The 288,358-nt window shown below is 36.8% G+C and overlaps 1 long non-coding RNA gene across 3 annotated transcripts; it reads left to right on the forward strand.

Annotated features, from left to right (window-relative positions):
- Positions 1–42,244: 42,244 nt before the first annotated feature.
- LOC134473584 (uncharacterized) lies at positions 42,245–217,845 on the forward strand. 3 transcript variants are annotated; one of them, XR_010043884.1, is made up of 9 exons: positions 42,245–42,397; positions 195,836–195,966; positions 196,746–197,084; positions 201,060–201,241; positions 202,693–202,870; positions 203,067–203,258; positions 205,514–205,630; positions 213,609–213,706; positions 214,458–217,845. It is a non-coding gene; the product is annotated as an uncharacterized LOC134473584 (long non-coding RNA). The 3 variants fall into 3 exon arrangements; XR_010043883.1 differs by having other exon boundaries at positions 42,245–42,382; XR_010043885.1 differs by lacking the exon at positions 213,609–213,706 and having other exon boundaries at positions 42,245–42,382.
- The last annotated feature ends 70,513 nt before the right edge of the window (positions 217,846–288,358 follow it).

Here is a 288,358-nt window from a genome sequence, read left to right on the forward strand (position 1 = left end):
GCCAGTGCTGACAGGGCAGCAATGTCAGTGTCAGGTACCAGCTGTATGCAGAATCATTGCAATGAGTATCTGTGTCTTCACCGAAATGGTTTTGTGATGTCACTTTGTTAGATTTTTGGAAACTTTCAGTTTCTTTTCATTTTCCACAATGGCACATTCATGGCGATTTTGTAAGCAGCTCAAGATCTTTTCCATAAATCCTCATGAACAGAGTATTTGTGACTGAGACCTTTAACTGGGACCCTTTGTTAACATAAGAATTTAGTGCTGAGTGTGGTGATATGGTAATACGGTAAGGATATAGTACCACAACTGATCACCTTTTCATTTAAAAAAGTAACTCTTTGATGGTTGTTACAAAAAGGTAGGTAAGATTGATCATTAACTCAGGCTCCTTAGATATTGCTCAAAGCATAATTTGTTATTTATTCCCTCAGGAAAAACAAGTACATCAATAGTATCGTGAAAGCACACCTTTTTTTTTTTTTTTTTTTAATTTTATTTAAGGAGAAAAGAAAAAAAAAAGCAGGGAAAGGGTACAAGTTATACAGATTTACAGAAAAAAAATGAACAGTAGGAAATCACTAGTTAATGGATTACATATTGTCATCTTAGAAATAATTGTTCAAGTCACAAAATTAAAGCTTGTAAAGTGGACATTCCATCAATGATACTGCAAACAGTTCTGTTCATTGATCCAATAAAACTCTGTGATATCATTTTCTATCTTATACACTTAAATATACACGCAGTTATATAGTTTGGAGCACTTTCTTTTCCTCTCTTTTGTACCATGACTATTACACATTTTGGGTTTCATTGCTCCCACGGTTCTTATTACTTTTTTGGAAGAGAGTAAAACCAAATGTGACATAACAGAACAGAATCGGTCAAGTCAAAAGGGTGGACATAATAGATAATGTAAAAACATAATACAAGGTGATCAACAATGGTTACCATAATGCCTCCCGCTATCTCTAATAGAATTGCCTATATCGTTAGTTATAATACAATTGAACAAAACAGTAAAGAATAAAACCAACAAAACCAAAACATTGGAGACATTGTAGGTCTTCAAAAGTAGATAAAAGTCTTGAACTAAATCTTTGGCGGCATTCCGGGTAACTGTACAGCTAGTATATGATTATAGTTTGAACAACTGTAAAATACTGATAGTCATAGTGTGTGAGCCTGAGTTTCCAAAGTTGATGACACAGAGAAAAGACATTTTATAGATGGTTGCAAGCTAAGGAACTTTGACACAATGGATAAAATATTGTATCTTTGGGTATGGATTTTCATACTGACAAAAGGAATTGGATTCATTTGTGTTCCACATATAAGCAATTCAAGTCAACCTATAGTTTATGTTTCTTATACATATATATATCTCATATATTATATATCTCATATATATATATGATTCTGAGATATATATATATATATATATGTATAAATGCCATATATAATGAACTCTCAGTGGGGTTTTGAAAATAAAAGTGCATGTATTCTCTAAGAGAGTTAAAAAAAGGAATTTTGTCATTTTTAAAACAGAATAGAAAAATGGAAAGGGGACATAAATCATTTTCCCCATGATATTTAGCAAAGAGGTTCATTTTATCACAGCCCTTTAACTTGTTACAATAAAATTTCCTTGCAAATGATCTTTAGTCCACTTGATAAGCAGTCTCCTCACTCTCTCTCTCTCTTTCTCTTTCTCTCTCTCTCTCTCTCTCTCTACTAGTCAAATCTTCAGATCAAGATAGTTATTTTTTTTTCTTTTTGGTGCTGGAGATTAAACCCAGACCCTCATGTATTCTAAGTATACCCTCTACTCTTGAAGATATGTCCTCTGCTCTAGCATATTAATTTTTAGTCAAGTTTTAAAAAAAGGCTTACCCTCCTAAAGGATCATGTAGATCATAGAATTATATTTCCTTTTTATTGTGACCATTGCAAAGCTCAGAGATAGATTTCAGCCTCCATTACATGGCATCAGTTCATTATAGGGACTCCATAGAGCTCCATATTGGCTCTTTAGCCCTACTCGACCCATGCCAGGGTGATAAAGCTTAACTTCCTATTACATTTTTTGTTAGCATCATATTTTTATTTATGTTTTATTTTATAGTATGCATTTACAAAATTAATTATCTGAAATTCTTTATAGTGCCAGGGAAAGGTACGGGTTGAATTACTTTTAAAACTGAAAGATGCTAAGAAGTATCTTATTTTTAATTTATGATGAGACTTGTAAATAACTCGCTTAGCTTAAGCAATTTATTAGTTTAGTGGAATGGGATAGTATGGATAATTTAGCGAAAATGAAACCCAGGGCCTATTCCTGGAACTTCACACATTTAAATAAGGTCGCGCATCATAAAAGAAAGTCACTGGCGAGCTCCGAACACCTGACCTCCTTTGTCTGGTCCACTGGTTTACCCTGGAATCTGACTGTCTTGATTTTCTTACCTTGGTTTACATAGAAAAAGGGGTAGGTGGATGCCATGCTCCCCAAAATTCATTCTAATCCTTTGCACAGAATTAGCTGGCTTGTGTGTTTACTCTCTGGGGTGAAGGCCCTACTTTTATTCCAGGGAGGGGCCGAGGTGCCACAGAGGAGGGTGTGGGAGTCTAGACTGGTGTGTCACTGCCGGATGTTGAAATCTGCAGTCTGGGTTAACTTTGAAGTCTGTCTCACTTTTTCTAAGTGTCTGGGAAGGATATTTTGTGAACCGTAAATTTACTTCTCTTTTTCTTTTCCTTGCAACAAAAGTAATTTAAGTTCACAAGACTGAGGATGATGACAGCAGCCTGGGCTTTAACTTTTGAACACTTTCCAGTTTTATGTCTTATTAAGCAGTATTGTAAGTAATATGCACATATTTCAATAAAATACATGAAAAACTTTGCACATTGTTAAGACATTTTTTCACAGTGTGTTTTGTCAATTCTGGAAGTCTGTGAGAATCTGGCAAACTGTCAGGAAGTGGGGTAACATGGGAGGACACTAAAAATGGAGACTTTCTGATTAGGTGATGGTCGTGGTAGGGAAGGTTTAGGGAGCATGTTAAAATAAAATCCTGAGAAACTAGCCTGATTTTCATTTAAGACATATGTCTTGGGATTCTTGAGACTGCTTTTTTTCATTCTAAAGAAGCAGGGATATATGTGAAATTACATTTACATGAAGCAAGTATATTAATATTCATTGCAAAAGATGCCTTATTGCAGATATTGAGACTAAAAGTGTTAAATTTAACATTAAAATATTATATAAAGATGTGTCAAGTAATTCCTACTTAAAGGTGTAAAATTAGGTGAACATTGTTTTATGACATATATTACACAAATGTTTCTATTCTCTAACACAATGAAATAGATTATGTATGATAAAATTACCTATGTAGATTTCAATGAAGTAAAACACTTTCTTCAATACTGAGCAGATTGGAGAGCTTTACCAAAAGAATATGAATGTGAGAACATTATGGAAGAAATGATTTCGGGTGTCATAGTACCGAGATACCATTCACAATTATGTGGTGCCTCTTCTATGTGAGGCATATTTAACGCTCTATTTGAATCATAGATCGTTAAGAAAAGTGTCGTGGGCAACCCATTGAAGTCTTGGTTTTCTAAACTATAAAATAGAGTGCTGCTCAGCACCCAAATCATGGTAGCATTGAAACATTAGATGATTTAATGGATAAAATTCACTTATTACAGGACCTGGCTCGTTGGTAGTCTCAGTGGATCCCTTATTGGACATTTGCATTACTGGTCTGATTCTCATTAAAGTAGAACGTAGTTGAATATAAATTTGGTTTAGATAGAGTAGCATTATTTCAGGTTTGACTGTTATTTTCATACTTGTAAATCAAGACCACCTTTCTTCAAAGAAAAACATTTCTGCTTGCTTTAAAAGGATGGATCAAAGTAATAGTATTTATTCAGAAATAAAATAATGATGCTAAAGCCACACAATAAAGACTGAATGTCCATGCTGCCAGCTGTGTGTTTGTAAGTTAATGATCATTTTTTTTCTATAAAGTGTATAAATTAAGCAATAGCTTTAATTGCTGGATAGCTATAGAAGCCAAAGATAACATAATTTCCATTTATTTTTTTCTATATTTAATTATTGCTGTAGAAAATTTAGGGATCTATTTTGTCCTCAAGGAACACAAGTGTTTACATTTCTATAAAGTTTTTGAACAATAACCTTTTACATGTTTTTAATTACCTGATTCTTCCATAGATGTTACCTTCTCTACAAATGTATAAATTAGATCCCCCTTCATAGCCCGTGTAACTGTTGTCATTTTGAAAACAGTATCATCATATGATAGAAAAATCTAGGTGGAAAATTTACTTCCTATTTCTCTATGCACAAAGTATTTCTAGACTTCAGTGAAAATGGCAGTTTTTCACAAAGAAAACACTTCATAGTTTTGTTTTGTTTATTGAATGATCTAAAACTTCTGGGAATTTCTAGGGGTATGATGCAGATACTTCAAGATACTTAATATAGATATAAAACATATAACGTATAATGCTTGTATACTATATATAATGGTACTTGTCCTTTTCCTCTGTTTTCCCGAAGAAATGCATCCTGGAGAGGAGGAGGTGTAGACTTTTGCCTTCTAGGCAGGGTTTTCCCAGCTCACATCTCTCATTATCAATACCTCCTAATTCAGTAAGGAAAATTCCCTTCAGGAACTGATCTCTAATGCTGATATTGCTTTGGGTGAGATTAGCTACCCAATGAACTCTTCCAAGTTGGACAGGACTAAGGACTGAAAAAAATGGCATTATCTCCAACCTTTGAGAATGCTTCCAAAGTTAGTAGGTGCAACTCATATAATTAAGGCTGATCTCATAAATAATTTGGGAGCCATTTCTGAGGGATTATAAGGATTTATGGAGGTGTCTCGAGTTTTTGCATTTAACGCTGTCATTCATCTGTCTTTTTGCTGAATTGTTTTCAACAAATTATCTGCTGTCAGCCCATTTCACTTGTTTTTTTCTGTATGTGTGTCATTTTCATTGGCCCCTTTTTCTGTTTATTTTTTAATCTCAGTTATGAGCATTTTACTGTACTGTCAGTGCGTTCTCCTCCGTGTTTCTTGTGCTTTAAGTTGACTGAGTATCTTGGACCTGTGGTTTAAAGTTTTATTGAGTTTGAAAAATATTTTGTCACATTTTCTCTTTTATTATTTTCTTCCCTAGTTTCATACATATGAGGCTGCTTGTGTTTCCCCACAATTTTTTGATCTATCTATTTGTTAAAAATACTGTATCTGTCTTTGAACTTCATTTTAGGTGGTTTATATACTTCACATCCACTGTCTTTTTTTTTTTTTTCTGAATGCTTTAACATAAGTTTATCCCAACCAGTGTAATTTTTATCTCATTCTTTGTCATTTTGAAAGTTTGATTTTTTGTGTATAAATGTATGCAAAGGATCTCGCTCTCTCTCTATATATATGTTTTAAATTTATTCTTCTATTTTTCTTAGACATGTGAAAGTGCAGTTAAAGCTAATTTAATTTTTAAACCAATTCTATCATTTGTATCATTTCTGAATTGGTTTCAATTCATGGATTTTTTTATCCTTACCATGGGTCATATTTCTTTACATGTTCAGTAGTTTTTATTTGAATGTGAGACACTGAGAATTTAAAGTTCACTATAAATTTTACATGACTGTAACACTTGCATTTGCCTGCTTTGTTCTGGGATGGAGTTAAGTTGCGTGGAAATATTTTGATCCTCCTTGGTCTTACTTTTAAGCTCTTTTAGGTGGGAACAAATATTCAGCATACAGTGGAGACCAACTCGATCTCAATAATAAAGCAAATCTTCCTGAGGACTCTACTGGGTGCCTCTGCCTGCCTGCTGTTCTCAGGGTTGGCTCCTAGGATCGCTCCCTTAATGCTTTTAGGTTTCTTTCCTGGGGCTGGTTGCCTACTTACACATGTTCCCAACAGTACTTTGCTGACTTCTAGGGTCCTCTGAGAAGGATTCTGTGCAGACTTTTAGGTGTTTTTTGTGCACAGCTCTCATCTTCAGTACTCTGTTCTGGGAACTCTGGTTATCTTGGTCTCTTCTGACGTGCAAAGAGATCTTGTCAGCTACTGAAAATTACTAAGCTTTCTTTGTCTTCCCTTTTTTGTGGCACACACTTGTTTGCATGTGTGTGTGTGTGTGTGTGTGTGTGTGTGTGTGTGTGTGTGTGCATGTCATGATATGCCCAAGAAACTTTCTTAAGGAAGTACACTGACACAACTATACAATTCACCTCATTTTTGTAATCCAATGTTGTAATTTAGTCGTTGCTAGCAGGACGGTAAAACTGGTTCTCGTTCATTCATCTTGGAAGTGAAAGACTCACTCTGTTATGTTTTTGAAAGGAAAAAAAAAGCCTTCTTCCTTTTAATACACAAGAGAAAACCATTTTTTCCTCACTCTTCGGTTACATTAGATGCACTCTGGAGAAGTGACAGGATCATTTTGCGATGGATGTAAATGTGTTGCTTTTAGTGATATTTTCTTTCATTCTCTTGCCTTGGATAATTCTGAGATAAAAGATAAAGTAGGGACTGATGCTTTGCTTGAGGGACTAGAGTTACCTAGGTATCAAAGTTTAGATGGTGTTAGGATAAGAAGCCGTCTTTAAATAACACACAGTTTTCTATTATACTTGTACAGTTTTTCTCATTCTGACAAAGTGGGGCAATTTCAAGGATGAATATTTCTTTGTTTTAAATCAATATTTTAATCTGCATTAATCATTTCACTAGTCTGGTGGCAAATTAGAAGCTGCTTTTGAAAGTCATTTCTAGATATCACAGGAGATTTTTCTGGTTATTTTTATGTGCTATTTATTCAATCCATTCTGAGAATATACTTTGAAATTTTTCTTCTTTAAATTAAAGCATGTTCTTCCACGCCAGAGTACAAGCCAATATGATTTGGATTCTCAGTCAATAAATGAGAGAAAAACCATTATTATTACTATAACTATTTGTATTATTATTACCATGCTGATATCATTCTGACATTTGTTAACATTCTGTGGATTTCAAATAGTGTCTTTTTTTTTGAAGCATATTTTCATTTAATTTCTACAATGACTTGATAGTATCTGTTACAATTCACACCCATGGTCCAAACAACTAAGAAACTCAGACTGAGTGACTTGTCCAAGATTGAACTATTATGTCAGGAACAAAGGGCAGGGACAAGTTATTTTGATTCGAAATTCATTTCTTGTGTCTGTGTCTGGTGACATTAGAGAAATGATTTCATCCTGAGAATCAAGGTAGACATGTCAAATAAGTCATTTTGTGGGGGGCAATATTTTTTGAAAAACTCACTAAAATAGATATAGTGTTTAATTAATCAAATTTAAAATTACTTACAAACTTAAAAGACTATGAAATTGCTTAAAATGGATAGATTAAAGTAAATACCCATATCTGTTCTCCCAATAGGCACTGATACACAGAACAGTTAGGTAATCACCTTCTGGAAACAAATTAAATACCTGCATAGCAAATGTTGGTTCACTAAAATCCTTCTGCCTTATTAATCTTTGGGCTTCTTGGTATTTAATGGATATTGCACTACTGGAAGTTAGTGTCAGAGTTGTGTTATGTTCACCGTGAATATAGTAAACTCACCCAGTCAGTGGGTGTTTCCTATAAGTCCTTCTGAAAAGCCTTGTTCATAAGTTACTGGCTTGAAATCACTGTTCTGTTTAGTGTTAAGCAGGCACACATGTTTGTTTGTTTGTTGAGTATCTACCATTTCAGCTGCTGGGAATATGGCAGCAAGCAAAACAAAACTTGTCCTTGCTGAGTTTATATACTATTTGGTGAGATAGTCAATAAAAACAACAACCGAATCAGTATCCAATTGATGGCTGGTAACTATAAGAGTTATGAAGGTAAAATAAAGCATGATAGAGATGCTGAGTGATGAAGGACACTATTTTTGCATAAAGTGAGGGAATCAGATCTGTGAAAATCTGGGTAATGATTATTCCAGACAAGGGAAGTTGCAAGATTAAAATCTCTGGACTGAGAATTGGTGGTGGGTATTTGGACTATGAGTGACACAAACTATGAGGTGATTAGAGTTGGATATTTATAAGTATACACATTAATATTGCTGCATTCTAAATGTTTGTGTCCCCTCTGTCCCCCAGCTCCCGTTCATATGTTGAATCCTAACCCTCAGTATCTAAAATCTCCATCATTTGTCTATGTTTGGAATTACTGTTGGCCAGGTAGCCTTTCTGACATAGTTGGCTTGTGTCAACAGAAACTTACAGAATGATGGCAGGATCATGGAAAAATGTCCAGAAGTATTTTATAATGCACTGTACCACCAATACTCACGGTGGAATGGGACAGAATAAGTCCTGGCTAGAAAATACTGAGATGCTGATGACTGTAGGTCTACATATCATGCTAAGGATCAGGTTCTGAATGTTTTTAGATCTTAACCTCTTTACTTTATACGTTTATTGTTATCAGTGTGTAAGTGTTCTTGTAATAGGTCATCCTAAAAAGAAATTCTATGTATTAAGAGCCCTATTGTTCTATAGTTGAATTGGCAAGCATTGTGTACTTCTTACACACACACACACACACACACACACACACACACACATATATCTATTGTTAATATAGACCTCGTTAGATTAGGTGATGTGGTGATCAGGATGGTGTTTCAATGTGACAGACTTGATAATGTGTCCTGGGGATTGGTAGAGTATATTTCCAGCTGTGGATGGTGGAGGCACAGCCTTAGGGTCTATGTCTAATTCCTCACCTTCTGCCCCAGCATTCTCCCCTGCACTACTTCTGGGCTATCCTGAACTAAGGAGCTTTGCTACGCCACAGCCACACCTGTTTGTCATGCTATCTTTGCCTTGGAGCTGACCATTGACTGAAACCATGAGTGAATTAAACCTCTCTTCCTTTAAGTTCTAGGTGACAGATATTCTGTCCACCATTGAGTAGGTTGATTAATATGGGCGAATATGATAGGTGATGGACAGTGATGTCCTGACCTGGACAGCATGTCAGATGGCCACATGAAACGTGAAGCAAGGGAGGAAATAATCACAACCTAAAATGTTGATTGGTAGGATTTTTCTTGTTTATTTTCTGTAAGCAAGCTCTGGATATCTCTAGCATGTGCCCGGTTATACTGATGAATTCTCACAAAATAGCCAAGTGCTTTGAAAAGATTCTTACAAAGAAATCATGAATTAAAGATGGTATAAATAATACAAGCAAAAATGAGCAAATAGAAAACACTAGAGCCTACATTTCACTGCTAGTGTAAGTTCTTTAGATGTGGAGAAGTTAAAAACATAATGTTGTAATCAAATTTGTCAAAAGTCAAGCTATAATTTTGAAACTATGTTAGCACTATTAATTTATATCCACTATCATTAACAATCAATTCTTTCTCTAAGTGGATATTGTTTAATGACATGTTGGCTATCACTTGAGATACGTTGATGCAATTTGTAAATGTTATCAGGAATCCACACTCAACTAATAGGTGTGTGCAATCAACTATATAAACAGTTGAGAATCATTAGACAAAGTGGCAGGATCTGATTTGTTTTGGAAAAATTACTCTGATGCTAGGGAGGAGGAGAAACTAAAGGAGGAAGCGGCAGGCAGCTGAAAGGCCAGTCAGGAAGCTCTTGGTAATGTCGAAAACACTTGGTAAGTAATTGTGCTAGCATAGTGGTGGTGAGAATGAAGGAGAAGACCAGGAATTGGAGAGATTTCAGGTTACAGTGGGAGGATTTGGTGCATCACTCGTTGTGGCTTATGAGTTCTCTCTGATGGGCCCTCAAATCCAGAAAGTCACTGAGACTAAGACATTTATCCCAGTTGCAAAGGAAAAGAACAGATAATTTGAAAAACAAAAGGCAAGTGAGTCCTAACCATGAAAAATGTATCATTTGCCAATTACCCAACAAATAAAGCATTTTTAAAAAACCACATCATTGCCTATATAAATTGCAAAGATAAAAACAAAGAAGGTGTCAGAAGTTACAAAATCATTGCTGAGAATGTATTTATCACTTTTCTGGTGCAGTTTGGCAGCAGTTGCCAGAAATTTAATATTTTTATTTTTTGCACATCCTTCTTTGACTCTACAACTATACTTGTGTAAATGTAAGAGAAATAATCAAGAACTTTCTTTTTTTTTTTTTTTTTTTTTTGTCTTTTTCCTTTTTATTGGTACCAGGGATCGAACTCACCACTACCTGCTTGCAAGGCAGGCGCTTATGCCACTGAGCTAAATCTCCAGCCCCATAATCAAGAACTTTCTAAAGTTCAGCTACAGGGATGATGAGAACAGCCTTGTTTTAGAAGTGAAAAACTAAACTGTCAAAATACCCCAAACTTGGAAAGTGGATAAAGAATACATCTTTGATGGAACACTATGCAGCCATTAAAATGATTTGATATAATACTATATAAAAGTAGTGGAAGATGTTAGTGGCATGTTTTAAAGAAGAACACATTACAAAATATGCTTTATATGAGTCCATGTTTAATAAACAATAGCATTCTTGTGTATGTACATACTTAGAGGGAATGCTTCAGAGGTATATACTTATCTACTACTGTTGTTTGTTTTGTGGGCACCGATAAAGCCTCTTGTTCACTCATCCTGAGAGGTCTCACTTACGAGTGTTTGCTGTCTGCTTGTTCTTATATGTCTGTTCTCTCAGTTTTCAAGAGGATCCTACAAAGTAGAGATTATAATTCCTGTTCTATAGTGCACACTAGTGAGTTCCAGAGCTAATAAGCAGATTGTCTCTGGTTTTAGTTAGGTGCCAGGATCAGGATTTCAATCCAAGGTGATCTACCTGTAGGTCTTAGTATTAACCATTCTACTAAAATGCTACAGGAACATGGATTTCAACAAGTCCAGTACTTTCTCAAGTGCACCCACCCACACTCAGCACACCCTTCAGTGTTTCAGCCCCCAAAATTTGGAGTCATTCTTGGCTACTTTTATTTTTCTGCATTCTACACTAATCACTAAATTTCATTAGGTTTCTCTTCAAAAATTGGACTCCCCTTAAACCACTGCTTGCCCAAAGCACCCCCATACCATCATCTCCTGCCTGAATTATTGCAATAGCCTCCTGCCTAGCTGTCTTAGCTATTTTCCCGTTGGTGAGACACAATGCCTGACATGCACAAGTTAAATCAGGAAAGCTGTATTTTAGCTCACATTTTGTAGAGGTTTCAATCTGCAGTCTGCTGCAGGGTGGCAGGACAGAGGGCAGGGGACAAACAGTTTATGGCAGAGCAGGCAGTAGGCAGGAAGCAGTGAATCTGCCTTCTGTCTTTCCTTTTGTATTCCCCACAAAATAAAAGCCTATTGGTTGAGGCAGTCCACACCCAGAGTGGGTCCCCCATACCCACACCGAGATCTGTGCCACACCCATCAGTGCACTAATTCAATGATCATACCCTTAATCCATATTCACACCCTGTACCCTTAATACACCGTCACTTGGTCCAGAGCAAGCGTCTCTGCAAAACCCTCCTGTGAGTGCCTGAGGGTTTGGCGAGGGAGCCAGACAGAGCCCTCACACTTGGCTTCCCATTGATTCTCTTGCTTACTCACTATACGTAAATCTATACATAAAGTCAAGTTGCTCTTCTGCTCAAAACCTTGCAATAACTCTTCTTTACTCAGAATAAAAACCTAAGACTTTAAGAGACCTGCGTCTCCCCTTCCCTCTCTGATCTTATTCCCTTCCTTCCCAGTGGCTCCGCGGCTTGAGCCTTCTGTCTTTTCCGCTGAGTATTCCAGGCACGATTGGCCTTAGAGCCTTTCCTGTCTATTCTTTCTGCCTATGCTTCTTTTCCTCCTGCTGTCTTCACTGCCTACTTTTTGATCTCCTTGATGTTTGCTTCAGTGTCATTTGCTAAAGGAAACCTATCCTGACTTCCATTCCTAAAATTATAATTGTTCTGCCTTCCCCCAGCAATGTTCTTTATAGTCTTCTAATTTTTCCATGACACTTTCCATGAATTCAGTTTGCTTGGTCATTATGTTTATGGTTTCTGTCTGTTTTTAACTGGTGGATGTTAGCCCTGACGAGACTATGTAAATGTATTTGCTCTTACTCTTTACCCCAAGTTCTAATGGCACTATCTGTCACTGCAAAATGAATGAATAAGAGAGAATCTGCCTGAGAGAGGGAATCTGGGAAGGCTTCGTGCTGCAGAAAGAATTTCACTCCTGGTAACCATCAAGGTCGCGATGGTACAAATCACACTTGTCCAGTTTAGGCCGTATGTTGTATGACTTTGCTAAAGTTGCTGTAACAAATTGGCTGAGCATCTTAAACAACAGAAATTCATTTTCTCATAATTCTGGCAGGTTAAAGTCCAAGACCAGGCAGGGTAGTGGGATTTCTTCAGAGGTGAGGCTTCTTTCCTTGCTTTATCTCTGTCTTCTCATTTTCTTTCAGGTGTACATATCTGTTTCATAATCTCTTCCTATGAAGACACATGGGGCTAAATGAATTCATTTTAATTTACTTATGCCTATGAATACACTATTTTCAAATATAGCTACATTTTGAGATCCTGGGGGTTAGGACCTCAAGGTAAAAATGTAAGGAGAATCAGTGTAGCCCATAATACATTGTATATCACTGTGGCTGTTTTGGCCTATCCACTCTTACAGAGGCGTGTGTGTGCGTGTGTGTGTGTGTGTGTGTGTGTGTGTGTGTGTGTGTGTGTGTGTGTACATTTTAATGTAAGCTTGACTTCACCTAAAAAGACAGCAAAACAAAATAAACTACAATGTTTTCAACTCTTAAAAAGTAATAAAAACTCAGGTGTCAGTATATGAATGGATAAATAGAATGAGAACATACATAAAAAGGAGTGATTTTCAGCTGTATATTGGAACAATATTCTGATGTAGATGAATCTTAACAACATTACGTTAAAGTGAATTAAGACAGACACAAAAGACCAAGCGTTACTTGATCCCTCTTATATGGGATATCTAGACAATCTCTAGACAATCTCTAGACGGTGGGGTCTGTAGGCAAACCCATTCAAACAGTGGAGTGGTGGAACCGGGGCTGGCTTGGGTTGGAAGAAAGAGCAGTTATGGCAGTGTGTAGACACTTTCTGTTTGGGATGAAGAAATTTTCTGGAGGAGCCAACCGTCCTGGTAAGTCAACTCTCTGCCACTGTTAGGTGTTCGCTTGTGTCTTGAGTGGTCTATATGTTAAATTTTGAGATTAACCTTTGAAAGTTCAGTATGTTGAAGACACAGTATTTGAGCTGTAATGTAACGTTGCAGGTCCTAACTACACAAGAAAGTCACTTTGAAGTGTGCAACCCTTTTTAGCACTCCTGGTGTTATTCATATTATATTTAATATAACAGAAATTCTTTCATAAGGATGATTGTGAGGAAGGGGATTGATAGCACCTGAACAGTTAACACAGGTATAAAAACTTTTATTTAAAGTAAAATTATGAATATAAAACATTAGAAATACTCTTATCTGATGTAGCTGAGACTTATAGTTGTTCATAAATTGGGAGTAATAGTAAAAGCTAAGGTCATAAAAGAGATAATGTGTGTATTTTAAACATTTTAGTTTAATGTTGAACATATAAATGTGTACATTCATTCATTAGTCATCTGGTGTGGACATAAAGCTATTCCTTGACACAACTTCCTGGGGCTAAAATTAATTCACATATGACCTCTAATAATAAAGCTAATTATTTATATCTTAGCTGATAATAAACAGATTAAAAACCTATAACCTGCAAATGGAAGCAGTATCTCAGAATGCATGTTTATCAGCTGTTTAAGACAACAGGGACTTTTCTAGGTGCACCAATATTAAGCTTGAGAGTTGGCCAACTCATGACTACTGCCTTTTTGTACTTGCTAAGAAGTACAAAAGGTCACAGGGAAGATGGCATAGATGGATAGGTGGCTACAAGTCACCTTGAGAAAGCCAGTGGTGCCTAAGACTCGCCAACAATATGGTACCATACAATGCAATACAATGCAGTACAGTATAGTACAGAACAATACAATACAATGTTCAGCAGAAGCCATGTAACTAGTTAAGGCAAAGGTCCAATATCTGTTTGCTCATTCTTTTATTGTTTCTTCTAAATTTCTGAGAGGAAGCTATCCAAGAAGGGGAGATATGCTGAAGTCAATGAAAAGGTTTGAGAATGCTGAATATTAGGAAGTGACCTTTTTAAGTTACATGGATAGAATAAAAGGATGGTGAGTATTGTTGAAGATAATATTCATAGAAGAAGTTTCTGAAACCAAATAAAATTGTAAACTTTCCGTGAAATCAGCAGTGTTAAGTTCCTGGAAGAGGAGCCCAGGTGCTCTTGAGGCCAGGCAGTTATAGATGAGTACAGCTGACTGGGACTCAAGTATCAGGAAAGAGTGGAAAGCATAGGAAGCCACAGGCTCCCTGAAACTGGGGGGGTCCTGCCAGGATGGAATTCAGGTTCAGTGTCGTCAGTTTTACAATGGTTAACACTTTTGAAATACACATTCTAAAGCGAAACTGGATTTTCATGTAAAATCCCCTAAGACATAAACATTGAAGCCAAATAAGAAAAACAAAGGGAAATTCTCAGACAAAACACATCTGTAGGTTAAATTTGGTCTGATGACAAATAGATTGTGACCTCTGATAACGTTTCACAAAGGTCGGGGTAACATTAGTGATTATTAATCCAGGGTTGAAAGGACTCAGTCTTGACCTTCAACCTTAAACACGAATACAAAGATTTTGTTGATACATTGTCCTTGCCTCCAGTGCTTCCAAACAGTTGCCAGAATCAGGGCAAAGATCTTACCTATGTCACCTTTCTTTGCCTTTATAAGATCTGATGACTCCCATAATGCTTGACAGAGATTTTCCAGACATGCAATGGTGTTTTCAAGTTGGTTGTAGCCTACCTTTCTTAATTTATCTGTAGACATTTCTGCCCTCCATCTTTATGCTGTAATCAGATTACTGGTGAGTTCCCTCAAACTAGAATTTATTACCCACCTGCAGTCTCCCTATTTCTAGTCAATGCCCAATTCAATGTTTCATTCTTTTAAGTCTTCTCTTACGCATCCATTACCAGGAGATTTAGGTGTTCTGTGTTTCTATTAGTGAAAAATATACATTTAACAGGGAACTATGACATTGCATGATACTAATTCATTTCTATACTTTTAGACTTGTGGAGAGAACGTGGAAGGTAACCATCCATCTAACAATTGTTGCTACAGTGTGTTTATTATCTCACGTTTAATACAGTGTTGCATAAAGAGAGGTAGAAGCTTCACACATTTCATCTAGTTGCTGGCTGCCGAAAAGTTATAAAGTACAGCATTTATAAATTAAATTACACTTTTTTACATCAAGAAATTCATTTCAAAGCATTCATTTAGAAGAAGAATGCTTTTGAAATAGATCTAGTCATACAATATTGGTACAAATAGACATTTACACACTGTGATTTGAGAAGGCTATAGAATCCCTAGTACTGGGGCTGGGAATTTAGCTCAGTGGCTTAAGTGTCTGCCTGGCAAGTGCAAGGTCATGAGTTTGATCCCCAGTTTAAAAAAGCAAAAAAAAAAAAAAAAAAAAAAAAAAAAAAAAAAAAGAATCCTCAGTACTTTGGTTCTAAGTGGTTACTGAGAGTATTTCTCCTTGATGCTACATTTGTGAGCATAACAGTCACTAGCCACGTGTGATGCTTACGTTTGCACTGACAAAAATTAAGTAAAATTTACAAATCAGTTCCTCAAGTATACTGGCTATATTTTAAGTGTCCAATAGCTTCACATGGCTGGGGTGATAATATTTTTGTTGTTGTTTGTTTGTTTGTGGTTCAGCAGTTGTAAATGTACATTTATTGATTTATTTTTTAAAATTTTATTTTAAAGAAGAAAAAAGCCCACAAAATTCTAAAACAAGAGAATAGAGTAACAATGGATATTGTTACTTTGTACACTACATATTATCTTTAAACTAGTTACTCAGAGTGTGTGATATAGACATTTAATTCTTCCAACCGTATTAGCACAAACTTTCTTTTCAATGAAATAAGAGAAATTAGTAGTATTTCTCTATCTTAACTGTCTTGTATATGTACATGTATATATATGATACTTATATCACACACACATATATACATATATGTGTGTATATGTATGTGTATATATAATACTTACACACACACACACACACACACACATATATATATATATGTATATATATATATATATATATATATATATATATATAAATTTTTTGCCTGTTCCTTCCTTCCTTCTCTCCTTTCCTTATCCCAGTTTCTCTTTTCTTTCGAACAGTATCTTATCATTTCACAATACCTATTGTACATTTTGGATCTTATTTATTCTTTCAGCTCCTCAAACTAGGGAGACTTATAGTTGGGGATAAGGGAGTTTGTCTTCGGGGAAATACGGTAATCTAGCTGGTACTTGCTCCCGGGAAACAGAAGTGCTATGGTTTGTATTCAGATGGCTCCCTCTACCAAGCTCAGGGTGGAGGTTTTCAGAAGTGGCTGCATCTAGGGTGCCTGCTTCTGGGATCAAGGATGAAATGCTGTTACCGATTCCTGGTGCAATGCTACACTAAGGCTGCCTCACTCCGAGGGTGAGCATCCCCGCCTTTGGGAACATAAGAGATAAGGGACAGAGGAGGGTATCACTTGCCACTTGCTGCTTTGTGGCTTTGCTGCCCTGCCTTGGAGTCAGTCAGTTTTGGATTGAAACCTCCACAAACTGTGAACTAAAGAATCTTTCTTTAATTTTGGTGTTGGATATTTCATCTCAGTAATCAGAAAAGAAATTCAGACAAGCTCTCAAAAACTGTAGCCCACTAGCCAAATCTGGCCTTCAATCTGTTTTGGTAAAGTTTTACTGGAATACAAACATACCTATTAATTTATATTTGTTTATCACTGCTTTTGAGTTATAACAGTACAGTTATATAGTTGACCAGCAGATTGGGTGGTATGCAATACTAAAATATCTGGCTGTTTATAGAAACAGTTTTCCGTTAAAGGTCTTTATGGTTACTTTTCTTGCTATTGAGAAAGAAAAAGATAATGGGAATAGCAAATATGCTGAGTTTAGAAGAGGAGAAAGTATATGCAGTGGCTCTTTAATGAGTGATATTGGAGAACTAAAGGTGAATACTTTCCATCTTGTATTATCAGTACCTATTAATTTTATAAAATATTGACTTTCAATGCATACAATATAATTTGATTATATTCATTTCCCTATATCCTCTCTTTCATCTCCTTCACTTTACTTCCTTCCTCTTGTCTAGTAATTGTCTCTCTTTTAATTTGAGGTTATCCTTTTTATATTCCACATAATAAAGAGTGAAAATAAATGTCTGGTATTCATCCTGATTGACCTGGAAATACCAATAGCCACTTGCAAACATTGGATCGAAATAACGAGGTGATTAATTTAAGAAAATTTCACCCTTGAGCCTTTTGGGCCACACAGAACAACACATTTAATTTCTCTGAAAAATAATCATTGGAAGTCTTTGATGATTCTGGGTTTAAAAATAATGTTAGATGAAAGAATAAATGAATCTGTAAAGTGGAGGACTCAACACAAAATGATTTCTGAGTACTTTTCCTCGTATTTATCTATGTTGTCATTTTTATGCATTAGAATTTTAAAAGCAAGATATAGCTAAATAAACACCTAGTTCCTGCTCTCAAGGAAGTTGCAGTAGACAGATATGTCCAGGTATGGTCACAGTAAATCACATGAATTCACTTGTGCATATAAAGCAACCATGACCAAAAACACTGCACGGGAAGAAACACAGTTCAGGTGGGAAGCCTAGTGGTTTGGGGATTTCCACTTTGGGTTTCATAAAAAGAGGAGCTTTGCACTCTCCTAAGTAGCCTGAGGAGGGCGGGAAGGCGATGGTTGTTTACACATAGCTGCTGCTTGTCTGGGTCTGTCATTGGCTCTGAGGACAGGCTGACACAGGAGGCTGTCTCTGCCCCTGACACAGAGTTGTTCTTGGCCAATTCTTGGGCTTTATGCAACACATGATGACCAGACATGTGCCTCAAACCCTTATGTTCCTGGTCATCCTCCTTTATTTCATCTTAATTCCCGAAAACACACCTGGGCAGCACCACCGCTGTGCCAGGGGGGAGGCCTCAGCCGTTGCTAGCATGATGGGTTTCTTTTTGTGGCTCCTAGGCAGTGCCTTTGATGGGCTGTGTAGTTTCTGGAGCACATCAGATCTGTACAGAAAATAGACATGGGGCTTCAGGGAAATTAGTACTCCTTTTTCTGTAATACACTAATCTTGGGGCAAAATAGAGATCTTTCTCAAAGATCACTACTTTAACAACATTTATCATAAAATAATAGTATTTAAGACAGGAGAAGGCAACCATGCAAAGCATTTTCCAAGAGCATTATTATGTACTGAACCTCAGATTCTTTTGTGAAGTTTGTATCTCTCTCTCTCTCTCTCTCTCTCTCTCTCTCTCTCTCTCTTCTTTCCTTTCCATCCCCTTCTCATTTTTCTCCTGGAAAGATTCCAATGAATTGCATAAATTGCCTTCTGAAAAACAGGAAGATATTAAATTGGACCATGAAAGGTACAAAGCACAAAGCAATTCTCCACTATATCTGAAGGAAGGCAGAAATAAACAGAGTCAAATTCTTGTTTACATGTTGGCCAGCAACTCATTTTCCCTCTTCTGTGATGTTCTTTTTTACCAGCTTGGAGGTCCTTTCTCTGTTGATATTTGGTTATTTCATCAGTTACAGTCATTGATATCTCTGCTTGGGACTATCACAAAAGATCAACATGTGGTTCTTTTGTAACTATTAAAACCTTACTGATAAAATATCAAAAGAAATACACAGAAATCTTTTGGAGTTTTCAACTGGCTCCCTACCTCCATCTATTTCTCCAAATAATACTTTGACATTTTTATTCTGAAATTCGAAGATAAAAGTCTCAGTGAAGGAAGACTTAAGTAAATTAACTATAAATCATTGATTAATGATATTAATTTATAAACTACCTGGCTTCCTTTTTTGCTGCTAATCATAGATTAATATCAAATTATTTGGCCGAGAATTCCTACAGGTAAACTTTTATCTTACATCATTTAAACTCACGTAGCTAGAATTTTACACTGGTGTATGTGCATATAGTTGTGCGTGCATGTGTGAGTGGATGTGTGTGGCACTGGAAATAGGGCACAGAGACTCACAAATGCTAGGCAACAAGCTACATCCTCAATCCTTTTTAGTTTTAATTTCTCACTAAGTTGCCCAGCCTGGCCGGAGAGTTGTAACCCTGTTGCCTTAGCCTCCTGACGAGGCAGAATTACAGTTATCTGCCACCGTGTCCACTTTCATGTCTTAGTACACAATTAAGAGATGAGATTTGATGTGATCTGGTAGAAGTCCAAATTGTTTGATTCAGAATTGTCAGCTGGAATACAGATGATCTGAATTCACTGCATGTCTTCTTCTTTGGCCCTTGGTTGGACACAGAGCACTAAGGCAGATTTGAAAGAGGCATAAACTTTTGTTAAGTAAGATATACACCCTGCCTATTTAGGAAATCAGATGTTTATAAACAAAGTTGAAAACCAAATAGATGTGAGTTTACCCGAAGAACTAACTTTAAATTGCGTTGTAGGTCAAAGGTGGAAAGATTGTCAGCAAACATTGAAATGACTCATACTTGAAGGGAGAGGAAGGGGGAAGAGATGAACATAGAACGGTTTCTGTGCGAAAAGGGAATCTTGTGTATGCATGTGAATTGTACTTTGTTAATTTGAAGCTTCAGGTGTTTATGATATGAAGCATGGTGAAGATACATGATGAATGTTTCCAATTTTAAAAAATGCATTGCAGTGAGAGACATAATACTGTTGATCCCTCACACCCTTCTCTACTTCAGACACGTCGCATTGCTCTTGCTACTGTCTGAAGCAGTTCTGAAAGTCCTTGGAGAGTGTCTGGATGAGCTCCAGGCATGTAAATGCTACCCCACAGAACGGCGGGGTCATAAAGCATTATGTTATGTTCTCGTGCCACCTTATTTACTGGATCTGGCATGGTGCAAATTTTGACTCTTCACCAAAGTCAACAGGACCAGGACATGAAGGCAGCCTCAACAGCACAATTAGGGCTTTTTTTTTATTTAAGGAGAAAAAGAAAAAAAAAACAGTAGGAAATCACTAGTTAATAGATTATATTCTGTCATCTTAGAAATAGTTGTTCAAGTTACAAAATTAAACCATATAAAGTGGACATTCGAACAGTGAGACTGCAAACAGTTCTGTTCAATGATCCAACAAAAACTTAACAATATGGTTATCCATTATATACGCGCAAATATACATGCAGTTATATCCTTTAGAGCACTTTCTTTTCCTCTCTTTTTTACTACTTTGGGTTTTATTACTCCCACAGTTCTTATTACTTTTTTTTTTGAAGAGAATAAAACCAAATGTGACATAACAAAACAGAGTCAGTCAAATAATAAGGATGGACCTAGTACATAATGTAAAAACAGAATACAAGGTGATCAACAATGGTTACCATAATGCCTCTTGCTATCTTAAAAAAATGCCTATATCATCAGTTATAATAAAATTGAATAAAACAGTAAAGAACAAAACCAAAACATTGGAGACATTGTAGGACTTCAAAAGAAGATAATAGTCAAATCAGAATGGGCATCATAGTGAATCTTATTGTCTTCAAAGTTGTTGCCTATACTCTCAAAGTTGGTGCTATCAAGCAAAACAGAATAGAGTAAAATCAGTCAAAGCAAGATGGTGAGAGCAATACAGGGCTTCAAATCAAGTAAATAGGAAATCAAAGTGGGTTACTATAATATATGCTATTTTCATTTATTTTTTCCCTTAGTTAAAAAGATAAAAATAAGTAATAAATAATAAAAAAGGAGATTGAGATAAAAGAGGACATAACAACAAACAGCACAGGTCAGAACATAACAATTTAAGCAACATAGTGTTTCACCACAAGATATCCCGACATAAAAGTAGTTACCATAGTGTCTCTTTCCTTGAAATATTGGAGCATAACTTCTCTTACTGTAGCATAAAACTTTTCTGTTAGTTGGTTCTATACACCCTGTAATACTGTCATTCTCTTGAATGGTTTTACATTGTCTTGATACGTTTGATGCTACAGTATACAATTAGGGCTTTTAAACTGTTTTAGAATTAGGGATAATTGGGTTGAAATGAGAGGGAGTACTCTGAGGAGGATTAGTGGCAATATTTCTTTTACCATAATTTAAAAAATACTTAAATATTAGCCATGCACTGTGTGCACGCTATTAGCCTAGGCTCCGCTAGGATCTCCCCTCTTGAAATCCTGGTTCCTACTGCCCATATACTCATCACTTTCCCCAGGGGATCCTATGACCACTCAACGCCTGTTAATTTAGCAGGGCCTGGATTGATGTACATCGCACAAAACCATATAAACCCTCTAAGTCAGGGCAGACTGAACCTAGATTCTGAAGTCTTTGCAGATAGCAGACGCGGAGTTGGAAGAGAGCTTGATTGTCCATTTTTCTTTGTGGATCTCTGGGCTCTCATTCATCTGCTTTGCCCTGCTCTTCTTTTTTCTGCTTGCTTCAGTTTCTCACATGTCTACTTGGATTCTGATACAAAACTTGATTCTAGTCTTTGACCCTGGATGTGCTCTTGCTCCTGGTAGCTCCTCCTGTTGGGAAATTTCAACTGTGTTCCATCAACCATTCCCAGGACAGGCTTCCTTTGATAAGATATTCCTTATCTTATCTTCTGGCTCTAAATCTATCCTGGGATGATGTTTTCCTGCAGGCTCAGCCCTGATGACCTCCTATCCCCCGCACCACGACTCAGCAGTGTCACCTGTCTCCAGTGACGCAAGCTCTCTGGGTCTTCTTTTCTTGCCAATGACTAAAGAGTTAGATTAGGCATTAGGATGTCTTTAACATATGGTGTGTCATGGTTTTGTTTACTTCAATCACAGCCTAAATCAAAGTTGGTGCAAGCACAAGAATGGGTTGAGGTAATCAGGAGGAAGCTGTCTTCTGAGCACTGCAGGGCGTGTATGGAGGGACAGTGATGTGTTCTAGCATTAGAGTTCAGTTTTGAGCTAGTGCTCGTGAAAGTTTCCTTTGAGACATTTGGGCTCGTTTGCTTGTCTTTTGCATATTCACAGGAACTACTTTCCTTCCTTCCTTCCTTCCTTCCTTCCTTCTTTCCTTCCTTCCTTCCTTCCTTCCTTCATCTTCTTCTTCCTTTCTAAGATTCAATTTTAATTATTTCTTTCTTAACTTTAAACACCCACTGTAAACTTTCAGGCCTGAACTTGACACCCACCAAGTGCTGGAATGTCCTGTCTGGACCTAAGGCTTTGCTTCCATGGCCCACTATTTTTACTGCTTCTCGGACTGACTGGTGCAGGTGCACCTCAGCCTATAAGATTTCTCCATCCTTGGGGCTCTTAAAATATTCCTCTGAAGGCAGATTGCATAGAGCAGTAGCTGAGGTGAGACCATAGGATTTGGACTGCAGCATTTCAAATGTTTAAAAAATGAAGGAATATTCAAGGCTAATGAGTGTGATAACAGTTCTCCTATTGAAAGAACTGAAGTTACTTATGACAGCAGTACATAGTTTAGTCTTTTAGTAATATTTTAAAAAACACAGACAAGGCATGTCAGTCAAGAAATGCTATTTGTTTGTTTTCATTCATGCATTGTCTTTATCTTAGTGACCTACATAAAACTAGAAAGATGTTCAAATGATTTGGAGTCTGGGACTGGGACTACAGAATTCCTTAAGTAAGAAAACCAGGAAAATTCTGAAATAGTTCCTAATATATTATTTTATTAAAAGTTGTGGTTTTATACTTTTTAAGGGGGTTTACCTCTTGCTTTCAGAGAAAGAACTCCCCTATTGATATCCCTTTATTACGGGAAAATCCTATGTTTATTTTTATTTACCTTCATAGTAACTTCTGAAATGATTGTAATATACTGTCTCCAAAGTAACGTAAAACAGACTTTAAAAACTTCACAAAATTTGTAAGGTGGATTCCCATATTATTTTCACCATTTTATAGTTCTGTAAATGAGAGAGAGAGAGAGAGAGAGAGAGAGAGAGAGAGAGAGAGAGAGAGAGAGTATGATTTTGGTGGAATTCCACAAATCATCTGCCAATAAGAGTCAAGTTAGAAAGAGATATTTTTTCCTTCTGTCCTCGAAACTGCGGCTTGGTGCCCGTCCCAGAGTGTGTCTTACTGTCCCCTTGAAGCCATATAATACTGGAGCAATAATTTGCATTCTTGACCCCTATTCTACTTGTTACAAAAAGTGCTTATCACAGTGCCAGACGCAAAAGCAGGTACACAGTAAATACTAGCTTCATTTGTTTCCTTTCCTTTCAGATGCTTTAAATTCCGAAAGGCTCTGAAGAAAATGCACTTCTTCATCGCCTTGACCTACTGGAAAAATTGCATCCAGCGTGGGCCCAGATCAGGTGTCCGGAAATATTTGGAAAGGCCCAGTTTTTTCCTTAAAAAAAAAAATCCTAGCATCTTCTAGGTTGGGCCACTTGCCAAGGCTGTGTGCTCAAGAGGTTACCAGTCCACATTAGGATTTTTTTTTTAGTTTCAATGTTAATGGTCATGAATTAATTACATGGATTATTGTGTAGATCAGTCTGAAAAATAATGTTTAGGGCAACAAAACCCACAAACAATGCATTTAAGTATTCTTGCCCTCCCCAATATATGGACCACTCATAAATCACATTAAACAAAACAGAAGGTGACAATAAGTAATTTGTATCCTAAATTTTAATCAAATGCAGGCTAAGTAAATGCTTATTTGAACATTATTTCCATTTCTTTATGAGAACGCTGGTTTGAACTTTGATGCTTTAATATAGGACAATTAATTCAATAGTAAATAACTAGAGGGAACTGAGTCCCCAAGTATGGCATGCACTAAAAAGTTTTAAAAGTTTTTTTTTTTTTAAGAGAAAGAAGAAGGTGTGGTTAGCTAAGTAGGTTTTAAATTATGTTAAGTACAGATTGCCAGTGTTTATGCTAAAATTCAAACTCATGACAAATTTGTTAGCTAGCTTCAAAGACACGAAACTTAAAGTCAGATATAGTTTGTTGCGTGACAAAAATCTGCCTAATGTAGCAGCCACAAACATTTGGGGAAATGGAAAATCCTAGACTTGGGGGAAAAAAAATGGGAAAATACTTCGGATTATCCACTAGATGTCAGTACTGAACTAGCAAACATCTGCACCGTGGCGCTTAGACAACATGCTATTAATTTATAATAAAAGGTATCTGACAGCTTTATTCTGATGAATTATGGGAATCCAAAGCATAATTCCCAGCCTTTGGTTTATAAATTGTCATTGATTTTAATGTTCTTTGTAAAGTTGTGGCATGCAACAAATTTTCCTGCCAAGAGCTGTTAAATAAATAGTCATCCTTTGCTCTGAGTAGTACATTGAACTTGTTCGACTGATGAGCGGAGCCAATTGATGGTTATCCATAAACCATTTATGACAGAATGCACAGCAGCAATTCAAACAATTATCGAATGCACCCATTATATATTTTTTTAAAATCTCAAGTGAACCAGAAGGAATGTCGCAGGTAATACACAGTAGCAATGCCACACAATTCTTTATGCGATACTTCCTGATTGACAGGTGACTAGAATTGTTGTAGGGTTTGCTGAAGGCTCATCAAACCTCGCAGGGAATTATTTGGTTTTCTCTATTGTGTGCTTTGGCATCCCAAAAGTATATCGTGTGCCTTTTCTGAAGAAAGATGGTTATTGTAAAGACAGAAGCTTTTGTTCATGTAAAGATCTTTTACAAACTGGCATCAGAACAAAAGAAAGCGTATGGCAGAGATAAAATTTCAGTGTGTTTGGAGATGCAGTTTATGTCTAGGAGAGCACAAAATTTGGAGGTCTGAGATGATCATTGAGTAATCACTTTTTGAGCAGAGGTTTTATCTCCCAGGAAAATTCTCCATGGGTCTTGCTGGGCTGTGTTTAATTTCTCTCTTGGAAAGCCTTTAGCATCCTTGGTTTCTGAAGGACCATCCTTTGCCTTTGTTCTTTGAGTGAAACTGTCCTGCACGTTCTGTTGCTAAGTCAAGGACCACCTCTACTCTCCAGAAGTGGCTGTCTTTCAGGGATGTTGCCTCAAGTCTGTTGTTTGTACAGTGTTTTAAGACTTCTTTGGGATCAAAGGAGGGTGACCTAGGCATGTAAAAATCTGTTAATGGTGCTATTTGTAAGAGTACACCAGCAAACTACCTTCGGGCACTGTTAAGTAGTGAAACAGTACATTAAAGACTGGAAAACTGACTCTAATGTTCTAGCCTTGATTTCTTTTTTCTCAAATCTCTCTATTGCCCTAAATGCTGTGATGTGACTGTAATACACAAGCTAGAAATGCCCCTGTGCTCTCTCTCTTTCAAAGAGAGAGAAATCCACAGGCTGAGGACATCTGATTTGACTCTGAATTCCTCAAAACATATTTGAAGGATAGTTCTCATCTAGTGCTGATTTCTTCAGAGTTACAAATGAAAGTTTTTTTTTTTTTAAAGAAAAAACATTAGGAAGACTAAGAGCTTGATACACATATGGCTGCCTTTTACAAGTCATTACGATCTGTCATATAAATACTATATTTACTCACATTTCAAAATGTGGACTCTAATCTCCACACACTTATTTTTTTAATAGTAGTGTTTCATTGCAAGCTTCAGTCCAACAAATAACATTAGAAAACAGGCAACGTGGTCCATAGGTTCAACTATCAGTGTCATTACTCTTTAGAAAGCTCGAAGACAGTAGAGTTCAGCATGTAAGTATTTAAACCTTACTCGAGCTAAATTAAACTGAGTTGAGTGGAAAGTCAGTGAGAAGCATCATTTTAAGGACTGATACAATTTTCAGCATAAGGAATGAATGGTGGCTGTGTATTGCACTATATTTTTTCAAAGCTATTTTAATACTGGTTCCTTTACCTAAAGCTTAGACTTTTGCCATCTATTGTATTTATCAACTGTGAGAAGCCGTGAGCTGCATTAACTGTGGTAGCATTTCAAACAGGCAGAACTACCCTATGCAGTGACCAGTGTTTAAAAATTTACATTCTTTGTCCAACATTGTGACTACCTGTGACTAATCAGTTTGATATATACACCCAGCAGCTCTTTCTGTGCTTTGGGTCTCAGGCTAATGTTTTTGGGGGACCAGGGGCTCAAGGAAAAATGAGTATAAGGGAAATAGGATGGAATGGTATGAAAGTTTTGCAGAATTTTACTGAAAATCCATATAGCTAATTTTTTTGGATAATTTTTACTTAAATTGTGCACATACTTTCCTTAAATATTGCAAAAAAAATAAAGTTGCATCTAATAGTGAACTAATGCTAAGAAAAATAACTGATCAGCTCTAGAGAGGAAAAAATAGACCATTTCTGGACAAACTAAACTGTTCACTTTTATTTCACATGGTCACTGAAGCTCCTACAATAGGCCTGGGACTATTTCTGGCACTGAGAATATAGCAGTGGACAGAGCAAGGAACTTACATTCTAGGGCAGGGGAACAGATTTTATATCTATCTAAAATAAGTTATCGGGGGTGAGAGATGTCAAGGCAGAAAAGACAAGACAGGTGAAGGGGGTTAGAGAATGATGCAGGTCAGGGTTGTGAGCTATTTTAGAGAGATGGCTCTTTGTGAGACATCTAAGGAGAGACCTGAGCAGAGTGAGGGTGAGAGCACTCTGTGGATACATAGGGGAAGAGGATGCTGGGCAGAGGCGGCAACGCAGGGAAAGGCCTGCAGCCGGGAACATGCCTGGTTAGGAAGGCAGGTGCGGTCCAGTGTGGCAAAAGTATGCAAGGGGGAAATTTCTGCCTGTGAGGAAGGAGAAATAGAGAATATGGTTGTGTCATGTAGAACACAACAGGAGAGTGTAAGTGCTTCAGATTTTGTTTGCTTTTTTTTTTTTTTTTGTAGCACTGGGGATTGAAATCTGAGCATCTGCACTGAGTTACATTCCCAGTCTTTTCTTTAATTTTGAGTCAAGGTCTTGAAAAATTGATAAGTTGTCCAGGCTGTGCTTTAACTTGTGATCCTCCTGCCTCTGACTCCCAGAGTGCCAGAATTGCTGGAGTATGCCACTGTGTCCCACTCCTAGACTTTTATTCTGAGTTACAAGGAAAGGGTTCATAGCAGGAAAGCAAAGAGAACCAACTTGCATGTTAAATTTCTGACATCTCTTTGTTCTATAAGATATTGGAGTAGGAGACCAGGAGATAATAAAAGTAATCAGGTGGAAAACTCTGACACTAGGAAAGAGATACTAATGCCCTGGCCAAAGAGGGATTGGGTGTATCTTGAAAGAAGAGCAAATAATATTTGCTAATGGGTTGGGATGGGATTTAAGAAAGGGAGATTTAAGGGTGATTAAAAATTTAACTTTATAAGTTTGATGTTGTTTATTGGGTTAGAGAACAATGTAGAGAATCAAGTTTTAGCACTGAAAAGAGAATCAGGAAATGTGTGGTAAATAGACACACAATCATGGATTGAGGGACAAAACTAGTTTCTTCAGCTTGGAGAGGCTGGATCTGAATGAGACACCTTGGAAGGGAAAGAAATGGCACGAAGTCTTAGGGTGCGTCAAGTTTAATGTCATGGAGAAGAGGAAAATCAAGCAAAGGTTGGTTCCTCTTAAGAAAGTGCTCTTCTAGAAGTGCTCAGTTGCTTTGACTGAGCCTGGTTGGGAGTATTTTGGAAATCAAGATTCTCGTGGCCCATTCAGCATACTCAATGAAATCTGCAGGTGGGCCTTAGGAATGCCAAGTCCAGCAAGCTCTCCAAGTGATTCTTTAACCCAAAAAAATACCTTGGGAAGAAGGAAGAGGCGAGAAGCTTTAGTGCATGTCAAGTTAGATGTCAAATCAGGGCCGGGGAGTGTCCTGGACACATTAAATGAACACACATTGTTTGGAGTACTCATCTTTCATATTCTATCCCTGGCCCTCAAGTAATTTCATCTTTGAAAATATAGTATTTTTGTTGTTGTTAGAAAGTAATGTACTGTGTTTAATAGCAAGGGCTGGGGATTTATAGCCCAAAATGAGTTCAGAGATCCAAAATGGAAATAAAGAAATATCACTGGTGTAAGCCTGAATAGCATGGATTAGGATGTATATACTCACTGATCAACGAACTATTTGGATTCTAGATTGGCCCCTATATAGTTTTAATTTTCCAGAATGGAGGCTAATCAAAATTATGGCTAATGCCCCAACTTCTGAATTAATCCTTATACAAGATACCACGCCAGAGACTGAGTTACATTTTTGTCTGACAGTACAGGATGTGGCCTGCCTAGATTCCTAGCATATAGGTTGCTCTTCATCACTCAGAAGTGAAGAATGAAAATCAGCAGAGCTTTCCCCAGCCAGCTGCTTCAGCAGCTGCTAACAGGCTGAGGCTGTCCAGCCTCATTAACCCATTGGATGCTGCTTTAGTCAAAGAGTAAATCTTAACAAGGCCGCTGTATCAGAGGTAAGTCGGACATGCTTCAAATTGCCAGAGAGTTAAATCAAGACCCTCAGATGAGGGGTTATAATGGAGCTGTTTTTTTTTTTTTTTTTTTTTTTTTTTTTTTAAATTTAAGAAACAAGAGAGTACTCTTAAGGTAGATGAAGCAAGATCGTGCTTTAAAAATATTGGAAATTTTGAATTCAGGAAGCACTTGGAAGCTGGCCATTTTTTCTAAACACTGTCCCCATAATTAGCAACTTGGTTCCCTGGAATAGGCAGTCGTGTACAGTACCAAGTCTTAGGTTTAATGCAACAGTCGAAAGCAGTCTCGATCCCACTAAATGTTTACCAATTTTCTCCGGGGGGTGAGATAATGATTTTATGTAAAAACAGCACAATGATTAAACAACAAACAAACCAATTTCTTTAGAGCCTACAAACCGTGAAATTTCTGCTTATATCAACAAAGAATTTTTAGGGATATGTCACTGACAACTTAATATGAACTTTGTCTTCTCACTGATCACAGATGCTCTGGCTGTGGGGTGGGTTTTTCAGGCCTGACATGAAATTTGTGGTTGAGTTTTTGACAAGACAAAGGTCCCGAGTTATATAACCTCTCCATCTCTAAAATCTTAGCAATTATCCTTTATCCTGAATCTCCTGTAATTGGGGAAAATAATTATATTTTAACTGCTTTTGTGTATTTTCTATTTCTGTTTTAATCACTTTTCTACCAATACCTGAATTAAAAATATTTAGAAAGTACTGCCACCCTTTATTGTCATATTGTATTAAAGGAGAAAGCCATGCTTTTATATTTTTCCTGTTCCAGAAGATGCTGAATAAGGCTTCCCATCCATTCCCAGAAGCAGAAATGCTATTAAAATTTTAGATTGTAATCTAATAAAATTTCATCTCATCCTATAGCTTTTCTTAACCCCCCACCCCAGCAATCAAGCACATAGTCTTACTAGCTAAGGCTAAGAAAAACAGAGTTTACGCATTGCATAAGTGTTTTCCAATAAATTTTTTAAAACTTGGAAGAGGTGATGGGGAGGGAGTGCTTCATGTAATTTTATAGGACCTCTGGGGCCTAGAGTTTTTAAGTAATCTTTTTTGATGTTTTTAGACAGACCATTAAGCCGAGGATAAAAGTCCCCGTGTTCAATATCTGGATACATTAAACATTAGGTTTAAAATTTACAGCTTTCATTTTGACAAGGAAAATGACATGTTTGGTCTCAAGTGCTACCTTGAACTGTTTTTCAACACCGAGACAAGTTGTCAGGCTAAGGGTGGAGGTCTGTGCACTCGATCCCCTGAGAGGCTCTGAGAGGTAAACTGCCCCAGCTCGTGGGTGGGGGACACCGAGCAAACCCTGAGCGATGCGCTGAGCTCTAGTGGTGCCTAGGGCAGAGATGCCAACCAGATGTGCCTGGCATCCACATGTGCGTCTCATGGGGTGGGTTCTAATCAGTTTTCTTCTGATGAACATGGAATGGCTGCAAAGAAGGAAAATAGTAAGCCAGCCAAGGAAAATGCCTCCATAGTTGGTGGGCTTCAGCACAGGTCTGCTTTTTGTCTGTGCCTAAGAAATTCTTCAGTGGAGCCTCAGCTCCCCATACATGTTGAAGTGCATATCGGAAAAGATGCTTAAAGAAGCCATAGAACCATGCGATGGGTGTAGGTGGGCACAGAGGGTAAGCGGGGAGGTTATTCCCCCCATAGGAGAGGGGAGTGGAGAGGAGGAGCAAAGTGAGGGACACATTATGTAACAGTATCAGAACGACTGACAAAGACAGTATTTCCTGATTCCTCCTACCCCAACCCCAGCAATGAGGCTGGAGAGGTAGGGAGAGAAAAAAAAAGAGTTTTACAAGGTAGGATGAGGAATGTGATTTTTAAATCTGTGAATTTTATCTTGTAGGCAATACACAGAGGTGACCAGACTAGGTGATGGGCTTTGGACAATCACCATTGCTCCTAGGAGAAGAACAAATCAGGCAGAGGGCCAGACTCAGGCTGAGAGCCTGACTGGGAGGTGACTGCAGTGACCAGGGCAGAGGAGATGAGCTGGTGGTGATGCCGCCCCGTTACAGGGAGAGTTGGCAGTGTGACTCCGACAGTCATGGAGAGCATTGCTCCAGGGCGTGGTGGAATTTGGTATGGATGTGGTGGGCGAGGGGAGGGTCATCTTGTTTTCTCAATAATTTCTTTGGTTCCTCTTCTTTACATCTTAATTTTGAGATTCTTCTCCCTCTACTCCTCCTTCACCCCTGGACTGATGATCTCTTTTTCCTATTTAAAGCGCATGTTGCCACTTCTTGATACCAAGAAGTGCTACTTTTCCTTCTCTGTCTTGTGTTTGCTCTTTCTCATGTTTTGATTCTCCCTCTACTCCTTTGTTTCTAAATTTGTTCCTCTGAATTTAAATACGCTTTAATGTATGGGAGACTCAGCTCTTGTAAATTCTTTCTGCATGAAGAATTTGTGTTGGTAGCAAATAGTGTGGCTGTATAGAAATACACATTTAATTCAATATTTATTTCTGGCATTATGGTTTTAAGCAAATCTTGCAGAAAGAAAAAGTCAAGTGACAGTACAACAGTCTTCATTGATGTTTGACCTCACATGGCATCAGATCCGTGTGTACAGAATGGAGAGACTATCCCAGTGATGATTTGCAATGAAGTCAGCTTTTTGTGCTCTTTTTTTTTTTGGTACTGGGGATCGAACTCACAGCCTCGTGCTTGTCAGGCAGGCACTTAAGGCGCTGAGCTAAATCCCTGGCCCTAAAGTCAGGTTTTTGAAGGAAAAGTTATTATGTTAGTTTGTGTGTATTTGTATGAAGAGAAATACACTCACTTTAACTTAAACAGGAAGCATTTGTCTTAAGCATTAAAATTCTGAAAGTTTGTAGAAAGTAATTGATCTGAGGTACTTATTGTCAAACCAACCCCTCATTTTGCAGAAATGTTAGAAAAATTCAGTTCTTCCCAAATCAGAATCAGTCATGCTGTACCTTCCTACCCTTCTACAAGAAAATGGTAAATAAAATGGAAATGTACTGAAAATTAAAATGAATAAGAATTAAGAACTTCCCTATGGCATTCCCTCCTCACCTGGTAACACTGTTACAAAAATAATTTGGATAGCACAAGGCCAAATGATTTTTCCAATAAAATAGGCTGAAAAATTATCTAAATTTAGAACATAATCAAAATGTCAGAGACACCTACACTGTCCATTCTGTCTAGCATCATGGAGGCAATGACACATGATCAGTTTGTGTAAAAAATGCATAAAAATTAAAAAAGTAAATAAAGTAAATCCCATGATGGATGGGTATTGTGAAGATTTTATTCCTGTTTTAAAATTTTCTTTATCTTATGAGAAGGATAATTGTGATAAAAACTAGAGCTGTATACTTGTATTTTCTAAAATCTGTGGAATATTCAACATCTATTCTGCATAAACATATTGGATAGTTGTTTCAGAAAAACATGAGCATGCCTCACATTACAAATGCTGTTCAAATATTTTCCAGAGACATAAAAGAGAAAATATCATTACAAGTAATGAAAGGGAATAAGGGAGGAAAAAAATGTGAACATGGCATTTGGACAGGCCAAGCGAGAACAGAGAGGCAGCAGGAAGGCAAAGGATTTTAACCAGAAGGGTAGGTAGTTGATCTCAGAGACATTCCCAGCTAAGCTTAGTGTTCATACCGTGTTTTGGGTCTGCATTATTTGATTTTCAGTTATATAAATACCTTGTTTCTGCATTTTGCTTTAAAATATTTGTGCAAGAATATTTACAAAGGACATGTAGAGATAACTCAGTCCAATTACGGAAAGTCTTAGTAAAGCTGAAACAATTTGATTCCATTAAATATTTTGGGAGCCTGAGATGTAGAATGCTTTACTCAATTAAAATCCATTTTGGAAGGGTTTACTCAGGAAAGTCACAAGCATAGTAGGAGGGTAGTGTGAAAAACAAGTCACTTGCAATGCAGATAATGTTGGTAAAGAACACACGTACAAGACAAAAATGTACTCACACCCATGTGCAGCATCCAGTCTAATAAGTAACCCAATGGCTGGTCATTCTTATTTAAGCCAATGGGAAGGTGTATCTTAATCTACTGAATCCTGCAGCAGGATACTGTTACAATTTCAGCTAATGATACGATTTTGCTTAGACAAAGGAGAATTTTTTTCAACTTTTAAAATCTGTGTTTGAAACCATTAGAAAAGAAACTAATCCGGGGTGCTCTTTTATGATTTGAAGCAAAGCTCTCAGATATTAATCCACAAAAATCATAGTAAGTCTTTAATGGAACAATATGTCAGTAGCAGGTGCTTTTGAGGCCCATCCCAGCACAGGGTGCTCCTGTGAGAAACGACTCCTTCCTAACTCTGCTCAGTCAGATGGCCCGGAACACGGGGTTTGTGGTCCCTTCCTCCCCATCCTTCTCTCCTTTTCCCTCTTTCTTCCCTTCCTTCTTTCCTTCCTCTGCTTTTCTCTTGCTTTTCCTCCTTTCCTCCCCTCCCCCTCTCTGCATCTCTCTCTCTCTCTCTCTCTCTCTCTTTGGGTTTAAAGGGCATGCAGCTTCTTCCTAGTTGTTATTGAGCTCTAGGCTTTCTACTTTTGGGTATTTATATCCTTAAAATAATTTCCATTTTATTCATTTACATTTTTTACACTCGTTTTCTGTTACCAAAAAAAAAAAAAAAAAAAAAAACCCCACAAAAAACAAAAAAAACCCCACAATAACCCCTGTGACAACACTACCATCATCGCCAACAACAAAACACCTTGATCAAGACAAAAACAAAATGGAGAGACTGAAAGAAACATACTGGTGAGTGCGAGTGCAAGAACAGTGATACTATTCACCCGTAGTAACCCTTTAAGCAAAGAAGGTTAGGATATTCTGCACCTATGACTCTCTAGACCACAGGTGGCCAACCTGATGCACTGCCCGCAGCACAGAGCGCCCCCTGTCGGTAGCACGCCGAATGGTCCCAGCAGCCCAGCATTGGTTAACAATTGTTTCTAAAGTAAAACCTCAGTGTTAAGGTTTAACTGCTTTGAGATAAATAAGTGAATCTTGGGTTGCAGTTTGGGCACTCCGCTGCTCAGGCCTTTACGGATGAAGACGGTCCCAGAAACATACTCCGAGTCCTTCTCTCCTCCTTCCACAAACCAATACTTAGGGACTTGCCCCAACTATTTCCCTTGAGTCCAAGGATAATATCATATGTCCTTTTTAAATTCTTCTTTTTGTGGTGCTGGGGATTGAAACCAGGGCATCCACACTTACCTATATTCCCAGCTTTTTTCCCCTCTTTAGTTTTGAGGCAGCCTCTTGCTAAGTCACTGAGTTGCCCAGGCTAAGCTTGATCTTGCCATCCTCCTGCGACGGCCTCACAGAGTGCTGAGATTACAGGCGGCTGCCACTGCGCCAGGCTTCAGATGTCCTTGTTCCATGGTTTTTTCAGCCATTGCAGAAGCTTTAAACCCAAAGAGAAATTGCCTTTCCTCTACTAATTGCACCTGAAGGCTTTGCTAGAACCCAGAACACAGGCTTGAATTCCTTTCTCATTCGGTAAGCACTGGAGTCAGGCCTGACAACTTGAATTTCCAGGAAGTTCTCAAGTGACTGTGCATGTGACTCCTGGATAAACCTACAGCCTTATCCCTCTCACTCTTCCCCAAGTCCTGAAATTGGTCTGTTGTGTTTTCTGAAATCAGAATCTGCTGGTGACATATTCCCTAATGCCCTCATTTTCAATCACCTTCTTGCTCTAAGGCCAACTTGACTCTTCCCTAAGGATACATTTCCCCCGGCAGCCTCTGTGATGGTAGCTGCTTTCTTCCCCAACTCTTGAATCATTGATCTGGAGGTGGGACAGATACTGTGTCCTCATCACTACCTTAAGATTTTATTCTTCTGTCCAAAAACAACCAACCATGAATCCTAGTACACCAGGCCATGTGAACTCTGTCCTTCATTGTTGATGTCATTTATGGGTTTGTAGATCATTTCCATTGATTCCTTGGAATGTAGCTCTTCTCTCTCTGCAGTAACATCCCTGTCTTTATTATGGTGGTTTACAACAGATGCATAGATGATTCCTGGAATCTCAGCCCATCAGTTCTTTAACTACCTCTCTTCCTGTTCTCTACCTTGTTTAGCTATACTCATACCCCAGATTTCTTTATCATCTAGATTTCAGACATTCCCTTTTCTGACTTTCATGTGTATGTTCCTACACCATTCTCTTTAGTTTTAGGGCTCCAACAATTCTTTGAGCACAAACAGATCTTTGATAGTTTGATTCTATCTTCTTTACATTGACATCCTGTCCTTCTGATTTCAATTTTATGCTTAATAATTGTAATCACCCCTTGCAAACACCCTCCATGCCCTTATCTCTCTTTGTCTTATTTGCTGAATAAATCTACAACCCTGGTTAAATCTTGGTCCACTTTTTCTGCAACTCTGAGGCTGAATAGTCTAAAGAAAAGCATACAGCTGCACTGACCTTAAATGAGAAAGGGGCCTTAATCCTTCAAGGAAATTCTATCAGATGCTTAAAAAAACCATCCTCTCATTTCTGAATAAGGATTTAAGATACTTTTGTCTCTTTCTGCTGTAGTTTGGATCTTGATTGTCACCCAGAGGGACACGTGTTAAAGGTCATAGTGCTTCTGGAGATTGATGGAGTCTCTAAGATGTGGCTTCTAGGGAAGAGTCTTCAAATAGCCCCACTGATGATAGTGGGACTATCAGAGGGGATAGTGGGACTCCAATCTCTTCCTTTCTCTTTCTTTTATTTTCCTGTCACCAGGTGAACGGTTTTGCTTACACACATTGCCACTCTGATATGCTGTCAAACAACAGACCCAAAAGTCACAGGACCAAAAACTGTGGACTGCAACCTTGAAAACTGTGAGCCAGAAGTACACATTTTCCTCCTTATAAATTAATGATCTCATATGTTTGTTATAGTGATGGTAAACTGACTAACACACTTTTCAAACCCCAATAAAGAAACTTGGGACATTCATGATGGATCATACATAAGTGATTACCATCACTTCAACTCATCTGCCACCTCTGCACCTGCCAGGTGGCAGGTCCTGGCAACAGATAGACCACTAATTCTGATCAGCCTTCTGCAGTGGCCTGGAACCTGTCTTCTCTCACTGTACTGCTGGAGGAATTCCCTTCTCTGTATTACCGCACCCATCTCTCCTATTATACTATCACAAAAAACGATGTTACTCCTCCCAAACTGAAAACTTTCTCCTGATCTAGTTTGCTTCCACAGCTTGCTTCTCTTTCCTTGTTCCTATTTGTAACATAATTGCTTGAAACATCTTAGATAGCTGTATCTCCATATCTGACCTCTTCTCATTCTCTTTTTAACCCACTTCTAATTGTCCCTTTTATATTTGAAATTTTTTTTTTTTGGTACCAGGGATCGAACTCATGACCACCTGCTTGCAAGACAAGTGCTTATGCCACTGAGCTAAATACCCAGCCCCCTTAACCCACTTCTATCAGGCTTTTGCCATCACTGGCCATGGAACCTACTTCCCTGAAGTTCACTCAGATTTCCTTATTTCATGATCAAATTGCTACTTCAATCTTAGCCTATCGAATCACCAGCCTTCCTTGATATATTTTATTCATTTCCAAAACAGTTACTACACTTTCCTCCTACTTTACTGAGAGCTTTTTTCCAGTTTCCTTTTAGTTCTTTTCCTTTTTCTGTTTCTTTTCCTCTTCTTCTTCTTTTTGCTGATCTTCCTTGCCTGTGTGGGAATAATGATGAAATCAACTCAATGCTTTCCTAGTCAAGGACTTTGTAACCCATGTACCATTGGTTCCTTCAATAGAAGCTTAATTTAAATGGTTAAAAAATAAATTAAAATTACTTAGCCGAACAAAACAAATAAAACAAAACAAAATAACACACACATACACCAAACCAAAATCAAAACTAAAACAGCAAACAAAAAAACCCAGCACTTAGGGAAATACTTGTAAAATAAAAAATCTGCACACACGACTGTATCATTGATTATATCACTATATATATATATATATATATATATATATATATTTTTTTTTTTTTTTTTTTTCTTTGAGTTAACATCTTGCTGTGTAGTGCAGGCTGGTCTTGAACACACTGTGTAACCCAGGCTGGAGTTGGATTTATGGTGATCCTCCTGCCTCAGTCTCTTGAGTGGTAGGATTATAGGCATATGCCATTGTGCCTGGCATACTGTGCTATTTAAAATTTTGTAATGAATCTTGATTTTCTTAAAACCCAGATTACTAATCATAGCTTGTGGTAGCCAGTCTCTAATATAGCCTTAAATAATCTGAATCTTCTGGAATTTGATGTAATTCCCTCTCATGTGAAAATCCCTGGCCTGTGTAAATAATAGAATTTTGCTGAACTGATGCTGGGTACCTTCAGAGGCTAGATTATGGACTGTATTATAGCTTTGGCCTCTTTCTCATGGAGCAATGGTTTGTAGCAAAGCAGGTGCATTCCCTGAGGACACTCAAGCAACCCAATGAGATGTCCATATGGCTAGGAACTGAGGCCCTGGGCCAGGAGCACTGAGAATAAACAATTGTTCCGCCCCGCCAGTCTTTCAGATGTTTACACTCCCACCCAGCATTGTAGCTGCAACTTCCTGGGAGACCCAGAGTCAGATCCATCACTAGGTCACTATCAAATTCTGAAATTTGTGCAATAATAACTGTTTACTATTATTTAAAGCTGCGAAGTGTGAGATAATGTGTTACACAGCAGTATAACAAATATGTAACTTAGTTTATATATAACATATACTTAGGCTCTCAGACCTCATCTACTACACTCTTTGATTCAGTCACCTTCAGCCACTAGAGTCCTTTGCCAATTCCTAGAACTGCTAAGTGTACACTCAAGTTAGTCCTTTGCTCTAGATATTCCTTCTGCCTGAAATACTCAATTCCCAGATGTCTTCTTGGCTAGTTATTTATCCTCTTTTGAGTCTGTCTTTAAATCACACAGACTTCATTGGTTAGGACAACATTTTTCTTTGATTGAAACTGGGATCCAGTTGCGGGATTGGTGGAGCATACTTCTTGGGTGTGTACGGATGGGCCCAGAGGCATGGCCTTGGGGGTTTGTAGCCCTATCCCCTTCCTCTCTGGTTCTCTTTTCCTCTTGGCCACCATTAATTATGGTAAGCATATTTGCTGCACTATGTTCTTCCTGCATGATGTTGGAACCAGCCGATCAGGAACTACAAAATTCCGAAATGGTAAGCAAATTAAATCTCTGCTCCTTTAATTTGTCTGTGTTGGGTGTTGTGCCTCAGTGATGAGACTGCTGACTTTTGTCAGTGTGATAATAAGTTAACTTGTGTGATTCTCTCTAAGCCCTTCTTATTTGGACTAGCATCTCCTTATTTCCAAAGAACTTAATATTTAACATACTCTATAATTAACTGGTTTATTATTTATATTACTTATTATTTGCCATTTCTTGGTTGGAATATAGATTTCACTAAGAATTTTTTAAAATCTTAAGTATCTTAAAGATATTTTGTTTTTGGAGATTTTAAGCTTCTCATTACTGGAGGTAAGTCTCTTACTTTTTGCTTACATGGCATCTTTAAAATCACTTACCGGTCTGAGATTTTGTATAAAAAGTTACAGAGAATAAAATAATAGTAATAAGCGATATAAACCCACAAATCCAATTAAACTGACATCAAGGAAAAAAGTATGAGGATGTTTATTTTATTCCAGAATTCAGAAAATTTACCACCATCTTCATTCTCTTTTTCTTCGTGTTTGACTATTTTTGCAGTTAGACTTGCCCCTCATGGTGGCCGGGCATGGAGGATGTTTCAGTTTTTACTGATATTTCTAAAAGAAAACAAAACCAAAAAGGAAACTAACACATTGAAATCAGTCTCGGTTTTCCCCTGGCCAGGCTTGGAACCTATGCCCACTGCTGGATCTCATAGTAGAGACAAATCCACTTAAATCACATGGGTGGGAAATAAGAAAGGGCTTTGCAAGGAGAATTTGTGTGCATTACTAAAACAAGATGGAACATCAAAAGACAAAAACAACTGTCTACTGTAATATGCAATACAGAAAAGATTTAGTTTGCAGTACAAGGATGTCTTCCTTAGCAAATTTGAAAGCATATTTTAATTGGAAGAGAAAAAAGACTGAGCATCTGAATAAACTACCTTCTTAATTTTGTGTAATCATGGCTTTTGTCCTCTCATCTCATCTAATGAACATAGTTTTTTTCCTGTAGCATCACCAAAAGAGACATATATGAGTAATAAGCAAAACATAATTTGTGTACTTTACAATTACTTACACTAATGTATTAGTTAATCTTTTTAAAAAAATGTTATTTAAAGAAAGACTAAGCAAAACAGAAAATAGGTAGAAATAATACATACATTCAGAGAAAAAAATAAACAGTAAGAAATCACAAGTTGATGTTTACTTATTGTTGTTTTACAAATAGTTGTTCAAGGTACAAGAGTGAAATATGTAAAGTGGGAATTCAAACAGCGAGACTGCAAACAGTTCTGTTCAACTGTCCAGCAAAAACTTAGTAACATGGTTGTCAATCCTATACACTTAAACATACATACAGTTATCCATATCTTCATTTATGTTTAGATTAAACAAACTAAAGCAGGTTAAAAACATTCTGAACAAAGAATAATAGCATTGCTGGATTTCACATCATGACACTGTAATCAGCACTAGGTACTGTAGTGTCTTTTTTTAAAATTTAATTTAAAAAAAGACTAAACAAAACAGAAAACATGTAGAAATAATACATAATTTCAAAGAAAAAATAAACAGTAAGAAATCACTAGTTGATGATTACAGATTGTCTTCTTATAAATAGTTATTCAAGATACTAAAGTGGAGCATATAAAGTGGAAATTCAAACAGTGAGATTGCAACCAGTTCTGTTCAACCATCCAACAAAAACTTAGAAATATGGTTATCAATCCTATACACTTAAACATACATGCAGTTATCTATATCTTCAATTACGTTGATATTGAATAAACCCAAGCAGGCTAATATCACTCTGAACAAAGAATAATACTATTGCTGGGTTTCACATTATGACACTCCAGGATCAGCACTGGGTATTTTAGTGTCTTTTTCTTCAAAGTATCTGTTCATTTCATCATGTGTCATAAGATCTGTTCTCATAAACTGTTTACAGATTCTACAAATGCATGACTCTTAACATGTATTTCTATCCTTTCTATATTACAGGGAGAAACAAAACAAAGCATGGCAAAACAAAACATATTCCTATAAGCACATGAAATGAAATAAACATATAAGACTGTTGTACAAAGAGTTCTACCATGGTTCCTGTGTTGTCTCTTGTTATCTCCAATAGAATTGGTTATATCATCATAGTATAATTGATTTTATCAGTACATAACAGTATTAATAAAACACAACTTTGTATGTAGTATAGAACTTCAAAAACAGGCAGTTATCAAATCAAATCAGAATGTGTATCACAGAGCCTTGTCATCTTCAGTATATTTGCCTATACTCTCAGACTTGATGCTATCAATCATATAAGTTTTGAATAAAATCTTCTCTGCCTCATTTCTGTTATGCTCTTGTTTGCCATCAGTTGTCTGCTTATCTTCTTCATTCTGTTTTCTGCTCCACTGAGGCCTCTCTGCCACTGTTCCTGGAATCCTAGTACTTTTCTCTCTCTCTAGAATGCCCTGCAGTATTCTCTGTAGACTTGGATTAGTGGTTGCAAATTTCCCAAGTTCCTCTTTGTCTTGGAAGCATCTTGTTTCTCCATTAATTTCTAGAGACAGTTTAGCAGGGTATATCAATCTGGGCTGGAAGTTATTTTCTTTCAGAGCTTGGAATATTTCACTCCAGGCTCTTCTTGACTTGTTGGTTTGTGTTGAGAAGTCTGCCATTATTCTGATGGGCCTTTCTCTGTAGGTTGTCTGTCTCTTGTCTATAACAGCTTTCAAGATTCTGTTTTTATATTGAATTTCTGGGATCTTGATTTTTATATGCCTGGATGTAGCTCTGTTTTGGTTGTAGGTGGCTGGAGTTTCGTATGACTCATATATCGGAATATCATTTCCTTTTTCTGTGTTTGGGAAGTTTTCCTTAGTTATTTCTGTGAATAAACTTTGTAGTTCCTTTGTTTGTACCCCAGCTTCTTCATTCACATTCTTGATTCTCAAGTTATAGATCCTTTTGTCATCTTCTTAGCCTTTGAATTGTTATTGCTTGTTTCCTTGTTATTTTTTAAAAGTTTTCCCTTTCATACTCCCACACCGCAAAATTGTCCTCCAGTTTGGATAATCTATCCTTAGCTTCTTTCAAGCTGAACTGCCATCTTTCCATAGAGTTTTTAATTTCTTGGTAATCTCTTTGAATCTGCTTCATGGATTCTATATATATATTTTTTTATATTCTTCATCAAATGGTTCTCTCTTTTGTTTGAGTTCCTCCCTTCTTCCATCTGTGTCTGCTTAGGGGTGCTTAGTATCTCTTTAATTAATTTTCTTATCTTTTGCTTTAATTGGCTAAATATTTTACTTTTGAACTTGTCTATGAGGTCCCAAATATATCTCTTTATGTCCACTGGCACTATATCTGATACTGCATGTTTGCTGTTCTCATTCTCCTTTATATTTACCTGTCCTGGGTTAGTATTCTCAGGGTTGGGACCTGGGTACTTTTTGTTGTTGCTTCCTCTTCCCATCTTTTTTGCTTCTTCCAGGAGGCCCCAGTTTCTTTCTTTGTTGGTTACAATTCTTCTGAAGCATGCTGGCCAGATGACCCTTCCCACTGCAGTGTGCTAGTGAGTTGCAGACAGGGACAGTGTATGCTGGCCCCTCCCCTCCAGATCAGTCAAGCTGCTGTGGCCTGCACTGTATTACTTTGAGTCACCTCCCCTCTGAGTGGCAGCAGCTGGAGTGTGGCAGCCGTGGTAGTTGCGGTGGCAGCAGCCGGCAGTGGACTCCCTTCTGGGTCAGCAGCTGTGGTGGGAGCAGCTGGTGGGTGCCCAGTCACTCCCAGGCCCTTGGCGACAGGTCTCGATGGTGGCCCAGAGGTGCTGCAGGCGGCTGCTGGAGTGCGGAGGCACGGGAATCGGTAAAGCTGCTGTGACCTGCACTGTCAGTCAGCTTCTGAGGTTTCACTGTGTTATTGTGGTTAGTGTGCGTCACCACTCTTAGGGACTTGATTTCAGATAACCTACTGGGTCTCAGCCAGGTCATGTGACCCAGGCCTAGCTCACTCCACCAATCCTGTTTGGGAAGGGAGCAACTGACTGAAGTCACTGCTGCCCCTTGTACTTGCCAGTCCTGCCCAGTCCCAGAATATCTCAGCTGGAGCCCCCCTATTTATGGAATGGCTCCACTCCTGTCACTCACCACAGGTCGATGTAGGCACCCTGCCAACTCAGCTCTCCCTTTGGCTTGCCAGCCCCTGAATTCAATGTCGAGAAGCAGTAGGACATCAGACAGCTCGGCAAGTCACGGTGGGACCTCGGCAAACCACAGTGGTACAGCGGTAGGACCTCGGATGGTTGGCAAATCTGCTTAATTTCTTCTTGGATAAGAGAATTCATCTCCCTCTGTTTGGGGCTCCCCACTCTGTATTATGTTCAATTCTAAGTTCACTATCTCAGGGAGCCTCTGTAGCCAATTGTTATCTATCTGCCATTTTGCTCCTCCCCTCCTAGTTAATCTTTTATTGCCATCTATCTGATAGTTTGGGGTGGTTTAACATCATAATTGGATTTTAGAATGAGAAATTTAGGAGTTCAGTCCTCAACTATTCCACTAAGTGGATGGACAAATTAACTTCCCTCCATTAGCCTGTTCACTGGGGAATGTTAACACCCACTGCTGATGGTGGTGTTGTCAATAGACCATAATTGTGTCTTGTGTAGGCTTCCTGCACAGCAGAGTCGGTGGTAGGGTCATTTGTTTGGGAGGTGCTCCCCAAAAACAAGAGTGAGGTAATGTTTGGAGTGAACCAGAAGAGGAAGAATAAGAAGTAGGAGGCTGTTTTAATGTGGCTGTTGATGTAAGCATTTGTGGCTTCTTTCTGCTAAGACTTCAGAATAGGAAACAGAGTGAATCCTTAACTATCCCACTGCAGGAAAGGAGACTTGGGCTCCCGTCCTTCATTGCTGAGCATTTTCCATGGAGGTGTTTCTTTTTCTGTGCTTTCCAGATGCCTATATTGGCGAGTGGAGTAGACTCTTTTGGTGGCAGGGAAGGTGTATTATTTCTCTCAGAGAGAGTTTTATTTGCTCTACTTTAGTAAATGGCTATAGTTTCTTGGTCACCTGACGCCCTACATGGTGACAAACTCTGGAAGGGTACTGGGACATAGAAGTCTCAGGAATATACTAGTCTTGATTTTTTTTGAGATAAATTAACCTTCAACATCTTTTTTCTGTTGTTCTCTATCAAGTGTCAGCATCTCAGAAAGGCAGTCCGGTTAGGCAATCAGAAGTAATGTGTGCCTCATCTTCTGTTTCAGTGACATGGAGAATTTGCCTGTTCTTAGCGAGGAATGAGAACCCTAAGTTAACGTTGCACCCAAGGGGCTGGGGATTTAGCTCAGCGGCATAAGCGCCTACCTTGCAAGTAGGCAGTCGTGAGTTCGATCCCTGGTACCGATAAAAAAAAAAAGGAAAAAGACAACAAAACAAAAACAAAAACATGGTACCCACATGCCATACAATGTGAAAGAGCTAGTATCACCCAAGGAATTTGGACATAATTAGGAAAGAGGAAACATATGTAAAGAATTCCTAAAGCCAGTGACCAGAATGCTTACTCTGGGGTATTCTGGGTTCAATAAATTTGCTCAAATTTGTTATAGATGATGTCTTTCAACTTGCTATTGTATCAGCATATTATACTATTTTGGGATTTTTTTGGTATGTAATTTGCCAGTGTTAGAAATACTGTTTCCCCAGGAAAAATTGTCAGGGAAATTCCCATCTTTTAAAGCAAACAAATCAGAGAATGTTCCAGTAAATGGTTTGTCTGGGTTATCATGGTGCTTTGTATATGTTTACATTAATATTTTCCTCACTTCATTGATATTATATGTTCAAATGGCCCTGGCCGTCACAATGAAATACGAGGCTAGTGGCTTTTCTCTATATTTAAATCCCCATTGTCTAGCAGATAATAAGCGTACAGTCAATGTTTATTTACAGTTTTTATTTTACAATTTAAACGTGGCCCATTAGCAGATTATTGTTCTATACTTAGCTATTTTTTTCCCTCCATGTAGAATATTTAAATGATCCTCACCCCTCCCACTGAAGTAGGTTAACCACTGTAATACGATTTTTGTTCATGGATGAGTGAAGACAACAGCTTGTCACTATAAAAATTATTAAACTGCTTAGTACTTACCTAATTAAAGTGGAAGTTAGTTGCTGATATCTTCACGCCTAATCAATTAAATTCTAATCAGGAAAGTAATATGATATTTACATCTAGAGCAAACAACTTCAGTATAAGTGTCTGTACCTCTTCTCTTGTACTGTTTGCAAGGCACAAAGCATTTGGGGGATAATGGCTGGTCATAACTGTCCTCCTTTCCCCTCCCTTCAGATTTAGAGAAATTCTCATAGCATTGCTATACTTTCAGTCTCATTAGTTAATGTACAACGCATCATCTTTAAATACTAAACCATTTAAAAATATTTATAGCGAAAATGTGGATTGAAGAATATGTAGAAGAGTCTAAGAGAATCTTCTTGACTACCACACTTCATAAGAGGTGGAATTTTGGGAACTATGGCATAGAGTATGTTTTCATCATGGGAAGCACAGATTTTAGAATTCCTTTTCTTTTTCATTATTTCTTAATATGAATACCAAGGGATAAATCCTGGCAACTCAATATCTTGTCCTGTAGTTATATTTAAAAACAGAAAGCAAAAATTGGCAATAATATTTTAGGTGATAGATTTCCTTATGATACTCTCTCAACAGCACAGCAGTGGAGTTTAGTCTCTTACTTTACCATGTACAAAGAAATTTATGTCCCAGGGCACTGACTAGTTCTTTGAAATTCTTGCTTTCTCTTTTCTCCTTTTTCTTCCTTGTCTACCCCCTTCTCCTGTAGAGCGATAGCCCAAAGTTAGGTGAGTTTTTGTAGGAATACTAATGAGAATGTCTTTCAAGAGATTATGCATATTCCATCCTAAGATCTGGCTAGTGAAAAAACCCGGAGGCAGGTTTACAGTCAATGCCAGAATTAATCTGTAGCTTTCAAAACAAAAGCCAGGGACTTCTTTCATGCGTGCTTTATTTATTGACAACAGCTGACTGAAGTATTATGTCAATTATCAAGGATTATTTTAAAATCCTTAACAGGAGAAAAGGAACAAAGTTATTATGTAAGCTAATCCAACTCCTTGGTTCAGTCCACTTCTTAGTTTATCTCTTAGTTTGGCTGCTGTGAATGATTTCAATCTGAATTGCTGGTATTTATTTATTTTTTAAGAAAATTTTTCTTACCATAATAATTTGTAGTATTAAAAAATAAACACCAATCTTTAGGAGTCATTCTAATTTTTTTTTCATTCAGTATTTCATCCCTCTATTATAAACGTCTGTCTCAGGGCCATGACCTGTTCAGGGAGCGGGCATATAAAAATAGCTTTTGTATTAAGATTAAAGTGTTTTATTCATCTTCTGTTAAGTTTTTTCAATTGTCACTGTATCCTGTCTTGGACCTCATTCTTAACCCACATATATTTGTAGGTCTTCCTTTCTACTTAACTAAGTGGTTATCATCATGGAAACATCGTACTGGTAGGCATATGCCAAATTTGTAATTATAGAGGAAATGCTTTTCCTGTTAAAAGAACTATACATTTCTGATAGTAAATTTGAGAGAATCCATGGTGTCTAATCATGAAATTTCACTCAGATATAGAAATAGCTATAATTTCCTTATTAAGACACCAATTTTAGTTACTATGAGTATACTGTAGTTTCTTGGTAGTGGTTAGAAAGTTTGTTGCTTTTTTGATATTTTCTAGAGTTCTTTTGAACCATAGTTTAATGAATCAGTTCCTCACTTGGGATCACAGACACAAATACTGATGTTTTCCCATTAAAGTATGTACTTAGCCATAATGGTAACCAGCTGTGTGACTTGGTAGCTATGATGGGGGAATAAAAGAAGCAATCTTTGTGGTTTCCCACTTGGTATGATGAATGGAAAAGTGTATACACGTGTGTCAAAGTGTCAATGGGGAGATTTACCCACATGATGAGCCATGTTAAATTTTTGTGTGTTCACAATATTTTTATCAAATGTTTCCCTTTGATTTTTTTCTTGTAGAAGTAGCCCAATTAAGTAAAATGTCACATGAAAATCCACTTTTATAACTTTGGGAGGAGGCTGAAAGGAAATCATTAGGTGCCTTGGTTACTGATGATGACTTGGCTCATGTAAGTCAAAGTCAGCAAGACAGGACAGATAGAGAATGAAAATCTTGATTCAGATGAGGAAGAAAATGATAATGTAATTAAATATTTAGTCAAAATGCTGTAAAATGGTCATGTATGCTGGAATGATCCATCATTAGAACTGGGTCAAAAAACGGTATTTGGTTCTTGTCACGGGGGAAGCCTTTTGGGTTGAATGCCACCACTGCCATTCAATGTTGGAAAGTTTTCCTGATGGATTAAATGTTACAACAAGATGTTTGGAAATACACAAATAATGAAATAGCAAGTAAAACATTCCATATGCATCAATAGTAATACTGAAACGTATTTATCATGACATCCCACTACCTGAACTAAAAGCCTTCACACAGACTTTAACAGAGTCTAAAGGATTATGGAGAAATGACAGATGTGGCATTGAGATTTTTAAAACATTAATGACAAACAAGAGATTTTGTTTCCTTCAAAATTGTCTATGTTTTGATAACAGTAAGACCTGCCGAGAAAGAAAAAAAAATATTCATTCATGCTGTAATACGATGCTGTGGACAGATTTGTCGCACCTATTTCAAAAAGTAATCCAAATGTCACATTCTACAATTGGTTCTCCGGTTACCCATTGATGTTACATTGCTAAAAGCACACCAGTTGACCAGAATGGTGAAGAAAACAAAGTAGTGTTGAGACTGTCAGCATTAGCCCATGATGATAAGATTGATAATGAAACAGGTATGGTGGTGCAGACCTGTAATCCTAGCACTTGAAAGGCTGAGGCAGGAGGATCCTGTAAATTCAAGGTCAGCCTGTGCTACACAGTGAAATCAAGGCAAGCCTGGACTATGTAGGGAGATACTGTCTCCAAATAAACAAGTTGATAGTGAATCCTCAGCACAAATCAAATCAGACATGTTCACATTTTATAACACAATGAAAGACGGATGTTGTGAATGGTGATATAGTAGTTGTAATGCAAGCTACGGTGTCACTCCAAGCAGAAAGTACTGGCCAATGGTAGTGTTTTGCTTGACCCTGAACACGTCAAGCATAGTTTCATAGTTTACAAAGAAAATAACCGGGACAAAATATCACAGAGAAATTTTCTTAGAGAATTGGGACTGAAACTGATAAATGAGCAATTACTACAATAGAGTAAGATCAGTATGTATCTGCCCAAAGAACTCTGCAAAAGAATCTGGAGCTGACCAGTGAGCAGACAGGTGAGACATCACATGAGACTCCTAACACCAGGAAGATGTCAAGTATGTCCTACCAGAGAAGACAGGAAAGCAAAACACGTGTGCTATCACTGTAGGTGATACCTGTGTATGGAATATGCCATTCTCATGTGTGATCACTGCCTTCGGTGTCATAATTGAAGATTATTTCTATGATAGAGTTTTGATTGTATTTTCATTGTAGGTCACATAGGATATTATTTCTGCTGTTATTTTTAGATCTAGTGAGCAGGTAAACAGTTAATGTTGAAAATGAGTGTTTATTTCAAACACTCATTACATATTAAAAATTTAATGTTTTATTTTATGGAAATTTCATTTTTCTATTAAGTACTCATGTTTAATATAATAAAACTCATTAATTTAAAATTAATAATTCACTAATGGAAATATTTATTTATTTATTTATTTGGTACCGGGGGTTGAACTCATGACCTTGTACGCTTGCCAGGCAGGCACTTAGGCCACTGAACCAAATCCCCAGCTCCAGTGGAAATATTTCTTAAGAAAAAGATGGGCATTATACACCTCCCATAATGTACCTTTCCAAAAAATTGCCATGATGCCCACAGGGTTATTGCACAGATAGCCACAATTTGATATTTATTTTTTCCATATTTCAAAATGAGTCACGTTTTTCAAATTCACTTTCTCTGGGCCATAGAGCGAGAATTTAAGATGTGACATAATGAAAACCCACAATATTATGAATACCACAATAAAGCATTTTTGAGGGTAAAGGCAACTTTTTGTGGTGCTTTGTACTGCAATATTTCTAAATCTGCAATTGCTACAAAATAGTAATTTCAAATATTTTGGAAATAAGATCCACAGATCCATACATCTTATTTCATGTCCAGAATACATATTCCTAAATACATGCAAAATCAACACAAAAGTTTCATGAAACAATTATTAACTTCTATTCCCTGCAATGAACTCTGAACATTTTATTTAATTTTTTTTTGTTTTCTAATGTTGATTAAACTCACTAAATTGATTCTGTGGCCCTCTAAAAGGCTGCTAATCAGATTGAAAAATACCGTAATAATGGAGAGGGGACAGAAAGAGCTTTCTAAATTATATACACAAATGCAAATGCATTGAAATAAGTGTTTCTATAAATATATATTCATGTGTATATGAAATGTATTTCTTGTGATAAAATTCCATGAGAAAAGTTTGTAAGCCACTGCCTGGACTAATGAGAGAAATGGAATTTACTTTTAAAGGGAACTGAATGAAAACAGTGGGCAGCTTTGAGAAGAGGAGCTATGGATAGAAGCAAGATTTATTTCTAATTTATTACTTATTAGACAAGCTCGGAAGATTACTTTGTTTCACTCTCAACTATTAAAGATTTCTCAAGTGTAGTTTGAGTTCAGCAATTGTGTTATACAGAGATACAACTGTATAGCTAGTGTTGATTACAGCGACAGCATTAATTTCTTAATCTTAAACATCATGAATAACCTTTGGACATACTTTTGTATACATAATCTTTAGGGAGTTTTAAGATTTTTAAAATAACTCATTAGGCCTCCTTTTTTTTGCCATGATGAACAAGGGTTAATACATATTCATGTTGTGAAATGGATCCTCTTTAATTGTTCCTGCATTACAGATCCCAAGGGCTATATTCATGACAGTTTAAAAAGATAAATTTTAAAAGCCTTTATGAAGATTGGCATATTGTTCCTATAATGTTAAAAATAATTCTAATGAATGGATGACCCACTGATTCAGAAATCTGTGTCTATTAATATCAGAAGCAATGACTAAGCATTTAAATACCTGACTGCATGCAATGTAGTTTTAGATTCATATCAAAGGAAGCAGAATGTACTCTCTGCCCTACTGGGGCTTATGTTTTGAGATATCAAGTCTAAAATACACATTTTTAATCCTTAGGAAGAGGAAAAAAAATGTGAATGATTCTGCCTTAGTAGTTCTATTCATTCCATAGTCAAGTCCTCATAAAATATTCTTCTCTTTCACTGCTCATTTGGAAGATCTTTAATTCCTCTGTACTCTTCCTACTCCAAGCCATCTGCTCTCTCCTGGTGCTTTCATCCTGACAATGGTGGGCAGGGACACTGTGCATCCCACCATCACTATACTGCTCTCACCTTTCCCTCATGGAATCAGAGTGACACAGTTAGTTATTAAGACCATAGGCTCCAAGTTAGGTTGTCAGAATTCCATGCTATTGTGTGTATACATACATGTACTTTAAAATACATGTGTGTAGACATATCTGTATGCATATGTCTATACATATATATGTGCAGATGTATCTGTTTATATATGTATACATCTGTGTATATACATGTATATTTGCATATTTGTGTATACATATACACATATAGAGATATATTTGCACATATACTGCATGTGTGCATATATATTTGTGCATATATATATATATATATAGAGAGAGAGAGAGAGAGACAGAGAGAGAGAAAGCAAGAGATAAAAACAAATATAGTGTGATGTTAATAACTGGTGAATCAATGTCAGCACTGTAGGTAAGTTCATTGTACTATTTTTTTCACTGCAACATAGGCTGGAACATTTTTATAATAAAAGTTAGGAAAAACAGAAAACCTTATCCTGGTCATAAGTGATCAATACCTGTTGGCGATTTATTTTTTAAATCTTGCCCTTGATGCCTGAAGGAAATAGCTTCACAGTTACTCCTAGGCAATTCAAACATTTGGGTCTGGTCTTTAAGAGAATCTTCTTTACCTGTACTTGTGAAAAATGATTAGGAGTTTGTCTACTGATTGGAAACCCATATGGGGTATATAAATGATCACTTGGTTAATTATAGGTACAGGCAGTTCTAATTTTACAGAGTTGGAAGTGCACTTACACTGCATTGTATATTCATTTTCTATTGCTAAGCAAATCTCTTTCCTGAATACTGCACTGTCCAGCATACAAAGAAAAACAGAGTAGTATGCAAAACACACACACACACACACACATACACACACACACACACACACACACACACACACACACACGTGTGTTTTTATGTTTTATGTTGGGAATCTTCCCCGAAGCCCTCATAGGCACGGCTTTTGGAAGGAGACTGAACCATGAAAGTGTTATCACTGACTCGCTGTTAGAGGTGGGCTCTGTCCAGAAAGAAAAGTTGCTAGGAGTATGATCCAGAAGGGTGCAGCAACTTCCTGAATCCTCTCTTCTTTCTCTACTTCCTGGCCACCATGACATGCACAGCTTTCCTCTGCTGGGCCCCACTGCCATGCTCTCTCTGCCCTGGAGGCCAGCAGCCATGGACTGTAACTACGAGCCAGAACAGCTTACCTGCTTATATAGTGTGTGTCAGGTGTTGTGTCTGAGCAACTGGCAAGTGACTAACAACACATGTGTGTGTGCACACACTTGCTCATGCACACACACATGTACACACACATGTTCCAATTGAGCAAATCTTTAGCTTACGAACAAATCATTTTTGTCTAATTTAAATATTTGTTTAATTGGCTCTTTAGAAAAGCAAATATCCTCTATTCTTTTGAGGCTCATCTGTCTTTTAAGATAGTGTCTGGGTGTAGAGGAAGGTTCAGAAGTCTTCTGATGATATGAAAGATGTGGCCAGCTTGTGAGATGTTTTCTTTGAGGCAGGGTGGCTCCTCTGGTCTCATCTCCAGAATGATGCCCCCAGATATGTGAGCCAGGTGTCCCTGAAAGTTCTGAAACTTTTATGAATCTGTAGCTGCAGTGTTGAGCTTTCTGAAAATCCAACCCAGGGTCTCATCGTGAGAATCAATGTGTAATGAACAAGCCCCCAATTTCCCTTACTTCCTCATACTCATGCTATTTTATGTGTGTGAGCAGAATCTGTGAGTTGTTATTAACCAATAGATGTTAGCAAAAGTGAGGGATGCCATTTCCATGATTATATGAAATTGTAACATCTGTATTGCTATGACTTTCAACTCTGCCCCTCTCCCATCCTGGCTTTGAAGGAAGAAGTCATTGTGTAAAGAAGCCTCCATGATAAGGAGCTGAGGGCGGCCTCTAGCCAATAGCAAGGAGCTGAGGCCAGCAGTCTAACCGCAATAAATCCTAGCAACCATCACATGAGTTTAGAAGGAGTTCAGCTGAATCTGAGATCAGATCCCAGCCCTGACTGATCTCTCACTGAAGCCTTCTGTGAACCCCTGGAGCAGAACACTCAGCTAGGCTATGACTTTTATTTCTAACTTGGAAAAACTGAGATAACAAATGTGTGCTGGCTTAAACTGCTATGTTTGTAATAATTCATTACATAGCAATATATAGCTAATATATAATTTCTGCCATACATTGAGCAACCAATGAAACTGACAGGGTTATGAGTTCCTCAAACTCTGGACTTATCTATGGCACTAATTTATTCTGGACATACTTTTTTTTTTAAGAGGTTTTAAAAGGCTAGAAACAGATTTTAATTCAATTCAATTTAAGCAAAACCTACTTAATTCAATTTAACAAGAGTTCCTGAAAATGTAATATGTGCCCTTGCATTGTGATAGATCCTCAAAATAGAAGGGTAAATATAACCCACAATTTAAGGAGGTTAACTCTGTTAGGAAAGATAAATCTGTACAACTCTCTACCCCAGAGCATGATGTTTAGAGTATGAGTTTTTATACATATTCAAAAGTGCCCTGTAATGGCTAATTTTATGTGCAAACTTGTCTGGCCCATAGTGCTTAGCTATTTGATTGGACATTATTCTGTATGCTTCTGTGAGAGTGTTTTTGGGTAAGATTAATATTTAAATCAGGAAACTTTGAGGAGAGCTGATTGTTTGTTATAACATGGTAGCTCTAATCCAATCAGTTAAAAGCCCTACTAGAATTACACTTACCTCCCCTGTGCAGAAACAAATTCTTCCTGCAGAAGGGCTCCAGAGTTGAATTTCAATTGCAACATCGGCTCCTCCCTGGGAAGAGCTAATGCTGTGTTTATGTGAGCATCTCCTCCTCCTGCCTTCTTCTTATGTGGTTATATCTATGTAGATACATTTATATCTTTATATAAAAAGACATTTCTTTATACATACTTTATTGGTTCTATTTCACTGGAAAAAAATCTAGTGCAAACTCAATACCACAACACCAATGTTTTAAATTATAACCTTTAAATTCATTGGTTCTGTATTAACTGTGAATCATCACTTATAAGATAGTTCACATATGTTTTTTGGTCCTTTCTTTGGCAACCATGCTGGACTGGGAGTTCTCTGATAATGCCTGCATGTGTTATCCACCCCAATGTATCTATCACACAATGGAACCACTTGTTAGTTATGTGACTTTGGTAAATTACTGCATGTCATTAAATCTTAACTTTTTAATTATAAAATGTTAATAGAAAGAATAAACTAGCACTTCATAGAACTGCTCTTATGGCTGAATGAGATAGATTACAAAAATTTAGTACAGTGCTTAGCACTATAGAAAGCACTCAGTAACCCAGCTAAATACTATTATCTGCACCGGCATAATAGTTAGTACACAATGAATATTTATTAACCACAAATTTACAATGATAGCGTAAGATAGAAAAATCATATCCAAGATGAAGAATAATTGTATATAAAAACTTTAACTGAATCCATTCAAGACACATAGATACTTAATTGAAGATACCTTAATATAAATTTGTCAGGTATATCTTTTATGAAATGAAGTATATAATAAAAGTTGTTCTGGGTATTATCACATAGTTTTAATTATCAAAGTTAAATCTGCATAGACCTAAAATGGCTGATACTGCTCCAATTTGTTATCAATTACAAATAATTTTGCTAAATTCTACATTTAAGAGTGAATTTAGGTATATTCTGAACTGGTAATTATGCATAATAAAAAGGGAATGTGGTAGGATTATGAGGTCACAGTTAAATATTAATAGGCTAGGGCTAATTTTTCCTTTTGTATTTTTATTAATGAGGAATGCTTTTTGAGTTAAATTACGTAGTTCATCAATGGAGGAAAGAACTCAAAACTAAAGATTAGTTTTCAAACAATTATCTTTAATAATTATAGGAAGAAAGAAGTGAAAAACATTTGATTATGTTTTTACTCAACTCGCTTTGTCCAAAAATCCCAGCATGTCAAACACACACTACGGCAAGTTATGTACAATAACAAGGCCTGTATAATTTTCTATTTTTTAAAAAATTTGCCAACTCAATATAATTGCAGAGAAACAGTGATCTAACCTCTCAGTACAGATTAAATAATAGTATACTCTACTGAGGTCTCTTATTGAAAGATTTCATAGCTTGAAAACAATGCCATTCAGGACACCTACTGAAATAATAAAGACTTGATTAATTACAATTAAATAACAGTAGTTCCAACATCTGAGTTCTTTTCATTTTGGTTTATTTTCATCATGTGAACTCTCAACAGTGGAGCTGCCATAGTGTACTGGGAAATCCATTGCAAAATAGGTTAAAACTCATGTGTATGTGATAAAAAGATTTGATTTGGTTATCAAACTCCCCATGAAGTACGTAATTTATTATGACAAAATTAGCATCAAGCTTTCATCAAATGTAGTGAATATTATGAATCCTTTATTTGGTAACATTAAAGTAGAAAGAGTTACTAATGTTTTTGTCTAATAGTTTTATTTCATACAATGCTTTCCTAATGTGAAGTATCTCATATGTGCAGACACATAAAAACTTATTGAAGGTCATATACAAGACAGTCTTGGGTTTTCTCTCTCATAGGTTACTTTTCTACTAGCTAAGTCAAAGCACAAATAGTTACCACATATAGTGGGTGTCTCAGTTACTTTTCTACTTGTTGCTGAGACAAAATACCTGAAGCCCAAAGTTGGGAAAGGAAAGGTTTATTTCTTACAGTTTTTGGAGGTTTCAGTCCACACTCAGTTGGCTCCCAGGCAGGCTGGCAAGGCAGGGGCTATTCATGGCAGCTGCAAACAGCAGGCAGAAAACTGGCACAAGAGCGAGACACACCTTCTTTCTGCCATTACGTCACACCCTGGCTCCACTCCTACGTCAATGTAGCACTGACACCATCAATCCAAGCACTAAACAACAAACCAATCACAAATGCATAATGCAAATGCGTGAGGCCACCAACACAAATCATGACAGTGGGTGATAGTATTAGTCCAAAAGGAAGATGTCGCATTTATGTAGTAGGACAAAAAACAGTTTCATAAAGAAAATGATGGGGTGTAAAGTCATCAAGTCACTTCTATTAGTGCTCATACATCTCTAATAATACTTATAGTAGCAAAGTTTCATTCTGCAGATACAGAGACCAAAACCAGGCAGATTAAACACTAGTCTGAAGTTAAACAAAAGTATGACGGCACCTATACTAGAATCCAAGTTCCCTAAATCTTAGTCTACTGATTTTAGACTAAAGGAACTTTATGAAAGTATAATTTACATACCATAAACTGGAATTTTAAAGTTTAAAATTTAACGATTTTCAATATATTGAAATATATGTGAATAGTAACAGTGCCAGTTTTCAGAACATTTTTGTCACTCTGAAAAGAAGTTTCACACTACCTGAAGAGTAGCTTTCCATTCTTCCATCCTTCCAGATCCTAGAATGGGCTAATTTATTCCTCTACTTATCTATTCTGGATCTATAAATAGAATCAAAATTTATGACCTATGATTCTTACTACTGTTACTTATAATAGTGTTTCTGAGGTTCATTCATGTTGTAGCATGATCAACAATTTGTTTTTATTGTTAAATAATATTCCACTGAGTGGATATAGTATTTTTTATTTATCCATTCATCAATTGATAGATAATTATGTTGTTTCAAAAACTGACTCTTATAAACATTTAGTTTTATAATTAATTACTTTACATGTTGGCTGATTGAGTGATTGTGTTGTGTGGCTTTAACCCAGGGTCTCATACATGTTCCACATGCTCTCTACCTCTGAGCCATACTCTTGCTCTCTTAACTGTGATTTTTAAGGGAGTTTTAGGCTCACAGTATTGAGAGGAGGGTGTGGAGATATCCCGGTGTAGCCTATGATTGTACATGTACATAGCCTCCCTTTTTTAATCACTTTCTCCTGCTACATGCATGTTACACAGTGGTACCAAAGCTCACAAATTTAATTCTTTCCACAATTCTGGAGAAGATGGCCATGGTCATGTTTATCAGGATGCTGAGTTGGTGACTGGAAGCAAAAATTTGCCAAATGTTTCTCTTTACAAGCTTAATTGTTTAAGAAACAGAAGCATTCATGAACCAAGGTACCACTGTATCTATTTGATGTATTTGATACAATTGATGAACCTACATTAACCCATTATAATCTACATTTCTACATTTGGATTTGTATGGGTCAACTTTTCATTGCTGTAACGAATGGTCTAACACACAATTTAAAGGAGAGAAAGTTATTTTAGCTCACAGTTTCATGATCACATTCAATGACTCACCCAGATCAAACCAGAAGTGTGCTTTGCTAGTCTCCTAGGGATCTCTTAACTGACCAAGCAGGCAATCAGACTTGATCATCACCGTCCACCCTTTGTCAGCTTGACACTCAAACACCTCAAACCATATTTAATCTCCAAATAAAGACAATAACAAGTTAATACTTCTGCCTAACCTGATAAATCTATTAGGTATACAAACTAACATATATTAATTCCTTCCCCAAAACCTCAGCAGTCTCAGCATTACTCAAAGGTCAAGTTCAAAATCTCTGAGATGCAAGGCAAACTCTAAATGGTGAACCTCTATAAAATTATAAAAGCAAGTTACATGCTCCCAAAACATAATAACATAGGGAAAAGATTCTCATTCTCAAAAGGAGGAATTTAGGGATTGAAGAAAATCAGACCAAAGCAAGAGCAAACCCAGCAGGGCAAACATTAAGTCCTGCAGCTCTGTATCCAGCATCTGGGGCAATGGTGGCATGGTGTGAAGCTTTAATGCCCTGGGCAGCTCCTCCCCAGTGTCCTTGCCAGTTGTAGCCCACATGGCCTCTTCTAAGCCTGGTTCCACTTACTGACTGTGGCTTTCCACCTGTAAATAATTCCATGTTCCTGGCATCTCCCACTTCGCAGCTTCAGTCTTATTCTTGTAGTTTAATGTATTGCCTTCTCAGGGATTCCTGGCAGGGATCCTGATACTGTCACATATTTCCTGGTTTCTCAAGACTTCCTTTGAAATCTAGGTGAAAGCTTCTATGACCCTTAACTCTTGAATTTTGCATACTTGCAAGAGCAGTATTATGTGGATGATGCCAGTGCCTGTCTTCAGTGTGAAAAGTAGTTGGGTGTTTCTTTGGCCATAACTGCAATACTCTGTGTCCCTAGATGGTTGAGCACAGGTAAATACTTCCTTAGGTGCCACTGAGTGAGCAGAGCATCCTGTGGCTCCCTTTCCAAAGCAGTGTTTGAAAGGACTTTACACTTTTCAGCCCTTGAGCTTTTGATGGGTAAGGTGTTGCTAATTTCTAAGCTATCATTGAACCAATTGTCTATTGTCCTGGTAGAAAGTACAGTACTTAGCTTCTTTTAAGTAATACCAGTCTTTTTAGCACACATACCTTTGGCACCAACTTTAAATGTACTCCTTCTCTAGCCAAACTTTAAGTTTTTCAAATATTTCCGCTCCACTTTTTGCTTTTAATTCTTACCGTACACTTTGTAAACATAGTATCCATGCCACAGCCTAACCTTTGGGCTGCTTTGAAATTTCTCTGATCAGTTAATCTACCACCTGTAATCAGTTAGTCTACCACCTGTAAATTCATCCTCAAAGTTTTAGGGTATGGGTGAAATATAGACAAGTTCTTTGCCAGAATGTAATGTACATGGATTCTAATATAATTCTTACCCTGTGGGCCCTCAAGAGCACAGTCTTTACTATCTTCATTCTTTTATGCATTCTGGTTTTCTGAGCTCCCACCAAAATTGCTTATTAAATGCTATTTACAACATCTCAGGCTTCTCTAGCTCACCTCTCTGAAGCTTTCTAAATTCCTCCTATGAAAGAGTTTCAAAGGTTACTGAACCATGATCACGTAGGAAGAACTCCACTTCTCTGGTACCAACTAATTTTCAGTATCAGTTAGTGTTATAATCACTTTCTAAATGCTGAGTCACAATACCTGACACCCATGATTTTAAGAGGAAGTGATTCATTTTGGCTTGCAGTTTCAGCCCATGTTTGGCAGCCTCAAACACGGAAACACTATGGTGGAAGAACCTGGGTAGGGGAAAGATGCTTTATGATTTTAATTATAGTTATTTAAAATTTTTGTTCTAATAATTCCAACATTTATGCCATGCCTGGTTCTGATACTTGATCTGTCTCTTCAAATTGTGTGTGTGTATATATGTGTGTGTGCGTGTGCGTGCGTATGTATCTTGCCTTTTAGTGTGCCTTGTAATTTTTTTAAATAGCCAAATAGAATGTACTAAGTAACTGAAACTACTGAGGCAGACAAGAAGCAACTGACTGTCATTTTTCCCCTGCTGGATGGAGGAGGGATGTGGCTTGACCTGCAGCCAACACAACTCTCACCCTTGCTTCTTTTCGATCCTTGTTGCACCCAATACACTGGGACCATTTGCTTTAGTGTCCTTCCTAATCATCTAGCAGTGTCCTCCATGACTATTAAACCAACATTTTTCATGACATTATTACAGCCAGACAGACATCATTATATCCCCCTTCCATTTCCATCTCTTTAAGCAGCACAGTTGTATTTTTGAAAAATAAAGTGGATACCATGGAGTGGCTTGCAAGGGAGGTATTTTGGATCACTTATTGTATACCCAACATTCATAGCAAGCCTTCCTGGAGATTCCCTAGTTTTAACCCTCCTCCTCACCAACAAAAGCTGTAGCTGTAATAGAAGCAGCAGTGCCCAGCCACTCCTCAGTTATTTGTCTAGGACAGCCCCCTACCATGTACTAATCTTCCTATACTTCAGTACAAGCCCTGTGAAAATAAAGACTCACTTTGGTGTTCATGTCAACCAGCTTGTGATTCATTTCTTAGGTAGTATGAGCTCCAAAAGTCCTGTAAATCTATTTGATATTTTTACCTTGAGTAGTATGGACAAAGTAGTTATTTCCAAAGAAAGACAAAAAGCAAACAAACAAACAAACAAAAAAAAAAAACAAAAAATACTTAGATCTGTTAACACCAGAAAGCTTCTGAGACCAGCAGCAAACAAAGACCAGCTACAGTATAGACCAGCACCCAGTAGTCAACATTTGATGTCTATCATAAGCTGGCATCAGATGATGATGGCTGGAAGGAGCAGTGACCAGCAGCTGGCTGTGTCAACTGTTGGCATCCAGCATTACCTGCTAACATTACCTATTGTAAACCCAAATAATGAGTTCAGATATCCAAGTACTCTAGTCCTCTTTCTAGTTTTCCTCACAATCCAAAAGTTTATATTTGTAATCCTATTGAGACGTTATTGGAATCTCAGCAAGTCACTTCCAATCTGCCATTACCAACGCAACCCACAGCAAGAGTAAAAACACCAAGACATATTCTAAGTTAAAGGCAGCCAAGGGGTCCTAAGCCCAGTCCTTGTGAGGATGTGCAGACAAAGCCCTGAGCCTAGGTCTCTCGCAGAATTTATTATCTTGTGAAGAAGAGAGGTGGCTCAGGGATGAGTGACAGTGAGGAGGGCAGGAATTATGTGAGTAATTTGAGCTGGCCAGCCAGGTGCAAGATTGGCATCACTACAAATTACAAAGATAAAAATATGCAGAAGGACCAATTTACATAATCCAACTAGGGTAGCAGTGGAATTGTTTTGGGGAGGGGATTGCTTCAGTTTCTGATATGCAAACTCTTGTGCCCTGGCGAGTCATAGCCTTTATCTTGAAGCTCTCCAGTTGACATTCCCAGAGCTATTTGCTCTCTAACATCTTGGGTGCTCATATCCTGTACATATCTATTGGCTAGAGATTACATATTAGCACCTTGGCTAACCTTATTTGCAATGCTTAGAGCCAATTGAAGAGAGAAAGGAAATACCCTAGCCAGCTTTTTACATATCAATATAAGGAAATGAGTCTCCAAATAATCAAAGTCACAGTAATTGGTTTGGATTCAAAGGGAGACACTGGAGTTGTCTCCCACATCATCCAATGACAACAGTACTGGTAGAAAGCTGCATTTTGCCTCATGATTTTAATCTGAATTGATCTAAAGAATCCTAGGCTGATTGGCAACACTGCTGTGAATAGGCCTGTAGTAATGTTTGCAAACAGGGGGAGTGGGAGTTATTCTGTAGTACTATAATTGGATCTTGACTGAACTTCACAAGAGTTTCTCAGGTTTTCTTTCCTTCTTATGTGTGAGAAGATGACTGAAGCAGAACCAAGTTGGGTAAGTCCCTTCTTCCACATGGAAATCTAGAGAGTGCTGGATCTGAGTACTCTTTCTCCTATATGGAAGACTTGAGTGGGCTACAGTTGGGTATAGTCAGCTAGAGCTTACTGGAATTGGGCATCTCTGTTCCTTCACATTAATTCGGCTCTGGTACTACCTAGGCAATTTAGGTTCTGTTTAACTATTTCTGCTGAATGCAGCCCTTATTAAGAATAGAGTGCTCTGGTGTATTTCAAAATAATTGTTTTTACCTTCTCCTTACTGGAAGTATAGGAGAATTTCCTCTGATACTTACTGTGAGGACTTGGTCAAGCTCCTTTTGATAAAGAAAATTTATAAGGAATAGGAAAAGTGCTACAAGTGGGTCTATTTGGATTTTTTTACTCTCTCAGTTTGTCTGTGCTGACCCTGCAGTAATTTGCTAATTACAATTAAGACTTTCCTATCTAGACACTGGCTCCTGAAGTAGTTTCCATTTATAAGTCTTTGCTATATATTTGTCTACCTGGTTCTTTAATAGTAGGGGCTACACTTAGCTTTGTGTGCTTACTTATCTTAAAGACTGAGAAGAGTTGTTGATTTTTCAGCTTTTTATTTATTTTTAGGATAGAGTGGCAAATACTTAATTTCTTATATGAGGAACAACAAACAGGGATCATATTTGAATTTTTGCATGGACCTATATTTTCAATTCTTTTGCATATAAACTTGAATGAAATTACTAGGTTATGAAATAAAATCTCTAGGTTTAACTCTTGGAGCAATTTCCCAACTGTATTCCAAGCCAGCTGCCCCACTTTACATTCCCACCAGCAATGTATTAAGGCTCCAATTTCCCCACCTATTTGTCCGCGCTGTCTTATTTTAGTTATCCTAGTGGGTGTGAAGTGCTGTCTCACTCTGATTTTGATTCTTTAATGAATAATAAAATTGGGCATATTTTCATGTGTTTATTGGTCACTTTTATATCTTCTTGAAAGAAGGATTTTGACCTTTTAGTGTGTGCGTTTTAAAATTGATTTGTTTTTTATTATTCAGTTTTAGAATCCTTTATATATTGTGCATATGAGTCCTGCTACAGAAATATGATTTCAAAACATTTCATGCATGCATTTTTTACTTTCTTTTGATATTTTGGATGAAAAAATGTTTCATCTTTCTAACTTTTAAAAATTAATTTTTATCTTTATTTATGTATAACTGACTACTAAACATATTTTACAGAACACAATTCTTTTACATATATGAAGTAATTACCACAGTCAAGCTAATATTTTAACCAACACCTTGCATTTTTTCTTAGTGTGTGGTAAGAACACTTATGACCTGATAGCTTAGCAAATATAGAATACATTAATATTAACTCTAGTCATGATACTTTAGAATAGATTTTCTGAACTTATTCATCCAATGTAATTGAATCTTTGTACCTGTTTAATCGCCTAACCCTGTTCCTTCTTCTCATAACCCAGTCTCTAGAAATCACCATTCTGCTTTGTTTCTTTGAGTTCAACATTTTAAAAGATACTACCTATGACTGAAGTCTGTAGTGTTCACGTCTCTGTGCCTGGTTTATTTCATTTAACATAGTGTCTTCTGTGTTCATCTAAGTTATTAAACTAAGGATTTCTAACAGCCTTGAAAACTAGAGATCAAAAATGCTAGCCCCAGTCATCCTAGCCTTGTCTTACCTGCCTTACAGAGTAGCCACTGAGCAAGAGAATAGTGAGATATGATCTTCTGCAGGACACTGGCCACCACCATGGTAATGACCAGTTAGGGTTTATTTTCTATTAGGTCTTATTTTCAGGGAAACATGGTAGCTTCCTTTTTCACGGAACCTTGGCTATTTTGGAATCAGGATAACGGTATTTTTCAGAATGACTTTGGGCATGCTCCTTCCCTTTCAATTTTATTAGAAATCTTAAACAATATTGGTGTTATACCTTCCCTAAAGTTCTTATAAAATTCAGCAGTAAGCCCATCTGGACCTCGAATTTTTTTTTTTTTAATTTAAAGAGAATAAAACCAAACAAAATAAAATAGAATAAAGTCAATAAAAACAAACCAGTGTAAGTGATACAAGATTTCAAAACAATACAAAATCAATAATGTTACCGTAATGCCTTTTGTTGTCTTCAAAATAACTGCAGATAACTTCGGATATAGTAAAAAATCATACAGAACTGAATAGAATAGAAACAATAAAAACAAAACAATGAATGTAATGAAAGACTTCAAAACAAGATAATAGTAAGTCTAAAATGGCTACCATAACATATCTTATCTTTGAAATAGCCTATGCCATCAGATGTAATACAATGAACAAAACAAAACAGAATAAAACTCAACCCAACAAAACAGTGAAAATGATATAGCATTTCAAAACAAGATAGAGAATTAACAATGGCTACCACCTTCAGAAGGAGATTCCCCCATAGATGCTACTTTGTGTAGTGTTATCCTCTGAATAGATGATCAGACTAGTGGCTTTAGGTCTGCAAAATCAATGAAATACTAAGCACTACAATCATTAAATTGCATTTTACCTCAGAAGCTTTCATTGCAGCCTGTGTTTCTCCAGATCAGCTGGACACTTACAGGGGAGTGGGGGTTGGCTCTTTTGTTTTCCAGCCTGTGTGCTGGAGAGGGGCTGGCATCTGGCACTCCCTCCAGTGGCTTGTGCATGGTGCTGATTCACAGGAAGGGCTTGCTTCTTGGTGGCTTCTTGTTCTCTTCCCCTACAGTCCACCTGGACCTGGAGTTTTCTTAGTTCATAGATTTTTAAAACTTCAATTTCATTTCCTGTTATTTGATTATGAAGATTTTTTTGGTACTTTATATATACTTAGGAATCTATCCATTTCTTCTGAATTCTCCAATTATTGATGCACATTTTTGTGAAGTAGTTGTTAGTATTCTGTTGATTTTGGCAGTGTCCATCATGATTTTACTTGTTGCATTTCTAATTGTATTGCTTTGGGTATTTTCTGTCCTTTTTTGGTCAAATTGGATAAGGGTTTGTCTATTTGGTTTATTCTTCTGAAAAGCCAGCTTTTCAATTCATTGATTTTTGTATTGATTCTTTTGGTCTCAATTTCATTGATTTCTGCCCTGATTTTTATAATTGCCTTTCCTATACTAGCTTTGTGTTTGATTGTTCTTGTTTTGCTAGGTCTGTTTTGTTTTTATACATTGGTACCTTGATTAATGAATGCTTCTGTTTGTGTATAATTTAGTTTGCAAACAAAAACACTTGACAAAATTTTTTCTTGTTTGCACAGTCTACATCAGGTGACAAACATGTCCATGGACATCTTTCCTCTACACACACAAACATGACCGTATTTTTCAAAATCATAGAATAAATTAAGTTTGTGAACTGAGACATCATTGTGTATGCATAATTACAGCTATAATAAACTTCCCTCTTAAGACTGTTTTCACATATGTTCTGGTATGTTCCAATAAACTCTGGTGTGTTATACTGGCATTATCATTTAGTTTTTGAAATTGTTTTATTTCTTCCTTGTTTTCCTCTGTAACCTATTGTTCATTTCAGGGTATATTGTTTAGTTTTCGTGCAGTTGTAATTTCTGTTTAATAATTGATTTTTAGTTTCACTGCACTATGATGCTAATATGCTTGACATAATTTCAATTCTTTTACATTTACTTAAGCTTTCTTTACTGGCTAGTAAGTGGTTTATTTGGAGAAAGTTCTGTGTGCTGCTCAGAAGAATGTATAGTCTGATGTTGAAGGAAAACTCCATAGATATCTGTTAAGGTCATTTGTTTAAAGGTTTGGTTCAACTGTGATTTTTTTTTTTAAATTAAGTTTGTTGGTACTATAGATACATAGATAGATGTAGATGTAATCATATTCAATTTAGGGAGTTTGTACCTGGACATTATATATTTTGGTTCATTATTTCCCCAATTCCCCCTCCCTGCTTCAACCCCTATTCTCCTCCCTATCAACAAAACTTTGTTTTCATTTTATCCTTTTTAAAAATCATTCTCTTCCTATTACCTTCCTTCACCTTCCCTAGTTCTTCTTTCCTTTTGAACAATTTCTTCCCATTTTATGATATCTAGTGTACATTTTGGCCCTTATTTACTCTATCGGTTTCTCACACCAAGGAAACAATGCGATACTTACAAATATGTGTCCAATTTATTTCACTTAAAAGAATGATCTCAAATTGCCTCCATTATTTACCCAGTAATAGCTCAAGTTTTTCCTTCTTTATGGCTGAGAAATTCTTTGTTGTATATATAAAGAAACACACCTTCTTTATCCATTGCTTGCTTGATGGACATTTGGGTTGTTTTAAAGATTTAGATATTATAAACTCTGATGCTATAAACATGGGTATGCATATATTTCTGTGTTATGATGCTTTTAATTCTGGGCAGATATGCAGAAGGTGGATAGCTGGGTCAAATGGCACCTCTAATCCTAGATTTTGAAGAATCTTTACACTGATTTCCACAGTGGTTGCACCAGTCTACACTCCCACCAATAGTGGGGAAGTGTTCCTTCCCTACAGCCTATTTAGCACTTGTTATTGATTGATTTCTTGATGGTAACCATTCTATATGGAATCTCAGTGTTAGATTGCATCTCTGAAATAACCAGTGATGTTGAGCATTTTTATTTTATGCATGTCTTTGCTGCTTGAATTTCTTCATCTGAGAAGTGTATATTCATCTCAGTTGCCCATATTTGTTTTCTTAAATTTTATTTAAAGAAAGACTAAACAAAACATAAAATAGGTAGAAATAATACATACATTCAGAGAAAAAATAAACAGTAAGAAATCACTAGTTGATGTTTACATATTATTGTTTTACAAAGAGTTGTTCAAGATATAAAAGTGGAACATATAAAGTGGAAATTCAAACAGTGAGATTACATACAGTTCTGTTCAACTGTCCAACAAATCTTAGTAACATGGTTGTCAACCCTATACACTTAAACATACATACCATTATCCATATCTTCATTTATGTTTAGATTAAACAAAGTAAAGCAGGTTATAATCATTCTGAACAAAAAATAATAGCATTACTGGATTTCACACCATGACACTCGGGATCCGCACTGGGTACTGTAGTGTGTTTTTTTAAAAATTTAATATAAGAAAGACTAAACAAAACAAAAAATGGGTAGAAATAATACATACTTTCCAAGAAAAAATAAACAATAAGAAATCATTTGTTGGTGATTACAGACTGTCTTCTTACAAATAGTTATTCAAGATACTAAAGTGGAGCATATAAAGTGGGAATTCAAACAGTGAAATTGCAACCAGTTCTGTTCAACTGTCCAACAAAAACTTAGAGATATGGTTATCAATCCTATATACTTAAACATACATGCAGTTACCCATATCTTCAATTATGTTGAGACTGAACAAACCCAAGCAGGCTAATATCACTCTGAACAAAGAATAATACTATTGCTGGGTTTCACATTATGACATTCCAGGATCAGCACTGGAGTGTCTCTTTTTCTTTAAAGTATCTGTTCATTTCGTCATATGTCATAAGATCAGTTCTCATAAACTGCTTATAGATTCTACACATGCATGAGTTTTAACATGTATTTCCATCCTTTCTATATTAGAGGGAGAAACAAAACAAAGCATATTCCTATAAACACATGAAATGAAAAAACCTATAAGACCATTGTACAAAGATGTCTACTATGGTTCCTGTGTTGTCTCTTGTTATCTCCAATAGAATTGGCTATATCATCAGGCATAGTATAATTGAATACATCAGTACATAACAGTATTAATAAAAACTCAACTTCGTATATAGTATAGAACTTCAAAAACAGGCAGTTATCAAATCAGAATATGTATCGTAGAGTCTTGTCAGCTACAACATAGCTGCCTAAACTTTCAGACTTGCTACTATCAATCATACCAGTTTTGAATAAAATCTTCTCTGCCTCATTTCTGTTATGCTCTTTTTTTTCCATCAGTTGTCTGCTTATCTTCTTCATTCTGTTTTCTGCTCCATTCACTGAGGCCTCTCTGCCACTGTTCCTGGAATCCTAGTACTTTTCTCTCTCTCTAGAATGCCCTGCAGTATTCTCTGTAGACTTTGATTGGTGGTTGCAAATTTTCCAAGTTCCTCTTTGTCTTCGAAGCATCTTGTTTCTCCATTAATTTCTAGAGACAGTTTAGCAGGGTATATCAATCTGGGATGGAGGTTATTTTCTTTCGGGGCTTGGAATATTTTGGTCCAGGCTCTTCTTGACTTGATGATTTCTGTTGAGAAATCTGCCATTATTCTGGTGGGCCTTCCTTTAAAAGTTATCTATTTCTTGTCTCTAACAACTTTTAATATTCTGTTTTTATATTGAATTTCTGGGATCTTGATTATTATATCCCTGGGTGTAGCTCTGTTTTGGTTTTAGGTGGCCGGAGTTCTGTATGCCTCATATATCAGAATATCATTTCCTTTTCCTATGTTTGGGAAGTTTTCCTTAATTATTTCTGTGAATAGGCTTTGTAGTTCTTTTGTGTGCACCCCTGCTTCTTCATTCACATTCTTTATTCTCAAATTATAGATCCTCTTGTCATCTTCTAGCCTTTGTATTGTTACTGCTTGTTTCCTTGTTATTTTTTAAAAGTTTTCCTTTTCATACTCCCACATTGCAAAACTGTCTCCAGTTTGGATAATCTGAGTTTCTTTCAAGGTGATTTGCCATCTTTCCATAGAGTTTTTAATATCCTGGTGATCTCTTTGAATCTGCTTCATGTATTCTATATTTTTTTATATTCTTCATCAAGTGGTTCTCTCCTTTGTTTGAATTCCTCCCTTCTTCCATCTGTATCTGCTTGAGAGGTGCTTAGTATCTCTTTTATTAATCTGCTTATATCTTGCTTTACTTGGCTAAAAATTTCACTTTTGAACTCATCTATGAGGTCCCCAAAATATCTCTTTATGTCCACTGATGCCATGTTTGATATTGCATGTTTGCTATTCTCATTCTGCTTTGTATTTGCCTATCCTAGGTCAATGTTCTCAGGGTTGGGACCTGGGGACTTTTTGTTGTTGCTTCCTCTTCCCATCTTTTTTGCTTCTTCCAGGAGGCCCCAGTTTCTTTCTTTGTTGGTTACAATTCTTCTGAAGCACACTGACTAGATGACTGCCATGTGTTAGTGAGTTCCAGACAGGGACAGTAAATGCTGGCCACTCCCCTCCAGATCAGTCTAGCTGCTGTGGCCTTCACTGTATTACTTTGTGCCACCTCCCCTCTGGGTCAGTCAAACTTCTGAGGCTTCACTGGGTTAGTGTGTGCCACTGTGGTGGGACTTGAATTTGGATAACCTATTGGTTCTCAGCCAGGTCATGTGATCCAGGCCTAGCTCCGTCTACCAATCCTGTTGAAGGGAACAACTGACTGAAATCACTGCTGCCCCTTGTACTTGCTAGTCCTGCCTGGTCCCAGAATGTCGTCCACTGGAGCCTCCTTTTCTGTGGAATGGCTCCACTCCTGTCACTCACCACAGGTCGATGCAGGCACCCCACCTACTCAGCTTTCCGTTCAGCTCACAGACCCCCAGTCTCAGTGTAACTGCGCCTTCAGTGAGTCAAAGCAGTGGGACCTCATATGGCTTGGCCTGTTGGGGCAGGAGCAATGAACCTTTAGCTGTTCCAATAATAGCACTGGGACTGTATGTTTGATTGGTTCTTCTCACCCTAACTTCTTCTTGGGGTGAGAGAATTCATCTCCCTCTGTTTGGGGCTCCCCATGCTGCATTATGTTGAATCCTAAGTTGACTATCTCAGGGAGCCTCTGTAGCCAGCTGTTATCTATCCACCATCTTTGCTCCACCCCTCCCATGCCTATTTTTGGATTGGGTCTTTAAATTTGGGAAGTTTGGGTTTTTTCCAATTTTTTTATGTGTTCCAGAAATAAGTCCTTTATCTGAGGAACAACTGACTAAAATTCTTTCTAACTGTATGTGTTGTACTTTCATTCTGTGGGTGATTTATTTTTCTGTGGAGAAGGTTTTTAACTGAATGAGATCCCAGTGTTAATTCTTTGAATTATTTCCCATGCTATTGGAGTTTTCTTCATGAAATCCTTACCTAAACCCATGCCTGCAAGAGTTCCACCTTTTTTCTTCCAGAAAAATTTAGTGTTTCTGTTTTAATATTTATATCTTGGATCCATTTTGTGCATGGTGGTAGACATAAGTCTAGTTTAGTGTATGGTGGTAGACATAAGTCTAGTTTTAATCTTTGGCACTGGAAAATCCAGTTTTCCAACTTCATTTATCAAAGAGGCTGTCTTTCTTCCATTGAATGTATTTGGCTTCTTTATCAGAGATATGGTGGCTGAGTGTGTTTTGAGTTGTTTATATACCTTCTAATATGTTACATTCATCTTTAGGTTTGTTATTTTGCCTGTACCATGCTGTTTTTTTTTTAAGTCACAGTAGCTTTGTAGTATAATTTTAAGTCAGGAATTGTAGTACCCCTGCCTTGCCTTTGTTGCCCAAAATTGCTTTTGCTATTCTAGGTATCTTTTTATCCTAATAAATTTTAGGAATACTGTCTCTAGTTGTGTGAGCTAATGATATTTTTATTGGGATTGCATTAAATCTGTATCACAATTTTGGGACTATAGCCGTTTTCACTATATTGATTCTTCCTATCTATGATTAAGGGATATCTTTCCATTTTCTGATATTCTCTTCACTCTCATTTTTTCATATTACTGTAATTTCAATGTGTATATCTTTAGTTTCCTTTGTTAGACTGATGCCTAAGTATTATATTTTTTGGGTGCTATTGCAAAAGATATCATTTCCCTAATTTTTCTCTCAGTGAATTTATTGTTTATGTACAGGAATGCTATTGATTTTTGAGTGCTTATTTTGTATCCAGCTACACTGATGAATGTGGTTATTATATCTGCAAGTATTTTGGGAGAGTATTTGGGTTTATGTGTACTGTATCAAGCCATCTGTAAATACTAATTTAACTTCTTCCCTTTATATCCTTATTCCTTTGTTTCTTTCTCTTGTCTAATTGCTCTGGCTAATATTTCCAGAACTATATTGAATGGTTCTGGTGATAGTGGGCATACTCATTTTGTTTCTGATTTTAGAGTGAAAGCTTTCAGTTTTTGTTCATTTAGTATAATGTTGGCTGTTGGTAGGTCATAAATGGCTTTTATCAGATTAAGATAAAGACTGTCACTTCCAGTTTTATGTAGGAGTTTCTCATGAATCTTTGCTGGATTCTGTCAAATGTCTTTTCTGTATCTATTGAAATGATTGTGTAATTTTTGTCCTTGGGTCTGTTGATATGATCTATTAGATTTATTGATTTGTGTATGTTGTACCATTCCTGCATCCCTGGTGTGAATCCTACTTATTCATGATGAGTAATTTTCTTGATAATCTGCTGTATTCTTTTTGTCAATATCTTGTTGAGGATTTTTGCATTTGTGTTCATTAACAAGATTGACCTGTAGTATTCTTTTTTAATTAGGTCTTTCTTTGGTTTTGATATCATGGTAAAAGTTACCTCCAGGAATGATTTTGGAAATATTGCTTACCTTTCAATTTCATTAAGGATTTTCAGCTTTAGTGACATTAGATCTCTAAATTTCTGAGTAGTTCAACAGTGAATCCTTCAGGACTTGGTATTTTCTTTATTGATAAATTTATAATTACATTTTAATTTCATTTACTGATTTTGGGTTATTTAAAATTTTTGTATCTTCTTAATCAGGTTTTGCAATTCGTATGGGTCTAGGAATCTGTTCACTTCTTTGTTTTCCATCTTATTAGAATACAGGTTTTTGAAGTAGGTGTTAATGATCTTCTGGATTTACAAAGATTTGTTGTGGTTTCACTCTTTTTGTTCCTAATTGCATGAATTTGAGTCTTGTCTATCTTTTATTTGAAAGGTTGGCTAAGAGTTTATCAATTTTATTTAATCTTTCAAAGAGCCAACTTTTCATTGATTCTTTGCACATTTTTCCTTAGTCTCAACTGTGTTTCTGCTCTTATCTTTATAATTTCCTGTCTCATATGAGGTTTAAGTTTGATATGTTTTTCATTTTACTATAGAAGTTTGAGGTTCAACATTAAACTGTTTATTTGTGCTTGTTCCATTTTCCTCATATGAGAATTCAGTATTATAAATTTGCCTCATAGGACAGTTCTCATTGAATCTGATAGGTTTTGGTATGTTGTATTAGCATTAACATTTAATAGTAGATACTGTTTAATATCTTCTTTAATTTCCTGTGTAACTATTGGTTGTTCAGGAGGATGTTGTTTAATTTCCAAGTGTTTATATAGTTTTTGTTGTGATTTGTTTTGCTGTTGATTTTCATTTTCATTGCACTATGGTCAAATAATATACATGTGATAATTTCAATTCCTCTGAATTTACTTAAGCATGTTCTATAGGCTAGTATGTGGTATATTTTGCAGTATGTCCCATGTGCAAGTGAGAATGTGTATTCTGATGTTGCTCAGTGGAACATCTGTAGACATCTACTAACATTGGTGGTTCACAGGATTGGTTTAGTTCTGATAATGCTTTGTTAATTTTTGTCTGGTTCATCTATTTAATTGTGACAGTAGTATATTCCCATTACCATCCTGTTAGTACTTATTTGATTTTTCATGTCCATTAACATTTGTTTTATACAGTTGAATGCATTGATATTTGATGAATTATGATTGTTATCTCTTCTTCTTGGAGTTTTCCTTTAACAAATATGTAGTGACCTTCTCTGTCTCTTTTGATCAGTCTTGGCTTTAAATTCACATTTTCTTCAACTAGAATAGCTACCCCTGGTTTTTTCTGGATTCCTGTGTCATGGACTATTGTTTTATAGCCTTTGCCTTTCAATCTATGAATTTCTTTTCAAGTGAAATGTGTTTCTTGTAAGCAGCATATTGTTGGATCTTGCTTCTGGATTCATTCTGCAAGTCTTTTTCTCTTGTTTGGTAAATTGAGACCATTTACATCAATGGTAATAACTGATATGTATTGGCTTGTCTTTTTCATATTGTTTTTCTGTTGTTTGTTAACTGTCTTTTTCCTCTGTTTAATTGTATGTTCTGCCTGATGGTTTTTTTCTCTTGGTGACTTTGTGCTTGAAGTCTTCATTTTGTCTTTCTAGTATGTCCTTCAGGACATTTTGGAGAGCTGATTTGGTTGTCATGAATTTCTTCAATTTTCTTTGTCACAAAAGTATCTTATTTCTCCATTGATTTTGAAAGATAGTTTTGTGGGCTACATCAATCTGTGTTAGTGGTTATCTTCTTTTAGGACTTGAAATATCTCACTTCAAGGTCTTCTTGATTTTAGGGTATGTGTTAGAGAGGTTTGCTGTGATTCTGATGGGCTTTACTTTATAGGTTATTTCTTTTCTCTAACTGCTTTTTATATTCTGTTCTTGTGCCAAATTTCTAGAAAGTTGATTACTATATGCCTTGGGGTAAATTTATTTTGGTCATGATTATTTGGAGTTCTACATGTTTTGCTTACTTGTACGTCAAATTCTTTACCTACATTAGCAAAATTTTCTGCCATTACTTCTCTGAAGAATTTTTTAATGGTATTTGTGATATCTCTAGCTTTCTCATTGACTCCAGTCAATCTTGTGTTGTTATTCTTTGCTTTGTCTTGCAACTATTGCATTGATTTTTTATATTCTCTTGCTATTTTTAAGAAATCTTTCTTTGCATGGTCATTAATTGCAATCCTATCTTTTAGATCTGATATTGTATTCTTGCTTTCATTCAATCTGATGCATATACTTTTGGTGGAATTTTTAATCTCCTGGATTTCTGTTTGAATCTGTTTTATGGGTTTCATTTTCTATTTTGGGCGTACATGGTGTCTATCTTTTTCTAGGCTCCTCTGTCTTTTGATCACTGTCTGCTCTAATGTCTTTCATGGTATCATCATTTCATTTTTTACCTGTGAGATTACTTTCCCCTAGCTTCTTCTATTTGTTTTTTCACTTGTGCTGCTATCATTTTAGAAAGTTCTAGTGGGTGATTTCCAGTTTTCTCTATCTTATTGTGTTCTGGACTTGTCCTGGGTGGGCTGGAGTTTCCTTTTGCATCTAGATCTTGTAATTAGATATTTTCCACTTTTTATTTTTTTTGTCTATGTTGATTCTTGTAGATTTATTATGGTAAATAGTTTTATCACAAGTATCAAGGCTTCCTTTGGAAATGCCTGTTCCTTAGGTATGTGTTTGAGATGTAGGTGGTTCTTGGTCTTTGTGTGTATCCCAAGAACCTACCTTCCCAATTTATTAAAGGTGAGAAGTTGTTATCTATTTGGCTCAGCATCTAATCCTTTGGTACTGGACTACAGCAAAGGTTATGACCCCAGATAATCATAGTTTTGTCATACAAGAGAGAGAAACTAATTATAACAGGTATGATACCCTGGCTGAAGTTATCAATAAAAATATCATCAAGCGCAGCTTAGCTATTGACGAGCTGCGGTAACCTGATACCTTCAACCATAGAAGCGGATTCTGCAGTTACATAATAAAATGCAACATTTTCCTTGAAGTTGTATGCAATGATTTTTCCCTTAGCAGAGTGATTTTAGTTTGTCACAATGGGGAGTGATTTAAGAGGGATAAGGACAAGTGAAAGATGAATGAGGTCAAACATAGTAGAAGCAAGGCTGGATAGCAAAACACTATCACCCAAGTTTTGAAAAACTAGAAAACACAGGAGTGAAAAAAATGAAAGCAAAAGCAGACTATTAATGAAGTGTACCAGAAAGAGACAAAAGAATATTTGCTCATAAGAAAATACCATAAAATGAAGAGAGATACTGAGGATAGAGAGAAATAAGATGAGAGAAAGAAAACAAAAAGAATTCTAAGAAGCCCAAATAGTGAAAAAGAAAGACTGAAAAAAAAAACCTCAACCAGACAGATAAAGGAAGACCAATCAAACAAAACCAATCAACCAACCAAACAAGCAACAACAACCAGAAAAAAAAAAAAAAAAAAAAAAAAAAGAAGAAGGAAAAGCAGTAAAATTCCTCTGGTATCCATAGTTCTGTGATAGTATCCAAGTCAGATCCCAGAAATTGCTGTGTACTTTGGCCAAGTTTGCAGCAGGATTTGTGGCCAGTGTAAGTCTGATTTTTGGCCTTTAGAAGTGGGTACAGGGATTAATCTTGCTCGAGATTTCTCCTAACCCTTTGATATATATCGGCAGCCCCACCCACCTGCTTCTGTTCTTTGTGTCTGTGTGCTGGAACACAATGCCAGTGCACCTAAGTTACCAATCCTTGCTCATATTCTTACTTCTGCTTCAGATGTTTTCATGCTGCTGGTCCTTGCCTACCTGGTATGTGCTTAAGCTAGGATCTGCTCTCTGATGATCTTGCCTTCCTGGAGATATTTCTTTGTTGAGATTTTTTAGTTCATATATTTTTGATAGTTTATTGAGGTTGCCCCCTGTAACTGTACTTATATTTATTTGGTCTTTTATGTCCAGTAGTGTTTGTTTTATGAAGTTGGGTGCACTGTTGCTTGGTACATATACATTGATAATTGTTATATTGCCCAGTTGGACTATTCTATGATTTATGAACTATTCTATGAACTATGGACTATTTTAGACAGTGACTTTCTTTGTCTATTTTGATCAGTTTTGGCCTGAAGTCCACTTTGTCTGAGTATAGGTTAGCTGAACCTACTTTATTTCAAATTCCCCTTGCATAGACAATTATTTTCCATGCCTTAATAACAACTTAACTTTGACTCAAACACCATGACTTCTCATTCTACATTTTGTATTATTGGTGTCAAAATTTACAACTTTTATATATAAAGCATCCATTAACAAATTATTTTATTCATCATTATTTTAAATACTTTTCTCATTTGACTTTTACATCAGAGTTAAAGTTGGTTTATATTGCTGCAATCACAGTATGAGTACTCTAAATTTGACTATATGCTTACAAATTTATACTTTGCATATTTTCATATTGCTAATAACATTCATTTCAACTTGAAGAACTCCTTTTATTACACCTTGTATGACAGTTCTAGTGTGATGAAGTTCCATAGCTTTGGCCTGTAAAAGTATTTTTCTTCATTTAGGAATGATAGTCCTATTGGTTATAGTGTTCTTGTTGGCAGTTTTTTCTTTCAGCACTATGAATGTGGTATCCAACTTGCTCTTAACTTGGAAAATTTTCACTGAGAAATCTACTGATAATGAGGTGGACTTTCCTTGAAACAAGTTTTATGGAAATTCCCTCATATGAAACAGGTTTCTTTTTTCTTGTTACTTTCAAAATTCCTCTGTTATATTGGACTGGAAGATGGATCAAAGTTTCTTTTGGTGCAGATCTCTTTGTATTTAAACTAATAGGGGTGCTTTTGGATCCATGGATATGGATGTCAGTATTTCTTTAGATAAGCTTTTACCCTTTCTTTTTCTCTGTTTATCTTATACCAACATAATGCTTATATGCATTATCTTGGTAGTATGCCAACTATCAAGGTATAAGCCTTCAGTTGTGAGCCTTCACCATTCTTTCCTATTTCAAGGAGATATTCTCTGAGCAGTATATTTTAAGTAATTTGCTTTCAATCTCACTGATTATTTCTTACACTTAATGGCATCTGCTATCAATATCTTAATAAGCCTAGCTGGCTATAGTGGATTTAAATCCTATGTTTCCATGTTGATATTCATACTCATTGCTCTATTGGGTATGAAATAATGAATATTGAATTCTCCAATTGTTATTGTTAAAACATCTATTTCTTTAATTCTGAAAATTTACTTCATGTATTTTAAGCCCTTTTGTTAGACAACTGTATGCTTATTAATGCTGTAACTTCCTGATGGATAAGTTTTCTTTGTCTCTAATAGCAATTTTTACCTTAAAATCTATTTTTCATGATCTTAAAGTAGTCACATGTCTTTTTTTTATACCATTCTTACAGCATAATTTTTGAGTTTCATTTTATTTTCCTATTCTCCATATCTTCGAATCTAAAGTGTCTCTCTTTTTTTTTTTTTTTTTTTTACCCTTTTTTTTCTTTTTTCTTTTTATTGGTACAGGGATCGAACTCATGGCCGCCTGCTTGCAAGGCAGGTGCTTATGCCGCTGAGCTAAATTCCCAGCCCCTAAAGTGTGTCTCTTGTAAACAGCATACAGTTGAATTATTTAAAATTCATTCTTCCAAATTCTGACTTCATGTATGTACTACACTTAAATTTAAAGTAACTACTGACAAGTTAGAACTCTTTATCTTTTCAATGTACTAAATTTTTGATAAGTTTTGACCTTGAAAATATCTACTCCCATTCATTTGTTTGGTAACTTTATGATCTGCTTTATTGAAAAGAAATATTTAATTTTGATGTATTAAATCCATTGAATTTTCAATGAATTTTTATGCTCTAAGATTTTTCTACTTTATTCACTTTCTAGTTTTGCCTACATTATAAAAAATATTCTCATAGATCATTGTAGCTGTTAACATATAATGGTCTTTCAAAAATGTCCATGTTTTAATCCATGGAAAATATGAATATGTTACCTTGTAGGACAAAAGAGACTTTGTAGATTTGATTAAATCTTGACATGGCCGACATTATGATTTACCCTGATGGGCTTAATCTAATCATGTGAATTTGTAATATAGGAGAACTTTTCTTATTGTTATTTGTCAGATAACAAGGTTCGCAAAAACAGAATAATATCAGAGAGGTACAACATGGCTTGCTTTGAAAATGGAAGAAAGATGTCAGAAGTCATGGGAATAGATAGGCTTTAGAAGCTGGAAAATACAAAAAAATACAAGGGAATGGCACCATCAGAAGGGAATCATCAAACAAACAAACAAAAACAAAAACAAAAACAAAAACAAAAACCTGAAGAAAATGATGTAAATAGAGCTTTTGAAAATGGGAAGGAGATCAAGGATTGGAAGGAACCAGGAAAGCTGGAAGGGTTGGGGGATGAAAAGAAATTTGGATGTGTTAAGTACATGTACTAATTCCTTACAATAAGTGTAATCATTACATGCTCTAAATATATACTAATAAAAAGAAAGCATGAAACCCTTCCAAGTCTCTGATCTTAGCTAGATAAGACCCATGATTCTCTTCTGATGCATAGAAAAATTTTAAAAATGCATTGAATAAATCACTGAGCTTGTTTTAATTTATTACAGCAGCCAGATAAAACTAACATTTCTGTCACTATTCTTTTAACTTTTTTCAGCTGTTCATTTAGATCTTTAATTTGGCCATGCCATTATATATGATTCAAAGAAGTAATCTATCTATTTTTCTGTATAATGAGTGTATTTATCATTATTATCAATGACCTAGCTTAAGGTGGTTTTGCCACCTTAAACATTTTCAAATTCTTATGTACTATACTTCTCTGGCTAGTTGTGTGTTCCATACTTTTTTCATTGTTGTATTTGTCTATTGCTGTAAATGATCACTTTGAGTTTTGTAACTGTAGAAATACTTATTTCAATATACTGCAGGAAATTTCCAAATCTTATCATACCATTTCATTTAAAAGGGTAAGTCAGCTATTCTTTTTTTTCTGTTTTCTTTTTGGTACTCAGATGGAACTCACAACCACATCCTTTGCACACAGGCTCTTACACCACTAAGCTAAATTCCCGGGCCAAGTCATCTATTCTTAACATTTCAATTCATATGTTAAATACAGAATTCGTTGACTTATGTTTGTATAATTCAGTTTATTGATATAATTTAGATATGCATATTGATCACATTCATCATAGGGAATTTGTATCTGTATATGATATATCCTAGTTCCTCTCTTTTTTTCCCATTTTCTCCCCAAAGTTAAAATTTTTATTAAAAGTCATCTCATATGGATAATTTTGGATAGGTTTATTTAGAAGAATCCAAATGTTTAGTGTGCCAAATCATTTTATTCATAAACATGGGTCATCTCTTCATTTACTTAAATCATTCGTGAACTTTGATAGCACTTCATTGACATTTGATATTTTGATATTTTTTGTCAGCCTTCAAGTGTGTGAATATATCTTTGATCTCCTATATTCATTTGCTACCGTGTTTTAATCCCAATGTAGTAAAAGACAGCTTTGGTCTTATTCCCTTTCTTTTTGAGGCAGAATTTAGTTATTTCCTATAACACATAAAAATTTTCATCTGCAAAAATATTGGGCTAATAAAGTCAATTATACATATCAAATTAGCTAAGACTGGCTCTCTACTCAAACAAATTATGCCTTTTTTCTTAGCCAGAGCAATTTTGTTGCCTCAGCTTTTCCAAGTATGAATTTGTTATAGTCATCAGTGATTATTACCTTCAGTATTGGGAATAACCAAATTCATGGAGATGACTCCATACAATAGGCTTTGAGGATTCATCTTCTTTAAAGGCAAGAGTTGTATAAATAAAAAATATTCACGGGTTTATCCTGTCATTTGTTATTTATTCTGCCAACTATTGACAGAGCTATTCTGTGTTTTCAGACTCATTTAGCATTCTCTTTGTTTTAAGGACAATAATACCCCATTGGGCTGTGTACTTCAGCAGAAAGCTATAAAAACTGTGGTTTTAAAAGAAACTGTTTGAGGCTGGCTCTAATAATAACTAAATATCATCTATGAGAATTTGCCTCTTCATTTACTCTTTTGTAAAGTAGGGCTGATAAAAGAACATGCTTTACAGAGTTTCTTTAAAAATCAAACAATGTAGGAACTCTCCTACACTGTTGGTGGGAGTGTAGACTGGTACAACCTTTGTGGAGGTCAGTCTGGAGATTTCTCAAAAAGCTGGGATTGGAAGTCCCATTTGTTCCAGCTATTCCACTTCTAGCATCTTCCCAGAAGAACTGAAAGCATCATATCACAGTGATATATGCGTACCTATGTTTATAGCAGCACAATTTGTAATTGCCAGATCTTGGAAACAACCCAAATGTCCATCACCTGAGGAATGGATAAAAAAGCTGTGGTATTTCTATACAATGGAGTACTACTCAGCTATAAAGAAGGATCACATTGAGGTGTTTATCAATAAATGGGCGCAGCTTGAAACCATACTCATAAATGAACTAAATCAAACTCGCATCTGTGAACACCAAATTGTTTCCCTAGTGTAGGAAATGATTCAAATATATATAAAAGTACATGATAACCATGATTCTCCATTATGTGGCCTTGAAGCCTTATAAAATTTTCACTTATTAATTGGAATGGCTTTATTCTGGGCTGTTTGATATTATGGCCTGTGATGCAATGAACAGCTACTTTGAAGAAAGTAAGACATAATAATAGCTAGTGCTGATTTAATACCATCTTGTCTTAAAGCCGCACCAAATTATGGCTCTTCTGTCTCCATTGATTTTATCATGTTGTAGCTTGCTGGATTTTATCGTATGTGGTAGTATAAACAAAAATTGTTATAGGCAAAGAGATAATATAGAAACCATTGATCATTTTTTCTGTTAGCTGGTTCTAAATACTCTACAATGGTTTCATCCACTTGAATGGTGTTACACAGTCTTGATATGTTTGACTTGTACCCTTACACTGTTCTGCTTTTTTTTCTCTTTTTCCTTTTAAATAAAATATTAAAAAAAATCAAACAATGTGTAAAATCTCTCATCAGGGGCATTTATTGAATCCTTCATATTTATTGAATCCTTCATATTTTTAAATTATATTTGTTGCTATCTTCAGGTACATTATTCTGTTGTCTTTTTCTCTTCTAGATGTCAGAAACTTTCTTTAGCATTTGTAGTCCCGTTACTGTTTTGAAGAAAGAGGCTTTGAGGGATGTAAACAATATTACCCTTTTCTACTATTAATAGTATTTAGAGTACAAAACTAACATATAATATTTGGAAATTATGAAAGGGTGGTGCTTCAGCTCCTACTCCCAGCCCCTAATAAGTCTTAGAGGAATTAAATTAATTTATTTCTCTTGGTACAGAAAGACTTTTTGAAAGTATCATTTGAGACCAAACAAGTAAACGCGGAGGCTGATTTTGATTGGTTGTAGATGACTATGGGGGTTTAATATTGGGATCCAGTATCTTCACTCAAATAAAAAAGGATGGATTTGATTCTCAATATGTCAACTCAGGTATGCAAAATATATTACTTTCTTAATTTAATGTAACCTAATTGATGAATTTGATACCCCTTCTGACAGGACATGCTATCATCATTTCAATCTTTCACCTTTTTTTCTTCTCCTCTTGCCCTCCCCTGCCACCCTTTCCCCTCTTTTTCCTAAAGTTTCGTGAGAATTCAGAAGACTCATGTGGTACCTAGAACCCAACAGATGGGTCTCTGATATCTGGAGTATAAAAGTAGCTACAGATATTTTTCTCCAAATGATTAGTGGTCTCCTGGAGTTTGGGTGCTGTCTGCTTCTGTATCTTAGCAGTCATGGGAAACTCTCAAAGCTGGGAAGCTTAGTGCATGGATTTCACCTTTCCTGACAAACTATGCTGTTATCCACTTGTGGGGCTGGATGCTTCCACCCTGAGGAGTCACAGAACAAGGCAAAGGGAACTGTTGTTCTTCATTCCCTTCTAGTCTGAGCTCTCTCTTTTCTGATTGTTTTATCTCTAAGGTGTCAGCAATCCTGATTTTCAAGTGTCCAGATCATTAATGTCCTAATGTCCATTAAATACAAAGCCCGAATCTTTAGCAACCTAAAATTTTTTCTTCTTCACTAGCAGGGAAGGGTGAAGAAATACTCAATATTTTGCTCTAGTCCAATGAAGAAATGAGATAAGCAAAACCATCAAATTTATATATTAAAATAATCATAACATTCATTTTGTGCTACAGAAATGAAGTGGTTAATGTAACTTTGAAATATAAACCTCATACCAGAAAATGTTTCTTGTTGGTCTGTGAGAAGTGTTCATTAACACTAAGTTTTAAGATCGGTACAACTGTTAAATTTATTTACAATAATAATAAATTCATCAGTTATATGAAAACCATTTTTGGGAAGGATTTAGAGCAATTACTTTTTATGTCCACTGAACATGACAGAAGAGACAGTGGTCATAAAGAAAACCAGCAAGGATTTAGTTTATATATAATTAGTTGACTCAAAAGACAGGTCTGAGGGAGTCATCACAGCTAACAGAAGGGAAAACAAAATGAAGTGGTCATTCTAAGAATCTCTCAATTTTCTTAGGGTGCGACTCAGGCGTAGCATAGCTCCATAGCCTAATAATATCAGCCTGTTGTTCAGAAAAACTATTCACAACCAGGAAATGAGGCAAAAGGATGATTGTATATCCTTCCACCATCTCTGGAGTATAGCATAATAGGACCAAACAAAGAGGTATGTTTGCTTCACTCACTACTTACTGTTGATCAGGACAGAGACACCATGAAGTTACTTGTTAACTTGGAAATTTTGGTCCACTAGAAGCAAATGACTTCTTTCAGGTTAAGGAGATATGGAAGGTTAGGATGTTATTGCCTGGCTAGACACTAAGTGGTCTTTTGTTGCACTTTGCAAAGTCATTTTAGCATCCTTTTTCTGACCGTGTACACCCTTCTTTCCTGATTCTGTTTTTAAAGTAGCATTAATATCTTGCTGCTTTCCTCATATATGACTTAAATTTATCCTTAATTTGTACTTATTCTAAATTTATATGTTAGCCCTGCTTTTAAAATTTTGAAAGTTATGTTTTAACCATTGGGAATCAAGGTCACTGATTTTCTGAAAAATGTGTGTGTGTGTGTGTGTGTGTGTGTGTGTGTGTGTGTGTGTGTGTTGCCGCACTGATAATAGAGCACACCATTTTATGTGTATGAATATATTTAGGAACTAACAAAACAGATGTGCATGCTTGTGTAGATTTATTAATGTCACCTCTGATTGGAGAAGGAAAGAACAGGGGGAGCCCAACAACAACAATATGAAGAAAGACAGACAGACAGACAGACGGAAAGAAGCAAGCACAGTAAGAAAACTCTGCTTTGAAATTGCCTAGCAATAATGATTTTATCTCTTAATATAAATTGTATGTTTATTAATATGCATAGGTATTCAACATACATACATACATACATACATGCTTCTGTATTTTTGTGTGCGTATGGGTCCATATAGGTGTGATATCTTGTGAAATGATAAAGACAAACAGCAGAGACAAGAGCACAAACTGTGTCTATTAGGATGCAATGTGGGGCAAATAGATACAATATAAACAAATATACATGTGTATTTATGCTAGGTATCTGTACACAGGAAGCAGGTACCCAAGGAATCCATGTTAGTATGTTAATACTGGAAACACGAGTGCCTACGATGAGGAGAAAGAGAAGCACTCTTTAAACAGCCTCAGAGAGTTGATCTTGCTAGCAAAAATACATTGTAAATTTGGTTAAATATGTCAAATGAAAGTTTGAAAGTTATTTATGTATGAATATATGTATATAAATTTATCTAAAAATGAAAAATAGCTCAGTAATAATTCTAATATCAGTCATTAGCACTCACTCTGTAACAAGCGAGCAGAGTGAGACCTCTCCAGGCCTCAGTCTCTTCAGTTATGAGATGGGGAGAAGGGATGATTTTATCAATAAAACACAACATTCCACCATTGCTGCGAAATTGTTCCTTGACATTGAAAAAAACCACAAAAGTAACTCTTATAGTATCAAAACATAGATAAAGGAGGAAAGAAGTTGCTAAGGACAGGAAAGAAATAGGTCAGGAAGAAGGAAGTCTTTATGTAACAGAGCTATTGTAAAAAAGGCACACTTCTTTTCTTCTGTTCTGTTCTACTCTATTCTGTTCTTCTTCATGCAAGGATTCACTTTAAGGAAACAAATCAATTGCTTGCTCGGGCATCTGTGGGCAAGGCTCCTCTCTTCTTCGAAGAGTTAGGGAAGTTGATATTTGCCACTTAGGATAAGTGAAATTTCATAACGGACATGCCCTGGAGCAATTATTCTCTCACAATGGTTTTGTAAGCTCTCCCCAACCCCCTCTTTCCCTTTAGGTGATTTTGTCTACTTTAATTATGCTAAAGTATTTTCAAGCTTTAAAAAAATAGGCAGGCTAATTTCTACCACAGCCTGTTGGGCATTTGCTGACTCTAATCTCCAAGTTACATAACTTTTTCTAGTTAATTACTTGAGTGAGAAGACAAACAGAAAGCTTAGTTTTTGTATTTGAGAGTTTCATAAATCACAAATAATAAGTTCTACAGCACCTGAAGGCGTTTATTAATCATCTGTTGATTGGTGGGTAGAACTAGAAGAAACAAAATTAGAAAATTCTTGTATCACTCTTTTAAACTTGTATATTAAGGGTAGCATGTCATATTTTACTCCCCTATTTAACCCAGACACCTGTAATTTGATTTCGTTTTTCTTCTGACTGAAGAGTTAAAGTGAAGAATGAACAGATGCTACTGGCCGTTTTAACACCAACACCCAGATTCCAGATGTCTCCCCTTATATACCTGCCAACATTAAATACAGATTTTTGTTAAAATACACAACTATACTTAGCTCCTAGCATGTCTCATCTTTGTTGATCAGTTCTTCTGTTTTTAATCCACCTTCAAGTAATCATCCACTAACCACAACACTTTCTAGTGACCCCGTGATTAAACCTTCAATAGCTAATCCAAGATTCACACACCTAGAGCTACAGCGTTGTTTTTTTTTTAATGTTTTACTAATTCTTAGTAAAGTCTTCCAATTCATTTTCCATTTTCCTGGTGGGGAAAGAGAAACCAATTCCCTGCCAAAAGCATTCCATATTGGATACTAAACGAAGTCAGGTAGCAGCTGTCCAATCTAAACTTTGGTGGATAATTAGCACATCCAATATCCAAAAGAAACAGGTAATTGTTGTGATTCATGAATTTGTTGCCAGGGTAGATATTTTACAGCTTGCTTATCTTTCCCTAAAGACAGAAGCTACCTAGAGCTTTGAGCAGTAAAATGCTGTTTTCTTCCCATTTAAACAAAATTGCTGTTTACTTTGGGGATGTTCTTGGCATTCAGCTATGTTTTTATTCCTACTCTTCTTCATTTTTCTTTCTAGGTGATGTTCAAAAAAAAAGTATGAAGTATGAAAATTTCACTCAGATGAAGACATAGAGGAATTCTTCCTGAGCAGAAATGGGGCATTATGGTTCGTGCTAAGGCATAATGTGTAACAACCTATTGCAGATAATATTTTAAAACTCACAAAGTATGCGTGTACTTGTATCGATGCATCACCACGACACTTAGTGTGCATCTTCTTTTCCTTATTTCCTCTTGATAGCCAAGCGAGCTGAGGCTTAGAAAATTCTCTGGGAGCACCCAGGGAGAACATGGAAGAGATGGGGGAAGGCAGGTCTGCCATTGCTCTGTGCCTTCCACTCTGAATGATTTCCAGGGAACAAAGATATCTCCATGACCCCACTTCATCTCTCCTCCAATCTGCCCATTTGACAGAAATACCAAGGCTTGTTATTGCTTTTACTCCTCGAAGTGTAGGAAGATACTTTGAACCTGGAATTGATACTCGCTAATGCATTGTGAGGTCCTAACATGAAGTAAAAATATTTTTGTCTCTTTGAGATCTATTTAAGGCAGGGCTTTACACACAGGAGAAATCTAAAGAAGCACTGCTGACAGAGACAAAGATTGACATGCGATGCATTTTTATCATACTTTTGGACTCTTACCCCTGCACATACACCCTGATTCCCCCTTTTCATCCTCTGGTTTCTCATGCACATTCAGTTTTCTTGAATATTCTTTCTTTTCTCACCCCTGCCCAGTTTTTCCTTGAAAACACTTTTTTTTAAATTTTTTTTTGATCTGGTCATTAGTCTGTTCGTACGTGTCCTTAGAAACAAACACTTTTTTGCCCCTTCCTTGTCAGACCCAGATTTAATGATGAGAAGATTTTGCACAATTTTGAGGCTGCCTGGAAAAGAAACTTGATGTTCGGGGTTAAATATGTTTCTCACCCGGAGAAGGAACTCCCGCTTCCCCTGTCATGGCTGTTAGAGCACTGGAGAGTTCCCTCCTGAGCTTCACTCTTCTTCAGAGAGCTCTCGCTTTGCTTGAAGTTCAAAGCAAGTAAGGAAACAGCTTCTGTTCTGTTTCTCATTTTGCTGCCTTCTTTTAAAACTGACACAGTTTTTTTTTTAAATGTCTTAGTAAATGTAAGTAAAATAGTGTGTGGAAGGGGCAGGTTGGGTGATACAAGTGATTCAAAAATAGCGAGGAGGAGAAAAAGGCAACTTCTAAAATATGGGCTTAAGCTTCAAAGCAAAGATATTTTTAAAACTCTTGTCTAATTTTCCGGTAGTAGATTTTAAAAGATAAACCTACTTCCAGAGGACATGCCAGGATAGAAAATTTATCATACCAAATAGCAAAAGATACTCTAACTCGACATTTAAAAATTTAATTTTAGAATTATGTGAACCATGTTATCTTTGTTTTGCTTTGTTTTGTTTTTACTTTATGTTTAAACAAGCTCCTGTGGGCAATTGATAAGAACTCTAGATAAAAAGTAAATCAACAGTGCAGGAAAGCATTGTCTTTTGTATTGTTTTGCTTTTTATTTAAATGTCCTAAGGTTCAGTCTCATATTTCGGTTCTTACTCAACTTCTTATAAGTTTGTGTCCTTTAATCAGTTTGTCTAAATGTCCCAAGTTTGTTTCCTCATTTCCTGTTTCCTTATATCTGTATATATGTCATGACATCCCTTAGCAAGTTTTTTTTTTTTTTTTTTTTTTTTTTGTCTTTTTTTGAGACAGGGTCTCATAATGCAGTTCACTTTGAACTCACTTTGTAGCCCAAGATGGTCTCAAACTTGCAATGATCCTCCTGCCTCAGCCTCCCAAGTGCTGGGATCACAGGTGTGGGCCACCATGTCTGGCTATCCGTTAGCAATTTTAATAAGTAAGATAAAATCACATTTCTGTGATGAGTAGTCCGTAAATATTTATTCCTTTCTTGTGTACTCACTAGCACAGTTTTAGAGACATAGGGAAGGGTGTCTTCTTGAAGCAGGAAGTTAAGTGAAACCACTGGAAGAATCTATAGTTTAACTACTTTCACTTTTACTTTATAAAAGCATAAAATCAAAATGTGGTGCCAGAAGTAGTTTTATAATCATTAATATCACTTGTAATACTAATATATAAATCACATTATATATGCATTATTTCTTTTTGTTTAGAAAAATTTCAGATCTATAGAAAAGTTTCTATTTTGTTGTCTTGCTTTGCTTTGTTTTGTTTTATTCTCTTTAAAATAAAATATTAAAATACTTTCATATATACACTTGGATATGTTTTTCTAAGTCAGTGGTTTTCAACTAGAGATGGTTTGGTTTGTTCCCGTGGACATTTGGTCATGTCTGGAGATGGTTTAGTTATTGCATTGAGGGTGCCTCTTGCATCCAGTGGCAGAGACCATGAATACTGCAAAACATCCTGTAATTCACAAAGCTGCCTCTCTCAAGGATGAATTAAAACAATGCCATTAGTCCCAAGGTTGACAAATTCTGTTTTATATTCACTCCAATCCTCTTTGAACACTAGGTCAAACCCTATAACATTATTAATATTCAGTCATTTAATGTTTATAACAATATCAACTTCAAGTAAGATATTCAGCTATACTTTTTATAGCTCTATCTTTTCTAAATCATTTTAAAGTAAGTTCTAGGCTAGTGACAGTTTGCTCTTGATGACTTTAGTGAATATGTTCTAAGGGCAAAGATACTTTTATATATAGTCTCCCGCTGCGCCCCCAATCCAGGTGCCAATCAGTTTTTCTCATGATTGGTAAATATCATGTTTAATGACAAGCTTTAATAGAACCTTAAAGTCATGAAGTTTTTATGTTTGCACAAGTTAAAAATCTAGAAGAGCTAATCACTTGGAGATAGAGAACAGAGAGATCTTGAAAGGCTGTTGAAGTGGACTGAAAAGTGGCAGATGGGTTTAATGAAATGAAGGGTGAGATAATACTCTTAGAAATTATTTTGCATTTGGATTTAAAAAACCTTAAAGTTCTTATTTTTTTTTTCATTGTTAACAGAGAATGTTGTACAGAGAAAATTGGTAAGGTTGCTTAAGGCACAAAAACAAAAGGAATCTTTAAGAGATTGCTTCATTCTGCCTTTCAATTCTTATTTGTTCAAAACATTAACCAGAATGCTGTACAAAATTTATGCATATTTTAACTGGTTCTTGGCTTGAAGGCTGTCAATTCTGATAGTTAATCATGCAAACTTGCACAGTTTTTCTGGGTTCAGAAGTGAATAAAGAGACTGCTAACGGTGTGCTAATGAAACATACTTAGTGAAACTCATGCATTTGTGTGGTTTATTTAAAAATTGGTGTTCTCTCAGTTGAGTGTACTCTAAATCATTGGCAAAAGGACTCAGTCTATTAGTTCTCACTGTTAGAGTCTCATCAGAGATAGGAATGTCATTTTTCTTTACCATTTATAAATCTTACATTTTCTCTGAAATATGAACCTATTATTTGATAGAGTTCTGTTTTAGTTTTTCAAATGGTTTCTTAGTATCTCTTCTACCTACTCCAATCATAGAAAATGACATGTCCAACCAACATTCTCCTTCATTCATCGTCTCCATTTACATATGATCCATCCTCCTGTCTATCTATCTATCATCTTTCATCTATTTATCTATCTGGTCTCTTGAAACATTATATATGCACATATATTATAATATAGATAAATCTGTATGTTTGTCATTGAGTAGTTCATCACACTCATAAGCACTATTTTATGAACTTTTATCATCACAAAGTATAAATGCTAATGATCAATATGACTCAATGGGCACAAAGATAATCTTTTCAACTAATGGTATGACCAAGTGGATACTGCATGCAAAATAGTGAATTTGAGTCTCTACCTTACACCTTTCATAGAAGTTAATTCAATGTGGGTGATACACTTAAATGAATGTGCTAAAGTGATAAAAATTCTAAATGAAAACACAGGAGTAATGTTCATAAATTTGGGTTAGATAATGATTTCTTAGGCATAATGTCAAAAGCACAAGAGGCAAAGTTTGGTGGCATGTGACTATGATCCCAAGACTCTCGGAGACTGAGGAAGAAGGATCACAAATTAAGGGTCAAGTTTCAAATCTTATCAAGACCTTGTTTCAAAATAAAAAATAAAAAAGAACTGGCAATGTGACGCAGTATGAAGACCTTGTATTAAATTTCAGTACCACAAAACAGAAACCCCAAGATGAAAGAAAAGATTGACAACTCGGACTTCATCAAAATTAAAAGCATTTTTTCTCCCAGGACTAGCTTCAAAAACATGAAACAAAATTCTATAAAATGGAAGAAGCCGAGCACGGTGGTTCACACCTGTATCCCAACACTCAGGAAGCCGCAGTAGTGGATTATTGCAAGTATGAGGCCAGCTTCAGCTACATAGTGAGACCCTGCCTCAAAAAAAGTAGAAGAAATATTTGTAAATCATCTAGTAAGGAACTTTTGTCCATCATATATAAAAAATTCTTATAACTTGATAATAATAAATGGGGTGCTATTAATAATATAGGTGAACAGGAATTCTCCAGCTCCTCTTCCCTGTATAGAAACCTAAGAAGCAACTATCTGTATAGAAGAATACGCTCATGTGTATTGCAGATCTCAGGAGTAAGACTGAGATACCTCACTGGAGCATAGAAATGAGAACAGGAGTGTACAGAGGATAAGAAGAGTAGTTTTATTTTGATCACATCATTCCCTTCTCCAAACCAGAATATCTGAATCCCCAGAACCAATGGCTTTTACAGAGGGAAAGGCAAGTTGGATGTAAATATTTAGCTCCTCCACCATTCTGGGACCCTTCACAGGGTACTCTCTCGCCTCTTCCTGCGGGAGTCATAAAGGGTATTGATGTGGCTACACTCTCTGGGGCTCAGTTAGAAACAAAGAACAGAAGTGAGGCTCAGAGCACCAGGCGCAGAGATCTTGGTAGCTGCTCTGCATTCTGGTAGTAGAGCCACACAACCAGAGAGGCTACCCAACGACATCACAGTGCTTGAAGCGGGGCTGGTAGACCTCTCAGGCTTAAATCCCTGTCAGACCTCCTGCCCAGCTCCACTGATCTTGAAACCTTCCTAGGGTGAAAAATACAGGCAGGTTGCTGATTATCCACAAAGGAAGCATCTGGCTCAGCCTAGTCCCAGATGCTGAGCTTTGACCCAGCCAAGAGCTGGCATAGTTCTTGAGCCTTTCATAGGCCAGAAATCAGGGGCAGGGTAGAGATTAACTGCAGAGGAAACATATGGCCCCACACAGGGCCAGTGGCCAAGCAGATAGAACAGCAAGTCTTGATACCCTGATTAACACTACTCTAGGAGAGGAGACAAGCCTGTGTCCACTCGGATCTATGAAACATATCATGTGGTCCTGCTCACCCCGAGAGGTTGAGTAGTACTCTCAGGGAGTTCACAAAGCCCTGGAGCACAGCACAGAGCCCTGCCAAATAAAGATCCTAATCTGCAGTGCTGGCCAGGCAGGGAAGACAACACACACCACTGCTTGGACACAGGCAATTGCAGAGCTTATCCAGCAATGCTGCCTTCTTTGCAGCATCCAGCCAACAGGCTCACAGGACTGCAGAGCATAGCCAGCATTTCTTCTTGATCTCAGTTAACAGCCCAGCATAACTAAAAAATATGACAGCAAGATCCACCTGTTTGGGGTCACCACCAATGCACTGGACTAGTGGAAGCCAGACACTATCAAAAACACTGGCAAAGAGCAGAAGTTGGCCACTCTTCAAATGCACAAGGACATGAAGATTGTGGAAAATTAGCAAAATATTACTTCATTCAAAAATAGAATACAGTTCTCAAAATGGAACCTGAAGAAATGGCGATCAATGAGGTGGCTGAAAACAAATTGAGAAGAATCTTCTTTAAGAAGTTCAAGGAATTACAGGAAAATATGTTGGGAAACTCATGAGCAAAATGGAAAGCTTAACAAAGAAATAGAAACAATAAAAAGCCCTTAGACATCTTAGGGATAAAGAGTACAATTAGCTGAGCTAAAATATTCAATAGAAATCTTCGATGGCAGACTTGATTGTGTAGAAGAAACAGTCAACTTGAAGATAAGATATTTGAAATTATTTAGCTGGAGACAGTGAAAAAAAGACTGAAAAGAAATAAAGAAGAACTATGGAAATTATGAGATATCATCAAAAGAACTAAATCTATGCGTAATGGGAGCTCTTGAAAAGAGAAAAAATCAGAATATTTGAGGTAATAATGTCTGGAGAATCCTCAAATCTGTAGAAAGATAATGACAGTTAAGTATAAGAAGTAGAAAAAATTACAAGCAAATTTAACCAAAAGAATTCACGAAAGGTAAAACAACTTAAATAGTAGAAATAAATGTTTATCAGTTTATTAAATGTTTATCAAGTTATAAATACTTAAAATGTGGTGTCTCTATTTAATGAAATATTTAGTTAAGAGAAAAAAAGAATGAATCATGATTTATAGCTACAACAAGAACGAACATTGAAAATATGCTAAATAAAATAAGCCAATCAAAAGGTACTAATAAAAAGAAACCAATAAAAATCCACATATTATATTTTCTCATTTATATGAAATGTCCAAGTAGGCAAATTCATAGAGACATCAAGTAAATTACAGTTTATATATTTATTGGTTATAAATTGCATTGCAAGAGCAACAGTAGGTAGTAAATGCTTATGGTATGAGATTCTTTTGGGGGGCTGATAAAAATGTGATTATATGGGATGCGAGCAAACTATGCAGTGAATATTTAAATTAAAGAGACTATTAGAGTAAAAACACATAGCTGTTAATCCCCTCAAAATACTCCCCTTAACTTCAATCACATTTATCCCATCATTCTTGCTATTTTCAGAGCAATTCTGGATGTCCTCTTTCCTGAGTGTCTTTATGCGGAATGATTAAAAATACAGCTAATGCTATTGCAGAGCTCTATCAAGGAGATGGGCAGGCTCATAAAATCATTATAGTGCGTCCTCATCCACTTTAGTCACCAGATGTGGCAGTAAGCAACTTCTGGCTCTTCCCCAAAGTCAAAATGACCATGAAAACTAAACATTTTGAATTGATTCAGGACACTGAGGCAGGATGAGTGTTCATATCAAATTGAGGCTCTATGTCTCTCAACGGTAAAATGGGATAATGGAGTAAATGTGGTGTGATATAGACATGCAATGAAAGTGCTACTTAAATAGCTATGCCTTTGGCTACTAAATAAGAGTAGAGGCTGGCCCAGCCAAGATGACATTGATAATAGCTGCAGTGGGCAGACATGTTCTTAAAGATCAGTCCTACAAGGTCTATAAGACAATAGTAGAAAGGAATGAACCAAAGCCATAAATAGCAGCATATATAAAACTTTAGAAAGAAAATTAAGACATGAAGTTAATTCATACTACAAGATTCAATTCATTTAAATTTCAAAGGCACAAAATTTTGTTGTGTTATGAATGTATTTAGAGTTGGTAAAACTATAAACACATTTGTATAAATCACAAGATTTTGGTTATTTCTTGGCTGCAAAGGTAGTGGTTATTGGAGAGGAAGATGGAGACCTTTTGCTAGGTTGCTGACATTTTTCCATTTTTACCACTGATTAGTTGTGTCGTTTCTCTGTTCATCTATAGTTACTTCTAAAGGAAGATCTAGTTCAACATCTTGGCTGTACTTCCTAATCGCTCTAGAGTGCAAGTCAATTTACCTTGTCTTTTGGAACTTCAGTTTCTTTTACTAAAATGAAGATAGTTGAGGTGGGTTTTATGGTGATGTTTTCAGGATTAAAAGAGATACCATATGCGAAGCACTCTAGTACGGGACACTGTAGGAGAGGAGTAGGTTTCTTACAGGAAATGAAGATTTGGTGAGGAAGTTTCAATTCCGTGTGTAAAATTACCCAAGAACTGCCCAAGACTGCATGGTGCAGCTAATAAGGGGCTGTACATGAATCAGTCCTCTGCATTTGCAGGTTCCATATCCATGGAGTCACCCAACTGTAGATTGAAAATATTTAGGAAAAAAATTGCCTTCATACTAAGCATGGACTGATATTTTCCTTGTCACTGTTCCCTAAACAATATAGTATGAAGCTATCACATAAAATTTGCCTTGTGTTTGAGATCAGTAATCCAGAGGTTATTTAAAAGTTACAAGAGAATATGCATAGATTATGTGCAAATACTGTACTATTTGTTATAAGAGGTTTGAACATTCATAGCTTTTGATTTCCATGGGGAAATCCTGGAACTTGAGGGTACAGAAGGATTATGTAATTTCTGAGTAACATTACTAGAAAAGTTCCACAGAAAGGCAACTAAAATGAGAAGACAGATGCCATGTATAGAGAAATTAAATATATAGCCCCGCCCAATAAGGTTGAAGGTTTTAAGGAGATATGATTTAAAGCTATTGATTCCAGAAAGAGATATATGAGGTGAAAAATTGACTTGCTCATTAATCTCTAAACATTAAAAAAAGTAAACAGATAAGGACCAGAATTATTACCAAGGACAAAAACTAATCTTTTAAGTGTATATAGGCAGGCAGACAGAGCTGGACCCTCCAAGGAGCCAGTGCAGAAGACCAGATACTTGCAAACAGGGAGGAGACAGATACCTCCAGCTATGAGCCAGATCTCAAAACAAAAGATAAAACAAATGCACCCACAACCTAAGGATAAACCTCGGGGATTGATATTCTAAACGGGAATCACCTTGATGCCTTGGTCACTTGAGGAAGCCAGAAGGAGCCACTAATCCAACCCCTGAGCAATTATACTCCTAATCCTATTGGTTGACCATAGTTTTGTCTATCTCATGCCCACCTTGTGAGTTCCCATTTTTTCCCATCTTGGACCTACTTCGCCTTGTGGTTTTGCTCTATAAAAATCCCTAGAAAAAACAGAGTGTTTAGCAACCCATTTGGCCCTCTTCTGTCTCTCTCTTAGACAGAAACTTGCTTTTTCAATGAATATATTCTGGGGATTTAGCTCAGCAGCAAAAGTACCTGCTTGGCAAGCACAAGATTGTGAGTTTGATCCCTGGTACCAAACAACAACAACAAAAATCAAGAAGCCCAGGGAATTTAGCTCAGTGGCATAGTACCTGCCTGGCAGGCATGAGTTCTTGGGTTCAATTCCCCATTACTTCCTTCCCCCTCAAAAAATACCAAGGGATGATAATGAACAGTGACATAAATGAACTATCCATGGTTCATCAATGAACCATGTTTTTCTTAATAACTGAGATGCCTTAAAGAAGATAGGACTAGTCTATTGTATGACCACAAATAGAAAATCTAAGCTCTTCCAGACATGTGATCACTAGCAAGTCCAGAATCCTGGGGTGGCATGAACACGGGTATCATCTTTTGGGGTATTTCTTCTCAGCTGAATGTGTGGAAGCATGACCTTCTTACAGAAAATGTTTTCTTTCTTCTAGATACTAGTTTTGTCTTGTAAAATCATACTGAATCTATTTGAAATAAAATAAAATTTTCAGAGAATGCCACACACATAGCGGTTGGAAGTGTTTTTACTTTCACCAAAGGTGAATTGCCAAAAGAGACTAGCGAAAGATACTTTTTGACATTGCTTTTGCCTTCTTGTCTGCAGCCCAATTTTCATTTCCTAACAGAATTCTGAAAAAACCTATTGTCTTGGTTTATGTCTGTGTCCCGCAGGCCTCATGAATTTGCATTGTGTATTTGTGATTGATTCATTGTCCAGTGCTTGAATTGATGGTGTCAGTGCTCCACCCACATAGGGGTGGAGCCAGGATGTGATGTAATGGCAGGAAGGAGGTGTGTCTTGCTCTTTGCTGGTTTCAGTTTGGTGTTTGCAGCCACCATAAAAGGCGGGCCAGCCATGCCTGCCTTCCTGGGAGCCAACTGAGTATGGACTAAAACCTCCAAAAACTGTAAGAAATAAACCTTTCCTTTCCCAACTTGGGCATCAGGTATTTTGTCTCTCTCTCTTTTTTTTTTTTTTTTTGGTCTTTTTCCTTTTTATCGGTACTGGGATCAAACTCATGACTGCCTGCTTGCAAGTAAGGCGCTTATGCCCCTGAGCTAAATCCCCAACTCCAGGTATTTTGTCTCAATGATGAGTAAAAAGTAACCAAGACACCTATGTTTTGATTTGCTTTGATAGTTCCATTAATATCAATACAAATAATGCAGATGAGGAACTGGCTAGGTTCTCCCCAACCCCATGTCTTTGAATTCTGGGGGTCTTAATGCAGGACTATTTGCTCCACACACGGGGCTAATGGTTTCTCAGCAGGGGATGCAGGAGCATCATTTGCCAAGCTGGTGACAAACCCCAACCATCAATGTATGGAAAGAGTACTGGTCCTCAATAGGGACCATGATGAAAATTTCAAAATTACTTTCCACCAATGGCCACAGTGAATGAATGGCTTTAGGGTTTGAGCTTCTCTTTGAGAAAGAGCAGAGTTTCAATAGAAGTACTACCGGGTGGATTTATGAAGGTAGGAAGGGGCCAGGTCTTTTTAACAGCGCTTCAAAGCCTGTCCAGGCTCATTCACTTTATGTATTCCAAAATGAATCCCATTCACAGCAGGAATGTTTCGTATCAGCAGGGCCAATAGATTTTTCCACTCCTTACAGCCCTAGTGGCCATGTTCCCATTAAGTACATCTAATTCAAAGCGGAGGGAGGCACGGACATCTCAAGCCTAACTCAGCTTAATTCTCTCTGTCTTTTTAAAAGCTGCTCTTCCAGAATGAATTATAAATCAACCACAGCTAATTTTCACATTGAACTGTTTATGTGTTTTTAAAGAGGAGCTTCTGGGAAGAAGCAGAAAGAAGATTTAATAAACGGAGAAGCTGTGAAGCTTCCAAAACACATAAGTAAAATTAAGAGACAACATGTGACTCAAGACATCAGATAAATAGACACAAAGCAATGATAGGCAGCTTCTGGGGTAGATGTGATGAACAAAGCCTTTTTTTTTTTCAGCCTCCAAGGTTTGAAGGCTCTGTAGAGCCTTGATAAGAAGCATTGGGCAGGTCGGGCTAAGGCACCACAGAGGGAATTTCAGATGTCATCTTTGCTTCCTTGTCTTGCTTTTGTAGGTACTGTTCTTTTTATTTCTTCCTGAGTCATTCTTTCTTCTTGTTCTCTCTAGCACCTTTCTAGGCATCTCTAGGTCATTTGACTACTTTTCATGGTATTCTTTTTTGCTTTAATAAATTCTAACTTGTTTTATTTTCTGCACCACTGCTCACCCCCAAATTTAAAGATCTATCAGTGCTCAGACCTTTTTTTTTGATATGTGTGTGGGTGGGGGGGGGGTAGGGAATTAAGGCCCAGAATTTCTGCCCCCATTGAGTCATCCTGTGGAAGCTCACATCTGCTGAGTTGAAGGATGTATTGAGCGGGTAATCCCGTGTGGTCTGAATCTTAACAGCAGAAGGCTTAGCTAATCACAATGTGGTCCGCAGACCAGTCTGGCTTTGAATAGGGCTGAGATGTGATCAGTATGGAGTTACTACAGTAATTCATTTTTAATTTATTTTACACAAATATTAGTCTGTGATGGATAGGGAAAAATTAAAGAGTTTTCATCACCATAAGACTCCTAGCTCAGCCTTTCCATTGTGACTTGTGAAATCACACCACATTGAATCCCTCTGGGTTCATGCTCCACTCTTCAGCCCTACACTTCTGGTCAGACACAATGGAAAACTTTCAGTCTTTCCCCATAAATGCATTAAGTTTCTACATTTTATGCCTCAATGAAGCATGGACAATCTTCAGTATTTCAGCTCAAGTCATTCACATAGAGTCCCAATTCCCCAATGTTATTCTTTTCTTCTTCCTCTCAAGGCATGTGGTCAATCCTATGCCTTTCAAAACTGTAATAGTCTTATGTTCTTCATTAAGCCTCTACCTCTTGTTGGTTTTCATTCATGTTTACGGGGGACACCCTGAGCTGTCCACCCAGCTTTCCACCCTCAAGGGGTCATGGCGTGTCTACACAGCTGTGAAGCAGACCGAATTGCACCCCTTGGTTGCCAGACTAATTGCAGGGAAGTTGCCTTTCTTCCGGGTTGTAGTCCTGGTTGACTTTTAATAAAAAGTTAAAATCCACTCATTTGAATAACTCGATTTTGCAAATACAGAAAAACTCGAAGGAAAAAAAATATAAAAGCACTATTCAGAGTCTCTCTACCCCAACTATTTAGTGAAAGCTGTCACAAGAGGGATGAGTGACATATTTGAACGAGTTCTTGGGGTTTTCTCTGCACGAGGCAAACCCAGGATCCAGCAGGAGGCAAAGCAGCTGCAGCTTGTCATATATCAGTCAATTATCCTAATGATTTTTTCCCCACTAAAAAGCATGAATCCAGGTTGCAGCTGTATTTTATGAAGATGCAACTTCATCTACCCACAAATATTAATTGGATTCTCTCCATGCTGATTCTAGTCTCTGGGGTTTGGGGGTCACTGTAGGTAGACGAGGGCCAGTGGAGGGGGAGTGAAGATTGGTAGGAAGTGCCTTCCTTCCCCGCATCTCTGTCCCCTGCTCTTGCAAGGACAGCATTTGATTAGTCCTTCACAACCTGCTTCTCCTCAGATACAAGGAAAAATACCGGAAACCACTGTGCCAATTCTGGCTGTCGCTCCTTTGAACACTGTGGGATCTGCTAAGGGAATGTGAAATAAATCCAAAAAAGGCTGCTTTATGGATCTTTGAATGTGGTGTCACAGAAGGAAACTGTCTTAGAAATCATAGCTAAAATTGGATCGTTTGTTAATTTTGTGGAAAATTTTTGAATTAGAATTAATCTTTAACTTAGGAGTCATTTCTAGCGAATGCCCTTCACTCCGTGGAAAATGACAGTGTTACTGAGACATAATGGAAATCTAAGACCTCGATTCAGGCCTCTGTCAGTGGTCTTTCTTCTTTCTGTGGTCCACACAGACATTCTTCTAGTGATCAGGTAATAATTGCATTAAAGTTCTCAGCAAATTTTGGCATGAGTAGCTTTTCCCATTTGCTTTCATGCCCTAGACCTGAGTCAGTATTATTAATTTTTTTCCTTATCTTAACTCATCTTTGCTCAGAAATTTGCTCAAGGCTACATAAGTGAGTGTTCAATTCAGTCTCTTTCACTGTTATATGAAAGGATCTAGTATTTTTGGTTTGCACCTTAAACAATGTCATGACAGTGATTCTTAAAATGATTAATAGAATGACTACACTAAGGCAAATTTGCCATCATGAATACAAATGTAACTTAAATCTAGCCCCATAAAGTGTTTTAGGGGTATTTTTTATATACTAAGGATGGCATGTCTATTGACTTCAGTGATTTATTATCGAATCAAGATTATCTTAATTTCTAATCATTGAGATACTATCTCATATTCACAACTTTTGGGAAGAAAGGTTTATCTTGGCTCACGGTTTGTAGATGTTTCAGTCCATAGTCAAATGGCTCCAAGGCAAGGAATCATGGCAGAGGGCAAGATAGAAGAGGAGCAGCTCATGATAGGGTTTCATGGAGGAGAGAGTGAGAGAAAAAGAGAAAGAGACAGACACAGAGAGAGATAGAGAGACCTTCCAAGCCACACCCTCAGGGACCCACCTCTTTAGACGAGATGCCACCTAATAGCAACTCAGCTATAAACTCATCAGTAGGTTAATGCTCTGATGATGACCACAAAACCTCATGATTCAATAACTTTCCAAAAGCCCTGCTTAATGAACACATGGAACTTTGGGGGAACATCAAGAAATAAACCACAACAGGGATCAAGGATCATTTCAGAAAGAAGGCAAAATTTCATCACTCTGTTCCAAAAGATTATGTTTTTTATCCTTTAATGTCACTAGTATAAACAACAATGGGAGTACTGTTTAAGGAAGGGGCCAGCATAAGTAAACCTGGCATGATTCAGGGGAAAGAGCGATAGAATAGGATTCTAATAGTGCCTTTCTGGCTATGATATGGGACATTAACCATGCTATTTCAGAGTTCTAATTTTAGAAGTGGTAATGACAACTGCTTGACATTGTTTGTGAGGTTTTGTGTCAAAACCAAATAGAGAGTACATGTGAAGCATGGACCATAGAAAAGGGTGCAAACTAAACTTACTGCTTTAAGATTGGTCCTCTTATAGAGATGAGTTCTATTTTTCAGGGAAGGAAAAATGGCATGGAAAATTGGAAGGACATACTTTATTCCTTTTGGATTCATTCTCTGCTTTCTCTTATCAAGAATGTTAATTTCTAATTCAGCATCTATACTGAGTACTCTTAGTACTAGGCTTTTGTCAGGACCACTAAGATTAGGCACATGCTTCCCAGTGAGGCAGGGATGGATTTCCCCTCATCATTTTGGGGGCAGCTTCAATCTAATGCTGATCCTCACAGAAGATCAATAGACCAATCTATTGGACTACTACTATTGGTATAGTACTTAAGAATCTTCTCTGTGGAATGGTTCAATTCATCTAGGTTCAGGGATTAAAGATAACTATGAGAGTAGCAACATTGATGAAATGTGGGAGGAGCTCTGGCAGTAAGGATAAATCTCTCCCCACCTACTGAAGATGCATAATGGCCCTGGAGTGTTAGCTGTCTGTAGCCATGATGTAAGTTCTTACTCTTCAAGACAAGCACATCATAAGCCAAAGACAGTCACCAAAGGAAGGCTCTGAGCTCACTGGCTTGGGTTCAGGCTCTTAAGCCAATTATTGGTAGAGTGCATGATCATCAGCAATCCCATTCTCTTTTTCATAACAAATCACATGTTTAAAATGAGAAAATTTGAAGGCACCCTATGACAAGAGTGGAAAGCCTGGGGCTTATGATTGATCTTGAGGTCTGAAACTGAACTGAGTCCATTTGGCCACCATGAAGGCTGAGGAAGTGGGTGGCTTAGCACTCCAACCTTGGTTGCACGTCAGGACTGGTGAGGGCATCAGTTTTCCTTATGGATTGTGGATTGCCTTTATGAGGAGCTGATGGCTGGGTATAGTGATGCATACCTAAAATCCTACTACTTGGGATTTTACTTGAGTAAGGAGGATTGAAAGTTTGAGGCCAGCCTGGGTGGCTTATCAAAATCTTGTCTTAAAATGAAATGAAATGAAATAAAATAAAATAATAATACTGAGGACTTTGCTCAGCAATTGAGCACTTGCCTAGCATGTATGAGGCCCTGGGTTCAAGCCCAAGTGCAGAAAAAAATGTAGCAGATGACTTAATGATTGTGGGAAGAGACTTTTCCACTTCTACATGACAATAGAGTAATAAACCCCTTTAATTCTATTAGTGCACCCAAATCCGTTTACTCACCACTCAGAAAAGGCCCAATGAGAGTGAAGGATAAGTTGTTGGGGCAAGAGAAATGATTTATTTAATAAGCCAGCAAAACTGAGAAGATGAGGGTTTATTGTCACCAAATCTCTTAGCCCACAGTAAAACTTTTAAGCTCTTTTTATCTTTATGCAAGGGAGAAGTGATGGGTGGTAGAGGAGAGGGTTGGCCTTGGAAGGATTCAAGACTGGAGACTTCTAAGTGCTCGTTACATGGATTGAAATGGGACCAACCTGGTGATTGGTATGTAGATATTACAAGGTCATGAAGCTGCAGTAAATCTTGAAAAGATCTTATTCTTATCCTGGCAGGATCAGCCTGTAGAAGAGAGTGATATAGATATTTTGAGCAAATGAATCTTGTCCTGTTAGTTGTACACATACATTACTTCAATGACTATACCTCTATGTGCAGAGTTGAGTAGAAGAAGCCTCAGTCAAAGATGAGGGTAGCTAAGGAGCCAGATGCATCAGGAAGGCAGAGATGCAAAGCATTTTTCACCCTGCTTTAGTCACCCACCGGCTACCTACAGAGGCCCAAGTGAAGTCAGTGCTTTTGACAAAAGCAGCATTCAAGTCCCTTGAAAATAACCTAGGCAGCCATCCTTATGCTAGTGATGCTCTCTACAGTGAAGCTGGAAGGAGATGACTGATACATCGCTCAGCTTCATGACCTCTAATGTTAGTGATTTCTCAAGCCAACTAAAGGCAAGTATCTAGATGCAAGTGAAGCTAGAGGGTTCACTTCAGTGTCTTACTACCCGCACCATTAACTTCCTGGCCTCTCTTGTCTGGATACTGTGATAGTGCCTGTGCTAACTATTCAGAGCTGCTGCGACAAATCACAATGAACCTGGTATCTTAAAAGCAACAGAAATTTATTCTCTCATTGTTTTTCAGGCCAGAAATATAAATCAGAGTGTCTGCAGGGCTATACATTCTCTAGAAACTTGAGAAAGAGCAGACACTTCTTAGCTAGTGGCAGCATAGCTTTGAACTCTGCTCCCAGATTCACACCAACTTTTTCTCTTTGTCTCTGGGTTTCAAATCTCCTTTGCCTTTCTTTTACAAGAAAGATTTTCATTGGATTTAAGACCCCTGCTAAATCCGGTATGAACTTGCTTTGCAGTTCCTAATATAATTACACCTGTAAAGACCTCCCTTTCTTTCCCCAAATAAAGTCACAAGTCCAGAGTTTAGAACTTGGACATATCTTTTTGGGGGAACAATATGTAATACACCACACCTGCTCCTTATATTCCTGCCTGTTCTTCACATAGGGTAGTGGTTCTTTAAAAATGTAAGTCAGGCACTCCAGAGCTCAAATCCTCCAGTGGCTTCCTGACACCCTTATACTAACATTCCACATCTGTACCATCCTCTACCACTTCCCTGCTGTCAGGCCTGGGCTTCATCTCTTTCCTTATCTCACAGTGACCTATCTTTTGCACAGAGGACTCCAATTACACGAGACCCTCTCGCTACAACTCCAGCATGTCACACAGACTCCTATAGTCCTGGCAGGTGATGTTTCTGTTGCTGCGAGCTCTTTTCCTAGAAGTATAGATGGTCCCCGGCTTATGATGTTTTGACTTATGAATTTTGAACTTTCTGATAACGAAAAAGTGACATGCATTCGATAGAAACTAAACTTTGAATTCTGAATTCTGATTCCTGCCCCAGGCTAATGATATGCAGTAGGAATATGCTCTTGAAAGTCTGGGTGGTAGCAGCAGCTATGATTTCCAGTCAGCCATAGTCACAAGGGATAATATTACAGATTAAAAACTGGTAGTCAACTTAACACCAGCTAAATTAAATCAGTATAGTGCTGAGTGTAGATGTTCCACTTGAGGAAAGTTGCCAGGATAAATAGAGATGTGAGACGAAGATCTAGGTGTTGTGGGTTCTCCTAAGTGTTGCTGTTTCAAGCCATTGGTTCTCCTGGAGGAGCTTGTCATGCTGGCTTCTCCAATATGGGTTTGGCCATTATCATCAGAGGATCTGGGGACCTTGTTGCTGAGAGTGCCTGTGGGTGACTTTGGGGGAGCTCTGCTCCTTACACTGAGCATCACTTCCTGGCTCTGGAGGGGAAGATGTGTGCCATTTAATCTCCAGAAGAAGCTTGTCATGCTGGCTTCTGGCATGTACTCTACTGTTCTCATCATTGGAGAAGCTTGGGATCTCCTTGTTGCTGATGATGGCTGCAATACTTTTCAGGGAAGCCCCGGTCCTTATTTTGAGCATGATTTCTTGGCTCCTCCACCTACTGGTACAGCTTCTTGTCCCCCTGGCATAGACTTTGTGGCTACCACCGCTGATCTTTGGGCCTTCCCAGCGCAGATCCATAAAACAGACTGGTGTGAGTCCTTCTTATGGGCTCCAGACCTCCAGTTGGACTCATGGGAGGCACTGTCATGGACTCTAGGGCTTCATCTGGACTCATGATGACATTACTGTGGGAATTAGGCCCTTCACCGAATATTCTGAGTCTTTAGTGTTGTGGACAGATCTCCTGCACTTACTTGTGTTTCACCTGGGTGACCATCATAAAACAATATTATAAATTCTGTGTGCTGATTGCAATTGTTCTCCTCACAACCCCTGACTACAACAGAAGCTGGTACCGGGAGAGTGGGGTCATTGCCATTATGTTGCCTGCCCATGTGGCTTAAGAGCCTTGGAAATTAATCTGGAAAGTTTTTGAGAGACTGGCCAAAAAGACAGCCCCTGTGTGATGCAGTCTATATGGAGACTCTGGCTGGAGCCTGGAAAATCAGAGTATTGTTGGAAATGCTGCCAGTTAAGCTGAAGCTTGGGAGGCTTCTGTTGAGAAGGACTGCAATGGCTGCTGGAGGGCAGGTAGTATATTGTGCTTGGGCTGAAACTTGTTCTGCATTTTGCTTTTGTTTAGAGATATTACCTGGGTGGCAGAAAAATTTCAGTGAAGTCTTGTGTTGGGATGGCAGCATGGTTACTTCAGAGAGCTTTTGACCAGATCTATGTTGGAAATTTAAAGCAAAGAGTCAGTAGGATAACTGAAAACATTTGGCCAGAAAGAAGGCTATGGTGGAACTGTGGGTTGCAAAGATGAAATGGGGGAGAACATAGTTGTTTAGAAGAACAGGACAATGGAAAAATGGACTGAAGTCTTTCACCTGAAGATAAGAGTATATTTGAATCATAGGAGATCCTTATATGTTAGTCTTGCCATGTTGAAAGTTAATGGGAAGAAAAGACTGTGATTGTAATTGTGATCTTTTAGTTTGATTTTAATGTTGTTTTTGTATATTTACAACCAGGTTAATTAATCAAAGTATAATGTTTTAATGTTGAATCTTGGTTATCCTGTGAATATTTTTTTTATTGCAAGAACAAGTGTAAAAAGAATTGCATATATATAATTGTTGTATTAATGTAAATCTGAGTAGACCAAGATATGATAACTTTCACAAATCTGCCACTAAAAACTATAGTGTAAGGAAATGTGTGTGGTTATTAAGTTGACCAGGGGTGGATTATTATGGACTAAAAACTGGTGGTCAATTTAACACCAGCTAAATTAAATCAGCACAGTGCTGAGTGTAAATGTTCCACCTGAGGAAAATTGTCAGTATAAATAGAGACATGGTGAAGAAGATCTAGGTGTTGTGGGTTCTCCTAAGTGTTGCTGTTTCAAGCCATTGGTTTTCCTGGAGGAGCTTGTCGTGCTGGCTTCCCCAATATAAGTTTGGTCATTATCAGAGGATCTGGGGACCTTGTTGCTGAGAGTGTCTGTGGTTCACTTTGGGGGAGCCTGCTCCTTACACTGAGCATCACTTCCTGGCTCTGGAGGGGAAGATGTATACTGTTTATTCCCCAGGAGAAGCTTGTCATGCTGGCTTCGTGGCATGTACTTGCCAGTCCTCATCATCGGAGGAGCTCAGGACCTCCTTGTTGCTGACGACGACTGCAATACTTTCCAGGGAAGCCCTGATTCTCATTTTGAGCATGACTTCTTGGCCTCAGTGTAGAACCCTCAAAATACTGGTACAGCTTCTTATCCTGCTGTCATAGACTTCCTGGCTTCCACCGCTGACCTTTGGGCCTTCCCAGCAGAGATTTTTAAAACAGACTCATGTGAGTCCTGCTTGTGGGCTCGAGACCTCTTGTTGGACCCATAGGAGGCAATGTCATGAGCTCTAGGTGTTCAGCAGGACTCATGCGGGACGTTGCTGTGGGATTCAGGCCATTGGCTGAATATTCTGGGTGTTTAGTGTTGTGGACAGATTTCCTGCGTTTCACTCTGGGTGACCATCATAAAACAATATTATAAATTCTGTGTACTGATTGAAGTTGTTCTCACAATGCCTCACTGCAACAGATAATAACTCATCTTCAGTCCATAGTGTGCTGTCTCCCTAAGCCATGATGTTCATTAGGTCAGGTATGCTAAATGCGTTTTTTTTTTCTTTTCAAATCGGTACCGGGGATCGAACTCACGACAGCCTGCTTGCAAGGCAGGTGTTTATGCCATTGAGTTAAATCCTCAGCCGCTAAATGCATCTTTAACTTATAGTATTTTTATCTTAAAATACGTTTATTGGGGTAAAACTCCTATTGGAACTGAGGAACATCTGTCATATCCTACCTGACTCTCTCATTTTAATTTGGGCTCCCATGGAATGGTTCTTGGGGAGATCTTCTTGAGGTCTTGCCTGAACTACTATTCTTTTGCTATGTTTTTCCCTGCTTCACTTTTAGAATGCTCATCACACTGCACCTTACTTTGTATCTGTGTTCTCTGTGCATATTGTGTGTTGCTCCTACATGCAGGGGTGATGCTACTTTATCTCACTGCTTCACTTCTGTATCTCCAGAACATAAAACAGTGTCTAGCACTTGAAAGATTATTAGTTCTTTTGTGTTGTTTGGAGAAAATACCCAAGACTTGATCATTTATAAAGAACTACAATTTATTTCTCTCAGAGGAACATTGGACATCAATGTTCAGTGAGCACTGATGACATTGTAGACATCAAATCCCAGTTTGGGCACTGGTAAAGGCAATGTCTGGCGAAGGCTTCTCTCGGCTGCAGGATAGCAGAGTGTGGCTGTGTCTTTCAGAGGGAACAGCTATTTTGTCCTCACAGAATAGAAGAGGCAGAAGACACAGATGGATCCCATCAAGTTTTATAAAGCACTGATCCTGCCCATAATGGCTGAATCTTGCAATTTAATCATCTTCTGCAAGCTTCACATCCTAATTCTGCCATGCTGGTGAGTAAGTTTGAACATGTGGGTTTGGCAAGACATTCACACCCTAGCAGAGGACAAATGAACATAGTCATTTGGAGGATGAGGCTGAGACAGGGATGCTTTATGTCTCAGTGGATTCATCCATCCATTAGTTCAGTAGCTGACTTGGTGTTAAGCTGGGGGCTAGACAGAGGCTGGTCACTGGAGGTGTGAACTAGAAAGATATATTCCTGTTCTCAGTCCTTCCTTTCCTCTCTGCTTCCTGGCTGCTGGGTTGAACACTTTTTCCTCCACCGCACCTTGCTGCCATCATCCTGTTTCTGTTTTGAAGCCACACAACCGTGGACTGAAACCTTAAACCAAAATAAACCTCTCCCCCTTTATGTTTTGGGTGTTGGGTATTTGGTCCCAATGACAAGAAAGTGACTAAGACATCCTTTAATAGGACTCAAATTTGTATCATTCACATATCACACTCCTATTGTGGGATAAACTTAAATTTCTAATTCCTTCTCTATGTGACAGCAATGACTAAGTGAATTACTTATTAAAATCTCCTCTCCAAACCAGTTTGTATGCTATTGGACAGGAAAATGTTCCATCCATAAAGCTCACCAACATACTACTTTAACTGCATACTTTTCCACTGAATATAGACTTAGCAAATGTTACCAGGGCTAAAGCTGATAGAGTATTTTCTTTTTTAATCAAGCTGTTTTTATAATAACGGAATGGCCTCTCCATGTCTCTGTGTGGAAACCTACTGTAGGCCAAGATTTGTAGCATTTACTTAATGATCAGGTGGGCTGAAGCCTGCTTCTCAAGCAATAAACATTTTGTGAGCTGCCGTTGTACCTATAAAGAGTCTTTATCCACCCACAAGTTATGTCCTCTTGTAACTCCATAGGAATTCAGTCATGAGGAAAAGAAAATAAATGTTTTATGCAAGATATGGAATGCAGGCCACAAACACAGGTGTGCAGAATGTGGTTTTCTTTATTATTCCATAATAATTTAATTTCTCATTTGGGATTGCAATTCTTCAATGTCAGCTTGGGGCTGTGTTGAAATTTTGCAGATTGGATATGCGTGTTAGGCATGGAGAAGGGAGTGTAAGATTCTTGATGTTGTTTGGCTCTCCGTGCCGTCTCTGAGACTTTGTGGTCCTATTGGCCTGATGGGAATACACTGTATGGGCAGCCCGTGTGTGTCAGTGCTAAGGAATCATTGCTCTGATCCACCTGGTTCTGGATCCACTGTACTCACTGCCACTTTTGTGATGCTCTGGAAAGCACAGAATCATTTTGCTGGAGTCCAGGGTCTCAGTGCTGCTGACTGTGACATCGTCTAATCTAGGGACTTGTCCCCTTCACAGGACCCTAGTCCCCAGGCCTCCTATCTTTAGGACACTGCATGCCTCTTTCTACTCACTGTCTCCCATCAATGCTCTTCGCTTTGTCCCCATGATCCTACGAAGATGACTTTTGCTGGAACGTCAAGGAAGCCTGCTCTTCTTCAAGATGCTTCTGATCAATGCTTTATCTATGCCCAATGCTGTTGGTCTCCTCCACCGTGCTGACAAGAAATTAAGAAAAAACCTTTTTGCTTTGTCTTTAATGGACCAAAATTTCCCTGATAAAATAAGAATAAGGAAGAATCTGTTTGAAGGGAGACGTTGATCCAGAGAAAAGGCCAGGAGGGAGTAATGAACATTCAGGAGAATAGAAACAAGCTTCCCTCTGAGAACCTGTGTTCCACAACACTGTTTCCACGTCTTTATTGATAACTCATGATATTCCTTGCCTAAAACAGCACCATGCTTCCATAAGCACTTAATAGACAGTAACGATCAAGAGACCATCTGCTTTCCAAACTCTGGAGATGACTTATATGGAAGCTTCTGGTTTCTTATCAGTGGGGCAGAAACATGAAGGATCCTGGTTCCAGCACTGGATCCAAGTTCACAAAGATAAAAGATGAGGAAATTAGGACTCGGGTATGAATGGCAAATTGGTTTCTAAACTGCAAAATTTGTCATGTGACTAAAAGCATGTTGAGATCATGTAATCTTCAGGAGAAGCTGATCTTGAAGTCTTTGTTCACAACTTCCAAACACATGAGAATTTGAGGGAACATTTTAGATTTAAACCATAATGGACACCTTCCTCATGTATCATCTCTTCAAAGGCCAGCATTTTATTAGTTCATTTAAGATAAAGTAATATTGAGTCTGCTATAAGTATTATAGGAAGATGGTAAATCCTTCACTCTCTACAATCATTGATCTAGCCAGATTCTTTTGACACCATTTATGCAGACTAAGGGACAAACAACTCAGTTCTATTCTGAAACAATCTACTGGAAGTTGGTGTCGGATCCCTCAGTCCTACACAACTGCTCCATGAGATAACTTTTGTAATGCATCCGGTAGGTTACTTGTTCATAGTACTGAAATGAACACTTTCACCCACTTTCACACAGAGGGTGTGTGGAAAATTTGGCCAAGCTGCTGCATGGAAATATGCCGAGGTGTGTTTGGGCGCGACCATTTTTAGCAATAAGATTTCTGGATCTTAGTGTATATGTACTGGATTTCAGAAAATATTGCCCATTCCCTGCTGGAATAATTTTATCAATCTACACAGCCAGCAGCAAAGTATGAGGTTTCCCTTTTCTATACCAGTTTTCTGCCATTTGATTATTTCTGACTTTTTAACAATTTGAAGAATGTAAAATATATAACAATAAAACATTTTTTTAATTTGTGCTTTTTGTATTCCTAGTAGGGCCCTTGTTAAGTAATTTTTTTTTCTTGTGAATTACCAACAGTTAATATACTTGGCTTGTTTTTAAAATTGGGCTTATTGTCTTTTTCTTGTTGATCTGCTGTAGTTCTTTGTGTGACTGAATAGCATTTTTTTTTTTACTAATTTTGACATTTCAAGTATCTTCTATTCTTTCCTTAATTTATTACCTTTTAAAAGCTTTGTCCAAAGTATTCTCTTCCGGATTTAAATTCAAATTTTCTGTGTTTCTATGCCATTTTTGACACATTATAGCTTCCCAGATTGGTTTTTTGTCTAAGTTTGATTCAACTCATTATCATGTTATTATAAATGTGATTGTATTTTTGAAAGTATTATGTCTGCATTATTTCTCTCATTCTGTATTTTGCTTCTTTTCTTTTTTAAAATTAAATCAGAAGTTTATCTTGTTATTGCTATCAAAGGATTAACAGAGTTTGACTTTATTAAATTTTATTTTGTTTTAAAAAGTATCCATTTTATTGATTTTTGTCTTTATTATTTCTTTTCTAAATAACTGTGTTTATCTTCTTCTGATTTTATTTTGGATTGAACCTTTTGCTTATTTGTTCATGTTTTCCTGACTTCTGATAAATGTAAATTTCAAGTATTTTTAAACCAAAATTTTGATGCTTTATTGATATTTAGTTTAAAGTATTTTATAATTTTCCTTATAATTTCCTCTTAGAGTTGATTTTCAGTGGAATGCTATTTCATATTTTAATATGAGATTTAAATATCTGCTATTTGAGGTTGATTTTAAATTTTATTACATCATGAATTATAGAGCACACCCCATGATGCTGACTCTGTGGGATTTATCAAGACTTCTTTTGTGATCTAATGTAAAGGTAATTTTTAAAATATTCATGCATCTTTTAAAAGAATGTGTATTATTTTTTGTGTATAAAGTTATGCATATATTTGTCATTTCAAAATGAACAATATTTTGCTTAGCCATTCTATATAGTTATTTACCTTAGGGTTAGGTAGTGGTTATTGGAGAGGGAGATGGAGACCTTTTGCTGGGTTGCTGGCATTTTTCCATTTTTACCACTGATTAGTTGTGTCATTTCTCTGTTTAGTTGCTTCTAAAGGAAGATCTAGTTCAACATCTTGGCTGTACTTCTTAATTACTCTAGAGTGCAAGTCAATTTACCTTGTCTTTTGGAACTTCACTTTCTTTTACTAAAATGAAGATAGTTTAGGTAGGTTTTATGGTGATTTTTCAGGATTAAAAGAGATACCATATGCGAAGCACTCTAGTATAGGACACTGTAGGAGAGGAGTAGGTTTCTTACAGGAAATGAAGATTTGGTGAGGAAGTTTCAATTCTGTGTGTAAAATTACCTAAGAACTGCCCAGGACTGCATGGTGCAGCTAATAAGGGGCTGTACATGAATCAGCCCTCTGCATTTGCAGGTTCCATATCCATGGAGTCAACCAACTGTTTATATTTTTTGACATTTAATAGCACAGTAGTCCATGTTTTCTTTTAATAGCCAAAATTATTTTAAGCAATATGAAAGAAAATTTATCTTAATCTTAATTTGTATGTCTTAAATATACATTTTTAATATGTCAGATATACCTTGATAAAGCTGGAGGAAAACTCAAAAGATACAAGGAGGTAGATGAATCTCCTTTCTCATAGCTGTTCACTTTTCCTTCCCAAAACCAATGAATGCCTGTAGCTTTTACATACCTTTTTGAATATATTCTATTCATATATGTGTACTGTTTCAATTCTCTCCCTAGCCTTTTATTCCCATGGTAGTATCCAGCAATTAGGATCTTGGACCCAGTATATTTCATTTAATAACAGATCTCAGAATCTGAACCATGTGACTACCATGTCAGAATCTGGGCATGTACTGGACAATTTCTCATTTTCTGTGGTGTGTGACATTCCAATGCATGTGAACCATTGGATTATGTGTGGCCGGTGATGGACACTTGTATTGATTCACATCTTTAGACATGAAAAACAATATGGTGCTGCAATAAATAACTTTATAAATACATCATTTTATATTATGCAAGTAAATCTATAGGATAAACTCTTAGGAGCAGATTAGTGCATCCAATGGCAAGGGAATTATAAATTTGACAGATGTTACAAGACTGTTCTTACAAATGTGTATTCAGTGCATGGGAGGCATTCTCACCTCTGTCAAGTTTGCCAATATTCTGCTTAAAATTGATCTTGTAGTGTGCTTTTCATTTGACTTTTTCTTTTTTTATGCACAAGGAGGAACATTCTTTAGCTATTGCAGAGCTGTGTTTATTTCCTTTTTATTGAATCCTTCATCCATCAAAGGCATAAATACTAGTCGAGCAGCTGGTTTTTGAGGAATCATTGGTCTGGATCCTTATTGAGATAATTTCTACGATTTTTCAGAGAGAAATGTTTCCTAGGTTCTTGTCATGTGTATCTTCTATAGTTTACTGTATCATTTTTTTTCTTATTGAAAGAATATTGAGCTGGATCAAGAGTCTGCAGGGATGAATGCCTGCATTCCAAGCACGCTGATGACCACACAGTGTCTGCTGAACCTAGGATGGCAAGGGTTATAGAGAAAGGTGGCTTGACATTCACAGGGAAAATAGCTAAATAAAACTCACATTGTCCTCCTTTTGGTGCCTTTGGGCCTGGATTTCAGGCAGACAGCTAATCAGAGTCACTAAGAATTAATTATGATTAATATACCAAATAGTCCAGGAAAATGTTACTCCAGAAACTGGGCGTGTTGATTCTGGTGTTTTCTTTTTTTCCTCTGCTCACGATTGACGTCAGAATAAAACCAACTGGAATTAGAATCTTGTCCCTGTCACTAACTCACCATGAGACCTTGAACAATTATTTACTATGAGCTTTTCACCTCGGCTGTAAAGTGAAGGGACTGATCTGAACTTGGCATGGCTTTTGTGGGATGGAAAGGAGATAATACACCCCAGGCACTTCCTGCAGCATGGGGTGTTTGGGGACACGGTAGGTACATATACTTAACCTCACAGCCTACGTGTCCTCGGGCCACTTCCTCAGCCCTGCCACGCCTCAGTCTCCTCCTCATAAAATGGGGATAATAATTGTACTCCATCAGGTTGATATGTAAAGTGTGCAGCACAGTGCCAGACCCCTAAGTGCTCAATAAATGGTAGCTATTTGTTTTTATTATTGTCATTATCATTCTTTTCAGCAATTTCCTTACGCTTCCTTATCCTGAGCCCTTCTGTTGAAAATTGGCTGGGATGTTTTCACTATTATTCTTTCTCTATAGTCATGCTGTGACATTTGAGTCACTGTATGATTGAATCTGCCAGGCACTTCCCTGGGCTGTGCATGTGGAGATGCGGGGATTCCTGCCGACACAAGCCCCCAGGGACACTTCCTGGGCCTGGGCCAGTGCTCCTTTCTTCTCTCTCAGAAGTCACGGGGACTGGCCCACCCACTCCCTCTGACTGCCACCACCTGTTCTTCCTCTCATGTTTCTCTTCTCTTTGGCTCTGGAATGGGACAAAATAAACAAACTATTGAGTGTAAGAAGGAAAGGGAAAGAATGTACACTGTGCAATCAGGAGAAACAGACTTTTGGGCTGGCTCTTCTGTGCAGTGTTTTTGCTTTGTATTCAGATGTGCAAACCGAGAGGTTTCTTCTCACTTTTGCAATTTCCTGCCAACTCGAACGCTCTGTGATGCTCTCCTGTGTTCAGAATACCTTGAGTTGAGAGGCAGCGTAGGAAGGAATGTATGTGGTGTGTGTGTTCCACAGTGCTCAAGGCCAAACGCTGACTCTGGGTTCACTGATAGTGTTGCCCTATACGAGTTACTTGAAGCTTCTATTTTCACATCTGTGAAATGGGCATTGACTAAAACATAGATTCTAATGTCAGATGGCCTTGGGTTAAAATTTTTGTTCTGCTAATTCCAGGCTGGATGAATTTGGCCTGGAAGCTGCATTTTTTTCCATTATAAGCAGCTAACATGTAGGAATTCAGTTGTAGAACTTTCTTTGCAGCTTTTTTTTTTTTTGATCTTCTTTTGTTCAGCAGAAGTAAATCATTTATTTATTTTTTTGTTTGTTTTTTGTTTTTTTGTGGTACCAGGGATCGAACTCAGGACCTCGAGCTTGTCAGGCAGATGCTTAGGCAACTGAGCTAAATCCTTGGCCCGTAAATCACTTACAAAGTCTAAAAAGGCTCTAAAAGTTACAAAATAAAGTTTTAAACCCAAGACCATCTACTTTTAAAGCTTGTGTTCTTAGAAGTGAAAAGAGTCAATAAATTACAGAATGGAATCTGAAACGGGGACTGTCAAAACCCATATTCTTAACCACATTGGTGGATAGCCTGTCCAAAAAAAGTTTTATATGTAATAGGGTTAATATCTTATTTACAAATGTGAATGTTGTACATGTAAGACTTTTATTCTAATCAGCTCTTTGTCTACCTGGGCAAGAAGTGGATATAGGGTAGCTAACGGCGAGAGGAGAGTCAGGGAGTAAGCTGTAGGCATAAATAAAGAAAATTTAAAATCCTGTCTTTTGACATCAAAACAGGACTTGGTACCAAGGTAATAGACTCAGAGCATATGGTCATGGAAAAATATATATAAAAAGAATTTCCTTTGAGCATGATCAAAAAGACAAAATCCATTTCAAATGGGCCAAATCTTACCATTTTTACCCTAGTGGAGGAAAGATATTTGCTCACTTTCAGTGCCAAAGACATAGAATGTGGTTATTTGAAAAGAAGTAGAGTGACAATAAGTAATAAATAAATATATAATAAATAAATAAAAGGCAGTTGCTTTTGGTTTAAGAGAAGGGAACAGGATGAAACCTACAATTCCAGTATCTCCTCCTAGACTGTGTGTGCGTGTGCATGTCAGAGACAGAGAGCTATATTAGATGAACGTGAGGTCTTATTCCTTTCCAGTATGAGACTGTTGCAGGGATCACCGTACAACATTGGGTGGACACACAGGTAAGATGGTAGAGCCCCATGATGAACTGGTAAGGTCTGTTCTCACAATGGAGCTTCTTTTGGTTTTCCAGTAACATGGTCATTGTTGAAGGTCCAGAGAGCCTGCCATGGGGCTGGGAATTGAATAAGGAACTGGACTGGAGGATTGGCAGACTCAGCAGGTTAAGCAGCCAACACGAGCTGAAGAGGAGCCACTCAGAACTGATGAAGCCATTAGTGTGCGTGAGAATTCATTGGTTACAGCTGTGCTCAGAACCGCCATCAATGGGAATTGGTCAATAGAAGCCAATCTCTGGGTTATGCTAAACACTAAAAGTGGGACCAAGAAGGTTGCTGAAAGATATTTCCAAGTTCTAAGAACCTCATTTAGCTGTCAGGAGGTCATATGAACTCTTCCCCTGTACATCCACTTATCGTTGTATGCTATACAAGAGAGTTAAAAATGAAAAGTAGGAAATCACACAATTATTACAAAATAGTAAGTCTTTTACTTAAGTAGAAATATATATTTGTATATAAAAGAATGACTTAAATTATTTCAGAATAAATTTCAAAATAACCAGTGTTAGAAGTATGTTGTTTTTTCTTCTCATCAAATTGGGAACCATGAGAAAGACCATGTCAGTTAAATAGAAATTTAGGCAGTTATCCTTCTTATGCATGTCAGTATTAGTGTCAATGATTTTTTTTTTTTAACTACTCTAAAATTGTAGGGAAAACTAAACAATCTTTTTTAGTTTTCTGGGTTTTGCTCTTTTTTTAGTTCTGGAATTTTATTCTAGTTATACCCAGTTCTGTTTTCCTCTCCTGAGAAGTCATGTTCTTATCTTTCCAAAGGCTTCCAGCTCCTTCCTTGGTAGTTTGCAGAGAAGCACTTTTCAAGCATTCTCTGATGAGACCCCAACAGCAGGAGTCCTTGTTAATGTAAGCTCACATCCCAAGGTAGCACCCTGCAGACTCCTGATGGCCAAAGTGTTCAGGTTCCCCATTATATTCCCACAGCTCCTGAGAATATTATTAATCACTAGCACTATTTTCTGACATCCTCATTTCTTCTATACGTTAATGGCTAGATAGAATTTGATTTAGTGATGGCACAACTAGTGCCTGTGTATGCACAGCCTTCTTCACTGACATCATAAAGAAGTTTACTAAGTAAGTATACTTTGTCATAATCTTTAAATTAAAATGAAACATGTATACAAGAATAGAAGATTATGGAAGTTCAGTGATTTGTTTTTGTTTTTGCTTTTGTATGTACCTGTATAACTACTATTAAAAACAAAGATACAGGGGCTGGGGGTTTAGCTCAGCGGCATAAGCACCTGCCTTGCAAGCAGGCGGTCGTGAGTTCGATCCCCGGTACCGATAAAAATGAAAAAGACAAAAAAAAAAAAAAAAAAAAAAAAAAACACGAAGATACAGCCATGGGTTTATTTTAGCAGCTCAATTGCCTGCCTGGTAAGTGTGAGGTTGTGAGTTCAATTCCCTGTACAAAACAAAAACAAAAACAAAAAAACAACATAAAAATTGCAACCAATACATGATATTGCCTCTCTGTCCAACATGGGCTGTGTTGATTATTACAACATCCATCATTACTGATTAGTTTTGTTTGTTTTAGAATTTATATAATTCAGTCATAATATATTGGCATTTATATAAATAAAATCACACACTAAGTTCTTTTATGTCTAGAGTCTTTTATAAAATATGTCTCTGAGATTCATTCATTGTTAATTATAGACTAGGCATTAGATTGATATATTATAACTTACACATTTTATTACTCTGTTTTGAAAAACTGAGCACTTAATTTTAAGCTTTCTTGGGCATAATTACAAACAGAAATTTTACATATATATGTAAAAACACTTTATACTTTAATGTTTTTACATTTGTATATAATGTCTTTGCCACAGTCCAACTAGTTAACATATTCAATTTAGTTACTAAAAATGTTTTGGTAGTGAGAACTTTTAAAATCTACCCTTTCTGAAAATTTCAAATATATTATACAGTATTATAATCACTGTAATATACATTAACTCTCTAGAATTTATTAATCTTTCAGAACTTTATATCTTTTCCAAGTGTTTAGGGGCCTCACACTGAGCTATAATCCCAGCCCTTTTTAAATTTTTTAATCTTTGAGATATATATGCTGAGTCACTAACATGTCCAGGTTGGGTTCAAATTTGCAATCTTCCTGCCTCAGGCTCTCAACGGACTGGGATTACAGGTACACATCACTATGCAAGGTTAAGTTTTATAATCATTTTGTTTCATTTTCTCTATCATCCTACTCTTCTAGGAGTTCAACTACTTTGGATTCCCCAAATAAGACTATTATGTAATATTTATTTCTCTGGCATAGTCTATTTCTCTTAGTGTAATGTCTTTTATGTTTATCATTGCAGTCAAATAGCAGGGTTTACTTTTAAAAAGGTTGAATGATGTTCTTGTTTATGTATTTTTATCTAAAAAATACTATACATCTCATAACATACATACATCTAATATTTTCTTTATTACGTATTGGACATTTTTGTTATTTCCTTCTGTGAATAATGCAACACCTAAACATGGAAACATGAGTACCTCTTCCAGATATTGATTAAATTTCCTTTGGAGATGTATGATACAAAGAAAAAATTAATATATATACAAATACCTATACACACAAATATCTATATCTATATCCATATCTATATCTATCTATATCTATATCTCTATCTCTCCAGTAGCAAGATATATATCAGTCTAACAGAATGACCTGATCATAATGATAGTTCTATTTTTAATTTTTGAAGATTCTCAATACTGTTTGTTATTATGGCTGTACTAATTGACATTACCATTAATACTGGGCAAGAGTTACCTTTTATCTACATTCTCACCGGTACTTGCTGTCTGCATCTTCTATATAATAGCCATTCTAGCAGATGTTTGCATTCCTGAATGATAAACATATTAGCACCTTTTCATATAGCTGTTGGCCATTTGTATGTCATCTTTTGAGAAACATTTATTCAGATTCTCAGCCCATTTTAAAATTAGGCTTTGTATTGTCACTTTTATTGATTTTTTTCTATTTGCTGAGTTCCTTATATATTTTGGATATTTATTACTTGTCAGATGTTGTAGTGGGGGTTACAAAGACATGTATTTAATATAGGGCACAATTTATAGGATTATTTTATAATATTCACCCAAAGAGTCAAATGCAAGAGATATGTTCACACGTTAGAGACCCAGAGAATCCATCTAAGGGCTTGGGTGCCACAGCACTGTCCCACACAAGTCCAGTTGAAGACCTAGAGCTCATGGCAATGTCCTCCACAAGTCTAACTGGAGGCCTACAGCCCATGACAATGTCTCATGTAAGTCGGTATCAAGGATTTACACTGGGAAGGCCCAACGGTCAGTGGTGGAAGCTAGAAAGATCTGTGCCAGCAGGCTGAGGATTGGCACTGGAGCCAACAAGCAACACTCAAGGTACGGACCAGGGCTCTCCTGATTAGAGTCACAGCCATTCTCAGGGAGTGAGTACCCAAGCTCCTCTGATGATGAGAACTCCTAAATTGATACCAGGAAAACTAGCATGACAAGCTTCTCCAGGAGACTCAGTAGCATAATATCTTCACCACAGTTCTTTTTATGCTATTGGCGACAATCCTCAGGTGGGCCCTCCACAGTCAGCACCATGCTGATTCAGTTCAGTTGAGTGTTACAAGTTGACCATTAGTTAGTCCACCACAGATGTGGGTTGAAAGTATTTTCTTTTATGAAGGCTGCTTTCTCACTATACTATTTCTTTTTTTTTAGTTTGATAGCTCCTAATGGCCTATTTTTGCTTGTGCTTCCACTGATTTGGGGGCTCTGCTAAGAAATATCATTTTCCAGGACAAAGTTACAAAATTTTCTTCTGTTTCTACTTAACTGCTTTTGGTACTTGTAGCACAGTTTTAGAGATGGCAATTTCCCTTAGTATTTGTTTGTCTGAAAAAGTCTTATGCTTTCTTCATTATTAAAGGTTGATTTTACCAAGTAAATTATTTTTGGTTGGCTGCTTTTTTCTTTTAGTACTTCAAAATTTTTTTGTCTCTTAGTAAAGTTTCTGCAGAGAAATCTACTGATCGTCTTATGAAGTTTCCTTGTATATGAAAAGGCTTCCTTTTGTTGTGTGGCTTTCAAATATTCTGTTTGATTTTTCACAATTTTTAATATGTCTCCTGTAGACTTCTTTGAATTTAATATATTCAAGCACTTTTAGGTTTCCTGAATTAAGATGTTTATTTTTCTCAATAGATTTGGAAATTTTTGGTCATTAGTTTTTAAAATATGTTTGCTTTGCTCTCTCTTTTCTGTGAAACTCCATGGCATACATATTGGTTTGCTTGCTCATGTGTTATAAGTTTGTGCTTCCAATCGTTTTCCTTTTTATTTTTCAGGATAATTTCAAGTGACTTTCTTTGAGTTTGGTAAATCTTTCTGTTTCATAATCAAATCTGTTCTTGAAACTCTATTAAATTTTTTACTTCAGTCACTGCATTCTTCAACTCTAAGATTTTTGTTTGGCTAAGATTTTTGTTTTGGTTTCTACTTACTTTCCAAACTTCCTATTTTGTTCTTGTATTGTTTCCCAGATTCTTTTACTTGTCAATGTTTTATTGAAGCTCATTGAGCTGCTTTAAAGTGATTATTTTGAATTCTTTACCAACAGTTCATGAACATTGTCAAGAAGTCTCTTCCTTTAGTGTAAATTACCAGACCTTTATTAGTTTTCTTTAGCAATGTCACATTTGCCTGTTTCTTCATCATGTGTTTGGTTTTGTGTTGGAGTGTATGCATTTTAAGGTAGCAACTTCTCTTCCAGACTTTAAGACTGGTTTTGGCAGCTAGAGCCCTTCACTTGTCAGGTCCCTGAATTGACAGTACTATCTCTGGAACACAGTTAGGTGGGGGTGGTGCTAGGTCGTGTGGCTGCAGCTAGATCCATTATTTGGCATGTGGTTGGAAGGCCTTCTAGTTATGGCTGAGCACATATCCTCCCAAATTCTCAAGTGAATGGCTCTGACCCTGGAACCACAGTTGAGCAAGCCTGAAGTTATGGAGCTATGAAGAAGTCTATAGATCTGTAGTGAAGTCTGCATATAGTGGGTCTGTTACTTGTGTGGCTTCCACAGAGTCCATCGGTGGAATCTTATCAGCTTCCTGGCCAATTAGGACTGCTTTTAGATTGAGATGAAACAGGGCTGGAACCAACTCTGAGGGGGATAATTCAGAGTCTAGAGGTGGGACTTAAGTCAATGGGCCTGTTACAGAGACCTGTGTACATCCTTCCTGTTTGTGGGATTTGGGTGTTTTCAACTTTTAACTTATTAAGTGGAGTGCTGCTATAAACTTTTGTGGTTTTTTATTTTTTATTTTTGTTTGGGTGGAATTATGCACTAATTTCCTCTAGGAATAAATCTAAGAGTAGAATTAATGGATTGCATTGTAGGCTTATCTTTAGTAAAAACTGCCAAGTAGTTTTGCCTAATAGTGGTACCATTTTACTCCCATTAGCAGTGTATAGAAATATCAACTGTTATTCATCCTCTCCAATATTTGGTGTTTCAATCTTTATCACTTTAGCCATGCTGATGTACACATAAGCACTTTAACAGAAAGTTACCCCTTACCTTCAGCAAAATGACATGCTTGTTCACAAGTAGATTAGCATAAGTGTGTTAGAAATAAAACAAATAGCATTAAATCAATATACTCCTCTTAAATTTGTAAGAAAATACACAGGAAATACCTAAAAGACAAGCTTAAACAGATTTATAGTTGTTCAAAGAGAAAAAAAGAGATTGAAATATTATATTTTATGAATCATTTAAACTTTTATATGAACGTGAAGCATAGAGATTTAGAGATATATGAAAAGATACTCCCTGACACAGAAAATCCACACAAAGGGATAAGTAGTTATATTTGACCTTTATTTTCATTGTTGATTTAGAAGTATCAAGTAAGTCTTCTGTCTATAATGGGATTTTAAACTTGCAGAATCAGCTTGCACAATTATATTTACACACAACTGACCAATATGTCAATATGTGTTGATTTTTAAAGACCACATTAAAATCATAATATAACATTCTATTTGACCCAAACTAATTTGAGAGATGGGTAAAATAGAAAGTTAGCAGCTGAGATTCTTTTCATTTTTAGCATTAGTTTGCTTCCTCAATTCTATTTTAAAAATAGGTAGGATATATCTTAATAAAGACCAATAACTAAACAACCTGATAAAAAATTAAAAAAAAATTTCTGTGAATGTTTGAGGCATGTAACATGCATTGTAAATAGTCTCCTTTGCTCATTTAAGGCATTTAGTAGACTACAGTTATTTTATTCTGCAAGACATTTCTTTTTGATGTGTTTGTTTGCCTATTTGTTTAAACATTGCTTCTCCTATGAAATAAAAATTAGCCTGGGTCAGTGTTCAAAACTGGGTGTGGACAAATGATGTTCAGAAAGGAAAACATTGAAAACCTGTATATTGTTGTTACAGTGCTTTTAATATTGTATACACATGGTCAACTAATGGAAATAATGACCTCAGGGATGTGTTTATATTGGTTTTAGCCCACTAAAAATACATTTAGCCCTTGGCTTTTCCTTAGGCCCAAACCACATCAAAAAGGCCACACACAAACTTCTGAGCTCATTACCACTTTATGGTGATTTTATGAAGCAAAGCAAAGCAAACTGTCTTTTTACATTACTTGTCAGACCAGGAATTCCTATGGGAAGAGTAGATATGTATTTCTCCTTTTTTTTATTTCCATGCAAATTACCTGCCAGTCCCACTTTTCTTAAAGGTAGATCTTCAGGTTACAAGTGAATCTTTAAAGCCAGCTTCAAGTGCACTTCATTGTAGATAAAAGAACTTTCAGATTCCAGTATTATCTCACTAGAAAGGTTTATCCTCAGAAAATGTAGACAATGCTACTGACTGTCTTTCTTTTAAGGCCATACATTAACTCATGGACTGATTTGTGAGAACCCTTTCCAAGTCACATTGTTATATCTTTGCATCACTTCACATTTCCAACTTGATATATTGAAGATTGCAGTAGTACTTATGATAGTACACAGAGGCTCAAGAGGAAGAAATGAATTATATGGTGATGATGAATGAAACATCTGGATAATTTCCTCTTGGGCAGTTTATAAAGCACTGTTTCTCTTCTCTTTTTCTTTCCTTCCTTCCTTCCTTCCTTCCTTCCTTCCTTCCTTCCTTCTTTCCTTCATGCACCATTCCTCCGTTCCTCCCTTCTTTTCCTTTTTCATGCTGAGAAAGTGTATGTGTGTTTGCAGATGTCATGTGCTGTATCTCTCAGTTCTGACTTAGGAGAAAGTTTTGTACCATGTTTTAAAGGCACCCAACCAACAGCAACGTATTTGTTCTCCTGGATGTTTCTCATTCAATATGAATTCATTGTTACCATTTTTGAAACTTTATTTAAAAGGAAAAAGAAAAGAAATAAAACAAAACAAAGCGGTGTAAGGGTACAAGTAATACAGAACTACAAAAACAACAACAACAACAACAACAACAAAAACAGTAAGAAATCACCAGGTAATAGATTACACATTATCATCACAGAGATAGTTGCTCAAGACACAGTATCAAAGCATACAAAGTGGACATTAAAACAGAGAGACTGCAAACAGTTGTGTTCAATGATCCAACCAAAAACAATATGGTCAGCTATTTAACACACCTAAACACACTTGCAGTTGTATCCTTTAGAGCACTTTTTTCCCTCTCTTTTTTACAACAAAATTCACACATTTTGGGTTTTATTACTCCTTAGTTCTTATTACTTTTTTTGGAAGAGAATAAAGTCAAACATGGCAAAACAAAGCTGTCAGTCAAAACCAAGGATAGACATAGTACATGATGTAAAAACAGAGTACAAGGTTATCAAAAATGGTTACCATAATGCCTCTTGCTTCCTTAAAAAGAATTGACTATCTCATTAGGTATTATAAAGTTGAACAAAACAGTAGATAACAAGACCAATAAAACTTAAACATTGTAAACATTACAGGACTTCCAAAGGAGATAATAGTCAAACCAGAATGGGCATCTTAGTGAATCTTATTGCCTTCAAAGTAGTTGCCTATACCTGCAAACTTGGTACTATTATACAGAATGGAACAGAGTCTAATCAGTCAAAACAAGATAGTGAGAGTATTACAGGACTTCAAGTTAATAGGAAATCAAAAAAAGTTACTATAATATATCCTGCTAATTTTTTAAAATTTTTCCCCTTAATTAAAAAAAACCATAAAAAATAACTAAATAATTTTTTAATGAATAAGGGAGAGATTGAGATAAAAGAGGACATAACAACATAACAATACAGGTCAAAGCATAATCGTTTCAGCAATCTAGTGCTTCACCACCAAATAACCCAGCTTAATAGTAGTTACCATAGTGTCTGTCTTTTTCCTTGAAATATTTGAATATAACTTCATATACTATAACTTCAAATATTTCCATATCAAGAAGCCCAGAATAAAGCCATTCCAATTAATATGTGAAAACTTTATAAGGCTTCAAGGCCACATAATGGGGAATTATGATTACCACATACTTTTATATATTTGAATCATTACTTACATTAGGGAAACTATTCGGTATTCACACATGCGAGATTGATTTATTTCACTTATGAGTATGGTCTCAAGCTGCGCACATTTATTGACAAATATCTCAATGTGATCCTTCTTTATAGCTGAGTAATACTCCATTGTATAGAAATACCACAACTTTTTTATCCATTCCTCAGTTGATTGGACACCTGGGTTGTTTCCAAGATCTGGCGATTACAAATTGTACTGCTATAAACATAGGTGCACATATATCACTGTGGTATGATGCTTTCAGTTCTTCTGGGAATATGCCTAGACATGGAATAGCTGGAACAAATGGGACTTCCAATCCCAGCTTTTTGAGAAATCTCCAGACTGACCTCCAGAAAGGCTGCACCAGTCTACACTCCCACGAACTGTGTAGGAGAGTTCCTTTTTCCCCACAGCCTCTCCAGCATTTGTTGTTGTTGGTTTTCTTGATCCTGGCCATTCTTTCAGGAGTGAGATGGAATCTCAGTGTGGTTTTAATTTGTATTTCTCTAATGACCAATGATGATGAACATTTTTTCATGTATTTATTTGCCATTTGTATTTCTTCATCTGAGAAGTGCGTATTTATCTCAGATGCCCATTTTTGGATTGGATCTTTGAATTTTGGGGGTCTGAGGTTTTTTAAAATTCTTTATATGTTTTAGACAGAAGTCCTTTGTCTGAGAGGCAGTTCACTAAGATTTTTTTCCCAGTTTGTGGGTTTTCTTTTCACTATGCTGGAGATTTCTTTTGACATGCAGAAACTTTTTAATAAGAAGTGGTCCAGTTATTGATTCTGGGAAGTATTTCCCGTGCGGTTTGAGTCCTGTTCATGAATTCTCTACCTACACCTATGTCTTCAAGGTCTACCCAATTTGTCTTCCAATAGATTTAGTGTTTCTGTTTTAATATTCAGATCTTTGACCCATTTAGATTTTAATTTAGTACATGGTGATAGGCATGGGTCTAGCTTTAGTTTTCGGCAAATGGAGAGCCAGTTTTTCCAGCGCCATTTATTAAAGAGACTGTCATTGTTCCAGTGAACCTGCTTGGCTTCTTTATCAAAGATAAGGTGGTTGAGTGTGTTTGTAGTTGTGGTTGTATCTTCTAATCTATTCCATTAATCTTCGTCTCTGTTTTGATTCCAGTACCATGTTGATTTTACTACTGTTGGTTTGTAGTATGACTTCAAGTCAGGGATTGTGATGCCTCCTGCCTTGCCTTTGCTGCTTAGATTGCCTTTGCTATTCTAGGTCTCTTTTGGTTCCAGATGAATTTTAGGAGTGATTTCTCTAGATTTGTAAGGTATGTTGATAGTATTTTTATTGGAATTTCATTGAAGCTGTATAACAGTTTTGGGAGAATGGTCATTTTCACAATGTTTGTTCTTCCTGTCCATGAGCAAGGGATGTCTTTCCATTTTCTGAGATCATCTTCAATTTCTTTTTTCAGTGTATTATAATTTTCCCTGTATAGGTCTTTCACTTCTTTCATAAGAGTAATTCCTAAATATCTCATTTTTTTGCTTGCTAGTGTGAAGAGTGTGGTTTCTCTTATTTCCCTCTCTGTGATTTTGTTGTTAGTTTATAGGGATGCTATTGATTTCTGAGTATTGATTTTGTATCCAGCTACATTACTGAATTTATTTATTGTATCTAAGAGTCTTTCAATGGCATTTAGGGGGTCTTCTATGTAGAGTATTATGTCATCTGCAAACAATGATAATTTAACTTCTTCTTTTCCTATCTTTACCCCTTTTATTTCTCTCTCTTACCTAATTGCTCTGGCAGTACTATATATAGTACTTTCAGTACTATATTAAATAGGAGTGGTGATAAAGGACATCTTTGTCTTGTGCCTGATTTTAAAGTAAAGGCTTTCAATTTTTGGCCATTTAGTATGATGCTGGCTGTTGGTTTGTCATAAATGGCCTGTATTATTTTGAGTTAAAGACCATCTATTCCAATTTTCTGTAAAGTTCTTATCATGAATGAATGTTGGACCTTATCAAAGGCTTTTTCTGCATCTATAAAAATGATCATGTGATTCTTACTTTTAGCTTTTTTGACATGGCAGATAACATTTATTGATTTACGCATGTTGAACCATCCTTGCATTCCTGGGATGAATCCCACTTGGTCGTGGTGTATAATCTTCTTGATGATTTGCTGCATCCTATTTGCCAATATTTTATTGAGGATTTTTGCATCTGTGTTCATTAGGGAGATCGGTCTATAGTTCTCTTTTTTAGTTGGGTCTTTCTCAGGTTTTGGTACTAGAGTAATATTTGCTTCCAGGAATGACTTAGCAAGGATTGCTTTCCTTTCAATTTCATTGAAGAGTTTGAGGAGTGTCGACATTAGGTCTTCTTTGTATTTCTTGTAGAATTCTGCAGTGAATCCATCTGGGTCTGGGCTCTTCTTTATAGGTAAGGACTTAATTACATTTTCAATTTCATTAACAGAGATTGGGTTATTCAACAGTTTTACATCCTCTTGATCTAGCTTTGGTACTTCATATGTTTCTAGGAATCTGTCTATTTCTTCTGTGTTATCAAACCTTTGAGAGTAGAGGTTTTCAAAATAGGTGTTGATGATCTTTTGTATTTCTTTTGGGTCTGTAGTGATTTCACCTTTTTCATTTCTTATTGCATGGATTTGAGCTTTTTCTTCCCTTTTTTAAAATAAGGTTGGCTAGGGGCTTATCAATTTTATTTATTCTTTCAAAGAACCAACTCTTTGATTCATTGATTCTTTGGATTGTTTTCTTAGTCTCTATTGCATTGATTTCTGCTCTGATTTTTATAATTTCCTCTCTTCTTTTGGCTTTGGGCTTGACTTGCTCTTCTTTTTCTAGCTGTGTGAGGTGTAGCATCAGGTTATTTTTTTTATTCGTTCTGTTTTCCTAATGTGGGAACTCAGTGCAATAAATTTTCCTCTGAGGACAGCTTTCATTGCATCCCACAGATTCTGGTAAGTTGTATCTGCATTTTCATTTTCTTGTAGGTATTGTTTAATTTCTTCTTTATTTTTTTCTGTGATCCACTGATTACTCAAGAGTGTGTTATTCAGTTTCCATGTGTTTGTGGGATTTTTGCAGTTTCTTTTATCATTAATTCCTAGTTTCAGAGTGCTAAGATCTGATAACATGCAAGGGATGATTTCAACTCTTTTGCATTTGTTTAAATATGTTCTGTGAGCTAATATATGGTCTATTTTAGAGAATGATCCATGTACTGCTGAGAAGAATGCGTATTCTGATGTTGTTGGGTGGAACATTCTGTATATGTCTATCAAATCCATTTGTTCACAGGTGTGATTCAGTTCTGTTATTTCTTTGCTCATTTTCTGTTTGGTTAATGTGTCCCTTGGTGTCAATGGTGTTTTAAGGTCTCCTGTTACAATTGTATTACTGATAATTTGAGTTTTCATTTCTGTTAATAGTTGTTTTATATAACTGTGTGCTCTGGAGTTTGGTGCATATATATTTAAAATAGTTATCTCTTCCTCTTGGAGTTTTCCCCTAATGAGTATGTAGTGACCTTCTTTGTCCTTTATGGTTGTTGGTTTAAAGTTCACATTATCTGCAAATAGAATGGCTACTCCTTTTTTTGATTCCTGCTGCATGAAGTATTGTTTTCCATCCTTTGACTTTCAGTCTGTGAGTATCCTTCTGGGTTAGATTAGTTTCCTGTAAACAGCATATGGTTGGATTTTGTTTCTTGATCCATTCTACTAGTCTGTTTCTTTTGATTGGTGCATTGAGACCATTTACATTAATGGTTATAACTGTTAATGCTTGTTTATTGTTGACATGTTATCTCTCTGCTGTTGCATCTTTATCTTTCTGTTCTGCTTAATTATCTGTTTTGCTTAGTGTTTTTTTCCTTGCGTATCTAAACTTGTCTTTCAATATTTTGTGCAGGGTTGGCTTCATGAAGTTCTTGGTGTTCATGAAGTTCTTCAGCTCTTCTTTGTCAGGGAAGTATCGTATTTCACCATCAATTTTGAATGATAGTTTTTCAGGGTACATCAGTCTAGGTTGGAAATCATTTTGCTTTAGGATCTGGAATACTTCACTCCATGTTCTTCTTGACTTTATTGTTTGTGCTGAGAAGTCTGCAGTGATTCTGATAGGATTTCCTTTATAAGTGATCTTTCTTTTCTCTCTGACAGCTTTTAATAATCTATTCTTGTGTTGGATTTCTGGGATGGTGATTATTACATTTCTGGGTGTAGTTTTATTTTGGTTATGACTATTTGGATTTCTGTATGCTTCACTGATCCTGATGTCGGTTTCTGATCTCATGCTTGGGAAATTTTCAGCTGTTACTTCTCTAAATATCCTCTTGACATCCTTTATGTTGTCCCCTTCTTTTTCATTAATCCCTATCAATGTTATGTTCTTTTTCTTTGCATCATCTTGCAGTTGTTGAATTGTTATTTCCTGATTCCTTGTTATTTTAAAAAGATCTTTCCTTTCCTGTTCACTAGCTGCAATCCTGTCTTCGAGGTCTGAAATTCTATCTTCACTTTCATTGAGGCAGTTTTTACAACTTTCAGTGGAGTTTTTTTATTTCCTGTATATCTCTGTGCATCTACACTATGTATTCTGTTTGTTTCTTATATTGCTCATCTAAGGATTCTATCTTTTTGTTTATTTCCTCCAATTTTTTAACTGTGTTTTCTTTAGATATATTCAGAATCTCTTTCATTTCTTTTATCATTTCTTCTTTTACTTGGGAGATTATTTCAAGTTTGAATTCATTTAAAGCTCTCTGGAGTTGCTTGTTAATTTCAGTAGCTATTATGTCCGATATTTGAGGTGAATGGCATATATTTTCTTCTATATACATCACTCCTAGGGTTTCTTGAGATGTGCTGGAGGTTTGAGGTTGTAATTTGGTCTTTCGTTTTGTCATTTTCCTATATTTCTGTGTTTCAAGTGTTATTTGAAAGCTTCCTCACGTTCTGTTGGAAATTCACCTCTATGTTCGCAGCTCCTGGGACTCTGGCACCCAGTTCCCCCAAGCCACTGGGCCTGTAGAACCAATGGGCCTCTTCTGCCTGTTTAGAATTCCATAGTTTCAGATAAGCTGGGCTCCAGGGACACTGTGCGCCCACCTGCTTGCTGGAAGCTCCACAGTTCTCCAAGCGCAGTTAGAATGGGGAGGCGGATGTAGATGCCTCAAACCCACTTATGCACTTCCCTGCACCCGGAAGCCTGGAGGGTTCTGAACAGCATGGGTTTGGGGCAGAGTGCACTGAGCCCTTACCGCAGGCCACAGGGCCTCTGGAACTGGTGATGATCGCCTGCTTGCTGAGATATCCACTGTCCTCCCACCATTTTTTTTTGAAGATTGAATGATGTACAATCTGACATTATGAGCTGTGGTTCAAAATCATAAGTCCAGCCAATTCTTCTATTAAGTATCAAAAGGGAATACCCAAAACACAGTTTCAGTACCTATGTGACTTAACGGTGACATCAGTGACAACATTTAGAACTTAAAATTATTTAATATCACAAATAATTTTAGAAAAAAAGGGCTTTAAATCATTAGCCACTTTTGCTAAGTTATATATTTTAAGTTTTTAAATAAAATAACTTCAGTGTTACTCTTAGTTTTTGTTTCATTTTTTGATTATCGCATTATCCATTATTTTACATTTCAGTCAAAACAATTATTTTCTGAAGACACAACTTTTATTTCTCTAATAGTATAATTCTACTCTAAGGTCTATACTTACAACTAACAAAAAAGTAAAATAATTAAACCAAATTTATCTGAAGAGAAAGAAAAATGGGGTTACTCTTTGTGTGTCTGCTGTTAAGTTTTTCTATTTTTCAAAGAGAAATTTAAATGTTTTGTGTAGGCCTAAGAACATCAAAAAATAATGATGAAGAAGAATTTCTTAATATATTAATTCACTATTGGTAAGAATTTATCTATAGTACAGAGCAGGAAAAGCAAAGTTTGATATGCTCTCAATAGAAAAACACACACTTGGAGAAGGATACAATTTATAGCAATTACATAACCCAAGCATTTAGATGGATGGAGACAGAAGGGCACTCCAGCTGTTATTATTAGAATGCATGAGGGTGCCTTTTTTTAGAGGAGACATTTTAGGAATCTTAAGAGTAACAATCACATAGGAAACATAAAATTATACTTTGAATCCAGGCTGTCCGCATCATTCTACATTTGCTTTCTCGGTACCTTTGTGCAAATTACTTACTTCCAGGAACCTCTGTCATTAAATTTGTAAACTAGAATTAATAATTCATTCCTTGCTGGGTTGTTGCAGAGGCCGAATGAGTTGAAACAAGCAATACAATCTGGCATGTAGCATATATGCAATATATTATCATCAATGATTTTTATAGGAGAAAATGAAGTAAGGGAAGAGTGTAAAGCAGAAGAAGTAACATACATCATAGATGGTGGAAAAACTTGGGACTTACTGTAGTAAATAAGAAAAAGTGGAGTTTGGTGCTATGAAGGAGGGTGGCTCTTGGATATATTCTAAGTATTAGGCCCAGCTGTTTTGAGACTTTAAACATTTGCTGAATGAATGAATGACTAAATAGAATAATTTGATAATTACTTGTTAAATAAAATTATATTTTAAAGTTTCCTTTTGGGGCAACACACTGACCAAGACAATTGATAGTAAGGGTGAGGCTCCGGAAGTCATAAGTGGTGACCACTGACAATAGCTCATACCTCTGGTGGAAGTCAGGCAGTGACAGTGCTTGCTACACTGCAGCAGCATGATTAGCTGTGGTTGTCTTGGAATAAATGGAAAGAAACACATTGTTTCTATAACATTTCTAGTTGGAAAAATATAGGAGGACAATAATACATATAAAAATTATGAGTTTGTATTATTGTTGTGAAGTATAACCAAAGTACTAAAAAGAAAACAAATGACTCATTCAGATCAGGTACCTAGCTACATAAGGCACAGTGTGAGAGCTAGAAGACCTCTTGAGAGTGTATTCAAGACAGCCTCACATTCTAGGGAAAAAAAGGTAAACAGTGCTGAAGATCAAGCCTACTTCCTAGTGTTGAAGTTAACGGAGTTTAAAAGAAAGCTGTATTGACAATCCTGACAGAGTTTACTGTAATGAAATCCGGATCCTTAGGGAAGGGGTGAGACCCTAGGAAGTAATTGAGGGTACTTTAGTGAATATACTTGAATACATACTTCTGTCCTTTGGACCAGCAGAACTGACCTATTCAGCCCCTTCCTGTTGCTAGAAGATCAATAATTCTATGCTCCTGGAGGTCATATAAAGTCCTTTCTTGATGCTATAGACTTATGAGATGACACTTGCCCAGTCTGGAGTTTCCCTTATATTCCCATATTGTATGAAGCCAGTAACTAAGGTCCAGTTAGAAATTATTGTCCTTTTGTGGATGGAAGAAGTTTAATTGCTCAAAAATGTACAGGGCCTTGATAATGTGTGTTGGCAGATATCCAGATAATATGCCTTGGAGTGGACTTCAAAGTGTGAAAGCAGAGGAACCAATTATATAGCTGGGTGAGGCAGAGTGTCAAGGTGTGAGGGTACCTTCCCATTATTAGGTACTTACAGTTCTGACTAATACACCTGGAATCAAACCTGCTGCACTGGTGGGATGGGTCCTTGAAGTTTGTGGAATAAAAACAACTCAAAATAAGTGAGACTGAGATGCTGGAGCTATCTTGACTGAGAATTAAACAAGAGATTAAAAGGCTAATAGAAGCATATACTGAAATGAATTTAGTATATAAAATTAGAGAGCTCACCTTAAAAACACATACTGAAGATTATATCCTGGGAAGGCATAGAAATATGACACGTACTTGTTTGAAGTTGTAGATGACTTCTTTGGATGGATATATGGCTTATCAATCCCCTGGGGACTGTTGTAGTCAGGGGTGGTGAGGAGAACTACTAAAATCAGAACATGGAATTTATAATATTATTTTATGATGGTCACCCAGAATTAACACAAGAAAATGCAGGAAATCTATCCATTACACTAAAGAAATAGAATATTTAGCCAAGGGCCTGAATCCTACAGCAATGTCCCACATGAGTCCAGATGAAGACCCAGAGCCCATGACAATGCCTCTCACGAGTCCAACTGGAGGTCCAGAGCCCACAAGAAGGACTCACGCCAGTCTCTTTTATGGATCCATGCTGGGAAGGCCCAAAGGTCAGTGGTGGAAGCCAGAGAGTCTATGCCAGCAGGGTGAAGGAGCTGTGCTAGTAGGTTGAGGGTTCTACACTGGAGCTGAGAAGTCAACTCACAACAAAGACCAGGGCTGTCCTGAGAAGTACCACAGCCATCCTCAGTGACACAGAGGCCCTGAGCTCCTCTGATGATAAGTACAGTCAAGTACATTCCAGGAAGCTAGCGTGAGGAGTTCATCCTGGAGACCAACAGGCACATGGCTCAAACAGCAACAAGTGGGAGAACCCACAATGCCTCAATGCTTCTCTTTTCCCTTCTCCGTGTCTCTATTTATGCTGGCAACTTTCCTCAGGTGGAACATCCATGCCCAGCACCGTGGTGATTTAATTCTGCTGACCAGCAGTTTTAAATCTATAACAGGGATCCTAACACACTGTCAGGAAACACCATAGAGTACTGAAAACTCTTTAGAAAAAAGACAGTAAAATGATATGCTTATCAGAACCATTAGTTACATTTCTTTTAAGGAGGTCAAATATTTGAAAAGCTGGGTTTCTAGTATTTGTTGTGAAGATCAATGTGAAATAAAAATCAGATGGGGTTCAGCCTAATTTCAAGGTTTGAGGGATTATGCAGTGGCCAGTAGGTGCACACATTCATTTGTTGAATAATTGTGATTATTTAAATAGAAACGTTACATTTTATTTCAATTTATGTGTGTTGTTTTTCAGAAAGTCACTAAGATCTCAGAATATAAATATTCATTAAGCTATTTCCATCTAACTACTTAATAATCAGAACTTTTAAGAATTTTGTTTGGGATGCCATTGAAAAGAAAAATTACTGACTTCATTAAGGATGCTACAAAAGTGCGTGTCAACTACATCCCCAATTAGAGGGCATTCAGCTTGTTTCTAGTCTTTTACTCTTATAAATGACAATGGACATAAACATTCTGGGGACAAAACACTTTGTAATTTTGCTGGATTTTCTCACATTCTCCTCTAGAAGCGTTGTAGCATTTTTACATTCCCACAAGCACTGTGAAAACTCTAAATTTCTATGTTGCCTCAACAACAGAAATATGGTCCAGCTGTCTCATGTTTGCAAATCTAATAGGAGAGAAGTATCACATTTTAGTTATAAATTATTACTTTATGTGACATAAAACATGCCATTGAAAAATGTACATATTCGAGGCATCAGTTACAGTTACGGTGTCAGGTAACAATTTTCAGGATCAGTTTCCAAATCTCTCACCCCAATGCAAACAGAAGCTTTGTAATCATTAAGCAATAACTTATCAGTCTAGTAACTTATCAGTCCTGTTTCCCCCATACCTGATGATCTCCATTCCACTTTGGTTTTTAGTACTGAGGATGGAATTTAGGCCCTCCTTACTGAACTACAGCTTTCTATTTTTTATTTTGAGATGGGACCACGCCAAGTCACTAAATTACCCAAAACTAGGCTTGAATTTGTGATCCTCCTGCCTCAGTCTTGCAGAGCCCTGAAATTATACATCTGGCTCCTATTCCACTTGTTTCTATGAGCTTGCCCACTCCAGATATTTGATATAAATGGAATCAGGCAACATCTGTCCTTTTGTGACTTCACTTAATATACTACGTTCAAGGTTAATCTATACTGTAGGATGTATCAGGCCTTTACTATGTTTATGGTTGAATACCATCTTATTCTATATATAAAATGTTGTAAATCATGATCAGAACACATGATGAATGCTTAAATTTTAAAACATTAATTCAGTAAGATACACACTGCCATTCATCCCACCCAGAATACTCAACTTTCTTTAAACATACTCGCCCCTCATTCTTGCCCAACTTCTGAAGCAGTTCCTGTAGTACCCCTTCGGGAGTGTCTTCATGAGGTGTGATAAAAAATACACTGAATGCTTCTGCTGAGGGCCATCCGATGGAAAGGCAGGTTTGTGAAAGTATTACAGTATGTGCTTATCTATGTACTCACCGGATCTGGCACTGTGCCTCTTCCCTAAAGTCAAAATAACCATGAAAGGTAAATATTTTGAACCAATTCAGGACAGCCAGGCAATCACAACAGAGCAACTAACGACTTGAAAGAGGTGATTCTGAAAGTGGGATGGATGATAGGGTCAGGAAATTCAAAGTGAAGGAGAGTATTGTGAGGGAGGCTAAGGTCAATATGTCCTAAATGTTTTTAAAATTTAAACAATCACTGTATGTTTCAATCTCTCTCTCTCTCTCTATATATATATATATATATACATATATGTATACACATTCTATATATATACATATATATACATGTATATATATACATACATATGTACATATATACATACATATACATACACACACATATACCAAAATGTTTCCCACAGAAACTACACACACACATACACACAACCCCCTCAAATTTTGTGTATTTACTTATCTGTGGATGACCATGTGAGTTCTTGCATTTCTTCACTATTGTGACTAATGGAGCAGTAAACTTTGGCATTAAATATTTGTGTACTCACTTTCAATTTTGAGGGATATACAATATAGCTAAAAAGAAGTAAAATTTCCAGGTCATATGGTAATTCCATACTTTTTTTGTGAAATGGCCAACTCCACTATTTTGCACTTTTACTAGGAATGTATGCAAGTTCTAGTTTCTCCATATCTTTGCCGGTGCTGGTTATTCTTTCTTTTCTTTCTTTTCTTCTTTCTTTCTTTCTTTCATCATTCTAACAAATCTTAAGAGGTATATTTTTTATCAGTACTGGGGATCGAACTCACGACTGCCTGCTTGCAAGGCAGGCACTTATGTCGCTGAGCTAAATCCCCAGCCCTAAGAGGTATAATTTTATGGTTAATTAGTCTGCATATGACTTCATATGGCTAAGGAGCATTGACATTTACATTTTAAACTATCTTTTTATGTTTTAAGCCCCAATGAGGATATTTAAGAGATGTCATTATGGAGAAAGATTACTTAATGCCTAGATTTTTTTTTTCAGTACCAGGAATCAAACTCAAATGTGCTTGCCAGGTAGGCACTGTGCTGCTGAGCTATATCCCTGGCCTGGATGTCTAGATTAATACAAAGAAGGAAGAAAGAAGATTGAATCCTTCATCTTAGTTTTGAGACCTATAGAACTGAAAAGATGATACTCTTGACACGGAAGGTTGATAGCGGTAAGCAGACATTGTTGTCAAAATTACAGCTTTATAATAAATTGGCTGAAGACGATGAAGATAATGGAATAAAATATAATGAGATTTGCAGCCCTAGACATGGGGTAGTTGTGTGCAGGAAGGAGACAGGTTAAGGTGCACATCTCTACTGTGAGCTCTGTTTTCAGATGGAGATGAATGCTAACATTGAACATGCAGATCCACCTGAGAGAGTTGAACACTAAGATATAATGGAATCTACCAAAACTGGACTTGGCTGTAGACTAGGGCTAGGGGACAGGGGAGTGGAGCACAGGGAGCTCCAGAAGGGCAGTTGGTATGAGACCGAGGAGGCTGACTGGGATTAGGGAACAAGAGGCTCCATGGGGAAGTGGGGGCAGGAAGACCAACTTCCTGTTATTAGTTTCAGTCAATTTCTATGAAAGTGGCATAGAATAAAAAGCAGTACTTAGTCTCTCTTTGCTGTTGTAGATATTTACCAGGACCATTTTGTTTACAAATGTCAAGAATCAGAGTCTACAAAAGAGGAATTCTGAGTCCATACCTAGGTTCCGGCATAGCTGGACCTGCGTGGCCAGAGGCTGGATTTGGACACTGCATTGTCAACTGTGGCTTTGCTTTCTTCCAGGTCAATTCCTTCCTTCTTCTTTCCCTTCCCTTTCTTTCCTTTCTTTCTTCTTCCTTTTCCAGGGTTCTCTGCAAGCATTGGTAAAGATGGAACTTGTCACCTCTAGAGTACTGGTCTTTAGTATCTTCTATTTCAGAGGAACTAAGGAATCCTCTTTTCCTGACCATCCTACAAAAATTATTGGAAGAAATAATATCTCAGATTGGCATTGCTGAACCAAATCCTGGCTTTGAATCAAACAGGGAGGGAACCACACTCTTCAAACAAGAGATGGTGGCAGAATTAAAGCACATGGGTAAGAAATAAAGAGCTTCAATATTTGCATTTGGAATGGCAGTTTAGGTGGGGGGAATTTAGGAAGTGAAATGCACTTAGGAAATGAAATTTCAAAAATCTGGCTTATATATATTAATGTGGATATTCTTGTCCCTTTCCTAAATCTTACAAAAAAGGGCTTTCTTAATTTTTAGAAAAGACATTAAAACGGGCACATTCATTTATCTTGCATTTTAAAACTTTCATATTTTTTTTTAGAAAGGATGTTTGTGTTTACTGGTAAAATAAATTAACTGAACTCTATAGTTAAGAGATGAAATCTGTTTGTTTATTTCAGGCATGACATGATGCCAACATCTGTGTTGAGATGGGATGTGATCTTCTTAATGAACAATCTAAGAGCCTCTGAAGAAGCTAAAATAATAGAATCTTTTTGTCTGTAGTCAGTGTGTTGACAAGGAAACAAAAGGGAATTGTAGGGTAAACACAGGGCACGATTATACAAAGAGAGTAGTTAAAAATAATAACAACACTGTGCAACAAAAGAACACCCATAATGTAGCAGACAATGTTAAGTGCTTTTCCAATTAAATCTTCAGTTATCCATATGGAGACACAAAACTCGTTTTTCATTGTGGAAAATCAGTTCCAAAGGGTTGTCCTTAAATCACTTTGCAAGGGTTTCCTACAGTTGTTAATTCAAGATTCTTTGAATGCTGTTCCCCAGTGCTGACCCATCTACTGGCTTCCAGTGAGCATTTTTTAAACTTGCCTTGAAACAAGTTTTTGATCAGTATTACTGTGTTTCCACAGTTGTTTATCCCTTATAGAAGTGGTCCAACTTTATGTTGTACTTAAAGAGAAGCTGCCTTGCCAAGTTTGGCAGTGCAGAAAGCTCCTAGGATGTATCACTGTTATCGTGAGTTTTCCAGCAACATTAAAAAGTAGTGTAAGAAAAATATAACACTTCTCTTTGTTCTTTATCTGGAACCAGTGGCTGTTTGCTTCTCTACTATTATTCTATCTAAATGGAGTCTTATTTTGTTATCATCACCTGTTTTACCTAGGATCTGAAAGGTGTGCATGAATACTGAAGGTATTCTATGTTCTTACAGGTAATAAATTTGTCGCTAAAAACAGTGAAGACTTTATCTCCTAATTTTCAAAGCTTCTGTTATTGTACATGGTTGTAAGATAGCTATACGATAGTGGATGATTTTTAATTTATTGAGGAAATATTTCTCTGGATGCCAAGGAAGATGAAGGCATTTTTTTCCTTTTTAAAAATTGTTAATATTTTTTGAATAGTCTTTCTTTTTCATATTTTATTGTTGAAAACCTTTATTAACTTGACAGTTAGTATGAAGAGATCAGTTTTAAACCTGAATGTTAGTCCTCCATAAATAAGGCAATAGGTAAGGATAAACACTATTTAAATGTCCTTTGTAATAAGTTGTTGTACTTTGCACTGTGTATTAATAATCTCCTTTTGCCCCTAGCCAACTAGCCTTAACTTTTCTTCTTAGATACTTTTCCCCATTCCTTTGACTGCTAACCAGGATCCTGTTTTTCTTTGCTAGCCCACATTTTCACTTTATCCAGGACCTCCCAGAACAATAATAAATTTAAGGATCTTTAATCATACAATTTGGTTTTTGGTAATGGAGACATATTTAAAGAGTGTTGAGAGGCCAAACAACCAGTTACCAGCTACTGGCTGCTGCTAGTTGACTGGTGAGTTTAGTCAAGTTATTTTATGTCTTTGAACCTTAACTTTATAATCTACACAATGTATATAATATGTTTGTACCTACATTATAGGACTAGAGCTGTTGTATACGGAAAAAAATCTAGGATTGAGAATTTGGAAGACTTCAAACATTGATAGATGCAAAATGACTGCCTCATTAAGGTGATGGTTGTGAGCTTTCTCATAGGCTGCAAGAGATGGTTGAGGCCACTCCTTCAACTCTGAAAGTAAGAAAGGAGAAGAAACCATTACTTAAGTCACTGCGTAATGTATTTCAGATGTATCATTGCTTGTGATGAATCGTACTAGTTAGCTGCTGTTCTTAAAAGAAGCAAAATAGAATCAAATAGAAATACTGAATAAAATAGAAAATATCAGAGTTTATCTCAGACATAAATAGATGTAGCAAAAAGTAGGGTAACTATCGCTTCATGAAACATTTTTTTTAGTGTGTGTATGTGTATATATATGTATATAAATATCTATGGTGGGCTATGATTATACACACACACACATTTCAAAGGGCTGTGTCTTAGAAATGATAATAATTGCATCATCTTACATGTTATATGTAATGAATCTCATCGGTGGATCATAATTTCTTAAAAAGTCACTGCACTGGATTATCTGCTGTGTATTCTCTTCCTAGTCTATCCCAGGCTTTCACATGGCTCACACTTTGCTTTAATTCATCTCAAAGGGATAGCAAAGCAGGATAATCTGGGTTCTTTGGGATAGTGCAGTCTTCTTTCACTTAGAGTAGCTGGGGACAGAGGAAAGGGAATTGTTCAAGGAGTCCTAGATTGGTTTTACTTATTTTTGCCTCCCGAAGCTTAAAAAAAATTATAACCATTCTGATTTTCATTTTTTATTATATAAACTGAGGAATAAGTAATATATCAAACATTTAGAAAATTTATTTTTGGCACTATATTGGAGGTTGAACCAAGAGCCTTAAACAGTGAGCCTTTTAAAATTTCTGTTATTTTGAAACAAGTGCTCTCTGAGTCACCCAGGCTAGCTTCAAACTTGTGATCCTCCTCCCTCAGCTTCCCGGAGAGCTGGGCTTGCAGGCATGTGTCACCAGGCCTGATTTAAGGAACGTGATTATTAAGCACGTACTTTGCCAGTCATTTTGCAAAGAGCCAAGAATATAGCAATGATCAAGAGAAACCATGGTTGTTGTCCCCATGGATTTAAAGTCGAACGTGTCTCGGTTGTCATGACAATCAAATTAAGTAAACTATACAATGTATCTTAAAACTTTTGTTTTTACAGGTTGGTTGAGACACTCTTGCTTCTGGAGATACAGCAAAAACAAACTAGAACCCATAGTGTCATGACCTTGGGACACTAAACACATCTCACCTAGACTTAGGAAATGGGGTGGTGGGTTTATTGTATTTTCATATTTGACACAATCACCTTTGCACAGTGGATCTCTTTCCCATGTGTCTTACATTTCTCCTGGACTGTTTATACTTTTTTTTCTATCCTTGAGATCCCTTCTGTCCTCTGTCTTATTCCTCCTTCTTCTTTTGATAAATCCCACTCCTCAGGTAATTACCCAGGTTGCTGCACCCTTAGCAGTGTAACAGAATGATTTTGGATGGCTAGAGGAAGCAAAAGACTAACTGGACAGCTGAACTCCCTTTATATTTATGAATCGAAAATTGCCTGGTAACTGTCTTGCTGTATTTCTCTGATCAAGTTATTATGCTTTTCTCCAAGACAAAGATCACACATGTTGGCTTTTCTCCCCAAATCTCCAGTATCCACCCACCAATCTTTACTGTAATCTGCTTGCCTTGCTGCATATTTTCCTGAGAAAATGTAAGCAGCCGGAGGATAACTTCTAACTTCTTCACCATCATATTTTCTCTTCTACCCCCATGCGTTTCTGCACCCCCTGGTTTCTTTCCTGATTAAGGGGATGGACAGTCGCTTGCATAGTAGATTCTAACCCGTCTCACTTTCACAAGGACTCTGCCTCACCAAATACCTGCTTTACCTCTACCAGGACCAACATTTTCCCTGCATCCCAAGGACCTTGCCCATTATTAGGGAAGCAGTGTCATGTGCCCCATCTTAAAATATAAGCAAAAGTCTCCATGAATTCCACATTCTTTTTCAACAACTTCATATTCCTTTAATTGCTAGCAAAGCTCTCACTTCTGATTCTCGTGCTTCCTTTATTACTCCTTCTTTGCACTGAGAGTAGTTTTGAAGTGCTTTTAAAATCCATTTAAAATTATTAATTTCACTGGTTATGTTATATAACTACACTGATTTTTTTCTATTTGATCTATTAATTCCTGAGGAAGATCTGTGGAAGCAACTTAATATGAAGATAGATTTTTCTATTTTTTCTTGTAGTTTCATCAATCTTTACTTTACGTTTCATGGCTTCATTTTAAAATCTCAGCATGTTAAACATTTTATTATTGTATAATAGCTTCTTAGCTAAAATAATTTTTCTTTAAAGATTATTTAGACTAATATTAATGCATCTGCCTCCTTTTTCTAATTAGCATATTTCTGCTGTATCTTTTTTGACCCTTGGTTAAACCTTTCCATATTCTTATGTTTTTTTTTTATTATCGTGACACTTTGTTAAAGTGCTAAATGAAGTATAACTGGTAAATTTTCTGAATTTTAACTTACATGTATTCTTCGTAATCTTACCTACCACAAAATATAGAACATCTATATCATTATTTTTAACCTTAAGATCCCACTGTTTTTCAACCATTTTATTTCCATAGTTTTGCTTAAAAATTCAATTGTTCTTTAAGACAATTTCAGGAAGAAAATAAATACAAAAGGACTTTAATTTACATACTTCCCATTTTTGGTGCTTTTTATTTTTTTCTATGGATTTGACTTTATAAATGGTGCTTTTTGTCTTGGTTGCAAAAAATGTCCTTTAGTTCAGTCTCCTGGCAGTAAATTCTTTTACCTTTCTTTTATCTGAACAGTTTCTGTTATTCCCTAATTTTTTGGAGGATAATTTTATGATATGTATCCTGACATGACAATTGCTTTCTTTTAGCAATTTAGAAATGTCATTCCATTCCTTTCAAAATTTTCTTTTTTCAGATGAGAAGTCACTGGAAATATTGTTCCATGGTGTGTAAGGTGTCATTTTTCAATCTAGTTTATTTCACCGTATTTTCTTTATCTTAGTATTACTTGGCAATAATTTTGTCCACTCCTCTACTCTGCTTGCCTAGAACACAAAAGGGATATAGTGGATGTTCCCAACTAAATGAAAAAATGAGTGCCGATTTGGGTCTCTGAGTTTTTTCTTTCTTTATCTTACTCTTGGAAAACAAAAATGATTCCAGTGAAAATGTCTTCCATATACAACATTTATAGAAACAATGGATTTCAACTTTCGTGTAACACAACATACACATGTACACACATGCACACACTCATGCACACATGTGCACACACACACATGCACACACATGTGCACATGTATGCCCACACATTGAGATAGGAAAGGTACAGAGCCTTAAAGCACAGAAGCAGTGTACATAACACCTTAACCTGAACATTAGAGAATTCCATGGTTAAACTGTAAGCTTTCAAACAGACCCATCCATGGGACACAGCATTCTTGGGCTTTAGGTGATAGTGTCAGTTTTATTATTTAGTGATCCAAACATAGATTTCCCTTTTCTCCACACTTTCTTAAACATAGATGTGGAGGACTATTGTGTGCTTGTGGATAGCTGTTGGGATAGGAAGTGGTTAAGAGCAGTGATTGGGCTCTAAGTGGATTACAATCTCTGGAAATGACTCCCCAGAATGTGTCCCTTTGTTTTTCTTCTGTTCTTCCTCTTCATTCTCCTTCCCTTCTCTTTTCCTTGATAGATTTTGCAAAGTTTTTAAGGGTGAGTACAAAAAGTATTTCAGTGATGATTAATGTCAGGGAGCGTCTTTCTAGATAACTAAAGTTCCTAATGTCAGCAGATTCCAAGGATTGTGTTTTCTCTCCTTGAATCCTCAGAAATCACATGTATTTTTAAAAACCATGTCTTTCTTGTTTGTTTACAAATCTGCTTTTCCAAGATGCTTAAAGTGGATGAACACACAGACTTTACTTTCACACACACACACTTTCTCTCCCTCCCTCCCTCCCTCCCTCCCCTCCCCCTCCCCTCCCCTCCCCTCCCCTCCCCTCCCCTCCCTTTTTCGGTCTGGTCCGTCTGTCTGTCTGTCTGTCTGTCTGTGTCCCTTTCTCTCTCTCTCTCTCTCTCTCTCTGGCTGTCTCTCTCTCTCTCTATCTCTCTCTGTACTGGAGATTGAACTCAGGACCTTGAACTGAAACTACATGCAGTAGCGCTTATTGCTAAATTCTTGCTAAGCTGCTAAATTGCCTCGGCTGGGCTCTAATTTGTGATCCTTTTGCCTTGGAGTTCTGGGATTACAGGGTTGCACCACCACGCTGACTTCCCTCCTTTTCTCTTTCTGCTTTTTTTGGTTTTGTTTTGTTACATCCTACCATAATCCAAATAAAGACACATGGAGTTTCTGTGTCAGTTGCTTTTTTCTGAATAGTGGGATCCTTGGAAAGAGGTACTAAACTTGGGAACAAGATCATCTGTTTAAATTCCCATTTCTGTCCCTAATGAGCAGAGTGACTTTGAACCAGCAATTTAAGCTCCAGGTTGTCTTCTCTTTGTCTGCATTTTTGAATGCTCACCCCTGTCCTTGCATCCTAATAGTTTTTCAGATAATATAAGGGAGTTGAATACATTTTGTAAAATAATTAGGATTTGGAAATCATAACTGATCACAGGAGAGTAATATCAAACTTGCATACACATGTTTACGGTATGATTTGACTTGACTAACTTGGTTTAATGTTCACAAAAATACACAAAATGTACTAACATGTATTAGAGTTGTAGAGGTTAAATATTAGTAGGGTCTAGGGCATACCAAGCAAGCAAAAGAAAGATTTACAATTCTGTCTTTTCCTATGGAATATTTTGAATGCCTAGAGAGCTGTATAGATTTTCCTTTTATTCTTTCCATTAATCCAGAGTTGAAGTTCCCACAATTTAGCATAAAAATTGCTCTATAATGTTGTATATACAAAAATATGTGTGTTCTATGGATAATTTGATAGATTTTCAAAGGTAATTTCGACTGTGTAATTTTCATCTTATGTGTGGGTTTAGAATTTAACTCCTCATAAGATTTTACTCCCCTGTGTTCTCATCATCCTGTGCTCTAAAGGTGACAAAAAGGAGAACTTTTATAGTATGCAAAAAAAAAAAAATTCCTTGAGGGGAGTAAATACATCTTTAAAAAACCTAAGCTAGCAGTGGTTTTGAATAGCTGATACATACAAAGAATGTAACACACTGTTATCACTTACATTTTGATTTTCTGGGAATACAGGTATAGTTTTAAGACTCCAGAGAGAATCAGTTTTGCAGAAGTAATAAATTTCTTTATCTAATACTTGTATTTTAACTCTGAGGTTGCCTCTCAGAGTGTAGGTCACAAAAACCTAAGCCAGGCCTCCAAAGGCCAAACCAAACTTTCTCCTATCAGAAACAACAACTACAAAAATCTGTGTTTTTACTTCTTTCATTTCTTAATAGCCCGGCAGGCTTGCTTTGTTTTGTGAAAGTGGGTAGTTCACTTTTCTCGTGCTTGGAAATGATGCCAGACATTTATGTGCTCTCAAAGCAGGTTTTGAAATGGGTAAGAAAAGACAAGCCATGGCCATTTTGGCAGGAAATGGAAAGTACTCTGGTGGAGGGAAATAAAGAACAAGGTGGCTAAGCATTTGGACGTTTCCAGTCCTTTGCAGAGTCTTACCTCTTGGTAATCCCACTTCTCTTTAATGGGATGTTTAAAGGCTTAATTCATGAGTGTTAAGACAGAACTTCTGCCATCTACAGTTGGGATTCTCACTTTTTGGGTGTATGCCCCCAAATAATGGGGGATTTAGAAAACCTTTTGTTACAATTACTCTTCAGGGGAGGAAAGGAGGGAAGGAGGGAAGGAGAGGAAAGGGGAGGGGAGGGGAGGAGAAGAGAGGAGAGGAGAGGAAAGGGGAGGAGAGGAGGGGAGGGGAGAGGAGAGGAGAGGAGAGGAGAAGAGAGGAGAGGAGAGGAGAGGAGAGGAAAACATAGAAATGCAAATGGTATTTATAAAGTTTCTGACTGTCTTTTTTATACCATTATGCCTCTTTACGTGAAGGTATGTGAGTCTACTTCTTCCTTTACTGATTGGAAGTAGTTCTTTCTGGCCACAGAGAAGCAGTCTATCAACCTGAATTAAAATGTGCATTTGACAGAGAACTATTTTTCTACATAGAAAAATCAGATGTTCCGGAAAGGAGCCAAGAGGGTACAGTCTGTTGCCAGGAAGAGTTCCATTCTTAGAGGATTTGGAATTCTTCACTCTGTGCTCCTAGGGACCAAGATGTTCAGCTCTGAGGGAGAAAGTAGCCTGGTGCCACACAACTTCAGCTGACTGAGTCTGTCTAGCAGCTTGCAAAATTTGGGAGGAAAAGCCCCAGAGTGAGATCTGAGTATTGTAAATGGGAAGGATTAAGAACAGATCATTTCTAGGTTCTCACTGTGATCTTTGTCACAGTGAGCCTGAACACATTGGAGCTTTAATTCTCTGCGAGTGGAATAAAAATAAACTGTTTAACCTTTTAAATGCTGGTAATTTGGAGAGGTTTCCCATTTTTAGTTCTGACACATAAGCTTCTGCAAAGCTAGGAGGATAGAAATGGCTAACTAACTAAATTTGGAACCTTAAAAAGGTCAGAGTAAATCTGGTGCTATCCTGTCTTTTTCTTCTTCCACAGAATGCATGTTACAGTCTTTAAAATTGTGGAAAAGATTGCAAAAAGGACAAGTGATGACAAAACTTGAACTGTGAAATATTGTTATAGGAGATAAAAAAAGAACAAGATATCTCAGGCTGACGATTTTAGTAAATCTTGAAATTGGACTTTCATAATGTATTGTTTCTAACTTGTGATGGTTGTTAGAACAGGCAATACAAGTTTCATAGCATTTTTTATGATTTCCCCTCTTGTCTAATAATTCAAGAATCATAAATATTATGAGCTTCTGAGTTTTCCTTCTATTTAGCAAAAATTGAGTTTCTCCTCTCCAGCTCCATCTTGGTTAACTAGTGATACTTTCCAAAGGTGCTTGTCTTCTCTATTTGAATCTTATTTTGCGAAGAAAATTGCCTTAAAACAGTGACTCTGGAGGGGTATGCCCAGCACAACAAAGAATCACCGAAAAGTACAGGCTGTTTTTTGTGTATAATACTAGCTTTTGTTTGGAGTACACAAAAAGGCCAGACACCATGGTTTCTTTCCTTTAGAATTTATAGTTGAATTAGGCAGATCAAACCCGAAGGGGTGCTCTGATGAAGAGCCTTCTCCTAGGAACATGAATAAGAACAAATCTATTTAAAGGTTGTAATAGAAATGAAGCGCTTCAGGGGTTGTGATGGGCAGAGGGCGGAAGTCAGTTTTCCAGCCACAGGTCTATCAGATTCCACTCTGCACACCAGGAAGAGGCCGCGTTGCCTCCTGAAATACACTCAGCCAGTCTCTCCCGCTCTGCCTGTGCACGCGTTGTCACAGTTGCTTCAAAAGCTTTCCCTCACATTCTGCCTGTTGAAACTCTGCTCCTCAGTCATCTCACTCTGCGTGTCTACGCTCAGGCTGGGCTTAGTCCAACTTGGGTTGTAGTCACTTGCTTATGTGTCTTTCTTTCACACCACACACTGAGTCTCTGGAAGGTGGGATTGTTCTTTTATGTAGCTCTCCATCTCGTGCACTTAGTAGGGTTCAGTACATATTTATTGATGTGAATGGGATTGATTTATTCATGAAGAAGGGGTCTGCACAAGCAGAGGCCCCGATTCACTGTATTAAATTTCAGTATTGGCCCATGTCTGGCTGTTTTGCAAAGAATTCTTTTCCTATTTTCTCTGCTTTATCCTTTTCAATGCTCCACATGGCAGCTCTCATTAGTCACTAATGGCCCACTGAGGGAACTAAAGAAGCTGCCAAAAGGTAGCCCTACATAACTTTTCCAGTATAGTTTTCTTTTGAGGATATCTAGTTTCTGTTTTTTAAGTACTGAGGATCGAATTCACAACCTTACGCTTACCATGCAGGCACTTATGATGCAGAGCTAAATTCTCAAGCATCTTCTTTTGAAGAAGATTTGATTTTTATGGCAAGATGAATGGAATGGAGTAACTTAAAACTTGATTTCTCCTGTGTTGATCAGTTCCAACAGGTAATTCCTGAAGTCTTTTCTTCTACCAAGAAGCTTTCCAGCTCCTGTCATCACTCACATCTTCCTCTATGAGTTGAAGAACTGTCTTCAAAAGCATTTTCTTAAACAAAAGTAACACTACAGGCATGGGCTATCCCTCTGGTTCAGATGGCATTCTCCCTAGGAAGGGGACATGTACCTAGATAATCTTTCACTATTGGTTGATCTATATCCTGAAGTTCTCCAAGCTTCAAGGGAACTAAAATAATTCTCACTGTCTTTATGTACTTTACCTAATGAGCTGGCAAACTGGTTTTATCTTAATGGGTTTTCCTTGGACTAAGTAAAAAAGGATGATTTAATTACCTTTATCATTTTTCAAATGAGAGATCCACATGCTGATGCTCCTACATGAGCGCTTTTTAATTTTCATCACAGGTCACTCAAATTTCTTTGATTTCTTATGCATTTGGTGAAAAAAAAACTCAATCAGATTCACCTTTTTAAAAAATGCAATCTTTGGCAGAACTGACTTTTTCCACATTCGAAATCAAAGTAAGGAAATGCCTTTGGGATTCCCAGCTTCTGAGAGAAGGAGGTTGCATTCACACAAGAGTCAACATTTCTGTAATGTTAATGAATTTCCTTGGCTAGAAATTCATTTCATGGCAGTCAATATAATTCTCTTTTACCTTAGTCCAAGGCTGATACCTATTGTCAATTTGGAGGGATTATTATTTTAAAAAGATTTATTTTGTTACAAAATTGAGGCCAGAATGCAACCAAGGTGATCAAATAACTCCTGCATTATAGTCAGCCATTATTGGAATGTCTGTTATATTTCTCACAATACACACCATTGGGGACATTGTTTAACAGAACATTAACTACAGTCTTGCTACTGCCAAGTGTTCTAGATGCATCCAGGTAGTCTATAATTAATGCACCTGCAGAGTTGCACAAAGGACTTTATCCAGCATCCATTTCAGTGGAGAGTTGCTGGAATGGTACCTCACAACAGGTGCAGCTCAGGACAAGTACAAAAAGGCCGAGGTCTAACTAGAAAGCTCAGTCCCTTTCAGCAGGCATGGGTGAGGTTGAGCTTTCTTTAGAAATAACAGCATTTCATTCTGTGAAAGAGGCAAAGTTGGACATGGTGAGCCTTGAAAAGAAGATGAGGAGCCTGGTGCCTGGGTACTGGTTAAATTTCATGAAGAATTAGTAGTGATATATAAGTAACTCTGAGTCCAGCACATGAGGGCACAGGAAAGGGCACCAAGCCTGGGGTGCTAAAGGAATTTCCCGAAATGATAATGGGCTTATGCCAACCTATATCCTGCAAATCTGTATTCAGATTGACCACATCTGTGAATTTCCAATGACCATCAAGGGAAATGTAAAACAAAGCTAAACAAAGATCATTATAGTTGACATTAATTTTAATAATTTGTGTCTAATTCTTGGGCTATTAGGTTATAGACACAGCTCTTTCTGAATTAATAAAAGAATTGATTTGAGACCCTCCAGGTAATTTTACCACTATGAGTAGGACCTTCAAAAACATTTATCTTGTTTAGTGCTCGCATCAATCATGAAAAATCAGCTCAGACTGGCATAAGGAGTGTCATCGTCCTAACATAGGCTGGAGTGACTCTGAGACCAGCACCCTCGAAGCATAATTATACCTTTCTCCTCTGTTCCCTGGGCTCTGCCCATGTGATCTCTCTCTCTCTCTTTGCACCGCCAAGCCCTCTGTCCTCAGCCCTTTGTCCTTCCTGCTCTTTCTGTTTTGAACACTGTGTTTATCCTTTCCTAAGCCTGGATCTTGCATACATTCAGATCCCAGATTAAATGCCTCCTTTCTTTAGACTTCCTTTTTCTGAAACCTTCATTACTGCCTACTGAATTTTCATGCTTCAAACACTTACCACGATCTGAGGCTGCTGCGTTTGCATGTGTGTTGTCTGTCTTTCTTCACAGGAATGTAAGTTTTCTGAAGGAGCAGATTTTGCTTGTCTTCGTTGTTGCTGCCTCCCCAGCTAAGACAGAGCCTGCTGTGTTGTAGTCACTAAGGAATAACACATGGAATTAATGCAATTTCATTCTAGTTCCTGTGCAGTTGAAGAATAGTGGAAATCTATTAATGAAAGGGTCGGCTAATTTTTAGATGAAGAATGGAATTTTAATTTTGGATTTGGAGATAAAGATAAAATTGAATGAGAGAAGGATGAGAGAAAAAGGACAAGAAATTCACAAGAAAGGGGCAAAGTAAACAATAAATAATATATATATATATTTCACAAATGTTTATTGAGTGTCAAATAAAATAAGATTCCATGCACCTGCTGTGGATCTTTTGTTCTACAGTATAATCATTATGGATGTCCCTCTTTACACTTAAAAGTGTTCTTGCTTTGCTGACAAAGCACACGATCTCCTTAACCATGGGTTAAACCCTGTTCTAGGCAATGAGAATCCTGCAGATGAGTACATGAGAATCCTTGACATCTTGGAACTTACAGCCTAGGAAGAGGCAATCTATTGAATTAATAATCCATCAATAGCAAAATCTGACAGTGGGAAGTGTTTGATTTTTAGTTTTCAAAACATCTTCATGGGTATAATCTCATTTGATCCTCCCGTCAATCCCATGATGGAGGAAACCTATAATTGTCTTTTAAAGAAAGGGGAAACTGTTGCTGAGAAATTGAGTTGGTCAAGGCTAATTAGCATCAGATCCGAGACAAGAACTCAATCAGGAAAATGTCCACATTCAAATGCATTAAAGTTTGTGCCAAAGAGTGTAGGAATAAGAAAAATGTTAATTTCTACCTTGTCTAATGAGCCTTGGAATCTTTCCAGATATTTTTGGAATTCCTGTTACTGATGCCACCATCCTGGGTCAGAATCAGAGACACCTACGCAGATTTCTCTAGTAGAAAAAGATCATTATTTTGGAAAGGATTTTCTATGTACCTATTTTCAGGAGCATTGTTTTGCCTTGATTAAGCAGGACTTTTTTTTTTTTTTCTTTTTTGAGACAGGGTCTCAAACCACCAGTTCAGGCTGGTTCTGAGCTCTTTGTATCCCAGGCTGGTCTCAAAATCCCAACGATCCTCCTACCTCAGCCTCCTGAGTGCTGGGATTACAGGTGTGAGCCACCATGCCTGGCTGGTTAAACTGGATTTAAAACTTCAGTTCTGCAGTTAATAGGATAATCATCAAATAAATGGAGCTAAAAGCCATGCTGCTCATCTCCAGCGATGGGCCCTCAGTGGAGCAGGTGTCTCAGGGTTTACACTCTTGAATCTGCACTGGCTCTGTGACTTGCTTTTGACCAATAATAGTTCAGTGCTGGAAATGCCGTAGGACCTCCTAAGCTAGGTAAATAGAAACTTTGAACCTTTTTCTTGGGTCTCTTGGATGCTCACAAAGGGAGAAGCCAGGTGCTACATAGGAAGCCTGCTACATTCAGATCATGATACTGCATGGAATGACAAGCTGTATGGAGAGATGAATAGGACTGTGGACAGATAAGCAGCAATAGAGAGGGGCAGGACAGCCAGACTCCAGCCATCTTTGACAAATTGCCCAATTTGAGTGAGAAACTATTTTAGATATGAGCCTAGACTTCTTAATTTGCCTCCAGCTCACTTCCAATCATTGTAACTACTATAGAGTCCCTCCGTGAGATCACTCACTGAGCTTTGTTACCTTATAGAGCTGAGAAAAGTGATAATTTGTTAGCTTTACTTACTGAGTTTTGGAGATAGCAAGAGATCCCTGAACAAAAGCCTGTGGGCTGGAGTTAAATCCTGCCTCAGCCTCTCGCTAGCTCTGTGATGGCCACCCAACAGGTCACCTGATACTATGTGATTTAGTTTCCCCATTTATCAGTGATTATCATAACACTTCCTTTCCAGTTTTGTTATGGGAATTTGCCTAATTTATTACGTGAAAAGGATTCAATAAATGCTAGCTATTATTGTTATTAACTATATTTCTGGATTTTTTTTTTAGCCAGTTCAAACTTACTTTTCTTCAATGTTTCATGGATATTGAAAGAAACTAAGAATCACATTTGCATATGTCCCAGTCACTCAGGAACAAAAACAAGTCCTGAATTCTGAGGAAATAAAAATTAGAAATCATATTAAGGCAAAAATTCCTAATCCAGGGATTCATCCTGACAGATTCTTCATCTGGGGAATGTGGGTAGTATTAGTGCACAAGTTTAAGGTGACGATTGAATGAATTAAGGAATGTAAAAACCTTGAAACAGCAAGTACTCTATATATTGTATTAGTACCCTTATTAACCTTTATCTACATCTTTCTCCCCAAGAACTACTGGAAGATTTTCCCACCGTCCTTTAGAGACCCAAATGCATGGGATACTGATTCCCAGTTTCATACGGACTGTGAAGAGGCTCCTCGTACTGTTTTTAAGTTCCTTGACCTCCATAAGCTCTTTTTAGTGATGCTCAGAAGCTGGAACAGTTGAGTTTCAGATATAGATTGGAGAGCTTCCTTACTAACTCCAATAAAATAGCTCAGAGTTTGGCTCTCACTTTTAAATACTATGCAGATGGTGCTGAACCCCAGCCAAACTGGCGGCAACTTGATTTTCTCTGGTGAGTGCTGGTGGGGTGTCCACAGAATGCCATGCATTCGCATCTCTTGTCCCTGTTTCTCTCTCTCTCTCTCTCTCTCTCTCTCTCTCTCTCTCTCTCTCTCTCTCTCTCTATCTCTCTCTCATATATTTCAGATTTTTCCTATCAGCCTGAGTATTTCTTAAATAATGATAAGACCAGCAATAATTAATAAAATCTTCGGTTTCCTGCCTGAACGTGTACTTATGCTAGCTCGTTGTGTGGAAATTTTCACTTCTGCGCCAGATCAATAGCTCTCCCTTCGTGATTCCCCACTGCCAGGAGAAAAAATGTTCGCAAAAGGAGATCTAAGGAGCTCCCCACCAATTTAGAAGAGACAGAAGAAAGGACACTCTGTACCAGCTGTGAAAGAAGCTCTTATATGCTGATAGGAATGTTATGAAATATCTGTAAATTTGGAGGTTGTTTTCATGAGCTGTAAAACCTAACCGCATGGAGTGAATTTTTGAACAGTCTTAAAATAAACATAAACTAAGCTTTGATAAAAAGACCTTTTTTGTTTGTTTGTTTGAGTCACTGTTATCCTATAACAGTGTGGTATTTTTGCATACAGAAATATTGTAGGCCCAAGACAACATTAATGGAATAAAGTCCCTATAAAAATGACACAGATGCGCCAGACATATGAAGGACCTGCGAGGAATGACTCCCTAATCCATGCTAGAGAGCGAATCTGTTGGTCCTTATCCCTCAGTCTCTGTAAATAAAACTCTGTGTAGTTACTGATGTACTTTGGTGTCTGGTTTTTAGATTGACACTGAAAATTAAGTAGGCTTTATTCTTATGCTGCTGGTGGATTTGGAAAGCTTCAGATTTGAAATAGACCTCGAGGGACCATTTAATACAACCTCTCTCTTTTGATTTTAAAATGTTTTTTAGGCTTCAGAGTAGCTTTTCTTCTGCCATTCAAGCACTTTATTATCTTGTACCAGCTACTTAAATGCCTTGAAACTCATTTTCCCTGCCCATGAAATGAGCATTGCCATTTCTACCTTCTTGTGATTTTCACAAAATGAGCACAAAAGTATTTGCTATGTGGCATCACACACAGTAGGTGCTCAAAAAATAGTGTCTATGATCATTGTCTTCCATAAATGAACCATACTAGAATTGTATTGTTTTCATAGGGGGTTAAAGTCTCTAAACAATATCTTAATGATTTTAAATTATTTAGTTGTTGGAAGAGTGTTATCAGATATAGATTGGAGAGTTATCAAAGTAACATATACACATTTGTTAAATAATGCCTGTATTTGGTGGAGGTTATATATCTTGAAGGAACAATCAAAGCCATCCCCAGACTTGAGGAATAGGGAAAAGACCAGCCGTTCTCATTTACATTATGATATATCCAATTGAACATCGGTCAAGCAGCATATTTAGCTTATTGCTTTTGACTTCCTTTATTCCTAACATTTTGAATCATATTTTTGCTATATTCTGTTTTATTATATAGTATATTTTTCATTGTTAACATTTATAATTTAAATATACACCTATGAATCTGTTTCTTGGTTTATAAACTTTTGACAATATTTCCTCACTCCCAAACTGAAAGATGAAAGTCATGTTGTCCTTATTTGCTGTATTCCTCATTTTGCTGGCTTTATTTTTACATTCATGGGGCTGGTAACGTTTATATTTTATTCTGTAATAGCATCAGAAATTCTAGGACCTTCTGCATTGGCTTACATTTTTAGAGAGAGAGAAAATGTGTGTGTGTGTGTGTGTGTGTGTGTGTGTGTGCAGAATAATTATATATATTATTGTGACAAGGAAAATATTGTTCCCTCTTGAATGAGTTTCTTGAGGTTGCACTGATATCTCTTCAGGTCTGATGCCTCAAATCTGTAGAACAACAATGTTGTGAGAATCAAGATCAAGTCAATTTTCTCTTTTTATATTCCACTAATGGTCAAATTTTAGAATGTTGGCACTTCATTACTTTTGTCCTGGAACTATTCTTTACATTTTAAGAATGTGGGTTTTGGTCTGGCCTGGTTTCTCTCTAGGTTCTGCCTTTGCTCAGAACTTGTCTACTCTTCTGGGATGAATCTGTGATTTGTTTCCTTAATTTATTGGAATATATCTTCAACTAACTTTCTAAGAAAGATGATAGGGTTTACATCTTCTGAGCCTCTGATATATGTAATATTTCTGTTTTAGTTCCTTCATAGTTGATTGATAGTTCAGCTACATACAGAATTCTAGGCAAGAAATAATTTTATTTTGGAATTCTTAGGAATTCCCCTTTCATCTTCTAGCCTCCAATGTCACTGATGGCCCGTTTGATATTCATGTGATTTTTCTTCCTTTGTAGACACTTACTATTGTTTCTGAAATCTTTAAAGATTTTGCCTTTCTTCATTTGGTGTTCAAATTTCTCAAAAGTGTATTTAGCTATAGAGTGTTCATCATCCAATGTGCCGGACAGTTAGTAAACAAACTCAATTTGCATAGTCTGGGAAAATTATTAGTATTTTTGATAATTGTTCCCTTTACTTTTTCTATTCTTTCTAAGAAAATATAGTATAAAGTACATGGTATATAAAAATTTTTTTCCTCTGTTTCTGTTTTATATTTTGTAATATTTTCCTGATTTTTAGAATTTAAAATATTTTAAATTAGTTTTCCTTTTTAATAGCTCTGATTTGTTCTGTGACTGAGCCTTTTTCCTTACAAACAACTCTTGTTTTATGACTATGACATAGTGTTCAAGATCCTTTAATATTTATAAGATTTTAAAGGTTTTCTTCTATTACCTGAATAATCTCATGGAGATGTATGTTCATCTGAATCTTTCTTTTCTATCTTACTGATTGTCCTCCGAGGTCTTGTTTTGAGAGCTTCTATTTTAAAAAGAAAGACAGTATATAGAATAGTGTGGGTGTCTTCCACTGTTTTATATGTTAAACTCTTTTGCCTTCAGGTCTCTCCTATAACTGGCAGTAATGTGTGAAGTGGGGTAGAATGGAGGTGAGATGTGTCCTTAGATGGCATCACTTTAGACTGCGGACAAAAAGCCTCCGGGCAGACAACGGGTTCTCCGAAGTCCAGCAGGACAAGTCCTCTGGGCACTAGAGTCCTGGCTTACCTTTCTGCCAATGTCTTCTGCCATCATTTCCAGACTTGCAATGTCCACTTTATTTTTTCTTCTTCTTTTTCTCTTTTTTCCCTCCCTCTCTCCCTCCTTGCTCTTTCCTCTCATCTTTCTTTCTTTCTTTTTTCTTTCTTAGAGTTAATTACGTGCTGCTTGATGTTGGAAGAGACCAACACTTAAGTGTTTAAGTCTCCTTTGCTTCATAGCACTTTTCAATTGTGAATCTACAGTCTGTCTGGTCTTATAATGGGCAGGACTGCATCCACCTCTCTACCACTCTAAAGACGGTAAATTATTGGCCGTGATTTTCGTCTATCATTTCATTCCTTTAAAATTTCTACATTCTGTTACCATGATTTCTGAGAGAGTATCACTGACCACATAGTATGTCCAATTTCCCTACTCAAACTACCATCAGACTTAGGAATTTAAGGTTTTAACATTTATCCACTTTTAAAAGGATGGATCAGTACTTAGTTACTAAAGTAGACATTTTCCCCAAAGTTGAAAACTCTAATTCTTTTTAAAAAAACATTTTATTGACAGAATATATGATGTCATTTTTCCCCTAGACTTTATCCAGCTTTCAGAAGTATTAGTTTAAAAGTGCAATGTATAAATATGGATCTATAAAATGAGTTGAAATTCTTGTCAAGGGAAAATATATAGATTAAAATTTTCAACCCTATGTATCATAAATTAAGAATATATCTACATTTACCTAAGTCTGTATCTACATAGTTTATTTCATAAGAATTTTCACCTAAGAATTATAATGCCTGAGAAAATTACCACCAACCAGTAAAGCCATAGTGATATATTGCATTGAATGTAAAATTGAGTAAGTATTAAAATAAAAAATAGCTCCATTGATCAAACTTCCATATCTAAATCAGATGAAATATTATTAAATAGATATATGAATGTGTGCTATGAAAATTAATATAAATTTATCATTTCTGCTCATTGTTTAAATTACTGAAAGAAACACATTTTAAAGTTGACTTAATGATATTTCTGGGAGATTTAAGTTTTACTTAGAAATCTCAGTATTTCATGCAAGGAAATGTTATATGACATCTAAATCAAACTTTTCTTGCAGTAGAAGTTCTGACAAATATCTGGTCAAATTTGATTTACTCTGTATGACGTTAGGGCCTAACAAGCAAAAGAACATGTGTGCTATAAAATTTTTTAAAAATTTTCTCCAATTCAATAGATTTTTAACCACTGAGGTAATTGACCCGAATATGAACTGTTCAATGGCTCAATTTTCTACAGAAAGGTTTCCTGGGTTCCTCTCTGAAAATGGAGCCTTAGGTTACCCCGGTCTGGTTCATGCTTCTAATTTTACAGATAGTCAAGGGAGAGATTAGGCAGGAATTATTGGCCCTTGGTTCCACAATAATTCAGGAAGAGTAGAAATCTGTTATTTAAGAAATAATTTTAGCTTGCCTCTGAAGTACCACAGCAATAAATGGCTCCTTTCTGTACCTTTAAAGTTTACCTAGCATGTTTATGTGGCCATTTTTTTTGGCCCTCTGTACTTATGTATTAGTTAAATCATCCTGACTGTATTACATTTACATTAAGCTCTTTGCTTATGTCTCTGTCTTTAAAGGGTGCTTTTTCTTGCTTTCTTTTATGACCTGTTTCTGTTTCCATTTCTTTTTTCCTGACTGCTTCTCTTTGGCTGCCACCTATGCTGCAGTCGTAGCAAATATTTCTGGTTGTTTTCAGTCAGAAAGGAATAAAAAAAAAAATTGAGGGTTAGATATTCATTCATTTTAAATTAAAGAAAAACAAACTTCTTTTTATGTTGGTATTTTGTAAGTGATCAAACATGACATAAATGTGACATACTATTATTTGTTAACTAGGTCATTTAGAATCTTGAAAAGCATGTAGGTTTTAAATAGTTTATTTATGAAAAAAATTGACAAGCAAACCATAAGATGTTTAGCTTAATTTTTATGATGTAAATGTTACTGTGGATTTCAAGTATCTCTAAAAGATAAAAAAAAAAGGTATGTATGTTAGGTCTAACATTTAATAACTCCAACTATATAATACTATGATTTCAAATATTCCTAAAATATAAAATGACTAAAGGTGTGTAAGTTAGGTCAACACATTTAATAACTCAACTATCCAATAGTATATTAAATAAGAAATGCAAACTTTAATTTCATGTTAAAAATAGGTAAAAATATTCTTTAAAAAGACTTTTTAAAGTCTTTTAATATAGAAAGCTTTTCTCAAGATTTTAATCTAATTTTTGATGATTTATTTAGATTTTTACAATTGCCAGTTTTTAGAATGATGTATAAAAACTGTTGGTTTTATAGAAAGACTAATATTTATGGAATTAAAGAGAACTTTTTAAGACTTTTTATTTTTTACATATTAATATTAGAAGCAGAATACTTTTTTTCCAAAAGAAATTAAAGTATGTAATCTCACACTATGTTTATAGATATTTTTCAAGTTGCCACTCTGGGAATGTTTTTGTATAGCAATAACAATTTAAAAAAATCCATTTTTTTCACTTATTTCTTTTAGTCATTGAAATAGCTGGCCTATTCAGATTCCAGAAAAAATATATAAAGTGCTAAAATAAAAAGACGTAATCTTTACAGCTTTATATTTCACGTGGTTTTACATTTTAAATTTGCTTTACTACAAATATCTTTTTCTTATGAAGTTTTCCATACCTGAGCATTCCAAATATAATTTATTTATAAAAGGTTGGAGAAATAAAGCTGTAGTAAATATACGCTGACAGTATAAAAAGAAGAAAAAAGAAAGAGAAGACTAGAACAAACCAAAGGAGAACCTGAGTATAGAGCCTTACAGAAAATCCCGGCAGGTGCCCATTGCTCAGAGCTGTTAGAGAGGATGGTCCTACCATCATAATGGTAGAAATCTGCGGATAGCAGTCAGAAGCTCAGAGCACAAGAAAGAGCAGGGACCGAGACTGGCCAGGCCACTCCATGCCTATCACTTCCTCCTTTGGACGTGGCCAAATCACTGAAATGGACCACACTTAAATTTTCTCCTTTGAAGATGCTTTAACATCAGGTCTGCAAATACTGAGTGAGACATGCTTTAGTAGTTGTCTGGAGAACTGTAAAAAAAATAGTTCAAAAATTATTAGGAAAATATTGTTTTAAAAATGTCTTAATACTCTATTTCATTATGTATTTGGATTTACAGCTTGACATAAATTTTTTTAAAATAAAATAACCTGTTTTTTCTTGCATAAAAAGTTATCTGGGAATATTTCCATACTTTTCTACAAAAGAAAAAGGTATGAAAATACATGATTAGCATGATAAGTAGAGCTGTAATTACTGAGATGTTGAATCTTCTTCAATCAGAACTTTTTTGTCTCACTTGAGGATTTCTAAGCTACATGTCCCTCATTTGATGTGATGAGACAATCTAACCACACCTTTTTATCCTTCTTTGACTATTGTGGTCATCTTTGCTTGGACCTATAAAAGTCCAATACAATTTGGCAGTATAAAATTATTCAGTTGTCCATCTATAAAACTTCACTCTAAGTTTATTAGATTGTGGTCCATGATCCATTGTAGGTTTGGGTCTACCTAGAAATAATATGTTTCCATGGTTATGAGATGGGCATAGCCAGTTAAGCAGAGGGGTGGACACAAACTATAAGAAAAAAGTTTATATTTCCATTCCTGAGGCAGAATGGAGCTGGCATCCTGCACAATTCCAGCTGAGCTGAGTTTGCTTAGGATGGGTGTACTGCGGTAGAGCAAACCAAACACAGTGGCATGTGTTTTGGGGCAGTTTCTCCATCAGAAGAGGGCTGGCTCCTTCCCCTTTCCACACTGCATGGCCCGTTTCTGCTCCTCAGCTCTGTGCCATGTGGACCACATTTGTTGACATGGCTGGCCAGATGTCTGCTATTGAAAGCTTGTCCAGCCATGTGGCTCATCCTCACCCACCACTTTATTTTTGTTGCACTCTCAACCAGATTTTGTGGCTAATGATATAAACATTATGGTGGAGAAGATGCCAATGGACTAATGTGCTTTTCTCCGTGAAGATTTCAATAAATATCAATGTATTTTTTTTTACCAAATTTCCTTTCTATATTAAAATGGGATAATATTTAGAATAGATTTAGAAGAGGAAGCAGAAAGTATGTAAAAAAAATCAGGAAGAAAGATGCCTGGAAATATAAAGTATGTACATGAAATATGTTGATACCTGTTTCAAGGACTGTTTTGCAAATTCTTTATATCCCTTCCATCCATCCTTCCTTGGGTCCCACCAGCCGTAGGTATGCATTCATGACTTGCCATGCTTCCTATTTTCCAGCACTCATTTCCACATTGAACTCCCTTCACAGGCTATGAATTCCTCTTAACAGTCAACTAGTTTTTCAATATAATCTAACTGTGCAACCCACATTTTGTCAAACATATATTCACACAAGAGTTTAGCCCAGGAGTCCCTTTAGTAAATGCGTAGCTGATAAAATCATTTGCAACTTAATAGAAGACTGACTAAAGATACAATGTTCAATATGAATTAGTGTTCAATGTGTTGAATTGGTTGCATGTCAGAGGCTACAGACAGACACAGTAGACTGTGCAAAAACCAGCCTGGGAAGCTAACAAAACTGGCAGGATATGAGCAAAGCATGGTCAATCTAGTAGAGCAGAAAGGGAGAAGGAAATACTTTGCTGCTATATTAGTTTTGCATTCCTATGTTAACAGCCACATCAAAATGTATCATCTTAAACAACAGCCATTGTATGTGCTAATTATCCTATGGATCAATAACTTTGGCTGAGTTCATCTGGACAGTACTTTTGTAGCTCTTTTTGGCTCACTCATGTGTCTATGGTCATCTGGCAGCTCAGTGGGCTGGAAGGTCTAAGTGGCTTCACTCCACGCCTAGAGGTTGTTGTTGCCTCTAATCCATGTCATGTGTCTTTAGCAGGCTAATTGAGGCTTTTGCACATGGTGCCTGTATTTCAAGAGAACAAGCTTTAGTACACAAGTACTTTTTAAGTCTTTGGTTATAATTATTTGTCTGATGGCCCTTTGACCAAAGCAAGTCCCATTCTGCGCTCAGAATCAGTGTAAGAAAGGATGACCCAAGAATGTCCATAAGAGGGGTATGATTCATTAGGGCCCCAGCTATTCCAGTCTCTCACAGCTGCAATCTTGGGTAGTAACAGTTGTGTTGCTTCTATTTCCTGTCAGAGATTTGCTATGACTTGGAATTAATAATAGTTAAAAATCTAGTCCAACGAATTGTTCATTACATAGAAGCCCCTTCAAACTGTGTTCCTACTTGTACTTCTGAAACTTCAATTTTACCAGCCATAAATTTGCATGTGAATCTGAAATAAGCAGCAGCTGTCTTCTATGTGTATATATGTGATTAAATTGGGTTCACTACATTATAGCACATTCTAGACTATAGAAATACCATAGTGACACTGAAGGTTTTAATTATCTGCTCACACTGCCACACTAGTTGGTGCACATTTTTTTTTCCCCTAAGAATCTCCTTGGATGTCAACCACAAACAGATTTTGGGCTTCTCAGCCTTTTAAAATTTTAATTTGGCCTTTTAATTGTTGATTGCATAATTATGGTACTTTATCACCTAATCTGTCCAAATACCTACTACATTTTTGGCATTGTTTATGGTTTTGCTTAGCAACCAGTCAAGTATGAGTTGAAATCCAAAGGGGAGCTGTGAAACAATGGGTCCACAAACCCAACCGCTGAAGGGGGTAAACAGTCCTACAGAAAGAAGTTCAATTACTTTTCATTACATTGCCCTGAGTGGCCAAATGCTTGGGCAGAAAATTAAGCTTGCTTAATCTAGACACAGTTACACATCTCAGATAGAAACCCGGTCTTTTCGTTTGTGCTCAGATACTATTATAAAATAATTCTCTTATTTTCCAAGTGCTTAAGTGACATGGAAGGACAGATCTGCAGCGACTGCTTGTGGTGTCCTTCCTTAGTCCTGCAGATCACCCTAAAGCCTGATGATTTTAACATGGTCCAGGCAGACTGAAAATTTATACATAAATACATTTTCTGTCATCTTACAAAAGTTTCATTTTTAGGAAGAGGATTATGACTCCATCTACCATGGTTTGTGCTGATTTTTCTGTATGTTTTATCTGGCAATTCTTATTTACTGATTGCTCAACCTCTGTGGTCAGCTTCACATGCATGGGGGTTCTTCCTAAACCACCTTATTACTTGTACCAGATGTTAGTATGCTTCTTGAAAGGTAAACTTAAAAAGTGATCTTAGTGTAAGTTAATGGACAATTCAGTGAGCAGGTGTTTCATTGGTATGAGGGAGAGAATATATTTAACCTACTAGAAGAATATGAAGACTTGTGACAGGGGAGGAGACTGTAATTGTGAAAATGGCTCTGATTCGTACCCTTCTTTGTTCCCACCCACTTGTCCATGTGGCTTTTCAGGTCTTTTCAGCAAGAGGTAGAGCCTCTTTCCCCACCTTTTGTTTTATTTATTTGTTTGTTTGTTTTTCGTACTGGCAATTGAACGTAGGACCTTACACCTTGCCAGGATGGCACTGTGCTACTGAGCTAAATCCCTAGCTCTCCTTGGTTTATGTCTTACTTTGGCAAAGGAATGCAGTGACTATGTCTCTATGCCAGCACCAAACATAAATTTCAAGGACCTTGCACACATCCTCCTTCTATTGGGTGCTGATTATCCACAGAGACAAATGTGGGATGATCTCCCACATAATGATAGAACACACGAGATAGAATGGAGCTATCCTGGTTAACAGAGTTGGCCTGGACTATTTGGCCCTTAACTGACCCATGATGGTGGTTTAGACTTAAAATGCCCCCCAAACATCTCATGAGTTCAGAAGTAGGCACTATACTCATTAAGGGGCTCATCCATTAGAGAGTTCATGGCTGAATGTGTTGTTAAGAGGTGGGATTTGGTCAGAAGAGAAGGGTCACTGGGTCTTGACCTGAAAGGATATACTCTTGTTCACTGGTCCTTTTCTTTCTGGGTTTCCTGAGTGCAATAGGTTGAGCAGCTTTACTCTCCATACCCTTCTACCCTCCTGTTTCTGTGTCGAAACCAGCCAGCCATGGACTGAAAGCCCTAAAACCATGAGCCAAAGTAAACCTATCCAGGTGCTGAGAATTTCTCCCTAGTGAAGTTTCTGGAAAGTGACTGATATATCTATCAACTCTGATCCATAGGAAAACCCAGAAAAGATAATCCAACTCATAAATTTATGGAAAAAAATGAGTAAGTTGTTTGAAGCTACTGAGACTTGGTGTTATACTGTAACAACTAATGGATATATTCTACTTTTTGTCTTATTGGTCAGAAAAGCATTTAAACTGAATGTGCACTGAAGAGTGCAGGCAGCATAGGTAAGCCTGAGCTGACTGATGGTTATCTTTCCTTGAGTACAAACTAAGGATTAGTTTGTCCTCTATAAAACTTAGATGTCTGGGGCTAGCTCAGCAGCATAAGCGCTGCCTGGCAAGAGCAAGGTTGTGAGTTTGATCCCCAGTTTAAAAAAAAAAAAAAAAAGCACTTATGTGCTTAAAGGCTAAGCACTGAATATGTTTCTTTAAGCTCAAACAAATCTTAACAAAATGCCTGTAATGTACTAGAGTTATTATTATTATTTATTGCTTAATTATTTCTCTATATCTTTTGTACATCTGTACATTTAGGAATTGTTAATTTAGCTCAGAATATTAAATTATCTGTCCCACTTGAACAAATTTTGCTGATTTCAGATAGATCTGGAAAACTGGATTACAATCACTCTCTGTCAACTACCCAGAACAAAATATAGCGTAGTTTTGCTGAGACATGTTCTTCCCCATCTTCCTCCAGATTTATCCTGGTTGTGATCTTCTAGAGTCTCTACCCAAATTGAGGCAAGGCAAACTTTCCTTCTAGCCAGCCATGCCATTAGTACTCTGCTGGGGAAAATGAAGCGTTAATCCTTGGGTGGGTGCTGGTTCTGGCAGCATCTGTGTGTCATAGTCAATCACCATGAGATCCTCGCATCCTGCACATTGCCAGCCTCCTCTGGTAACTAATGAGATGCTTTTGGTAATAGCGTTCTCATTTCCAGACATTACCTATTTTATCATTTGCAATTGTAGGATATTTTTGACATCCTTGTTTCTTTATGTAAGATCACAGTGACTTTGTGTCAGTAAATTTGTCAGTGTACACTGGTCTGCTGTGACAGGCAAGCACTAAATGGATATGATTCAACTTTAAATATAATTAATAACTGACTGGAAAATTTTTCTATTTTAAATATACTTAGGTTTTATCAAATACTCTATTCGGTGTGCTCAAAGGAGCTCATGTCAAGTGAATTTTTTCAGAATGATGAATTATGAATTGGGCTTAGTGAAAAGCATTTATTTTAAATGATATTGCCTTGTATCTTAATTATAGACAGCAAATATACAAACACACACACTAGCTCTGTTTAATTGCCTGTTATATTTCATTATTATAGCAAAATAGAAAGGCAGAGAAAAGTTGCTGCTTGCCTAGTTTGAATATACCTGAAATATTATTTTTATTCCTATTCCTTAAAGAAAGCTAGGGTCAGAGAAGGTAAGTTATTCCATCTAAGTCACCCAGTGAGTAAGAGGAGGCTAGAGGATTCCATGTGTGTATAGTGTCAAAGCTCTTTACCTTGTGCTACTCTACCATCAACCCAATTCCCTGAGTCTGAGAGAGAGCACTTCCAGCACCTGTTTAAGCACCTGTGGTCTGTCTGTGCTGTGGACCCTCCCACAGCAACCTCCTGCAGCACACCTGCCACCTCTGAGTTTCTCAGGTGCTTACCACAGGAGCCTTCCAAGCCTCACCTCCTTCCCCTATGAATCCAATTCCTGCCTTTCAAGCTTTTCTTTTCTTTATTTTTTGGATCAGTTCTTCTCTCCACCAAGTTTTAGTTTAGATAATGTGAGGTATTATTCTGGGACTTTTTTTTGAGTTACTCTTGGCTTGAAAGGAACAACTTTAAATGTCTGTTTTTGCCTTTATTACCAAATCAAGGAACTTAAAAGTAATATTTCTTCCTGAAGACAGAGAGACGGTCATCACTTAACAACAGTAATGGGTTTTGAGAAATACATAGCTACGTGGTTTTGTTTTATCAATCTTATAGCATTTACTCAAGCAAATCTAGATGGTATAGAAGCAGTGATGACCAACCTTTTTGAGCTTTTAACAATAGCAAATAGCCTGCTGCAGCATGAGGGCCATACATTTGCTTCCACTGGATAAATCAGTCTCTGGACGTGATCTCTCTCTGCGTCTCTTGGTCTGCTTCTCTCTCTCTCTCTCTCTCTCTCTCTCTCTCTCTCTCTCTCTCTCAGTTCTGGGGATCAAAGTCAGGAAGCTGTGCATGCTAGGCACTGACATACACCCCCTGCCTTTGTGTGTCTCTTGTTTGTATCATGAGGCCATATCCAGGATAGGGGTATGAAGGTAAATGAAAAAGTATGTTTTGAATGTAAGAGAAAAGTTCATCACCAAATACTTGTTATCCTAGTAAGTATTATGGCTCGGTATGTGTGTGTGTGTGTGTGTGTGTGTGTGTGTGTATGTTCCTCTAATTTCTACTGTTATAAAAGACTTTTAACTTTAGATAAGACCATCAAAAGATAAGAAGATCCCTATTCTAAGTTTTTTCACTCTATTCACAGAACTGAAATAAATTAGTGTTGCAAACCAAAGCTTTATTTTAGGGATAGCTTCTTTATATTCCATGTGAAATAGATTAAACAAAATGATCAGAAAGCTTTGAACAGTTTTTTTCTTCCTTTGAGGTCAATACTAGGTTTGCCCAGTGGTCAGCTTTGTAAGCTATTTCACTCCTATTTTAATGGGCACATAAAGATCATTACATTAGAATTAATTCCCATCAGGGTTTCCAAGTATTCTACCCCCAGTTGAGATTTTAGGAAAGCTGTGCCATTCAGAGGTTGAGAAGAAGCCCAAAGAAATCATTATATCTGGTTAGAGTTAAGAGATTTTCACACAGAAAAAGTAATTGAAAAGTATATATTTTGCATAATGAAACAGATGACAAACTGGGCAAGCTGGTCTATTAATGAGCCTCCTGTAAAGCCAAGAAGCCATCGAAGCAGGGAGTGAATTCGTCAAGAGGAATCTCTGATCTCAACTTTTAACAACCAATTTTAATCAAACCATTTGACGCCCTGAGTTCTTAGGGCCCTATGATGGTAAGGGCAATTTGAAAGAAAAAAAGAAGACGCTTTAAGATGAATTGCAAAGTACCATACCAACTTGAAGTTATGAGCAAGAAAACTTAGTTTTACTTTGGATCTGCAGAATTCCACATTTTTAAAGGCCACAATCATGCTGTTTATTAGACCTTCCTTTAAGGAGCTATTGTTAAAATAGTTCTTAAAGGGTAAAGTAATATGGTCTTACATATCTATCCCATTCCTAAAAAGGACGGTTCTTTCTGGAAAGTTCCGTTCAACATTAACTCCTGAAACAAAATTATTAAGGAAATGCAGGATTCTACTACATATATAGACAGTTAAAAAATGTAGAAGTACTAAATCACCAAAATATTTCTTCAAGAATATTCTTTATTGAACAAATATTTATGTAAATCATCTATTCAAATGTTTTACTGAAAAAAAATCTCTTTTCTACTTTGTAAGGGGTTAGCAAAGGAAAATATTGTTGGTAGATGTGTGATGTACATTTTTTTTCTAATATTCAGATTGTGTGTACAATTATTGCAAATTCCTGAAGAGGAGCTAGCTCTCCACTTCAGTCTGAACAGTTTGCTTTCTGGAGATGAGCAGTTCATTAATGTAAAATGAAGCATATCTTCAAAGAAAAGAGTATATCCAGACCTAACAGCCGGAAAGCTAGCCGTGGCAAAATGCAGGGTTAAACAGTACAATGTGGCAGGTGGCAGTAGTTTCTGTTTTCTTCTCTGTGAAGCTAAAAATTGATAAAAACGATCAATGGTTCTTGACACTGGACATGTCAATTAGCATCACCTGGGGAAGTTTTAAAACTGAAACCTCACTCCTAAAATTTTGCTTTAATTGGCATAGGGTGGGACCAGTGATTGTTTGGGTTTTAAATTCCCCCACAGTTGATCCTAATGAGCAACCAGTTTCAAATCATTGGCTTTAATCTAAACTATCTCATTTTCATGGATGAGTACGGAGATCATGGAGGCAAGGCACAGGGCCAGGACTGACAAGAGACAACACTCTTTCAAAGGATCGAAGGTTCCTGCAGCCGTAACATCGCACTCATGTCCTGAATTTACAGTGTGAATATTAATGAGGGTGTCTAATTTCCTTTCATGTGAAAATGAGAAATAAAGCCTTAATTTGACAACTCCAGTATGTCTTTTAAAGGACTCAGAACCTCATTTGATAGAATCAGCAAGGACAGAGGTTTTTGTTTATTTACCATTGTATGCCTGACACTTGTGACAGTGCTGGACACACAGGTGGTACTTAATAAATGCTTGTGGAACTCTTTCAAATGGATAATTCCATTTTCACTGTGGGTTTGAATGACTAATCTGAAATTTGGGTAGCTTAATAATGGATAAGATTGCAATAAATATAATAAGAAATCATGACACAATGAACAAAAAGTCAACTACTTTTCTACATGACATTAAAGGATTATATATTTCAAAACTACTACTTAGCCTCAAACTATTTTAGAAAAATTAGTCTTCCTCCTTTTCTTGTAATTTTTCTTCTCTCTTTTATTTTTTGCTCTGTTCTGTTTAATTTTTTTCCTTTTTTCTTCATGAGATTCCAAAACCAATTGCCAGTGTTTTCTTTACTTTTCAGCTTTCCTGGGCGATGCCCACAGCTAGGCTGGAGGCCTCATTCTAGCTCTGAACTTCTCCTGCTCCTCATCACCAAGTGCGAAGATTTCTTCATTTGATCAATGTGTATCCTGTTTCCTAGCTTCACTGGCTAGGTTCCTTTCCTAGTGATTTAGTCCTAATATTCTTTATTCTTCTTAGCTGTTGTGTCTCCAATCCAATTCAAAGCTAAACTAATTTTCTTGAACACACAGATTTGTTTCTGTGACTTCTCTGCACCCGCAACCTTTCATTATCTCTACTCCTTAGACAATTTCTAATTTCTTAGCCTGAGACCCAGCCCCTGCTCTCTATACCCTAATGAGCAGTCCACCGACCCTGGCATCTAACCATTCAATTATGTTCTCATCATGCCAAGAGATTTGCAGTTACTGATGTTTCAGGTCTTTGTTCTTTGTAGAAGCTCCTTGCTCTGCCTTCTAAAGTTCGGCTCATTACTGAAGGCCAGCCCTCCTTTTTCCTTTTTTATGGAACCTATCGAGAACTTGCTTTTGTAATTCATTTTTACCACCTTTGACTCATAGCATTTCATGTATTCTTCTGTCATAAGCCATGTCCATCCTACCTTACAGAACACACTGAGATTTCTATGTCTGTTTTCCTTGTTAGACTGAACAATCCTTGAAAACACGATTTTCACTTATTATTGAACTTCTAGTCCTCAGAACAACTTAGCTGCTTAAGAAAACTTTTGTTGCATAAATGAATGGTTTTGATTCCGAAAGCTTAATTACTCTAACAAAATTTTGGGGAATACAGTTATGCCCATAATCCCAGCACTTGGGAGGCTGAGGCCAGAGGATCACCACAAGTTTGGGCCAGCCTAGTCTACATAGTGAGCTCAAGGCCAGCCTGAGCTATGATAGCGAGACTCTGTGTCAAACTACCACCACCTCCCGAAAATTGGGAGAAACAGTTTTTTGATTTAAGGTTCCAAAAGTGGCCTGGAGTAGTCAGTTATCTTAAGCAGCAAATGAAAAACATGAGTCATTAGCAGACAGGTGTGTACCTGCTGTGATATCCTGGAATAAATGTCTTAAATCCTTGAAATTGTGCCTGACAAAAATCACTCTCCCAAACACTAACGTACAAAATAGACGGTAGGCAAGAACCAGCTTGGCGTCTATTTATGTAGAGAGCTACCTACTTACATGAAAAATAAGGAAGCTAGACATTTGTACTGAGAGTACTTATAATGTTATTTTTAAAAATTAATGATAATTTAAATTTATGACTATACTTGTTCAAAGCTTCTCAAAACAACATTGCGAGGCAAGGTACTCTTTGACAACTCTGGGAGATTGTAACTGACCTAGTCATGCTGCTGGACTCTGGTATTCCTGCCAAGTTGGATAGAACACAGCCCTGTTTATGTTGGTCACCTTTGTATTTAACATAGGCTTATCCTCATTAGAATGTATGGGCTTTAAGGTGTTTTTCTCCTTCTAGTCATGAGCTCATAAAAAAGAATTAATGTATTCAAGGTAAAATGAAGGCATAAACATTGTGCAGATTCACTAGTATTTTTCTATGCACATAGTTGACTGACCAACTATGGTTCACATTTCTGTCCATTGGGCCTGGTGACTCTAAAGATTGACCTGCATACATTTTAAGCTCATGAATATTTTTTAGACACCTTGTCTAAATGAACACAAACAATGAGTCTTTTATATTTACTCAATATAGGTTCTTTACAGAGCAGAGGCAAAGGAGTGCATGTTCTCATGTGCTTATTAAATAAAAACACCCCACCCGTTCACTTTTTCTTTTTGATTCATGTCAAGCTCTCTGTAGGATTAATTAGTTAAAGATAGACATTTTAGAGCCTTTTTGGAATTTTATTCTGTCATTATATAAATAAGTTTATTACCCTCCCTCATGAATCAGTATTTTTGAAATAGCTCCTGTATGGTTTGACATTTTCTGAATCATGCCACCAAATCATTATTAACTCTGGACAAAGTACACTAATTTTCTATTGTGCTGAACATAAATAAGCTTCGTGAACAGATTTTTTTTTAACTCCAAAAGACATTAAACACTTTTTCTGGCATAATACCACCTGAGTCATGCTTGATGCCAATTGGGTGTCTTTTTTAGGACAATTATCTTATTAGCATATAATTATCATACAAGCAAATATGAGCTCATAGAACACATGGAATATGAGCATAGACCGAGATGTTGAGAGTACAGGTGAGACATTTGCTTGTCGCAATATTCAAATTTAGTCTTCCTTAAATTAACATTCTAATTAATCTTTATTTCATGCACAGAGGCTTCTTATATAAAGATCCGGAATGTGTGCTGGGTATAGAGAGAGAATAGAAATATCACAATCAAGTCTGTTTTGTGAGTTCACAAAAGGAGTTTAAAACATATCTACTAATGGTAAGACAAAAAAATAAATATGCAGTAGGAGTTATTCCTTCAAGAGAGAGGAATGTGCTTTTTCTGTTAATCTAGTGAGGTCCAGCACAAGGGAGGATGAGCAACATCTATTGAGTTTGAAGACCGAAGCAGAGCTGGGTTGAGGACTGGGTTATCCACCGGAGCTTCTGCCAGCTAAGAGACAGTTAAAAAATCATTGCCCTCAATCAGACACAAAGCATCCTTTTACTTGTGTTTCCTCACGCGTTCTTTTATAAGAAAAAAATGTGAATTGGTGTTGATTTTTGCTGCATACCCACATGGCACCTTTCTCTACCCTTGACCGACTTCATTGTTGAATATCTTTGGTGAGCTATGTGCCCAGGGTGTGCAGATCTCCCCCACCTAACTCTGAAACCACAAGCTTCCCATCATCTGAATTCAGTGGGAAGTCTGAAATAGGTTTAATAGATGCTAATGTTTTTCCAGAGGAATACACTATTTCTTATTTATATTTAAAATCCTTGAATGTGTCTCCCAAGTGTGTAAATATAGAATTATTTAAGTTTACTAATAACAGCATATTTCCCCAAGGCCTATCAAATAAATGGAATTCAAATATTTAAAGAACACCTTTTGTGGAGATGAAAGAGTATCTTGGGTTGGCAAATGTACCCACGTATCAGCATCAAGCCCTATCTGGAGAGAGGTAAACGGTTGAATAAATAGTTTCTGGGTCCCCTAGATGCTGCCAACTGAGGGAGCCTGTACTCCATAGATGGCCTATGGTGACCACAGTGCTTGGCAAAATGTTATGTGCTACACTAAATCATATAGTCACCTCTGGGCCTGTTCAGCAAGCACACTTAAAAAGGGTCACCAGATCTTTTCAGGGACCTGTAATTTGTTGGAGCCAGAAAGAGATGAATTTGAAAAGTACAGCTTCCCTGCTGTAGAGATCAAATCCATTGTCCGAGCTGTGTTTTGTTAACTTTGTACATAGGATCTTCTTTAGCAACTAGGGAGACACAGCTGCTCTTTACATCTAGAAGTGAAAGAAACGAGTCTGAATGGAATATGTGGGCTCTGCTGAAAATGAAACATTTGCTTTACTGAAGGACTTGGGGCTCAACCCTGCATGAGAAACTTCCGCCAGACCTCAAAGTGTAGGGGAAAAAAGGGAGAAAGCTATGTAATTTGTTTGAAGTTATCAAGTATATACACACGCTCACACGCACGCACACACACTGACCAACAGAGAAAAGAAACAAGAAAAATGATATTTTAATTTCTCCTTCTAGATTATTAGTTGACTCAAACAAAAGATTATAAAACAGGACATTGTCAGGACCTCCTGAATCAGCCAGGTTTCTCTAACTGTTTGAATAGTCTAGTTGCTTCTATCTTTCTCGTCTAGGAAGGATTATAAAATCTAGATGTTTAATCTACATGTGCTTCTTTTTTTGTCCAAAGGGAATCTGCTGTTGCAATAGATTTAGAATCTATATTTGATATTTCCAAACCCTTTGGGAAAAACATAAACAAAGGGTAGGAATCACAAAGCACTGCCTAAGGAAAAGATTCTCTTTGTGTTCTGCTCAGTGCCTCTTAATTCTCTCTAGCCACGAGTCTCCTATTTCTAAGTTCAGCGGTTTTGTTCCAAGATTAACTGGAAATAAAGAGAGACAAAAAATCAGGGAGCAATTTCATAAAAAGTAATCAGCCAAACTAATAATTTGGGCTGAATAATTGACTGATTTCCCCCTTTTTTGCTTTCTCTTTTTCTGTTTTATTCTTATTTTGATGAAGTGTTTCACTCAGTACTGAATAAATGTTAAATGCTAGCTATTATTATATTACAATCTAGTTTGGGACTTCTCGCCTCTAGTTACAGGTATGCTGGCATCAAATATAAAACATAACAAAGGTTAAGCGTAATACGTGCAAAGCATAAAAATAAATATGAGGCTACCACTTAGTTGAGAAATTATTTCACAGACATTGGATTAAATTTTGTTTTCATACTTTGGATGATTTTAGTAAAGAAATCCCATAAATAAACAGAAAACTTTACAGAAAGCCTAACTTAATCAGCATACCTTTTTTATCTGTTGATTGGTTAAGATCAATATTTAGAAATAATTTCTGTGCTACAAAAAAAAAATCCATATTCTCCTTGAACCATCTTTCATGTGTTACCATCTTTCCAGGTGCTATCCTCCTGGTTGCTAACATCTTGTTTTTCTTTATTTTCCTGGCATTACTGTTTTAAAAAATTGTTTTAGTTCGGGAGAAAATATTTCTTTTCACTTGTTAGTTATTTAAAATGAAGTCAGAGGTGTAGAATAAGATGCAGGACACAAATTGAATATACTTTTGGGGGTATTTCTGGATTTTCCTCCATGCCATCAGCACCAATCATTGTGAATATAAAATCTAATCGCTTAGCATATTAGAAGAGCAAAAATAAGCTTCCCCATAATTCATAAATTGACTCACGCTCTTCATATTTTATCCTCAATAATGTATGCATTTTCCAGCTGGCTAAGGCTGCAATCTTTCTGCAATTTGGACATTTGTCATTCTATTCAGCCAGGCAGGAGAAGCCCCTGTGTAGCAGGCTCCTTGCACTGCAGGCAGAGCATCTGTGGAGGAGTCGCTGACATCTGATGATTCAAATTGCAGAAATGATCCAGGACAAATTATGAACGTCTGGGTAGTGCCCAGAGATGTGAGCTGAAATGACTTTGCCCTTGGAGCCTTGCAGATTTGGTGAACTTCTTGGGGCCACAAGCTTTCCCGTACGCAGCCTCCACAGGACATTGCCCCACAGGTTCTGCTCTTGTGTCAGTTATCATCCTGGCCAGCGGAGTGCCAATTTAGCTTTCCTTGGCCCGAAATGAAAAGGAAGTGGTTCAAGTTTTAGCTTACAAACCCTCGAGGCAATTGGAGCTTTCTTTGAAATGTAAAACAGTCCTCTATCAAGCCCTGCTTAGGGCTTCATCCAACTATCAAAGTCAAAGATGATTTGATAGAAACTTACAAATCCCTATAATCTATGGTAAGTAGTAGTAGCTAAGGCTTTGGCTCTGTGTTTGTGCGTAGGGCAGAAGCAAGAGGATAATTTATCCAACTTTAGGGTAATGAAGTGTTAACAAAAACCACATGAAGCTATTATGACAACCACAGGCCACAGACTGCTAAGAGGGTAAACTCTCTGGAGACCTACCTATGTTCAAGGAATCTTTCCCATCTCAGCTTACCTGAAGGCATTTGCTAAACACAAAGTGATGCAGCTGAAATACCATGATTCATTAGACCTAATGAACAACGCTGAGCGTATTGTCTCTAAAATACAACCCGCTGACATTGATAAATAAGTACTTTAACTCATTCGTCCCAACTTTATTAGGTACATATGTCTACAGCAGACACAAATGAAACATTCTACAACTAGGCTCCAAGCCAAAAACTAATTTATTCTTTAATGTGCTAGTGATTACTTGGTGGTTCCTTGAGCAGAGATGACAGGTCTGAGCTAATGGAGTTGTACTGTAAGTTAATATAAATCATGACAGAGCAATTAATTACAGAAACCACTGCAAATCCCTTTGTTAGTTTTCCCCATCACCAGAAGGATTTAATAATATTCATTTTGCTAAGTTCCAGTGACATTTACAAGTCTTAAACCATTTTTAATCAAATCAATAACACTGGCTGCTAAATTTAGTTGTGCTTTGCTTGCAAGTCCTGGAATACATCGATGCTAATGTTTCCTACCTTCTGTTCAGATGAATCACATTGAATACCCATACTTCCTCTTCATTTGTTTACATTGAGTAATTGGGATCTGAAAAAAAGTTAAGACCTACAGAACCCTGACTATCAGCAGGACTGAATTAGCAGGTAAAAAGGGAGATCCATAAATCAGTGATTACACATACATCACTGTATCTAATGTCCTTCATCAGTTTCCCCTAATTGGCCTTTAACAAAAAGACAAAAACAGAAATAAAACAAAACAAAACGAAAGGAAACTTGGTCACGGAAGTAGATCTACATTTCTGTAGACTTTTGTCAAGTGTGGTGGGTTAAAAAACAGAAAAATGGATTTAGTCCCTGGGAGCGAAGTGCTTTCACAACAAAAGAGCACAACGCCACACTCAGTAGCCACCTCGGCTTTCTCTGTGTCCTCTTTGTTCTTTAGGCATCTATAGATGACATCGCTTTGAAAAACTGAGTAAGTAGAAATGAGTTGGTTAGTATGCTGTAGAAATGCTAAATTATCTCTATAAAGAATAATAAAAAATTCTTAATCAGGAATTGATTGCATTATAGATTTTCAGAACAAAATGACCTGCTGTTCCTGGATGGCCGTGTTGCTGGATCAATACCAAGCTCTTTTTTTCATGTGTGTTTGTTTTCTTTTTGTCTTTCCCCTTGTAAAAGCTCCATCTCTGAAAAGATTTCGGCTCCTATAGTAATGTGCCTTGCACACATTTGGTAGATTTTCTGTGCCTGTTCTAACCTTTTTTTTGCATAATTGCAGATTTTTTAATTGACTTTTTATTGACTTGCTTTTGACTAGATCTGTGATGTCCCTGAATCTGAGCCTTAAAATGTTAGAGAAGCATTCTTTCCAGAAAGAGCATTGTTTATATGCTGTTATATTTGTTTATCATGTTCCTTAGGTACTCAGCACTTTGTGGTTTTAGCCGCAATCATTTCTGTTCGTCTTTCCTTTCTTACCAGATTGTAAACGCCTTTCAGTCAGAGACCTTGCTTTATCTGCCTTTTTCTCTATACTATCGATACCTAGCAAGGGTGTTTTCACATGATACTGTTCAATAAATGTTCAGTAACTGAACGAACATATGCTACCCAGATGGGAGGGTGAGCAGGGTGTAAAACTCAAATTAGTGAATCAAATAGCTTGTAAGAGAATAGATTGGGAGCAGGAAAATGTTGCTGGTCCTTGAGAAATGTTTTAGACCTGAAGTTTGGAGTGAACTTTTGATTTAACCAAAGGTAACAGCAAGACCAGCACATACGGATATCTCCACTGGCTTAGGAGATGATGATTCCTTGGACTTTTGTGGAGGTCCAGCCCTAGTTCAAACTCTCAGCTCAGGAAACTGTACTATTCAAAAGTATAATGTATCTCTAGTAATCATAAGTAGGATTTACTGTTCTCCTGTATGAGGAGCCAGAGTCACGCTTGTAAAGTTTTTTGAACAAAATACAAGACCAGTGGAAAAATGGTTTCTACCTAAAATGCTACTACCATAATTTCTATTGCTATTACTGTCTTATTGTGTTGTTACTGTTACTGCTACTGCTGTTGCTACAGCAGCTACCTAACATTTTTTGAATACTATGACTATTATAAAATTTTCTCATATATTAATCTATTTCAGCCTTGCAAACATTTGTTGAAATGAGTGTTACTGCAGGACACTGAGGCACTGTTAGTGACGCAAATCTGCGATTCAAAAGCCATGATTCAAATACAAGCCATTGGACTCCAGAGCTTGTGCTCTTAGTGGAAAAGTCCCAAAGCCTTGAATTTAGAAATGCAGAGTCCAACCTAAACCCTGTATCTAATTATCCACACAGCTACCATATCTACACCTCTCCTTTTCTCTGTGTATTAGTTATTTTAACTAAAAAGTGAAAATGGGAACTATTAAGTAATAACCAGAAAAACAAAAAGCTCAAGATGTATTAGAGGGTGCTCTAGTTGTTACTTGTGTCTCTTAAATAATGTCAAGTGGGATCTAAGTCATTAACCAAGCAGTATTTCAAACTCCCTCCTTGCTCTTCCCATTGGCAGCTCTAACGTCCTGCTGGTGGTACTCGGGAGCATCCCTTCAACCCCCTCTGGGGTCTTCTCTGCAACTGCAGTGAGTTCCTCCTCCTTCCAGCCTTTCCACGGCCATCCCTTAGCTCAGGTTACTCTCCTCACATTCTCCCCATTCGTTTTCACTTAAATACTGCGATAATTTTATAGATACGATAAAGGAAGAAGGTAAATTCACAGAAAGAATTGGGTTTCAGTTGGGTGTGCAGGTGGCAATTATGTGGGGATGAATAAAGGAATAAAATGAATAGCATTTATTCTTAAAAATGAAGATCAATCATTGTTTTTATTTTTTGTAGGAGTGTTGAGATACAATGTCCCTACTACACACACACACACACACACACACACACACACATGCGCGCGCGCGCATGAGCGCACACACACACACTTTTTAAAAGCTCTTTTCACATGCACAGTTAAGTGACTTTTAATGTTTTTATAGAGTTGTGCAAAGACTACCAATATAATTTTATGTCATTGTTTAAAAAAGAATGAAAGAATTCCAGGCACAATCCCTCGACTGTCTGGTTCCCTCCACCCCCTGGAAACACTTAATCTTTTACCCTTTGTGTTTGCTTACTTCTGACACTTCATAAAGTCAAATCACGTGATACATGGCCTTTTGCAACAAGTTTCTTTCACTAAGTTTAGTTTTCGTCTTTCATCCATATACTAACATCGATCAGTACTTTCTTCTCAATGGTCAAATAATCTGTTTTATGGATCCACATTTTGTGTCTTCATTTATCAGTTGTTGTATACTGGAAGTTGTTTCTACTTTTGCACTATCATTCAGGAGGATATTTCGTATGGAATTCTTTTTTTTTAAATTTTCTTGGGCTTATACCTAGGAGTAGAATTTCTGGATCACATAGTAACTCTATGTTTAACATTTTGAAGAACTGCCAAACTGCTTTCCAAAGGAGCTGCACCATTTCACAATCCCACCTTGTATATAATTGAAAAAGAACCGCAAACCTTATTTAATAAAATTACTTTTGACTACCTAATTTTGGCACCGTGAAAGTATGGAAGCTACAGGTTTTTTGAGGGTCAGGGCTTACTGTGCATGCTCAATTGTGGGATATCTTTCTGGCTCTAGGACAAACTGCGTAATCAGGATGACAAGGTTGTGATCAGCAATTGCAACCAGACTGGACTGACAACTTCTTGAAGGCAGGGATCTGTACTTCCTGACTGCTGTGTCTACAGGGCCACACACGGTGCTGGCAGATCTCAGGGTACACCGTAAACATTTGAACAAGTAAATGAAGGAAGATACAAACTCTGAGACAGGCCTGCTGAATTTGAATTTCTATCCAAACAGCTGACCTTTCCATTCCATGAAGTGAGCTATTTAGCAACATTCTCTAGCATATGGATTATCTCTGTCTATGGCATCCATTCTTCCTCCATCTGTTGAGGAATTTCATCTCCTTTCAAAGTCACATGAGGAGGCCTCGGTATATACTTTACACATGGTGCAAATGGTATTTTATTAAAAAGAGATGTAACGATATCACCTAGACACGGCACACATCATACAAATCTTAATTTGGAGATCAGTACCTGGCGGGGTTTTTTTCTCCTTTGACAGAATACATTTAATAGATACTATTAATTCAGTTTCCCAACACACAAAACCTGGTAGTATTCGGTATCTGGTTTGTCTGCTTTTATTCTTAAAGAATCTGAAGGGATTTGACATTTTGTTTCATTCATTCACTATGCCTTTTTTCATACCTAATGAACACGCTGCACAACAATGGCTCTCAGATCTCCACCATCTGCAGGGGACGGCGCTCAGGTCAGAGGGTAAGAACAACACCACATCAGTATTGAATACAGAAGTGAAACTTCAAAGGCAGAGCTGGCTATGAGGTCCCTGCTTTCAAGACCTTCTAGCTAGTTCCTCCTGTTTATTATTTTTTGTTTGATTGGATGGTAATGTAGTATGTCATTCCCTGGTCCATGACCTGTGGCCCATTCCCCATGGAGGAGCCAGATTGAGGGATATTTCTGTGTTCGTATTTGTGCCAGTAAGAAAATAATAAAAACAGGAAGGGTGGGCACAAAAGATGTCTGAGGAGAGGAAACAAAGTCCTTTATTATTAAGGAAGATAATCTTGGGGGTTTGGCCAAGAGTCTTTTAATCTGCATGGTTGATAATGATAATGATTCTCTCTGTAAATAATATAGGAAAAAAGAAAGATTTTTGTCAGTTTGCTTCTTTCTTCCGAGTCAATTGTCATTTATTTCTTATGCTTGCTGTGGCAGGCACGCCAGATTCAACCCACATTGCCAGTGCCAGGACACATTTGTACTTTTGATAACCTGGGCATCAAGTTTTTAAAGTGTTGAGGCAGTGAATTAAATCTTAATGGAAAATTTTCCTTCTAACATAGGATCTCTCTGGGCCATGAATAATTAATGTCAATTTATAACTCATGGGATGTCTCAGAGGAATCGATATGGTAAATTAACATTCTCCTAAACCCAACAACAAAATCTTTTTTAGGTATAATTAAGGCTCAAAAAGGCCACTCTAGCTTTTATTTTAGTCTCACATACAATTAATATTAGCTTTTCCCCCCCTGTAGATTGTGTTTTATTAAATGTTTCTCATAGCTAAAAGCTGCAAAGGAATAGACTACACAGTGGTGGACCTATAAAATACATGGTTAGGAAAATACAAATATTCTTATCATGGACTTTGGTTAAAGGCAGAAGGAAAAGAATAAACACACGCTAGGATAAATGATCAGAAATGAATTTTCCCTTTGCTCTTTTCCCTGACCTTATTCGTAAAAATAAGATAGAGGACGTTGTTCTCAGACCCATGTCTTCTTGGCAAGAGAACAACCAAGCTTTTGATGGTGATGGTAACAATGCATGCTATCAGTTTTTGTTTTCAGGAAATTCTTGTCTTTACATCACAAGTGGTAAATCATGTCTGAACATGGCTCTTGCCAGTTTATGACAGGGAGGGGGATCACATTGACAATTCCCATTCTGACATCCCTAAATTTCCCATTTGTCCAGGTCCTTTTGCATCAACCCTAACACTGCCAGACTCTGGCCAGCCCCTCCTTTTTGAGCAATCTCATCCATCATAGGAACTGTCAATTGGGTGCTTTTGAGGCCTGGGGCTTGGAGAAGATGTTCTGAGGACGATGTCCATCTGTCACATGTTATTACCAATTTCCCTCTGCTCTGTCAATAGGGAGGAGCAATTCTGGCTTGGGGGAAGTTAGAAAAAAAAATAAGAAAAGAGTCTAAGATTTCCAGCAAGTGTAATTTCCTTTACTGAAGTATTTTACTAACTCTTCATGGTCATCCTTATTCAAAAAACAAAAAGCCAAAAACAACCCAACAACAAAAATCTGTCCTGTACAGAAGTAGAAATGAATAATGCAGGGTTCTTGTTTGCCTGCAAGAAACTTTCTGCCTGGTATAGGGACACAGGCCTGAGAACAAACTTATCCACCCCTTGTTAGAGGAGCTGGGAGGAACCATGGCCAGGAAATAATGGGGCACAGAGGAGAGTGTTGGCAAGGCTTTTTTCAAGGAGGTTCTTAATTGTGTCTTCAAAAATGAGCCGATACCTGCTGGGTAGACAAGGGGCCGGGGGCCTTCCCAGCTGAGAGCAGCTGCAGCTAGGGCAAGCATCAGGGCGTGGAGCTGGGCTCAGCCTGGGTCTTGGGGGAGCCTAATTGCTTGCTTCCTCCTTGAGCCTGAAGTCAGGACTTGAAGCTGGAAAAAATCCCAGGTTGGAGGCAGATTTCTTTGCAAGTCTCAAAGTAAGCCGTAGCCACCCAATCCTTCAAATCTCTCTGGGAGGTAGAGACTTCTCTGGTTAAAGAAATGCCTTTCAGGAAAGGAGCTTTTGATGACTCTTATCCTGCCTTCAGTTCAGACATGCTCAGGTAGCTGCTTGCCTCTTTCAGCTGTGTCTGGCCATTGTCGCGGCTCCTGTGTGCTCAGCAGGGCTCCTTCTTGCTGCCTGCCTACCTGAGATTAATACTGTTGCATGTCTGTTTTCTGGGACATTGGCGACTGACTCAGTTGAACCTCCCATCATAAATACGATCTTTAAAAATCATAAGGTGGTTTTAGTGAGTGTCTTCCTAATAGATAGCGTCCTTTAGGTCCTGTAGTTTCTCAGTTTGGCCCAGTTTGGGATGTTAGAACAAAACATTTTAGACTGGGTGGCATATAAATAACAAAAATTTATTTTTCTCTATTCTAGGGGCTGGGAATCTAAAATCAAGGCTCAAAGATGCAACAACTGCCAAAGACCAGCTTTCTGGTTCTTAACGTGCCCCACATATTGGAAGGGAGTAGAAGGTGTCTTAATAAGGGCACTAATCCTGTTCAGGAGGGCTCATCTTCATGACCTAGTCACCTCCCAAAGGCCCACTTTTGAACACCATCTCTGGTGATTAGGTTCTGACTTAGTTTGGTGGGGATAGAAACATTCTGGCCATAATGGATGTTAAGATATTTTGCTGGTGTTTTGGTGTTTTGATGGTTTGCCAGGTGTTTTTTGGTGCCCAGATATCTGTTGTGCACAAGGATGGGACTTCTCATTCTTTCTAGGGATATCTCTGATTCTTCTTCCTGGGAGTGTCCAAAGAGGTCTTCGCATGTCTTCATAAAACAGCCTTCCAACTTCAGTGACATTTGTGTCTTTTCTCCCTACCCTGCGGCCCTTCTCTGGAAACAATTTTTTTTTCTGCAACAGATTGAGTACACATAATACTGCCCCCAAAACAGATAGTTGCACGGCCTATGCAAGTTTATTTAGCCTTCTTGAGAGTTCCTTTTCATGATTATGAAACCAAGAATGATATGCTTATTTTGAAGACACAATGAGACATATCTGTAGGATCCTAGCAGGATACCCACCAATGCACAGTAAAGCTTAATATATATTCACTATCACTGTTAGTACTGCTATTGCTGCAGCCCACATCCTCTGCCTGTCTTCTTGATGAAATATCTTTCTTGCCTTGGGGAACAATGCCTGTGTCCATGGAGCAGCCCTAAAGTGTCCCACACGTACAAGCTTGGGGGACCAGCATGTTTGTGTCCATTCTCTGCAGTGTGTGGACTCCATGCACAAGCACATATTAGTACCTGGACCTGCAAACCACCAGTATTATACTCAAAATTCCACGGGGCCCTCTCTCTCTTTAATCGCTTCTGACCTTTGCTCCTCTAATCAAGTGTCAAATTTATTTCATAGGATCTTTCCTTCCACGTTTTTTTTCAAGTTTCCTGTCACTTCTCTGTACTCAAACCTCTCTTTTCTTTCTTCAGATAGGAAACCAGATTCTCATCAGAGAATTGGGGGTGAGTCTCACAGCAAGAGTGAGAGAGACACAAAGAGAAAGAGAGAATTGTGTAAGAGGATGTGGAGGGGAAGGAGTGTTATTTATACTAGCTGTTAACAGCCAAAAATGCAGTAGTATTGATGGTTTCATTATAAGGACATCTACTTTTCACTCTGTTTTCCTTTCTCTTTAAATCAGATTCTGAAAACAGATGTTTCTGACCTTTTGGAATTGTTATGACCAATTATTTTGAACAATGCTATGCACTTGCAATCTGAGTTGTTTTTGTTTTTGAAACTCTTAAAAAATTGTTTTCATCTCTATTACATGAGTAGCATTTTTAGCAGTGGCTTCTGGTACTCACAGAGGGGAGACCTGTTGAAAGCAAGCACGTGGTGTGGTGCCCTTAAACTTTGCAGTCACATTTGATGGACTCAGCACTATGTCATGACTGTCTGAAAGGATGACAATGCCTCAAAAGCCATAGAAAGCAGTTTGGAGGTGACTTATTCATCACACACTGTTAGATCTGGATATTTTGTATTGAGTCTTTAAAGAGGTGAAGGTTAAACCAATAAATTCCTTTATTCAATAGTTGTTATGACTTTTGCTCTTATTCAATTTAGCTAATTTTGTGGGTTCATTTTTGAACAAATTCATTCGCCTACAGGGACAAAGAAAAGTTATTTTAGATTTTCAAGGAATATGGGAATTAGGGCCTGCGGACCTAGCCAGCAATCTCAGAAACAGAGATAAGATCTAAGGCTATTTCATACTTTCATAAAAAATAATTGAAAGAATATCTTTGACAATTAAATATGTAAATGGTAAAGCCATCTTGAGAAGCATTATAGAAACTTATGAAAATTACTCTATGACCTAGCCATTTTCATCTTAGATACTAACCTAAGGGAAATGAAAATTCTAGATCCATAAAAATAAATGTAAATTGCCACTTTATTTGTAATAGTTCCAAACTAGAAACAACAGAAATCTCCATAAGCTGATGAATAGATAAATCATGCTATATCACAGAATATTACTCAGCAACTAAAAAGAATGAGCGATTGACAACAAACAATAATAGAGGTTAATATCAAAATAATTGCAACTGAGGAAAAGATGACAGATTCTTCCCCTACCCCAAAAAGTCATACCATATAATTTCTATTGTAGTCTAAGAAAATGTCAATTAAACTACAGTGACAGGAGTCAACCCAATCATTGCCTGAGGATGAGGGGGGGAGGGCAGGGCATAGTGGGGTTGGCCAAGGGTGACAGGTTACAGGGCACATGAGAATACTCCAGAAAAAGGGAAATGTCCATTATCTTAATTGTAGAGACGGCTCTATAGGTTTATGCTTGTGTCAAAACTTACCAAACTGCACACTTTACATATGCAAAAACTATCCCACTGGCTGTTTTAATTTTTACTCTAGGAATCCTGAAACGCTTAACATCTAACAGCAAGGCCCGTGCTAGTCACATTTAAAAACTTTCTTCTCTGTAGTAATAATGACAGTATTCATTGAACACTTGCTGTGGACCAGGGGTGTTGCTGACGGTTTACATGTATTATCTCTGTAAAGATCATAGAAACATCTTGGTGTCATTACTATTAATAGCTCCATTTAGTAGAAGAGGAAACAGAGGCAGAGATGTCAGATAAATAATGTAACACAAAGACTCAGTGTAGAGAGTCTATATTCAAAAGCATAGGTAATCCAACTCTGGGATTCTTTTTCTTTCATTAATAGAACATAAACACAAATTTATTTGGCAGAGGCAAAGAATTAATGTAGAAGTAAGGTCTTAGTGCCATAACCCTGTAGCTGTTTTCCATGCTCTTTGGCTTCCTGGCCTCCTGTGACACTAATTCTTTGTTTGAACTTTTAGTTTCCTTAGCAGAGTCTCCCTGCCTGAATTTTATGTTCCATTTCCCTTGAATCGAAGCCTAGCTCCTGGGCTTGGTGCCTTTACAGTTTTCAGTGTCTGTTCAGTGCACGGGGCTCTATCTGATGACTTACTCTCTCTTCATATAGCTGCATCTGTGAGGTTGTACAGGTAGAAGAAATCTGTGGGCCAGAAACAGATGGATCCAGTTCAAAATAAGGATATGTGTCAAAGTGTCTTTAAGGAATAGAGTGAAAGGACAAGGTAGACAGATGAAATAAGAAAAGAGGACAGAACAGGAACTTGGCAGGAACTCAGGTTGCATCCAGAATCAGAAAGAGCAGCGTGGTAAACGCTAAGCCGAGCTGGAGCACAGGGGGCCCTGCTGCGTGTTGGGGGAGTAGAAATACAGGAAGAGAGAGCAGGGTTGAGAGAGCGGCCTCTGGGGCATCCTCCAAATGTCCTTCAAGGGGCAAAGTGTCCAGGAACGGATGGCCCCTGGCCCTGGGTTGCTTTGCCTGTGTTGACAGGGATTGCCAGAAGGCCTTTCCAAAACAGGGCTTTGCAGTCTTTACACAGTTCTCGTCTCCTAGCTTATGCTGGATTCATTCACTCTCTCACTCTCTTTCTCTCTCTGTTTCTATCTATCTCTCCCCCCTTCCCCGCTCTGATCAGTAGGAAAAAAACAAAGATCACAATAAAAACCATATGGAGGCCTTGTCACAGCCTGAAATGCTTTGATCTTTTTTCCAAATAGAAAAAAGCTCCCATCTCACTCAAAGCATTCCTGCCTCTAGATGAACACAGTTTTTCAGGTAAATTTAATACCACAGTTCACCTCTCCATTCACCCATTCAGCGATGAGCCGAACACTCACTAAGTGTCAGGACTCGCGTGAGGAACTGAAGTCCCACTGAAAATCTCTATTCATTGCCTGCAGCAAACTCCTGTTAGAAGGTTCACTGTCATCACAGCTACTCCAGAGACCGAGGCAGGAAGATTGCAAGTTAGAGAGCAGCTGAATAAACTTTGTGACACCCTGTTTCAAAATGCAAAATAAATGTGCTGGGGATGTAGCTCGTGGCAGAGCAGAGCACCCTGGATGTGATCCCCAGTATCACTAAGAAAGAGAAAAAAAGAAAAAGAATGAGGAGGAGGAGGACAAAGGTGAGGAAGAAGGAGGAGGTGGAAACAAAGAGAAGAAAAACAAAGGAATAAGTAGAAAGAAGAAGAGCAGGAGGAGGTGGAGAAGGAGAAAGCGGAGGAGAACACTAATGAATGGAGGCTGGGGTGGGAGGGAAGGGACCAGAGAAGGGACCAGATATTCAAAGAAACTTCCTGAAAAAGGATGATAGGAAATCTATGGGAAGCTGATCCTACTTTTCACAGTCACTCAAAAACTCCTGTGATATAGCTTGGGGACTCTAAAATCTAGAATTCCACCAATATTTTTTTCTGGGAGTTTGTTTGGGTATCTGTTTTTAAAACACAGAACAGCATACTTTCAGCAAAAAGGAAACTCAGCAGGTTTTAAAACATAATTTTGAAGTGGTTTCATAAAAGTAGTCAAGATTTAGACCTTGTGATCCAACAGACCAGAATGTCTTCAACCATCAATGCACTGCAAGATAAATGGGTAAATTAACAGCTTCCGGGAAAGTTCATTCATTTATTCCATCTTTTATTGGTAAATAGATACATGTCTGCCAGGCATGGTGCTAGCCACTGAGGATTCAGAGCTGAATGATTTGCTTAGCAGGTGGATGATAAGTATTTGATGATGTTTAGTTTTCTCTGTATGGAAGATATTTATGCTTTGTCACAGTGCTCAAAGTCGGCTACAGTCTTGAGTTACTCTGATTCAAATTCTTCTCCTTGGTTGTTACTAAAACAATGCATATTACAAGCAGGACCTTGGCATACAGATATTTATTTTCTAAGTGTCTAAAAAAGCAGAGGAAATAAAAGAGATACGATAAAGGGCAAATTTACTGCTGCAGTAATTTTATCTTGAAAGATCACTAAGTCTTCGTGGGTATAAAATGATAGCCATTTGAAAACATTCATTGCACCTGGATTCTTTAAATCCTTAAAGAGCTTGATCCTGTGGAAATCTGTACCCTCCTTGAAAATATAATGTACCTTTCAGTTTGCAAGTGTACATCCTCCCCATTGTTTGACTTACGAAGCTGTGCTGCCAGTTTTAAAAGATTGTGAGTCTGGTCTTGGTGCTCAATGCAAATCTACTTTACATCAGGCTGGGAGCTTATCTTGACAGGAAAACTTGGAGCGGGCCTTGTGGAATGATTTTGGCATCACACGCTGGAGTGGAAAATATTCACAGGCTGCAACACAGTCTGGCTCGGGCTGCTGAAGGGAAGGCAGCAACTGGCGGGGAGACAATTAGTGCAGGAAAGTCCTGGGCTTCTCTCTGAGAGGCCTGGAGGATGCTACTGCACGTGGAGAGGGGGAAGTATCAGGGAATCATGTGTGTTTTCATGAGAATTAAGAGGGATGACAGCTATGCAAGCCAAGGTAGAAAAAGAACACTACCACTGAGCACTTCCATCCAAAACCCCTGATGCGGAAAAAGAAGGTGCCAAGTGAAGACGGAAGACTTCAAAGGTTTTAAAAAATGAAGCCTCACCGACCCCTTAGGCACAGGTGTAACTGCTGTGTGAGTAGAAACCAAAACCAGAGCAGGAAAACCATGAAAGACAAAAACACCCCACAAAACCCTCCATTTGTTGTGGTAAGGTTTTGAATCGGTGTTATGACAATTCTGGTGAAAATATAAGTGCCTTTACCTATGACTGGGCTTGTTTGGTGAGAAATTGCTTTGTGTGTGGTAAGGCTGTGGTTTTGCTTTTAATGCACTGACAATCTCTGTGTGCTCTGCCACTCATGGATATTAGCAGTGCACGTTTCTAAGGTGGAAGACAATGCTGGTACACAGATTTTTAACTCAAAGCTAAGAAAAAAGGGTTTCAGAGACTTTATCACAGCTTTTTGTGTCACTGTCTTTAGGAGGAATGGGGATGTATAACTGCTCCCTAGACACAGAAGTTTAGGGTAAGCAAAATTTCATTAAGGGAGAGGAGAAAATACGCTACCACACTTTTTGCCTTCCCCAAGAGAAAAACTTTACTAAGAAAAGTGTTCGTACCAGGAGGCCTAGCAGATCCCCCAGGGGCTGCTGAGATGGGGGAGTCATGGAATAAACATTCTTGAGAAGGCTGAGCAGATTCCCCATCACATACCAGTTTAAGGGGGATGAGCTGTCTTGTGTGCAGGAGGTCAGGAAAGAGGGTCATCCCACCCTCCAGGGAGGCACACGGGGTGCATGTTACATGCATACCTTTTCAGTTGCCATATGATTTAAATGATGCTTTCTTAAGAGAAAAGAACAAGCCTTTGTGTTTGCATTTCCCATTTCTAATGTGGTGTCTGGCACATAGTAAGGGGTTGTTTTGAACTGAACTGGGTTAATGTTCTGGGCTCTGAGAGTGTCAGACATAGAAATATGCTCCGCACTGTGAGTGAGACCAAAAAAAGAGGAGGAATTATATAAAGAGTATTGACCATTTTCAAAAAGAGAGTCTGGCATGACAGTAACCAGAGGACATTCCTGAGATGGTGTTGGTACATGCTGACCGACATAAATAGTGGCTTCCGGAGAGATACTTCCCGTAAGTCTAAGTGGAGGAGCTTCCGTTCAAGGCTGGCCTATGTGTAGCTCAGGAATACCAAGTAGTACCTGCTAAAATGCATGTTCCTGGGCATACACTAATAACTCCAGTGTAATCTACTTGTCGAATTCAGCCACGTGGCTATCTTAGGTCCTGCCCTTAAGTGCTCATCCAACACCATGGAAATCTTACAAAACTGTATCAGCATGAAAATTAATTCAGGATTTCTCTCCAAAATCGTCTTTGAATCCCCACCATGCCATTGTCCTGAGTTCTGCCGAATCAATCATTCTTCACACTCTTTCTAAAGCTGGTTCCTTTGGATTGAGAGCTGGATTGATCCCAGTAAATGGGCTGAATTTCCATTGGGAGAGCTTTGCCATCTCCTGCTCATGGAACAATACAAATGACACATCCATGAACATGCCAAAGAGTGTTTCCTGGCTAGACCTCAGTTTCTACTTTCTGTGAAGACACTCATATAAGAACTCCCTTTCCATGGAAAAAGTGACCAGAAAAATTGGTTGGAGTCACAGCCTAGATTAAAAATCTATGAGAAGTAGACATTTAGGCTAACTGGGAGACTGGATGCCTTTTCCTTTCTTAATTCTTAGGATAACTTTCCTTTTTCCCCTTCAACTCCTTATCCTTCCACTTTCCCAGAAGTGATCCTGCCTCTTATGAATTAGGAGGATGCATAAGAAGTAGAATTCATTTCACACAGGGCACACATTAGGAAAAGAAAGCAGCATAAAAAGGGAAGTTAGGTTAGTATACAAATGTTTGGTACAAACAAAATGGGACACTTTGGAGTCTCTTTTCATTTCTATTGGTGCTGTAACTAATGACCACAAATGTGGTAGCTTAAAACATAAATTTATTTTCTTTCAGAAAAGAAGATCAGAGCTCCTGGATTCCAGGTGTCAGCATGGCCCCATTCCTTCTGGATGGAAACTGTTCAGAAGGATCTGAGCTTTTGTATCCTCTACCTCTAGAGTCTACTTAAATCCTTCAGTTTTTGGACTCATCCCTCATTTTTCAAAGCCAGAAAAATTTCTTTCTGTCCTCAAATATTGCTTCTATTATCCCATTTCCTCCTCATGATTCTGATTCTCCTTTCTCCCTCTTTCCCCCATAAGGCATGTTATGTTTGTATTAGAAGCATCGACATAATCCAAGATCATCTCCCCATTTTAAGGTCCTTAATCCTATTATCAGTAACATTTCTGTTGGTATGCCCAGTAGCATATTCACAAATTTGGGGGATTAGGATGTAGCATCTGTCCTCATCTGCTCAAGCAGCTGTAATAAAATACTTTAGACCAGGTAGTGTATAAATTAAAAAATTATTGCTTATAGTAATAATTGGAAGCAGGAAATGGAGGCTGGAAAGTCCAAGGTCAAGGTGGCAGTAGATTTGGTGTCCAGTGAGACACCAAATCTATTGGTTTTATTGGACACCAAATCTATTGGTCTTACTTCAGAGGTGGTGGCTTCTGCATCCTTACGTGGCAGAAGGGCAAAAGTACAAATAAGCACTTAGTCTATGGGAACTAATGCCATTCATGAGAGCTCCAGTATTTACTCTCTGGCCAACCTCCAAAGGCTTTGCCTTTGTTACCCATGTTTTATGAATCAGAGGTCAACATATGGATTTTCAGGATACAAACATTTAGACCATAATAACACCTTAAGATCAAGGGAAGAAGACTTTCTGATACTTTCTCTCTTTGAACGATTCCATTACCATCTTTATTTATCATTAATTAATCCTATAATATAGATCCTAGAATTCTAAAAATGACTAACTGAATCATATTTGATCATATTTTAGCCTATATGTATTCTATACATATTTTGTTGTACCTAAATATAAAATGGTGCTTGATATGTCTAATATTATGATAGTAAAAGAACTGCGTAAATACGAGAGGTGTGATGATTTTTCCTTCAACATAATGCTGGCAATCATCTCCCGAGCTGTCAGAATTAATACATTAATCGTGAAAAATGTTAGAGACTGTCAGCTAATTGTTAAGATCCTAACATAAGAGACAAGAAATGAGAAATTTAAGAACCTTAAAATGAGATTTGAAACTGAAAAAAATGAGGTGACTTAAATAAATTAAAATGTTGCAATATTTTAATGATAAATGTCAGCCAGGTTTGGTGGTGCATTCCTATAATTCCAGCACTCTAAGAAGCTGAGGCAGGAGAGTTGCAAGTTTGAGCCTAGCCTGGGAGAGTTAACAATATAGGAAAATTCTGTCTTAAAACTAATTTTTTTTTAAAAAAAGTGCTGTGAATTTAGCTCACAGTGCAAGTGTCCTGGGTCAATTCCTAATATAGAAAGAAGAAAAAAAGAGACAAATGTCAACAACTGTGAAGGATAAGACATTATATTGCACTTGCAAGTTAACAAGTTAAAGTGCCCCAGTTTCATAGGTGCTGGTAGAAGACGTGAGATTTCTGGGCTGGGGACAAATAGTAGCTTATTGTGTAGCAATGGTTGCAGCCACATTATCTGCACTTTAGCACTGGATTCTCTGAGCCTGAATCCCCAGGGTAAGGGAAAGGCGGTGGGTGACATCTGAGTGAGTAACCAGTTTTGTGATATGAGAAAGAGGCCCAGCTTAGGAACAATGAGCCTCTCATTAAAATCCGGCTGTTTGTCTGTGTGTGTGTGTGGGGGGGGGAGGGGTTCTGTCTCTTAAAAGGTATTTATTATACAAATATTCTTTTAATAGCGTGGAACAAGAGGAAGTCAGTACTTTGCTTATCAGACACGCCAAAGCATCAGAGAACCATGGAGCTTTGTCTCCCATCAGTAGAGAGGCAACTTTCTATTCTTAAACAAAACCTTTTAGACATGCATGCCTGTGTATTCTTTAGAAACCTCAAATTCTTAATGCCTTGGATTAAAATCTTATTTTATCTTTATCAAGCTCTTTTTCTTTTATTTTTTTTCTTACTAATGGAAGCACTGTCCTCTCGGATAATCAAAGCCAAAGCCTGATATTTATTTATTCTATACTGCTCTCTATTTTCCACTGTAGTTAAGTGTACGCTGTTTCAGTCATCTGTAATTCTCCCATTTTTTTCTTTACCTCTGCTCTCATTAACAAAATCCACACCTCCACCATTTTTCTCATGATGGAGCAATGCAGGTCCATGAAAAATTTTTCACCAATTCAAAGTAAGATGGGAAAAAACTAACAATATTTCAAAAGTTGAGTTTTTCATGAATCTATGTGATTCTAAATGTATCCAAATTAAAAGGCACAGAACATCAAAATATGGAAGAATGATGTTCTTAATTTTTGGCACTAAAAATATTTTTCATTGTAGTAAATAATTTTCAGTGTTAGAAATTGGTGAGGAATTGGGGGCAGAGATTCCTCCAACAACATGTGAAGAAGTTTCTGGACTGTCAGTAATGTCCTTGTTCTTGATCTGAGTGCTGGATATACAGATAATTGATTTGTTTAAATAAAATAGTCTCATTTATAAAAAGTCATTGAGCTTTCACTTAAGATATATGCTCTATATGTCACAAATTTTCTGCTATGTACATTATACACGAATAAAAACTTTCTGAAATAGCTTTTATTCCGTGAGATCAATGTTATACAAGATGGTAATGCTTTTTTGAAATGCCCTTATTTGAATGATAAAAATTCTCAGTCTTTTTTCAAGCTCTCAGATTTAAAAAAAAATTTTTTTTTCACTGACTGAAATCCGAAGACCCTTAGAAATTCTCTCTGTTGCTTCCTAACTGGATTCTCTACTTTTAAGTGTTTGCGATTTCAAGACAGCTTCACAGTTGTCACCAAGGATAGGTCTACAGTGCTCCATAGCCTACAGGGGGTCTTGACAAGCTCATTTTTACGAGCTTGGCTAATTTACTTTCCTGGAGGACACAGGTGAATTCCTCAACTTTCCAACCTGCTTTTGAACTTTTAAAAGCACATGCCTCTCTTTGTTCCCAGACTAGGTAAAGCTGATCCTATATTTTTTTTGCTTCTGCCTCAAATGGAGACTGGTACACACATGGAGCACATCCTCATCATCCCATAAAAAATTCATGAAGTCATTTCTCCACTACATTGTAAACTCACGGAGGGCAGCCATTGTTTATTCATCGATGGCCCCCGTGTACAGCAGATACTCAGTAAACATGTGTTGGATATTGAATCGTGTCATAAAACATGGTATTATTCTTTAAAAGAAGGGATCTTGTTTTATTTGCTTTTATGTTCACAGAGCCTTCCTGGATAAGGTTAGAGAATAGTATATTAAATAAAGGCTGGTTGATTGAATAAAAGAGAGAAAGAAGGGAAGGAGTTATTTTCAGAACCTGTAGCTTTTAATTTTTCACTCTAGATTGGCTTCTAAGAGGAAACTTCAGGAGGTATAGCTATTTCTGGGCTGAGGACATGAAGAATTCTTTTGCTTGCTCTAGTTTGAGCAACCTGAACTCAAAGCACAAACCCTACCTCTACCTCTTTTATTTCCTCCATTTCATAAAAGGAAGGAAACAACAGTGAGGCCAACCAGAATGTGGGGAGTCTCTAACCATTTTCCACTTTAGTAAAATGACCTCTTCCTTCCTCTCAGTTCTTTACACATCCTGCAACATAGCCTTGTTCTCACATTTTCTTGCTCTCAGAGGAGCCTAAGGAAACATGAGCTTCCCTTTGAATCCAGTAGCATAACCCAGCTAGCGTCATATCCAGAAGAGTCAGACAGTGAGCAGCGCTGAAGCCAAGAAGCATATGAAAGTGATTTCACGCCACTGTTCTCATTTAACTGACACAAAGTCTCTGTGCCACTGATGAGTAGGTGCATGCCGGAAACTTGAGCATGGAGGAACAGTGAAGAAAATGGATGAGGTGATTCAATAGATAAAATGAGGTGAAAAAGCAGTCCAATCCAATCCAGTGTGTATGGTTGTGTTGTATGCCAGGCACTGTGATAAACCCTTGGGAAAGATAACCATTATTAAGATACAGTTCTTGGTTTAAGGGGCTTATAAGTTTGAGTTGGTGATATAGGTCCATGAATGACTAGCTATAATAATCAACAGAATAAAAATATAATAAACAGACATATGAGTCAAGTATTCTGGAAGCAACCAGGAAGAAAAAAATTTTGTTAGTTGTAGGGAGTGGCATATCTCACTGCTGCCACCTTTCTTGCCCTCCTGTGGGCCTCTGCCGCATCCGCCTACATTTCCCATGATCCTCATGTCTGCCTACATTACCCGTAATCCTCTCCTGCTTACGTCATATATCTGGATGTGATGATAACCTATCAGATAACACTCCGTGCCCTCTTCCTGCCCCATTGGCCCGCCTCCACCCTATATAAGTTGTAGCCATTTTAAGAATAAACGAGACTTGAATGGAATCCCGCCTTGTCTCCATCTCTGTTTTCTCTTGCCCAGCCCCCCATCCCTGTCCCCTCTCCAAGCAAGGACCACGGCCTTGATCCACGGGCTGGATCAGTTAGTGACATAAGAATACTGATCTCAATACAGACATTGGAATAGTCTGATATCAAATGTTACTCCAGGGAAGGAGGTTATACTGGTTTTTTTTTTTTTTGTCTTTTTCATTTTTATCGGGACCAGGGATCGAACTCACGACTACCTGCTTTCAAGGCAGGCACTTATGCCGCTGAGCTAAATCCCCAGCCCAGGGAGGTTATACTTAAATTATGCTTTGAGAGGTGAAAAGAAATTCCTAAATGGAGACTGTGAAATAGTGCATTACCGGTGGAGACAAGTACTGTATTTGCTGTAAGGCATGGAGATGTACAAAATTACACCAAGCAATGAGGCCCTGACTAGTTTGCTGTGGTAGAACCATTTGATGTGAGAGGAACATGAGTCTGGAAAAACTGAGATGAAATCGGATGATTTAACAACTTTTTCCCCCTAAAGATTCAATTCAGGGCCTTTACACTGAAGTATATCCCCAGCATTTTCTTAAAATTTCTTTTATTAAATTTTGAGGTAGGGGTCTAAGTTGCTAAACTATTCAGAATGGTCTTGGGCTTGTAATCTTCATGCTTTGACCTCCTAAATTTCTGGGATTATAGATGTGCATTACCACACCTGGTTTAATTTAATATTTATTGAGAATTCCTTGTACTCCAATGTTTCCTGTCATACAAAGTCATTTTCTGTGGGATAGAAGGAAAACCAGGCTATGAAACTGTGAATAGAGGTTCCATCCAGTAGTAATCCTCATCCTTAGAGTTTATCTTCCAATTTGGAAGTGACCAAGGCAGGACTGGGACATGGAAATGGGACAGCAATATATTTATATTACAGAGGAAAATAAAGCCAGGGTAGCATTATTTCACAGGGTGGTTTGGGGAGGCCTGCTGAGAAAGTAACCTAAAATCCAAGTTTTGAAAGAAGTGAGAAATGTTTCTGGGGAAAGAGGATTCTCACATAGAGATCGGTAAGTCTAGTGCCTTATAGTAGGGCTCTCTCTCTCTCTCTCTCTCTCTCTCTCTCTCTCTCTCTTTTAAAGATTCCTTAATACAATAAAGTCTGGTGATCCAAAGCCTTCACACTGAAAGAAATATCTGGGTAGTCACCACTTCTCTTAAAGACCAACATCTAAAAGTTATTGGATATTCACAGATACACTTTGATTTGAGTCATTCTTTTTTAATGATAACCAGGTATGATGGCATGTACCAGTAATCTCAGCCCTTTGGGAAGGTAAGGCAGGAGGATAATAAATTCAGCCTAACCTGGGCAGCTTAGCTACCTTAGAGACCTTGTTTCATAATAAAAAAAAATGAAATAAAATAAAAAAAGGCTGGGGACATAGTTCGGTGTGAAGGACTTGGGCTCAATTTCTTATACCAAAAAAAAAAAAAAATCAGTTAATTAATGAATTAAAATTAAACGGATTTCTATTTTTTTGAAGAAAAAAAAGAGTCACAATATAGCAGGACTTAAGAACCACAGATAAGGGTGAGACACACCTTCCCCATTCTCAAAGTGCCCCCCCCAACAGATACTAGGGATCAAACCAGGGTCTTTTCACTGAGCCACAACTCTAGTACTTTTTTTTTTTTACTCTTGCTGAGTTATTAAATTGACATAACTGGGCTTGAACGTGCAATCCCTCTGCCTCGGCTTCATAGTGAACCTCAGAGTGCTGGGATTCAGCCATGTGCCACTGTATTTGGCTTGTAGATGCCCTTTTATAAGCGTTATGAGGAATCTCAGAACTCCTGAGTGCTCCAAAAGTCAAGAAACAGTACCTAGGAGATCACAGAGCTCAAGCCCCAAACTTCTTTGTTTTGACTCTAAGATGATGGGCTAAAGAAAGAGTCTCAGGGCCTATGAGAATTCTGGGAGGCCCTAATCCCCCTCTGCCTCCATTACCTGAAGCTTCAACACTACCATCAATCTTGAGAACATCAAGATTAACTAACTTTGTTCTTTAACCCTGATTCTTTTAGGAACTCAAGAATCTTAACGTTGCAAAATAACCTCACAGCTTCCCTCATCTTGCCCTTACATTCTGCACATCGCCTTTTATGACCTTGACTCCTATGGCTCTCCAATACCTGCAATCCTTTCTCCTCTGCTTCCTGGAAATCATACTCAACCACCAGCAATAATCCTTACATCCTCTGTCTCTTCTGTGAACATTCCCTTTACTTATGATCAAGTTTCTATCACTTCCCTTCATTAGATGAAAAACCGTGGTCCACCCCTCAAAACACTGGTTCTCTTTCATCTGATTCCTGTTTTCTCTCTTTGTTACATGGATGTTGGTTAGAAGAGCTATGCACTAAACAATTTTTCTCCTTGAGGTCCTTTCCTCATATTTGTTTCCTGGAGTCAGTCAAGTATGGACTGAACCCTCTCAAACCAGGGGCCAAATTAACTGTTCCTCCTTTAATTTGCAGTATCAGGTATTTTGTCCAAAGTACATAAACACTAATTCATTATAAAACCGTAAACTATATACTGACCCCTTCCTGCTATGGTCACATAGCCTAATTTCTTGAATGTTTGAATTGCTGGTAGAGTCTCACTAACTCCAACATTGTCATAGTTCATGATGCTGTCTTTGTTCTTATGGAAATACTTCCAATCTCTTGTTCCCAGTGGCTTCCTTTGCTCCAATGATTTTGCCTGCCTCCTCCACCCTGCCTCAGCGATTGGTTCCTTGGTTACAGCCCTAACCTCATCATTAACAATAACTGCACCTCTCTACAATCTCAATTTCCAGTTCCCACTTTATCATCTAATTTTCCAGCTCTTTCTCCATTCTCAAATTTCACACACCCTACAGGTTCTTTCATCCATTGATCTTACCATCCTTTCCCTGTGCTTCACCCTTTCGAGTCCTCATGTCCCCTTTTCCTAGTTTACGTTCTATAATCCATTATCAGATGTAGTATAAGACATGGGAGCAAGAGGCATTTATAGTGATAGGTTTTAACTTTAACTTTGAGATGAGGTCTATTACTACAGGGGGACAGGTCAGAGGAGAAACACTCATGTCTGTTTCCAACCTCTTGTCTATTGTTCAAGAATCCCATTTGCAGGGGAGATCCAAGCTCACCAAAGAGCTAGGTCCTTATGATGCAGTTTAATGATCTCTAATGGGGATATTTACCAGGTAAGGGTATGGAGTATGAGTGGTAGTCTCCTACTCCAAAGGGCTCAAACTTTCTGAAGGAAGAACCCTGGCAAAGATGCTTTTCTTCAGAGATTGTGCAAAATCCCACAGATATTTTAGTGCTTCTTATGGATTTAAGCTCTTGGCTGTGGCTCAATTGCCTATGCCTTAATTTTGCTTTGAGAGTTAGGAAAATCTTTCCACAAAAGAGGTGACATTTGAACTTGGCTTTGAAGGATTTGTAGGAGTTTTTGAGACATGACAGAAGAATTCTCACTGGCAAAAAAGATAATTATTGGTAACATAGTGTTCTGCTTCAAAATATTTAGGAAAATTTAGACTTCTACTCCTATATATTCATACATAATATGTTTATGCCTCAAAGTAAATGTGATTAACCAGATAAACCCAACTCTATAAATCTTTTTAATGTGCCAAAGTAAATATTTTTAAGGAGATTTGATTTATTTATGTTTTTAATTAAATGAAAATTATAGATAAAAGATACTATACTACTCATCTTCCTAGGTAAAGAAAAGATTGCAATGTAATTAAAAAGATGCCTCAAATTATAATTAGACTTGAAATTTAATTATGACTTGAATACTTCATCCTTATGCACACTGACACCTTGTTGATATATAACCTTTAAAGTATTTTTATTATATTTACTCTAAGATCTTAATCTCTGGACTAAATAAAACCCTTATATTCCTAAGAATTATTAGAATCTGGCACCGAATACAGTGTTCTGGGTTTTTTTTTCCTAGAAAAAAGCACTGTATTTTATAGTTTTTGTATTGACCATTGATGAATCATCTTACAATATCCACCACAAAATATTCTAATAGTCTCTAACAAACATGATTTCGTATAAGAATGATGTCCTTAGCAAGGGAGAGAAGTTTTTGGTATATACCAATGGAGCCACTGTCTTCCCCATTAATAAAAGGATTCCAGGAATTGCAATATGTACTGAGGAATCACACATCCAAAAGAGACTTTTTATAATGGAGGACCAATATTCTCTCTCTCTCTCTCTCTCTCTCTCTATATATATATATATATATATATATATATATATTTCCAGCTACTTGAAATCTCTTCTTCAGTGAGCTCTGGTTAAATACATTTGCTATAATTAACTTCCTGTGGCATCATTTGACACTTCCTGCAGCTTAGAAAACAATAACTTTCACAGTAAAAATGATTTAGTGGCAGCATAATGTGCCCTGCTAGAAATGTTTTGAGCTGAAGATTCCCAATATACAATTATGATTAGCTTGACTTGGAAAATACTGTGTGATAAAAACTATCTGAACAATTGCCACCTTAGTTTATCTGGTATCAAAGAATGTACTTAACATAAATTGAAGTTCTTCATTCACGCCTAAAATTCTGAACTCAGAGTCTTATGGAAGTTTTTAATTAAAAATTGTTTGTTAAATAAATGACTATGAATATATATATTATAATGGGCTAGACATGTGCTAAGTTTTTGTATGGTATACGTTGGCTCTAACCTACTATAATTATTACATTGATCGGCCTTTATAAACTCAAGAGGCAAAATACAAAACAACAAAGTTTGATTATCTTACACTGACTCATTTTCATTCTACTGAGTTTGAACTTACATGCCTCACTCAGCCCCTCCTTACTGAACCAATTTTCACCAGAGGACTTCTGCTCCTAGATGAACTGAATTTCTACAAATGGGCTGCCTCTGTGGTCCTCTATATGGGCAAACCTCTCATTGAAGTCCTTATCTCTTTTGAAGGGACTTCAAAGGTCCATTGAAATCCAAAACTTTCCTTGAAGTTAAGTCAAGTTTTGCCTGTTTTAGGGCTGCAGGATTTCATCCAGAAAAGCCTAGGTGGTTAACAAGGAAAGAACATGTTAACCTGGTTGGATTTTATCACAAGTGGAATTTGGTCTTACAATTTTGGCTCCGTTAGGGGGTTTAAAACATATTCAGCTGTGGAAATGATAAAAGGATTCCCCTACCTGGTTTTATAGCACAATAGCTGAAAGACCAGCAGGTATTTCCAAGCATCTTTTAGCGCATATCCCAAACTGCTATACCAGCTGGATTTTCAGTGAATGAAATAACCCTGCTGCTAAAGCATTTGAATCCCAGTCAAAGTCGTTGACAGTAAAAATCCAGGTGGCTATGCAAATTGGTCATTTCCTTAAATAGTAATGTGAGTTTCACTAGGTGAGTCCTGCTAATAATGACAACCAACACCTGAGTAACATGTTTCAAATCACAGAACAACTTTTATGTATATTATCTCAATTAGTCGACACTAAAACCCTAAGAGATGAAGCATGAAAGTTCAGAGAGAGTAGGTGACTTTCCCCAGGTTACATAGGTAGCAAATAGTGAGCCAGAATTTGAACCCAGACATGGGACACAGTGGGCTTTCCATTTGACTATGAGTGACTGCTGGGGTGGGTGATTATTGATTCATAGATCTTGAGTCAAAGAATAAGAGCTGCTTTGCCTTCTATCAAAGGTCCTATTTCTATGGGTCCCCTTTTGAAAGCAGGGTAGTGTGATCAACAGAGGACTTACCAAAGGCAAAGGGAAAATAGAATTGACAGTACAGAAAGATAGTTACTAATACAAGCTGTGTCAATATGACCAATTACAGAAATGGGAAGTGTAATTGTCCTGAGTATTTTCTCACTTCTAAATGAAAATATTTATGTGTATGTGTATATACGCTAAGTAAATATTCCATGTGCTAAGTGAATAGTTTGCTGTGTTTGTTTGATTTAGTATTATCTTTTGATGTGATATAAAATGTATTGATTTCATATCAGTATTTAGGTACTGTTAATTTTGTATCATGCTATTTAAGCTCGGGGCTATCAGAAGAGAACATGATTCAAGCATTTTACCTCTTCTTCTAGGTAGAGAGTCTATACATTTTAGATGTATAGCACAGAATAGTTCCATCCTGTTAGTTGGAACAATGACCTTGTTAATTTTTTTTTAACTAGATGTTAACCCTAATTTGAAGTGATGTGTACAAATTTTTAAAGCTTGAAAAATTTGAGGCTTGCTTTAATTTTGTGTGTCATTTTGACTGGGCTAAGAGATGCCCATGATAGCTGGTAAAACATTAATTTTGAATACTTTTGTAAGGATCTTTGTGGAAGAGATTAGGGATTTGAGTTGGTACATTAAGTAAGGAACATCACCATCACCAGTGTAAAGACATCATGCAGTCCATGGAGGATCTAGATAGGACAGAAGGGTGGAAGAAGCATCAATTTCCTGTCTTCTTTAAATGGGACATTTGTCCTTTCCTGCCCTCAGACATCAAAACTTCTGATTTCTGGGAATTTGGGTTCAGACAAGAACTACATCATTGGTCTCTAACTTTTAAACCTTTGGACTCAAACTAAATCACTCTACTTACTTTTCTGTTTCTCTGGCTTATAGATTCAGATCATGGAAGCTTTTCACCTCCAAAATGCATACATCAGTTTCTATATATCTCTCTCTCCCCCTCTTGCTCTCCTGCTGTTTATGTTTCTCTGGAAAACTCTGAAAATTACAGATGAATTATATGTTGATCTCTGAGTAGTTTGGGTCATTGTTCTTAACTCTGTATCCCCCCCCCCCCCATTGTAGAGTTAAACATTCACACAATTTTCTATGTAACTTTTTAGAGCTTCCCAATAGGACAGGCAATTTACACAACCCACCTAATTGGCCCTGTATGTGGCCATGTGATATAGTTTGCCCAAAGAAACATGGGAAAAAATGTGCTATGATTTTAAAAGCACTTCTTATTTTTCACTCGGCTTGTGCTCCTCCATTTACCTGGGAAAGGCTCATTTTGCAGCCCCAGATCAAGGAAACAGGTGGAGCAGACTACAACCTGCCTGCAGTTTGAATCCAAACTCAGTGAGTCCCAGCAGATGCTACTGGATTCCAGCTGAGCCCTGCACAGCCTCAGCCAACGGGAGACAGTGAATAAGAAATAAATGTTTGTGTTTGTAAGTCATTGAGATTTAGGGTTATTATCCTGTAGAACTGCAGCAAAATCTGAGGATTTAAAACCCTTTTTAAAAACCATTTTAGCCTAAAGTACATGAACTGTAGACTGGATGTAGCTTGCTGGCTACAAAGCTTGGGTTTGTGAAGTGGATCTCTGGCGATATCTTTTCCAATTCTGCCATTAGAAACTCTGGAAAAAGTGCCAAATATTGGATACATAGGATATTTAGAGCAAATAGGCTATGATTTTAAGGACATCTAGATAATCTGTGTTTTCCTTGCCAACAGAGATACATAAACTAAAGGACATCCATAACTAATTGAAAATGGAGGGAAATGAGGAATTGTCCTAATTTCCTTATCTATAGAGAGAGATCTAGTCCTTAGAAAAAGGAATTGTTTCATAACATTCACATTTGTGATAGTCAAAACTTTTCAGGATTTCTGAAAAAAACTTAGAAGATTGCTTTTATATCTGACACTTTATGCTTAGGAAAATTTCAAAGATTGGATTTTATATTTAATACTTTATTCTCCTTCACTATAGAAGAGTGACCTTAATTATTAAAAGAAATGCCTCATATCCACCAGATCTTAGGAGATGTAGTTATTTATTTGACAGACAAGCATCATCTGGAAATTAAATGACATTTTCTCCTCTGCAGAACTCAGGAGGAAATCAGCACAGGCAGACGTATGCCCAGTGAGAGAGATTGTCTGTATTTTCTAATTGCAGACAAACAATTTTACAGGTGTCTCAGTTGAGAGAGAGAAGGTCACAGTGGATCTAGAACCACTTGTCTCTCTCTGAACCAAGCTTTCTAGTCTTAAAGTAAGAGCAGCTGTGCACACTGTCTAATCTGGGCCTGAGTAGGGCTCTTCAACTGACCCTTCTCATCTTTAGCAATGTACACTACTATGGTAGAGGGCAGTACTGATAGTTCATCAAGCACCAAAGAAATTCTTACTTATCACTGGAGCCTGTTGGGCAAATTCAGCTTTATCTGTGTATGGTCCCAACTGTGGATCAATGGAACTGGTACAAGAGGCAGCTTCCCAGGACTTCTACTGTTGTGAGCTGGGCTCACAGGTCCTTAGAATCTAGTCTGTCCTGCTACCCAAATAATAGAAGAAAACAGCAATATATGTAGACTGTCTAACTGTGGTTACCAAGGAAAAACACAGGGCACTGGGAGGCCCCAACTAGACTATGATATAAAGGAAGTCATTGAGTGACATTTAAAATGACACTGAAAGGGCATAAAGTAGGGATAAAGTGTGGGATAAAGGACACTTGAAGGACAAGTAAGACAGATCTGAGAAGAGAGATGAGTCATGGGGTACGTGGGATGCAGGAAAAAGAGAGAGAGAGAGAGAGAGAGAGAGAGAGAGAGAGAGAAGAGTAAATGGGAGAATGTGTGACCCTTTGTTCTAGCATTTCTTTCAGGGAGTTACAAGGTTGGAGGAAGTGCCCCATGAGACGATTCTGCTTGCTTCCTCATCCCCAATTTAGAATAATGATCTATATGATGAACAGAAAAGAACATTTGAGGAGGTCAAACACTGTTGGACAAAGTGCAAAGTAAAATCAATAAGCATTACGGTTAAAGAGGCTGAAAATGAATATCAAACAGACCTGGCTTAAATCACAGTTCTCTACTTACTGATTTTGTGACCCAGGACACTGTACTTGTTTAATCTCTTCAACTCTATTTCTTTCTCTTTCTCTCTCTCTCTCTCTCTCTCTCTCTCTCTCTCTCTCTCTCTTTCTCTCTCTCTCTCTCTCTCTCTCTCTCTCTCTTTTTCAGGAAAAATGGTGAGCATCTATAAGAAGAAAACAGTAATATACATAGACTGTTCAATATGGCAACTTGAAGTCTACAAGCATGAAAACACAAGAGCTGAATGGTGAATAGGTTCTGACCATGGTGGGCCTTGGGTAAGAAGGAATGGGAGTTTCAATTGGTGATCATATATACTTATAAAAATATAATCCACACATAGTCAACTAGTCACTAAAAATTAAAATCTGATTTGAGAGTTATTTTTTGTAGGGCAGATACATTCATTTCCTGGGACAGCTGTTAACAAAGTACTCTAGGTTATCTGGTTTAAAACAACAAAAGCATATTGTTTCACAGTTCTAAAGTCTAGAACTCCAAAAACCAAAGAGTCAGACGGGTTATATGTCCATTGAGACTTTGGGTAGAGTCTTTGGGTAGGATCTCCCTGACAGTCAACACTTGGTCTCCTTTGACTTCCTGCTGTAGTCCTCTGTCCCTGCACCAGCTGTTACAAAGTGTCACCTCTCCTTTTGTTATTTTCTTTATAAACTAAAATTCCTGTCATATTGTATTAGGGTATACCCTAATGACCTCATCTTAATTGGGTTATACCTGCAAGCACTGTATTTCCAAATATAGTCACAGGCAGAGGTTCTGGAAATTTGAGCTCACCTTTTCCTTCAATTCACAGCAGTAGGTGGGGTGATGAGTGCAGAGAAGGTTCTGGTTGTTCTTTCTGTAGGATGTGCGTGATGCTTTCTGAGATGCAAATGATTGAGATGCCCCATTCTTTTTAGTTCATAGATTATTTTGGATTTAGTACCTGAATTATCAAATTATGGTTCTAATGACTTCTCTTTCTCTCTGTCTCTGTCTGTCTGTCTGTCTGTCTGTCTGTCTGTCTCTCTCTCTCTCTCTCTCTCTCTCCCCACAGGGTCTCACTATGCAGTTCAGGCTGACTTTGAGATCACTATGTAGCTCAGGATAGCTCAGTCTCACACTGATCATCCTGCCTCGGCCTTCTGAGTGCTGGTATTACATGCCTGTACCATCACTCCTGGCTTTTATATATGTTTTGCTAAAGTCTAAGTCTTTTTCTTTTCTCCTGTCTCCTCCCATCCGCACTCTCCCCCTCCCTTTCCCTCCTCTCCCTTCCTCTCTCTCCTTCTCTTTTCTTTCTTCAGTCCTAGAGACTGAACCCAGTGACTTGCTGAGCTAGACATATACTCTGCACCCCTAATCTCCTGCTTCAGCCTCTGGAATATCTGAGATTGTAAGTAGACATCATTGCACTTAGCTAAAAATCTTCTTATGGATAATCTCTGGCTTTGTAAAAATTTTTCCTGCCTCTTGTGACAAGGATTTTTTTTCTTTACCTATGTGAGAGAAATCTACAGGGTACAAAAAAATTAATCATTTTTAAAAATGCTAGAAGCAGTATGTACAAAGTAATTTATTAACCTGGCTGTAAACTTTCTAAACTGGCTCCTTTTAATGGGTATTTCAGGAAAGTTCACAGTCTTTTGGCTGATTTAAAACTAAGCCTAAATTATAGCATCAAACGTTCCTGCTATGATGGGGTCTTCCCCTCACCACCTCCTTTACTCATCTGTGTGTTTGGGCTTCAGAGGTAGAGTATATAGCAATGTGATTCGACATAGCCTCATAAAGGAATTAAAATTGATTTAAGTTTTTAAAAATTAAAGAACTTTCCTTTGCTGACCTAGCTAATACTTAGAATAGTTTAATCAAATACTCAAAATTTATTTGCAGACCTAGAGTGAAAAAGATAGTCCAAGGATTGTGCACTTATACTCTTGGTTGTATTGTATGTATCACGGTATAATATACCCATCAATATGCTCAAACTCTATTGTCTGAAAACTGGGACCTCCTTGTCTCCTGGTCTGCCTCAGCCATAATGAAGGGTGAATGGGAACCAAGTGGTGCTTTTAATCCATGGCCACGCCCCTAGAGGGAAATTTGGGCATCCCATCCAGCAAAGAAGGCAACTTGATCTTAGTCCTTACCACTTTAATAAAATAAAATCTCTCCTTCGAATCCTACTCTTAGGCAAAGTCTGATCTGACCTCAAGAAAAAGGCCAAGTTCCTCTTCTGCAGATTAGAGAAATTTATATTTAAGCTGGTGATTTTCATATGTTATTTATTCTCCCTTAGTGCAGATATTTTACAGGGATAGACACAGTGACTTCGGTTGAAAAAATGGTCACAATCTGTGTTTCCTTAGGAAGGAAAAATTGCATGTCAGGAGTGTGCAGAGTTAGTCCCTGGATAGACATTTACCCAAGGAGTCCCTTCAAAACATAATATGAGAAGACAATACCATTCCAGCAGGTCAGCTCTTCTGTCACGGGGGAAAGATTCATTATGCTGGAAACTTCAGCCCATGGGTCCACTAGTTTACTTAGCTTGAAGGTTTTAAAATCAGAAGTTGAACTCTGGAAGGAATGGTAATGCAGTGTTTAACAATACCACTGTTAGTTGAACAGGAAAAGAGAACCGATCTACCCTCTTTCAGCTAGGACTTGAACTACCTCCACAATAGTCATTTTTTCTCAGCTGTGCAGCCTGTTCATTATTTTTTTATAGGCTAGGCTAATAAAAATAGTGCAGACTAGACATGCCATCATATTTTGTGGAACACTTCTGGGGATTAAAAATAAGAGAGATAAAACAATATAAAGAAAAAAATTGTGGGCTAAGGATGAGGGTAACTGAAGGGTAAATGTGGGATGAGGCTCTGGGTTTGAGCTTCAGCACCAGAAAGACAAAAAATAAAACAGAAATTAAAGTGAAATGTAACAAAACTGGAAGGATTTCAGTTGATATAAAAATGGAGTGTATAAGAAAGTAAAAGAATTGTGATCAGGGAGCTGGGGATTTAGCTCAGTGGCATAAGCGCCTGCTTTGCAAGCATGTGGTCATGAGTTCAATCCCTGGTACCGGTAAAAATACAAAAAAAAAAAACAAAAAAACCAAAAAAACCAGAATTGTGATCAGTTAAATGAGTAATGTTAAATATAGTTGTTAAAGTAGGAGTAAAATGACTAGTTTTAAACTGAACCCATGCCTGTGGCCTCTGCCTATAATTCCAGTACTCTAACAGGCTGAGGCAGAAGGATCACAAGTCTCAAAAACAGCAGTTGAGCAGGTGTGAGACCGTAGCTCTGTGTCGAGAATTTGGGTTAATCTCCAGTATCATCAAAATGATAACAATTTTGTTAATTACAAAATTTTTAGTCATTAAGCTGGGGACAATCAGAAGAAAAGAACAGAAGGTACATAGCTGAGCAACTTAAATACTGACAAAAATTAACATTTTAAAAGTTTTAATAAAATGTAGGCAGGTAGAATATTCCTTTTCTTTAAGAAGATATTTGGCCAATGAGCTTCATGGAACGTATGGTGCTGATCAGAGGTCAAGAGCCAATCTAGCTCCACAGGGGAACTTTCGGAGTCCTTCAAGTAAGGGACCATGACTGTCCCCACTTCTCACTTAATTATTTTCTTGAATGTGGGATTCCCTTCAGGTTCCTTGATGGGGTTTGGCTCAAAAAATTTAGGACAGAAACTCATGCACATAGGCTGTTTTCTTTCAATCTACCTGAAGTTATTTGCTTTCAAGGGAAGAATTTCTTTTATTTATTATTATTATTATTTTTTAAAGAGAAAAAAACAAAAAAAAATCGAGAAAAGGGGTAGAAATAATGCAGAATTACAGAAAAATAAACAGTAAGAAATCACTAGTTGATAAGTTATATATTGTCATCTTAGAAATAGTTGTTCAGGTTACAAAATTAAAGCATATTAAGTGATATTCAAATAGTGACACTGCCAACAGTTCTGTTCAACAAAAACTTAGTAATGTGGTTATTGGTCCTACACACTTGTTTTTTACCTTAAAGAGGGTAAGATTAAACATATCAAAACAGAACAAAATAGTTCTTAAAGAAACAATTTAAAGAAATACAGATTACAAAGCAAGCCCACTGGAGACCTTCACTATCTTATTGTCTCTAATTTTCTTCCAAATAGTTGTCTCCAACTTTACACACATTGAATACATACTGCATATTATAGAACTAATCAATCATTACTTATAAATTGAAGGTAAAGTTGTTATTATTTTATTATTGTATTAGTACTGCTACACATTATAGTTATTTTGATTACTGGTGGTAAAAGATAAATTGAAGCTGAAATGTCTTTAAATGATGCATAATAGAGCGAGTAATTAGCAGGCCAGAGCTTGGATACCAGAAACCTCTCATCCCCAGCTGATAGCCAGATCTGTGATGGTTAGCCCAGAGCTTTCTTTATAGCTGTGTCTTCCCAGCATCTAATGAGGCTTCTGTACATGTTAGAATGAAGGAGCCTGGAGGAGAATAATGGAAATCTGTAAAGTTTACGGTCTAATACCTATTTGGAGATGGAGAGGGGAGTTAAAGAATTGATAATCTAGGAAAGAGTTTAAGCTCGGTCTCAGATATGTGAGGTTGTTCCTATACAAAATCTGCCAAGGCTTTTTCTGAAGATAGAAGTGAGCTCCTTCCTGTCTTGTATCTTTAAAATTGGGATCAGTATGTGACAATGCAAACATTTGGTGGCATCAAGCATTATGGAATCTACCCTGGGCTCCTCGGCTCTTCCTTGCTGAGAAGGTCACTGCCTTGCTGTGAAGACATCAAGACACACTGGGAAAGGGTCTTGCTGGAGATGACCATCCAAAGACTACAGACCACAGATGACTTGTCTAGTGTATCACTCACAGTTTTCCTCTTCTCTTGGGTTTCTGAGTCCCTTGTCCTGTCACTTGATTCCACTCTTTATCCTTTTAATGCCTGTAGCAAATGAAGACAGATAGGAAACTCTTAATGTGGCCCTAGAACATACAGGTCAAGCAAGTGTACGCTGCTTACCACAGCACCGTGCTGAAGGAGGAGACTCACAGAGCTGGGTCATTTCCCTGCCCCAGAGTCTCTGACCTATTTTTTCTCCTTCGCCCTCTCCCTTTGTCTTCTCATTAGCTTTTATATGATTGAAATGCCTTTTCTGGGGTCAAGCCCAGAATTCACAGAATTCTGAGGTAGCAGGGTAGGTATTCGGAAGCACAGACTTGGCTAGGAATCTCAGAGGTATGGTTTGTTCATTTATTTGTTTATTTATATTTTTGGTTATCTCAGTTGCTATGAATAGGAATCATGAGTCCCTATATCTCTGTTGCAGGACTTGTCCCAGAATTTTCCTTGTGCCAAAGAGCATCAAAAGCAGCATCCAGTGTTGTAAGGCGCACATCGAAGATTAATTTGAACAGTAGCTTTCCCTGGAATGAACAATGGTGAACCACATTTATCACAGGAAATCCAAAAGTTTGACTAGTGGCCAAATAGAGAATGGACTGTGTATCTGTAAGTCATCAAAGCTGGCAAGAATTTTGTCACCATATCTAAGTGTTGAGCTATGGTTTGGCTGCATTGTCCAAAATCCACAGGCTAGAGGATGGTTGCTAGATTTAGCAAATAAAAACACAAGAAGCTCCTAAGTCTGAATTTCAGATAAGCAATAGATTTAAAAAATATAGATGTTTCCCAAATATGGCATAGTATATGCTTATACTGAATAAACACTATCTGTTTATCCAAAATTAAAATATAACAGGATATTTTTTAATGTACTGAGATCTCTGGATATATCTAGGAAAACACTAAGGTCAGAAAATAGGTGACTTTCTGATGTCAGGGTAAGAAACTTAGAAGCAGAGAATAGACTATTTGAGCAGACCATCAAGTTTTGAAAAACTCTTTCATCCATTTCAAAGAGATGGTAATATCTTTGATATAATATAAGACTCTGAAATTCTCTTTTCTTCTCTTCCTCCTCCTCCTCCTTTTTAACTACTGAGTATGATCTAATGGTTTTCTCTCTTTCTCTCCAAAAAAGTCAGATATATGGGATAAATCTGACTCATATGTAAGGGTCATAAAGCAATAGAAGAGTCTCTTACGATGTATCATTTTACATGAATAAAAAAGCTACTACCACCTGAATCTGACAATGTGAATGAGAGAGCTTTTAGTGGTAGGAAATAACTGAAGGACACCAGGTGAGAGCCTGCAAGAAACTAAAATACCCTTAGTTTTCAAACTTAAGGACCCTATCATTTCCACCTAACCTCAACATTAGCAGAAATGGGGATCCAGAGCAAAAAGTATACACTAAAGAAACTTCAGATACTTTAATTTCCTAAGTCCATATGCACAATTTCCTTCATCACCCATTTTTGTAAAGGAGTGATAACATATGGGGCTAAAGGATATTGTATATTATAAAATTATATTATTAAACTGCTGGTGTAGGGGCTGGGGATTTAGCTCAGCAGCATAAGCACCTGCCTTGCAAGCAGGCAGTCGTGAGTTCAATCCACGGTACCAATAAAAAAAAAAAAAACAAAAAAAAACTGCTGGTGTTTATATTTCACTTAAAGCAAGATAGTATCAGTTATTTTCCTCTTCCAAAAGATTTAATGATAATTAATTATATTTTATTTTGCTTTTTCATTCATTTTCTGGTCCTTAATTTAATTTTGTGACTGTGGTTCTTGAGGCTAATACACAGGCATACTGCCTGATATATTTGGATCTTATGGTTTTGACATTATGCTGCCAGTTTTCTTCATTCCTTTGGTAGCAGCTGTTGGGAAGATGGATTAGTTCTTTTGGCTTGTTGGTGGCTGAGGCACATCTCAAACATAATGAACTTCTCCTTCCATAAGGTTCTTATTTCCATGGATGACCCATGTTTCAAACAGGAAATACATGACTTTTATATTAATCCTCAGTTTCATATGTATTCACTTTAGCCACATTTCCTGAGCAGCTGAAGTATATGGTGTAGTGTTGGAAAAGATTATGGAAAACGGAAAGCTGCTTAAGACAAAGTTCTTGGCCTCAAGAAGAGAAAGATACGTACACAACCTATGATCAGGCAGAGAATTCTGAGGGAGCAGGGACTCGAAGGAAACAAGTCATTCTAAATTGGTAAGCAGTGTTTTATGGGATAAAACTTCCTAGACTAATAGACTCACAAAAACTGTCAAAGCCTATGTTTGCTGGTTTTGTATCATCTGAGTATAACCCTGAAAGTGGTCCCATGGGAAACCCAGAAGAAACCAGCAAGAGTCTAGGATTACCTCCGGGGGATCTCATTTGGGCTACTCCATTTACATATTTATAGCATCTTCAAACAAATCATTTGGAAGACATGAAGACATTTTGGCATAAAGCATATTTCCAACCAACAACTTCCTTTGAACTAGAACAAGCTGCCGAAGAGACACTCTATTTCCACTGCTCATCTCACAGTTCAAAATGTAGCTACTGATGCCATGCTCTGTAGAAGCCTGAGGGTGAACTTGGACATCTGAATGTAAGTGCAAGCACCTCCTTACATGTGACAGCTGGGGATGGGGTGAGCACAGCTCTCAATCTTCTGCTCTGTTTGATAGCATTACAACACACATTAGCGTTGTAGAAATTCACTGGAACACCAGCACTCAGCAGTTCTAAACATGCCAAGATGGACTTGTTCTTTGTCCATTCATGCTTCGGTACAATAAAAAAGAAATTCTGGAGAGTTAAAATCATAGAAAAGATTGATGACATTTTGTTGATCTGGGGACAGAGTGTGGCTCTTATATTTGTATTCAAGTTGTGCTAGCAGTTTTGCAGAAAGACAGTTGTAAGCAAGTTCTAGTGGGAAAGTTTGGCAGAAAACCACGTGAATAAAAGAGTGTCGTGGGAGAGAGGATGACATAAAAGAATGTGTTAAGATGCAGGAACAGGAGGATAAAAAGAGAATGGCAGACCTAAACATGTTTGGTTTATTCTCAAAACTTTTTACTTTAATTGAAAGGTAGAATAAGAGGAGAAGGCATTCCAGGACAGTTGACAATCTACTCAATCTTGATGCTTTCAGTAGACACTGTTATTGCAAGGGACAAGAGATGAGGGGATGATGTTGGAACAGAATAGCGCTTGAAGAAGGAAAAGCAGACTGAGTTACAGCTATGTAATAACTAAGAACTACTCAATTGCCATTCGTTTCCTGTTGGTTTACCTTTAAACTTTCTTGTTTTACACTACCATGTCCCACTCAGTTCTTCTGCCTATTTGCTATCACAACAAAACCTATCCATTTTCCAGTTGGGGTTGATTGGACCTATTATGCAAGTAAGAAAAACAGTCAAGGGAAATGTGGATTTATCTAAAATTATTTCATCAGATTTCATGGGTGTGTTTAAGGCATAAATGCAGCTTATGAGGAACACTTCTAATTTCAATAAAACAATTGAAATATTCATGTCTTAGAAAGAAAGTAAAATGTTATACTTGTCAATCAAAACTAGAATTTTGCAAAACTAAAACTGTTGATAATTTAGACATGTATTAATTACTTATATCTCCAACCGATCTGACTGCAAAATTGGAAAATCATAAGGTAACTGACTAGATAATTTTAATCGGCTGATTGAATATCAACCACTGAAGTGGTACCTGACTGTGTTAATGAGTGAGCAATAATTTGTAGGGTTTTCTTTCTGTTTTTCAAATTACAAACAGAAAAAAATACCTTGTAAGTGATCCTGCAAAAACATTTTGATCATTGTTTTGAAGGAGATGTCTGAAGGAGACTCTTGAAAGCCAGTTTTTATTTTCTCTATTGTATAAAAGATACAAACCCAAACCAGAGAGCGGTATATTTATTTCATTTCAGAGACAAATTAAATAGAGGGCTTGACAGTCGTTTAAACATCTCTGTGGTAATACATGGCTACTGTAAAATAAAAACTTTTAAATCTTTCATGCATTTAAGTCATTCTTGACCAAGAACCATGGAGTCATTTGAACAAAAGAAAGAAAATGTAAGGTTAGAAAAGACATAAACAACTATGCATTCCATTCTCATGTTTTTTTTTCATACCAAAACTCCAAAACCAGATGTGGTGGCAAACCTGTAACCTCAATACTTTGAGTGGCTGAAGCAAGAGAATTACAAATTTCAGTCCAACCTGGGCAACCTACTGACTCAGAGAACCCTTTCTCAAAATAAAAAAATATATATATATTTTTTTTCAAAAGGACTGGCAATGTAGCTCAGTGTTAAGACCCTGGATTCAATTCCCAGTACTGAAAAATAAGTACATACATAAATATACCAATCAAGCAATCCTAATGAAAAGATTTCCTTTTTAAATTGGACTCTACTGAAAACAATTGATAATTCAGACTGTATCAGGTGGTCTTGATTTCTCAAGCCTATCACCATGTATATTAATTTAGCAACTCACAACCAAAGCATTCCATAAGATATTATATTAGAAAATTAATTTTTATCTTATTTTGCTAAAATATAAAACAAATTACTGAAAGTTCTTTTTCTATATAAAAAGGGCAATCTTACATTTGAAAAGTTATGAATTAATCTGTCTGTGGCCTTTTCCAAAGCATTTAACAGACTCCTAAACAACCTTAAATTCAGTCTTGATTTTTAAAGGAGACTTATTTGGTTCATGATTTAGTTGCTTTTCATACGTTGATCTTGTGGTTTATAAAAATGTTAACTATTGTCTGAAGTTTGCCAGTGCTGTTACTATTGAAATAATGTTTAAAAAATACTTGCAGGAACTCACTCATGGAATAGTCAATACAAAAAGGAAATATTTTACTCGTTAAAACATCAAGGGAAGAGTATTATAAAAGAAGTGACTGATGGTGAGCCGGAATGAGCAATTTTAAAAGGTGACTTCTATCTTTATGATTTTAAGCTTTTGTCACTGGGAGAAGTGTAATGGCTATGTTTCCACACTGACTAAAACACTAATTTGAGTGTAAGGCTTTAGTACCTGAAGAGTTACTTTATTGGTAACTTGCTATTTTATTCTCCATGTTAAAAAAATGCCCAGAGATACAGTTGAGTAGTTCAAGTAAACTTTATAATCTGTTCCAGGGATTGAGTTTGTTCAAAGATTAACCAAATACAGTTAAAAATAAGGGGGGAAATTGACTAATTCACTTCTCTTATTCCTTTATCTGTCAATTGTCCAAAGTGTTCCTTCAAGATTATTAAAGTAAATACATATGGTATTGACTCACCGACTTCGCAGATTCTGCCAAGATTCTGTTCCTCCTTAGAATTTACTTTTCTAATGGCCATATTAAGTCCTTCTTGACCTGCTGCTGGTGGATCTATCACATCTCAAGTTGCTTAAGATATTAAAAGGACAGAACCTTACATTATACCTTGAGAAATAATTTTCTTCCCATGATTGCTTACTTCCCTTATTCTAGTTTTTCTGTATCCACTAAAAACTTAAGGAGCTTTTGACTTAATATTGACCTTATTTTCTGTGATGGTGTTAAAAACCACTTCTTTGCACCCCTCAAGGTAACCTTGGTGATACTGTTACATCTGCTCATTATCATTTTTTTATGCAGCAACTATCTCTATTGATTTGTCTCTGGCCTTTGATTCAGTGAATCACAACATATTGCTATTTGAGTGTGCCTCAATTTGGCAAAGTTTAACGATAGTGGAATCGTTCTCAGGCTGCATTAGTGAATAAACCCTAGTCATTTCGTTTAATGGTTTTGAATCTAAGGTGAAAATGTTACATTCAAAGTTACCTTAGGAGCTAATTATGGGGCTTTTTGCTTTTTCAGTTTTTATTAATGACCTGCCAACATCGTATGGTTCATGGAACGCTCTGATTGTGTACACGCTGATGATACGACCTCAGACCTAGCAAGAGCCCAGACAAGTATAAAGCCATTGTGTCTTTAAATTAGAGATTTATTGAGTGATGCTCACAACACAGACACAAATTTTGCCCAAAATAATACAGACTCTCAAAATTTTAAACTACCCAGAGCAATCCTGAGTAATTTCATATTCACCTACTTTATAAATAGAAGAACACAACTAGCTGAAATAGATGATGAAATGTAAATGTCATGTTATATACAACCCTACTCCCATGTAAAATGCAATGTAATTATAGCTGCTAAAAACTTAACATGCCTGAAGTAGGCTATTTTCCACTAACACATTTAAAAAATATATGACTTCTTTATACCCATCTCTTTGAAAGTCAATGTAAAGGTATATTTTCTTGAAATTTTTCTTTTTTTTTTTAATTTGGAAAATTATCAAGCAGCAAAATATTCTTCATAGTTCCAAACAACTTTCTTTGACAGTAGCTCACCAATTACAGTTGTATATCTGCCACATTAAAAAAAAAACATATACAAAACCTAAACGCACACTGGGTATAGTCCATACTTTTTTAATAACTTCTCAACTCACAGAAGTCTCTTTTTCACTGCTTCTCTCATATCAGGACAGGGCACCAAGTCACAATTAGTATAATAAGACTGCTTGCATTTCTCTTGGACCAGAGAAACTGAGTTTGCAAATCAAAAATGTATCCACCAATACTTACTAGAGGAACAGATTTAACGTAGGATATACACACATATAATAACTTCAAGACTTCCTTATGATGGCTTCCCACAGAGTCAGGTGTGGAAGTGTGCAAAAGGGCTGTCTATGCATTGGAGATTCAAGGGATCTGATCCAGTCGTAGGTCTGGAGTTCACTGTAGTCTTTGCAAGGATGTAATAGGAGGCCAAAGGATCTGAATCAGGAAGGGTTAAGGTCTGTGCTAGAATCTGCAAAGTCTGCACCAGAATGCAGGACAAGATGTCCAAGATGAAGGTGAGGACTAGAATTCCTTCAAAGAAACAGAAATGAGCCATCCTTTTTCATTCCCCTTTTGTACCACTTACAGCACAAACCACCCTAGAGTGGGTCTTCTGTCTTCAGTAAATTCCCTAAGCTGCACTCCAAACTATGCTGACCCAGTTTACTTGGGCATTTCTTATTTGAACTGACACAGTTAACTGTTACAGGAAGAAAATTAACAGAGTTTTGTTGTCTAAGTTTGTGCTTGCGATTCTGATGTGGCTTGGATTCAGTGGCAATCTAGACCTTAGGTTCCAGAACGTACTTAGCAGTTTCTGTACCTAAGGAGCTTGCATTCCAATAGGTTAAACAGTGGTTAAAGGATGTGTCGTGTTCAGGGTGAGCTGGTAGAGTAACGTTGGACAGTGCTTAGATGCTGGCTTCCGTCTCTATCACTAGTATAGGGATCACGATCTCACCTTCCTCATCAAGTTTCCTAGAGCTAAATTAGATAATACCCTTAGGGACCTTACAAAAGGGAAACAGATAGAAAGTTACAAATACAAGGCTGTGAATATTATTAAAGAAATAAATATCCTACAATAAGGTAAATGCAATAGAAGTGTATACAAAACATTCTGTGAGCCCAGTATGAAAATCTAACCATTATGACTTAGAGCACTTTTATTGACTGTGTTATGGTTTACATCTACGGTATCTCACAGAAGTCTCATGTATTCAGATGTGGGACTTTTGGAAAGTGATTGGCTCATGGAAGCACTACACTAATCAGTTAATTAACCCATTAATGAGTTCATAGCTGGCAGTGCTGTTAAGGGGTCGGACCTGGCCCAGAGACGTGAACCCTGGAGACCTGAAAGGGTATATAGTCTTGTCCCTGGCTCTTCCATTTCCTTTCTGCTTGCTGACTGCCACCGTATGAACAGTTTTCCTCTGCAAAGTCCTCAGCCACACCATTTCTGGGAGCCGTGCCCTGGAGCCAGCTACCATGGTATAAGCTGCAACTGTGGTATATTTTGTGCCAGTGATAGGAAAATGACTAACACCAGATGAAAGAGAACCTCATTAGATAGATGGCAATTAAAAACAATAGTCACTATTTACTGCTCAGTTACTAACAGGCACAGTGCAACACCCCTGAAAGACTTTTCTTTCATTTAATCCTCAAATTAAAGCCACTGAGATAAATTACACAATCAAATTTCCATTTGAGAAAAGAAATATAGTGCTATACCATGGACAGGAGTTCCAGATGGATTGGAGGACTCTGATGTTTAAAATAGGAAACCTTTGGGAATAGTATCCATTACGTCAATCTGGGCAAGAGACAGTAAACCTAAAGTTTGGGAATAGCCATGAAATTAGAGTAGAGACAGTAGATCTGAAATGCTTTTCAGTAATAGATTAAACAAACTTTGAGAACTGATCGGCAGAAGAAGGAGACTGAGGCTGACTCAGATATTTAGCTCTTTGGTACATGTTTGAAATTAATAAAGATTGTGAATTAAAGGAGTGTACTTAATTTCCCTCTAAGGATTTGTTAGTAGAGCCATTGTTAAGAAATAGCAAAACTTCTAAAGGTGATGTCAATGATGTCAGGGGCGATTTTAGAAGAGACTTGAACTTGACAATGCAAACTTTTATTGTCTATAAGGAAAGTAAAGGAGAAACTAAAGGTATTAGCACCTTGGATATTTTCCAATTGTCATTATAGGCTCTTAGAGGGTCAGTGGAAATGGCAAGTATGCACAACTTTCAATTACAGTAAAAGCCCACTGATTTGGATTAATTGGGGTAAAGGGCAGCCTGACTAAATAAAAGTCTGATTTATAGAAAAAATTTAAATAAACTCAGTTTGATTACTTTTAAGTATTTTAAACTGACTTTATTTTCTATTGAAAGTAGTAATACATCACTGAAAGTGATTTCTAAATAATATGAAAAAGACTCAATCTGGAGGACAATTAGATCCATTAATCCATTTACTTGGTAAATATTTAGTGCCCACTCTATGGCAGGTAACATTGAAAATAAATGATGCTTCAAAATGTCATAGTACTTTGTATTTGTGAAAACAACTGTTTCTTTTCCAACAGGTCTAAATTTTAAAATGCTTATGTGTCTAAAAATTTCATCTTGAAATAAGCTGATTGATACGCTATTCTTCATTTTACAGAGAATATAAAGTATGTCAAATTTTAAAGAGGTTTTCCTGTATTAGAAGCTCCTATTTGGCTCCATGCTTCTGTTTTAACAATATTTTCATCCAAATTTTTTGGTGCCATGGGTGCAGTTTCTGTAATGGAAATATGACACACATGGTTCCAGGTTTCATCTCTGCCTATGGTGAATATCATCGAGAATATAAAGTGCAAACAAGTTCTTGGGCATGTGATTCTGGTCCCATATCCATCCTCATTGATCTGTAGGTAATGGTATCACTTGTTTCACATACATGCCACTCATGGTGTCTGTGTTTTTACATATATTGTTCCATCTTCCTGCAAACGCCTTCACAGTTAGTCAGTGAACTTTCAGTTACCCTTCGAACCCTTTTTAAGATGTGCTTCCTCTTTTCTTTCTGTCCTGGACCAAATGACTCATTCCTGCATCTGTTTTGCTTCCATGACTCTTATTGTAATTTTTTGTTTTGCTTTTTGTTTTTGGTACTGGGGATCGAACTCATGACTGTGGGCTTGCAAGGCAGGTGCTTATGCCACTGAGCTAAATCCCTGGCCCTCTGATACTGTTTGAATCACATTCCAACCTCTTTATTTGTTTAAATATTTCTCACCCTCCCTAGACTGTCAGTTTCAAGGTCAATGTTACATCCATCTTTGTCTCTAGGTATCATGCATAGCACGAGGCACAATATAAACACTAACAAGTTTTATTGAATGGAGTTCAACAAAATCTTTTTAACTAGTATGGAAATGATGAAAACTTCTTGCTTTGTCCTTTTATCCTATGCACATGCAAATTACTCATACTGATCATAGTAAAACACTGGTCATCCTTCTGCAAGGAGGCAGTGGAACTGGATGATGGTTAACACTGTTAACTGAACTGGGTCAAAGGATAACCAAGGAGATGGTAAAATATTATTTTGGGGTATGTTTGTAAGGAAAGTTTTTGAAGAGATTAATATTAGAATCAGTAGATTCAGTTAAAAAATATTCCACACTCACCAATATAGTAGGCATAACCCAAACCAGTGAGGGCTTAGAATTAAAAAGTTGGGCAATATTTTCCCCCTCATTTTGAGCTGGACCAACATCTTCTGCCTTCAGACATCAGAACTGCAGATTGTCGGGCCTGAGGGCTTCAGGACTTACATGGGCTGCTGGATCTTTGGCCTCAAGCTGAGAGTTACTGTTGACTGCGTTGGTTCTTGGGCCTGTGGACTCAGTGAATGGATAGTGTTGGCTTCCTTGGTTCTCCAGTTTGCAGGTCATTTATCATGAAACTTCTTGGCCTCCAAAATTGTATGAGAAATTCCTTTAATACTTTCTTATACATCTATATCTCCTATTTTGTTCTGATTCCCCAGAGAAATCTTATTAATATATTGCTAAGATTTAAAAGTTAGGTAATCTTATTTTTTGCTACAAGTTTGGGGTGAAAGTGGTTTACGATGATACATGTCTATTTCTCTATCCCCTTTTACCACATCATTCTATTACTCTGTCTGTATCACCATCTATATAGGTTTTAAGTCAGCTCCGTATTACACCAGACTCTTTTCATTCCTTGGTGTCATCAAAAGCTCAGACTATTTCATATTTTGGGATTAGGCACTGTTAAATGCTATAGTTCACCCCCATAAATTCATGCTACATTTGCTCTTTTGACTATTAGCTTTCCCTACTGTCCAACCCTCCCAGCAAATCTGACTTAGGGCATCTAACACTAAGTGATCACTATGACAAGAAGAGAAGTATTTAACTAGATTGATGTTCCAAGAGTCCCCTGCAAGTTGTCAATACTCATATTTATATCATAATGCTGCAATTTTGGCAGAATTATCTGCTTTTTATGAAAATTCAATGAAGCAATTTTCAGATTTCCTAACATGAATCAAAAATCTGAAAAACACCCAGATATATATTTATATTCCTGTTAACTGCCCCCATTTTAAGTGATGTTTCACTGAGATTTGAGTTTGGAAAGAAGATTAACCAATTATGGCATAAATCAATCTTCAAAGACAGTTTTCAGTCCAGTTTTGAAAACTTAGGTCATTCTGATATAACTTCACTCATTAAAACAGGTTAGCAACATAGTTTTCTTAAGGAGTTGATCTTTGCTGAATTACAGCACAAAGAAAACATTAAAATGATTTTTCTTAATAGCTACAAGATAGTAATTTCATGATGTGAGATCCTTCCAAAGTGTGACAGAGTGCTGTGTGTGAGGCTCTAACATATATAAATATGCAGATGTATACACACCCAAATGGTATTATAAGGAAAATATACATAAAATGATTTCTAAAACTAATCAAAAGAGAAAAGTAATGACAACTCATGTAAGTGATCATTTTGGTATTATCCAGTGAATGAACATGAAGTCTATACCATGTTTCTATATATCAGATACTCTAGAGACTCATGTTTAGGATGTCACATGTAATTACAGTCAAGTGCCATATAACATTTCAGTCAATGACAGATTGCATAAGCTCTAGTGCTCTAAAAAGATCATAATGGGGCTGAACACTTCCTTATTGTCTTGTGGCATAGTCATCACAATGTCATAGTGCAATGCAGTCCCCAAGGTCTTGTGGTGATGCTGGTATAAACAAAATTTCAGGTGTACAAAAGTCTAGCATAAGCAATGAGGTGCAATGCATAACACTTAGCAACAGTAATAAATGTGCAAATGGTTTATGTATTTACTATACTTTGTATCACTGAGTGTGGTATTTCTACTTACAAAAAGGCTTACTGAAAGCATACCATTACACCAATAATAGATTCATACATTGCATTTATACCTTATTCCTTGATGGCATCATTTTCCCTTGTGTTGATTTACTCTGGTATTTTTTGTTCATCATGGCCCTAGGAGTAGTAGGATAGTACATATTTGTATACACATACATACATAGATATATACACACATGCATATATATGTATGTATACATACATATATATTAGATCTGTTTTGTTTCACTGAAAAAGACACATTACTAATAAAAAAACACAGTGGAAAGGCTTTCTCTCATCTTTGGTGCATGAAAGAAGTGGATCATTTGATGGCCATGATGAAGCATCGTAAGGTCAGCATCTGGTGAGACCAAAACCAACCGACTTTCCACTCTTTGTATTATTTCTCGCTGAAGTCAGATTAGCTCAACACAACAGGACAACGATGAGAGCCCCTCCCTGGACCTTTTTAAAGAAACTTCCAAGATGTCCATAGTAGTAGTCTGTCAACTCCTAATCAATGCACAGATTAAACTCCACACTTCAGCTATGTTGAGAACAAAGTATTTTGGCCAATTGAAAGTGCAATTCAATAAATATTATTAAATTCATGTTTTATGAAATACCCAGGGATTGAAAGTGAGGTTTATGAAACTAAAGAAACCAGAAGTCCCATGCTATTGAGTGTCCTTGTGCATCACCTTTTCCCAGTGTCTCTTAATGCCAGAACTTGAGTGACATGGCTTTAAGATTTAAGTGTACAGCAGGTATTCATTCATTCACTCCTGCAGTCAGTCAGTGAACACATTTGTTAAGTATTTAGTATGTATGGAAACTCTCTTGGTTGCTAAGGCTGACTACATACACTAGGATCAAACACTAACCTGTGCTTCTTATAGAACATAAACGTAATTCTTAGCCAGTATTAAGACATCCACATAAGAAAAGGCAAAAAGTCAACTAACTATTTTATTACAGTATCTATTTTCTTCAGGGATTCTTGCCTATGCTAAACAGCCTTTCCTAGACTGACTCTTTTTCCAACTTACATCCTGTGTTTTAACGCTGACTTCTCTATTGATTTCAGGTGCTCCAGACTTCTCAACAGGATTAATTAATAGATTCACTCTATTTGATCTTCTGTTGGATTCCTGTCTCCAACTCCTGGCCTGAGACTCTGATACAGTGAGACTTTGGTTCATGAAATTAATTCGTTCCATGATTCTTGTCGCAAACCAAATTGGATGAGAGGCAAATCAAATTCAGGGGTGAAGGTTCAATGTTGACCTTATGGAGAAATTTGATTCAGTTCTCATGCAGTTTGGTTTGTGACCAGAATCACAGAAGTAGTTAAGTTCATGAATCGAGGCACTACCTCTTCAAGAGGAGCAGAGTCTGTTTTCCCGCTTTGATTCTGAGCCACCCTTATGATTTATTTGGACCAAAAAAAAGCACATGAAATTGACATTGTTCCACGTGGAGCTTAGACCTCAAGTGCCTTTGTGTGGTTTTCATCTTTCTAAAAACCCTGTGACTTCCATGAAAATATACCTAGGATGGCCCATTAGAATACGACTGGAGTAGAGTTGACTCAGCCCAGTAGTCCAAGATTAGGTTCCAGAGATATAAGAAAACCCAGAAAATCAGCAAAACTGCTCAGCAGTTGAACTGCTCCGTTCTTGTGGATTCATGAACTAAGAAAATGCTCACTGTTTCATATTTCTGAGTTGCAAAGCATGCTTGGCTGAATACTAAAAGTAGATAACACATAACCCTCATTTGCTAAGAGTTTATGCCAACCAAAAGTCTATTGGAAGCACACTTACTCTAGCAACAATGACATAATACAAGAACTCTAGAAAATTGGAACCACTGTTTGCAATCAGTCTTCCATAATGCACTGGTCTCTAACCATTAACGATATGTTTTTCTGTAGACTTCAGCCCAAACTTAAATAGACATGGCAGCAAGAAGAGAGACCAAGGTGGTGTTTTTTCCAACACTCTTCAGCAGCTTTGAGAGACAATGAAGTATTGGAGAAAGGAAAGACGAATGGATGGCACAAGAAAAGTAGGAGCTGAAGTACAGGCGACCTAGATGACAAAACCTTCTGCATGTTCAACTGAATCATTCCAGATGTTTCCATCTTATCGTGGCATCCAAGGACAAGAAGTCATGAGGGTTGTTCTGGGCATCTTTCCTCCAGAAACTCTGTGGTAGAATAGTAGATGCAACTATAGAAATAATATCAGTTAAGAAAGTAGTTTCTTATCATAGACCTCTGCATGTGGGCTCCCATATCCAGGCTTTTAGAAAGATACGCAGGATGTGGTGATGGCGTTGGCATATGTGTATGTAGGGGGCAATGTTTCTGATCAAACATATTCACAAATTTAAAGTTAAAGATGTGATTGCTCCTTGTTTACCAAGCACACCTATTGAATTTATCCACAGAAATAAAATGTGTTTTACTCTGTGTTTTCATCTTTTCCATTGCCACTGTGCACTGATTAAAACATGTGCCAAACAATATTTTTTCTTTTGCTAGTATTTTAAAAAGAGACATGATTTATTCCAGAGAACTTTAATCCAGAACGATTTTGCTGAGGAAGAAAGCATGCTTGCTTAGTTTCTCAGAGTATTATTATCGAGTGATATGCCCTTGTACCATGTGAGTTTTAGGATAAATTACTTGGGACTGGCCTGGTTTAGCAGTGTTACTTAGGTTTAGTTTATAATGAAAAATACTCTGTCTATTCAATTCACTCCACTTAAACACAGTTCATTTATGTTGCTTTGTAGTTTTTATATCTGGACACTTACTTAAAATTTTCTAGTGTTTTATGAATGCATTCATTGCGAAGAACAATGTGTGCCTTATCATCAGAGAAATGCATTTGACTCTCTCTGTGTGAAAAGAAGGCCGGAATGATGGCGTCTCAGCATCAGCAGAGACCACAGTAATTATTTCACAGCTATGCTGATGCAAAAAGATGGCAACTTCGTTTCCAACTTTATGCCTTTCCTCCTCTCTGCTGGATAATCCTCTGAAACACCCATGACTTTCATTCAACTTCTTTAACAGTTTTCATGATGTCTAAGACATTTGAGGCATTGTTTGACAAAGCAATCCCTGGGAAAGAGTTGGCAAGAAGGTCCGCCCCCCCACCCCAGTCACCCCTCTATCTTGGCTCGTCCTCTCACCTCCAACACAGCACTGCCACCAGGTGGGGGAAGGAAGGTGAAGCCTAGGAACAAACACCACCTTATGTGACCCCATGCGATGTGACGTCTTTCTGGCGAAGAAGGCTGAAGATGAAAGATGTACAGGCATTAAAGCGAATGACATAGTCTCAGGGAAAAGCCAGCCGTTGTGTTTGGCTGAAATACAGGATGGTGGGGAGGCAGAATGGATATATGCTGATCTTCTAGAAAGTGAGGAAGCTTTGAAGATGCTTTTAACAGAGTTTCAATATCTTGTGGCACTTAAGAAAAGGTCAGAGATGGTTTAAAACCTGTTGCAATAAGATAGACAGGATAGGATGGCAACAATCATAAAGGTGGGGCTCTGTTTTATTTTTCTTGAGACATTTGAGCGTTTGCATTGACTGACAAAATCAAATGTAAAGGAGAACGGAGAGGGGAAGCATTACATGGTGATTGTATGGCATTTGCCTAACATATACATGAATGAGAATTGGCAGAAAGAAAAGAACTAAGTTTGGAAAAGTTAGTTTAGTTTTTTTATGTGCTAGATATGCAGTAAAAGATCAAAGCTGAGAGAGTTTAGTAACAGAATTGCATTCTTGAGTTCAGGAGAGAATTTGGAGTGAGAACTATAGATTTGAGAACGATACGAGGTTAGTGTTAGGCACTAAATAAGCCAGACTGCCCAGGGAGGAGATGCGTCCTGAGAAAACGAGAAACAGATGCTAGCAAGAACGGGACAGGAAAGTAAGTCAACCAAAAGAGAAGTGAAAACAAAATATTTCAAAGAGTTTCTAAGTGAAACTTCTTTGGCAAATTGTCTTTGATTTAAACTATTTACCATATTGTATTCATAGATTTATTTGAATTTTTGTATATGGCAAAAGATGAAAGGTAACAATCGAAAATCCATGTTTATTCTCCTATTTTAAAGTGACATCCTCTGTTACTATACAGGGAAATCATTGCTGGTTTTAAGCCTCAAAGTTAGATTACTTCTTTGTGTTATCTGAATCATTTTTTTTCGTCTTACGGCACACTATTAGTTTCAACTGAGTTTTGTAGTTATTATCTTTTTAAAATGTATAAATATAATATGATTATTGAACAATTCAAACAGCACAGAAAGGTGTCTCGTAATCAGCTACCCTCACTTCCAGGTTGTTTTCATTTCGTACAGACTCTCCCCGAAGTTTGTCATCTTAATTTTAGATTCACATATACGTATCTGTACACAGAAGTTCTCATAGATCTGCACAACACTTGAACAACATTGCTGCTGAGTTCCTTCAAGTGAGCAAAAATGTTACTGTCCTTCTCTGAGCCCAAATATTCTCTTGGTCTGTCGATGTCAGACCGACCCTCCTACAGATCGTCTTTGGTGCAAGCCCAACGTTTTTCTTCAGATCTGCTGATGTATTCATTACTATCTGTCCCACAGTTTTCTTTTTACTGAACACCCCTTTTGGCATATGCGAAGGTATATGGATGCACTCTTTTGCTCAGCAGATAGTCTTTCCATTCTTTCGGTCTTTCATCTACCTGGGTGGAAGAGCCACAGGCTCTGATGGTTCACTCTTTTTCTAACCTGCAACTTTCTATGAAAGAAAAGGTTTAGAGAATTTTTCACAAATAATATAAAATATAACACTTTCATTAGAAAACAGAAAAATGGATCATTGATCTGGATTTTTTTTCTGTTTTTGTTTTGTTTGTTTGCTTCTTGAGACCGGGTTTTGCTATGCAGTTCAGACTGGCCTCAAAATCGCTATGTAACCCACACTAGCCTCGAACTTATGGCAATCCTCCTGCCTCAACCTTCTGAGTGCTGGGATTACAGGCATATGCTGCCATGCCCAGTCATTGATTTAGTTTTAAGAAAGATTTTTTTTTTTTCCTGCACTCTTGGGAGGTCTTCAAGAAAACTGTTTATAGTGCTTGAGATGTTTGCTCTTACCATGCAGTGTTTTTTTTTTTTTTTCTTTCTTATCAGAAAAATGCAACTAAAAGGATGTGGTCATTTTTTCTTCTTTTATAAAATTTAATTTATTATCACTATCTTTTCTGTATCTATTCTGGCAAAGAATAAATAACAACTGCAAATCCTCTAAAGAAAATTATGTCTGTCTCTGTAATTTTTGATATTTGAGATGAATCTTATTATTCATCTTTCATGCTTGTAGTCTACCATAGGTCCCAAGTTTCTGTTTGTGATAGTAAAAAGACAAAATGCTAACTCATTTTTTCAAAACAGTTACTTGATGGTCTGTGGTTATAGACAGTGTGGGCAGCACAAGGCTCTTGTCACAACCACCTGCATGAACGACTGCAGTGTCTCACCTTCAGGATAAGCGCTGGCAGCACTCCAGGTAACCCATGCATCCTCGGTGGGTACAGCATGGGATAGAGATTACTAGTATGAAGCACTGAGAGTGCAAGGAAAGGATGTTGCCTTGTTATGCATCTTATCAGAGTCCACCACATCGTTTACCATTCAATAACTAGAATAATTTCTTCCTCCAGTTCCTTTAGGCAGACACCCTTTTGACCTTTTTGTACTGCCCGTATGCGGCACTTTTGGGTCTACTAGGTATTGAAAAGGTGAATTAAATATAGAATGTGCTGCTTCCTTACTTTAAGACTCATGTGGAAATGGCCAAATTACACTTCCAAGTTGTCCTTCAGTTTCCCATCAGTGACATAGTATGAATGTAGTTTCCCTTGGAGTCTTGTTATGGTTTGTGTTTGGATGGCCCCCAACCCTGATACAGTCATGGAATTGGCTGAATCTAGTGTTTGTGATTGGTTAGTTGTCTAGCGCTGGGATTGGCACAGTGTGAGTGCTTCACCCACTCAGGAGCAGGTACCTTGCATACAATATAAGGGATGAAAGGAGGTATACCTTCACGTTTTCATCTTCCTGCCCTTTTTGCTCTTGTTGCTTACATCCACCATGAATGACTGTCTTTTAGCCATGCCACCCTGCCTTGGAGCCATCTGAGTATGGACTGAAACCTCCAAAAACCTGTAGGCTAAATACACCTTTCTTTCCTTCATTTTGGGCATCAAGTGTTTTGTTTCAGCAATGAGAAAAAAGAAACCAAGACAAGTGATGAATAATAGTGGAATAGTTTGCATGAAGTGTTGTTAAATATACCTGATTCCATTAACAAGTCTACAGCAGAAGTTATTTCTAAATTTCCTATAGTTTTCAGAAATAAGCTTGTTGACTATTTTTTTTTTTAATTTGAAAGTGCCTCTGCACATTCAAACAACTATGGATCACAAATATTTGTGAGAAATTTTTATCTATATTGAACATGTAGACATTTATCTTTTCACTATTCACTAAATAATATAGAGGAACTATTTATACAGTGTTTACACTGCACTAGCTATTACTGGTAATCTAGATGTCATTTAAAGTAAACTAAAGGCTATGCAAAAACTATATGCAAATATTATAGCATTTTGTATAATATATTTGGAATATATGAATATTGGTATCCACAGTAATCCTTGAAACAATGCTCCCACTCACCCCACAAATATTGAGGTACTGATGTGATCTGAAACTAATAGAGACCACCACAGGCAAATTCATTCACTGATTTCTTTATAACAAAAACTTCACTTACAATGCTTCCATTTTTCAATATAGCAAAACACACAAGCTTCTACAAAATGCCCTGGAAAGTTAAGTGACACGATGAATTATTTTTGGAATGGTAATTTCAGTCACTAACATCATTACTTCTCATTTTCTTCATGCTCTTGGACACCATTGGAGGGAAGGGAGAGAGTACATTACTGTAATGTGGGTGTCATATAATATGAAATAACTGCATTCATAACTCTCCTACTTACTTGGCAGAAAAATCAATGGCAGCATTTTATCATTGCACCTGGGCACAGTTATGTAGTGTTTCATAGATTATAAACATTTGATAAAGTTATAGGAAAAGCTAGGTAGAGAGGAATATCTAGATGAAAATTGAAAACTAAAGACAAAGATACCTGGGATATCTAGGAAGATAAGGAGTAAGAATTTATTTCATGTCAGTGTCTAACAGCTTCTTCTTTTACATCATATGTTTTCACTTGTTTCAATTAGTGAAACAAGTGGGTCCACACAGCGTTATGCAAATCACATTTTTCACAGGCAAATGCTATCATTTACAGTCCCCTTTGTATTAAAAACAAATACGGCAGCCTTAAAAATTATACACACACAGATGTTTAATTCACTACTTTACTTTGTGGTTGATGTATTTTCCATGGTATCCCATGCATCTCTATCACTGCATGTACAGAACTGTTTTATGGCACTTAGCTTTGACCGTCTATCTTCCCTTGAAGACAGGACTGTGCATATTTCATCTTGGTATCCACGCGCCCTGAACAATGGCTTGTGTACTGTGGGCACTCAGGTTTGGCTGCAGAAATGCCTGAATGAATTTGAGCATTCTAAATTACAATGCAGCATCTCCAGCATTTCATGCATGCACCTTCCTGGCCTTCTTCCTTAGAGATTATCAGCTCATTCATCTCCTGTCATTGTAGATATTTTGCAGATAGGTACAGGAAGACTCATTGATAATTTGCCAAGATATTTGTACTTATGCTAACGTTCATTGTTTTTAGGTATATTCATAAGTTTAAAGAAGAAACAGTGTGTACGCATACATTTGGACTGTAATAAAGAACATCACCAGCAGTTTCTCTGATTTTGACTGAGAGATTTAGTGCAATTCTCAGGACTAACTTCATTTGCCCAGTTATTTCTCATTCACTGAAATAAGTTATTCTTGGGTTGTCATAGCACTGGGTTGTAAAGAACGTAAACTTTGAAATGTTGCTTATTAATGATATCAGAAAAAAATGAGCCTTGTCTTTCTTTATTTGTAATGCACACACATATGGGGCGGAAAACTTTCCCTAGCTGCTGGCACACCGAAGTACATTTTGCTGAGCTGACTTCCAGTGTGGTCTGGTCTCTAAGAGACTGCTGCAACAGACAAAGGCATAAGTAAGACAGGAGAGCTCTGTATTGTGCATGGCCTATCAGCAGTAATGAGTCATAAATGTGCTATGAGTGAAGTACAAAATGAACCTCGTGAAGTTGTTTTTATTGATGTTTATTAATGGGACAATCAGTGTCTTTGGCACTTATAAACACATAACAGATAAAGTTCCTACTCTGGGAAATTTACAGTCTAATTGAAAGAGTTGACAGCTGTTACACTATGTTTTAGTGTACTGGGATGTTCTCCCAAGCATCATGATGCCCATAGGATGGGGTGGGGGTACGGTCTTGACCACTGATGAGCAGGATTCATTGCTTTAAGCCAACTGATATTTCAGATGATCCCAAACACGGCTGCTGCTCTTGCCAATAGGGGGTGATTATGTGGGTACTGCTTACATAAGTTAAGGGAGAATACCAAAAAAGATCCTGAGAATTTTGGAAAATGGAAATGAGCAAATGAAAGAAAGTACAGTTTCCAGTTGCCACACTGACTACACAAAAGCACCCAATCTGGAATTAATCATTTCAGCCATTTATAAGCAGGCTTCTATCTCCCTTTTCATAAGTGTCTTGCCCTGCCGTAAATGACATTCTGTTCTATGAAAGTATAATGTGAAAATCTACTGATAAGCCAAATAATAAAAACTTTATAGCATGTCAGGGCTTTTATTATTATTATTATTTAACCTCAATCAAGTTATAATACTGAACACATGTATCCTTGGCCTAAATCACCTTGTCAAGTTTAACTGTATATTCGACTTCATTTACATGACATATGATCTAATACTGGAGAACAACAATACCATTGTAGTGTTAATTGAAAACTCCAAACTGAGGGCCAGGAGAAACCACTGGGCTGATTGCTGAGGGTCCCAGGGAAGGGGATCTATTTCCACACCTGCAGTTGGTCCATAACACTAACATTGTTACTAACATCTGGGTCTAATCAGTCCAGAGGCCTTGATATGCTGCTCCTGGGGCACATAAATTTAGCATTACATTCACTTTAAAAGCCCCCTCTTTCAGGTTTTTAAGGACAAGATAGATTCATGGCTCCATAGAGTCTAACAAAGTAGAAACCACAAACAGAGTAAGTTACTGCCACAGGCCCTGTGGACTTGACTTACCAACTTTTTGCCACTTCTATAATGGAATTTTATGTTCGGCGCTGGCTATCAAAAATGTGTTTCCACCAAAAATGAAGTTTGACTGAAAGGTTGTATTAAGAATAAAAGCAAATCCTCAGAAGGGGAGCCAATCTGTATAAATCAGGCTTCATATAAGGATATGAGATAATATTGAACAGAAAAGTCTGAGCTTAAGAATAGTAATTTGCCTCATTTGCTTTGTAACTGAAAGGCCTTTTAGAGTTGACCCTTCTTAGTGCGTTTAAGGAGATTTGCACCAAAAGGGACTCATTTGAAGAAAAGTTAAAGACTTTTAGGTCTTCCAACGGGACGATGCGTGGAAGGCTACTAAGAACGGAAAGTCTGCTTGCCCTGATATTTTCTGAAACTGCTTTGCAAAGCACAGTTTTCACAGAAAGTTTTGCTGCCACTCAACATAACAATACCAAAAACTCTCTTGTGTTTTATATAGTTTTCTTAGGGAACCAAAAAGTCCCAAAAGAAGAAACATAGCCCATATGACTTGCACAGCAATATTTACTACTAAAGTTATACATATAGAAGAAAATAAAATAAAAAGCAAAACTATTGGCAGTGTTTACAACTACTTCACTTGTGTGCCTGAGACCAATTTGTTGCACGGTATTGTTTTAATGTTTTCATTTGGGGTTTTAAATCTTTTTTCCCATCTTTCCTTCAACTTTGCTAAAAGAATCACTTGCTGTAGCTAGAAAGTTACAAAGCAATTGTATGTCAAAATTTGTACTTGCTGGCTGCACCGTTTTATTTATTTATTGGCTCAAATGTGAGTGTTTGGATAAGTTGCTCATTTAATGAGCATCCCTAAATGATCTAACTGTGGAAATAAGGATACAAGTGAGATTAATGATCAACAAATAGAAGTGGGAAGAGGGAAGGCATTGTTCTTTGGATTGAAAGTCAATAATAGGATAGGCATTTTTCCCCTTCTAGTTTAGAGACCTTCTAGTTTAGAGACCTATGGTGCTGTGGTACCTAACTTAGCCAAACACTTCATCAGTGGATCAATTTCTTTCTAGTCATGGGCTCTGTTTTTTTTTTTTTTTTTTTTTTTTTTTTTTAAAGAGGTTTGCATCCAAAGGGACTTCAGAAGAAAAAAAGATAAATACACATAGCTATAACCTTTGAGTAAAATATATATAACTTAAATGTTTTTGTATAAAAATACACCAGTTTACTAGAAAATATTAATTTTGTGTATAGAAAAGATTTCCAGCTTTCTTGGGTAGAGTACAGGTGAGAAAACCAATAGTCCCCCAAAAATACTATTTAGCTAAGAATATAGTGTTTATAAAGAACGGTTCAGATGATGTTCAAATTACTATAAATAAGAAAAATGGAATTTGATTTTACATTGAAAACATACTCCCCAGTATTTATTTTAAAGAGAATATTTTCAATTATCTGGAAAATCCAGGGATACAAACATGGTTACTTAACAAAGCCACGTAGACAAGTGAAATCGGGATAAACGTTTTGATTTGTGATCAGAGTATTAAGAATGGTGAAGCCCATGAACAGAGCATCCCCTACACACAGAAACTGTTGGAGGTATTTGCAACAGTACTCATGACTAAGGCTCCCTTCTTCTAACCTACCTTGTCAGATAGCTTGATTCTTACATCAAAGGATTTTTGTGCAAGTATTTATCCTGTCAGTCTTTGATTTGGCTTCTAGAATCTTGAGGGTGCTCTCAGAGTCAGCATGTTATGATTGATATATTGTGCTCACATTAGTCTTTCTGTTTTATATTTTGAAGCTAGCTTAAAGCTGTGTCATGGAAGTTACATCGGTTTAAATTATAATGTGCATTTATAAAGGTATAGAGTTTATTTCATTTGTTTAATGAAAAGTGAGAGGCATGGTATGAGGCTGGAAGAATTCTGATGAGACAGGATAAAAAGTGTTGACAATTTGCCATTTACCAAATAATGCTGTGGTAAAACCTTATATTAGATCTGTTTAAAAGCTCTTCAATGTTCAGTTGAAGTACATTTTGTAAGAACCTTATTCCAGTAAGCTTAGTTTTGCAACCCTGAACACTTTCGGGAAGTGATTACATGATTTGCTAACAGACCATTTGATGGTGATTTAGGAATGTAACCTAAATCATTATTAAATTTTAGTTTGCTACCTTGAAAAGTTATGAAACACCTATGCTTGGCCACAGATCTGGATTTGAATCCATAATGAGGGATGCAAAGGGAAATTTGAGACAGTAGCTTTATCCTTTGGTATAGATGCAATTGAGGCATCCCGAAACAGAATTAGGGATAGGCTGTAGCAGGGCTGCAATAACAATGTACAAAAGACCATTCTAAATCAGCCAAAGCTTGCATAATTGTGGGCTACTAATATTTTCCCAATATTATTAATAGTTATCTCTGATCTGCTGCAAGACAAGTACATGATACGTAGTTTATTTATCACAACAGCAGAAAAAAATGAATAAGGAAATTGCAGTTCAAAGAGATTAAGTAACATGGCCACATCCACACAAGGAAAAGGACTCTGACAGTTCGCATACCTCGTTCCTCTGAAAAGAAGGGATCAAAGTACTTTAAACGACTTCACAGTTAGTCCTTATGTATTGGTGCAATTATTGATTAATGGTCCTCCGACTTTGTGAAAACAGGGACTGTCTCTTTTATTTCAGAACTTGGGAGCAGTCCTAACACATTATAGGTGTAGAGTAGTTTCCTGTCCTGTTCCTATGCATGTAGCTGATCTCACACCAAGTGGATATGCTGGTATATGTCCTTCGTTTGTGTGTGTGTGTCTGTGTGAGTGTGTGCGCACATGCACATGCGCGCACTCAGGATTGGGAAGCTTTATCTTTCTGTGACTCATATTTACGCCTTAAATAGATTTTTTCCCTTAGTTTGCTTATTTTATTTTTATCACCTCTGTACACCAAGCCTCTCCAGTTTCCAGGGAGAAACTTAGAACTGTGGGACAATGTTAGTAGCACCTGACTTCTTATACTTAAGCATTGCTCTTGACTTACAATATCTATAGACCAAAATTGTAGTCTTTTCTCTTTTCTGTCATCAGCAAGTAAGGTCATTCCCAATGACCTGTCCCTTGCAAATGAGATCCTCATCATAACTATAGGTCTGTACATTGGGAGGCTGCAGTGTATTCAAGGGTAGAGCTCAAACTGAGGGTTCTGCTAATCTTGATTTTGCACTGTTCCTGGAGGGAGTAATAAGCTTTACATCCTTGGTAACACAGAATTTGTGAGTTGGTGTCCTGATTCTTGAAACAATTTGCTACCAAATGCTTGCAAGAAAAGAATGACCTGTAGTGCAAGAAGTAGCAGAAAATAAGAGTTGGAGAGTTGTTTTAAACATGCAAGAATGACACACCTTAACTGGGTCATTTTGATTTTCTTTTCGAGTTTTTGTTTGTTTAATCCCATTGAGTTCTTTTCAAGTTGAGGAGGTTTGTAGAAACCACTTCCTCTGCATGGATTGCCCACTGCATCACATTGACACACTCTCTTCCACCTGCTGGGTCTCAGTCTAAATAAATTTCACCTCATCAGACCGATGACTAGAAGTATTAAGAGAACTGTTCTTTGTCCCTGTCATTCTCTGTTGGCTGTTTGTTTCTTTCATAGCACTTGCCACGATTCATACCTTTATATTGTTTTGCTTACTTACTACTTAATGTCCGTTCTTCTATTCCATCCTGCTAAAGGACAGGATCATATCTGCTTTAAAGCCTTTCAGGCACCAAGAAACCTTAATAAGCATTCAAAAGTAGGCCCATATTGCTTTTACTGAGCATGTATTACAGGGCAAAATTCTACTCAAGATTTTAGGAGAAGTCTTGATGCAGTGAACTTTCAAAAACACTATATCTCCAAGAAGGGTTTCAAGTAACTAGCTAGGCCTCAATTCAAAAAGGAGTCTAGTAACCATATGCTTACCGTGGGTCACACACATGCTTATGCTCCTGGAGGAGCCATAGACGGAACTTTATGGCCCTTGCCTGAGTATGTTCCTATTTCAGTTCCCAAGATAATCACACTCCAAAAAGTTCCATGTTGTCACCCAGTCCTGACCAATGAGTTGTGATCTGCCATCAGCCGATCATAACTGAACACTTCCCAAATACTTGGCTCCCTCATTTGCATGATAGGCCAGAGTAAGAACCGGGACAGACCTTTCTCTGTGTAAAGCAGCCCCCTCTTTGTTCCTTCAGAGCACACTTTCACTTTGTATGAAAGGCTGCACCTCCCAGGTTTGCAAACTGTTTTCTTTTATTTCTTTTATTTTTAATAAAGCTTTTCTTTTTATCTTAAATTATTTCCTTGTGAGTTTTTGTTGACAACACCTAAGGGCAAAACCTTATTTATTGAATGAATTTATGAACTATAATTTACTTCATTTCTGTTTCATATTATTCCCCTTTTATCCACAGCAGATATATTTCAAGATCCCCACTGGATGCCTGAAACTGGATTGTCCTGAACCCTAGGTATTTTATCCTGTGTATTCATAGAAAAAAGCAATGCCTTTTCCATCTTAGCTCAGACCTTATCATATAATGTGGCTATAACTCTTACAGTTTTGGGTGCAGCATCAAAACTAGCACAGATTTTCTTAATTTCTTTTTTACAATTCCATGAACGGAAGATTCACTCTTACAATACGTCTTAGCAACTGCAACACACGGTTTTTTCTTGTCTTACTAAGAGCTTTTCTCCTTTTCGCTTATTATTATTTGACAGTTTCTCTTTAGCATATCTGAATTACCAACACCAATGTTCATGCCCTTCCGGCGCCACTATGGGTGACTTGAACACAGCACTGTGATACAAGGACAATAGATCTGATACCCTAGATGGCCACTGGGGCATAGTGAGGTGGGCTGCGTGTGTAGCATGGGTATCTGGATACAGGAAAGTTTCACATCGCAGGCAGGATGTAACAGAATGGCCTGACATTTCACCTCAGTAATTAGAGCAGCATGGAGTTCAAAACTTATGAATTGTTTATTTCTATAACTTTTTCCATTTAATATTTTCAGGCTGTGGTGGATGGTGGGTAACTGAAACCACAGAAAGGAAAACCACAGATAAGGGGGTGATTACTGTACTTTTCTCTCTGCCAAAGAAGACCCTCAAGTTTCAAGGCATTGGTGATATCTTTTATGTAAGGAAACTTTAGAAATGACAGTTGGGAATACTTGATATTACACATCTATGGTTTCTCCTATAACCGTAGGATATGTTGTATATACTTCTGTTGAATATCCTTTGACAGCACTTGGCTTTTCTCCCCAAATTATGTGACTAGTATGCCTCAAAAGCAAGCAAGCAGGCAAGCAAACAAACACACACAAAAACAAATTCTGCCAAGAGTGACGTTGGTGGGAAATGAGCGTTTATAACATTAGCCCCAAAACAGTAAAATAAATAAATAAATAATTTTTTAAAATGTTACAAGAATAGTAAAGACAGGAGAGATTCTTGAATTTCTTTAAAGATTTTTGTGGCCAACAGCCTAAAAGATAAGCAATGCTCTGAAAAGAAAATTGGTGTAACACAGGATCATAACTGACCAAGCTTCCAGCAAATTTTAATGCCACAACCATTCAATAAGAATGTGTCTACAAACATTGGCCTATTTAAAAATAGAAATAAATATAACTAAAACAGATAAGTGTAGAAAGCAAGCCATTGAGCTAGTGGAGTGTTCAGGTGTACAAATAGCTGTTTTAAGAGAGTTATACACTATAGAATGCCTAAGAATATAGCACATGGAAGTATAACCTACTGATAATCAAACGAAAGCCCAAGGGCCACAGTGCCAAAGAATAGTTTGGATTGGATTCTTGTTTCAGTGGGATTGTTTTTTTAAGTATTAACCTATTTAACATTTGGAAGTAAAATATTTATATTTTAATAGGAAATCTGCCTTTCATTGTTAAACTAAAGCTCATTGTCCTTGGCTTATTTATTCTTCACAAAAGTATTCTGCTTGTAAATTTTGTGGTTTAATACTTAACATATGAGAAGAAATAATATCAAGAAATTTTAAGAGAGGTATATTTGTGGGCAGGTGGTAATCACAACTTTTGGCTCTTGGACACAATTAATCTGTGGTCTCCAAACCAACTGAAGTAGAACTTTGTACACTTTTAGCCCAATGTAGTAGGTTAGCCCTTTCTTCTGCCCCCAATTTGGTTTTTCTGTCTCAATCTGAGTCATTTTAACCCACACATCAGATCTCACAATGAATGAAAAAAAATTAAATGTTAATTCTGAAATGATATCCATCCTTGTTGATCAATTATGGTATTAACCATTTTTGTTATTATTGCTCTAAGGAAACAACACACTTATCAATAATTTAAATAAAGGACAATATGCTTTATAACTTCTCCATCCATTCCAAAGTCAGATCATGGGTTATAGTTTGTTATTTTTCTGGATTACAAGCATATATTCTGGACAATTATAATTAACATAGTAACTGAGTGACAGAAATTATTCTTATTCTGGTTATTTTTTCCCTGTGCCTCAGTCTTCTTGTGTAAAGTATAGATAAAATACTTGATTTATTACCTTATTAATGTATTTGTTAAGGGAATGGTAGTAGTTATAAATGACAAAGCTCACATTCTCAGTGATTCTACAGAATAAAATTCATGCCTTGCACATATGAATGCCCCTGGTTGGTGTATCTCCTTTGAATAGTAGTTAAATGATTCAGGTTGTGTCTGTATAGTGTACTCACCATCTTTGTATGTAGCATCCAAGTCTGCAAAGCAAAAGAAAGACTCTGAGGAAGGAAAACGGATGCACCATAATGCTTCTGCCTGTGCATATCACACATCACTCCTAGGCAGCACACTGGTTTGGAAGTTACACACCCGGCTCTTAGCTGGAAAGGAGCTGGAGGATATCGTCCTGGTTGGGCTGCTGCTTGTGAGCAGTGACACTCTGCTACGAAGGGAAGTAAGATTCTCTTGCTGAGCTGGTAGCCTTTTTTGCCAAAGCCTAATTTTCAGGATTAAATGAGTGTATTCATGTAAAGAGTTCAGAGCAAAAATCACCACATAGAAACTAGGGAGAGAGAAACCTTTCCTCTCGCCCTTTCCCCTTTTCTTCTTTCTCTTCCCCCTTGTAAGCATTTTCTCCTCCTCCTTCTCTTTTCCTTAAGGTGTTCTGATCATCATCCTTACATTACTACTCAAGCCCAGAAATTTTTATTTGTAATTATTTACCTTTTCCTTAGGATGTTTTTCAGACTCAAAAACTATTATTCTTTTTGCCCTTTGTTGTCCTTTCTTTTATAATTTGCATACATGTGGACCCCTAATATACACTTACCATGAGATATCACACTTGTGTAGTTCTTACTGTATACTTCTGGGAAAATCTTTTGCTTTGGGCTTGTTACTTTCTTTCCTTCTTTCTTTTTTTCTTTCTTTCTTTCTTTCTTTCTTTCTTTCTTTCTTTCTTTCTTTCTTTCTTTCTTTCTTTCTTTCTTCCTTCTTTGTTCTCATTTGTTTGTTTTTGCCTTTTTGTGATTTTTGTTTTGTTTTCCCTGGAGACAGTAACCTGAAATTTCAGCTGGAGGGAACATACATAGGAAGCCGTCCAGTTCTTCTGAGAAGTACTCAATTAAGTTACATAAAAGAGGCCCCCTTTTCTATTTTAAAGCGTTATTGTTCTTGTAGTGAACTTCAAGCTCATTTATACCAGGACAGTGTTTATGTGTTAGGAATATATGAGCTATGCCCTAGAATGTGTCTTAATTTTTCAACTTGTGATAATAAAGATTCTTCCTGCACCAGTCTCTCCAGTTGTTTCCGTCTGCCTTGACGTCAGAAACTTACATATTTTTCTTTAACTTGTAAATTTAACTTGTAAATTTTGAATTAGAATGGTTCAAAAAACACTTTTATTAAATAAGCAATATAATATACTAGTACACTAACTGTAAATTAGTTATAAATACACTTGCTAAAACATCAGTTAATAGATGTGTACCTATAAGAAACATGTATAGAAAAGATTAATCATATATTTTAGAGGATTGTAGTTTGGAATCTTCTTTTTGCAGTGTACGCGTATCAACAAAAATCATACTGCTACATAAACTAAATAATGCAAACGTTTTTAAGGATTGAACATCAAGTGAAGGTTGTGATTCTTGAAAGAAGGAAAACCCAAGGTGAATCCCATAAATATTCATGGTTGTCGTCTTTTTTAAAAAAAATTTTTTTCCTGATATTTTCTGCAGGCACTTTCCTGCCCCAGGGCAGTCCTGGTACTTTACGTAGACTAGTAGTTTCACTTTGCTCAGGAGCATGTTAGAGTTCTAGGCTGGTCTATTCCCTGTGATTTGGTGGACAACATCCCTTATAAGAAAGATCTTCCCAGATTGTATTGCCTAAAACCTTGCACAGAGGTTTACTGCATATTGCTTAAAAGTAATTGAGAAGGCCATAGACAATCAGGATACAAAAGGGCCCAGTAGAAATTTCCTTGTGTAATAATGTGAGACTGTGTTGTTTCATCACACCCAAAATAGAGAGACCTTGCTGAGACATAGTATTAACTGAGACTCCATGCTCTAAAGTAAGGAATACACAGGGTTAAGCTTGAAATAGAACCACATTACCAAAAAAAAAAAATAAAACAGAAGTCCAACAGGTCCAAAATGGTGCACTTGTAGTTCAATTTCTTTCCAGAAGAAATTCAACATCCCTTAAAGAAACACCATAAAATCTAGGCTGCCTACTGCATATTATTAACAATTATAAAATAATTACTAAATATGCAGTGAAACATGAAATAGTGTCAAAGTCAAAAGAAAACTTATTGAAAATGAATGTCAAGGTGATCTAGATTTTGAATTAACAAACAAGATCTTTAAAACAGCTATTTTAAGTATGTTGAGGTATAAAAAAGTAAAATGTCATAATGAATCAACAGAAATGAAATCTGAACAAGTCATTGGAAACTATAAAAAGTAACAGAAAGAAAATTCTACGATGGAAAATATCTTTCAAAATCTAAAATATCAGTGGGACCATCAATCCCTCTTCTGGGTACATATTTTAAATAAATAAAAGCATTGCCATATAAAGTTATTTGCCAGATTATTAGCAAAAGCAAAAATATGGAAAAAGTTAAAAGTCCATTAATAGATAAGTGGATAGAGAAATTGTGGCCTGAATATGCAACAGGATATTATTCAACCTTAAAAACTGATTGAAATCCTGATACTTCCTGCACACAGATAATGGAGGATATTGTGCTAAATGAAATAAACCAGATACAGAAAGAAAATTGCTTGACTGCGGCCCTTCCAGGGGGAGAACCACCAGCAGCTCCTGGCACCATGTTGGAACTTAGGACGCTGTGAAACCAACCAGCTTGCCTCCCTGCTAAGCAATAGTGAACCTACTGATGCACGGCCTAGAGGCAAACATCCCACTTCCCTTACCCCTCTTCTCCTGCCCCCCCCATTAGCAAATGGGAAACAGAAATCTGAGCGTCTCCTGGGAGGTTGACCATAGCAAATAAGGGGGACTTCCTTCTTCCATCTCTCTGAAGGCAAATATTTTTATTAGTGTTTTGCTCTATTCTGATTAATGGTACTGCTCTATTCAATATTCTGTTTTGATAAGTTCTATAATGTTCTGTATTTTATCTCATTTTGATATATGTGATTGAAAGGACAACTATTATAAAGATAACAAAATATACTGTGATACCTAATACTTACTGTTATCCTGGTAACCTGCTCTGAAGCTCTGTATCAATTTCACTGTATGATCTTAGTTGGCTTTATTCTGTCTTGTTCTATTGTATTTTACCACTTTCAAAATAAAATTTAAAAAAAAGAAAAAAATGATGCATAATTTCAGTTTTATGTGAAATCTAAAAAAAGGTAGGACACAAGGAAATAGAGAATAAACCAGTTGTTGTACAAGGTCAAGGAAGGGTAAGAAGAGAGGAAATAGGGAATATGAATCAAAGATACAAAATTTTAGATATTTAGAATAAATGTAACAAATAATGTATAATGTGAAGATTACAGTTAATAAATAGTTGCTATCAGTGAGATTATTGCTGAGTAGATTTTGCATATATTCTCTTGTCAAACCCAAAAATCAGCCACAACTCAAAATGATGAATATGTTAATTTATTTGAACATTGTAACCTTTTTACTGCATATGTCAAAACATCATACTGTACACCTTAGATATATGCAATATGATAGGTTTACAAATCACTGGATAGGCTTAGTAGTACATTCAAAATGGCAGAGAAGGATAGTGAATCTAAAGATAGACTGTTATAAATTATAAGATCTGAAGAAGACAGAGAAAATAAAACACCAAAAATGAATAATCTTAACATTAAAGACGTTTTGTGGCAATTAAAAGATCAATTCAATCATGAAGACATACCACTCATAAATTTTTATGTTGATAGTAGAACATCATATAATATAAAAGTACGAACTCAGTAAATTAAAAGAAATAGAAAAATTTGAAGTAATAATTTGAAAGTTTATACTGTTCTCAATTATATTGAAGTGTTCTCAATTATATTGAAGTATCTATACCTTAAAATTAGTAAGGATGATATATCTAACACTACTGATCACCTTAATCTACTGGACTTTTGTGTATTTCTGAGCCCAACAATAGTAGATTCATACTCCTTTTGATGCACAGCAAACTTCATTAGGATAGGTTACATACTGTGTTATAAAAGGAGATTTAAATCTTTGAGTGACCCCAGAATTAAAATTAGACATTAGTAATGATGAAGAAAAGTCCCACAAATTATAAATTAACATTATTCCAAATACCTTAGAAGTCAAAAAAGAAATCACAGGGACATTATAAACCATTAAAAATGGTCTAATCATAAAACATAAATCAAAATGTGTGGTATAGAACTTAAGTGGCATGGAAAGGGAAAATTACAGTTTTAAATACTTACACTGGAAAATAATAGAATTTTAAAGGAAGTCGCATAGGTTTCTACTTCAGGAAATAGAAAATGGAAGTGAAAAAGAAAATAATACCAACAGAAATCAACTGATGAACTATACTTGTTTTTTGCAAAGCTTTATATAATTGATAAACATCAAGAAGAGAGATCATGAAAAAGAGGAGGAGAATCCTACAAATGCTACCAATATCAGTAGTGAAAGAGAGGATTTCACTCCATCTTCTAAATGCGTATAAGAAAGCATAGAAACATTATAAATGACTTTCTGCCAACCATTTTGATATGTGACTGAAACAGATTTCTTAAAAAATACAACTTACTAATAACATGATGAAGTAGAAAAATGTAATTCATACTGTATCCATTGAATAAACTCAATATATTTTCCTAAACTTCCTATGAAGAAAAAAATTTCAGGCCAGGATAATTTCATGGGTGAATTCTATGAAACAATAAGAGAGAAAAAAATGCAAATGTTACAAAAACTTTATTTAGTGAGATCAGCTTAATCTTTTTAACAAATCCTGAAGAATATAGCAGAAAACCACAGACTATTACTACTTATGAGTATGCATGCAAAATTCTTTCTCAAAACACAGCACATGGAATCAAATAATATATAGACAAAACAATATGTTATGACCTGTCATGGTTTATGTCTGTGGCTCCCCCAAGTCTCATGCAATCATGGATGAGCTTAAATCTAGTGTTTGTGATTGGTTCATTGTCTAGTGCTCAGATTGTTGGTGTGAGTGCTACAGCCACCCAAAGGTAAAGCCAGCAAGCAGTGTAACAGTGGGAAGAAGGCATGTTTTTCTCTCTCTTGACTGATTTGCTGCCTTTTTGTTTGCGACAGCCATGAATGGTGGCCCTACCATGCCTCTGTGCCTTGGAGCCTGCTGAGTAAGGACTGAAACCTCCAAGAACTGTAAGCAGTAAGCCTTTCCTTCCCTAATTTTGGGTGTCAGGTATTTTGTCTCAGCACTGAGAAAAAAGTAACCAAGACATGACCTAATGGTGTTTGTTCCATCAATGTAAAATTTAACATTGGAAAACTAATAAATGTGTTTCATCATGTTAAAAGAATAAATGAGAAAATCGTATGATCATTTCTATTTTTGCGGAAGAAAATATTTGACAAACTTAAGTACTCATTGCCAGGCATGGTGGCACATACCTGTAATCCCAGTACTTGGGAGAGGCAGGGGTATTGTGATTTCAAGGCCTGCCTGAACTACATAGCCAGACTGTGTCTTTAAAAAACAAACAAAACCAAACAAACAAACAAAAACTCCCCACAAATAATCAAACTCAATTCATGATAAAATATCCAGCAAATCTGAGCCAGACCTTTCTCAACCTAAAAAAAATAGAAAGCACTGGGGACACAGCTACTGGTCCTATTAGGACCAGTAAGAAGATTCCTAGTGACCAGTTCCTCCCCTCTACATCAGGGGTTCAGAGACTGGCAGGAATGCCAGGTACACAGTAAGGCCTCAACTAGGGTGCACAGGGTGGGCAGGCAGGACTAGAACCCTGGAAAAGTCCTAAACAACTGTAACAATATGAGCCAATAAGTGGTGAGTTTGGTGAACCAGTGTTGTGCTTTGGTATAAAGACACATGGAATAGAAGCAGGCCGGTGGGGTTGACCCTTTTCTCCCTTTATTCTCTCTCTTTTCTGAATGGCAATGGAGAACTCCAGCTACAGAAGAATAATCCAATCCCACAAACCAAGACTAAATTCAGATAATCTCTTGCTTACTCCTTCATTCTTTGTCTTCTGCCCTCTTCTCTAGTTTCTCAAATCTTTCATAATCATCCTTTGTCCTCCAGTCTTGCTTATACTCTCTTTTCAGTCATCTTTGTTTTATCCACTCTCCTTAGTAAATTTTCTCATCGCATGTAAAAAACACTCTACCAAGGGAAATACTTTGCACACCAGCTCCCAGCTTATGATCAGTCCTGTTAGATAGCTGTAGATTTTGCTTCTATGGTTTAAAGTACAAAATTAATAGTTACCTCAGTTGGTCAGCTTCTAAACTGACCTAAACTGATTCATGCTATTATTATTGCTAATTATAAGCACTTTGGCTAGAATGCTATGTCTGTTGTGATCCGTGGTTCTCCCTTCTGTAACAATACTGGGAAGCTCTGGGGTAATAACCTCACCATAGCCCAACACCAAAGGACTGGGGGCTGAGCCAAACAGATACCCAATATCTCACTATTAATTAACTGGGAAGGTAAGATATGAGATAGACACAAACCAAGAACATTCTATACATAGAATACACCCATGAGGAATAGATTTTTCCTAGAGAGGCCTTGATTCTAGTGATATAGCTACCTACTACAAAAACTTACAAGAATCAACACAGAAAGCAAAATAAATATTTTTTGAAATAATAAATGACAAGACATAGAAGCAAAATGAAATTGCAGACCTCCAGTACATTCAGAACAAGTTCACGAGCAAACAAAACACAGGAAAATGGAAGACACACAATTGGAATTTCTGAAATGATAGCAAACTAACAAGTAAAGAAACAAATTAATGAAGCTATAGAGGAAATTAGGTCAAAAATAATCTCTCAATGAAATAAAAGAAAAGACAACCCTAATGAAAGAATTGCTCAGCAAATCTAAAGGATATGTAGAAAAAAGAGAGCACAGAAAAATGACAGAAACCTTCAATGCCCAATATAGGAAAGAATTGGAATGCATGAAACAGATTCAAACAGATATCCAGGAAATTAAATATTTCATTGAAACCTGGAAAAACGCCTTGAATGAACCTGAAGATAGACTTTCAGATCTTACATACAGAATCAATGCAAAAAAAATGAACTAAAGATATTTTAAAAGTAGGAAAAATAAGAAAGAAAAAGAAAATACAAAGAAAAGTAATAAAAGACTGATAGGAATCAGTGAAAAAGCAAGAGTCAACATAAATGTCATACAAAGTCTATTTACAGAAGTAAAACAGAAAATTTCTCAAGCATGGAAACAGAATGTGAGATGCAGATAAATGAAGCATATAGTTTCAATTAGCCATAACTGAACTAAATGTACATCCAGACATATAATAATCAAGATTCCAGAAATTCATCACAAGAACAGAATATTAAAAGTTGTGAGAGAAAATAAAACAGATTATCTATAAAGGAAAGTCCATCAGAATCACAGAAGACCTCACAACACACACTCTCAAGTCAAAGAGAGCTTGGAGTGAAATATTTCAAGTCCTCAAAAAAAAAAAAAAACAACTTTCAACTCAGATTGCTATACCTTGCAAAACTACCTTTCAAATTAATGAAAAAATAAGATAGTTTCATGGCAGAGAACAATTAGAGAAATTCATGACCACCAAACCAACAATGCAAAGAGCACTGAAAGATATTCTTGATAGAGATAAAAATACCACAATTCCAAGAACAAAAGCAGAAAGAAATCACAAGCAGGGAAAGCATTTAAACAAAGGGTAAAAGCAGGAACTAACAGCAGAAAAACTAACATGACAAGCCAATACGTATCAGTATTAACTGTCAATGTAAATGGTCTCAATTCACCAATCAAAATAAATAGACTGTCAGAATGGATCAAGAAACAATACCCAGTGATATGCTTTATACAAGAAACACATTGAACTCAAAAAAAGAATTTATAGACTGAAAGTCAAAGGCTTGGAAAACAATACTCCTTGCAACAGGAACCCAGAAAAAGACAAGGGTAGCTTTTCTGTTTGTAGTAAATGTAAACTTCAAAGAGTGATCAAAAGAGATAACAAGGTCACTACATACTTGTTAACAGAAATCAATAAAAGAAAGAGGTAACAATAATAAATATGTATGCACCAAACATGGGAGCACTCAATCGTAAAAGACAAATATTAATAGATATGAAAAATCCAATAAGCAATAGTACAATTGTAATAGAGACCTTAATATCCTATTGTCACAAAGAGATCAACTAGACAAAATATTAGCAAAGAAATATCAGAGCTGAAACAAACTTGTAATTAAATGGGCTTAGTAGATATTTATAGAATGTTCTACTGAACAACAACAGATTGATATTCTTCTCAGCTGCACATGGGATGTTCTCCAAAGTAGATTATATACTAGCCCATAGAATATGCTTAAATAAATGCAAAGGAGTTGAAAATATCCTATGCATATTATCTGACCATAGTGCAATAAAATTAGAATTTAATGGCAAAAGAATTTGCAAACATTCCATAAATATGTGGAAATTAATTAACAACTTCTTTAACAGCCAATGGGTCACAGCTGAAATTAAAGATTAAATAATATCTACAAATAAATGAAAATACAGATACAACATACCAGAACTTGTGGGACACAAAGTAAGCAGTCCTAAGAGGAAAATTTACAGTGGTGAGTTCTCATATCAGGAAACACTCTGAGCATAAATAAATCAATGTTGCATCTCAAACATCTAGAAAAGGAAGAGCAAGTCAAGCTTAAACCATATAAAAGGGAAGAAATTATAAATATCAGAGCAATAATAAATGCAGTGGAGACTAAGAAAACAGGGCAAATAACTAATGAAACAGAGTTGATTAGAGTATTGACAAAATCCAACACTCATAAAATTGATACACTCATAGTCAATCTTGTGAGAAAAAGGAAAGAAAGATTCACATCCATGCATTGAGGAATGAAAATAGTAAAACCACTACAATTCCTGTGGAAATTCAGAGGATCATCAATATCTACTTTGAAAATTTTTACTCTCATAGGATGGAAACAAGAAGAAATGGACAGATTCTTAGATATGTATGAATTCCCCAAACTGAATCAAGATGATATGAAAATTTTGAATAACCCAATATCAGTTAATGAGATTGGAAACATAATTTAAAACTTACCAACAAAGAAAAATCCAGGTCCTGCTAGATTTAAGATTGAATTTTATAAGAAATTTAGAGAAAGTGTAAGACCAGGGGTCCTCAAACTAATGAAATTAGAAGGGAAGAGATCCTCCTTAACTCATTCCCGGAGGCAAGAATTTCTATGATATCAAAACCTGGGAAAGCCCAACAAAAAAACTATTGGCCCATCTCCCTAACGAATGTAGATGTGAAAATCCTCAAAAAGCTATTAGCAAACACAATTCAGCAAATCATTCAAAAGATTGTACACCATGACCAAGTGGGATCTATCCCAAGAATGTAGGGATGGGTCACCATATGCAAATCAATAAATGTAATACACCATATCAACATAATCAAAAACAAAAAAATGTGATCATCTCAATAGATGCAGAAAAAGTTTTGACAAATTCCAACATTCATTTATGGTCAAAATCCAACAGAAAATTGAAATAGATGATTATTACTTTATCTGATAAAAGCCATCCATGACAAACCAACAGCCAGCATCATATTAAATACACAAAAAATCAGAGCTTTCACTCTAAAATCAGGAAAAAAACAAGGATGTCCACTATCATCACTCCTATTTAATATAGTTCTGGAAACAGCAATTAGACAAGAAAGAAAAAGGAATAGGAATAGGAAAAGAAGTTAAATTATCATTATTCACAGATGACATGATACTCTACATAAAAAATACCAGATTTTCCATCAAAAAGCTTCTATTCTTAATAATCAAATTCAGTAGCATAGCTGAATACAAAATAAACACTCAAAGATCAATAATATTACTGCACACAAACAACAAACTCACTGAGAGAGAAATCAGGAAAACTATACCCTTTACAATAGCATCCAAAAAAATGAAATACTTAAGAATCAATCTAACTAAAGAAGCAAAAGATTTCTTTATCAAGAATTACAGTACTTTGAAAAATGAGATTAAAAAGCGTATCAACAAATGGAAAGGTATCCCTTGCTCATGAATAGGAAGAACCAATATATTGAAAATGATCATACTCCAAAATTATTATACAAATTTAATGCAATTCTGATCAAAATATTGTTAGCATACCTCATAGAAATAGAGAAAACATTTATAAAATTCATATGGAACCACAAGAAACCTAGAGTAGCAAAAGTCTGAGTCATAAAGGAAAGGCAGGAGGCATCACAATCCATGACTTGAAATTATACTACAGATCTACTGTGATAAAATCAGCAAGGTATTGGCAATAAAACATACCTGTGGAACAGTGGATCAGATTAAAATATGCAGACACACAAAGACATCAACCACTGTATCTTTGACAAAGTGGCCAAACATGTTCATTGGAGAAAGATAGCCTCTTTCATAAATGATGCTGGAAAAATGGGCTTAGTACATACTGAAGACTAAAACTAGACCCGCGTGTATCGCTATTTACTAAGCTAAAATCAAAATAGGTTGAAGAGCTAAATGTTAAAAAAGAAATACTAAATCCACTGGAAGAAAAAGTAGGTAGAAATCTTGAAGACATAGATGTAGGCAGAGACTTCATGGACTTGTTGTTGTTGTTATTTTTGATTTTTTTTTTTTTTTTTTTTTTTGGTACCAGGAATCAAACTCAGGACTTTGTGTTTGCCAGGCTGGCTTTTGTGCTGCTCAGCTATATCCCCAGCATATCTCACATTATTAAAAAGCTTTTTACATAGCAAAAAAAATCACCAACAGAGTGAAAAGACAACCTCAGGGTGTGAAAAAATTTTAGTCAACTGTCCCTAGACAAAGGGTTTCTATGTACAACATATAAAGAATTGAAAAAAAATTGATTTCCCAAATTCAAAGACCTAATCCAAAAGTGGGCATCTGAGATGAATATATACTTCTCAGATGAATAAATGCAAATGGAAAATAAATATACGAAAAAATGTTCACCATGGTTGGCATTTGAGAGATACAAATTAAAACAACACTGAGATTCCATCTCACTCCAAAAAGAGTCGCTATCATCAAGAAATCAATCAATGAAATATACTATACACTTTCTGGTATCTTCTAAAATGAATTTAAAACATCATATCATAGTGATATATGTTTATAACAACAAGGTTTGTAATAAATACCTGAATCTTGGAAACAACCAAAGTGCCCATGAACAGATAAGGAAGATATGGGATATATATATATGGAGTACTCAGCCATAAAGAAAGATAAACTTTAGATTTTCGTAGGTAAATTGATGCAACTTCAGATCATACTTTTAAGTGAAATAAATTAGACTCACATGTATAAACAGTGCATTGTCTCCTTAGTGTAAGAAGTTGAAAGAGTAAATTACACCCAAAATGTACAACTGACATTGTAAAATTGGAAGAAATTGTTCAAAAAGAATAAGCAACTGAAATCAAGGAAAGGACAAAGGAAGAGTAAAGGAAAAATAAATAAATACACATACTTAACATAGTTAAAATAGTTACACTACTAATTTCTATTAGTTCATTGAAAAGAAAGGTTTGTGCATATATTGTTTGATCAGTTTTCATGCTTATACCTTGTAATCTGAGGAACTATTTTGGATATAACAATACACAATGTATTAACCATTGGTACTTTCCTATTACCTTGCTTTGAAATTTGTGTCATTCTTTTTATTTTTTTTCTCTTTTTTAAAAAATAGCATCTATGAAAAATCTACAACTAAAATATTTAATTATTTAAAGACTGGATTTTTCACCTAAATTAGGAAAAATGCAAGAAAGTACAGCTCTTCCTATAGGGCAAGAGAAAGAAATAATACCACAAGAATCAGAATATTTTTCCTGCTTATAAAAGACAAAACTGTCTACATGAAAAATTAAGCAATTACTATGAATTTCCAATAAACATCTAATACTGCAAAATGTAAGATCAATATTACAATTTATATTTTTGAAATATTAAGAACAATGAGGAAATAAGGTTTGACAAAAATTTTAGATAGCATATTTTTCAAAACATTTAGCATATTTTTCAAAGCATTGAGAAATAAAATATGCAAGACCTATACAATTAAGTATGCATAAATTTCTGTATAAATTTTAAAAAACTTAAAGCAATAGAGAGCTATAAAAGTCTCATTTATTTAGATACATAATAATGACAAATTTTAATGTTCCTTAATTGAGGTGTAAAATAAATGCAGTAAGGGTAAGCTTTCCAGTGAAAATTGGCAGGGTAATTATTTAAAAATATAAAATATAATATTCCAGAAAAGCTGAAACAATTTTTGAAAACTCATTAAAATTGGAATAATTTTATTATTTGATTTAAAGAATAACTATAAATAGCTATATAAATGAAGATAGTGTTGACCTAGTATAGAGGTGTTTCAATAGGTTTATAAAGTACATTAAGGAGTTCAAAAAGATGTCAACTCTTTTTCCAAAGATGACCAAAGAAACAAATGAGAGAGAACAGCCATTTCAACCAATCAAAAACTTAAACATCTATGAAAAAAATTCTGATTTATATCTCATAGTACACCAAAGTTAACGCAAGATGCTTCACAGCACTAAATGTTAAAGATAAAATTAAAAAGCTCCTGGAAGAAAACACATAAGAATATTTTTGAAAGCTGGTAGTGAGCAGAGATTTCTTAGACAAGACACACAAAGCAATCATCATGAAGAAAAATTGAAAATTCAACTATCAAAGTTTAAAACTTCTCATCAAAGTTTCCTCAGAAAACAAGATTAGATGAGCCCCCTATATGGCAAACACTTATATCTAGACTACGTGTAATTGTAAAAGAGAACTTTTACAATTCACTAGCAAAAAGATAAACTACCTTATTTAAAGTCAGGCAAGACTTGAATAGATATTTTATGGACAGTCAACAAAAAAAATTCTTAGCATCTTTAAGCCATAAAGAAATGCAAACTGAAAACTCAGTAAGACACCATTATTCACCCCTGTAATGGTTAAAACTGAAAAAATTAACAACCTAAATGTTAACTAGAATGGGAGGCAACCAGAATACTTATACGTTGTTAATGGGCATAAAAAATTGTAAAATCACCCTGGAAGTAATTCTATCAAATTCTTTCAAAAGTAAATATACCGGGGCTGGGGATTTAGCTCAGCGGCATAAGCGCCTGCCTTGCAAGCAGGCAGTCGTGAGTTCGATCCCTGGTACCGATAAAAATGAAAAAGACAAAAAAAAAAAAAAAAAAGTAAATATACCTCACTCTATGACCCAGAGTTCTATTCGTAAGCATTATGACCAAAGAAATGGAAAAGTTGCACAAGAATGTACTTGGTCAAAATGACTTAGATCAGACTTCTTCCTTAATATCTCCAAACCATTAATAACTTGAATATCAGTTAAGCAGAATAGATGAAAAGTTTTGGTGTATTCACTCTATAATGTTGTTTATAATAGACTACTACTAATCAATGAAAAGAATAAATTATTATTATAGCAATATGATGTATTTCAAAGACATTGGACTGAAAGAAAAAAGGCAGACACAAAATGTATTATGATTTCTTTAGTATGAGGTTATAGAATGAACTATGATAAAAACAACTAAAAGGTGGTTTCTTTTGGGGGTGAAAGCTTAGAGGAGATTTCTGGCTGATGGACATACTCTTCATCTTGATTATTGTGCTGGATATTTGCATGCATTTCTCAAACTTATCTTATGGAATACTTAAAATTTATATATTTTCTCAAGCTAAGTTTTATCAAAAAAGAACTAGAAAGACACTATTACTAGTACTTATGTTTCATAAACACTATTTTCTTTTATCAAGAGAAAATCGATACACTTTCTATAATACACACTTTATTACTAAATAATCTCTCTTTATAGATAAATGATTGACAATAGATAGACAGGTAGATAGGATTACTGATAGAATCCCAAGAAAGCATAAGTTTTGTGTGGATTTTCTGTTATTGAAAGCATCTGAGTCTTTGTTCATTTATACTCTCTTCATTTTTTTCTCTATCCAGTAGTTAACGATGACAACATTTATAAGATATCAACAAAAATAAGGATATATTTTTGAGACAATGAACTGGGAATCAGGACAGCACAATGGAAAGGGCTCCATCTTTTAAATCAGATTTACCTAGTTTCAGATCATGGTTCTACAATTTATTTGCTGGGTAACAGCTTCTCTGAGAATGTTTCCTTAACCATAAATTAGAGTACTATTTACATTAATATGAAATAGTGAGTTCTTATTGTTTTCCAGGACTGCATGGACATTTAAAAAAGGGTATTTATATCTCAAACATGCCGAGCACTCCTATAACTCAATAATAAGGAAATCATAAGTACCTACTTTAAGGTTAACATTTGAGTAGACACTGTGGCATGGAGTGTATATAAGAGGAAATCCAGAAAATGCAGGAAAATTATTCAGTAGGTGCTTTCAGTAGTCTAAGATGAAGACAATCTATTGGAAATAGGAGAACAAGCGGAACAAGGAAGATGTGGATTGATTCTGGATATATAGTATTAAAAAGATAAAACACAAAGAACTTGGTGTGGATTGGATCCATGAATTAGGAGGAGGAGGATGAAACAAGGATGTTTCTTGCCTGCCCAACTGGACAGATGGTACCTCTCTACTGGGAAAGGGGATACTGGGAGAAGGCAAACTTTGGTAATATTTGAGATGAATATAGAAAAATTGTATTATAGTGTCTGGCCCAGAGATGGTATGTGTGTCACTCAGGTTTCCATCAACGAATATTTGAGATAATTTATGCAGAGAAAATGTTTATATAGTGTCATGGATACACTTTCAGATATTCCAGTGCACGTTCTGTTGGTCCTGTTGTATTTAAAATGCGCTGAGGTAGCACAGCATGGCAGGGACATGTTATAAAGCAAACTTCCCGCCTCATAGCCAGAAATCAAGAGGAGGAGACCAGGATCACACAATTGCCTTTGAGGTATGCACACAATGACATAAAGATCTTCCACTAAACTCTACGTCTTAAAATTTTCATTGCGTTCCACAAGCACCAAACTGGAGAACAAGATTTTAATAAATGGGCCTTTGGGAGACATTGTAGGCTGAAACTACAGCCATACTCCATAAAGGGAAGGTTTAAAGTGACTGTAACAGAATTCACGGAAATACTGACATCTTTGAAGTGAATTTTGAAGCCATTCTGCAACCCGATTACATAGGAAAAACCTTGTAGATCTCAGTAACAAAACCAGACTTTTGAAGAGATGACTAAAGAACCCTTATTTTTAATTTTATGCTTTGAAATCTGAACTGAAATATCTCACTACTCTTAAATGGTGATGAAATCTTGGAAACATCACAACAAAACTTAAAGCCCTGGGGAAGCTATTAACAATTTGTCTTTATGTCTCTTACATGACTATGGAAACGTGAGTTCAATTTCCCAATGAGGCTTTTATTCCCATGTTTGGTGTAACTGCTGCCATATCAACAGAAATCAGGCATTACAGTTTGGCTCTTTGCAGATCTTGTCTTAGGTCAAAAATGATAAAGGTATGCATTAAAGGAAAATTAGCTTCCTGTAGAAAGAGTCTATGATACATAAAAGGCCAACATAACAGATACAGTACTGTTGGAGTTATTGAAAAAAATCTAGATTTTATAAATAGATCAGATTTAGTCAGGAAAAAAAACATGTGCTATTGTAGTGTAAGACTTTGGTAGACAGGGATAAAAAAGCCATTTTATTATAAGGAGTAGCACTGATAAGGATTGCTTAAATAAGAAATTCACGCAAGTAGGGGCAAAGATAGTAAGAAAAATACAATTGCTTTGTAAAAGTGAAGGGGACCAAGAGACGGAGGAAGCCAAGAAGGATAAGAGAAAAAGGAAATGAATAATATTAGGATGTGTTTTATACATATACCACATCCTCTCAAGGAATGTAATTATTACATCCTGCAAAAATATACCATGAAAAAATGTGCAGAAGGTAGAGTTACATATGCTTTGACCAATTGTGTGTGGGTAACGGGCATAGAAGGCGGGACTTTAGCTTATTCACTGGAGCTGTAGAGAACAGTGAACAGTGAGTGATGAATTTGTGGTTTCCTTTCAGAAAGTTACATACATTATACCCTTGTGAATAAGTTTATTGACATAAAATAAGAATTAGTTTCAGTTAATGTTTAAGAGGTTGTTTGGTACCTTGTGTAGATTTTGGGTATTTCTTAAAAGTATTGAATTGCGTTAGAGGTGTTTGATGTATAGATAAAAAAAAAATTGTAGAATGTTGGTGATTTACAAAGAAGCTACAAAGTCCTGTTGGAGTTTCTGAGTCATAAAAACATACATGATGCATTAGATAAATTTATTAGCTTAATTAAACTCAGCCAAGTTGAGTGTAGACCAGATTCTAAGACAAACTGTGACATAAGTTTGTGAAGGCAGGGATGGGCATCTTCGAGCATATGCTCTGGTTTAAGTCAGTCTGGTCCACAGGGAAAATCAGGGCAGAAATCTTTATTTTTATAAGCCATTAAACTGTGAATAGGAGATTGATCCTAATATAGGGATGTATCATGAAGAGGAACCATTAAATCAGGGTGGGAAGGATAATTCTACTATTTTTCCAACAACACTGCAATTGAGAATAGGAAGTTTTTAGCCCGAACACACTCAGAAGTCCCTGTGGATTATGAACTGACTAAGGCGATAGTGCCTATAACTGTGGCAGCTGGTGAGTAATTTTTAGCCTGTAGCCACCTCATTCTAAGTGTTTACAGCAAGTCTTTGGCTCAACTTTTTGGGTAAGAGTCACTCTCACTGGACCTATTATCACTAGGCCACTCCATATTTATGGCATCTGACCAAGTGATGCAGATGTCTGAAGACATTTTATGTTTATGATATGCTAAATTAGGAATTAAGATTCTCAGAGTCTAATACGAAGGGGATTTCTGGATTAAAGGGAACTTTTTAGTGTCCTAACAAATATTTTTTGTTCTAGCTGTGCCTTTACTGAAGTTGAAGATTTGAATAAAAGCTACCTGGCAGGAGTTGTATGGAGAAGAGAAATTTTTCACAGTCTGTTAAAAATCTTTAATGGTCCAGTGCAGACTTTCTAAAGGATCAGAAAAATCACAACCAATAGTTAACTGATACAATTAGCGAGTATTTCTTGGATCTCCAGGGCTATCTTGTCTAACAAGAATGACTTGGGCAAATTGGTTCTTTTTCCCAGTTTCCTTTTCCTCATTTATAAAATAAAGGCAGTAGAACAATTCCCATTTGGAATTCTGCCGTATAGACTCGCATATTCAGCTCATGATTTGCACAAATGACCAAGTCACCACACTTCCCTACATTCAGATCCTTTGTATTGTGACCTTTTAGTTCCTCCATCAAGTAGTCGAGTTCATTTATTCACCTCTCAAATTTGGATTGATCTTGTGACTTAATTTGATGGATAGAATGAAAAAGTAATAAAAATACACTAATTCTGATCTGAGCTTCAAGAGGTCTGAGTGTTTTTGCTTATTCTATTGGAGAGCTGTCTCTACTATATTAATAGCTCTAGGACAGCCTGGTAGATGATAAAAGATACGTGGCCCAATCACTGCTATCTCTCCAGCTGGCAGCCAGCTATATTCTGGATGTAAGTGAGGCCACAGAGGCTAGTCAACCCCTTGTTAAACTTAGCCAGCTGATGGTAGGTATCATCTACTGACCCACTGAATTATGAGCAATAATATGTTTTTTTTTCTAGAAAGATGATAAACTATGACCCATGAACTGCTGTCAATTTTTGTAAGTAAACCTTTTTGAAACATAACCATGGTTCTACGTAGTGTCTATGGCTACTTTCATGGTGCAATGGTAGAGTTGGGTAGTTGAACTACTAATTCGCAAAGACTAAAATACGTACTGGCTGTTTAAGAAAAAAAGGTTAAGTAAGCCCTGTTTTGAAAGATCAAGTTTTGGGGTAAATTGTTATACAGCAATATCTAATTGCTATGTTATCATTTTAAGTGACTAATAAATCATTTTGTTTATTCTTACAAACTAAACCATTTTCTAAAACTTGGTGACTTAAACAGCAATAATATTGCTATCTCTCACAATTCTTTGAGTTGATTCAGCTTAGCAGAATAGTTCTGCTCCACATGATGTTGGATGTTGGTGTTGTGTGGAAGGAACACTGGGCTAGAATTTGTGACACGTTCAAGTGGCTGGCAGTTCTTGACTGGAGCATTTTCATACTAGCCATGCATGTGATTTAGTGGCTGAGTTCTGAGAGGAACTCTCATCTGATGAGAAATTTAAGTGACCAAAGGCAAAGCCAGAAACCCTCGTTTAGCAGCATTAGATGCTCACTGCTCCTATATTCCCTCAGTCCAACATGTGTCACATGGTTAATGCATATGCATGAAGAAGGACTATGGAAAGGAGAAAATACTGGGTGTTCAGTTTTATTGTGGGCTGAGACAGTATCTTTGGAAACTATCTATCTGAACTGGAATATATAGCTTTACCCTTCCTCTTCAAAGCTTTATTATTTTGTCTCCATTTTATGATATAGGCATTGTTGGATTCAGCAGTATACTTGATAAACCTGCATGCATAAACATGTACATATGCCTATATTATACATATTTAAAATTATATGTATTACATGTCAACTTAAGTACAGTGCTTGGATTAAATCTTGGATTGTTTCCTTGACCTCATTGGAGAGCGAAGTTTATACATGGATCTTTTACCTTTGGAAAGGGCTACTTCACATCTGCTTCAATTAAAATGTGTGATGACTATTTCACCTTAATAGTTTTAAAGCTTTAAATTATATTATATTATATTATTCATCATTGGCAAGCTGATAGTTTAGACTGGAAAGTCTCCAAGAGTGAAATGTGTGAAATAATGTAACAACTTCTCATGATTTTTCATTCCCCCTTTGGTAGCCAGTTCACACCAAGCACCTGTGGTCCCACAAACCCACTCAGTGCAAAATTTGGAAGTCAGAGTGCACATTACCTGGATGCCACCATATTGCTCACTTTGCAGATGCTTTCCTCAGTGATCATCTAAAAAGTCCAGTGCTGTGTGCCTTGAACTTGGCTCATTCTATCAGATTGATAGGTCAATGGTTTTAAACCACAAAATCCCCATCATTTGTTTTATACTTTTGATTTCAAAACATTGGCTTGCTCTCTAGCAGCTGTAAAATCCTCGCCTCTCAGAGTTACTTGTACTATCCTTTTACCTCCTTTCTTTTTCAAGTTCCCGGCAACAATGTCCATCTGAACACCCCTCAATACACACATGCACACCGCGGACTTGCACAGTGAAAAACAAGGCTGTAAAGTCCTAAAAGTTGTTTCTCTTCATTTTACGCTGCAAGTTACATTGGGTGCTAAAACAAAACACAAACCTCTTCACTGCTCATTCCTTGACTGGAGATTTAGGATAAAAAGCCTATTAATTCTTTCTCAAAGGAAATACTATTACATTTCACAAGTTGGTTTTATAATTGTGTTGAATATTTCCACTTCTCATCTTCTCTAACCATAGCAGGCTACAATCTGTTCTTTTCCAATGCTGGTTTCTCCTAGATTACTCAAATACCAAAGCAAATTTAATGGCCGTGGTCATTCTTGGTTCTATTCTTTTAGTCCTACTTACTCAGGGCACATTCCATCACGAAGTGTGGGCACCAGCCTCTTCATGTGGTCCTAGAATCAATCCCACCTGCTAGTGTCTTGATGTGTTCTGCATTTTTTCTTCTTGTATATTCTTCTTTATTATTTCTTTTGTTCTTTATGGATATCTCTTGAAAATTCTTCATGATACTAGGTCCTCTTTGTCATGCTCACTACTTTAGATCCTTTAACTACTCCTTAAAATACTATTTTAGGGGCTGGGGATTTAGTTCAGCGGCAAAAGCGCCTGCCTTGAAAGCAGGCAGTCATGAGTTCGATCCCTGGTACTGATAAAAAGGAAAAAGACAAAAAAAAAAATATACTCTTTTAATGAAGTAGCAACTTAAATATAGTAAAATGAACAAAACTGAATTATACAGATGTATGACTATACCTTTATATGAAACTAGATAGAGGACTTCCTTGTCCAGGAACACTTTCTCATGTGCGCCATTTGAAAAATTGTTAGCCTAAAGTTTAATTTTGACTATTTTTCCTGTGATTGGATTTTTAAAAGTAACACTGAAGCCAGGGATTTAGCTCAGTGGAATAAGTGTCTGCCTGGCAAGCATGAAGTTGTGAATTCGAGCCCTGGTACCAAAAAAAAAAAAAAAAAAATCACTGATAATGTTACATTTTCAAAGATTATAGTTACCTAAGTTTCAACAGGTATACACATACAAAAAATAACATTATCAAATATGTTCATTGTTCCTCATGTTCTTTTTTATCCCTCCCTGAACATTTTTATCTTATTTTCAATAAAACAACTGCATTACTCTCAATATTTATAAGCAGAATTATATAATATATGCTTTGCTTTGGTCTTGCTTTATTCATTTGGTATAAATATCTAAGATGTTACATATATCAATACTTCATTACTTTTATTGCTAAGTAATTTTCATGGTTTGAATATAACATGATCTTTAAAAATTCATTTACTTGTTGAGGAATATTTAATTATTTCTAGTTTTTGTATATTTCAAATAAAATTGTTTCAGACATTATGTTTGCTTTTATTTCTCTTCAGTAATTACCTTGTAGTAGAATGGCTTGATCTCATGACATGTTTATGTTAGCTTTTTAAAGGAAATGCTAAATTGTTTTTCAGTGTGTTTGTACCATTCCTGTCCTATTTGTAATACTGTAAAACTCCTATTTCTCTGCAAGTGTGTCAACTCTTACTCCTGATAGTCTTTAATTTTAACCATTGTAATAGTGAGAAGTTCTACTTCATTTTGATCTTAATTACACTGCTTTTTCTTAAGCCTAGTGGCTTAGTAACTTCTGTTTTTTTTTTTTTTGCTATCCATATATCTTCTTTAGTGAAATGACTGTTCAAATCTTTCATTTTTGAAGCTGCTTCATTAATGAATTTTGAACTTCTTAAGTATATTGGATACATCATCATATATGGTTTCTTCCAATCTGTAGCTATCCTTTTATTCTCTAAAAATATTTTTCAAAGTTCAGAAGTTTGAATTGTTGATGAAATCCAATTTACCATCTTTTTCTTATATATATTTTGCTTACAGTGACAACTTTGCCTAACTTGAGAGTACATCGAGTTTCTTCTGTTTTTGAATTTCTGATTTCCATCTTATATTTAAGGTGTGTAGTTTATTTGGGAGTAATTTTAATATAGTATGAAGTTTGGATCCCGGTAATATTTTTGGCATATGGATATCCAATTGTCCTAGCACCATTTGCTGAAAAAGACTAGTGCTGCTTAGTTTTGAATTTCCTATATACAGAGTCATGCAATATGTCCTCATTTTATCTTTTAAGATATATCTTTGAAATTCATTGATTTTCTTGCATGAGTTGGTAGTTTATTTTGTTTTCTTACTGCATGTTATTTCATTACTTATGTCTGTCACCATCTATTCATCTGTTCTATTGTTGATAAATCTGTAGGTTATTTCTAGTTTCTTGCTCTTAGGAATAATTCTATTATGAACATTTTTGCCTTCTGGTGATATAAGAAATAATTTCAGTTAGGAAGATATTTAGGAGTGAAATTTCTGAGTCATATGGTATGAAAACTTTTACATTTAGTAGATACTGCCAAAAAGCTTTTAAAATGAATGCACCAATTTAGTTTCTCATCAAAGTATGAAAGTGCTACTTACTGATATTTGATATTATCAGTCTTTCATTATTAGAAGCATGTAGAGGCATCTAGGTTATGCTTAACATTCATATGTATTTTCTTAAGGAATAATAATGCTGAACACATAGTATGTGTTTACAGACCATTTGAATATCTTACATTTTGAAGCATGTACTCATCTTTTTCTGCTTAAAAGGTTGTTTGTCCTTTTTATTTATAGTTCTTCGTATGTTTTGAATATCAGTTCTTTGCTGAATATATACAAGCTCTTAATTTTAACATGAAATTTATCAGCCTTTCATATATGGCTTATTTATAATACTGCTTATAAGAAATCATAAAAACAAGTTCATAAAGATTATCTCCTTTGTTTTTCTATTACTTTTTTTTTCTTTTCCAGTGTTGGAGATGAACCCTCGTAGGACCTATAGCATGCTATTTACTTTTATAACTTTTATTTTCTTCCTTGGAAATTTAAATCTATAATGAAGCTTCAATTAAATTTTCACTAATGTATGAAAGAAAGTTCAAGGTTTATTCTTTTAAAAGTCCAGTTGATGCAACATGTTTTATTGAAAAGACCATCCTTTCCCTCACTGAACTGTAGTGGGACTTTTAGTAGATACTGCCAAAAAGCTAGTCCCATGTAGGACTATAGTGTATGTGGAGGTCTTTCCATTTAGTGCCATTGTTCTAATATTATACACTGTCATAAGTACATTAGATTGATACAAATATTGATATCTGCCAAAGTAAGATTTAGATGTTATGCTTCTCTAGGTCATTGACGGCAAACCTTTCAAGGATGAGTACCCAAACTGTAATCAAAAACCTACTTACATATCTTAACGTGCCAGCACTGCAACTAAATCTGAATATTGAGGTGTTAGTTTAGAAAAAAACAACTCATACATTAACATTTTGTCTTAAAAGAAGGACAGGTGTCTTGGTTACTTTTTTCTTATTGTTGAGACAAATTACCGGATACCCAACATAAAGGAAGGGAAGGTTTACAGTTTTGGGGGTTTCGGTCCATACTCAGCTGGATCAAAGGCAGAATGACATGGTGGGCAGCAGTTCATGGCCACTGAAAACAGCAAGAGTGAACTGAGCAAAAAAGGAAAGACACACCTTCTTCCCACCATTACACTGTATGCCAGCTCCACCTCTGGGCAGTGCAGCACTCACACCACCAATCCTAGAACCAGACAACAAATCAGTCACGAACACCAGACTCAGCTGTGTCCATGATTGCATGAAGGTTTTGGGGGGCATCCAAATACAAACCATAACACCCTAACCGTGGTCCCCCAAAGACTCATGCATATCCTTCATACAAAGACATTTAGTCCATCTCCAAGTTAAACACTTCCAGTGTACAATGGCACCAGATAAACATTACCATTCCAAAAGTTACACACAGAGGACTATAAAGCATTGGAACCAAAACAAGTCCAAAATCCAGCAGAGCAAACATTAAGTCCTTGAGTTCCACACTCAGCATCTGAAGCAAGCTGATTGCAAGATCTAAAAGGCTTGAGTGATTATACCTCATTGGCATTTTCAGGAGTTTCAGTTCCCAGAGATTTTCTCTTATCCACTTCTGCTCAATCTTTGCAGCTTTCCTTGGATGATCCATGTTTCTGGCTTTTCCAAACTTTTGGGATCTCCATTGCACCTTTGCTTCACATTCACAGCTTCACATTTTGCCTTTTCAGGGCAGACTGCTTGACCTTCCTGGCCTTCTGAAATAGAAGATGCCTTAACCTCAGAATTTGTGCATTCTCCATTCACTTAAAACCAGTACCATATGGATGCTGCTGAGGTCTGCTGCCAGCTCGAGCAGTAGCCAGGCTTTCCTCTCTCTTGGCTGTAAGGGTCAAGTGCCTGGATCACTGAACTCTTTGAACCTGATTGTGAGGTACAGCTTCTCTATGTTGTCGCCATTCTGGAACCTTGTGTGGCAACAGCCATTTTGGAACCTCCTGTGGCCTCCATTACCGCTTTGGAACATGGTACTCTGTGGCTTTCTCCTCCAAGCAATCTTTCACTTTTGCAGTTTTGAGACTTCAAAGGTTGGAGATACACTGCTCCCTGGGATGCCCCCCCCCCCGGCATCTTTTTTATTTCTCTGTTCCTCCTCAGCAATTGAGGTCTCAGCTGTATCTTTACAGTCCACAGCTTTCTGGCCAAACTCACATTTTAAATCATCCTGCTGCTCTCTTTGCTCTTGATTCACAGCATAAATCTGGCTAAAGCCTCTAACAATAGCTATGCCAGTGCCTCAACATTAGACTGTCTTGAAATTTCTTTTGCCAAATTAATCAGTCTACTGCCCTTAATCTTAGTCTCAGGCAAAGTCTCTGGACATGAGCAAAATGCAGACATACTTTCTGCCAAGCCATAACACACATCATGTGTAATCGAACAACCAATGCATTCCTTCTTCCCAGCAGAAATCTCCAAGCCTGGGCTTTACTGGAAGACTTTCTATAAGTCTTCTGTTCTCTTGAGCTCTGACCAGAATATCTACAATAGAACAGCCTAAGCTGTCCCAGCTCTATGCATTCAGGCGACATCTCTGAACCTTTCCACACTCTTCCCACAAGCCATTCCCAAAGGCTCTTGAACCACATGGTTAGTTACAGTCACAACAATGACCCCACACTTGTGGTACCAAATTCTGTCTTAGTTACTTTTCTCTTATTGCTGAGACAAAATACCTGATGCCCAAATTTAGGGAAGAAATGTTTATTTATCTTATAATTTCTAGGTCCTTCATATTTCCATTTACTTGTGGAAGCAGCTTAACATTTTCTATTAAAATCTCATTGGGATTTTCTTGTGACCATGTTAAATTTATAGACCAATTTGAGAAGAGTTGTCATTTGAAAATATTGATTACTCTAATCCATGAAAATTATAACTATTTTAGGCATGTATTTCAGCATTTTTATAGCTTTCAATATAAATGCCTTATCTACCTATTGCATTTTTCCTACAATGTCATACATTTTGTTGAAACTTTAAACATTCTTTTAAAATATTTTAATTTTTTGCTACAAGTACAAAATCTGTGTATTAAATCTATGCACTGATCTTTATATAATAACCTTGCTAACTTAGTGCTATGGTTTATATATGTTTGTATCCTAAATGTTCTTGTATCAAAAGTTGTTCTTTAGCATGGTGTTGATAATGCAGGCATTTGGGAAGTCCTTAGGTGAGCTGGAGGCATAATCTTGGAAAAAAAAAAAAAAACCAGTTTCTCTGGCTTCCTTTCAGCAGTATGATCGATTATTCCTTCCCAGGGACTCCTGCCATTTTGACACAATGAAGTCTTCATGAAAGCCAAGCCAATGCCATTGACTCTCCAAAACAGAGCAATATAAGCCTCTTTTCTTTATAAAATTATCCCTGCTGCTGATCTTTCATTATGGTAATTAAAATGGATAAATAATTCAATAATTTTAATGTTTTACACATACAGTCCTTTGGTTTATTCTACATTCAGAATCATATCTCTAATGAGTGATGGGCTTACTTTTCCTTTACAATTATTTTGTCTTAGCCATCTGTGGTTGGTATGCATGTCATCCCTGCATTTAGGATGCTGAGGCAGAAGGATCACTCTGAGTTTCGGGCTAGCCTGGGCTATATAGTGTGTGGGTTCAAAGCCAACCTGAACTACATAATGAGATCCTATCTTGAAAAACTAAAAATCAAAACAATAAAGATTAATTTGTGTTTCATTTCTTTTACTTACTTAATGTCACAGATTAAGGTCTCTAATACCACACTGAATAGAAATGACAATAAGAGACTCATTTGTCTTCTACTATTTTTATTTTATTTAAATATCAGCTGTGTATGTATTATCCTCCCCTAAACTGTTCTTCCTTCTGAACTGACCTTTGTGTAGGATTGTTCTGCTCCAGGTAGTAACCTGGATTGCCTTTCCAAATTCACATAGCCATTAGAACTATTATGTCTTCTCTTGACCCATTTTCAATGTTGTTTATCATATGTTTTATAGTTCTGATTATAAGCTGCTGTAAGTAAATATATGCCTTTCACATTAGGCAAATTTTCTGGAGATTCTGGATTATGTTTGTTTTCTCTTTATTCCAAGCATTAATTACATTGGCTGGTTCATAAGAAATATTTGATAAATACCTTATGTTTGTTGAAGGAAAGTGTGCTGCTTAAACCCTGAACTTTCATGAGCTCTCTATATCTAGTTTTTATGTAGATGTTTTCATTTGGCTGTACTTCCAGAGGGATACTTGTGTCCTGAGTCCAGAGAAATAAACTTCCTTTCTCCTTCTGTGTTCTTTCCCAATGACTCAACTGTCCAATTAATTCCCTGGAACATTCATCTGGTAGTTAATTTTTACTGCTTCCTTTTTTTTATGATTTGGCATCCTATATCAAATCAGTTCAGATAAACTATTCTTTTTGCTTTTTTGGATTTGAGCCTTTCTTTCCATTTCCATCATCCCTATCCTATTCTAAAGTTTTAGCGCATCATCCCTTCACCATGTTAACCATGTTGTTTGTATTATTTGTTTCTGGTTCTTCTGTGCCACAAACTACTTGCTATCAACCTAATGAAGTAGTGTTCTTTAGATATCAAGTTAATCATGCATCTCCTCCAAGAAGCAAAGCATCATGGACTCCTTTTATCAATTAACTTCATTTTAACTCTTGAATCATGTGCATAAATGCTGTTTATCTCTGATATCGTTATCTATGGCACCTCACTAACTTCAGTCTGTCCCTCTCTACATTGTTATTTGTCATTGTTATTCACTCCTGTGGGTGTACTCCTCCTCTTCTATTTCATGCCATACCTATGACTTTCTTCAAGACATGACTCCAGACTTTCCTCTTCTAAAAGATGTCAAAGAATTGGGTCATCTCCTAGAAAGTATTCCTTTTACTCTACATCTTCTTCATCTTTGTGGTTTAAGAATATTAGTATTTAGACCTATTACTATGAAGAAAACTAATTGGGTGGTTCAGAAATACTTCAACACAGAAGACTTTAGATTAGCACGTACTTTTTTCCAGCTCAAGAGCTTACTGATTTTGTTTATTTTGTGAAGAATGTAAGTACTGTTCACATTCATTTATTTGAAAGATGTATTGAAAACAAATTCATCTTAGCTGGACATGGTGTCACGTCCCTGTAATCTCAGCATTCTGGGAGGCTAAGTCAGGAGGATTGTAAGTTCTAGCCCATTTTGGAAAGTATTTGCAAAATTGTGACTCATTCAAGGTCTCACATCTAATTAACAACATAACTGTGAAGACATCCTAGGTCTCTCAATGTGAAGTTCAGCAAAGACTTTCAATACTATTTGTAGAATCAGAATGGAAAGGAGACCTTCTACTTTAAAGCAGTTTTTCGACTCCCTAGCTCTTTTTTAGCCATGTACCTTCAGAATATTGGCTTTAAGACCTTTGAATTAACAGAGGCTCCCAAAATCTGTCTTAGCTGTGTATCAAGAAGACTGATTTTCTCAAGCAGGATTATCTCCTACTTTATTTTCTAAAATTGTCCTTTCAGAATTTGGTCAGGAATAGAAAAATCATTGAGTGAATTTCAATGTCATCATCACAAGTTACAGTACCCTTGTTCATCCTACTCTAGTGGTGTGGCAAAGGTCCTGCTTGCCACATGTACTGTGCCTGTCTATCTGGACAGGAGCCAAGTCAGCTGTTGGATTCAGAATGTTTCCCCCACCAGGGTTAATAGAAAAGCCAGGGCATTAAACCCCTGAGATCCCCAATAGAAACTAAAACATCTCAGATATGGATTGCAAACAAGTATAATTAAGTTACTGTTCCTGAAAGTAAAATTTGGGAGAACTGATAAAAAGAAAATTAGGGAAACAACCATTTTCTTTAAAATGAACTCAAGATGGTTCTCACCTCAGCAGGTTAGAATGTTAGGATACTCTTCAGAAAGCACATTATTCCTTTTTTATTTTTTATCTGTAGACCCAAGTTCCCCAAACCAGAGGACTGTGAAATGAAGCCACTTGTTTACAAAAGAGGAGGTGCTTGTTCGTGTATACAGAGGCCGAGGTAAACAGCTCATTAAGAACCGACAGGCAAGTAAGGTATGGTCCGCCGACTGATGTGGAGCAGGCTTTTAACCTAAATGTGAAGCCCTCTGGTGTGTCCATTTGAAATGAGAAAGAAGGCGTGTTTTTCATGCAGTTGCATTTTTGAAATGTTATGTGTAAGCTCAGAAACTTCATTCATCATGGGAGTTTGAACACTGTTAATTTGTTTCAAGCAATTTCTATTCCACCACTGAAGTCCTCCTATTACATAACATTGGCACTTGAGTCATCTGTTTACTTAGTTACTTCATTAAATTCTGGGTACTATAATGTTTAAACTTTATAGACTTTCCCCATTTCTCTTTCACTTAAAGAAAATCAAAACAGGAATTATTCCCATATTTTCCTTTACAAGGAAGGTCCCATCTGAGCAGTGTTATGCTAGCCTTTGCAGTTCAGTTTTTTTCTCCTTAACAAGAACACAGAAGTGGTCTTTTTTTCCCCTTGAATGTGCATATTCCTGATGGAGCTTAAAAACTTCCATAAATCAATAAAGTAATTGCTACATAATGACCTATTGTTAGTGTTCGTGCCCAGAATGATGTCACAAGGGGGTAATGGAGCTACTGAATCAAAAAATGGCAGCTGTTTCCAATTTATTTGAGAGTCAGTTGGACAGAAAATTAAATAAACACATAGACAAGAAGGACAAGGGCAAGTCCTTGTATTATTCTTATGATAGTTTTAATTCAATTGCAGAAGTCAGCAGGCAGCTGATATTGTGGCCCGGAGTTTCATTAATTGCCTGTCTTGCATGTCAGTGAGACAGCACATGCTCACTTCATCATTTTCAGCTTTTGTTATTTGCATTTTAAAACACACACACCAGTGAGGCATGGATCAAACTTTGCTTGTTCTTTTTTTTTTTTCTTTTTTTCTTGTTTTCCTAGCACAGCCCTTCAATGCTCAGATATGTATGACTGGGAGAAGTGACTTGATCCTTTACCTGCATGGACGATGTCTCTCTCCTTCCTTTAGGGCAGGCAGACTAGAATTTTTAAAAATTACTCTCTCCTCCTTGGGGGGAGGCCTGAAGACTTGTATTTGTTGTGGAGCCTGAAGAAAAAAGCGTCACCAGGTTTTCAGGGCTTCTCTCCACTGTGACTGGGAGCTTTGATGTGCCCTTTTGATGTTCCTGCCTGGAGGCAGCTGGAGAGGATTATCAAAAGTAGCCTTAACAGTCCAGGTTGGAGTTGGAGGTGCAGCACTGTGCATGCCGTAAACACACTGAGATGCAGGGGGAGCAGGGTGCCATGCAATGCCAATGTACCCCAACTTTCATTGCAAAATGACCTTTGGGTAGGATTCTGTTTTCAGGTGATTAATTTGCTATTCAGCCTAGTAACCACTACTTTTTTTCCCAAAATCATTAGATTTAACTGTATCTATGAAATGATTTCAGTATACTGACCAACACAGTTGTAGTTTTCACCTACAAAGCCCATTTAAGAGAAAAATAAAGATTCACTTATAGCCAAAGGATCTTTGAAATGTAAAAAAATCTTTCTCTTATTTTGGGGGTGAGAAAGCAGAGGTCTGGCCTGTTAGCTGAAGATACTTCACATACACTGACTCAAACGTTGTTACTAACTTGAAAAAGAATGTACTAGAAGGATGGGGGTTTTGTGACAAACAACCGGAAGTAAGGATGCTCCAGAGGACCAAGACACAGGAAGAAGGAAGGACAGTGTTACATGCAAAAGGAGAGTTCAAAAAAAAAAAAAAAAGACAATAAGCCAAGTAACAAGTAAATATAGTGCTTCAGACAAGTTGAAAAGCACCATGAATAGTGATGTTTACTTCACTGCTTCAGGAACCTTCAGTGCTGGGACTAGTCTTTGGTCACAAAAACCTCCCTGAAAAACTACTGAGAGCACTCCTGCCTGAATGAAGGATGGATACCAGCTAAGTAGGCCCCCAGGATAACAAGAGTACTGCAGGGAACTGAACACAAGAAGCAGAGGTCTTGCTAACAAATGCACTTCCCATATTGGTACAGAGGCAGTGTGACTGGACAGAAAGGAAAGGCTTGGGTAGTTTGAAAAGAAGCCAGAAAATTGGGTGGGGTTGAAAGGGGTAGATCATATAGGGACCTGAAGACCATTTAAGAGCTTTGGACTTGACTTTAATTGCAGTAATGGTTCCCACGGATAAGTAGAGTATATGACAAGTATGACGAGATGCTGATGCTGGACAGTTGGCAAGACCCGATTATGGGGTAGGCAGACCAGCTCCCCCTAATCGAAATGCATGCCTCAACCAAAAGCACAAATGATTACACATGATGAGACCTTTGGGAATGCTCGTGAACATGCAGAATCATGGACAGAAAATGTCCACATGCAAAAGCTTTTGCTTTTGGGAAATGTCAGCAAAAACTGTGTTTTAAAAGAGTTGTGGTTGCCTTCACGTGCATTATGTGGGACTGTGTCAGTTTCCTAAAAGCAAATCACACATCTCAGAAGTTCACATTTGTGGTACTTCTTTTGAGGAATATCACTTTCATCAGTGCCAAGTGCTCAAGTATTTAAAAGTGTTTATTAAAAGTCTTAAAAGATCTTCAGGGCAAAAAATTTTTTACTATGTGTTTGCAGTACTTAGTGTTCGCATTCCTGTGTGAAGTTGGTACACATACACAATGCATCTTAATTTCTTTTTTCACCAGATTTTCCCCTTCTTACCCCCTTCCTCCATCTCTAGATCTCCCTACTATTTGACAAAGCTCTATCTCTGATCATCTATCTTTAATTTTGCTCACTATCTATATGCTGGGTTTCTCATATAAAAGAAACCATCTGATATTTAAGGTTGTGTGTCTAATTTATTTCATTGTATTACAGTCTCAAGGTGCATCCATTTTCCTAAAAAATACCTCGTTTATCTTTTGTTACTTCAGGGTAGCAGAACTCCACTGTATATAAATACCACATTTTCTTTATCCATTCATTTTTTTGATGAGCGTTTAGGTTGCTGCCAATATTCAGCTATTACGGGTTGTGTTACTGTAAACATAGGTATTCACATATCACTATAATATGATGTCTTCAACTCTTTGGGGAAGATATATATGCATATATACTGGATCAAATGGAATTTCTAGTTTTAGCTTTTTGAAGGATTTTCAGGAAAAAAGTATAAATTCATAGCTATACAACAAGTAAGGACGTGTCAAATTGCAGTTCAAAGAGTTAATCTTGTTTTTGCTTTTAATGCCTTCAAATAGAAACCTAAGGCACCTCCAAAACAAAATAAGGAGAAATCACAAATGTTAGGAATTGCAGAGAGAAGCAAATTGCTTTACTTCCCTTATGGAGAACAGGAGAGCAATCTTTAACACTGGGTAGATACAAAGGAAGGATTCAGGAGCTGTCCTGGAGGAATTCAAATGAAGACTTGATTCGCTGGGAGGCTCATTACTCTGCCAATGTGTTTTCCTCAAGGCATAGAGAGATGGAAGAAAGGCCTGGGTATTACTGCCATGAAACAAAAGCTGAATAGGTGAAATATGGATCTTTTTTCCTTGGTCAGTTTAAATGATCATGGGCCGAATTATTGGGACAGAGGTATCTGCTTTTGAGAGGTGAAAGTAATCTGATCTACAGTTGTAACTTAGAATAGGTTAAATCAGTTAAACCAGATAGCCACTTAGCCCCATGACTGAGTGATTTGCTTTTAATTTAGTCTCTTCTTAAATTTGTCTTTACACTGTTTTTGTCATCACTTGGAAGAGTCATGCTTGATTCAGTAAATAATTTAATTACCCTAATTTGGAAGAAAAGTTATAAATGGGAATTGCAGCATAAAATATATGAGGGTTCAGACTTCAGCTCACTCATCATAAAAGTTACGACTTTAGAACATCATTTAACCTCCTAGGTTTGGACTTCTCATCTACAAAATGGAACAAGGAGTGGTGCCTATTTAATTTTAGGCACCCTCTAAACCTGAATCATCATTAATGGCTATTAAGAATAATTTGGATGAAGTGTTGATTTCATCAACCCTGTGCTGGGATGAGTCTGCAAAATTGGCGGCAGATTACATACATTGCTGAGATGACTATTAAGACGTGAAATACTTCCTTAAGGAGTGGCATATTATACATTTTTTCACTGATTATTGCTGTGAGTCAGCAGTGTTCTACACCGGGAAGGGTGTTCTAGAAAAAAAAACATTGCCTGGGAGTCCGGAGGGAGCCCTCAGCCTTGTGTCATTTACATTGTGGATGTTTTCGTGACTGGGCTAATTTTGGCCGCAAGTGTGGGTGTGGAATGATGCTAGGTCAGTTTTATAATTGTGGGGACATGAACAGCACTGCTGAATTCCTACTATTTGTCACACTGGCCTAGGATCTTGATCTTTTAACTGAGGTTAAAACCTCTGATTCCTTTATTAACTCAAACAAATCTCCCCAATGTTTCTCCTTTTGTGATTTCCCTTTCACTTTATAAAAATGGAATTTTGAAACATTATTTGTAAGAAAAAAAATGTAATTTTCTAAAAGTGTTTTATTTATTTAACAGAAAAGGACCACATATGCAGAAGAACTTAACCTCCTTTCTTTCCTCTAGGGCTTTTCTAGGATTTTGTTCTGAATATACTAACATGATTTCAACAGATCACCAAGGTGTCTGCAAGCCAGTCTTTGAAATATAGTTCTAGCAACTGTCACTAATCGTAATTTCAATTACATATTCATGAAATCATAGGAAAATCTTTGCTACAGTGTATTCTTTTAAAGAAAGAAAAGACATTAGACTAATGAAGAAGTAATAAAGAGAAAATAATGGAGAGTGTAAAGTGCAGAGAGTCCCCAAGTTTTCACTTGATTTTCCCACTAAGCTAAACCAATTCGTCCTCTTCTGACTAATTTGTCTGCCATACGCATAAAATACTTCTACATGGAAGGCTTGTTTTACTTCTGGATTTTTAGTATCCCATTAATACAGCATCAAAACATAACATGAACTACTTTGGTGCTGTAAAAAAGTAATGTTTGCTTCTAAGTAACCCTGTTGTCTTTCCATCTGAGCTCCCCTTTTAAAGCTGCTTGGTTTTGTGTGAGATTTGCTCGTAAGTCAGGTTTTATGAATCAAGGAAACCCTGTATGGTCTTGCTAAAAGCAGCATGTGCCACTAATTCCTTTTAACACTTTCATTTTCCAAGACACATGCACACACTCATGGGTATAAGCACATACCCTATTAGCTTTTTATACTTAATAGGACCCTTGGCATTTTTGAGTCTTAGACTAATTTGTTTTATTCTGCCTCCCTTCTGTTGCAGTCAGAAAAGCAAGTTGCCTTAGAGTTAAGTGCCTTGTGATCATCCAACATGAAGGGCATTGCAGAAGTCCTATCACCTGATTGATGAAGCTCTCGCCTACACCCCGCTCTGCCCTCTTCACTGCTGGAATTTAAAGAGGATGAAGGCTCGATTTACTATATTCACACTGTTTTGATTGTGACTTTATTCTCCCTAGCTCATTAAGCTCATGGATCTGACTTTCCTCACGTAACTAATTTAAAACCAAGGAGAAAAAAAATTCACTCATGAAGGAAATCTTATCAAAGTGCTCTGTTTACAATGTGCACAGTTTGACTATGTATTCAGATGTCAACGTTCTATTTTTACTTAGACTGAGTGTGTAACTCAGTGATATAATGTTTATCTACCATTCAGGAGGCCATGGGTTTCATCCTTGGAACCAGAAAAAGAGACATTGTATCTAGATTAATCCCAACCTCAAGTTTCATACACTAATGATGGGGCTCTTATATCAGTATCCTGAGATATGAATGGTTTGTACTTTCCTCTAGAGCTCACTAATTTTCCTAGTAAACTGGAGTCATATTTTGGTAATAACAGTCAATAATAATTAATCATCCTCTACCCATGGTAGAGTCTCTCTACTTAGAGACTCTATCTCAGTTTTTTAACCCCATCTTTCAGTGGCCTGAAAGAGCTAATTCAATATTTATCATTTTTAAGAAACCATGATTTACTAAGATAAATTAACAATACAGTAAAAATACTAATGGATATACCTACATTTCTGTGTCAAGGTTGAGCTCATTGAATTGTCCTTGGTAAAATATTTAATATAAAAGTTGATTATATTATGTGAATACCATTGTATGTATATTAAAGTTTTATTTCTAAAGCTTATTCTTTTCTTACATATTTTGTTAATATAATTCAGATGATATGAATGTAAGTTTTTAATAGTACATAATATATTTATTACTATTAAGATTCATCATTATATCATTAAGATTTTCTTCCTAAGCAAAAGTCTTTTCCAGTTATACATTGTTTTGTTATTTTTTATGAAGAAGTGTTTTATTGGCCTTATAATAGTGTTCTTGCAAATCTATATCTAAGCATTGAAAACTTTATTTGTTCACCAAGGCCATTGTTACTATTGGAAAGTAATATATGTTTATTCTTTCACTATGGGAGACTCACATCGAAGCTTAGTAATTCACTTTTGCAGACACTTGAGTTTCTATCATTACAGTATTCTATTTTTAAAAACTCCTGCTGATTTTTCTCATTCTTTGTGTGAGCCTCATAGTCTACATTTTTTGGCTATGCAGTTCTCCATGTTGCTTTCTCCTTTGCCCTTTTATCCTTGGCAGCAATAATTTTGTCTGGTTCCAACTTTAAGGCAAAGACAAAATTATACATTAATTAAAATAACCAATCCATTCCTTCTGTATATTCTTAAAGCACAAATTAAACATTTCATGTAAACATGGCACTCTATTAGATATTACTAAATATATAATTATTTGAAGGAATTATTTGCTTTAAGTAAACTACAAATATCTTTCTTCTCAGCATTTTTTTAGAACCTACAAGTAATCTGTACCTAGTATTATAATAAAAGGAACCACTTCATGTTTATCTCCCTGTTCTTTGGTTTGGTTTACTCTTTAACTGTGAAGCAACACCGGAATGAGGGCATCTGTCCGTCTGTCTGCTTATCTATAATCTTTCTATCTATCATCTCTCTGAATTTTACCACTACTCAGAGGACCACCACTGTGACACATGGCTACTCACTGTTGTAAGGAGTTAAACTTTCTCCTACTGATGCCTTTTTCCTGTGGTTATAGAGGATCTCTCTTAGTTCAGACCAATCTTCATTCTGTAGCCTGGATTTATTATGTTTTTTGGGCTACAGAATGTCAACAAGAGATAAAATTGATGAAATTATAAGAACATTAGTTGTGATTGCCTGGCCGACTATTAAAATCAGGTCTGTAGGCATGCTTGTTTTAAACAGGGGATTACAAAGCATTTAGAGTTAACTTTGTAGGTTCAGAAATGCAGATATTGGGACACCCATGGATTATAAGACTCTGAGGTTTTAAGCCACATATATTAAATTTTACTAAGTTAATATTAAGCCAAAATAAAAATGTGTAGATTTGATTTAATTTTCTAAGGGGACATTGCACAATAATAATCTTTTTCATAAATATAAGTTTAGAACTGAACATGTATTCATCAGCATACATCGAATTCTTAACCTCTCTGATCTCCCCATATGAAGATAATTTTATATATTTTTGAAAACTCTGCCTATATATTATATGCTAAATATATAAATTCTTGTTATATATATCATATATATTTGGTTTATATATATGTAATATAGATATTAGTTATCACTTAAGCTTTCATATACTGTCAGATTATATCGCACGAGATGGAAAGATAACTGTGTATGAAACAGGAAAGGGCCTAACTCCTAACTTTTCTGGAGCTTATGGTATAGAAAGAGAGATGGAAAAGAAGCAATTAAATAAATGAACATGAAGACTTCCGGCTGTGGTAAGTATTGCGCAAAGAACAAAACATATAAATGTGCTAAGAGAGAGTCAGATGGAGGATAGACCCATCAGACCCAGAGTGGTCGGGGAAGGACTCCTGAAGAAAGAGATCTGAATGCTATTGAGCTTGGATATATGAAGGTCACTAAGTGCAAAATCTAGATATAAACATGAGCTAAGTATCCTTCAGTAGGGAAGGTCACGTTGAGTGAAGCAAAGGAAAAGTATAGCCAAATACATTCCTGGAGTTTCACTGTGACCAGAATGCTGTGTGCCAAAATAAGTCCTGGTTTCCATTTTAACTGTAATGGGAAGAGAGTGCGTATTAAACAGGGAGGCAGTTCTTTCTGATTTATATTTGAAAGATATCAGAAAAGAATTTGTGGGAGGAGTAGGAGAGATGAATTATAATGGCCAATTCAGTAGTTCAAATAGCCAGGAATAGCATTACAGTTGAGCTGATAGGAGACATATAAGAATATGCTTTGGAATTAGGGTAACAGATCATATCTGTGTGATACAGGGAGGGAAATCAAAGAATATGCTTGAAATTATAACTCAATCAGCTGAACAAATGAGAAGTCCACTTGCTTAGAAGAGTACGATTGGAGCATAAAAAGTTTGTCATTAATCGTATTAGCTTCACAACGCATATTTTCTAAGTGGAAATGTCAAATGGACAGCTGAATATACAAATCTTTAATTCAGGATTAAAAATATAATTTTGAGTGCCATTTGAATATAGATGTGTTCGTAACTATAGGTCTGGCTGAGATTACGTGGAAGTGATATAGGGGAATGAAACTCCCAACCTACGCGAGCTTGTGTTCTCTAAAATCGAAAAAATGAATTTTAGGTGAAGAGTAGAATATATTTATGGAGAGAAAAAAAGCTTCTGTCAGAGAAAGAGGCAGTAAGGGACCTGAGCTGGTTGCCCAAGACTCTGTCTTTTCCAGGGACTTTTATAGAGTAAAACCATGGGGCGAGACAGGTTCAAGATGGGGGAAGACTGGGAACTCACAAAGCAGATGGGCATAAGGTGGGACATAACTATAGTTAGCCAATAAGATCAATAGTTTAGGTAAAATTGATTACATTGGGGACAAATGGGAAAGCAAGTTACATAGAAAGCTGGCATTCTTGGAGATATGAGCTTTTCCCTAGGGCGATGGGATAGTAATTCCAGGGTGACAGGGAAGTAATTAGAATATCAGTCTTTAAGATGTGGATGAATTTGCTTGGTCTTTTGTCTTGAGGCCTGGTCCACAGCAGGAAATGTCTGTTTCCCCCATAGTTGCCAAGTATCTGCACTGGCTCCATTGAGGACGTAGCCCTGTCTCACCGCCTATAATATTTTTAACTAACTCAGCTGCCTGCAACAGAAGGATTATGTAGATATAGAAAAAGAGGACAAAGAATAAAGCCTCAGGGATTCCTGAAACATAGAGGTTGAGCAGGAAAGAACTCAGCAAAGGAAAATGAGATGAAACAGCCAGTGAGGTGGAAAAAACTTAGTGAGTGGGGTGTCACAATATCTTAGAAAGAGAATGCCTCACGGGGAGGAAGTTGAACATTGCTGAGAATCCACGAAAGGTTAGGACATACGCACTGGCAACATGGAGATCATTTGGCAACTGGAACAAGAGAACCATCACTGGGGTTGGGGTGGGGAAAGAAGTGTACTTGAGGTTATTTTTCTGACTTTCCAAATATTTCTGCTTGAAGAACCATCATTGTTCTTTCGTAATTGTTAATTCAATTAACAATTCCATGTAAAGTTTAAAAATATGCACAGCAATGGTTCTCATGAACAGGATTTCTGCAGATACTGGAGCAAACTTTTTTTCCCTTGCATACAGTATTATGAGATGTGAAGGGAAATGTTTCTTCTGACCTAGTTGATTTTGATTAGAGTCAATGCTTTGGTAGGTATGACAATGCTCATGGGAAGCAGTGATTTAAAATAAGTTTATGATCTGTATTTTCTTGATGTCTTTAGTATTTAAATGATTACTTTTTCCCTCGCTGAGTTTTAGATCACCCAAGGAAAAACAACGGAGCCTGTAAAATACTCAAGTAACAGCAGTGACTCAATGTCTTCAGGCTCTGGAATGAGATAATAGTACCAAGGGTTCTTTTCAGGGTCCCTGAAAGATGCTTTGTTCATGTCATAAGCATCCTCACTAAGCTCACCAAGGCTGGCCTAGACCATCTTAAAGACACTGTGGTCCAGCTGCTTGCACAGGCCAACCACAACTTGGTAGGTACTATGAAGGTCAACAATACAACAACCCACCCTTTATACTGCTGAGGTAGAGCCAGTCTGGCCCATAAAGACTGTGAACAACACACTGCCACAGCTGATAACGGCTCACTGTGACCTGGCACCTGTCCTGCCAAAAGTCTGTCGTATCTTTCTGACTTGGTCACCTCCATCAGCTATGGATGATACTCTGGAATTTTTAACAGATGGAAATAGGGAATCCCTTTTTGCTATCAGCAGTGTACTTAAGATGAGTGGCTGCTGTTGCAGATAGCAAAGCTTATCCACTTTATAATGATTCTTATCTGCCTCAATTTCAGGAGATTCCACTTGCTGACCTGATTCTTAAATTCTGCTGGGTTTTCTATCTGTAGCAGATACCGTGATACAGAATTATTTGACTGGGGGTTTCTTATGTGAGACAGTACAAGACTTTGAGTATTCTTTGAAACTTGCTGGGTCTCACCTCTACTCTGTCACCTTTCTCTCATGCTGTCTTTATATATGAAACAATTTCCATAAGTTACCCCCTCTCTGCAGCCCACATGTTCCTCAAAGCTGTTCCCGGGGGCTGTGTGCTCCTCTGCCAAGTTTTCTGTCCCTTCCAGTGCTCCTGACATCCTTCCTTTCTCCAGGATTTTTTTTTAAATGTTAGAAGAAATCATAAATCAGTAGGGTTGGGAAAAAAGTCTTTGGCTTTAACGAAGGTAACTTCAGGTTAAATTCTTCAGAAATAGCAATCACCTCTCTTACAAGAGGACTTCAAAGAGCACTGACTTATTTTAATTGACCATTTTTTCTGCTCTTAACTATGGTGTATGTTAAGTTTCAAATACGAGCAGGTAACAGATATGCAAATATAAATGTTTCCCATATATATAATTTTCAATTTCTGCAATATGTCACAAGACAGAACGGATAATGCAGGGAAGTCTACAAGATCAGATGTTAAAAGCAATTATAATAATCAAATTATTTTTCTTTTGGTTTCAATGTCTTCAAGTTATATAATTTATACTCACAATCATGCATATTTTTAAAGTAGCTGTGAAATACTATGACAAAACATTTGAAGTAAGCAAGGCATATTTATATTCTTAGAAAATAAATTTTAGGCAATATTCAGTATGTTATACTTGATTTCCTAAAAAGCCTATCTGGCCCCTTCTGTTTCATTCAGTTATACCTGATACCTCTTATATATGATTTCAAGTCCCATATCCTCAACTATGTGTTATGCTAGCACATTGGGGCAACCAGGTTGCACATTTTCTAAGAATCTTTATGCAGAAGCAGGCTGCTAAGACTCATACCAACTATTTGGTCCTTCCATATTTTCACTGAGGTGGGAGAAACTGTGGGACCCCATCAATACTCACGCATGTGTAACTCACAAATGCAAGACATGTGTTGCCCTTCATGGCAAAGAGTTGCCAGTTGCAAATTGGACCTATGGATAAATTTTTTCTCTATTTTTTATCATTCCCCTTGTGACAAACCATCCTAAAATGCAGTTTTATAATTTAACAAACTCAATCAGTTGCATGTAGCAGGGCCCTGCCCAATCCTGCATCTTCATATTGGCTCTTTCTCTCTCCCTACTTCCCTGACTTTGCTTCTAATAAAAAGAAAGCTATAAAAATCCTTAACCTGAAGTTCTGTTTTATGGGAAACTCAGGCTATGGCATGGGGTTTTGAAGCCTCTGCTGAATCCTAAGAAGCAGAAGAGTTGCATTCAATACCCTGGTACACCAGCTTCCTGGGTTTGGTGAAGTCATAGCTGATTTCTTTAAAAAGGAGGGATCTTACCTGGAGATGGGGGAAGGTAAAAATAAAATCATAAAGGCTTAGGAGATGAGCAAGTCTTCCCTAGTCTTGACTAAGGCAATAGAACATCGAAAATATGAGACTTCAGAAATTTAAGGATGGTTCTGGTGGGAAAGAGACACGTTATCCTTGAACAAATGTGTGCCCATTTTGCAGTCTGATAAAGTTCCTAATCAATCCAAACAATACAAACTTTCATTAAATTATTTCTAATCTCTAACTGTATCTCTAGTCTTCCAGATAAGCATTTACAAAATATTTAGGGGTATTATAAATTTGAAAATGTTAATATTTTTCTTTATTCTTTTTTCCTAAAAGCTTTTGATGTGTAAAAGCTCTGACAGAGTAAAAGTATAGGATAAACACCAGTCAAAAAATGTATAGTAAGATAAATGCAAATTAAATCTCAAATGCAATATTTTAAGATTCTGTATGATGAGGAAAAGTATTTTAAAAATGTAACACTGACTGATTTATGGTTTAGTAGTACATCTTTGGTAAATTGTCAATTATTTCTTGAAACTGTCAAGTGTATTTTGTACTTAATCTGTGATTTACTTTATTTCTGTGGATTTAAGCATGTCCCTATATACGCACATACACATTACTATATATATTTTGCAAAGGCTTTCACTGTTGTTCAAAGTTGGGTCCATACTTTTCTTAAAATTAATTTTAGTTCTTTACACAGATGTTTCTGCCCTGAGTTACTATTTCAAGTCTAACTCTATTTAGAAGACTAAAAACACCGTACTTTTCCACTTTATGGCCTTTAACTTTGTAACTTTGATTTTTAAGACTGACAGAGCATCCCCTAAAAGGTGCTCAAACCAAAAATACTGATGTGAAAATAGCTGTTTGTAGGACAAGCAACAATTACAAAGAAGCACAGTTGCGTGTCAGGAACGGCAGTGAATACTGTGCCAATTCAGGCTTCCAGGAAAACGATTATCACATTTTGAGAATGGAAATGCCTCAATTTACAGTGCACACAATTTTTTATTTCCCAGCAAACATTCAGCACTGCAGCAGTTTGCAAAGAACCTATTTTCTCACTAAACATTTTTCTAATTCTTGAAAAAGAATTACTAAGTGAGATTTGCCTGACGGTGTAGCAATAATCAGAGACCACCCAAGCATAGTTTTTACAAGGCCAAATTTACAAAAGAATGTTGTTGCCTGAGGTTATCAGAAGAAAAATAAGGGGCTATTTCTTAAATTATTATGATGAAAAATGTAACTGGCCAGGCATGCTACGTTTCCTTAGAATTACTACACTTTGCTATGACTCATGATCCTTTTTACTAAGACATTTAGCAAAATTTGCAGTATTATAAGTGAATATAGACAGCTGAAACATACCCGAGCTCTGTCTTGACTGCTTTCTCACATGCTATTGGCAGAAAAAGTTAATTTCCACAGAAGTACAGCCATAAATATGATGCACATTACATATCTTTGTGGGTGCAAATGGGTAACTGGACATCAAAACAACGTAGTTATCCCATTGAAGAGGTGCAAATTGGCAGTCATATTGCAGACATCAGTAAAGGGGAGGACAAAAGGAGGGAGGCACACAGTGAAAACTTACAACCTTCCCTACTGCTTCCTGCTAGAGAGCTGGTATTTCAGAAGAGATCATAGAAAACACAGAAGACATTTTACGGGATCACACTAGAATAGGTTTTTTATTTTTATTTATTTGTGTGTGTGTGTGTGTATGTGTGTGTAATTTCTACCTGCATTGCATGCCTTAAAAATATGCCTCAACTTTTCATTTCAAATAGTCCCAAATAACCAGTGAAAATAAATAAAAAAAGACAATATAGTGATAATAGGGCATAAACACCTGTGCTGAAGCCTTCATAAGTAGCAAGGCTTATACAGTAGCTTTGATACTTGCCACAAAAATGGAATACCATTTTGAAATTTAAGTTTTACAGTTGTGATTTCCCCACATAGTGTTTTTATAAAAGAGATGCATACGGCAAGAGGGTTCTAGTAGCTGTCTGGTGGTATGCTAAAATTGTACTTGAAATTTAGAAAATTTGTAGTCTAATCTCATTATGATAGAATAGTAGTGTTATTAAAATATATACACAAGTCAGACATGAGGATATGAGGGGAAAAGGAAAAACGTTATTAGATCCATCTAGAAGGAAAAGATGACTAACCCTTATACCAACAGGAAGAGACTGAGAATTACTAGAAAAACAACTATAAAGACACTGTAAATCAAACAGCATAGAGTTTAGAACATCAAAAACTCAGAAATTTTCATCTATTATTAATTATGATAAAAAATTCTATCTCAGAATATTTTACACAGCAACTGTTGCCAAGAAAATCTACATCTTCCTGAGCTAAGGAAAGTTAGAAATAAGAACTGAAGCTCTACACTTCCAATGAAATTGGATAGCCATTAATAAAATATCTCAATGCCTTTGTACATTTTTCTTTCAATTAAAAAGCCATATTTTAAAAAGAAGGCAATTTATTATTTCAATAGCATTTAAATATTTAATGGGGCTACAATTAGAATAGTCATATATAATGTGAGAATTTAGTATGAGCTTCTAAAAAATTATATTTGCTATTAGATTGTGATTATTTGCCTGTGTTATATGCAAGTGTACCTATGATAGAAAGGCTAAAAAACTTTAGAAAAAAATCAATAATACAGTTTTTATTTTGAACTGCTGATAAAAGACCTTTATTAGCTTCCTTATTAACCTTCTGATTAACCTATTAAGTTTCTTATTAGTCTGTATAACCAATAGCAGGGTAGACTTTACCACACTACTTCCAGCGGTCTTTGAGGAGCTAATTAGTAGAATGAGACACAGCTAGACTTTATCTGCAACCAATCCACATCAGCAGACTTTCTCTTCCCTCAGCATCTGCATTCCAATTAACATCATAACCTCATCTTTCTTGTATTCACATCTGTAACAGATATTTCTAGTAATAGAATGATATGAGAGCATAGATCATAGCTATCCTCAAAAGTCTAGAAATGCTATTTAAACTTTGCTTTGGCTGGAAAACCTTAGACTGAGCTGAATTTTCTTATGTGTTATAAATTTAAGAGTTTAGAAGAATCTCTCTCTCTCTCTCTCTCTCTCTCTCTCTCTCTCTCTCTCTCTCTGTGTGTGTGTGTGTGTACATGCACTCAAGAAGAGTCCTTTTTCCTGAGTATTGGTTTATTATAGTATTACAGTGTTGGTTTTTTCCAATGCTTCAATAAATGAAATTCTTTTGGAAACAAAATCAGAGATACCAGGGATTCCCAAATCAGCAGTGTATAGTAAATGGTTGCTCAGTGAGAGATTAAAATCAATGCTCTGACTCAAAGCACAAATGACTAGGAGACCTTTGAATCCAGAGATACATGGGGCTAATCACAGTGTCTTGATAAAATCACTAAACTTTTTGAATCCTTGGCTTTCTCATCTATACACAGTGATACTAATATCTATTTGGCTTGCATTTTGAGATTACGAATGTTTTACATATAAAACTGAAATAATATTTGTTTTACCATGCTGAATTAATAGACAGTGTTCAATACAGTGTAGGAAGGTATTATTCATTCAACTATAGCTTTATTAAAGTTTTTGCAACTAATAAAAAGTATTTAACTTGTTAATCACATTTGTAATAAGTATCCAGGTGTCCTACCATAGCCTCCTGTGCTCATAAGTGGGGCTTTTGGGAGATGACTGGGTCATTGGGAAGGGCTACTAATCAGCCCGTTAGTCCACTGACGACTTTATAGCCAAAGGGATGCTGGGAAGTGAAGCCTGATGGGAGCAGCTGAGTCCCTGGGGGTCTGGACTGGCTGGCTCTATCTCCCACTGTCCTCTATTGCCTGCTTTCTGCTTCTGCAGCTCTGCATGAGCAGCTCTCCCCTGCCTTGATGCCCAGCCTTGGACCCACCTGGCTGAGCATGAACTGGGACTTCCATAAACTCTGAGCCAAAATAAACCTGAAATTTGTTGGTAGTGGGCTACCAACTATAAGAAACTAAGATGCATTTGAGGTCATTACACTTTTTAAAAATTTCTTTCTAAATTTTTATCATGGAAAAATGAAATTCAATATTGTCTTCTTGTACATTAGTGGAATGAAGTTATGAACCAAACTTTATTAAGCAAAAATAATTGTGGGCTATAAATGAAACTTTCTGGCCACTTAATAATGATAATGTAGAACATGTTCATTTAACAGTGTATTATAATTTTCAATAAACATGCTTATTAGTATGCAAAAAATTATAATGATTTAGCCTTATAGTGTAATCATATTAAATACCTAGAAAAATCTACTTTAGGGACTGGGGATTTAGCTCAGCGGCATAAAGTGCCTGCCTTGCAAGCAGGTGGTCATGAGTTCGATCCCTGATACCGATAAAAATGAAAAAGACAAAAAAAAAAAAACTTAAAAACCTACTTTCACTTTACCAGATAGATTATGTAAACTGTTAAACAGTAGATATGGTATTATTATAATAATACAAAACAGACATGAAATAATGTATTAAAATCAAAAAAAGAAAAAAATAAGAACAGTAATAAAATATACACCTTCTGTGTTCTGGAAATACTTTTCAATTGTGCCACAGTTAATATCTGAACTTCCTAATAACAGAGCAGCAAAGATATAAATGCATTGGATTTAGGTCTTGAATTACAAGCTCTCAACAGACAAAATTAAAAAGAAACACAGATCAAAAGAGGCTTGTGTAATATTCTCAATAAATAATGTTTTATCTTGCTAGCTAGACAAGTAATACTATATACGGCTGTGTAGGAGTCTTAGTTACTTTTCTTGTTGCTGGGCCAAAATACCCAACACCCTCAAGTTAAAGGAGGAAGGTTTATTTTAGTTCATGGTTTGTGGAGGTTTCAGGACATAAATGGCTGTCTCCAAGGCAGGTTAGCATGGCAGAAGGACATCACAGCAGAGAAACAATTCATAGCAGGGCAGGCAGAAGACAGCAAACCAGTGAAGTAACGAAGTAGCATCAGGAAACCTCACTTTCCTTTTATCCCACCCAGGCTCTAAGCCTGCTTTAACCTTGATTCATAGTTTCAGCAAAGTTAGTCCATAGGAACTATGGACTCCCGTCCCAAGCCAATGAAGTTGACAGTCTTAACCATTACACTAAGTTTCAAAAAGAATAACAAATAAATCGAAAAGATAATTTATTTAACAAGGACTGCAATCCTGAAGTCCCCTTGCGAGTTGCGACTCACATGGAAATCTCTGTGGGAAACCCAAGTCATAGATAAGAAGCTCGCCTAGTGAATGTAGAATTCCAAGAGACTAGAGATGAGTGTTTAGAGGTTGCTGAGAAAAAGGTCACCCGAAAAACTGAAGAATTGCACATTTCCTTGACTGTGAGTTAATACCTTTCTTGATAGTGCAAAACACACCAGACGTAGCTTCTTAGCATCCTTGCTTAATGATGTTGCTCATAGACAATCAAAGTTTCAGCCCTGGTAACATTACTTCTTACCGAAATGTCCATTATTAATACAAATGTCTTCCTGGAACATCACAGTTCCAGGATTGCAGGAGCTATTGTGTCCTCCCCAGTGGTTCAGTGTGGTCTTGAGCTACAGTTTCACTATCAGAGCTCACATTAGAGCATCATTTCTCAGCTGGGCAGCTGCTCTTGATTGGTAAACTAGCATTCAGCAGGTTAATCCAGCCTGTGGGTGTGTTCTGTTTGGGAACTAATATTGACAAGCCTAACAAAAAGTGAAATTTGTTTCCTTGGTTTAAAAACAAGAAGATCTCATAACAATAGGGGATGTTTAGTTGTCTTGAAACACTGACAATTTGGAAGATCTTAAAACATTGGACCTGTATTTCCATATGATAACAATAAGCTGAATCTTGGCTTCCAAGGCAGGCAGAGCATAGTTTGTACTGCAGTAAGTATAGGAATAAGTACTGCTCTCACTGCTCGCTTTCCATGAAGTATGTATATTTTCTGCCATACAATGATCCCTTCTGGTCTCTTTCATGCATCAACATTACCTTCCCACACCTACAGGCTTTTGGCTTTACAATCTTAGTCCAAAATACCAGTCCCCTTTGTTATAGTCAGGGTTTGCAAGGAAAATAATTTAATACAGGGCACATAATTTACAGAATTATTTTATATCAGTCACCCAAAAAGTGTCCACCCACTAAAGACCCCCAAAAATCAGCTGAGGTCCTGGATCCTATGGCAATGTGCTGCATGAGTCCAGCTGAAGACCCAGAGTCCATGACAATGTCTCATGGAGGTCTGTTTCATGGATCTGTGCTGGGAAGGCCCAAAGTTCAGAGATAGTAGCTATAAAGTCTATGCCAGCAGGATAGCAAATCTGTGCCAGTAGGATGAGAGTTCTGCACTGGAGCCAGGAAACAGCACTCAAATTAAGGACTGAGGCTTTACCAAAAAGTACCACAGTCATCCTCAGTGACAATGAAGTCCCAAGCTCCTCTGATGATAAGAACAGCCAAATTTATATCAGGAAGCCAGAGTGACAAGCTTCTCATGGAGACTGAACAGCACACCTTCCCCTCCAGATCCAGGAAGTGGTAAAGACCAGAGCTCCCCCAAAGGGAACCTCAGCCATTCTCAGTGGTCTCAAGCTCTTCTGACGATGTGAACAGCCAAGTTCATATCAGGAAAGAAGCTCGATAAGGACTTCCAGAAGAACCAATGGCAACAGGAGAACCAACATCATCACATTCCTCTTCATTTCTCCTTTTTGTGTTGGCAACAATCCTCAGGTAAGCCCTTCACACCCAGCACCACACTGATTCAGTTCAACTGGATGTTAAACCGACCTCCAGTTATCAATTCACTACACCCCTTTAATCTCATTTCCCTGAAATTCATTCTCCTGACTTCAATAGAATGATTTTGATCACTGCTATGCTTTGTATTTAGGTGTCCCCTCAAAGCCTCATGCACTTTTAAATGGAGTGTTTCAAAGCTGCTGAATCTAGAAATTTATAGAGGAAGGCTGGAATTAAGGGTGCTGAGATAAAGGGTGAATGATTGCTAAATCAGCCCACTGATTGGTTTGGCACTGCCCTAATTCCAGCAGTCTGGATAAGATAAATGGGGCAGAAAGAGGCTTGTATGGCACTGTCTTGTTGCTTTTGCTATCTTGCCCCTGCCTTGGAGCTAGCTGATTATGGACTGAAACCTCTATAAACTGTGAGCTAAATCTTTCTTTGCTTAATTGTGGGTGTTGAGTATTTTATCTCATCAGTGAGAGAAAAGTAAATAAGACAATCACTAAAGGCAGAAAAAGGATCATGTTATCATCTTCTCTAAATCCTTCAGAATTTTCTTCTCACTTTAAGAACAATAATCCTAATTCTTCATGAACCAGTCAAGGTTTAACACAAAAGTATTGATCTCAGTGCATAAGAACTCTCAGTTTTCATGAATTTGAGCAGTTTGAAGGAAAGGGAATGGTCCCAAAGATGACTAAGAACAGTAAAAAGGAATCTAACCATGGAGAGGGATGGAGCAGACAATAAGCTGAGGCCTGTTAATTGGTTTGGGGGTGGGTGGATATACAATTACTCAGTGACTCCAATGGAAGAGTTATCTTGAAACAATGAAAACAGTTGCATCTCATATTTAATTTTAATTCGTCTCTGAACTGTATGGCAATCCATGTTTGCTATGTCCGAACTTTCAGTAACTGCCAGCTGCAGTAGCCCTTTTTGTTACTGAGCCTTTGGGAAATTAAGGACAAAATGTGAGAATGTGGAGAAGATAACCATGGCAAGAAACATAAGATAAGAACTAACTGTTCAAGGCAGGCTAGAAAATAGCAGTGATAGTTACCGGAACTAAATTGCAGACTCCCAAATGTTCACAGGGTAACTGAGGGAATTCTGCATTTCTTACAATATGGAAGTCAGAGGCTAGAGCTGTCTTACTGATTCTAATGAAATCATCATCCCAATGGCTGGTGATTTGAGTTATTAGGTCAATAGATCCTCGAGTCACACCTGACTCAGTCATGATCTTGTACCCATCTATATCTGTACCCTCTTTTGCTTACTTCTTCACCATGATACTCATCAATCTCTGTATCTTTATGTCTGATTGATCTGTCCCTGAACCACGGAGCCAGCCTCCAATACAGCGAATAATATCTCTCAATCCTTCCACAGATTCTTGGCATTTGATTTATTTCCCCTTGATATATACACAATTATATGGCCCCTAACTTCTTTCCTCCAATATTAGCTTTGCATTCAGTATGCCTTAGTCATACTGAGCTTCTTCTCATCCTCATAAAGTGCTATACATTATAATATATTCCAAGATAAAATGTGGATCCCCATACTTAAAATTGTGTAACTATTAATTCACTCAGTAATTATCATTCTGCCATAGTATTTGTATGTAAAGTGTGTCACTAGGGTCTCTACTTTTAGGAGTTTGGTATTTTAGTTAGGAAAGGGATCACAAATAAAATAAGTAAATTATTTCACTAGAAAGCTACATGTACAATAAAAATAAGATGGTAAGACATTCAGGGAATAAGATAAAGGAAATGCAGGAAAAGAAAAGAGACTGTGTTAGTCATCACTGTGACAAAATGCCTGAGAAGACCAAATTAAAGGTTTGTTTTGACTTACAATTTTGAAGGTTCCAGTCCATGGTCTCATGGTAATAGTGGGGCCCACATCATAGTGGGGTGTACGTAGTAGAACATAGAGACTCACTCAGCTCATGATGAACAGCAAGTGGAGAAAGAGAGGGAGCAAGAAAAAGAAGAAAAGGGGGAGGAGGAGGAGAAGGAGAAGAAGTAGGAGAAGGAGAAAAGGAAGAAGAAGGAGAAGGAGGAGGAGGAGGGGAAGAAGAAGAAGAAGAAGAAGAAGAAGAAGAAGGAGGAGAAGAAGAAGAAGAAGAAGAAGAAGAAGAAGAAGAAGAAGAAGAAGAAGACGAAGAAGAAGAAGAAGAAGAAGGAAAAGAAGAAGAAAAGAGAAAGAGACAGATAAAATAGTCCCCAAGGTCACTCAGTAATACCATCCAAGTATCATCTATTCCTCTACAGGACACTGACAGATCTATGTGTGATAAAATGAACACATTACTAGGCCCCTAGTTAGGCCCCTTAAGAGTCCTGTGCAAAGGAAAAGCCATGAATTTAAAACATTTATTAATTAGTTTCATGGAACTTCTGCTTCTATATTTCTTGTTAAGTACACTTTTCCTCTTCCTTTGTGGTCCGCTGGACACTACCCTTTTTGTTAAGTAATTTTTTCTGGCGTCTTTTGTTTGGTTCCCTGTGATTGGGGCAATTCCCTCGAAATTCTGCATTCTATACTGATCACTTTGAAGTATAATTAGACAATCAGAGCTGGAATTCTTCACATTCTTCCTGAGTCCAATGTAGATTTAGAAATGTAATCTTTGGAATGTTTTAAATTTGGTGGTGGAGAAGATGTTTTTGATGGACCTGAGTGAATCTAATATAATGCCTCTTACACGTGAATGGCTGGTCCATTCATTCCTGGATAGGGAGATTTTTAGGGCTGATAGTTTAAAGTTTTATAAACAAGATGCCTAGAGAAGATTCAGTACTATTTTATGGATTGCAACTTATTACTGTGATGCAAGTAAGTCTAGCCAAACCGGGAGCAGATTTTATAGTTCAAGCTTGGACTTTACATCAAATGTGTCTAAAACATAACACTAAGCTCATGCTGTGGGTGAACATGTTACTGTCAATATTTTACCATAAAACCTTACAAATGATATCAAGATTTGTTGATACCTGTTTTTCCTGTTACCTGAGAGCAGCCACAAACCAAGAAATATGTCCTAGAACTGGAAAAATACACTCATGTTCTGTTATAATATTTATCACATTGTAACATGAATGACTCTTTTTTCGCACATCAGCTTAAACTGTGACAGCAAAAAGCATGACTCATGGATCTTCCCCTATGACCACAGCTTTCTACCCTACCTCATTGCTTATAGCTTTAGTTTACAGAGTTCATCCTCCTCAAAATTTGAGTTTAATAAATGAACCATTGAATAAATTAGGTATTTACTTTCTCCTGACGAGATATTTGCTTGTAGTTCATCTCAATTAGTTTAAGTTTACTGTTTCAGCTAGTAAATTTTATTGGAAACTATAACCTGCTATTCAACATGGATTGAGCATTCCAATCCCATGGGACTGTTAATTTTGATTGACAGCTTCATTGGCTTGAGAAATGGCTAGAATATTAATAAAGCACATTTCTGGGTTCATCTAGGTGCATTATGAGGGAATGACTGCTGGCCTTTTCCATTCAGGCTTTTTTCCTTTGCTCTCTGCTTCATGGATGCCACAAATCGAAAAGCAGTCTTTATCTATGAAGTTTCTGTGTAGGAGCCAGCAAATCATGGACTGAAACTTCTGATACTGTTAGCCAAATAAACCTCTCCTCCTTTAAATTGTGCATGTCTAGTATTTTGTCCTGATAAAGTAAAGCTGACTAATATATTTTTTTAAAAACCCCAAATCTGAAATTTCCACAATTCTAAAATTTTGAGCATCAAAGTAATACTGTGAGTAGAAAATTAAGTTATTATATAAAACAACTTTGTAGGCTATGCATGTAAGATACAAATAAAACACGAATGAATTCTATGTTTAGTCATAGAATCCACCCCCAAGATACTTCATTATATATTTGTAAATATGCCAAAATTCAAAAAGGCTGCTATCTGAAATACTTCTGACTTCAAATATTTTAGATAAGGAATACTTAACCTGTATTCATAAATTTGTTATCAGTTTCTATAGATCAAAGTTTTGTTCCTTGTCATTTGCAATTCCTAGAAGTTAGGCAAGAAAAAAATCCTACTCTTAAGTCAAACACTGGCTTCGGTAAAGACGATGGTGCTTACCCTCTAGTGACTGAAGACATTTTGCTGCTCAATGCTTTTCTGAACTGGAATTGATCCATTTACTTTTTGACTTTCTGCTCTCAGTTCCTCTAGGCGCTCAAGAAATGCACCCACAAATGGTTCTCCTTGGCAGGTAGAACTATTTGTGGGTGCAGATCATAGTCAAGCTGTTAAGGGGTTGAGGAGGGAATAAAATAAAACACAGGTGTCTAAAGCAATGGATTTTATCAGACAAAAACTAAATGTCAAAATGATGCCCAAGAGCCTAAAATAAGCTCAATGTCTATTTGCATAGCATCTCCACATTACTAGGTTCCAACGAGGTTCTGTGATGACAGGCATGTGTCCTGTTAATTTTGATGCTGTGGAGTTGCAGGGGAAGGTGATCAGCTGTCCTCTGGGAGGAAATCACAAAGCAAGTTTTCGTAAGAGGATTTAAAGACAGACTATTGGCTGCACAGGATGCAAAAACCTCATATTTTTAGCTTTACACCAAGAGGATACAGGGGCTATTTTACAACTCAATGCATCATAAAATGGTTTCTAGAGTGGTCCAGGCAACTTGCTGTCCTCCTTTTAGACAATGTGTCACACTAGAAACTTAGAGGGTATGAGACCAGCCTCAGAGAAGCAGGCAGATCTGGGGAGCTGAAAACAGGCTGAGCTTGGGTGCCAGGTCACCCCAGACACACACCAGGGCCGGTATGGCTGAGTCCTTCATTCACTTGGGGCAGGGTGTGAGATCATCCACATGGTGAATGAGATGTCTTAGTATATAGAGCCTTCCGTACAGGATAGGCACTAGTAGCTGCTAATCAAATAAATACTGGGATTTACTGTTAAAGTCTACCACAGAGCTTCCAAAAACATGAAATTGACAATAAGATAGTGAAAGACAATCTTCAAGCACAGCATCTGAGGTAATTAGGAAGAATAATGCTAGAGTGCATTATAGGAGCTGCAAAGAGACATAAAACAAAGCACAGGGGCAAATGGAAAGGAAATGTATGAAAGTTAAAAAGCAAGTCAAAGTTAGGCCTGAAGCAGGAGCGAAGCTTCTAAAGTTAGCTTCAAAGTACTGTTTGAATGAAAAAGAAATTACAGCAGGCAACATACATATTAATGAAGCTGAAATAATATTGGAAAACAACCTATTATCATTACCTAGATTAAAAGAGAAGACAAGATTAACACCTCACACATCACTAGAACAGAATAAGAATCAGGCTTTATCAACAAGCTCTCAGCCCCTCTCCCACCCCCAGCCTCTTCCTCCTTCCCAGGACTGAGAAAAAGATGCCGAAGAAAATTAACAGAGAAACTTCAGCTGCCGCTGTATGTTTTGGTAAATACAGAGAAATAAGTAAGGGTACTGGTTTAGTCTAAGGGATAGAACGTATGCAAACAAAAACCCGGAAAGCAGTTCTGTTAGTCGGTAACAGGTGGGAAGAAGAAAAGGATTTGGAGGGCCAAAGGATGTAGTATTTGTTTATTCCTTTTCCAGTGGAAAAGCAAAGGGCCAAATATTTTTTTTTCTAGAAGTAAGAATAATTTTCAATTTTTTTCTTTTGTTGCAAATCACTCAAATATTGTACAGTAGCTCTAAAGAACAAAGATTTTATGACATAACTATATTCAGCCCATTTAAACAGCTAATTACTCATCATGAAGTTAAATTTACCTCTTCTCTCATGATGGGTCTCACTGGGGGAAAGGTAAATTCTATCAGGAAAGATAACACTCTGCAAAAGACAGAGTGGAACCCGAGTCAAATGGATGAACTGTCTCAACTAAGCCCAGGTTCAGATCAACTGATTCACAAACCCACAGACACCAGCAACTAAATAGATGCATGAGCTACAGCATGCATTTGTCATGTTCTGTTCAGATTTTGTTGTTTGACATATAATGTTGTTATGGCCTAATATAATTGTTATGCTTTAAATCTAGACGTTCCTCTAAAGCATCATGTAATAATAGACGGAACATTTGGAAGGTGATTATATTATAGGGGGATTACAGCTGGCTTGCTGTTAGGAGGTAAGATCTGTTAGGAGGAGAGATGGTCACTGGGGGCGTTGCCTAGAAGACTATCTCTCCCTTCCTTCTCCTTCTCTGTCTCGGTTTCTCTGTCTCTCTGTCTCTGTCTGTCTGTCTCTGTCTCTCTGTTTGTCTCTCTCTCTTTGTCTCTCTCACACTCTCCTTTCTGTTTCCCATGAAGTGAGTGGCTATTTCTCATACCCCTCTACCATGCCATCATGCTTTGGCATCAGCCAACTATGGGCTGAAATGTGAGCCAAACTTTTATTGAGGGCATTCAATATTTTGTCTTTGTATCATGGAAACTAAGATAATAACTGATAAAAATTGTTTCCAGTTTATATTCCCTGCAACAATATATAAATGTTCTTGTAATAGGTAAGAAAAATAAGGGCTTCCCATTCTTATACCACTCATCCTAAAATATAATACTTTATACCAAAATAAATATGTGTGGGAATTTTTCTCAACAGCTAATTAATTCTCCAGGAATATTAACTACATGTCTTACAATTCAATTCCACTGTGATGCTAGTCAGTTCTGAATTAAAGTGTTTCTGTAGGTTGAGGGTTTAATCTCACAAGACTGTGCCTTGACTTCAGATGTCAAAGAAGTAGGGTGTCACTTAATCCTCCATGATTTCCTTCTTGAGTTGTGTTGTTTTACTCAGGTAGCTCACCAGAATGCAGAGAAGCACTTATGTGTACCAGTTTCTTGTATTACAAAGATGAACAACCAGCTGAAGAGATATGGTATGGGAGTGAGAGATTAAGGCTTCCCTACCTCCAGGTCCCTATTTGGCTATTTGGAAGTTCATCCAAGCTCTCTCCTTTTGGATTTTTACTGACTGCATCATGGACTTTGGTAGTCAAAGCAATCCTTACCCCCTTTACCCCTTCTGGAGATCAGAGAGTGGGGCTAAAACTTCTTTAATTAACATGATTAATTCCCCTGGCAATCAGTTACCATCTTGGGACTTTCTAAGAGTCCAAGAAAATCACCTTATTGGAACAGAAATGGACCAAATGCTCAGTAAATTCAAAATTATTTTAGGAACTTTGTGTCGTTTGCTCCTATCACTCAGGAAATTATAAAGGCCTTATTTTAGGATCTCTATCAGGAACCAGGGTCAGAGACCAAATATCAGAACAAAGGATTTTCCTGGGAGCCCCTACCTACCAGGGTTTCATAAAGTCTATGTTGGGAACCTGGCCCAGGGAGCAAATAAATATTTATTACATCATAATATTATAGTCTGCTCTAAGTTCTTGCCAAAATTGTTACTGTCACTTTATTTAATCTTGGGCACTTTAAATATATTTTGTTATGATTTTAACTTCTAGTTTTATTTCCTGCCAACTCATGGACACCATTTTATGTCTTTATGATCATATTGATATCTTTTTTTGTAAAGATATTTTCAAGCCTTTTACCCAATTCTCTACTGGACTTAATCAATTTGTAGAAATATTCCCTATCTTCTAGACTTAAGCTGCAGACTAATGTAAATTACATGCATTACAAATGTTTTCTTCCCTGCTGTGCTTTACTTTTTAACCCTTTATTGGCACTGGTGACCAAAAGTTCTACTATTAATATAGACAAGACTCTTTTTTGCTTTAAATTGTTAGTGTCTTTGTGTGTAGCCTGCTTAAGAATTATTTTGTCATACTGAGGAAACAAAGATACTTGTGCTTATTACCTTTAATAAATTTTACTGATTTCCTTTTATATTCATATGTATAATCTACCTAAATTTAACTTTTGTGTATAATTTGGTTCGTTCATATGCAGGGCTTTTATTCATCTGACCTTCCCATTTTCTAAGTCATTTTCTAAATCTTTCTCTCACCATTCTGTCCTACCATGTATTCCTACCAGGAATTTTCCTTCTATCTGAGCAGCTTTGCTCCCCTGTATTCTTCTGGCTTGGAACTAGACAGCCATAAAATGAATCCACTAAAACCATGTCCCAAATAAACCTCTCCCCCTTCAATTTGTGTGTGTCAGGTCTCAGTGACAGGAAAGCTAATCGATATGCATAGGTATCTAATACTTTTCATTGATCTGTCTATTCTTATACCAGTAATACCCAATTATCTTCATTACTATAGCTTTTGATTGACAACTAGTAGAGGAAGTTTTCCCACTATTGTGTGCTTTTTCAGTAGTGTCTAATTACATTCTTTCAATTCATGTACATGTATGACAACTTGCCAAGATATATATACACACACACACACATACTTAGTGATGTTTACTGAATTAATTGTACAAATGGTAGCTCAACTAAGGTATTCTAGTTCACATAAATTTATTCAAGTTTTCTTCTTCTCAATATATTATCAAAATTCCATATACCCTATAAAGGAAAGCCCGTCAGAATCACAGAAGACTTCTCAATATAAACCCTCAAGTCAAGAAGAACTTGGAGTGAAGTATTTAAAGTCCTGAAAGAAAACACCTCATAATGATGTACTCTGCAAAACTATTTTTTAAAATTAAAGAAGAAATAAGATACTTCCATGACAAAGAACGACTAAAGAAATTCATGACCACCAAACGCACAATACAAAGAATACTGAGAGATATTCTAGAAAGAGATTAAAAATGACCACAATTGCAAGAATGACAGTAGAAAGAAACTACCAGGAAGGGAAAGCAATTAAACAGAGGGAAAAGCAGGGAGCCAACAACAGGGAAACATCATGACAAAGATAAGCGAATACATGTTAGTTATAACCATTAATGTAAATGGCTTCAATTCACCATTCAAAAGAAACAGACTGGCAGAATGGATCAAGAAACAAGATCCAAAAATATGTTGTATAGAAGAAACACATTTAACTCAAAGAAATTCATAGACTGAATGTCAAAGATTGGAAAACAATACTCAATAAATCAGGAACCCAGAAAAAGCAGGGATAGCTCTACTGTTTTCAGATAATGTGAACTTCAAACCAAGAGTGATCAAAACAGATAAAGAAGATCACTACACACTTGTTAGAGAAAACCTTTAAGAGGAAGAAATAACAATTATAAATATGTATGTACCAAATACAGGTGCCCCTGACTGTACTAGACAATTATTCACAGGCATTAAAAATCCAGTAAGCAATAACACCTTTGTAACAGGAGACCTTAATACCTCATTGTCACAAAGATATAGACCAACTAGACAACAACCAGCAAAGAAATATTGGCACAGAACCAGCCTGTGAATAAATAGACTAAGTAGATGGTAAACTTGAGATTTTCATAGGTAAACTGATGCAACTTGAGATCATACTTTTAAGTGAAATAAATCAGACTCACATGTGTAAACATTGTATTGTCTCCCTAGTAAAGGAAGCTGAAAGTGTAAATAAGATCCAAGATGTACAATAGATATTGTAGAAAGGGAAGAAACTGTTCAAAAGAAAGGAGCAACTGGGAATATTACAGGTAAGATAGTTATACTCTTAATAGCTTTCTCCTAATTTTCATTAGTTCATTGAAAAGAAAGTTTTGTCCCTATTTTGTTTGATCAATTTTTCATGCCTGTATCTTGTAATATGAGCAACTTCTTTAAAGATAGCAGAGTGCACTGTATTGACCGTTGTTACTTTCCTATTTTCTGGTTTTGAAATTTTGTATTTTTATGTTTTTTCACTTCAAATTAAAAAAAATGCCACATAAAAGTTTTACACATCTTTTGTTATGTTTACTTATGGGTATTTTACTCTGTGAGCTTTTTATAAATTATATTTTTACAAAGCATCATATTCTAATTACCTTAATTCTTGTCACCTCATTAAGACAGCATATTATTTATGTATATTCATAGAATTTTGTATATATAATCATTCTTTTTGAAATCAATGTTTCTTCCATTATAGTCTATCTTTCTGTCTGTGTGTCTATGCATGTATATATGTATCCATCTGTCTGATATCTGTCTACTTTTTGTGTCTTTCTGATAGCTCAGAACCATGAACACTGACAAATAGGGAATGGTGTAAGTAGACCTTATCTTTCTCCTAATTTCAGAGAAAAGTTTCTAAGTATCAATCATATTGACTTGTTCAATTTCAGAGGGAAAATTTTTAGCAAACACCAAGTATAACATGTGCTTAGCCTTTTGTAGCTATTTTTTATCAGGTTAAGAAAGCTTTTCTTTAGTCTTGCAAGTTTCCTCATGAATGGAATTGTATATTTTTATTTTATTAATATGTATGATACTGCATTTCAAGTTCTGAATGAAATTTTCCTTTCTGGAGTAGACAGTTTGTCAGTTTTTGTTTTTCTCTTTTTGCATAGTTATATTGATTTACTAGGTTTTAAAATTTATGTTCCTGATTGAGACCTAACTGTAATTTTTCTTATTTGTAATAGCTGCCTTATATTTTGGTATCAAGTTTATGTTGGCTTCAAAACTATTAGCAGTGTGTCTTCTTTTTCTACATAGTGAAGGAGTTTGAGCACACTTAATATTATCCTCTTCGTAAAATATCTGGCAGAATTCACAAATGATTTCCTTATGTCCTGAATTTTTCATCTGATCAGTTTTACACTATGAATTCAAACTTTTTAATAGGTAATTAAAGGAATATTCATTTTTTGTTTCTTGAATACAGTATTTATATTTTAGAGTGCTTCCCTCAAGCTTTGTTTTCAAACACTCACTAGAAACTTTTCTTTTTATTGGGCTATTTTGCTCATTTACATTTAATTTAAATGTAATCTTGTTTTCTATTTTCACTTATTCAAATTTTTCTCTTTTAATCTCTTTGCTTGTCTACATTTGGAATGATTATAAATTTTTATTATTCCATTCTTACTTCTCTATCTCATATTGTGCTCTTGTATTTTTGATTTGGTTATTTATTTATTTATTTCATTTCATTTCATCACTTTGTTAGAAAGTGCCTTTTCTTTGTTTTTTTTTTTCCTCAGAATATATTATTATCTGATACTTCAAACTTCTTTTCAGGCAAAACAAAATTTCAGACAAGACATTAATTTAATTACTCTTTCTCTGATTTGTATACTGTTGTTACTTTTTAAAACTCTATGTACACTGAATTGCTCCAGAAATTATTATTTTCCAATTAATATCACTTTGATTTAACTTTGCTTTTTTATTGCTTTTTCATCCTTTTAGAGTTTCTTCTGGGATCATTTTCTTTTTTGTCTACGATATCGTTTAGTCAGGTGTCTGGTGCCAAATTCTCTTAGATTTATTTATCTTAAAAAGATACTTATCTTAGCTTTGTTCTGAGAGAATATTTTTGCTCAGTTTAAAATTTGGGGGAGGAAAGAACATTTTTTCTGGCTTTTACTGTGCACTACTACATTCCCCTCTGGCTTTGTTTGTGTTGAGAAGGTGTAGTTGGTTTAAATATTGTTCTTTTAAAGACAATCTTCTATTAGGTCTTTTACCTAATTTTAAGATTTTTCTTCTTGCTCTGAATGATCGGAAAGTGATTTTCTTCACATATGTCTTGCTTAAGGGTCTTTGTGCTTCTTGAATCTGTCTCACAATGTCACTTTTCAGTTTTGGATCAACCACTAAGGAAGTCTTCAGATCATGTTTGTGCGCTGTTCTCATCTCAAACCCTGCTTTGGTTGACAGAACCAGCATGCATTACATTGAAAGCATTCTTCATTCCTCCTTTTCACATACCATATTCATTTTATTAGATATTTTGTTAGTGCAATTTTAAAAATATATTGGAACCAGATCATCTCTAACCCTTTACACCTCTCTTATGCTGACGATTAATTTTAGATTTTAACTTGACTGTATTAAGGGACACCCATATACTTGGTAACTTTATTTTCAATATGTCTGTGAAGGTGTTTCCCAAAGTAACTGACATAAAGTCAGAGGACTGAGTACAAAGGATCTGGCCTCACCAATCCATTAAGGGCAGATAGGGAAAAAAAAATAGAGGAAGACAAATTTGCTCTCTTGTCTTGAACATAAGAGCTCTAGATTCTCAGGCCTTCAGACTCAGACACTAGCTTCCCTTGTTCTCTAGTTCTCAGAAAACACCTCACTGATTCTCTGTCTGCTCATTCATCCATCCTTCCTATTGGTTAGAACATGGCCTAATCCAAGATGCCCTTGTTCTCATCAGGACCACTGCACTGGCCTTCCAACTAGTATCTCTGCGTCCTCTTCTTCTCTCCCCAGGAGCTCAATCAAATCAAGTGTTTTGACATGGCAGCCAAATTGGTCCTATTACAATCAGAATCATGTCATGTCAGTCTTCTACCTTACAGTGGCCTCCCTTCTCAGTTAAAATTAAAATCAAAGTCTTCATTATGGGAGCCATAAGACTCTTTATTTCCTGTCCTCTGCTGTCCCTTATGTGATCCTCCTTCCTCCACAGCTCACACTACTCCAGCCAGGTTGAATTTTTGCACTACTTGGAATATGTCAAACATGTTCCTGGCTTAAGTATCTGTAGACTGGTTCCATCTGCTGAAGTGCTCTTTACAAGGTATCTGCACACCTGGTACCTGACCAAATTCTATTACATCATCATTACTTTGTATTGTGTTATATTTACTCTTGGCAATTTTACCTTCTGAGACTGTATTTTATTATCAGCCTATTTTTCTTAACTAGATAAGGCTCCATGTAAGCAACATTTTTGTCTATTTTTGTTTTACATACTCAATGCACTCCCAGGATCTAGAAATGTTCCTGGCACATTAAAGTCAAGTGAATTTTTCTT

Source organism: Cavia porcellus, unplaced genomic scaffold, assembly GCF_034190915.1.
Source record: "Cavia porcellus strain 051 isolate PalLab524CR breed Dunkin Hartley unplaced genomic scaffold, mCavPor4.1 scaffold_27, whole genome shotgun sequence".
NCBI lineage: Eukaryota > Metazoa > Chordata > Mammalia > Rodentia > Caviidae > Cavia > Cavia porcellus.